Raw genomic sequence first — 288358 nt, forward strand, 5'->3', positions numbered from 1 at the left:
CCCGCATCGCCGCCGCGGCCTGAGTCTGCGCACGCGCGCGGCGGCCCCCGGGACGAGCCCACCACCGGACCCCCATCCCCGCGGAGCCGGGCGCCGGCCTCACGGCTCCCGGAAGGGGGCGGGGCCTGGCCGGGACACGCCCCGGCGCGCAGCAAGCGAGGGAGGGGGGGGGTGTCCGGCCGCGCCGAGTTTCCGGCGCGCTCCCCCGCGCCCCGCGTCCCGTGGTCTCGCCTGCCCCCGCTGCCATGTTGGATTGTGCGGCAGCCGCCGCCGCCGCCGCCGGAGCACTGGAGGAGTAGCGAGTTCGGCGCCGCCGCCGGAGTGCGAGGACAGCGACCATCCGGCCCGGGCCGAGCCGGGCGGCAGCCGGGAGCTTCGCTGTGGGCGCGCGGGCGCCCGCCGTCAGCCCCTTCCCTCGGCCTCCGCGCGCCCGCCGGGGCAGCGGCGGGATGCTGCGCCTGTGACCGCCCGCCCGCGCGCGCCCCTGTCACCCCGAGTGGGGACCCAGTGCTCGCCCACCTCCGGAGGACACAGCCCTGGACGCTCCACCCCACCGGCGGCACCATGAGCTCGGGCCAGCAGCCTCCGCGGAGAGTCACCAACGTCGGCTCCCTGCTGCTCACCCCGCAGGAGAACGAGTCGCTCTTCTCCTTCCTCGGCAAGAAATGTGTGGTCAGTGGCCGGGACCCCTGTCGCCACCTCCCCCACGTCCCCTGGCGGGTTCGGGCTGCGGGCACTGGAGAGGAGGAGGGAGAGAAGCGGGGCGGGCGCGGCGAGGCCGGGGGTCCCGCTGCGGGCCAGGCCTCCAGCCTCCCGGGGCCCTGGTGCTGCCCTCGCCCTGCTCCCCGGGTGCAGGCCGGCCCTGCCAGGAGCCGCCTTCCGGAGCTGCTGGAGAACAAGGGAGTGTCACCTCTGCAGGCCGGCCCAGGAGTCCAAGTCGGGGTCCGCGCCCTTGCAGCAGGTTCAAACTTTACTCTAGACCACAAGGGAATTTTCTTCGTGCATCAGCAGCTTAAATCTCAGAACAGGATCCCAGCACTGGACCTTGCTTTACTTCCTACTTCTGGGTCTGGGCTGTCTTCCTTAACAATGCTTAGAGGTCTTAGGAGTGAATAAATAGATGGGGAGAGAAGCGCATCGGATTTTCGATCGCCCTTTAGGATTCCAGGAGAAGATAAAAGTGGAGTGCAGGTTCATGGACACCAGATCAGAGCAAGGGGCAGGAAATACTTTGCCTGCTCCCCATTGCAAAGAAACGGGGTTTATTTCTCCAGCCTTTACGCCTAGGCCTAGTTTCTGTTCTCCGCCCCACTGTTTTTTTGCTTTTTTTTTTCTCCCCCTTGCATTGGTAAGAAGGGGTGCCGCTCTCCGCAGCCATGCGTAGAGAAGCCGCAATTTCTAGTAGTTCTTGGCCATTGGAGTCAAAAGTGATTCTGAGTTTGGTCCTGTGGGGCCAATCCCAACCCCGGCTGGCTGATTGGGAGCGAGCAGTTCTGTGGGAAGGGGAATGCTTGTTGTTGACGGAAGCATTCATCACGTCGGCTGCAGGCGCTTCTGGGTCTGGGAAGGTTCTCCCTGGTGAAGGCCTTATCTTGATCTTACGGAGGTGATTCTTGAGTTGAAAGGGGGATTGTTGAAATGCTGGCTAGTCCCTTGGCTAGCACCCGCCGAGTGTGTGCCCCTGACTCCCAGGAAACACGCGCAGAGAAGTTTCAGCTGAGCAGGACCACTTTATATTTTTCCTTAGCAATGTTAGGTATGTCAAATCACACTACACCTGCTTAAGAAGTTAAGAGTAGACAATTTCTGGAAAGTTACCAGCTTAATTGTTAACTTTATGAGCTTACTCTTTGTATCTACTTTTGGAAACTAAATCATTCCACAGTACTTAAGATGTATTTCTTGTTCTAAAATTTAGACTGTAAAGAACACTAGGTCCACAACCAAAGTAGCAAACAATGGTAAAAAAAAAAAAAAAAACCAACAAAAAAGATGGGGAGACAACTTTAAAGGTGAACGAAGACCTTCCTTCTATATAGTATTTTAAACAAATGAGAAAATGGAGCCCTTGGCCCCAAGTCACACAGTAATTTAGGAATGTAACTGGAACTGTATGTCCAGTCCCTTTGTACTTTCCACTACATCATGTTTCGTGAGGGTTTTTTCCCCCTCTTAATGATTTGGTTATCAAAGTGGTGTTAAAGGAATAACTACTTCATTTTTACATAAAACTAATACCATTAAAATGTAAGTTTCTTAAAGCATTAATTTTTTTGCATGTTTTCAGTTTAGGACAGTCTCCAGCTTTTTTAACGTGAGCTGCCTGCAAACAGGGAAAAGGTCAACTTTTGCTGGTTTCGTTTAGTATTTAGTATAAGTAGCTTACTGTGTTCACATACCAGGCCCATGAACTTCAGGCGTGGAGGACATTGCATTTTTGTGCTAGTGTACTCATTGCTCAGAGCTGAACTGTGGTGTTTACCCAGGGTTTCAAGGAAATGACAGATGTGGGAGTATATTTTGATAGACAGAGATAGCATGGCTCTCTGTCTAAGCATAAGTGGGTTGCTGAATCGGTTACAAGTATTCAGTGCTCAATTTCTTTACATATATTATTAATCAACTTTACCTTTTGAATTGCAGTAATTTAAAACCACATTGTTGCCTTCTCTTGTAAGATGAAATTATTGTGAAAATTAACTAAAATTTGGAGACTTTGGTTTAATAGAGAGCAATGTAAAAACGATGTTTTGGAATAATCTCTGTAGGCCTTGCTCTCTTTTTTTGTTTAAAACAACAGTGAAATGCATTGTCTCAAATCGAACAATAAATGTACAGGTCAGATCAAATGTAGTAAGCTGATGTGATACATTCAGAGCTCTATCTGTGAAGTCAAGAAATGAAACTAGTTCTGTGGTGCCAGATTATAAGCAAGTTCTTCATTCCTTGTTTGATCGAACAAACATGTATTGAGTAATTGAATGTTGAGGTTAAAAATCAAGATTGATGCTTCCCTTTGGGGAATTTAGTATCCGATGAGGGAAACAATATGTAAACTGATGAATAAGTCAGTTCTTAAGAATAAATATGCAAGAGTTGCCTGTCACAAGCAGAACTATAGCCTTGTAGTCATGAAATGTGGATTTAAGCTTAGGATCTCTTTGGACAAGGCCCTTAACCCTTCTGTTCTATATTTGCTTTTCCTACCGGTCAGATTAGAATGCTATCTCATGGAGTGGTTGTGTTGGTTAGGAGTATATAGAAGTATCTGAAAAGCTATTATAAAAGGATGAGAACCCTAGTGGAGAGTACATAAGGAAAAGCTTTATAAAATGGGCAATACCTGAATAAGATTAATGGGTAGTAATTAGGTTGATAAAGGATATGAAAGTACTTGGAAAATTAAGAGAGTTTATAGGGAACAAAGGTTTTGCCTGTATTTTCACATTTGTGTATGTGTTGGAATCATGGTAGGAATTATTAGATGTGTGTGGTTAGGTTCAACTTCTTGATAATTACATTTTCTAGGTCTGAGGTAGAGCTTGGTCATTTGTTTTTATTAAGTTTTGTGGAAAGGTTCAAATGTGCATTACAGCTTTAGAGTAGAAGTCCATTTCTGATGGCTAATTCTAAACATGTCACGTTGGAAACATTGGACATCCCATTGGCGATAATGGGCTTGCTTTTAATGGACTTTGTATTTTGTGAGTAAAGTTAGAACAGGTTCTTTTAGTACAGCATTTCTTAGTCAAGATGGATTTCATAACTAAGAGGCAGATATAGATGAGGGAGGGAGCACTATGAGTGGGGAGCTGCAGACCAGGTTTGACTTGGAGAGTATACTTGGGTAAGGTGGAGGCAGTATAGAAATGTGCTGTGGGCAATGAGAGGGGTGGCAGGAGATCCCACAGGTGTTTATAGATGCCCCCATAAAATACCAAGGAGGGCTGAATTAAAACAGTTTTGGGTAGAGGATTCAAGTATGATTAAAAAGACTCCCAGAATGGCTAAGTCCCACTTAGATGCAGAAGGTAAAGGGAGGGAATTGCAGTAAAGGCAGACATTAAAGGAGAGCAGAAAGGTATGTAGAAATATACATATCTCATTCGCTGGAAACAATTGGTTTTATGGAGGAAGTGAATCTTAGAAATCTATTGTTGTGGTATAGTTTGAATAGTTAAGACTTTATGTAAATTAATTTCGTTTAAAGTTAAATGTAATATGTGAATATGTGTTATAACTTAACATTGGGTTAATACTCCTGATGATATCATTACCTGGATTATTGTCTCAAATTTTAAGAAGCAAGATTCACTTATTATTTGACAGGGTTTCTCTGTGTCTTGGCTGTCCTGGAACTTGCTCTGTAGACCAGGCTGGTCTTGAACTCACAGAGACCTGCCTCTGCCTCCAGAGTGCTGGGATTAAAGGTGTGCACACTGTGCCCAGCAACATTCACTTATCTTATTGTGAAGTTTTGTTGATTTTCAAGTAGGGTGATAGCTAACTTGTGTAATTCTTGCCATGTGGACTTTAATATGTGTAGTCTCAAATAAGTAGGGAGGGAGTGGGGAAAATAAAACCTGTAGCCAGTTCTGTCCCACCCTGTTTGTTCTAAATGGATTGAGGCTGCTGAGGGTTTGCCATTTTTTTCCTACCATACTCGTCCATTTTGGTTTTTTGGTTTGGTTTGGTTCTGTTTTGTCTTGTTTTCACTATTAGTGATTCTTAGAATTTTTTTAATTAATTAGTGTTTTTTTTTTTTTTACCTTCATTTCCTTTACTTCCTCAGCCCTTGTTTTTATTACTCATATTCATTAGTTAAATTGTGTTTCCCCACTTTGTATGCAGTTCTGAGAGATGGACCTAACACCTTGGTACTTTTCTATAATTTTCACATCTATCACAGGTGAATGAATACTTCGTGGTTGAATAATTATAATTACTCATTTGATTCAGCCTAAGGAACCTAGTCAGCATTTCTTAACTGCTTGATCAAGTTGAAAAAAAGTCATACTCTTGGTAGATGTTACCTGGAGTTCAGTCTTTCTTTATTAAGCAAAATGGTTTCATTCCCCTGCTAAGCTAATATAGGTGGTAGGAGTAGCTGTCTAAAGTTGTTTTGTTTAAGCCACACCTTGTATGTAGCAGTTCTTAAATAGATGTAGAGGCAGAGATATATTTAAAAGATATTTTCTAGAAGATGGCCTGAATTAAGGCCATAGTGGTAGAATGACAGTGGGAAATGCCTTTGACCTTGAGCAGTGAGGAGAGAAAACACTGAAATTCACTGGATTTGTAATATACAACCATGAAAAATGCCCTCCTCTGGTGTAGGAAGAAGGTGAGCACCAAAGTATGATGCAGTGTAGATTACATGAGCAGAGGCGATGGGGAGAATATAGCCTACTTGAAATCTGGTCATTTTTAGTTCTTAGAGTGGGCACATTTCTCAACCCAAGCATCTAGATCTCTAAAAGGGTCTTACTAATGGGTTTTAGAGAATTCCATAGTTACGTAAGTCATCTAAGAATGACTACCACCTATGAAAATACTTCAGGATTTGTAGACACATATGAAGATTTTTGTTATTGATACTGTTCAATGTTTGTCTATTACATTTCCCATTGATGGCAAGGAGATCTTAGGGTAAAAATTGCTTTGATTTAGGTAAATCAGTTCTAACAATTTTGTTTAAAGTTAGGTATGAAGTCTATAAAGATGAGCTTTTGAATACACCTCTCTGAAGAGTTTCTGAGCCTTTTAAGCCCATCCCCCCACCCACCAGTTCTGCCACTGTTTGGCCAGTTCTCTTCTTTATGGCACAGTGTTGGGTGTTTTATATAAAATACATCATTGCAAAAGTTACCCTTTATTTAGTGTAAAAACTACTACTTAACGGTTAATACCAACTTACCCCGTCTAGAAATAAAATGAAGTTTACTAGAATAATTCAGCAGACTTTGGGGTTGGGGTTTGGTCCTCAGCTCCAAAAAAAAAAAAAAAAAAAAATTAGCAGATTTGGCTAGGAACTTCATTATCACTCATCTTAGAATCTGTTGGAAGTGCCCTAAAGAGAGGAATTCCACCTGTAGTGCTGCTGAAGCCAGTATTGTAGCCTTTAGAAACAATATGTGTGTATTTATTGAGAAAAGGCCTCTGTCTAGCCTCAAGCTTGCAATGTTGGTGTGGTTGAACTTTAATTTCTGATCTTTTGCCTCCAGCTCCAGAGTTATGGGATTGCTGATAAGTGCCATCACAGCCTAACCTTCAGGGCATAAAGCATGATTTATTTCAAGTTTATAAAAACTGGGAAGAGTAAGATTCAGATGAAACATATGCTGATAGTATCTCATTTATTTTATTTCTGTCCATATTCCACATATTTTAAATAAAGGATTTTAATGGAAATATGCTAGCCTTTTCAATTTTAGGTAAGAAATAATTTTAAAAGAGCAGATAGAGTTAGGCTTTGTTATATTTTGTAGGTCTAGAAGTCACAGCTTTTTTCCCCATATGTGATAACCTAGTATTATGAATGCAACTCATTTTTACTATAAAGATTCTGGAGGGAACACAACTCAATACATTCTTATTCACCTTTATAAAGTATGCACTGCAATTTGTAAATGTAATTCTTACTAGCTTACTAATAACCTAAAATAGCAACTCTTTAACTGCTATTAGTTATTAATTAGAAGCTGTTTGACATCTTCAACTGTATTCATAAATGCTATATAACAGAAATAAATCTCATGTTTATTTACTGCATCACTGTTAGTCCTCCTAGAAGTCGTAGATGATTCCATCATTTTAATGGTGATAAATGATAGTGAACAAATAAATAGAAAACTCCAACCTCACTTTTAATTTAGTGTTGTGTGTGACACAGTGGTAATTTGCCTAGCATATGGCAGGTTCTGGAATCTTAGGATGGCCAAAAATAGGAAAACTCACTTTAGAAGGTAGAGTCAAGTGAAAGGTAGTTAAGTTTTTATTTTAATTATTATTAACATTTAATTCAGTATCCTAGACTCTAGGGTTATGTTGTAGTATTAATTCATTTAGACTAATTTTTGACTTGTCATTGAAGATTTACTAAAGGAATCATATCTAAAAGAAATGCTTATTGAAGATTTGCTAGATTGAAGCAAAGGGGAAATGAAAAAGAAGTCTAAGAATACATGCTAATGTATTGGGAGTATCACAAAGCTAGATGTTTAGTAACAGTTTAAAAGTCTTTATTTACAAAGTTAAACATTTATCTTAGGTTTAAAGAAGTTAGAACTATTTAGAAAGTACTTACCAGACCTGTAGTTCCAGATTAAAAAAAAAAAGATTAAGTCTTTTACATAGTATTGATTATTGAAGTCTAGAAGGTTCCAGGGTTACTGAGGGACCAGACTAGGCCTTGTTTGGCTTGGCCAGCGTTGGAGAAGGATGGCATATTACTGTTCCAGTTGCTGGGACAGAATGCCTGACAAAGCACCTTGCAGCACAGAAGGTTTATCTTGGCTAACAGTTTGAGGTTTCAGCCTATCCTAGAAAGGCACGTCAGTCAGAGCAGCTTTAGCTGTGGTAGCCGACCTACCGGTAAGGCAGTAAGGGTGAGGACACGTGTGCACATGCCAGTTCTTGGCTTGCTTTCTCCTTCTGTCATGTTTATTCAGTTGGAGACCCCCAAGCCCTTGGATGTTGCTGCTCATTTAGTATGCTTCTTCCCTATCTGGGTCTGGAAATGCCCTCACAGGGATGCCTAGGATGTCTCTCCAAAATCATTCCAAATCCCGTGAAGTTGACAGTTAAGATTAACAATCAGAATGGTTTTTCCAAATGAGTTGAAGGACTAGAGAGATGCTTAGTTTATCCAAAAAGCGGTGTTTTACATACTGTTCAACTTACCTTTTTTTATGTTAGTGGTATATTTCCTTGTCTATTTATTCTTACTGCATTCTTTTTATTCTTGCATTTAATGCTGTATTACCACATTATATGAAGTTACAGTTATATGTGGTTTATTAGTCTTTATTGATAATACTACAGATGTTATAACAAAATACCACAAACCAGGTAGTTTATAGAACAAATTTATTCTCATTGTTCTGGACCTAAAAATCTAAAATCAAAGTACTAACAGAGTTTGTTCCTTCTAAGAAACTGAGAATGAATATTTCATACCTCTCTTCTAGCTTATAGCAGTTAATGGCAATCCTTAAGGTTCCTTGACTCCAGTCTCTGCCTGTACAAATAACATGGTATGGTGTACTCACTCTGTCTTCTCCTTTATAAGGACACCAGTCATATTGCAGTAGGGGCTGCCCTAATGACCTTATTTTATCTTGGTTATATTTCTAAAGATCCCTCTTCCAAGTAGGATTACTTCACAAGTATGAGGGTTAGGATTTCAAGGTAGCTTTCTGGAGGACACAATTCAGCCTAATATCCATAAAAAGAAAGGTTCAGTAATGTAATAAACATTCAAATGTGTTCTTTCCAGTTTTTATATAAAATAAGTTGTAAGGAAGAAAACTAGGACACACGCATTAAAAGTCCCATGAGGGTAGATAACTGCCTAACTGCCCTCCAAACAGTTGTTACAAGCTACGTTTTCATCAGCACCGGGTATTTAAAAAATGTCTTGCTGATGAAAGAGTCTCATTGTTGTATTTGTAGTTCTTGTGAAAGTGAACAGCTATCTGTTGAGCATGCATATTGTTCTTAGGCCATTCATTTTTCTCTTAGTGATTTGGAAGAACTGTTTATGAGTACTGGATAATAGTTCATGTCATAGTATTTTGGAAACTTACTGTTTACCTTTTGTTAGAATTATCTTGATGTTTGTGGTCACTCTATAAATCTTAAATTTTCCTATGGGTATTATCTTCTTATAGCTTCCCCCCTGTTTCAAAAGCTTTATTTTCATTTGGTTCAAGGTTTGTGAGTGAGGCACTCCAGGACACTTATAAAGTTGTTTAGTGGCAGGAGAGGTTCAGACATCAGCTGACTGCTACTGAGTTCAGGAGCCTCTGGTAGACCTCCAGGACTTCTGGTAGTACTTGAGGTTTGTTTCTCAAACTTCCCCAGAGACAAATGGGGTCTTGCCAACCCTGTCTTATTAATAAGCTTCATCTCCTCATCCAGAAGTGGCTCTTGTGGAAGTCACAAAGATGAGAGATCCTTAGGGCAGAACCCAGGACAAGAAGGTCCAGAAAGCCTTGGTTCTGTTTATTATTCCCTAGGGCCATCTCCATGGGCTCTGGTTTTACCCCCACTTAATCTTGAGAAAGCTTCTGTACCTCCTGCACAGCCCAACTATGGAGCTAGTTTTCCATCTTGTATAGACAATCTTGGAGCCGTCTTTTCTTCTCAGGAGTTTAGGAAGAAGTGACCCATTCATCTAGAACTGTATTGCCTGAAAGAAATTGTTGCCTGGAGAAAGGCAGCTGTAGGGTTCCTGAAAGTTCAGAATAACCAGGCAGTTTACTGTGCCTCCACCTCTGGTCATGGGTGATTGACAGTATAGGAGATGATCACAGATAGGTGGTGGTTACCGTTTCTGGGGCTGGTGAGAAGGCACTGCTGGAGAGATTCAGAAGGCAGTTGAAAGTTTAAAGGAGGGAGTCTCCAGGAGTGTTTCTGTAGAAACACTGTTGAAATAAGACACAGATCTAGGACCTTGGTGTGAACTAACTTGTTACATCAAGTTTATTAATTAATTAATTGATTAAATATATTTAATAATTTATACTTTTTTGCCGGTTTGAAACAGTCCTTTGAGTTTCCAGGTGTACTTAAAACTAATTTTACATTCTCTTCTGTTTTCTTTAGCCTGCTGGCCTGTCTAGTACACAGTTTCAGTGAGTGTAGCTGTACAGTGATGATAGAGCTGGATTAGAGTAAGGCTTTTCTTACCTCAGTGTTTCCTATGACTTTGATTTTGCTTGTACTTAGTACCAAGGAAAACTATGTTCTTTCTACCTATTACCAGAAAATAGTTGTTTTGATTTTTTTTTTTTTTTTTTTTTTCTGGAGCTGAGGACCGAACCCAGGGCCTTGCGTTTGCTAGGCAAGTGCTCTACCATTGAGCTAACTCCTCAACCCCTGTTTTGATTTATAATAGCATTGGATTTTAGGTTAATTAGAAAGAACTGATACACTGAGGCTTCCTGTTGGTTTCATTTCTTACTGCTGCGACAAAAAGCATTCTTAGGGAAAAAGAATTATTTTAGACCACAGTTTAGATAACATCATCCTAGCAGGGAAGTCAAGTCGGCAGATATTTAGAACAGCTAGTCACATTAGATCCATGTCAAGAGCAGAGAGAAATCAATGCATGCACTCTAGCTGCTCAGCTTGCTTCCTCTACTCTACCCTAATTCAGGACCCAAACCCAGAGAATGGTGCCACCTACTTTGAGACAGTCTTCTCATACCAATTAACATAATTAAGACTGTCCCAATAGATATGCCCACAGGGCTAAACCAATCTAGTCAGTCCCTCATCTAGACTCTCTTCTCAAGTGATTGTAGATTGTGCCAAGTTGATAATTAAAACTCTGAATTTCCTTTACAATTTTGTAATTTTCTTATGCACTAGTCGTTTTTTTAAGTACAAGAGTATTGCTCAGATAGCTTGTTTAAATAGTATTTAAATATATATGTGTGTGTACACATACTGCATTGCACAGAGTTCCTGGTTTTCCTTAGTATGATTAGGTTCCACATTAAGCTCTTCTCAGTGGCTTGAGTCCCATCCTTTTTTTGTGAATACCTACATATGTATATGCATCTTATCGAAAAGGAATCACTAGGTGGTTTTGTGAAGAACAGATTTATCTATCTCGTGCTTTTTTTTTATTATGGGGTCTTACATGAATGAAAAATAGGCTAGAGTAAAAAATCTAACATGTACCATGGCGATCAACAGATAGACAGCCTGTCTTGATTGTTCTATAACTCGCCTCAACCTTTCCTGGATTGTTTTAAAGGGACCCCAGCATCATCTGTCTATCACCCAGTCATTCTGGTAAAAGGTTTGTCTAGGTTATTCTTTTAAAATAATCAGCTTTTAGTTTCATTGATTTGATTTCTATAGTTTTGTTTTCTATTTTATTAATTTTTGTTCTGGTACTATTATTTCCCTGTGCTTACTTTGCATTTTCCAGGTTTTCATAAGGTAGCAATTATTAAACTGACTTATGGCCTATATTAATTTTTCTTTCTTCTTTATTAAGAAATTTTTTTGTTCATTTTACATACCAACCACAGATCCTCCTCTCTTCCCTCCTCCCACTACCCCCCCCCAGCATCCCCTCTTCTAACCCACCCCCTATTCTCTCTTCTGAGAAGGTAAGGCCTCCCATGGGAAGTCAGCAAAGCCTGGTACATTCAGTTGAGGCAGGTCCAAGCCCCTCCCCCTGCATCAAGGCTGTGCAGGGTGTCCCACCATAGGTAATGGGCTCCAAAAAAACCAGCTCATACACCAGGGATAGATCCTGATCCTACTGCCAGGGGTCCCCTTAAGCAGACCAAGCTATACAACTGTCTTGCTTATGCAGAGGGCCTAGTCCAGTACCATGGGACCACTTCAGCTGTTGGTCTAAAAGGTTCATGAGTTCCCACTAGCTTGGTTTGGTTGTCTCTGTAGGTTTCCCCATCATGATCTTGAACTCCCTTGCTCATATAATCCCTCCTCTTCTCTCTTTGATTAGACTCCCAGAGCTCGCCCTGGTGCTTGGCTGTGGATCTCTGCATCTGCTTCCAACAGTTACTGGATGAAAGCTCTGTGATGACAGTTAGGGTATTCACCAATCTGATTACTAGGGTAAGCTAGCTCAGGCAACCTCTCCATTATTGCTAGTAGTCTTAGCTGGGGTCATCCTTGTGGATTCCTGGGAACTTTCCTAGCACCAGGTTTCTCCCTATCACTATGATGTAGCCATTTATCAAGATATCTCTTTCATTGCTCTCCCATTGCATCCCTGTTCTAGCTTGACCATCCTGTTTTCTTATGTTCTCATCCCCTACCCCCTACCCCCTATTGCCCACTCCCATCCCTAGTTTACCCAGGAGATCTCATCTATTTCCCCTTCTCAGGGCGATCTATGCGTCCCTCTTAGGGTCCTCTTGTCTTATCCTATCCTCTTATCTAGCCTCTCTGGAGCTGTAGGTTGTAGTCTGGTTATCCTTTGCTTTTACATCTAGTACCCACTTTTGAGTGAGTACATTCTGTATTTGTCTTTCTGAATCTGGGTTACCTCATTTAGGATGATATTTCCATCCATTTGCCTGCAAATTTCATTCTTTTTTATTGCTGAGTAGTACTCCATTGTGTATATGTAGCACATTTTCTTTATTCATTCTTCAGTTGAAGGGCATCTAGGTTGTTTCCAGGTTCTGGCTATTACAAATAATGCTGCTATGAATATAGTTGAGCATATATCCTTGTGATATGATTGAGCATTCCTTGAGTATATACCCAAGTGTGGTATCATTGGGTCTTGAGGTAAATTGATTCCCAATTTTTTGAGAAGTCGTCATACTGATTTCCAAAATGGCTGTGCAAGTTTATACTCCCACCAACAGTGGAGGAGTGTTCCCCTTGCTCCACATTCTCTCCAACATAAACTGTCAACTTTGTTTTTGATCTTAGCCATTCTGACAGGTGTAAAGTGGTATCTCAGAGTCATTTTGATTTGCATTTCACTGATGACTAAGAATGTTGAACAATTCCTTAAATGTCGGCCATTTGAGATTCTTCTGTTGAGAATTCTCTGTTTAGCTCTGTAGCCTATTTTTTAATTGGATTATTTGGTATTTTGATGTCTAGTTTCTTGTGTTCTTTATATATTATGGAGATCAACCCTCTATCAGATGTGGGTTTGGTGAAGATCTTTTCTGATTTTGTAGGCTGTCATTTTGTCTTATTTACCGTGTCCTTTGCCTTACAGAAGCTTCTCAATGGCTTATATTCTTACTTTTAAAAAGTAAGTTTGGGGCAGGAAAGCTGCCTTATCAGTTAAAAGTACTAAATGCTCTTGCAGAAGACTTGAGTTCAATTCCTAGCACCCATATGGCAACTCATAACTGCCTGTCACTCTAGTGTTAGGGGATCCAGTACCCTCTTCTGAACTCCTTGAGCTTCTGCAAGTACATGGTATATATACATACGTTAAGGCAAATATACATAAGATAAGTATTTTTTTTTCAAGTAGGAATTTATTGTCACATATTTTCTTCTAAGAACTGTTGTAGTGGGGTCTCATATACCCCTCACTCTGTAGTGTATCAAACTGACCAGTAGTGCTCAAGGCTGCTTTACGCTGGCTAGTTTTCTACCTGCTAAGCTCTTTGACTGTAATTATGAATAAAACAGCTTCCTGTAATTTTTTTGCCTCAAATATTTTAAAACTTTATTAGGTGTATAAATATTTGCAGTTGTTATGTCTTGGTGAATTGACCCTTTTGTCATTGTAAAGTGACCTCCTTTGTGCCTCATAATATTTTTCTCTAAAATCAGCCTTGTCTGAAATTAATATCACCACTTCAGCTCAGCTTTCTTTAGCATGGGGTTAGAATCGTTTTGCATTCTTCCTTCCTCAGCCTCACTGTCTTTATTCCCGATATGTATTTCTTGCAGGCATGCTAATAGTTGTCCATAATATCTGTGGGAGAGTGGTTTGTTCCACACATACTATCTGTTCTGCTGACTACTTTTCAGATTTTTCTGTTACTAGTTGTATTTTTAAGGGATCTGATAATGGTGTGCTTTTGTATAGATTGCTTAATGTTTTTGTGCTGGGTGGTGGTGGGTGGTTGTTTCTTGGGTATATGGGCTTACACTGGTTTGCGAACTTTGGAAACTTTTCTGGCTTTGTTTTTAAATGCCACTCTGCCCTCATGGACTTCAGTGGCGTGTGTCATGGACTGCTTAAAGGTTGTGCTGTACATTACTGCTGTTCTAGTCCTTGTTTTCCTCTCATTTTATGTCTAATGGCTGTCTATGTCTGTCATAAATACTTCATCTGTAGTATCTAACTTGCCATTTCAGCACTGTGTTTTTATAGCTGGAAGCTAATCTTACTGTAGCTTTAATATATGGGATACAATATAATTGTATTTCTTTACTGATTGTATCCTAAGGCCAGTTTTTCTTGACTCGATCTTGTCTTCACTGTGGAACTCTGTTCTTGCTTTGTGTGTGTGTGCTTGGGACTTTTCAGTTAATACCAACTATTCTAAAGTTTAATTAGCCTTAAATTTTTGATAATATTGCTTTTTAAAATTTTTGTGTAGCTGTGTGTGTATGGAGGCCAGAGGTTACTTTGAGTCTTTCTCAGTCACTTTTTACCTTGTTTTTTACTGAATCGGGCTCATCTGACTGAACCAGGACTCATCATTTCTGCTAGACTGGCATGGTAGTGAGCTCTAGGCATCAGCTTTTCTCCACACCCATAGTAGTGTTGCTATGTTGGGTTTCATGTGACCGCAGTATACATTTACACGTTATCAAGGTCCTGCTTCACATAACACTGTATTGCCTCATGGACAGTGGAGAGCCCTTAAAGAGTTTTTCTATTACCACCATATAAATTTGCTGCTGTCTTAGTTACTGTTCTATTGCTATTAAGAGACAGTGTGGCCAAAGCAACTTATAAAGAAAGCATTTAATTGGGAGCTTGCTTACAGTTTCAGAGGGTGAATCCATGACCATCATGGTGGAGAGCATGATAGCAGACAGGTAGGCATGGTACTGGAGCAGTAGCTGAGAGCTTACATCTTAGAGACAAGTTGAAGACAGAGAGAAGGAGAGAGACTAAGACTGGCATTGGCCTTTTAAACCTCAAAGCCCCAGTAACATTACCACAAAGGCCATACCTAGCCCTTCCCAAAATAGTTCTGCGAACTGGGGTCCAAGCATTGACATATGAACTTATGGGGACCATTCTCATTTAAATTGCCCCAGCTGCCATTATTTTTACTTACTTAAAAGCTATAATCACAATTCAAAAGCTGTAGTCACTGAATGTTTCTTTTACTAATCAAATTATCTGTTGTTAGGTCAATTAAAAATAAGAAAAATAATACATTACATTTTCTGTTTAGCATCCTTTGTACATATTTGAATTTCTGTCTGTTTTGGTTCCTTTTCGTTTTTTAAAAAATAAAAGCCCACATTATTGAAAATAATTTATAAATAAAAAAATATCATGTAGCTATATTAATGTAGCTACTTAAACAAGCTCTTGCCCAGACCCAAAGTCTATACATCTCTCTCAGTGTTGGTTCCTTTTCTTATATCTCTGATCATAAGCAATATATGTACAGAAGGGTTTGTTTTGGTTTTCTCCCTTAAGGGTAGAGTCCACCATTGGAGCAGGAACTCAAGGCTGGTGGTCATGTTCCTTCTCAGTCAGAAAGCAGTGCTGCAAATGCTGCTGCTCATCTTTCTTCCTCCTTGTTGTGTCAGGAGACCCCAGCCCATAGAATGAGGCCTCCCAGGTTAGGGCAGATAGCACCCCAGTTAACCTAATCTAGAAAACAACTCACAGGCACACCTAGACTTATTTTTTTATAAATAGTCTAATTTTTTTTACATTTACTTAACTTACTTTGTGTTGGAGGATGGAGAGGGACATGGTGAGTGTGCCACAGTGGATGTGGAGGTCAGAGGGAGTCAGTTTATTCTGTCTTCCATGTATGTTCCAGGGATGGAATTCAGGTCATCAGGCTTGGCAGCAGGTGCCTTTAACCCATGGAGCCAGTTAGTCAGCCCTTTGTGGAGAAGATTCCAAGTCTCAGCACGTTGACAATCAAAATTAATGATCGCAGTGGTCCTTTTTTTTTTTTTTTTACTCTGAAGAACTTTTAACATTTCTGTAAGTCAGTCTTACTGATAGCACATTCCCTTTATTTGTGTTTGAAAAACTATTTCTCCTTTACCTTTGAAGGACAGTTTGCTGGATACAGAATTCTGGGTTGAGGAAGTTTTTACATTATGAGTACTCCCATTATTCTTACTGTTTGCATGATTTCTGAAGACAGTTCATTGTAATTCTTGTCCTTATCCCACATGAGAGAACATTCTTCAGTATGAACTCTTAAAATTATTTGAAGCACATTTAGGGAACTCTTAACTTTTGAACCTATCTAATAATCATTATATTTTCCTATTTTTTGAGAAAGATACAGGGGAGTTTGTGAAGCTTTTTTATCTCTTTCATTAATTGTATTGACTATAATTTCATTTGTAGCCCAGATTTATGCTCATAATACATGCCCAGCCAGTGACTATTGAATTTGGCTGTCAGGAATCCACCACTGGAATATGTGGAGATTAGAATTAGATTCATACATGTACTCAAGTACATCACCAGAGGACTCATGTTAGTATAACATTTTAAACTGACTTTTGGTATTGTTCCATAAGCTTTCTCAGCCCAACCTGTTCATTTCTAAAAACAAGCTTCTTCACAGAGTGCTAGGAAACAGCTCAAAGTAATCCAGAAAGTTACGTAATACACAGCTGTGAAGTTTTGGAAAGGCTCTGATAACAGTCAAGTGACTTATTTTAAAAATGACTTCTTTCTCATTAAAAACAGTGCTCAGTATTAAAGATTTACTATGGTGATAGCCATACAGTGTCTGATGGCCACTAGTGCTCAGTATTAAAGATTTACTATGGTGATAGCCATATAGTGTCTGATGGCCACTAGTGCTCAGTATTAAGGATTTACTATGGTGATAGCCATATAGTGTCTGATGGCCACTAGTGCTCAGTATTAAAGATTTACTATGGTGATAGCCACACAGTGTCTGATGGCCACTAGTGCTCAGTATTAAAGATTTACTATGGTGATAGCCACACAGTGTCTGATGGCCACTAGTGCTCAGTATTAAAGATTTACTATGGTGATAGCCATACAGTGTCTGATAGCCACTAGCCATGTGGCTGTTAGACAGTTGAAAGGTGGTTAATTGAGCTGAGATGTTCACTAAGGTGAAATGTGCTCTGGACTTCAAGACTGAGTACAGAAAGAATGCATCATGCTATATCATTACACTTGATTAATGCTAACATTGTAGGAACTTTGATTTTATTTAACTAAAGTTTGCTAAAACTCATTTTGTTTACTCTATTTACATAGTGACTACTTAAGCATTTGAAATCTCTTTATCTGTCATTCCTACTAAGCAGTGCACACTTAGGGAGGTTGCAGAGTCAAGTCAAGATCAAAGTAGTAATAACCTGTGAACTCTTATGCAGAAATAGTGCTTATATTTTTGTTCAAATTTTATTAGTAGATTTTGTTATTCATGAATTACTAAATAAATAATTGCCCACACATGCACTTACTCTCAGCTGACACACCTTGGAGGCACACTCATCCATTCTTTTATGGACATTATTTTATGTCAGTGAGCATGTTACTAACAAAGGTCATAATTAATATGTGGACTTAATGCTTCCTGGGGAAAACATTAACATTCTAACACAAAGTTGTGTTGTAGGGAGGTATGAATGTGTGTTGGGCGAGGGGTAGTGGAAGCTGATTTTGAACCTGTAACTCCCCTGCCTCAGCTTTCCAAGTTGTTGGGATTACTGGCATGTATCCAATGACAGACTTCGATTATTTTACAATGATAATTTCCAAGAAATAGGCCTGTCTACTTAAAGGAAAATAACTTTTACAATTTGACTTTACATTGCCAAATTGTACTACATGCTAAGTTGTGCCTCTTACAATGACATCATCCCAGTATGTCCTTCATAGTTCTTGATAGTTCCTAAGCCCCATGTAATAGCAAGCAAATATAAGGACCAATATTCTTTTATTTTATCCTGTTGAAATGTTCGGCATTTTAAAATATTTACCAAATGCAGAAATACTTTTTCTGAGTATTCTTAAAGATACCTAATTTTAAAATGAAAATGAACAGATGAAGAAGATAGAGCAATATACTTTCAATCAAGTTTGTACATTTTTCTGGTAAGTGAGGAGTGATGTGTCTTTCCTAAAAAGAAAATAAAAATAGATTAATATTTATTGTTAAAAGGAACTTCTCTTGAAATTAGTTACTTTGAAGTAGGATGTATCAAAGAAGTGGTCAGTGTTGTATGATTTGCTTTTACCCCTTTCATATTAAGACACTCATTATTTTAAAAGTTAAACTGTACACGTTGGGTATAGTGGTGCACAGCTTCAATTCCAGCACTCAGGAGGCAGAGGCAGGCAGATCTCTAAGTTGCAGGCCACCCTGGTTTACATAGTAAGTTCCAAGATAGCCAGAACTTCATAGAAAGACCTTGTTTCCAACGAACAAAAGACAAAAAAAAAAAAAAAAGAAAAAGAAAAAATACACAGAGACTTATTCTTACTTATGAATGCTTGGCCTTGGCTTGGCTTGTTTCTTGCCAGCTTTTCTAACTTAAATCCCATTTGTCTTTAACTACGTTTTGCCTCTGGGCCTTTTGCCTTTATTCTATATATCTATCTTTCCTTCTTACTCTGTGGTGGGCTGGGTTGCTGGCCCCTGGGGTCCTCCTTTTCTAATTCCTTGCTCCTTTCCCTGGATTTCTCATATTTATTCTCTCTGCCCACCATCTCTGCCTGTTTCTCTCTCCTGCCTACCTATTGGCCAGTCAGCTCTTTATTAGACCAATCAGGTGTCTTAGGCAGGCAAAATAACACAGGTTTACAGAGTTAAACAAATTCAACACAAAAGAATTCAACACATCTTTGCATCATTAAACAAATATTCCACAGCATAAATGAATGTAACACATCTTAAACTAATAGTCCACAGCACCCCACTACTCACATAAAAGCTGGGCTGGCCTATCAGTAATCCCACATGTAAGGGTATGTGTGTGGTGGGAGAGGAGGTGTGTGACAGAAGTGGGGGATAGAAACAGGATCCCCAAGGCAAACTGGCTAGCTAGACTAGCTGAGTCAGTAAGCTCAGGGTGCAGTGGGCGACTGCCTCATTCAATACAATGGGAAAGGATTGAAGAAGTCACTCAGTGTCAACCTCTGGTGTCCATGTGCACACATATGCAAACATGCATACTGCACACGTGCAGAAATTTATTTTAAGGTATTATTTACAAAGGTAAATATTCAGATCTTAAATATTAAGTTTAACAAGTGATATGCTATATATCTTATACTATATATAGATTACCTTCAAAATAAGCTTAAGAGTATCTAATGCCTCAAATAATGTTTCTTTCCAGTTGTTTTCTTTCTCTGTCATTATTACTTTGGCTGCTTAGACCTTTTCATTCAGCGTATTTTGATATTCATCTATGTTACTACCTAGGTTTTCATTCTTTGCTCAGTAGTATTTCATTGATGAATATACTATGATATATGTTTATTCTCATATTTAAATCATTTATAATTTTGAGTTGGGTTGCTTACAGTGTTTTTGACTGTTACAGAAGAGGCTGCCATAATTGTTACACTCTTCTGTTTATGCACATCTTTCGTTTCCAGTGAATACCTGGGAGAATTGTATTATCAAAGGGTAGATGTGAATTTATCTTTATAAAGAACTGTCAGTCAGTGGCCCTGCCAGTTTTGACTTTTCAGTGAATTTGAGCTAATTTCTCTTCAACATTTGGTGTGGGCTGTGATTTGGTTGGTGGTAGTGAATGTGGAATGGTCTCAAGTGACTCTTACTTGTACTCCCTTAAGGACTACTGATGTTGAACACTCTGTCATATGGCTGTTGGCCATTTGGGCATTTTGTTCTTTCTTGGTTGGCTTATCTACTGTGTGTAATGCTTTGTAGCCATTCTTTGTGTGTTTGAACATAAGGCAGAACTTAGAAATGTGCACTTCTACAGTCTTTTAGTTGTCTGTTCATTTTAATATCATAAAGACTAATTTTTTTCTTTTTTAAAAAAATTTTTGGGGCTGGAGAGATGGCTCAGAGGTTAAGAGCACTGGCTGTTTTTCCAGAGGTCCTGAGTTCAATTCCCAGCACCCACATGGTGGCTCACAACATCTATAATGAGATCTGATGCCTTCTTCTGGCCTTCAGACATACATGCAGGCAGATCACTGCTGTATACATAATGGATAAATAAATTAAAAAAAAAATTTTATTTCTAAGAGAAGTTGGCCTATGCTGACCATGATAGTCCCCTCCTAGAAGTTTTGTGATCCTGAGTTTTTCTGTTTAGTCTTATGATTCACCTTGTTCTTTTCACACAGAGTTAAGGAAAAGAATCCTGTGGGGTGACTGTAGGACTTTGTCATTGCAGGTTCAGGTTTGTTCTATTTGCTGAGTCATTCAGTACAGCACAGCTTGTTAAGCTTTCCTTCATTGAGTTGTCCTGGAACCTTGTCTCTCATTTAATGGATTTAATTCGCTCCCTTAATTTGTGTTTTACGATTTTTTTGTTAGTATATTAATTTGATTATTGCATACTTATCCTGAATCTTAAAATCAGTTATGGTAAGTCAGCTTTTTTTTTTTTCTATTTAGATTGTCTTAGCAATTCTAGGTGATTTGGATGTCTATCTAAAATTTAAAATTCATCTCTCAGACTTTTTCAGAAGCTAGTGGTTTGATTGGCATTGTGATAATCTACTTATCAGTTGAGAGCAGCTATTATAACATTGCCAAGTTTTCTAGTTTATAAACACAGTAGCTCAGTATTTACTTTGAAAAATTGCTGATTGTTGGTGTAGGTGGTATTTAACTTATCTTGTTTTTGTTCACTAATATGAAGTACTATACAATGTATTGACTGTGTATCCTTTAACCTAGCTAAACTGAATAATTAGTTCTGTGGGCTACCAAGATGGCTTAGTGGTTAAGAGTGCTTGCAGCTCTTGAAGAGGACCTGAGTTTGATTCCTAGCAGCAGGGAATCCTAAAATAATTAGTTGTAATAGGTTTGGGTAAGTTTTATATTTTTTAATCCACATAACCATGTCCTCTATGAAGAATTTTACTTTTTTTCTCATCTTTGTCACTTTCATTTATCATTTTTACTGGACTTGTGATAAGAATTCAAGTGGTAGAGCACACATTTTCTCAGTATAAATGGGCAAAGCAACGTGTGTCTGATTTCCTCCATCAAGTTAAGGAAGCTCTGTCTTGTCATAAGTAGGTGTTAAATTTTGTCCTATTATTTTCTTGTTGTTACTGAGATGACTATATTATTTTTTCTTTGTTCTTTTGTTGTTGTTAATGTGAAGACTTAAAAGGTTGAGGCAGCTTGTATTCCTGGATAAGTAAACCCGCCCTATGTGGTTATTATTATTACTGTTCTTCTCTTTTGGTATGGAATTGTGGGCTCCATTGTGAATCAGTTTGGCTTTTGGACTCATTCACTTCAGGTGGTATTTCATGCTGTGGCTGAGAAATTTAGTAAACATGTTTTAATTTCCTCTTGTATGAAACCAGTTCCTTCTGAGGCTAAAAATTAAATACAAGTAGTTTCACAGCACTGCTTGATACAAGTATTCCATTCTAAATACTTTTAATAATTTTATTGGGATTTTGTAGAGAAGTCATAGATATTTTAAAGAAGTAATTTCATTTTCTTTTTTAGAAATAACACAAAGTAAGTTAAAGGCAGTGCTTCATAAGTGTAAACAGGACATAAATCTCATGTTCTTCATTTACATGTTCTGTACCTGGGTATGTATCCACAGTGGCAGTACACTTGCCTAACTAGGTTCAGTACCCAGCACCACAGGAAGAAAATAAAAATGACATGTTTTTTATTTAATTTCTTTTCTTCCTTTAAACACATTTTTATCAAATGCAATACCTGTTGTGGGTTTTTTTTTTCAACATGAATCTGTATATTAATAGGTATCGGGCAAGTGGAAATCATGAAGCAGAATAAACTGGAAGTAGAGTGACTCTGAAAGGGCTATTATAATACCTCTGGCAAAAGGAAGTGTAAATTTCAGGACTCACTGATACAGTATACAGCTTAGGGGAGAATTGAAATCTTCTAATCCCCTTTTAGAAAGTAGGATAATAAATATTTTCTGTATTGGTGTCAAAGAGTATGCGGCATTGTGGGCTCCATCATGAGGCAATTTGAATGTTAACTCCCTTTTGTTGTTTACTACACATCTGTTTTAATTTCCTCTTGTATGAAGTTTACTCTTTCTAGGGCTGCTAGTTAAATACAAAGTACAAATAAAATTAAGCAGCATAGACAGGATGCAAAAGCATTTTGTTATCATTGGTTTCTTTCAAGAGTTCAGAAGTAAAAGAATGTGTGTACTTTAGGAAGCCTCTAAGAAGTGTAGTGTTAGAAGGTATTTTTTTTTTAAACAAATAGTGAAACTGACTTTGACTGGCTTAATCAGAAAGGAATTTATTGGTCACTAGAGGATTTCATGGAATCCAAAACAGAGGAACAGTAAATCGTCAGCAACAGCAGAAGGCTGGGATGCTCTGAACAAAACAGCAGGAACCAATGGAACCTTCATCAGTTCCCTACATCACTTCCCACAACCTGTCACTGCTAGAATTAAGTTCCTGGGAGGTGAACTGAGTTGAATGGGAAGAAAATGAGGAAAGAAAGCAAGCCCTTGCCTTTATTCAGTGCCATTCATGATTCTCTTATTTTGTGATTTGCTCTCAGGTTAACGTCACTTTTCTATGCCCTTCCACTCTGTTTGTTTATATGGAAGTCCAACAAATTAAACATGGTTATACATATGCTACATAGATACCTGTCTGTGACTGTCTTTAAGGACTTGGATAATAGAGAGTTACAGAACATAGAATGGCAAGTATAGAATTAGAATACAGAGCCAGTCAGTTTTAACTATGCTGGTTAATCACATTTAAGAGTTGAAAAGACTTGGCCTTCATTGTAGATGGGCCTTTCCCTGTAGAAGACAAAGCTTGCTTGTGACTGGACGCCTCTGTAGCTACATAGCATGGCATTAAGGAATCCTAACTTTTCATTTCTAAGCTTGTGGCTCAAAAGCTATTTAAAATTTTCCTAGATTGCAGTTTGTCAGAAAGATGGTCTTTTCCAAGGCTAATACTATGATGTGACTTAAACAGGTCATTAAGTTTTAGAAAGCTAAAACATCCCCTGATTTAAGAGCAAAAATAGGTATGTAAAAATTAACAAAGTTTCTTTTGTGTTAGTCTGCATTTCCCAGCTGTTCCTCCCCTCTTTAAACACATACACATACAAAAGGACTAGGTAGGCAGCACCTGGAACTAGATGTTTCACCTTTGTGCTTACTTGGGGCAAAGGCAAATGACTTATTTTCTTTCACCTTCTGTACATTTGTTAGCATACTCTTGCCCTTCATTTTACACCTTTCTTTCTTCATAGAACTAACTTTATCATTACTTAAGAAGCACCTCTCTTCTTTCCTTAATTCCTTTAAAGCCACTGTGTAATATCCTGTTGTATAGCTAAACTGGTTTAATGGATTAAGCAAGTATTTTTCTTGTTGATAGAGAAAACTTCCATTGTATCTATAATTTTGGATAGTTTTAAGGTTTAAAGATTTAAATTAGTGTAAGGTTTTTAAATCCCTAATAATTCTGCTAAAAATCTTTCTAAAATTTACTCTTGCTTAAATAGACCAAATACTTCATTGAACTCATTTTAACACTTACATGATAAGACTACATTGTCGGGCTGGAGAGATGGCTCAGAGGATAAGAGCACTGACTACTCTTCCAGAGGTCCTGAGTTCAAATCCCAACAACCACATGGTGGCTCACAACCATCTATAATGAGATCTGGTGTCCTCTTATGGTGTGCAGACATACATACCAACAGAACACTGTATACATAATAAATAAATAAATCTTTTAAAAAAAGACTACATTGTCTATGTAAGTACTTGGATACTATCCATTTTATGCAATATTTACTTAGTCCAAAGTCCTTTTTTTTCTTGTTGGACACAAACTATCTTATCATTGTATTTTTTGACCAACTTGGCTTTTAGGGTTTTTGCTGGACAGTTGTAACTTCTTTTTTTATACCATATACTGTATGGTATTTTGCTTCTGTAACATTTCTCACCGCCCCCCCCCAGAAGCTTCAGTTTTAGTGTTTGTAGTTTTGCTGCTGTCCTATAAAAACAAGTACTGTTGGAACGTGATTCCTGTGTTTTCTGAAGTCCAGACATGACTGTAAGGTGGAGGAGGCAAGCTCTTGATTGTGCCCTGTTCCCAGAAGTCACTAGTATGTGTGTCCCTGGTGTGAAAACCCTGACTGGCTTTACCAGTGATCATCAGTTTTACCCCAAATGAAATTAGTTTTGTTTCTGAACATGTTTATTTCTCCATGGTAGCTTTTTGTCTCATCTGCTTTTGATATTTCCTACCCACTAAAAATTTAGCCTAACTTTAACCCTAACCCTTCTTAACAAACTAGTCCCCTGGAAAAGGTTCAATAAAAGAGAACTTCCCCACTCCCATTGTTCTCGTCCCCTCCCCCCATATCAGGTAGGCAGAGGCAAGAAAGTGGAGGCAAAGGCATAGCAGAATTGCCTCAGAGAGGATGGACAGCCCACCAGGCAGCTCCTGAATACAGTCTCTGCCATGCAAAGGAGGGCAGACTTGCTAGGTGGACATTTGTTTGGGGCCAGAGACCGGGTAATTGTGTGATAATAACAGGTCATAGTTACTTTTGATTGGCTGCGCTCAGTATATCATTCAGCTGCTCAGAGTTGGTGTGAAGAAGACTCTTTCTGGACAAACTCAGACTGAAAGTTCCTGGTAGGGCCTTGTTCATCCATTTGCAGCTGTTTTCCATTCCTCCAACAGCGTAATCGATTCAGTTTGAGGAAACTAATTGGAGGTGTTTTCTTCAGTAGTTTCTTCGAACCGAGCAGGGGCAACACAGGGCCATCCCTACCTATCATTTGTTAACATTGGCAAGGGCTCTGGGGAACTGTCAAAAGAGAACTATACTTTAAAATGCCTTCTTAGCTGGCTCAGGAAGCTTAAAGGATCTGGCAATTCCCATGATGGGACTTAATAGGCTTGTCAGAGCACCATTTGGAGATGGAACTGTTGAACCTGGTATGATGTCCATTCTGGGCAAGTGCTTGGATGAACAAAATCAGTCTCAGGAGGTCTGGCCAGAAGAAAAAGAAACTATAGTACTCTAGCCTGTGTAGCAGAGTCTAGAAACTGTACTGGGAGTGGTAGAAGACTAAGAAAGACAGACACCTTTCTGGGTATTATAAGAGATTAAGAAAGACATAAGTAACATAAAGCTGGGATCTGGTGGGCCGTGCATTTGGATGGAGATGTACTAGCTTCTTGGATATGCATTTTGTTTACATGAACAGGGAAGCAGGTTAGATAGTCTTTGTGGGGGTTCTCTGTAGGGGAATAGCTTTAAGAGAGCCTGGTCACGTAGTCATCTGGACAAGGAAGCTTTGGTTCTATCACATACTGATTTTAGCTAAATTTGTTTGTCAACATCTATACTAGGACCAGGGAAGGCCTTGACATTCCCATCTGAGGCATTGAATCCTTGACATGACAATGTTCATGTCATGAATGCTCATTCAAACTGGGGTACACTCACTTCCCACACTGTAGGGTGTTGTCCTTGTTAGTTTTGTTAACTTGATATAATCCTAGAGTCATCTGAGAGAATTGCGTAGATGAGATTGGCCTATGAGCGTGTCTTGATTGTTAATTTGATGGAGGAGGGTCCACTGCTCACTGTGGCTAGTTTCATCTCTAGACAGGTGGTCTTAAGCTGTATGAGAAAGCTAGCATGAGCCTGTGAGCAAGCCCACAAGCAGTGTTCCTCCATGGTTTCTGCTCACAGTCTTGCTGGAGATTCTGCCCTGGCTTCTCTTAGATATGGACTGTACTGTGACCTTGTGTAAGCCAAATAAAGCTTTTCCATGGGTTACTTTTGGTCATGGTATTTGTCATGAAACTAGAACAGGTATAAAAAAGTGTCTGCCCTGTTGCTCAGTGCACAGTGAGAACAGAGATTGCCAGAGAAAAAAAAGTCAGCCCTTTTGTAGAGGTTAAGAGCAGTAGGGCCACCCTGTTTCAGGCCTTCAGATCACACCAGAGAATTGCCTTGGCCAGAGATCCTGGGTTACCGATTATATAGTTTTTTGTTTTCTGTGCTAAAGCACCATGACTAGAAGCCACTTGCAGAAGGAGTTTATTTTGGCTTTTGATTTCAGAGGGACAGGTCCATCCTGGCAGGGAGGCATAGTAGAAAGCAGCAGGCATGGTGGCTGCAACAGGAAGCTGAAAGCTTGTGTGAGTCCTTAGCTAGAAGTCTGAAGCAAAGAGCAAACTGAAGTAGGACAAGGCTATATACTTTCAAAGCCCATCCACAGTCCGTCCTTTCTCTAGCAGGGCTGCACCACCTGTACCTGCCCGAACAGTGCTACCGAACTGGGGACTAAGTATTGAAATACCCAAGCCTGTCAAGGACATTCCTCATTTAAATAAACTACTGTACTAAGGGAGGAGTGCCCTTCCACTGAAAGGCCTTTTAAAAGAGAACTGGTCCTAGGGCTATAGAAATTATCTGTGTAAGAGAGAAGCTTAGAATATTGCAGTCACTCTGGCCCCTGGCCTTGGGGGGTCACCTCAAATATCTCCAGGTAGAGAAGACAGTTCCTAGAGGTGACCAGATCACTCACCTCCCAGGGTGGTGGCAGGCATGTATAGGAGCAGGTGGCCCCAGGCTTGAGTCAGGAGAAATGTGAGAGCGTTGAGGTTACTGCTCTCCTTACTGGCCACTAATATGACAGGAAGGTAGTCAGCCTTGAGTGGATTTGCTTATTAGACTAGAGCAGAGAAAGATGACTTTTGCAGCAGACAAGGGCTGTAGCAGAACTTCCTAATGTCTTATGATTGGAGCTGATGAAATTGTCTTGTTAGACAGGCTTATGTTGGGTATCTTCTCAGTAGGTCAAGTACTAATGCTTTTTGTTTTTAATATGTCTTTTAACCTTTGTATAATTGCATGCCATGTGCCTGTAGGGCCCCCATCATCAAGGAGATGACAATCTGGTAATAAGACCTAAGCAAACAGATTATGTAATAAAGATGATACAGAACAGGAACACAGAGAACAAACCTCTCCCAGGCTAAACAAGGGTATGTGTTTCACATTTGGGAGCACATACTTTTGAGAGGAAGGATCACAACATGGACCTTAATGACTCCTGATACAATTCCTTGTATCTTAAGCTCTGTGAGAATGGGGCTGCAACATAAAATTATTTTTATGATTGGAACCTAATTGTTTCCTTTATCATTTCTTCTGTACTCTATACTTACCAGACACATGAAAGTTCATTTTAATAAGGGCCATCAGATTGGTAGAGGATTCATACATAACTCCATTTAGATGGGGAGTTATTAAAATAGTTGGAGTTGATGAAGAGGTGACCTAGTAAGTAAACTTCTTCAGGGTCCATCTTTATAGAAGTCAGCATGTTATTGTCATTGCATAGTAAGGCGCATGCTGTAAATAGGGAAGGGCTGTGTGTCAGCGGTTTTGTTGTTATCTACAGCAACTATGTCTGCCACAGAGCAGATGCTCTATAGAATGGAAACAAGAGTAAAGAATATAATGTCTGTGGGTGGGAATTGCCAAGAAATAGCCAAGACTCAATAATAAGTTTTCTAACTTCACTGCTAAATAGCAAAGTACTCTTACTGTTGAAAGACAAAGGTATTTTCCCTTGAGTATTGATCCTCCAGTACAAATCAAGCATTTAAGCAAATGCAGTGTAATCATTAAAAAGATTCTTACACAAGTAGGGAATAATCCCCTCCATCTGTGGCTCCTGCCTGTCTTTATCTAGTTGATTTTGAAATCGCTGGCTGTTGTTCCCTAAATGGGTGAGGTCACTCAGTGTCACTTCAGTAAGTGTGGTTTAGTTTTTTTCTTTAGATACAAAATTCTGTTTTTTCTGATTGCATCATTTTTGTCTTAAGCCAATTAAGTTTTGTGTCTTGAAGTTTATATAATTTGGAGGGCTCCTCTCACAAAAAGGTATCAAGGTTAAATACAAAATAAGCATTTATTTAGCAAAAGAAACAACTAGAACAAATAAAAAACAAATTCAAAATTCAGGGAAAAACCTATTATATCACTGCTCTTACTAAATGGAAGTGGACTATGTGCTTGATAAAATTTATGGTGAAATGATACCTAGCAGTTTGACTCTGGAATTCTGCATAAACCAGATCCTACCAGCAGCAAAGTACCTGTTGTCCCAAAATGTTCCCACAGGGAATGAATGAGAGAAGCAGTAGCACTTATGTGTTGTCAGCCTACTTTCCTTCCGTATTATCAGATTTAAATCCTAGCTGGTAATGCTAACCTTTGGTGAGGTGAGTTGAAACCCTAGGAGACGACCTTCATTCTCTGAAATTTCTAATCCCGCTATGGGGGTTTACCATAATCCAACAGACTTCAAGAGGGAGACTCAGGAGACTACAGCAAGCCTTGCCATTTGTAGTAACAGTGCTGTCATTGCTGTGCAGGTGATTTGTAGTTGATGAATTTGCATGTTAGGCTCCTCCTGAGGCGTGGGTAAGGGTTGTCACTTTTGAGGGAGTGATCTTGGTCCACTCTACATATTCCTGTCAGTGTGATTTTTTTTTTGTCTATAAAGTGTTTGAGTTTTGTTGTTTGTTTGTTTTTTGTTTTTGCTTTGCTTCATTTTGTTTTGTTTTACTTTGAGACAGGGTTTGTCTATGTAGCCCGGACTCCTCGAACTAGCTCTGTAGACCATGGTGACCTCAAACACACAGAGATCCACCTGCCACCTTTTACCTCCCAAGTGCTGGGATTAAAGGCATGTGCCACTACTATTGTTTTTTAATGTTTTCTAAAAAATGCCTTCTCTCCACAAATCTACTCTGGTAATGATAGGAAAGCCTAAAATTTTTTGTCATTTATTGCCAATTTAAAGTATATGTCTGTTATAACTAAAATCGGGGAAAAAACTAGAACTGTTTGTTACAGGTGGCTCTCCAGTGTAAGCAGTCTTGAGTGTCTGTCACCCATTGCCGCAAACAAGCCACCTTACTGCTTTATGACTTCAAACAGTGTAAATTGATTTCTCACCCCTCGGCAAATAAGCTCAGCACTGGTGGCATCTAGACTTTGATCCCAGGTCTTTAGAGCAACCCTGCCTTTCAGAAAAACAGATCAGTGTTTAAGCACTTTCCAAACTGGTTTATTTGCTGATGTCCTTTTGGTCAAAGCACATGATACAGACATGAAGGAAGACATGAAGGGAGCTTGACTAGTGAGGCACCAGGGGCCATTGCAAGAACACTGAACATTGCAAGAACATACCAAACTGTATGGCTGTTTATCTGTCAGAGCCGTGGAGTTGAGCTGAGTTGTGGTGTTATTTCATAGTGTGTTCCTTCATACCCAACCCCACACAGTGCCCCAAACTGCCCCAGCGCCTTCCCTGCTTTGTGCCCCTGATCCGTCTCTTCTTGTTTGGGTACATTAATACTTTAGGAAGCCCTTCTGTGGTGTTTAGGTTGTTATCTTTTCCTTGCATTACCACATTTTCCCTCTGTAACAGTTACAGTACTCTTCGACTGCATGCTTCATGAAGACCAAGTCTGTCCCCTTCATTTCTCTTTTCAATTCTGCTTTGAGTCTTGCCTTCACCTACTCTTGTTCCCAAGCCTCAGATGGAGTAAATACTTAATAACCATTTGATACATCAGTATTCTTCCACAGTAGTTTCTACGTAGCTAATATGCAGTGATTGAGTGGTTGGAGGTCACTTTGCCCATGGTGTCTGGTCCCAAGTTAGTGGCTGTTTTCATCTGGCTTCATTTCTTCATTTGGGGATTCTGTTTGTTATTTTTATTCATACTGTCCTGCTTTTCCTCTTCCCACCATAGTTTCAGCTTTACTTTTGTTTCTATGTTTTAAATTTCCAGATTCTGTTTTGAGGTTGATGTTGAGCAAAAGTAATATTTATTTTAAAACTTCATTGAGATCACTTCGAAATTATTAAAAATTCAACCAAATATTTTGTATTTCTTTACTTTTCTGCTTCTTCTATACTGCATAGAGCAAAGTTTCATTCTCAATGATGAGTTTATTTCATTTGAAGATGTCAAGCATTGTATCAGTATCAAAATCAAAGCTAATTTTTAATTAAATACTTGTTTGGGAACAGAGTATGGCTAGGCTGTAAATACAGGTTTGCAAAAGTATTTCAGGTGCTATGGGAAATTATAATATTTTACTGAGTAAGAAATCAGTATGGAAAGTTAGTCTACCTTGGGGTGAGATTTGTAATATAACAATAGTAGTAGGTCCACAAGAAATTTCTGGAGAAACAGAAAGAAGAGCAGGCAGGCAATGATTGGAGCCTGCAAAGCTAACCCTGGGGTATGATAGTGCTTTGCTGAAGGGCAGTGGGGAGGGAATCGCCTCACTTCCCTGGGTATACCTCCCCTCTCATTGCCTCTGACAATGAGAGTTCTGAGTGGGAAGGCATTGCTAAGTTACTCACTGCTGAGCTATCTGGAGTGCTTATAGTGCTTATAGTTCTGGTTCTGTAAACGTCATTGTGGTACAGTTGTCTCCATCGGCTTAACAGATTCATGGCCTTTATTGGACTGTTAAGAAATGGATTTCTTATTCCAAAGCACTTGTCCCTAGGTTGTTTTTCATTAATATCTTCCAATCGTGAAAGACAAGAGTCATATAGTTGATTAACTTCAGTTACTTTAAAGGAATGGAAGGAATGTTTATAAAAATTTAATTAAGCCACTGTCAATCTAATTTTTTAAAGGATACTTGGTGGTTTATCTTATGTCTAAAATTTATATATTAAATGTTTTGTGTCCAAGCTACTTTTACATATACTGTAGTTATGCTATAATGTGTCCTTTTCAAGCTTTGACAGCTTAAAGGAGAAAATGGAGTTGATAAATTTATACTGATTGCAAACTTTTGGAAATAGTTCTGAAAATTGCTTATTGTTGGGTTTTCCTTAGTGTTTTAAAGTGTCAAACTGTGAAAAATTATAGCGTAGTTGAGTCTTCATTGCATAAGTAGATGTTTTAAACTTTTGTTGTTTTCTTTGTGTTTCCATACACATCCAGATAATGTTCTTCAGTGTTGGTATTGATGCTTCAGTAAAGGGGTTCCGACAGTAGAATTTCAGCATCTAGGTAGAAGATTCTTTTTTACTTTTCTAAAGCTGTTACTTTTTGGTAACAGATTGAATAGAAAGATTGTCAAGTGTCTTGGTATCCAGTTTTGTTTTGTTTTCTCCAGAAATATGTCTGGGCAGCACTATATTACAGGGCTGTAATCTCTAAATTTTCACTAGAACACAAATTTTAGTATTTTTTTTTTAAATTTGGTTTGTTTTTGTTTTTCCCCAAGTGGTATTTTGTGCTCTTTCTTTGTTAAAGTTTTCTTTGCTGAGGGTACAAGTGGTTCTCAACCTTCCTAAAACTGCAACCCTTTTAGTACAGTTCCTCGTGTTGTGGTGATCCTCCAACCATAAAATTATTTCATTACTATTTCATAACTGTAATTTTGCTATTGTTATGAACTGTAATGTAAATATCTGATTTGCACAATGTGGTACGCAACCCCCAAAGGAAGGGATTGTGACCCTATGGGCTGAGAACTGCTGGTGTAGAGGCCAGCAGCCTCTGGAGTTGTTTACCAGACAACAGTAATTGTGCTACACAGCAATGCAGGCATGTTTCCATTGGGCTAGTGTCTGCTCCTGTTCTTCAGTGTCATCATTTAAACCAGCGTCCCAGAGTATAGACTCTTCATGTTCCTAGGTTATCTTCATAATTTTTAATAATGTTTCTTGTGGAAATCGCCCAATTCCCTCCATGAAGCTTAAGTTTAAAAAAAAAAAAGTTTTTAATTAAAAATACAACATTGAACACTGTAACCCAGAATATTTTTATGAACTTTTGGTCCCTAGTAGTATACTGATCTTACATTCCTGATTTTGACATAATTAAAGATTTATTTATATAATAGTTCAAAGGAATTCTTTTGCCAGAGGGCAGTCCCCAGCCATAATTAGATGATACCAAAATACCACACCTCCAAGTCTTAATGTAGTCTGCTAGATTTATACAGTGCCACTATTTTATTGAATTTAGATATTGTAATTACTTAATCAGATCCTGATTTTGATTATTTAGATTGCATATGTTTAAAATCCCATGACTCATGACAATGGAAAGGAACTGGTTGGAAAGAAGAGCATCATTGGGAGTAGGGAGGGCAAAGAAGGGTCACAGGAGGTAAATATGAAAATACACCATGTGCCTGTATGAAAATATCACAGAGAAACCTATTATTATGTATATTATATGCAAATTAAAACTAAAAAAAGGTTCATGAAGTAATTTACTTTTGTATTTACATTGAAATATAACTGTTTTGGTAACTGATTCCTTAAATTTTGGTTTAGGAATGGGATTAGTGGTCTGGAAACTAATTGTAACTTTCACATTTGTTAGTACTGTCCTTTTGTGAGTGCCATTTTAAGAGAAATAGCTGCCTTCAAAAAAAAACCTTAATTTAGGATAAGTGAGAATTTGCATTGGTTCACACTCACAGGAAAGATGGCAACAGGTGGCCTGGAATACCTGTCAGTCCAAGATGTCCCTTGCAGGTGGTGAGATAACTCCTCTTCTGTCAGCTAAGAGCTCCGCTGCGTCCGGTTCATGGGAGATTCAGTGGTCAGTCAGATTGGTTTTGATCCTCAGAATAGCTTTTTAATCCCTGTACTACCGATGCAAGTCACTTTAAATCTTTGCTGTGGTTTTACCATTTTTAAAAGAGGAAATATCATCTGTCTTGGTATGCTTTTTATCATTAGTAATCCTGAATCTTGCTTTCAGGCTTGATTTAGTTCCTTTGCTACAAAGGGGCAATTGTTTTATGGAAGTTCGCCATCCCTGATAGGATTGTTCTACTGTTTAAATGTTTGTGTCCTCAAAATGCAGTGTGATTAAGGAGATGTGAGAGTATCTCCTTAAGTCACACATTTCAGCTTTCTCACTTAGCGGTTTTTCTATAAGACACATTATTTATCCTCTTTAGTGGTGTGTTTTTTTAGTGTAATGTGAAGTTAGAATAGCAGTAATGATTACATTGGGTTAGTATTTTTCAATGCATGTTTCTAGCTATATTTTAAGAATCAATAAATGTTACTTTTTAATAATTATTGGTATTATATTGGTATGGCTTCAAAAAGAAGTTACTAAGATAATGCAATGTTCATTGTGTTCTGTTCCCGGAAGCTAGCTCAGTTGGGTGGTCCTGGCGTGATGCTTTGGGAGGTTGCAGTCAGAGCGTCAGCAGGGCCTGAGTCCAGTTGTTTTGAAGGTAATGGTTGTGCACTTGGTATTTTTGCAGACCATGTCTTCGGCAGTGGTGCAGTTGTATGCAGCCGATCGGAGCTGTGTGTGGTCGAAGAAGTGCAGTGGCGTTGCTTGTCTTGTTAAGGACAATCCTCAGAGATCTTATTTTTTAAGAATATTTGACATTAAGGTAAGCTTTGTTTTGATTTCCTTTTAATTTGTAGTTGGCTATCTGCCTTGATTATAATTTAGTCTAGATGTTCTGATTGCCTTGTGTGTGTTTAAATTGATAAACTAGAGGAGTGAAATTTACTGTAGATAGTTAAGGATATTGGAACTGAGTGAGAACCCAGGTAAGGATATTGTGATCCCCGTCTTGCCTATGACTTTGTTTTCTGTCCTTTAGTTGTCTACTGTAAGACACAGTCTTGACATAAAAGTGAAAGAACAAATCCTGAAGCCAACAATTCATTAGTTTTACATGACTTTTATTACAGACCTTTACTGTAGTTGGTCTATTTTATTACACTTCTTACTATACTTCAAGTATAATTAAACATTGTAAGTATGTTTTGTAAGGGAAAGCTATTCCTAGGTTCTGAACATGAGTGAAATGTCTTAGAATATGTACCTCCACTGATGTAGACTGCAGCAGTGCCCTGAAAGTAGCTTTATATTTCTTAACAACACCAAGAAGCACTGTCTGAAAACAGAATGCTATACAAATACACTAAGAAGAAATGCCCACTGTAGTGGTCATAATGTATTTAGAGCAGTTTCTTTCATATTTTTTTCTTTCATTTTTGAATAAATTATACTTTATTCACTTATCAAAGTTCACCAAAGAACTTCCAAAATATTTAATCTTCATTCTTCAAGGAGTATTCATTCACAAAGTAGGCCACCATGCCATATCTTAAAGCCCAGTGCACTCCTATACTCCTGTGGGCCTCAATGAGATGTCCACAGTGTTCCTTTTCAGTGATGCACTTCACAGCCCAGGGAAGATGTCTTTGATTATTCTGCATCTGTAAATTGAGGGAAAGAGCAAAAGATATTACTGCATGTTTGATAAAGCATAGCCCAAAACTTGACTAATGGAGCTACACAATGGCCATGGGTGCATCTCACTTGTTGGTGGTGGTATTGGTGATCTAGTGAGCATAGTTATGCACTTGGCTATGTGGTGTACTTGGAAATGCTTGCCCTATTGAATGAAAGCCCTTATATACAGATTTCACTAAATTGTATGATACTGTATTATCTATGTTATATGTATATGGCATATGTCCCTAAAAATTTTTGTTTCTAGAAACAGTTTCTTTTAATGAGTTGCCTACTTTTAGTCCTAGAGGTATTTTTTAGTAAATTTTAACTTTTCCTCTTTTTCTAGGATGGGAAATTACTGTGGGAACAAGAGCTATACAATAACTTTGTATATAATAGTCCTAGAGGATATTTTCATACCTTTGCTGGAGATGTAAGTCCTATTTTCTTTTTGTCTTGATAATTACTGTACAGGCTGCTGTCTTAGTTACTTTTCTCTTGCTGTGAACAGACATCATGACCAAGGCAACTTGTAGAGGAAAGAGTTTATTTGGAGCTGACAGTTTCAGAGGTTGAGTCCATGACCATCATGGCAGTGACCCCAGCAGCAGGCAGGCAGGCATGGCTCTGGAGCAGTATCTGACCCACAAGCAAGCGACAGAGAGAACAAGCTGGGGATGGCACAAGTCTTTTGAAACCTCAAAGCCCACTCCCAGTATCACAGCCTGTTCAACTAGGCTGCACTTCCTTAGTCCTTCCCAAACAGTTCTACCGACTGGGCACCAAGCACTTAAACCTAGGAGCTTTTTATTCATACCACCACAGTTGCCCCTCTTCAGTCTACATATTTATAACGCTCAATTGAACTCAAACTCAATGATTTTTTTCTGAAGACAAAGTATTCAGTTTCTGCCATGTAAGGAGGCTTTTGTAATAGTCTTAAAGCCCTTCTAATAGTTTAGAAGCCCTTCTCTGGGCTTTTTTGCTTAAAAGTTACTTAAATCATGAAGTGATTTTTTTTTTTTTAAACTATCAGAAAGCAAAATTTTCTTCTTTGAAGTGTGCTTCTGTGGGTTGCCATTACTGTTGTTACATAAAGCTAAATTCATGCACTTTGTTCTTTTTGATGGAAATATTTCAGACTTGTCAAGTTGCTCTTAATTTTGCCAATGAAGAAGAAGCAAAAAAGTTCCGAAAAGCAGTTACAGACCTGTTGGGCCGACGACAGCGGAAGTCTGGTAAACATTCCTTGCTCTTCTTTTTCCTTTCTGTACATAAAATGAGCCAGCAAACAGGTTACCAAACAGATGTGAATCATTGGCTGTTACTATATAAACTGTAGAAATCCATTCATTCATATGCATACCGTCTATGGCTAGTTTTTGTCACAGCACAGTTGAGGTGTTGTGACAGAGTCCATGTAATTATCAAAGGCTGAAATATTTACTGTCTAGCCCTCTCTACAACAAAGTTCCATGATACCTCAAAAGAAATATTTTTACTCTAATAACCTTTTTTGTTGATGAAATTCCATGTTCACTGACTCTTAAATTGCATTATTAATGCTATTTTTAAGCAAATTTAAGTACTTTATGTGTGGTGAGCAAATACTTTTAAGATGCTGAAGAACACATTATTAGAATTGCAGACTAAGTTCACAAATGCTGTACACATTAATTTAATGCATAAGCCAATTCTTAACATATATACACAATCAGGAAGTGATTCAGGGTACTGTAGAAGCTTTAATTAGCATAGAGCTGTCGTTTGACAGCGGTGTCCAGCCTTGCTGGAGTGAAATACAGGCTGATTAGAAAAGGAGAGCCTCCCTAAAACTATCCTGTTAAGCATATCTGTCTTAGGGGTCTCACAGGACTGACAGCTGAGCAGATCGCTTAAAAGTAGCCACTTTGAACTTCTTTGTGTACTTCTAAAGGTATATGTTACCCCAGATTGAAGATAACTGTGTTTCCCAGTAGACAGAGGAAGGCACTGGATCTGAAATAGCAGTAGAAAATAAAATACTATTTTATGTATTTTTATTGTTCTTTAATGAGTTCCAAGAAGGAGGATACTCATTGGGTATAATGAGAGAACTCCCCCAAGTTGTTTCCACACATGGTCTTGGTCTCGGTCTCGGTCTCTCTCTCTCTCTCTCACACACACACAAACACACACACACACACACACACACACACACACAAACACACACACACACACACACACACACTTAAAAAAAATCCATTGAGATAAAGTAAACCAAGCTGTTGCTTCACCATATCTTCTATTTATGATGAATAAATAGGATAATCAGGGCCCTGCAATTGTACAGTTAAGAAAAGCTTACTTGTCTCTGGTTCAGAAAGTATTTAGTGTTCTGATACTGAAACCTTTAGGCATTATGGCTCAGTGTCTTTTTTCTGTTTGTTTGTTTTTACACAAACATCCCCTTGTATGTGTGTGTGTGTGTGTGTGTGTGTGTGTGTGTGTGTGTGTGTGTGTGTGTATGGCTGCATATTTGTTCCCAGATGTACCTGCTGTGTAGAGGCATGAAAATGGTGTCTTGTGACTTTGGGTGTCTTTTTTTTTTTTTGTCTTGGTTTTTCAAGACAGGGTTTCTCTGTTTAGTCCTTGCTGACCTGGAACTCACTCTGTAGACCAGGCTGGCCTCGAACTTAGAGATCTGCCTGCCTCTGCCTCCCAAGTGTTAGGATTAAAGACTTTCTTGATCCTTTCTACCTTAGGAGTCAAGGTCTCTGTCTGAACCCAGAGCTGCTCTGTTCTGACTAGTCCAGCTAACCATTTTAATTCTGGGGTTCCCTGTCTCTGCCTCCTGAATGTTGGGTTTATAAGCCACACCTGCAAAGCTTTTTTATGAATTCTGGAATCCTAGCTCCAGACCTCACACTTGCTGGGGAAGCATGTTATCCAGAGTTCAGTCTCTGTGGGCCTTAGGTGTCATTTTTAATGAGATTTTATGGTGGTCATCTAGTGTACTTTTGGGAAAACCTTTAGTCAGAACAAATGACATTTTTGAAGTGAAAAAGAATGCAAAGCACTTGTTAAAAATAATTTCTTTGAAGTAGGTAGGTAAGTTCACGATGCCTTTTACCTAGTATAGGATATTCTCCTGCATATAGTGGACTATCTCAACTTTTAGGTAAAATGTTTCAGTTGCACAGAGACCATGATGTTAAGGACATAGCTGAGTTGGTCACTGTTGGCTGGCTCTTCATGCTAAGTCAAACCCTGTCTCCCTTTTTACCTTAGCCACATGGGTCTAGCTAGTAACAATAGATGATCTGTTTTCTTTCCCTCACTATATACCATTTGTAGCCCTTGATCACATACTCTCTACAGTTTTTCTTTAGTCTTATTGATTCCAAGTTTTTGAAGTAGTGATACAGTGTATAGATTAAATCGTCCTGAGTACTGAGCATGCAGTTCACTAGATTATATGTCTTTTTCGGCATGTATTAGGATTTGAACATAGTACTCCACATTGTAGTATTCCTATGATACTAAAGTATCCCAAACTCCAGACACACTGTTCTGTTAATATTTTTAGCAAGCGTCTCGCGTGAACCTCATATTCTGTCTCTTCAGTCAAACTTTTCTGCCTTTTTTCACTGAAATGACTTCTAACCAAGGATATATTTCTTCAGGAATTGCTCTTAAAACTTACATTTTGAGGCTGGGCGGTGGTGGTGCCCACCGTTAATCCCAGCACTCAGGAGGCAAGAGCAGGTGGATCTCTGAATTCGAGGCCAGCCTGGGCTACAGAGTGAGTTCCAGGAAAGGCCCCAAAGCTACACAGAGAAACCCTGTCTCAAACAAACAAACAAACAAAAACACTTACATTTTGAACCTTTTATTTCTCTCAATGTATTTTATATTTTAAGTGGTCACCACTGTGCATACAGAGATTAATATCATTTTGAAAACTAAAGATTGACAACATAGAAATTGCGTTCTTTAAATGATCAAATTGTTACTTCATCTGATCACAAGATGGAATGTTATATCTGATTCCCATTGGTAGGATTTTTAATTTGTCTACCAATTGAATTTTATTGATTGAGTTTGTTAATTATTTTACTACTTTAGTCATTAATGTTTCTTTCACAATTTCAGACAAGTTTATATTAGAAAAATATGTAGAAATTATATTTGTTTCAAATTCTTTAAACAGCATGTCATGGTGATGCATGCCCGGAACCTCAGCACTTGGGATGCAGATGCCGGGGAATTGTCCATTAAATTGTGGCCAGCCTGACCTACATAGCAATTTCTAGGTCAGCCAATGCTACCTAGCAAGACCCTGCCTCCAACAAACAAACAAAATTGTTAAAAGTGCTTTTTTCGGCGGGGGTAGGGGGTTTGGGGGTGTCGGTGGGTATCCTCATGTCCTCTGTCTTCCCCATTATTTTACAGTTTCGTTTGTATACCTCTCAAATGCCCCTTAATTTTAGCAGTCTTTCCCCACATTCCCTCCCACTGCTTCCTCTCCTCTTCAAGTGATCCTCCCAGAAACTCATATAAATATGTCTTTCCCAATGAGACCTCTCTGTTCCCTCTAATCCCTTACACTATACCTACCCTGTGTGGTTCTCTGTATGGGTTGTAGCTTGGTTATCATTGACTTAACAGTTAACATCCACATATCACCAGTTTCCCAGTGTTGCTATCCATTTCTTCTTCTGCTATCTTCTCCTACAGTACTGAGACTATACTTTAAATGTAGATTTTTATCATGCCACTTTTCCTACCACCTGAGAGCTTTCTGTCGCGTGCTGAGTAAACTCCAGTTCACACCTTCCGCTGTGGGGCTCACCCTAGTGAATCCATCCCTGACCTGTTTGTTGATTGACATCTTCTCTGCTCTCTCTAGTCCTGTGTCATGGCATTCCCTCACACTGTAATCTTAAGCTTTTGGATAAGTTTTTCTTCTGTTTGGATATCTGCATAATTATCTGATCTTCAGAAAGATTCCTTAGCCATCACCTCAAGAGTAAAAATTTATATGAGTATGTTATCAAGGTTTTACTTTTATTAGGTGTATATATGTGTCTGTTTTGATGTATTTTATGTGTCTAATAAATGTTCTGATTTTTTTAACAGAAAAAAGACGAGATGCTCCAAATGGTAAGCTTTTGATGATTATTAATGTAAAAAGTTTTCAAATTAAAGGTTAATTATTATAGAAATGTGTATCATGGGTTAATGCTTAATAGTTATGATCAAATGCTGTAGTTTATTCTTATTTTCAATTATGGAATGATAGGCAAAATGTAGAAATTTACTCTTCCTAATTTGTTTCCTAACATAAAGCAAAATTACAGTGTGAAGGTGGGTATTACTCCATTCTGCACTCCCAAGTTAGTTGTTTAGGAAGTTCATGTGCTTAAGTCTTTCCTAAAGGTATTGCATTTTATTTGGTATATAACACATAATGTTTAATATTTGTCATGTGTTAAGTGACACACTTTGTGTAAGTATGTTTAGTACTAACTATTATGCACATAGCCCTCTAGAATTTAGTAATGAACTCTTAAATGTGATGAATAATTATTATTCTTTTTTCCTCCTCCTTGTCCTCCTCCTCATGCTCTTCATCCTCTATGTTCTTTTCTCTAGAGAGAGGCTCTCTTACTTTGTTCACATGTGGATGTGAGCCTTAAAAGTAAAATCCTATTGCTCTAAGAACCTTAATTATAAGAGGAGACCTAGCTGCTGATTTTTAAATGCATTCCAAATCTTCCCTTCAGAACTTAGAAAATTATTCAGGGAAATTTGCATAATACCAAGTTCTTAATATAGGATGACCGTTGATAATTATTAAGGTTTGTGTCTTTTACACAGATAGATTGCCTTATAATTTTGTCTTTAAATCTATTTTCCAGATGCAAAACATGAACCAAAGATAGATGTATTAAATTTCATTGTTTAACCTTTTGATTTTTTAATAGGTAATTTCCTTCAGTATTGTTTACTCTGTACCAAAGTTTAACATAGTTTGCCTTTTGAATGGAAATATTACTTATAATAATTTACAGGAATGCTGTGGGATATAAAAGATAATCAAAATGCTTAGCATAATGGCTAATAAATGTTAATTATCATAAAGATAATGACAATAATAGCAGGTCCAGTTAATTACCATTTACCGCCTGCCATGCATTGTTCATTAATCTTCTGAAGTGTAGCCCCTTGTTTACTACCATGTAATAGATAAAGAATAGGAATACATAAGTCATTTGCTCTGGATCATGGCGCAGTCAAGATTGGGGGCAGACTTCTTCAAGTGACCTGACCCAAGAGTTGCCCTACGTTAAGATGACTTTGAAGGAGAAACCCAGGCCTATAAGAGTAAATAACATCTCAAGATAGGAAGCTGGTATGTGGCAGAGACAAAAAGAACAGCTGAATCAGGGTTCTTCATCTATGAACCTTTAATGGAGTTTAGAAGGTTTTCCTGATACATGCCAGTATTTTAGTGTTTGGGGTGTTTATTATGTTGTATTTGGTGAGCATATATTGAGTATGAGTTGTAAAGGCCTTCTGGGTGTACCATCTAGTTTTTGAGAAAATAACTTGAAATATTAAACAGTAGATGTATGAATTATATTTAAAATTTTAGAAACATTTATTTTGATATGCATAGCATGTATTTGTGAACAAACACTAGCTATGAATAGATATAATTTTAATACTCCTATTGAGTTGCTCACAATTGTCTTTCTTGAATTGCTGTTAGTTTTGTTTGTTTGTCTAGCTTGGTTTACTGGGTGGGTGGTGGTTTTTACTATTTGGTTTTGTTTTGGTTGGTTGGTTTTGGTGTTTTGGGGGTGGGGGCTGAGGGTGGGGAAGAGTCTCTGCACAGCCTTGACTTCCTGGAACTCAGTGTGTTGACTTCACAGAAATCCTCCCACTTCTGCCTTCCAGTGCTGGGAATAAAGGCTACTCTTGCTAATCCTTAGTTTTATACTTTCAGTCTTTTAGTGTAATAGTCCTAACTTGTTTTCATTAAATAAATGGGGAATTTTTTTAATAGTATTGTTAAAGAGGGAAATTATGCATCCACTATTGCCAATATATTAATACTTTTCAGTTTATGAAAACATATGTACATATATAGTAGTGAGTGATGAGACGTATCATGAGAATTTTAATAATTTTTTGGCCTTGTCAGTCCAGCCAGTTTTGCTCTCTCCACTATGGGGAGGGAGAACAGTAGTTTTGATCAGTGATAGCTTGACTGTATTTTGATGTGTCACCACTAGGTGGCAGTGGATGCCCTAACCATGGTTTGCTCTGTCTGCTGGCACTCTCACGTCCTCATATATTAGCTTATCAGGCCTTTTCAAATTGTAACTATTAAAAAGACACTTTATATAGAGGTACATGTATTCCTAAAATGTAATTTGCTTATCTATCTCAGTAGGCCTCTGTGTCACCTGTTTCTCAGCTATCTTACCTTAGTATGATTCTTTTTCACTGTAATTAAAAGGAAACTTGAGGTCCTTTAGATTTGAATTTGAAATTAAGATTAAAATAAAACGAAATATCTGTTGTTCATAAGAATGCTTAAAACCCTTTTCTTGTGACAGTTGTGTGTTAGGAAGGGGTGGCTTATGTCTTCCTGTCTTCTTTACTTGTTTGCTTTTGTTTTCCTGTGTGTTTGTTGTTATTGTTCATGTAGAACAGTCTGGTCTTAAACTCAAGATATAGCCAGGTTTGGCCTTCCTGGCCTCCTGTTCATTCTTAACATTCTTCAGAAATACATTAGTTGCTCTTTCTAATAAGATATAAACCAGGCTTTCAGAAAACTTTAATGATTCCAGTACAGCTAAGATTTCAATATAATTGAAGAATTGCAGTCAAGTTGATATTAAATGACCGTTTGCGGTGTATCAGCCTGTAATTAAGAGTTCTCAACCTGTGGGTTGTGAGCCCTTTGACAAACCTGTCTACAAATATATTTACATTACAATTCATAACAGTAGCAAAAATATAGTTAAGAAGTAGCAACAAAAATAATTTTATGGTTTGGGTCACTAAAACATGAGGAACCATAGTAAAGGGTCACAGCATTAGGAAGTTTGAAAAACACTGCTGTAATTTATTAGGATTTCTATTTGATGTTTTAAAATTCTGTTGGGGATTCCCAAGAAAACTTCCATGGTTAGGGACTTACTCAAACTCATAAGATTAAATATGTAGTTGTTCTTACTGGAAATATCCAGTATAGTGAAGAGATAGCAAGCAAATTGAGCACAGAAAGCTACATGGGATGAATTCTATAGACCTTCTGGAGCCACAGACAGTGGGCTGCATCTTCCAGTAGGGAATTGTGGAAGTGTGTGCAGTGTTGTCTAAAGGAAAGGCTCATTAGAAAAGCTCATTTGAGAGAGAGAGAGATTGTTCTTGAAAATGTGTGCCTATGTCAATTACCTTTTAGTTTTGTAAAGACAGGATGTACCCAACTCGATATTTGGCCAAGCCAGCAAAATGATAACTGTTGTTTTGGGTTTAAAGATGTTTTGATGTTAAAGTTGGGAAAAACACATTTGACATATTTGTTTTTGCTGGGGGTTAATGGAGGATGGAAAAAACATGTTTGTTATTATGGAAAAGCATGCTTGTTTTTAATGTATAAATAAAGATGGCTGGAGCTAAAAAAAAAAAAAAAAGATAAGTATTTTTCCTTGTATAACTCATCACATTTTTTCTTTTAACTAACATGCCCTCATTTCAACCATGAGTTTATCTTAATTCCTGTAGAATTTCTGAGTGTCTTTGTTGTGTTGTTGTAATGGTGGTTTTGTTTGAATTAAGTTGTCATCTGTAATAAAATCAATTGTTACCAAAAAAAAAGAAAAGAAAAGAAAAGCTCATTTGAGATTCATTACCTAGTGCTTTCACATAGCGTTTTACCACAATTCCAGACCCTCCCTACATGAAGAAAGCAATGGAAGTATAATTGTTGGCACAAAGTTCGGCACAGTGAGCCCACCTGCTCAGGGAATGCTGACAGCCCTTTCAAAGTTTATGTCCCCACTCGGCAGCTAAGATGCCACCTGTCTGTTTTAATTACTACATTTTTGTTGCTGTGATAAAACTCCATGACCCAGGCAACTTATAGAAGGTATTTAATTTAGGGCTCCTAACTGTAGAGGAAGAGTTAGAGACCATGCCTATCATGGTGGGGAACATGGCAGCAAGTAAGCCAGCATGGTGCTGGAGCAGTAGCCGAGAGCTTACATCGTGATCCAAAAGCAAGAGGCAGAGAGAGCTATCTGAGAATGGCATGGGCTTTTGAAACCTCAAAGCCCTCCTCTAGAGACACACCCCTCCAGGGCCATACCTCCTAATCCAGCTGGAGACACAGAAGCCTGTGGGGCCCATTTTCAATCAAACCAACACAAATCTCAAGCTTTGTGAGATTTCTTATCTGTAGGCAACAGTGATATTTTGATACATTTTAAAAATTGTTAGCGGAATGATTGCCAAGAAACTTGTTTTGAGAGGAAGTTTTGTCAGAATTTGTGTTTAAAATGGGATGTTGAAAGAACCTGTGTTGACTTTAAGTTTAGGGATGCAAAGACTTTTTAAATTGAGTCTGTTGCATTGAGACTTTATTTTTTAGAGTATCTTTTATTATATACAAGTTGTGGAATAGATCATTTAGTGTTGCTCTTAAAGATGTTACTGACAGATATCTCTGAAGGTCCCTGGTACTTTTACCATTAGATCTTTGAAGGAGTTCTGAGTGTAGAATTTCTTCCACTGTAATTATTTGAGCTTTGTGCTTCTGATAGACAACCTACATATGTACTAATGGGAGGATATTAGTGGACTTGAATCTGGCAGTGTGGGGGGAAGATGTAATAAAATATTTTAAAGTATCTTTTTTATGGATAAATAAAATTAGAACAAAGAAGACATGAGTAAGGATGTCATCACTGTCTTTATGATTTTGTGTTGTATGTATCATTTTACCAGAATTACAGTAAAAAAAGAAAAAGTCTTGAGGGACTGGGTTAAAGTTTTAGACATTAATGTACTTCATGATAGTTAATGTTGATATAAGTAAGCAGGCATAAGTTAAAAAAATTATGATTATCTTATATAAGATTATTTTCTTAAATTGTATCCCTCTCATACTGTTTTGGCTTTCTTTGTAGGTCCCAATCTACCCATGGCTACAGTTGACATAAAAAATCCAGAAATCACAACAAATAGGTTTTATGGTTCACAAGTCAACAACATCTCCCACACCAAAGAAAAGAAGAAAGGAAAAGCTAAAAAGAAGAGGCTAACCAAGGCAGATATTGGAACACCAAGTAACTTCCAGTAAGACTTCTCTTCTGTCCTCTCAGCACTCAGAAGAGACAGCTCTTGCTATATAGCCTAGATCCTGCGCCTCAGCTCCAGAGCAGTACCCGAGATGGCTGGTGTGCACTGCTGCACTCAACTTTATCCCCATTCTTTCCACACATTCCGTCCTGCTCTTCATGTTTAACTTGTCAGAGAGCTTTGGTTTGAGGGTGTTCTATGTAATACTCACTTCTCCGTTGCTCTGGTAGAATATCCCAACAAAAAGCAAGTTAAGGACAAAGTATTTGTTTTGGTTTACATTTCCAGAGGGGATGTAAGCCATCATGGTGGAGAAGGCATGGCTGCAGGAGGGTAAGAGATGCAGAGAGGGCAGGAAGTGGGGCCAGTCCATAAAACCTGAGTCTGTCACACTGGGGACAAAGTGTCCAAATCCATGAACCTATGGGGAACACTTCACGTTCAAACTACAACAGGAAGGATATGTGTATTCATTGGTGTTTTGTTTGTTTGGTTTTTATTTACACAAAGAGAACGAATAGATTTATTAGGGAAAGGTGAGAAGGAGCTCCGAAGGATCAGGCAGGCTTCCAGGGAAGAACACCCACATTCATTTCTTTTTAATAGTTGCAGATGTTGTGGTAGTGTTTGTGGTGTTTGTTTCTCTAGACAGTAGTTGGCCTAGAATTCCAAGTGTCCAGGAGTGCGTGTACTATCAAGTCAGGCTTGGTCCATGAATCTAACAGTTTATTTTTCTACCCATCTGAAAAGAAAAGTTAGATGTAATTATTTTTTATTCAACTAATTGTTGAACATGATTTTTGTTTGTTTGTTTGTTTTGTTTTTTGAGACAGGGTTTCTCTGTGTAGCTTTGCGCCTTTCCTGGAACTCACTTGGTAGCCCAGGCTGGCCTCGAACTCACAGAGATCCGCCTGGCTCTGCCTCCCGAGTGCTGGGATTAAAGGCATGCGCCACCAACGCACGGCGAACATGATTTTTTTTTAACTTTGATGTATAAATAACATGGAAGACACCTATAGGAATTGTCTAGAAGCAAAAGAAGTTATGTACAAGAGATTTCAAGTATTTCTATGCATTATTTCACAAGCCCTTGTATACATTTACTTTTCTAATTTTTTTCTATTTTCTACTTTAGGCACATTGGACATGTTGGATGGGATCCAAATACGGGGTTTGATGTAAGTATGTTTTAAAGCTATATTTCTTATTACTAAAATTGAACAGAAATGTTATGGCTTTTCCTTGGATTTTTATTTACAGGTTTAAGACCTAGTATGTATTAGAATTTGAATGAGCTGTGTTTGTGTGTGCTGCTGAAGTTTGAATCCATAATATTATTCTGTCATAGTTGCTAAGTCCCTTAAGACAAAATTTTTGTATTCCTTGATTATGTGCTAAAGAAGTACATTTTGTGTTTTGAATGCAAAGAGGAAAAGTTATTTTTTAAGTAATAATTTCAGTAGTAATTTTAAATAATAATCTATCAACTTACTGAAAAAATAGTATAACCAAAGCCTTAGTGTGCAGCTACAGACTCACCCAGTTTGTTCCTCCACTGTAATGATTCTTTGAGTGCTGTTGTCACTCATTGATTAGCACTGTGACAGACAGCACTGAGGTCCTTGCCCTCAAATCTTCAAACTAACTGTGGTGGTAATTCAAGATTAAAGCCAAATCTTGTTTAGGACAGGTTGGAATAGGTGAACACAAGATCTAGTCTTGAGTGGATTAATACAAATAGGAATAGAATGCCCTCTTTAAGGCATGGAAAAGATGAGAAAATAGAAAATCTCTCCTTCTTATCTTTTCATAAAAGGAAATGTGTTAGCATTTAAGTTACATAACCATTTTAAAGTCTGTGAACTTAACTGCAGAAGGACATGGGTAAATTCTAAGTTTTACCGGGTTTGTTTTGGAACAGAATTACCTACTTAGAAGTTGTTTTATTTTTTGTAGCTTAATAATTTGGATCCAGAATTGAAGAACCTTTTTGATATGTGTGGGATCTCTGAAGCCCAACTTAAAGACAGAGAAACATCAAAAGTTATTTATGACTTTATAGAAAAGACAGGAGGTGTAGAAGCTGTTAAAAATGAACTCCGAAGGCAAGGTAACTTTCAGTCTATTTTGGCACTTGGCTGGTTTTCTCTTTTGAATTTTCTAAAGTCAGTCTTTTATATCGGACAACTGTGCACCCTTCCTTGAACCGAATGTTTAAATTTACGTATGACAAATTTGGTCCAGCATCACTGGCTTTGAGCTAGACATGGTAAGATGGCCTTTAATCCCTGCGCGCTGGCGGCAGGACAGGCAGATTTCTGAGTTTGTGTCCGGCCCCGTCTACTACATAGATAACTACATAGTGAGACCCTGTCTTTAAAACAAGCAGATTAAAAACTTGACATGATTATTGGTATAAAAAGTCACCTTATAATCTGTAATAAAACATTTTCACGGGGTTGAGAATTTAGCTCAGTGGTACAGCACTTGCCTAGCAAGCGCAAGGCCCTGGGTTCAGTCCTCAGCTCCTGGGGGAGGGGGCGCATTTTCTGAATATAAACTATGTAAAAACTTTGTATTTTGAAATATAAATACTTTGTTTAGTCCAGAATGTAATTCTTTCTCTTGGTTCCTGTGACCACAGTTTGCAACTTTGTGATGTTGGGTAGTTTAAAGAACTTTGTGTTTTGGTTGCTTCCCAACACTATGACAGTCAGGTGCATAGAGAGCCTCTGCAGTCACAGTCCCATTTCAGCACCATCTGCAGTTGGAACTGAGCTTCTCCCATTCTGTACTCAAACACCAGTATGGCTGAGCTAGAGCTCCAACTAATGCTCTTGATTCTGATTGTCATTTGAAAGTGGGTATTTAACTTAGTTTTGTCTGCTTTTTTACTGCTGACACTCACTTGATCTTTGATTGAACATGTTCCTCCTATTCATATAGTCAGTAAGGTCTCAGAGTCTTTAGAGCCAACTGTGGAAGCTAACAACTATGGCTCCCATTGCTGCTGTACAGCCACAGCTAGTTCAACAGAAAGTAGCATTCTGCTCGTTTATCTTACCAGCAAACAAATGCTGGGATTTTAAAGCACACTAAGAATACCGTGTCATTTTAATGTACGGTCATGATGGCTGTTATGTCCAGGTGAAGGAAGGTCTTCAGGGCTGCTCTCTGTCACACCCACTGGTGCTTAGGGCTACTCAGCTCTGTTAGTGTGTAATTACACTCAGCATTATTGGCTGCACTGCTATCCTGTGTCCTTCATGCCTAAAGAAAAGTGGATCATACTTACTAGACTGGGCTTTCTTTAAACTTTATTACAGCTATTTTAAAGACAGACAAGGCCTTTCCTTAATTGAGTTACCCTAAAAACAAAAAGTCACAGGCTTTGAAAATCATACTGGCACCAAAATACCAAGATAAAAGATTTTTATATTTCAAGAACCTTTTTTAGCGTGGAACCTATGTTTTTATGTTAAATTTTTTTAAAAAGGGCTTTGTTTGTATTTTATTTGTAATTATGTGCTTATGTATGGTGGGGCTAGGGGTGGTTATGTGTTTAAGTTTTATCAGTCAGTTGTGAACTGTTCAACATGGATTAGGAACTAAGCTGAGGTCTTCTGAAGCAGTTCATACTCTTAGCCAATGAGCTCTCCAAACCAGATAGATTTTTTTTAGTAAAATCAAAAACATAAATTATCTATTTATTTTTTCTAATTAACAGACTTTTTCTAGAGAAAACACATTCATAAATTAATATCCAAAGGTATGGAAAACACAGAAGTTAATGTAATTTGTCTTAACCCACTTAATTAAATCTTTTGTCATTTGTTTTATATAATCATGGAATCAGATTTATAAAGGCAAACAAATTTGTGATTTCCATATCTCTGTGTGTAGCTATTGAAGTCCATTAACTTATAACAATCTGTTCTTTAGGTCCACCACAGTGGAGTGGTATGTATGTAGAACAGTGTTTGAACCACTGCTCTGAGTTTTGCATGGTTTGCTGTGTTGATTTTTGGAGTAGCTAGAGTGCATATGTCCTGCCTTGAAAAAACTAATTTTTTGAGCATTCATTTTTAATAAAAAGAAATATATGTATTTCTGAGTCAGAGCTTAAATATCACCTGTAATCTAGATGATTTTATTGAACTTCTTCGTATTTATTAGGCAATACCTCTTGCCCACAGCACTCTAGTTGTTTTCACTGATACTAATTATACTAGTTTATAATTGCTTTACATTCTTGTTTTCCGATAACCTGTATAAAATATGTTTATAATGACAAGGATAAAGGAGGATGGAATAATACTAGTGAGCACAATGTCATATATCCACTTAGAGATTCTACAGTATTCCCATAAATTTAATTATATTAGATAACACTTGTTTGTTATATTTTCATGAGAGAACATGACATCCATTCCTAAATGTTTTATGAATCCTATAATACTATATGCCTTTTTCATATTTTATGCTTATTCTTATATGATTATAATTATTATATAAGAAATATAATTACTGATATTCTTAATAATATTGATCTTGATTTGAAATAATTTTCAAATACATTAGCCTTTTTATATACATTAACACAAGGTTTTTTCCCTATAAGATTTAGTATTCCTGTAGATTAACCAAGGGATTTATTTATATTTAATAAGTAATCTATATTTATATATAAAATATAAAAGTATCCTTTTTTATAACTTTATCTTTCATGTTTTCCTCTTTTGCTATTTTAAAAATTGAAACTAGCACTTGTCATTTTCCTTGTGGTGTTTGTGATGACTCTTACAAGTCCTTCTCACTGGTGATGCTGGGACTGTCCTAACCATGGGTCCTGTGTCTTCCCTCTCCTGTGTTCATTCTTTCACAGTTGTCCCTGCCATGTAGTGTGTTCTTTGTGGTAGAGAGAATACAGACGGTAAAAGCTGAGGATTGGTAATAGATTATTTCCTTTAGAAACTGTAGTGAAGTTTGCTGTCGCTTAAGACAGCGAAAGTCCTGGGGCTGGAGAGAGGCTCAGTGAGCAAGCACTGGCTGCTCATCCAGAGGACGCACGTTTGTTCGCAGCACCCACGTGACAGCTCACAGCTGTAATGCCAGTTCTAGGGACTCGGACACTCTCTCCTGGATTCCACGGCACTCATGGTGTATGACAAACATGTAGGCAGAACACTCATACACGTGAAACTAAGTAAATATTTTTTTAAAAACAAAAGAAAATACAAGTGCCAGCAGTGTAAAGGCTCTTTTCCTTTTGTACATAGTAATAAGGCAGATATTTGTAACAGTGCGTTGACTAATGTTACTCAGTACCAGGTACACTTTCCATAGCTAAGATCTCTCTGTACCCATAAAGTCAGTTTCTGTGATCAGTCTGTAAACGAGTGGGAAATGATATACTGCTTAATGTTACATGTTATATATAGTAATGTTACTAATGTTATATGTCATTAGTGAAATCATATCTCCAGAAACACAAGATTTAATCTTTAAAGGATTTACTAATATTCCCCAGTATATTCTTATATTCTTTTGGATTTGTTTTCCAAATGTATCTTATATCTTCACTTAAGTAAACTAAGAATAGAAATATTAACTACTGGGGTAGTACTAACTTTTAATTAACTGCAGTGTAATTTTGTAGTTTATAAAAAACAGTCTTAGTTTTATAGTAATTCAGATCTAAATAAATAATTGAACATTTAACCAAGCAACCACCCTCTCTTAATGCCATGTCTAGAACTGCTGAACAGTTCTAGGTAATGTAAAACACGGTATTATAAAGTAGAAGGACACATGTAAATCAGGTAATGAAACTTTACATTTTGTCTCTTTTTTTTTGTCTCTTTTTTTTTTTTTTTTTTTTTTTTGGTTTTTCGAGACAGGGTTTCTCTGCGTAGCTTTGCGCCTTTCCTGGAGCTCACTTGGTAGCCCAGGCTGGCCTCGAACTCACAGAGATCCGCCTGGCTCTGCCTCCCGAGTGCTGGGATTAAAGGCGTGCGCCACCACCGCCCGGCGAAACTTTACATTTTGAAAGAAAGTGCACTATGTTGGGGTTTAACCCTGATTAATAAATTATAATAAGTTTTTCCACACTATAAAATTTGTATCTAAATTGATTTTATACAAAATCTAAATGTATTTAATTCTAAAGGGAAGGTACTCATCATTACTATCAGAATGTAAGATAATTGTTACAAGCAAAGTGTTTAACAGTGTATATTTTCTTAAATTTGTGGTGTTTGTGTGTGCGCGTGTGTGTGTGCGTGCGTGCATGCGTGCGTGCGTGCGTGCGTGCTTACACATGCCTGTGTGCATATGTTGGTACCTATAGAGTCCAGAAGGATGTCAGAAGCTATAAAGCTGGAGGTACAGGCAGTTGTGAGCTGCCTGATGTGGGTGCTGGGGACTCAGTGGATCCTCTGCAAGAGCAAGCACAGCTTTCAACTCCTCAGCTGTCTCTCCAACCATGTTTTTTTCTTATGGCTTCAGAACTAGTACTGAGTCCTCATAATTAGATCCTATTGTTGTTTATTGACAACAGGAAGGTAATCTTTAAACTAAATATTTGTTTCCAAATAAAACGTAGGGTATTACCAGTGCTCAGATATTTGTAAAATATATTGCGAAGTTTTGCTAATTTTTCTCTTTATTTTATACTGGGGTTATGTGTGTTAAAGTAAATTGCTTTATTAATATGTTTATGCTTTCGTTTTTTTCTCTGTTCCTATTTCAGCACCACCACCTCCTCCACCCTCAAGGGGTGGACCTCCTCCTCCTCCTCCCCCTCCTCATAGCTCAGGCCCTCCTCCCCCGCCTGCCCGAGGAAGGGGGGCTCCTCCCCCGCCACCTTCCAGAGCTCCCACTGCTGCACCTCCACCTCCACCTCCTTCCAGGCCGGGTGTTGTTGTTCCTCCGCCCCCTCCAAACAGGATGTACCCCCCTCCACCACCAGCGCTGCCCTCGTCAGCACCATCGGGCCCACCACCACCTCCACCGCTGTCTATGGCAGGGTCCACAGCACCACCGCCTCCCCCACCACCTCCGCCTCCACCAGGGCCACCACCTCCCCCTGGCCTGCCTTCTGATGGTGACCATCAAGTTCCAGCTCCTTCAGGAAACAAAGCAGCTCTTTTGGATCAAATTAGAGAGGGTGCTCAGCTAAAAAAAGTGGAACAGAATAGTCGGCCTGTGTCCTGCTCAGGAAGGGATGCGCTTTTAGACCAGATACGACAGGGCATTCAACTGAAATCTGTAAGTAATGTATCCTTTTTATTTTGACTTTTTTAGTACTGTGGGCTTTTACCATACCTCATTATAAGGTGTCTGTCTTTGATCTTACTCTTTTTGTAATTTTTTAAATGTTTGTCTGTGTACAGTGAAATGTATATATTTGGGATGTGTACATTCTGAAGCTGTATAGTCCACACTTAATATCAAAATGTGAAGTATCTGTTGCCATAAAAAGCTACCTTATGCTTCCTCCCAACAGTCAGTAATCTGATTGCTATGTGATACCTTTGTATATTCTAAATATCACATAGATGGAATCTTACAATATTTTTGCAATTCTAGACTTTAAATAAAAGATACCTTAAAGATACTACTTAATAAACTGAGGGGAATTAAAAATAACCCACTTGGAAGCAGTTGTAGTAATCGTGGTAAGTTCAAACAAGTAATTTTATGAAAATGAAACCATACTCTTAAACACTGAAGTTTTGCATTTTGAAATTAAAAATAATAAAAAAAATCAGACTCCACAGAAAATTGAAAGAGGTTCCAACACTAGAATTTACAACAGTGATGGTATATAAATTTGGATTCTCTGTCTTAGAGAAATTGATCATTTCTTCATCTTCTAAAGGTTAAGAAAGCTTCCTTCTTAAACATTGCACTTTAGTTCCAGTAAGCTCTTAACCTTGCTGTATGTGGGGACTAGAGATCAGAACTCAAGTCCTAATGCTTCTCTGTCAAGTACTCTACCCTCTGAGCCATCCCCAGCCCCACCAAGATTCTTTGCTAAGGATTTATAATTGAGTTATGATACTTTTCTTCTCCGAGGTGTCTGATGGCCAAGAGTCCACGCCACCGACACCTGCCCCCACTTCAGGAATTGTGGGTGCCCTGATGGAAGTGATGCAGAAGAGGAGCAAAGCCATTCATTCCTCAGGTGTGTTCACGGGTCAGGAGGGAGGGAAGTGTGTTCATACGATACATGGAGCGCTGCAATGTCTGTTTGTTTTTATGATTTTCTTTGTTACCTTTTTGTCTGATCATTTGTGCAGCTCATTGGTATGAGTTTTTACAGTATATTTAATCAAATTGTGTTCTCAGTGACTGGTCTGCCTAAAATTTGATAGATAGCAGGACACCACAGCCATACAGCAACTAGAAGAAAAAACTTTGTAAAAAGTGATGAATTCATTTTCTGTACTGGAAGACACTATAGAATTATTGACAAGCAGTCTCTAAATAAGGCATGAGATTTCTTAGTCCCATTTCTATCATATTCTAATAAGAGCCACAGTGGCAAAGACAGTGTTGTTGTTGTTGTTGTTGTTGTTGTTTTTAACTCTCTAGTCTTGGGAGGTCTGCCACCCACCTCCCAAATAGTCATACGGAGACTTATTCTTTTTTATGACTGCCCAGCCTTAGCCTGGCTTATTTCTAGCCTGCTTTTCATGACTGAAATGATCTCATCTACCTTTTGTCTCTGGCCTTTACCTTTCTCTATTTCTGTCCATCTTTTCTTTCCTTCTTATTTCATGTCTGGCTGGGTGGCTGGCCCCTGGCACCCTCCTCCCTTCTCATTTTCTTCTCTCTCTCTTCTCTTCCTATCTGTGTTCCAGCCCCGCCTATTTCTCTCTCTTGCCCAGCTATTGGCTGCTCACCTCTTTTATTAGACCAGTCAGGTGTTTTAGACAGGCAAAGTAACACAGCTTCACAGAGTTAAACAAATGCAGCAGAAAAGAATGTAGCACATCTTTGCATCACTAAACAAATACTCCACAGACCAAACAAATGTAACACATCTTCAACTAATTTTCCACAACACAGTGTGGTACTGGTACAAAAATAGACACCCAGACCAATAGGACACACTAGAGGAATCCAGACATAAACACACAGTAATGAACAAAAAAGTACACACTGGAAAAAGGGCAGTCTACCAAATAAAGATGCTGGTAAATGGATATATCCACTTGCAGAAGAATAGAGCTAAACTATTTCCATTTGCTCTGCACCAAAAAATCAGTTCAAATTAGATCAAATACCTTAATTTAAAACTTGGAATGCTGGAGAGAGAGGATTAGATTTCTTTTGCTTTTCTCTACCTTCTATTTTCAAACTTTTCAAATTCTGGTATTAGTACTGAAATGGTTTCTTATAGGGGGAACAGATAAAAACTGTGTTTTTATCTAGCCCACATATATAATGTCACGTACACATTACTTTCTGGCTCTTTATCATTTTAAACATAAGTATTCAATACCATCTTTCTTTACAGACTTGGCTTTTGTAGGTTTTGTGAGGTGTGGGTGTCATGGAAAATTGATAGAATATGGATGTACACTCAGAATAAGATGCCATCAAAACCTGAGTACACTTAGAGAATAATGACTGATCGACCTCTGTACAGCACTCCTCTGCTGTTAGGATCCTATGATATGTAACAGACCAAGACTTAGTTTTTGTGGAGCTTGTGTTCTACTATGAAAACATTAAATTCATAGGCAGTCTAAGAAATTGATTACAAGGATAGGGGCATGGAATAGACAGTTACCGATCTGGAGAAGGGTTACACAAGATGGTCAGGAAAACCCTCTTTGAGGAGGTGGTTTCTGAGTGGGATGTAAATGATGAGACAGCCAGAAAGAGGAAAGAGCTACTTCAGATGCTGTAACAAGGAGGGAAAGTTTGGTGAGGGTGAGGGACAGAAAGGGAGACGATTGTACTGGAGGCAGAAAGTGGAGGGATGAGGAAGGTGGAAGACTTAAAAGAGGGCAGAAGGGCTGGCCAAGTCATGTGTGATGTTTCAGAGGGAGCTCAGCACGTCCTGACAGTAGTAGCCAGCCACAGGAAGCCTTTCGAAGAAAGAGCATGACGTTTGAACTTAGAGTTTAAGTATCCCTCCATCTTCTCGGAAGTGATTCTACTGGAGAACAGCAGTAATTGAGGCAAAACCTGACAGTAGGTGTGGACTGTGGTAGAAAGGAGGACACTTGATGGAGGAAGAGGAAAAGGAATGAATAATGACTCGTGCCTGCTCTCCTGACACAACGATGATGTCATTCAGATGGAGAAAAGCTGACTGTGGGAAGAGAGAAAAAACGAAAGTTCCAGGTTTACAAATTCATGTAAAGAATGGGAAAGTAGTTGTGTTCACCACGTGAATCCAAAATCTAGAAAAGCTAACCCAAATTTCATTTGACTCATTAGAGCCACACAGGTACTAAGGGGCTAAAACCCAAATCTTGGCTCTCCTATTCTCATTTTAGTGGATTAATTTTAAACCATCTCAGTAACTAGATTTTAAAAGTTAAACATTTGTTTCAGGAGTTAGCTAGTTGGTGAAGTCACTGGAGAATTATGTCATTTTATTTATTTATGTTTAACTCTTGGTTTTGGGTTTTAGATGAAGATGAAGATGATGATGATGAAGAAGATTTTGAGGATGATGATGAGTGGGAAGACTGATCTATATATTATATATATATATTTTTAAGGTGAAATACTAAACACTACTTTCTGTCTATGGATCTGTAAAATTATCATGTAAATGTTCTACCAATTTGCTGTATATTTTTGTTGCCTTGTTTTTGCTTTTTTTTAAATTAATCTGTGCAATACCTCATTTAATCTGTAAAGGTTTGTTATAATCCTAAACAAAGCTACTCCCTGTTACTGTGTGCAAGTTTACAGCAGGATGCTCACGTGACTTGTGAATATTTTCATTCCATCAGCAAGGGAGTTTAATTATGTGTGAGACTGACACAAACCTTAATGTAATTTACTTAGAATGCCAGAAGGAGAACACTATTTTCATACCCTACTTTTTCTGTACCTAAATTTTCTTAATAAAATTTAGCATAGCACTACATTCTTTCTCAAGTGATGTAAACTTTAGTTTCTTTAGCCCCTTCATTTTGAATATGATGCCACATATGAATGTTGAAGCTGATACATTGCACAATTCTCTAGACATCACTACACTAATGCAGTTTTTCAAATTCTAGCAATATGTTCTGCTTAAAATCACTACAGAGACACTAATGCAGAGAAACAGTAGCACACCTCTTCTGTAGTACTGCTTGTCACCGGTAAACAGTGGCATCTGCAGGCAGGAATCCTGATGAGCCCTCACATACGTGTACTTGACCAAGATTGCTTTTATGTAATGGCACATGTGACAGGCTCTTCTCAGCAAAGAATTGAACTCTTTTGGTATCACTCCCCAAAATAGTTTCAGTTAATATTTATGGAGGTTGTTTTGTGCATCATAAACAATTGTAGTCATGCCCATATTTGACTCAAAGTGTTATCAAAACAATGCTAAAATGGTATGAAGTTATCTTTGTATTTTTGCAGAGTGTGTGCATTATTGTATTCAGAAATACGAATTGTAAATGTCAGATTTTTTGGCAAAAGTATGCACAAATGCTAAACCTCACATATACTGTATGTTTTTACTTAGATAGTTTCTCCAGGTTTTTGTCAAATATCTGATGAAAAGTTACATATTTCTTAAAAGATTGATGGTCCCAATGGCAAATTTCTTAGAACACATAACTGATTTGATAGATTTTTTTTAAAAAATAAAACTTTACAGCCTGCACACTTGTTACGCATACTAGATGGTATGATAAAATTAGATTTTCCTTGCCTCTTTACAGTACACTAATCTGCCTAAAGGTGGCCGTTTCATATTTACAATGATAATTATCTTACCTACCTACTTTAAATAAATTTTAGGTAGACGGTTATCTGATTTAAATACAGTCATATTTTTCTCACATTGAGTTGTATGCAGAATGTAGCTTCAAATGTATTCATTATAGTCATAATATCCAACTAAAAATTATACTATCTAGAAGTATACCGACCAAAATCTAGTATTGACATGATCTTGACAGGCTGGACCTGCAAGATATGGCTTGAATTTTAACCAGTTTATCACATAATCTTTAGTGATCATGCATCTAGTTATTGTCAGGAATAATTTAAAAGGTTTAGTTGCTGAAAGCAGTGGTACAGTAAGATAGTTAAGTTATTCAAAGAGTGTTACCTTCCTTGCGAGAGTAATTACAGCACATTGGAGAGATTCTCCGTTCTGTGTTTCTTGTAAAAACAGTGCTGTCTGCTGCTAGGAGCCTTTTTCTGCTTACTGTCGTTTTCATGTGGCTTGAGAGCTGTGAGACTGGGGTGGGTGAGGCTGGACAACCACTACCCGTAAATTAGGAGTTTGTCAAATTGTGATTATTTTAAATAAATAACATCGGGCTTTTGTATTCTTTTTCTTTTTAGCATAAAAAAACTAAATTCCTAGAAATGTATTTTGAGATAATGCCACTTCTGATGTCCCATACCTCTTGGCCAGGAAGTTTGGGATTTATCCAACTAACTTGGTATTTGCCCAGGAGCTTGTCTAGAGACTCTCAGTTCTTTGAGTTGTGTATACATGGGGAGTATGTTATTTGCCAAAGATAATTGAGTTTCTTCTTTTTCATGCAGAAGAGGGGTTTTGTTTTTGTTTGCTTTTTATTTTTTGTGCTAAGTCTAAATGACAGGAGCTGTGGAATTCAGTCCAGGCATGGAGACTAAATCCACTCTGCCGAGGAAGGTATCAGCTGTACGTCCCAGTCCTCCACCACCATGCACTGTGGGTGGCACTGCTTGTGCATCGTCTGGAAGCCTCGTGGATATATCCAGCTACGTGATTGTCTGGTAGCCTTTGCATTAACAAACTAGCATGAGGCCTTTTATATCTAAATGCTATGTGATAGACAATTTCAGCTAGCCACATATTGTATTATGAAATTCATCAAGATTTTCAATCATTCAATTCCATTTATCAACTGAACTTTTGTTTAGTATGTGAATTTTTTTTGAAATGTATAGTGAATAGGATGTTGCACTGGTGGCAATTCATCATGGAGCATAATAAAATTAATTTGACCCAATAGTATAAAATAGTATGCCTTATTTGTTTATTAAGACATGAGAACAGGAATTTTTAATGGTTGAGTCTAACCAAGAGTGCTCAGCAGTGCTGGGTAAGAGTTGGAAGTTTCCGGCACTGCATGCCCTGGGAGGTAGAGTATACCATGAAGTAATCAACATGATGAGTGAAAGAATGCTGCAGCCTTTCTGGGAAACCTGACAGCTGCTCAGCATCTTCTGTGGAGCTCCTGTGTGGTACAGTGCTTCTAACAACATTTACAGTGAAATGTCAGTGTTTGGGACTCTTGGAAACGAAAAAGGTTCAAGTTTTCCAAACTGGAATGATACTGTAGTTTACTGGGAGGTTAATAAATACCAAACACAGTAGTTCATGTGGGACATAGTTTTTAATAAACAAACAGTACTAGAGGTCATGTTCATTTAAACTGGAAGCTTAGTTTTTGATGAGTGGGATGTTTTGTTCCACTGACCCTGGCCCAAGTGGGAGTCTGAAGATGAAGAGCTGTGCTTGGTATCCAGTGTGTAGGATGCTACAGAATACCTTCCAAGAGCTTTGTTCTGTGGAAACGTTTTTGTTGTACAAATGTGAACACTTGAGAATGTACAAAAGAATTGTTACAAAGGCAGCATGCCTTAGAATTCTCCTGTAACTACTTTAGGAATGGGGTTCCTGAAGGGCAAGTTTGTTGATAAGGAATGGTCCGACAAGGAAATCCTCTGCAGAGAAGTTTCACATTGCTTGACATACAGCTCCCTGTACAACACAGGTTTCTCTCATTATCTCTTGTTGTTTAATCTGTGGTTTAAAATAAAAGAAATGGCGCAGGGCTGGAGAGACGGGTGGCAAGAGATTAAGAACACTGGCTCTTCCAGAGGCCCCGGGTTCAGTTCTTAGCATCCACATGGAGGCTCACAACTGTGATCTCCAGTTCTAAGAGATCTGACATACTCTTCTTGCCTGCTCAGGCACCAGGCACACATGTGATGCACAGACTTACATGCAACAAAATACCATACACATATAAGACTAAATAAAAATAAATTTTTTAAGAAATTTAAATTTGGGAAGCCACTAGAGAAAGATTTGGTAAGCACTTGTTACGGATATGATGGGGCACATACTCTGATTTGTATAGGTGTGTGGCTATAGATTTCACCTTTCTCATCAACACAGGTGTTGATAGAAGCCACCAGCACCTGTGCCCATCTCTGCCCAGAAAAGCTGGAGAAATCAGCCTTTTCCTGGAATATGTGGTAATGTTTTGGCTTGATGGTGGTCACCCCATTGCCCAGAAGTTTAGTCATCACAAGATATTTAGGGGTTGACATGAGGTTGAGCTTTTGATTGTACATCCAAATTATTAAATTATTTTCCTAGTAGACATTGTTTTTACTTGTACTTAAGTATTTTATGAACTCTTATAATAAATTTAACCTAAAAGAAAAATAGTTTTCAAATGTGAGTGTCTGACTAGTTTTTAGTGAACAGAGGCGCTGTCGAAGACGGGGAATTCTTCCAAGGACAGCGTGGACATTTAAACCCAGGGTCCCAGCTTTACTGAGAGAAGGGACATTCTCGTTTGGTTGCATGCACTTCACCTTTATTAGAAAAGAATCAGAAGGAAAGTATATCTTGTATTTGTTATGTTGAAAGAAACAAGTGGACTGAAGGGATTATTATCATGGAAAGTGTCTACTGGGAAACAGTGCTGATAGTGTAGCAAACGTGTTGTTCTAGACAGCAAATGTAAATAGTGTCTGAATCACCTCTGGCCTTAAAACAAAAACAAAAACCTTGTAAGTTTTTAAGCTGGCCTAGAAGTTGTTACTCTTTCTTAGAAGACATGAGGATTTGTGTTTACAAGCAAGTAGACTTGCTTGTTCCTTTCCCTCCCTCCCTTTTTCCTCCCCTCCCCACTTTGACAGGAGAATTTGTAAGTCCACCCCCACAACGTTGCCCAGCAAATAGAATTTTAAAATGTATTTGAATCTATAACCTGAAGGGTAACCGGGAAAAATCCAGTAAAATTGTTTGTTTGAGGAAGAATGTAAATGTAAAAGGGACAGCTTTTAAAGTTGTACTATATTATTAGTTAAAGCTTAATTGATATCGGGCCATATAACACTAAAGGTGTTTTATGTTGGTTCTACACCCAACCAAAAGTTCAAACAACTTCTGAACTTAAGGTTGCGATCTAGTTGAACGTGAACAGGTATGTATGAGTGTAGTGAGCATAGTCACAGAAGTGCAGCTGCTTTCTAAGCTGTTGGCAAATGAGGGTGCCCTATAATGCCTTAGTGGACTCAACCTGTCCGTAGATGAAGCCATGTTTGCTTCAGAACATGCTATGATGGACTGGCGCCTAGGCCTGTTTAGGTCGCTACTGTAGGTTCGGAGCCAGGTAGATGGTTTAGGACTACACAGCTCCCACTAGTTCCTTATCCAGTATACCTGATGTGTGCTAGATAAGAAAACAGCCAGTCAGCATGTGCCAAAAGCAACTCTGCTTCCCTGAGCATTTCCACACTTGGGCACTTTTATCTCCTTATCCAGGACCCCAAACAGCAGAAGAATAGGTTTTGAAGAGAATGACCTATCTTTCTCAAATTTGTTTCTCTTTGTTTCCCAACCACTAAAACTCTTTGAACCTCACATTATTCCAAGCAAATTAAGAGAAACAAATATATTGTGCACTTAGGTTGTTTTAATTCTGCAAAGCCTACTTTACTAATCATTATTTATTGCTAAGTCATATTTAATGGGTTGGGAAAATTAGAATATCATGTGCATAAAAATGTGCTCATCCTTTCTACTGTGTGGCTAATAGAGCCACTAATATTGGTATATCTTGGTACTTGTAATCTATGGTCTCCACATATTAGCTGCATACATGTTAATAAATGTTGGGAGGTTTTCAACTTATGAAAACTTACGGAATATGCATATTGATTAGATTTTCTACAAAATGGAGTTTACAAATGGTCCTTTCTTTATAAAGCCTTTACAGAGTATTTTTGAAACTTTTCCCCAGAAAAACTCAAATTCACCATTTTTAAGTACTGTTTTTATTCTTTGAGAATCCCATACAGCGTATTTTGATTATATTCATGCCCCTCTACCAACTACCAGATCTACCCCTACTTTCCTACCAACCCAACTTCATATTCACACACATACCCTTTTGTAAAACCCGTTGAGTCCAGTTTGTGTTGGCCAACAGCTCCTGTGCATGGGACCTGTCCTGATATGCTGGCTAGTTTTTATGTCAACTTGACATAGACGAGGTAGTCATGGGCGAAGTGGGAACCTCAGTTAAGAAAATGCACCCACCAGATTGGCTTGTGGGAAAGCCTATTGGGTATTTTCTTGGTAAGTGATTGCTGTGGTGGGCATCCCACAGAAGGCAGTGTTACCCCTGGGTGGGTGATTCAGGGTCCTATAAGAAAGGCTGAGCAAGCCATGGAAAGCAAGCAAGTTAGTACTCGTCTATAGCCTCTGCTTCAGTATGGCCTGCCTCCAGTTTGCTGCCTTGAGTTCCTGCTCTGACTTCCATCAGTGATGGACTGTAATCTGTGATCTGAAGTAAACCCTTTTCTCCCCAAGTTGCTTTTAGTCGTGGTGTTTCCACAGCAATAGAAACCCTAACTAAAAGACGGGTTGTCAATGTACCAGATACCATATCACTGAAAACCAGCTTTCCCTCTTACAGCAGCAATAAAATGCCAATAGCTCCTTGGCTAGGGGTAGGACTTTTGTAGTGGTGTGCTTTTGTAGTGCATACTACCATAATCTCTGTGAGTTCATATGTGTATCTGCCCTGTTGTGTCTAGAAAACAGTTTTCCTTAAAGTCATTTACCACCTCTCACTTTGCCCCCTCGTCTGCATAGATCCCTGAGCCTTGTGGGGTTGGGGGTAGACATCCCATTTAGGGCTGACTATTCTATATCATTCTCTACATGTTGGCCAGTTGAGAGTTGCTTTATTAGTTGCCATCTGTTGGAAGAATAAGCTTATCTGATGAGGGCTGAACTATATATGATCTATGTCTTTTTAGTGGAACAATAATAAGTAGGTTTTCCCCTGGGGCCAGTGACCTATCTAACTGGTTCTTGGCCTCATTGGCAGTATCCATGCATGGATTCGGTCTCATGGAGCAGGCCTTAAATATGTTCAAAAAGTGCTTGTTTGTTCCCATAACATCCATGCCACTGTTGCACTCGTGAGCACAATTTGACATGTTGACCAGTTTTGTAAGTCACAGCATTTATAGCTGGGTGAGACTGATGATTCCTTTTCTCCTGTTGCCTGCAAAACACATTCCAGCACTATAAACACTACATATAGTCAGTAGGGATGACAGTTTCAGTTACTTGAGTACCAGCTAGGTTTCTCCATTCCCTATGATCCAAGTGCATGGTGTCTTCAGCAATAGGATATTACCATCAAGTTCAGGAGGGTGTCCAGTAGTGCTGGCAGTAGGATATTACCATCAAGTTCAGGAGGGTGTCCAGTAGTGCTGGCAGTAGGATATTACCATCAAGTTCAGGAGGGTTTCCAGTAGTGCTGACAGTAGGATATTACCATCAAGTTCAGGAGGGTTTCCAGTAGTGCTGACAGTAGGATATTACCATCAAGTTCAGGAGGGTGTCCAGTAGTGCTGGCAGTAGGATATTACCATCAAGTTCAGGAGGGTGTCCAGTAGTGCTGGCAGTAGTGTGTCATGTTTGGAGGTCTATGGAACCCCGTTAGTCAGCAAATCAAAAAGAGGTAACCAATTGGTAGTAGACTTTTGGTTGGGGACAGCATATGGTATCTACTTAGGGTACTGTCCCCCGCTTTATAACCTCCATTTAAATTACTTTTACATGTGTGTATATTTGAGGAAGCTTCTCTAGGAGTAGCTTTCCATACGGCTTTCTCAAAAGGCCTTTAGTGGCATGTTATCCTTTTGTATATTTCCTCCTCCACACTACCCTCCCATTCCCACATCATTGAATCCTTCCTGTTCCATTCCCCCCTTTCTCCCTTTATAACATGAACTAGTGAATGAAATAAGAAACAGAGGCATGAAGAAGCATTCTATGTCATATTCTTGTCTTTATAAGTTCCCAGTGTATGAAATATTTTCTGAACCAAAGACAAATGTGCTTGAACACACGTGTTAGTATCCTAATGTCTTAGAATAGCAAGCTATTAGAAATGATAGTTTTATTATAAATTGAAAGTAAACAGGATAAAAATCTCTCATTCCGCCGGGCGTTGGTGGCGCATGCCTTTAATCCCAGCACTCGGGAGGCAGAGCCAGGTGGATCTCTGTGAGTTCGAGGCCAGCCTGGGCTACCAAGTGAGCTCCAGGAAAGGCGCAAAGCTACACAGAGAAACCCTGTCTCAAAAAACCAAAAAAAAAAAAAAAAAAAAATCTCTCATTCCATTCTCTGACCTCTAGAATACTGGTTCTCAAACTTCCTAATGTTTTGACCCTTTAGTACAGTTCTTCATGTTGTGGTGACCCCCAAGCATAAAATTATTTTGTTGCTATTTTGTAACTAATTTTCTTATGATTATGAATTGTAACGTAAATACCTTATATGCAGGATATCTAATATGTAACCCTGTGAAAGAGTTGTTGGACTCCTAAGGGGTTGTGAGACACAGGTTGAAAATTGATGCTTTATAAAATCATGGTAATAGACCAAATTCATGTGACTATCTATAATGTCAATCCCACTGAGGACCTTTTTTTTTTTTTTTTTTTTTTTTTTTGAGACGGGTATCTACATAGTCCTGACTGTCCCTGCAACTTGATATGTAGACTAGACTGCCCTTGAACTCACAGAGATCCTCCTGCCTGTACCTCCCAAATGCTGGGATTAAAGGTGTGCACCACCATGCCCAGCCTACTGAGGAACTGTTTTTAAAATTGCTTCTGGCTCTTTAGCAGGTTTTAGTAATTTAGCAAATTACAGGTTTGAAGACGTGCTCATGACCAATTAAGAAAGAGCAACAACAAGATATTTTGTTAGTGAAGTTAGAACCAGATGATTGGCACTAAATATTAGATATATACTGATAAGTTAGTTTCACATTAACAAAGATAATTCTTAGCGTAAATTGCTTTCAGCATCCTTGAAGTGGCATATCCTGTTTTCAGCCATAGTAAAAGAAATTTGCAGAAGTTAAATAATATGTTCAAAGCTAAATGTCAGTGCAAAGCTGGGTCTTGACTTCCTTAGGACCTTGGCACAGATGATATTAACTGTCAGTAATGATCTGGGCAAGAAATTAAAGTGTTATTTCAGCACCTTCGGATGTAGAAGCTTTAGGGTTTTCATGCTTCTCCAGATAGAAAGACCTGAGGGAAATGGCATCATGCTGATTTCAAAACAAAACAAAATGCAATAGAAACGAAAGTGCGTTATAACCATGCAACCAAAGCAACAGCCTCTAATGGCAAACAAAAGCAAGTTCTGAGATTAGGACGGCCCGGGTTATTAGACTGAATAGAATGTTTACCTTTTGTATTTTGGGGGGGGGGGGAGGTTTGAGACAGGGTTTCCCTGGGTAGCCTTGGCTGTTCTGGAACACTCTGTAGACCAGGCTGGCCTCGAACTCACAGAGATCCATCTGCCTCTGCCTCCCAAGTGCTGGGATTAAAGGCGTGTGCCACCACCACCCACTTTGATGTGATCATCCCTGACCCCATTTATCTCCTCTATCTCAATTAAAACATTTTTTCCTTGTGAAATACCAGGTTAGGTAACTGTCATGTTTGAGTAATCCCACATGCCCAATCATTGATGATTTAAGAATTACATAAGAATTTATTTAGAATTGCCTCAGGATCCTTCTTGTGAATTTAAAGTAAACCCTGACAGTATATACTTGTTGCTCAAATTCCTAAATGGTCTTAATAAAAAACCTGGAGCCAGATATTGGGGTAAATGCTGAAAGATCAGAGAGACAAAGGAGCCAGCCACTGCCACATCTCAACAACTCTACAAATCCTCTGACTGTTCGCTTCTGAGTTCTCAGCCGAAAGACCTGAGCCAAAAGGACTTCAGCCGACAAAGCTTCCTGGGACAAAGGCTTTAGCCAAGAGGCTTCCTCTGTCGAAAGGCACCTAGCTCATCCACCCAGCTGCTTCTCTTTTAGACTGTTTCAATCTCCTGCAGCCCGGGATTGATCTTCCCTCTTCCTTCTCTCAAGTGCTGGGATTAAAGGCATGTGCCACCACTGCCTAGCTCTGCTTTCTCTCCTAGACTGAGTCAATATTGTGTAGCCCAGGGTGGCCTTGAACTCACCGAGACCCAGACAAATCTCTGCCTTAAGTGCTGTGATTAAAGGTGTGTGCTACCACTGCCTGGCCTCTATGTTTAATCTAGTGGCTTGTTCTGTTCTTTCAGGTAAATTTCATTAGGATACATAATATATCACCACATATGTTAAGAATTTCTGTACCCATTTCATATTTTTTAGCAGCTAAATGCCACTTTTTACATAGAGATTTGCTTGGGTTTCATCTATTTCTTTCAATCAACAATGACTTAATTTGATTTGGTTTTGTTTTGTTTATTTGGGGGTTTGTAGGGTTCTTTTTGCTTGCTTGCTTTTTTCTTTTCTCTTTTTCTTTTTTTCTTTCTTTTTTTTTTTTTTTTTGAATTGTATTTACTTAAACCAATTTTTACTAAGGACACCCTCTGTAGGAAAATGACTTTAGCATCCCAAATTCTGACAGCTTAAGATTTCAGATAGCCCGGTGGTGTTGCACACCTTTAATTCCAGCACTTGGGAGGCAGAGGCAGGTGAATCTCTGTGAGTTCAAGGCCAGCCTGGTCTACAAAGTACGATCCAGGACAGTTAGGACTATTATAAGGAACCCTGTCTTGAAAAAAAAAAAAAAAAAAAAAAAAAAAAAAAAAAGATTTCAGTCACGTTTTGGGTGTCTGAAAAGAGTCAACAGGGCTTTTTGGTGGCATCCAGAGAAGAAAGGGTGATAGAGCCTGGATTCTCCTGAGTGATTTTCTGCTGTCTGCTGGTCTCCTGTAGCCTGAACATCTCTCAACTAGAAGTGTGTTGAAAAAGCAGAAGCTGGGGCCTGGATAGGTGGCTCAGAGGTTAAGAGCACTGGCTGCTCTTCCAGAGGACCCAGGTTCAATTCCCAGCACCCACATGGCAGCTTCTACCTGCCCGTAACCCCAGTTCCAGGGGATCCGACATCCTCAGCTCACAGACATACACGCAGGCAAAACACTAATACACATGAAATAAGTAAATCTTAGAAAAAGAAAAAGCAGAAGCTGTAGAAGGCTAAAGCAACTTCTAGAAGACATTCACAAATAGGAATAAACAATGTTTTCCCTTGACTTTTCTCTTTTAATGTAATTTATTTTCCAGCTCTCCTAGGTTAAGGACTACTTTGGGCTACTAGTTGAGTCTTCTGGTCTTGTTAATATTTTATTGTATTTATATTTTTATTATTATTTATTTTGCTTTTTAATCTTAGTAATGGCACTCCAAACCCTATGCTGAATGAGGATTGTTCTGTGATAAACTTACAGAACACAACTGGTGAACTTGTAACCTAAAGTGACTCTAGACCATTTGTTACTGTTTATGTAACAGTGAGTAATGGATCATCAGATTTCATTCAGGAAGAGAAATTTAGTACTCATGCCAATGACTGCTTACTCTGATGAGAGTGGATTGGAATGCTTTTCAGTTGGGAACCTAATTTTTCAAATTTAAATGTATGACTCCAAAATTTTATGTTGTTAACAAACATTTAATTTGGGGTAATCACCCTCCAGCAATTACAGTGTTTCAGTTGGGAACAAAGTTACTTCCAAAACTCAGTGCAGAAGAGCCAGTGTCCAAAGCCTCAGCCCTGGGTGCAAATATGTTGGATGGCCTCAAAACCCAAGGCTTTAAAGACTGATAAGGTACCTCAGGATGGTTTCATTTGAGAACAAAATTTTCGTTTTCCAGTTGAAAGTGCTTGCCCCTCCCAGCTCTACTAGTGGAGCCCACACAGCTTCCTAGCTATATCGAGACCACTGCTCTAGACCACACAAGGAAGCAGGGCGGAGTCATTGAGGAGGGCCCTGTGCAGAGAAATGCCCACCTGGCTGCTCCCTAGCGGCATTCTCTTGAAAACTTAACAGGGAGTCAATCAGCTTTACTGTTTGGGACTATGGGATCAATGCTGCATCCTCGTATGTCAGCCATAATCCTTTTCAACCAGGGTAACAACTCTGAATACTTTGTGAATTGAACACAACTAACCTGTTTTCAGCTCATCACAATGTGCCAAGACTTGACTATGCTCCTTTCCTTCTGTGCCATCCCAGCCTCCACTGTGAGGAACCGAGCTACTACAAGGAGCTCAAAGCTGTTTGCTCTTGAACAACCCAAACAGGGATGGGTTGTGCTCTGAACTCCATGCCTGTTTGTGAATGTTTTCCTGGAAGCAAACTGGGCCTTGCTGGTTCAGTTGGTATGGCTGGCCAGCAAGCCTCCAGGATTTCCCTCTCTCTGTATCTCAGTGCTGGGATGACCACACTAGACTTTTTATGCAGGCTCTGAGTCCAAACCACATTCTTTTTTTTTTTTCAGCTCAAACTCATGTTTTAATGAATATATGATTGTTCCATATTTCAAAATAAAAAGAAAATGAATCTGTTTAATAATGACAACAGGAAATGTTTACAATACAGTATAAATAACTATTTTTGGTACAAAAGGTACGCATGAGACCAAAAGATGCAGAAATCATTACAATTAAAATATGACTAAAGAAACCAAAAAGAAGTGAAAGGAAAGAGAAGTTAGAGATAATAAAAATATGAAGCATGAGAAATAGTTTGATAGCAATCATAATAAATAAAATAATTTAATATAAACCTGGACTAGAAAACTTTGTCTATTTGGTTTAATGATCCTCTCATAAACTACTTTGAATCAGTATATCAGAATACACATGGAACATGCATATTTGCTTCTGGAAAACAAGGGCATTATGTTGATGAGCAAGTAAGTTTCCAAAGAAAGAGATACACAATTTACAAACTATATCATAAAAGATAGACAGACATGCTAGATGAGAAATGGAGAAACTACAATTATACAACCATAAAATTCACAAACATAAATGTTTAATATGGCCGGGCAGTGGTGGTGCACGCCTTTAATCCCAGCACTCAGTAGGCAGAGGCAGGTGAATCTCTGTGAGTTCGAGGCCAGCCTGGTCTACAAAGCTACACAGAGAAACCCTGTCTCGAAAACAACAACAACAACAAAAAAAATGTTTAATATGAAAACAGAATACTACTAAATCTGATCGTTTTAACAAAGAAATGAACAAAATTGTAGTTAGATTGTTTAAATGCATCATCTTAAAGGCTGGGCACCAGATGCCGCAAATCCTCTGAGCAAAAATGAAAACAGTGAATCAGTAACGGTTTGTGATCAATCTCAGTGTTATAATCGATCAAGACTGAACTGTACCCCTGCCCTTAAAAGTTTAAGTGGGGAAAATCCACTTAAACACTAACTTTTTATCAAGTTGTTGTTTTACAAAATAACACTAAATCTTGGTTTCTGGACACGTTCTGTACCACTCTCAAACTGAAGTGTCATCCCACATCACTGAACGTTTGTGGGGTGGTATATTGTTGTTGTTTTAAGCCTGGTAACATCTGTATTTAAAAATCCAAGTTGTCACCCTGTCTGAGAGGCTCTTCTCGCCTTGTCTGTTTCAGGTAAAGGGTCTGTGGTAAAAAACGTGGCTCACCAACGAATGCTATCCAAAGCCTGATTTTGAACAACTTGTCAATTGAAGAAGGGCTTGACCCTCCTGAAAGGGTTGCTGTCCTTGGCATTTCCACAGCTTTGATATGGAGGGTGTTTCTGACTTAGGGATATCCCCAGCACAGAAGAGAGTAGCTCATGCTTGGAACCATTGGGTACATAAGTGCACAGTGTGTGAGGAATGCTGTAAGTGCCTGCAGACCCTGAAAAGCAGGTTCCATCAAGACCAGCTTCTAGCTCCTTGGTTCCTAACTCCAGTGTTTGGAAGTATGGCTGGATATGCGGTAAACACTTGTAAAATATCTGTGGAAACCAAGTACATCGATGGTGGTGCCATTGTTCTAGGTTTCAGAGCAACCCTTAGCCTTTATATCATGTTATTTGGTGATTAATGAAAATGAAAGTCTGCCTTAAGACCCTGATAGAAGGAAGAGACTGTTAACTTTACACACACACACACACACACACACACAGAGAGAGAGAGAGAGAGAGAGAGAGAGAGAGAGACTCATGCAAGCTCTCATTCCACACCTGAAAGGCTTATTCAGAAAAGAAAGCCATTAGGAAACCTTTACAAGAACATGCTGATTTACTCTAGCCTTTGAATCATCTCAATGTAGACATGGCAGGGTGTTCCTCCTGCCTCTTCTCACTCCTTGGTAGTAAGTATCTCAGGGCAGATGGTAAGTCAAGATCTTGCTGACATAAAGTTATTAAACACCTGCGGCCATGGAGCATTGCCTGGGAAGCAGAGTGAGACTCGGTGTTTGGGGCACCATTTCAAATCAGGATGAGGTGTATTTTCAGAGACCAATGTGGACGTATAAATCACCACCTAAACACTTCATCTGGTCTTGGGCAGTCTCCCTCAGTGAGCCGAATGCTTTTTATAGAAGATGAACTAATTAGTTTTGACACCAGCTTTGTGGGTTTTCAGGCTGTTGAATGATGATTGTCAAATCGGCCTGCCTATTTGCAGCACTGTACCCTGATAGAACATGTTCTACAAGTACTTCTCACTAATAATTAATGTGCTCACTGGATGCCTAACTCTGTCATACTTGTCTTTAGTCTGAACTTTGTAATATACTGGTTTTGTGAGCTGTGAGGGTCCATATCTATATATTTCACTTTTGTGGCATGCCTCATAAGTCATTCTGTATTCTCCCAAGGTTCACAAAGTTCCAGCAAGGCAGGCTTTTGCAGTGCAAAGAGGAAACTTACCATCTAGTCCCTTGCTTCTGGGAGAAGAAGACTTAGCCTCCACAAGCTAAGCATTTCCTGGTAACACAAATGATAGCAGCTGCTCCCTCCTCCTTGAGGAAGTCCTGTGTGTTCTTACTAATTATGTGGTTTGGCAGGAGCCCTTCCTCCTCTGTCTCTTCCCTCTCACTCCTTACCTTAGGTGTACCAGAGCCGGTCTCTGAGAGCAAAGGTCAGGAAAAAGGAAGGCCTGGCTTTCTGTTCTGAGTGTATATGCACAGGAACATAAACATACACACACCTTTAACCCTAAATAAGACATGACTTTGCACACTAGTAGAAAGGGTAAAAATAGTGAAGACACCACCACCACCACAGGAAACAGTAGTTTTCACTGAGTGTCTGGCAGTGAGGGCCACCAGGAGACTAGCATCTGGGTAAAAGCATCGAGGAGCAGTAGACAGCGGCCTAGGCTTTGCAGTCAGTGATTCCCATTGACCTCGGCTCCTCCATTTTCTCACCTAGCAGATGGAGATAGCACCTCTTAATGGCATGAAATATACATGCAATAACTTAATTCAGCAAATGACTCTCGTCTAGTGCCCCGTCATGTGAATCTCAGGAGCTGACTAAACTTAGAGCCTCTGGAATCTTCTTTGATTCCAGTTATTCTTACTAAGAGAAGGGATGAGCAGAAGAGATGATCCTGAGAACTACTAGAGATCTTTTAATGCAAAACATGATCGTCTTCATTGGAAAGAATTAAAAGATCAGCCCAGGAAGCAAAACATTGACTACACCTATGAAACATGTACATGAAGGTTTACAGCAGTGTGTTGCTAATAGTAAAAAAGTTAAAACAACTCAAATAGCTATCAAATACTGGAGAGAAATAAAATGTGGCTTATTCATACAATAGAATATTATTAAGACATAAAAATGAATGAGAAACTGACAGATTAAAGGACTTTGGTGAACCTTCATAATTTCATTTGTAGATCTTTCCATTTCTAATTTATAAATACATTTGGGGTTATAAATTATAAATGTACTGCCTCCTGTCAACATTGTATACTTCTATTTCATGATTTCTGTGTCAAACATTATATGGAAATGTTTCCAAGTATTTTCTGTATTAACTGTGAATGAATAGAACAAAATAAATTGCCTGTGATGGAAAAAAAATAATAAATTTTCATATGAGTAATTAAAAAAAAAAAAACATTGACTAGATGGCTCAGAGTACCTTCAGGCCATGAGTGGTACCCCAAATCGTAGTTAATAAGGATTAACAAAAAGGATCAGGAGACTGGAGAGAAGGAGATCTGGAAAGCATGTTTCTCTTACTTGGATTCAGATGCCCCTAGGATGACTGGAAGAGGTGGGATGGTAGTTTGAACTGTGAACAAACAAGTCTCTGTCCTAAGTATAATTTTATGGATGGGATGTTGACATCACTCATACTTGTGTTAGGCAAGAAAAGGAAGGAAGAGAAGGAGAGAGAGAGACATGGGGAGAAAAGAGATGGGGGGAGAGGAAGAGATGTAGGGATGGGGGGAAGGAAAGGGAAAGGAGAAATCAAAGGTTAGGAGGAAGAGCAAGGGGAAAGTGGGGGTAAAAACAAGACAAAGCTCGTCCAGGCGAAGAGAGGGAAGAGGGATTCTGTAATCTAGGGCCATCAAGATCATGATGGGGAAACCTATGGAGACAGCTAGTGGGAACGCACAGACTTTAGACCGACAGCTATGGAGTCTCCACGGGACTGGACTAGGCCCTCTGCATATGGTAGACAGTTGTGTAGCTTGGTCTGTTTAAGGGGCCCCTAGCAGTGGGATCAGGATCTATCCCTGGTGCATGAGCTGACTTCTTGGAGCCCATTACCTATGGTGGGACACCTTGTACAGCCTTGATGCAGGGGGAGGGTCTTGGACCTGCCTCACCTGAATGTACCAGGCTTTGCTGACTCCCCATGGGAGGCCTTACCTTTTTCAGAGCATGGGATGAGAAGGTAGGTTGGGGGGAGTGGGAAGATGGATGAGAGAAGAACCTGTGGTTGGTATGTAAAATGAAAAAGGCAAAGCTGAGATTCATTGAGCCAGGGATGTCCAAGGAGAGTGCCACAGGGAGAGCTGAAGTTCCTCTTCAGTGTCCCAGCCAGGATGACTGCACGGTTACCTTCCATCATTTCCTGAGCACGCATTTCTGCCCTAACAAAACTTTCTAACATTCCACTTAGCCTTTCCAGAATTGTTGATTAATACTGTGACTAGGCTGACTTTGGCTGTCCACTGGACTTATGGAAACACAGGAGCCAACGCTGCCTTCTGGTTTGCATATCAACGAATCCAGGGAAACAGCCACATGGGAATCTTTCCCCAAACCTGTCGCATACTTCCCAAAGAGCCTCTTTAGAAAGTTCTTTGACTTAATACTCCTAAAAGAGATTTGGCCAGAGTTTCTTGGGCATAAAGAAAGAAGGCAGAATGACCCTTTTGGTGTGAGAACATAATGATTTTAATATTTAGCAATATTACATACATAGCCAGCAGCTGTATTAACTCACAGAAAAATATTAGTTTCTCTTTAAAAAAAAAAAGAAAAAACTTTAATCTAAGGTTATTGGGATTACAAAAATAATAGTACATTTCTCTAAATGATTTGAGCTCAGTCACAGAGACTCCAGAGATGCAAAGAGATCTTCCGAGGCTTCTGCCCATACGAACTTATGACATTTAAAAAAAAGTTTATTTTCATATTTACAGAAGAAACATGCCGATTGTGTCTTAAAATTCCCTTTGGAATTCCATAGTGACACTATCTTTGAAGTCGGGGAATATTTCAAATTAAAGAAGGCATTTTGGAAACAGCTTACAATGCACCTCAGGTCACACCACTAAGCAGTTCGGGGTCCTCTTCTACAGACCATTCTATCTCAGAGCGTCGGGAACTTCCACCTACAAAAACAGAGGATTGCCTTTCAATGAAGCAACAAGCATGTTAAAGTAAATCCCCATCATCATCACCGCCACCTATAGGGTTTACCTTTAGCAGTGTTCCCCGAGGGGAATTTGGATGTAGATTATGATCACCATGTGGCATCCACATTTATAAATTTGGTGGTGAATCACTTGCAGTTTTGTGGTGAAAATTCTGACAAGTGATGAATCTTTTTAGATGCAGATAACTCTTTGTTTTGTTCTTAATTGGGAAAAATCAGAATTTTTGTATGTGGGGGTGTCATAAAATGATCCTGGCTGAGACAATGAGTTGACATGAATGGAAATGTGTTCATTCTCTCACTCAGTGTACCCGCTCCTGATGCTGACACTGGGCATACTTGCTCTCACATGCACGAATATTTAAAAGATCAGTAAGAATGTGGAGAGTTGGGTTTGGTAGCACCCATCCATGGAGGCTGATTCACTGAAGGTCAGATCTGGAGTGACTTACCCTCCGGAGCTGTCTTATGCTGCTCCCCCGAATAGCTTCCATGAGGTTCTCGTGAGCTGATCTCTGTGGGGTAGAGGGTCGCGAGCCATCTTCTGTTTTCTTCTCCTGCACTGACCTCAGAGAATTCTTTATTTCCTTTAGAATATTGTTGGGCTGTTTCTTAACCTTTTTCCCTTTTTTCTTACGCTGTCCATTTTGTAGGGCCCGCTGGGCACTTTCCTGTTGCTTAATGACTTCTGCGATGTTTCTGGTGATGAGCTTTTTCTCTGGGAGTGGAGGAGGAGGGGGAGGAGGAGGAGGAGGCAGCATGTGGGGAGGCAGAGGAGGAGGGGGAGGGGGAGGGGGAGGGGCTACAGGAGATGGAGGTCTGCTTCTCCCAGTGTGGACTTTCTTGGAGACTTTGGGAGATGACCAGGGAGATTGCCTGGGAGATGCATACGGAGATGAGCCTGGCGTCCCTCTTTGCCAGACTTTGGTCCTGAGGGTGGTTCCTCCATCATACCCCTCCTGCTGTTTTTGCTCCTGCATGCGCTTTTGCCTCTGTTTATCCATATTCCTTGTTAAAATACTCGTCATACTCATTCTTGGTCCTGGGAGCTCAAAATGGTAGCCCAGCCTCAACAGCGTGGTGTTCTCCTTAAGCAGCTTGACAATCTCCATCTCCACCTGGGAGCCCATGATGTGCCTCTGGTTGTGGAAGCGCAGCTCGGTGAGCACCGTGTTGTGCTGCAGGGCTCTCATGATGGCCAGGATCCCCTTGCCTGTGATGAAGTTGGACTCCACGTTGACACTGGTGATGTGCTCATTGACCTTGAGCATTTCTGCAATGGCGATTGCCGCAGCATCATCGGCATGTGTGTTGGCCAGACTGAACGACTTCACTACCGTGTTCTCCTTGAGAGCATCAGCAAAGCGGGATAGGGTCGGTGTGGTGATATTCTCAATATTGTTTAGATTGACTTCTGTTGTGTCAGGGTCATTGTTTTTAATCTTTTCCAGGGCATCCTCAATGACAGTGGGATTTCCACAGGGGTGAATGGCAGCTGGCGACTCTGTGTTCCTCTGTGTTCCTCCACTGTTGCCATTGGTTAAATTTATATTTTCTATTTGACTTTTAAATGTCTTGGGCTTAGCGTTGTCCGAATTAACGCTACTGTGCTTTACAGTTCCATTAATATGTTTTGTGGCTTCTGTTGTAGTTTCCTCGTCCTCGCTGTCCTCCTCTTCCTCTTCTTCCTCTTCCTCTTGAGACTCCTCTTGTCCCTCCTCCTCCTCTTCTGTACACACCTCCTCTGAGACTTCGCTGTTGCTTTCTGTGAATATTAGTTCTTCCTCGCTCTCTTCCTTGTCTTCTTCTGCAACCTGAGGAGTAAGCGTATTGACACCAACCATTAAGCCTTTCACTGGAAGCACACTTATCAATTGACAAAGGTAACATAAGTACCACAAAGGTCGGTAGTGAACAGGATTAGCAAGCCCTTGCTTCTGACCTCATCTCTAGTCAAGTGGCCAAGGTCAACATTTTGTTGCATAACCACTCACAGCTTTTCTGTAAACATTTGTCTTCTACAAAATAGCAGGTATTTATTGAATAAAAACATGTGATCATTTTTCTAGTTTGAACACATAAGTCAGAGCTTTAGCTTTGGAAAATTTTTCAACATTTTAGGCCTAGCAAGATGTCTCAACAGGTGAAACGTACTCGCAGCATAAGCCCAGTGGAGTTTAAACCCCCGGGTCCTTTGACCTGCATGTGTGCCATTATTAATAAAATAATAAAATAAAATAAGAAAACTTCGCTATGTTGGCTTTCATGACTCATTTTGTTCCAGTTTTGCAAATCTATACCTCTGAAATCAGTGCGCTGTCCTTCTCTATTTCTTCATACCAAACAAGTATGACAAAAATAAACAATATGGTAATGAATTCCCTGTCCTTAATGCTCAAAATTTCACCAGGCCTGTTGGCACACACCTGTCATCCCGGCTAACTGGGAGGCTGAAGCAAGCAGGTAATGAGTTCAAGGATTGTCTAGGATAGAGAGAGTTCAAAGTCAGCCTAGGCAACTTAGGGAGACTCTGTCTCAAAGAGAGGGCCCTGGGCTGGGAACATAGCTGAGCAACAGAGTGTTTATTCCCCAAATGTTCAGTCCATTGCAGATGTGACCAGGGCAAGTGCCCCCTGTCCTGTTTGTCTGCATGTAGAGAAGCAGATGCTCCTCTAGCATTTGTCTGTTGTGTGATAACACCCAGCACAACAATGTGGAAAGGCCACACTCCCATAGAGCTGCTGAGCAGGGCAGATCAAAACCTGTTCTTTGGAAAAACAACAAACAAAGCCCTGGGTGGAAGCCATGGTAAAACATGACAGCCTGCAGAAGACTAGGCTCCCTAGATCCCAGCGAGCAGTGTGCATTAGCAGGCAGCAGCAGAAAAGTTCAAAGCAGGTATTTGCCCAGCCTAACGCTTTAAACTTATTTGGCATGCATCCATTGTAAAAGGCTTTCAGGTACACAAGATTTGATTCTAGCTTTGTCACTTCTGTTCACTAGTCCCTCTGCACAGACGCCCAAGAGACTGCTCTCTCCTCTTCGTGTTATATTTTATTAGCAAAAGCCTTGGAAGTGCTGAAAGTGTCTGTTTTTCCCTTACCCTCATGAGTCCTCCTTATCTCTTTTGAAGCCCATGGCCCTTGCTTCCCCCCACAGCCTCTACACTGGAAGCACTTTTTTTTTTTTTTTAAACTTCAAGGGGTGTTGCTGTCTGAGGCATGTGCATGTGGATGGAGCTTTGGAAAACACTGTGTTGGTCTCCAGGTCTGTCTGCCCAGTTGCTGTCACAAAATAGCTTCCAGTTAGCTACACTTGTTTGGAGTGGCAGGCACCAAGTGATGGCCTGGGAAAGGGTCAGCCTCTCCTGGGATGACCTGTCCAGTCTCAATTTACTTGGTGTATTAGGAGAAGAAGGGAGGGTGTGGTGTGTGTGTGTGTGTGTGTGTGTGTGTGTGTGTGTGTGTGTGTCTGTCTGTCTGTCTGTCTGTCTGTCTGTCAAAGGGTTGTAGGGATAGGAGTCATAACTCAGTGATATAAAACGCCATGCGAAGAAGTAAGTGGATCAGTTAGACAGAATTCAGACACTGCCACTGAGGTCCCTTGCTTTGTGTAAATTCTTTTAAGCGGAGTCCCATTAGCTATCTAAGGGTGTGTACTGTACCTGCCTGTTTTCTGGCCTGTCTCAAAATCCAGAGGGTGCTGCCATTTATACAACCAGGAAATCTCATCTTTTTTTAGTACTTAAAGATCTTTAGTCTCTTTCTACAAAAGCTGTTCCCCTTCAAAATACAGCTGAAAATCTTGTAAGTTCTCTAGCAATGTGAGCTGTCATGTAATATCTAATGAGGCCTCTTCTGGGAGGGCTTCTTTAACATGACACTTCTTCCAATAAGCTACGGCTCACACTTTAACTGCTTGTCCACCATTTTATCAATAGACAGTTTAAAGTGGGCAGAGACTTCGATCTGTTTTCTCACCTAGCACAGTGCTTTGCATGTTATGGAGGCTCAGTAAACATTTATTTACTGGTAGATGAACTAAGTTGACATTGGTTATCAGTATCTCATAGGACCATACCTAGAAGAAGACACTGATACGGTCAGGTGGGCTAAGATGACCAAGTCTCCTGGCTGTTTGCTCAAGCCTGAGGGCTTTACCAGGATAAAAGAATTTCCTAAAGCAGGCCAGGGCAATCTGAGATTGTTGATCACCCCCAGGAAGGGAGCATATGGGAGAAAAATACCAGCAAAGGGAAAGGGAAAGGTAGGATGACCCATAGGCCAACCCCTGCTCCTTTATGGATCAGTCCTACACTGGAGGGGAGTGGTCAATGGTTACCCATGTCTGCTGCTTTGGAGTTAGTTCTGGTGCTTTGGGGAATGGGGATAGGAAGGTGACATAGAGGAAGAGGTGGCAGATGAGGTGGGAGGGACCGAGCAGATGGAATGCAAATGCTGGTGAACATGGAGAGTAAACAGAGCAACAAGAAGGAGACAACCAGCCTCTTCTGATTATCTCCACAGCACCATCATCACGTCTATAAGGAAGCAAGAGGCTTCACTTTCAGCTCTGGTCCTAGTTTTCCCTACAAAGAGCTGGTTGACTTTAGACAAATCACTAAACCTTTCTGGGTGTCAAGAAATTGTGTGATTCTTTATAGTCCTAAGGTTAGCGCGTGTCCTAATCGCCAGATGGAGTTGTTAGACCACAGCTAGTTAGGCCTACCCTGATAGTTTCCCTCCTGAAGAGGCTTAGAAGTTGTGCATTTTGAAGTACCAGACCATGTTCCTCCTGCTGGGCAGGCACCTACACATCTGAAAAACCGCCTTCCTGCCCAGAGTCTCTAGTTTCAACTGCAACTTGACTGACAAGTTTACCCTCACACAAGTTCCTTCACTTTTCCTGGTCCCAGCTCTCAAGTGATGAAAGGTAAGACGAGATGAGATAATGTGAGAAAAGTCATTGGCCCCTGTGCCTTAGGCCCAGCAACTACTCAAGTGAGGAGTGCTGCACTGTGGCATGTCCAGGGTGCCTAGAGCTGATGTAGGACACACTTATGTCAACCTAGATGGACAGAAAAAAGGCTGTCTCTCACCAGGTGCTATGCAGACCATTCCTAAACCTTCACAAAGCCAGTGGCCTCACCACCCCCATCCCTTCCAGACGCCAGCTCCTCCTCATGGAACCTCTTTGGGCCATCACTGAGACAAGCACCTGCTCCCCTCTCCCCTAAGCTGCTTGGAAGTTTTCCCTGCGGTTGGACTAGATTTACTCCCTCTGTCAGCCGGCTTCTGCTCAGCACCCTTGTGACTACAGAGACAGCTGGCTGGGACTGTGAAGTGGGAGAAAAGTTAACCAGCCCAGAAAGGAATCAAAGTTCGCAAAGAAGACAGCCTCTCTAATTGGTCCGATAAGCCACTGGCAGGACCAGCAAAACCTTTGGCAGCGTGAGGTGGGTGTCAACAACAGCTGACAACAGGCTTTGCCCTTTGGTTCCCTCCGCTGTCATAACATTCTGACATTAAGATGCCTTTGTCCTGTTATTGTTGTGGGTGCCTCTATGTCCTGGCTTCTTAGAGATAGCGGCATTCTCGTTTTTGAGGGAAATTCTTTAGCAAGCATAAGAAGATGTCATCTCGTTTCCTCAGACTGTTGACACTCATTTTCATTCCAAACAAACAAACAACAACAACAAAAAAAAACAAATAAGGAAATTATTAAAGCAAATCCAACTTTTGGTCACGGAAGAACTGACTAGCCCAAATCTTGACTGGCCATAAATGTTCCCTCCTCATCTCTCCCTCTATTTCCTCACTGCTGCAGCCACAGTGGCCTTGGAAGATCCTGGCTTGGTCCCAGTGGCCCTTCCTATGATGATTGACATGGGCAAAGCCCACACATATCTCCCTGCAAATGTGGTGCACACAGCTATCACCAAGATCACCACAGCCCCTAGATTAGTTCTGTGGAAAGCTGGCCACTCTGAGCCAGTGTATTTTGATTATAAGTGATTTCAGTGGAGCACACAGGCTTGTAAAGAGTTGTTTGCAGCCTGCTTTCTCCCATGAACTCAGGGTTTCTTTCCTATAATAACATTCTACTGCTATAATGACTTTCCCAGAGGTTAGTTGTTTGAACTTCCCTTCAATGACTCATTGGGACATTCAAAATGATTCTTCCCTGGGCAGCATACATGGGCTTCCCAGACCCGAGTTCTCCGTCATAAGCATGCTTCCTAGTCTCAGAATCCCTATCAAGTCGGAAGAGTCTCAGAGATGCATCTGTACATGCAGGCTTAACCTGCATCCTTGGCTGGGTTTGTCATTTAGAACTTTATGCTAAAGCATGTGTTTTCTTTGAGGGAAAACTCTAGAACTTGTTGAACTCTCAGTAGGGTTGGAGAAATCTTGATTCACAAAAGAAAGACAAATTGAACTCTCTCAATGGACAAATAGAAAAAGAATCCTGAAGGAATGATTGTCTGTGAAACTCTGACAACTTAAGGACAAAATTGGAGGAGGAACGAGGACTCTTGATGCTCATTCTCATGTTCTTCTCACAGCCTTGAACTTGGGCACTGCAAATATAAAACTACTTTTACTGCTGCCATTATTGCTGTCAAAGTACCAGGAAATCAATGTACTTAACTGAAAGAAAATTGTGCCAGAAACACACTACGCAACATCAGTGCCTTAGCGTATTTGACAACTCATTCAAACCAATACTCTGGTTGTGAAGAGTTTTCCTCTCCAGGTTCCCATTTTTAATCAGTAAAACCACTCTCACCAAAACCATTTTGGCCTGGAAAATATTTCAGTAATGAATACAACTGGGCTGTAAGAAAGTTTAAGTGATGAAGACTGAGAAACTACAGAAAGCAGGGGTGTCTGACTTCGGAGTGGGGGTGGGAGTAAGGAGGATGGGCACAGGCAGGGCACAGCCTTCAGAGCCTACCTTTCCACATTCCCCAAGCCGTTCCTTCTCCAAAAGTTTTTGGGACTCCTTTTCCCAATAAGCCATCAGCGCCTCTCTGCTGAAGTTCCCTGTGGGGGTTTTCTCCGTCAGACTCTTCTGCCTCATCCCCACAGGAAGGTTCCGGTCAGGCTCAATGTCCTCCAGCTCCCTCTCAAGTTCCTTAAGCTCCTCAGCCGAGAGGGAGGCCAGAAGTTCATCCTCATCGATGGATTCATATTTACTAAGTCCCCTTCTGTAGCCAAACGTAGACATGGTCCCAGCCTCGTCAGACCCCCCAAGAGCTTGAAGAACCGGGCATTCAAGGCAAGCAGGGGCTGACAGGGAGGCAAGCGTCAGGCTGCTCGGCAGCTGGTGTGAGGAGTGGCCTCAGGAGCCTTTTAAGAGTGGTGATGCAGGGCTGTGACAATGTGGAGAGGGTGAAAGCATGGGCTGTTTTAAGCATCAGACGTCAGCTAGACATTTGAACACAAAGAATGTCACATCAGTGGTGGATGGAGGTCTCGGAACCAGCAGGGATTATTCGCAACAGTGGCCAGAGCCATATTTAGCTGAGCCTGATAGCTGGTGAGGACAGGCGGAGTGTTTCAGATAGGAGGTGACATGGTTCTCCTTACTCTGTGCTCAAACAAACGGGCGATAAAGTTTGTTTTGCAAATGTCTTGCCACAGACACCGCGGTGATGAACGGACTCTTTCATTATGAACTGAGGGTGGAGAAACAACTCCACAATGTCCTTCGAGATACACATCTAGAAACATTCCTGGGTGGTGTGATGGGGACAGAGTTATGATAATACACAATTGTATAATTTATCGTGCTTTGCAGTATACAAAGCCCTGCCATATAATTCCCTAGTTGTATGTACTTTAGACTAACAGTTTGACCCTCACATTTACAGATTTTGGCAATTTGAGACTGAGAGATTAAGTGAAACTCCTGAAGGCTGACAGCTGGAAGGGCAGAAAGTGTCTTCTCTGCATCACCAAATGGCTGCCTTCTCCTTCCCATGTGTGAGTAGAAACTGGATTATTCTAATTTATTAAAGACTGATACTATGACAGCCCAAAGCTAAACACCCTGTCTACTTTTTATCATTTAATCCAACAATTGTATGAAGAATATTATTATTACCCATATCTGACAAGCAAAGACCCCTGAGAGGTTGAGTAACTAGCTTAGGAAAACAAAGCTAAGAAGTAGAAAGGTCTAGAATTTCAACCCAGTTGGTATCTGGGCTGAAAATCAGAAAGACATTAATTTTTAACTATACATATGCATTCATTCTTGTGGAGATGTTATATTATCTGTGGACTTTGTAGAATTTCATACTAATTTTAGAATACAGATGTATAAAACCATGGTAAAATGTGTGTGTAGAAATACAGATATACCAACACTTGCACAACATAAAATACTTACGCCTTCAACTGAACTGCTGGTGAATATTTGGATTATTTCTAGGCTTGGCCTGTGAATAATCCTGCCAATAACACTTACCTGAAAGTCTTTGAGTACTCATGTGGTTTTTATTTCTCTGTAGGAGAAACACTAGGTTGTAGGGTAAACTCACTTTTAGTGAAGTTACAAAACCATTTTCCAAGATGGCTCATGCATTAATTCCCAACAGTAGGGAGAGTTCCAGTTTCCTTACATCACCTGTTATTGTTTGTTTTCCTGGTCACAGCCATTTTAGTGAGGACAAAATGGTGGCTTTCAGCTTCCTAGTTACTAAAGATGTTGAGTGTAGTTTCACATGCTCATTGGCCCTTGGTAAAATATTCAAATTTTGTGCTTATTTCTAAATTCAGTTGTCTTTTTACTCAGTTGTGAGCTGTTTATATATTTGAAAAACAAATATTTAATGTGACAGAAGATTTGTATATATTTCCTCTCATTCTTTGCTTTGCCTTTTAGTGTTTTTAGAAGAGTAATTTTTTATGCAGTTCTCCTTGTCATTTTTTATTCAATCAGTTGTTTCTTGGTGTTTATAGTTACAACATCATTTCCTACTCCCAGAGTGCAAAGATTTACTCCTGTGTTTTGCTCAAAAGTTCAGATTTGCTTTATAGGTTTAGGCTTATGACACATTTTGATCAAAAGTTTTATGCATGTAGAAAGTAAGATATACATTATAGATATTGATAGATAGATATAGATATCTACTCATCTTAATACCATTGTCCATAAGACTCTCTGGTAAATTGTTTGACCCCTCTGTGGATTTACTGAGCATCGATGTAAGGATATCTCCTGGGTGGTTCTGGTCTTTTGATATGTGTGTCTCTGCCAAAGCTCCATCAGCTCACTTTCTGTAGCTTTTTGATGCAGTTGAAGTCAGAGAGTGTGAGTTCTCTAACTCCATTCTTTTGCATGAATGATTTCTTTTAACTCGTAGTGTTCTGCCTTCAGAATCAAAGGACACATTCCAGAAATGATATTCAGAGAGAGAATAATGAAACTATAAATGATTAACTGACTTTTTAAAATTACTTTTGTATTTTGAATATAGGGAATATTTGTTCCTATTTCTGAGGTTCAATGTAGTTGTGATTCATTAACACGCCAAGTGATGGTCAATTCAAGTAATTAACAGCATTGGGATTTGTTTCATATTTTGAACCAGTAGCATATGTTTTTGTGAAACACATGGTGCTTTTTTTTTTAATTAAAAGATGGATTTGAGTTTTGACAGTGCCATCGTTATGATAGATATTTAAATCTGGTAAATGAAATGAATTATTCAGCTCAACAATGACATTTTGCATAAAAATAATCACAAGTATGCAGAAAAAACAACTGTTTTTTTTGTTTGTTGATTGTTTTTTGTTTTTTCCAGACAGGGTTTCTCTATGTAGTTTTGGTGTCTGTCCTAGAACTCACTCTGTATCCCAGGCCAAAATGGCTTCGAACTCTCACAGAGATCCGCCTGGCTCTGCTTCCCGAGTGCTAGGATTAAAGGTATGTGCCACCACTGCCCGGCAAAACAAAAGACAATAAAATGTATATAGATTGTAACACAAACTCGTTATTAATGACACATTAGACACATGGCACATTGGTCAGAATATTTGGGAGTAAATAATCATATAAAATTAGGACAACTGTGTTTTACTCTTTTCCTTTGTGTTTTTGATCTATTTAATTCACTTTTGTCTTGAAATTTACTGAATACACATCATATGTTAGACTTAAATTGATTTACTTGGATTAGATCAATGAATGAAACCAACCGAGTCCTGTTCTTCACAGAGAACAATATAAGCATATAAACAACAGAATACAACTAACAGAGGAGCTACAGAGAAGATGAGACTGGTGTAGCTGGAAGTTCTCCTTTGTCCTGCCTGTCGGGCAGCTGCTCCCACAAGCTGACACACAGAGGCTTATATCACTTACAAACCGAATGGCCTGATGGCTCAGGCTTCTTGCTAGCTAGCTCTTTTATCTTAAATTAACCCATTTCTAGTCATCTATGTATCGACACATGTTCCGTGGCTTTACCTGTGTCCCATTACATGTTGTTCCTTGGTCAGCTCCTTGCGTCTCTTCCCTTCTGCCTTTCTTCCTCCTGTCTGTCTGCTTGTATTTCTCGTCTGCCTCTAAGCTACCTTGTCATAGGCTAACACAGCTTTATTTATCAACCAATCAGAGCAACACATATTCACAGCATCCAGAAGGACATCCCACAGCAGACTGGAGGGGAAGCAAGGCTTGCAGAGGGCAATATTTCATTCCAGGAGATTTCTATAATGAGATGGCACTTGAACACATCCGGAGAAGGGCTCTATGCATGCATATTATAACACACATGATGTGGTACCATGAAATAATTGCACAGATATTCTTTAGAATAATAGACTTGGATTTCAAAGGACCTTTGAAATATTCAATCCTCTGTCATTTCTATCCGTACTGTATTTGAACATCATCAATACAAATAGTCCTTGACAAATGGCTCTCAGCTCTATGGAAAACTCCTCTTTATATTGGACTGAAAATGGTTAGAAAACCACTCCGTTTATGTTTAGTTTCCTTTTTGAATGACCCAGAATAAATATAGCCTTGCATGAATTTCTTTTGTTAAGTCTTGAGTGTCCCATAAATGACTCTGAAAGTGACTCCAAAGGGTCAGCCTTAAAATGTCTTACCATGTGGCACCATCACTGAAAAACACTTGCCTCTTGATAATACCTACCTCTTAAGAACAATGGCCTCTTAAAACATCTTAGCACAGTTACTGTCAGTCAGTCTGATTGTAGCAATCATAACTCAGTCCCAACCAGACTTCATGATATCTACTCAGAAGTATTTTCTACCAACTTTAAGTCCATTTGTTAAAATTCTGCCATGTGACTGAACATCCTTCGCTTTGATTTGTAATGGATAGTATAAATTTTCTTTTTCTTTCTTTCTTTTTTTTTTTTTTTTTTTCATCAAGAAAAAAAAATCCAGTCCAGCAGTGGTGGCTCAAGCTTTTAATCCCAGCACTCAGGAGGCAGAGGCAGGTAGATCTCTGTGAGTTCAAGGCCAGCCTGGTCTACAAAGTGAGTTCCAAGACAGCCAGGGCTACACAGAGAAGCCCTGTCTTGAAAAACAAACAAACAAACAAAAGAAAAAAAGAAAAAATCCAGTTGTACAGGTGTTCTGAGAGTCAGCATTTTATATTTTGGAATTTTCACTTGGTGTATTTAGAAACAATGTATTCATTGTATTTAGAAACAATGATAGTATAAGACAACAAAACCTTTTCAAGATTAGTATGTCTTATTTTAAAAAAATCACCGCCTTGGTGAGAATTTTTTTTGTTGTTGTTCTTGATTTGCTGATTCACTAAGATATATAATGTCTCATGATACTGTCAATTCCTCGTTAAGGGAAAACTGAGTTTTCTCTTTCAACCTGTTGGGTTTTTTTTCCCTTCTAGTTTTTCCCTGGTAATGTTCCCGGCTGCTTGTCCACACAGTCACTCTCTACTTGCTATGAGATACGGCTGTGCGGCGAGCTAGGGCTGCGGACAGGAAAATAGAAACCAATTCAGTCTCTGCCCTCAAGGAGTTGAGAATCCAGGGAGAGAGTAGACAGCTGGCAATAGCAGTGCCCAGAAGCCCAGCCTGGGGCCGGGGGAGGAGCCAGAGCCCTGCACAGAGCAAGATGTGGGCCAAGTCGGAGAAGGCAGGGCGGTGGGAAAAGGTTCCAGGAAGAGAGCAGCCTCCTCTCCTGAGAGAGTGCCCAGGAGGAAGAGAACAAGAGTGAACACTGTTTGGCAGAGGAGGGGAGGGAGGAGGCAGAGGTGAAGACTAGGCAGAAACTTTCCTGATTCAAGGAATTGCTAGGAAGGTGGCCACCCACCACACTCTCTACTAACTATCGGCACTGTGCCCTACTGGTGCTGAGGGTTCATACTTGTTGACTGCTAGATACGAAGGGCTCTGTAGGTCAAGCTAAGGAGGTCTTTATTATCTACTAGCACTGTGTGCTTATCTCTACCATTACCCTACATAGCTGCCTTGTGTCATGTGGCCTGAAAGTCTGTTGTGTAGGCAAGTGCCGTGATACCCACAGGGACTCCACGACACGGGGAGCAGAGGTCATCAGGACCATCAGTAGTACCAGTCTTCCCGGAAGGCCGATATACCACTTGTTTTGTTTCTTTACCTTTTGAGTTTTATTTGAACATATTATACACATGGTGGAGTTTATTGTGACATTTTCTTTTTTTAGTACGGTTGTGAGCCACCACGTACTGGGAACTGAATCTGGGTCCTTTGCAGGAGCTGTTAGTGCTCTTAACCACTGAGCCAGCTTTCTGGCGCCCATGATGACATTTTCGTAAATGTACATAGTATGCTTTGGTCATATTTTTGCCTCCCCTGACCACCAGTCCTTCTGTGTTCATTTTTACATTTTAGTGTGGATTCCTCATATTAAGGTAGTAGCAGTGTTCTCCTAGACACCCATGTGCATAGAACTACCTCAGTACATAGAGGAAACTCTGCTTGTTAAAGACTATTTGGGTGATGGTTTCTGTACTATTGGTGACTGATATTTAGGGGTGTTAAGAGACTGTATTATTGTTTGTCTTTTTACTTTAGGCTCAAATTTCAGGGAATACTTTATAACTTCAGGAATTGTTCATCTTTCAAAACAATTTCTGGTACAGGCATTCCTATCTGAAACTACAAAAGACAACTCAAGATATGCATTATGTGAATTTAATTTTCAATTATAGTTAATATTTATGTTCTATGACATATAATATCTATTTACTAATTAACACCCATTTCTATGGGCCGCGTGCTTTATGGTACAATAGATCTCAGCACTATGAGATTTAGTGTATGGTATTTAATTTCAGTAAGCACAAGGGACCCCAAAAGTCCAAGATGGGCACCAATGTGTCATCTTACTCAGTTAAAATCTTTGAGCTAAACGCCGATGCTCTGTGAAAACACCCAGATAATTTCCGAGCATCCCAAACTGCCTAAGATCAGCCTCTTGCGTTCTCTCTTTGCAGCTTCTTCACCCCAAAGGAGGCTCCTTGTCCTCAGCCACCACTTGCTAGGGCCTTGGTGTTTCATCTGCTTCTCTCACAGTGTAGTGGTGTTTAGGCTGCTCTGCTCTAAGGGCCTCTGAATTCCTGCTTTATTTCAGGCTGTTTCCTTTTGCCTCAGCCTAAGTCTACATTGCTTTCACTTTCTTGGCTGGGGATAGCAATAGATTAAAGTCCCTCTTATATTTTGCCTATTGCCCCCCACCCCACAGCACAATCAGAATAACCTTTTAAGAACACAGATCTCAACAGGTCATTCACTACCTAAAACTCCTGAATGCCTTCCATTGTTCCTCAGACTGAACCTTTAGCCAGGAGTACTGTTCACCTTTCCTGCTTCATGTGGCTCACCTTCCAGAACCCACACTTGAGCCATGCTGGAGTGAACTTGAACCCCTCTGAGCTGCTCTGCTCATTACCCACTGCAGTTGCCCCCTCTCCACCTACAAAGCCTTTGCCTCTTGAGCTGCACTGGGGCCCACATGCGCTCAGGTGCCCAGGCCAGGTGGAGCTAAACGTAGTTCACAGACACACTGCTCTTGGGATTGCTTGTTTTGAACAGGTCTTCACAGGGAGAACGCTTTTCCAAAGGCAGGAGGCTGCTTCTCTTGCTGTCTCCAAGGCCCAGCATGGTTATTAAGTGTTCAGGGAGTATTTCAAAAACAGAGCACCCCAAACTCCGGACAGGAGTGATGAGTCATGAAAGTGAAAACAGTTTTTTTTTTTTGTTTTTTGTTTTAAATGACAGACATCATGACAATGACTGGATCTGAGGTGATTCAGAGTTTTTTGTTTTGCTGTTTATTTTATTCTGAGACTACTCATTTTTTAATTCACGGTTTGTGATCAAACTCAAGTCTTCTTGCCTGCAAGGAAAACAAACACTGTAACACTGTGTTTGTCACTGTAACCCCACTGTGTGACCCCCAGAACTGCCTTCAGAGAAAGCCTTCCTATTTGAACCTCAATGACCACCTCCCCTAAGTTTCTTTTGCTCCTGGACACCCAAACACTTACGGGGACCACAGTCCTTTAGCATGTGTGAATCAAAAGCTAAGAGCCAGCCCAGCTGCCTAGTAAGCAGTTCAGCCTTGGAGTGGTATGTTTGATCATTTCATGAATGCCTTATTTATTAACTTGTTTATTTACTTAGTTATAGCGATTCTGTGAATTGGATCCAGGACCCTGTTCATGTGAAAGAACCATTCTACCACTGAGCTACACCCCAGCCATATTTTCTTTTGAGATAGGATCTCACTGAATTTTCTAGATTGGTGGTGAACTCACTTTGTAGCCTCAATAGACTGTACTTGTGAGCCTTGTGCATTAGCTTCCTACATACCTGGGAGTTCAGGCAACTTCCACCAGGCCAGACTAACTTTTTGTTTTGTTTTAATTGTCCCTAAGCTGCCTTGGAGACACAGAAAACATGTTATCTTGTCATTTGTAAACACAAGGAAATGTCAAGGATTTTTGCCTACTTTATAATTATTATTAAGTTTTACCTAATCCCTCCTTTTCTAGATGCGAAGTTGCCTCCTGAAATAAGTCTAACAAGTTTCCCACTTACACAGAAGGGCTTAAAGTTTCCTCATTTCTTAGAGATGCTTTGTAGCAAGGCTGAAGTGACTTAACTTCCTTAGGAACTTTGCTTCCGACTTTGCTCAGGCTGTTTGTTGGAGCTTTTCAGAAGACCAGAGAAAGGCTCCCAGGGGAGAAGGTTAGGGAACAGGCAAGCTCTGGACAGACAGAGGGCAAACACATACTCCAGGGATCAGATGAGAACTGGTGATTCCCTTATCAAGCCTGTACTCTCAGACTTGGCAGACAAGCAAATCTCCCAGCTCTGCCAACTTGTGGCAGAGAGTGTGAGTCAAATTTAAAATTATTAGGGCTATTTATAATAACATCTCACAATTGTGTAATAGTTATAGTTTACAAAATGATTTTTATAGCCAGTGTGCCAGGCAGTAGAACATAATATGAGCTCCCTCTATTAATGTTTAGTCTAACACTGTGTGTGAGATAACACATGATGAATAAATGTGATTTATTCCATTTTATAAAAGATAAAATGGGTTCTGAGAATTAAAAAAATATCTTTGCATTCTTCCAGCTAACAAGTAATGGATGATGATATTCTCTAACTCCAAGCTGCTTCTCACACTGGTGTTACTATTTGGCATTTTACAATGTATCAAAAGGAAAGACAGACACAATGAAAGACCGAACTTGAGAACCGAGCCTCTAAGGTTGGTCATATATAGCTGATGCTATGTTTATCTGACTCAAACATATATAAATAATTGTAGTGTATGCAAATGAAAAGATGAAATAACAGTATTTAAACTGTGAGGCTAAAAAATAAAATTTTGAGGGGGGTGGAAATCCAAAAATGAGAATGAAGTAACTGAATTCCTCCAACTGAGCCTTTCATCTCGTACAACAGACCATGCGTGTGAAATTTCACTTTGGAGACAGGAAACAGATTGTACACTCATCAGCTGAAATCCGAATAAACAAAGTTTTGCTTGTGGTGGAGGAGAAGCTCTTTCATCGATCTCCCTAGCAACAGATTTGCTCCTTTGTGGTGTCAGGAAGAAAGTGTGGAGGCTGGGCTGTCCACACCATGGACGATCCTTTCCCTCAGATTCAGGACAGTCTACACTCATCAGCTGAAATCCGAATAAACAAAGTTTTGCTTGTGGTGGAGGAGAAGCTCTTTCATCGATCTCCCTAGCAACAGATTTGCTCCTTTGTGGTGTCAGGAAGAAAGTGTGGAGGCTGGGCTGTCCACACCATGGACGATCCTTTCCCTCAGATTCAGGACAGTCTCTGCTCAGAAGCCAGTCCTGCTGGGAACCGGCAGCTGTGAAGAGTGGGAGGGCACCGGGGTCAGCCCCAAGGACGGAATGTGGGGAATGCTTGTGCTCCAGACACTGGGGCCCTTCAGTCCTGTCGGGCAAATCCAAAGCACTGTATTTGCAGACTCACAGCTCTAACTGACCTTTCCTTCCAGAGTTCTCCTGACTTCTTGAGATCCAGTCTTCACCGATTCTCCCCCAGACACTCGTTCCTGTAATCCTCGTCTTCCTTTGAGTCCTATCTGGAGCTGTTTCTCAAGATTATTATATGATTCTTTGCCAGTTCACACCCTTCACAGGGCAGCTTTTCAATGTACACATGTTTGGATATTCGGGTGTGTTTGGCGGTGGTGGTGGTGGTGGCGGCGGCGGTGGCAGTGGTGGTGTGTGTGTGTGTGTGTGTGTGTGTGTGTGTGTGTGTGTGTGTAAATGCCCTTTTAGAACAAGTACGAACATACCCGAGGCTGGCAAAGTCATTTCTGTTGATCTGGGATGGGGACCAATGGGATTGGTGAACACAGCTTCTGCTTTTTTTTTTTTTTCCGAGACAGGATTTCTCTGTGTAGCTTTGCACCTTTTCCTGGAACTCACTTTGGAGACCAGGCTGGCCTCGAACTCACAGAGATCCGCCTGGCTCTGCCTCCCGAGTGCTGGGATTAAAGGCGTGCGCCACCACCGCCCGGCTCATCTTCTGCTCTTAATGGTCTTATCAGCACGGAAAAAAAAATTAAATTATTTGCTCCCAGTAAAGGACCAAGCGCTTTCCTCAGAGCCGCGAGATCCCACTGTTTAGACAGGCACCCAAGCAGGTTATAATCGCTGTCGTTCCCTGGCAGAGATGGGTGTGTTCCACCTGGGCTTTCTTTAAAAGTGACTTTTTAGGTGGCAATTTATGTACTATAAAACTCACCTATTGTAAGTTTAAAGTTCGATGGCTTTTTCTTTTAAAAAGTAAATTAACGAAGTTGTTTCACCATCAACAAAAACCAAGTTCTGAACATTTCTTTTGGTCCCAAAAGATTCTTTATGCCCATCTGTAATTAACCCTCTTCCTAACCCAGACAGCCACTAACACGTTTTCTGTTGTGTGTATTACCCACGTTTGACTATTATAAATAACTGTAACCATATAGTTTGTGGCCGCCTGGCTTTTTCATTTTACCTTATGTTTTGGGACTTCACCCAGTTGGGGGGGGGACATGTTGACTGAAGATCTTTTCACCACTTGGTGTATATCCTGCTGAAGAACACTGAGCTAGCTGTTCTGTTTGAGCTCTTTTAGTGGCTAGGCTCTTGATTCTTTTTTTTTTTTTTTTTTTTTTTTTTTTTGGTTTTTTCGAGACAGGGTTTCTCTGTGTAGCTTTGCGCCTTTCCTGGAGCTCACTTGGTAGCCCAGGCTGGCATCGAACTCACAGAGATCCGCCTGGCTCTGCCTCCCGAGTGCTGGGATTAAAGGCGTGCACCACCAACGCCCGGCGCTCTTGATTCTTGATGAACCAAACAGCATGCTATAGAAGGAGCTTTGCATTTGGAGCCAAGGCGCTAAGGTACAGTCTTACTTCCGGTGTTTACAACCTTAACTAATTGTATGGTCTGTTTCCTTATATGGAGTGGAGGTAATTAACCCTTGTCCTGCTCTGCTTCTAGGGTAGGAATAATTATCAAGTGAGGGGGTACATGTGAAGGACCTTGTGAGCTGTGAGCCACAGGACAAGTGAAGGGTATTGCACAGACGTGGTCCTTCAGCGGGTACTAGGATGAGTTGGGTATTTATCAAGGTTCCTTTCTCATTTGTGGGACAAATGATGGTGCCTTTGAGGTGCTGGAAAACCTATGATCTTCTATGGCCTTCGGGTTCTTACTCTTCCTTAGCAAAGCCTGTTATTTTTAAGTATTTTGAAATCATTCACTTTCTAAGAATTTGTTTTATTTCAAACTATTTTTATTAAGATTTTAGAGACAGCACAACATTGCATAGTAAGCCACGCTTGTCTCTAACTCATGACCCCCCTCACAAGTGCAGGAACTATAGGTAAATGCCACCACACCTACTGTAAGAGGATTGTTTTCCTTTGAGCAGATATCTGATCATCATAAATTATACATATGTATAAATCTGCATAAGTGATATTCAGGTTTTATTAGAATATCCTTCAACTCCAAGTCCCCCTTTAGCTTCTCTAGTGTCTCCATTGAGGGGTTCCACTGAGTCATAGCAAAGTCTAAGCTAATGTTAGCATCCTCTCATCAAAGGTGTTTAGAAACATTGCTGCATTAAGATAATTTTAAAGTAATTTAGTTATAGATTTTCAGAGGTGTTCAGACATTTAGGAACACAGATTGACAAACCCTAGATGCCATGTCTACCCACTTAATTTTCAGAGTATAACAAATACTGTGTTTGCAAAAAGAATATAGACTTGGCTTCAAACCAAAAGAATTGGATACTGGCATCCCCCACTCACTCAACTCAATGATAAATGTCCCAACTAATGTTCCCACACTTTCTAACTTAAATAGCATAGATAACTTCCAGAACACTTTAGCTTGAATCTCCTGGAGAAATCCCAGCAGGGGCAACTTTCAAGGTAAAAGCAATGGCTGTCTTGTTACTGGAATCTGAAGTGCAGAATGAGTGTTCCTGTTCAGGCCCTGTGATAGAATTGCTGGTCAGTCCAATGTTAGAACTCAGGCACTCCCAGTGCCCCGATTCAAATTACTAGACGGTCTCCTGACGAAAACAGCAAATCCCCAGACATCCCCAGCACTCCCTAAGGTTATACAACATGGGCTGTTGAGGTCAAATGAGTCTGCTCTTCCTCTTCCTACACCTCTCTTCCCCTAAGAAGGCCCTATCCTCCCTTGGCAATAACTAGGATGACTAGGGCTTCATAAAACCAAGAAAATGTGAGGTTTTTATGTGCTAGGCTCAAACGTTTTGTGCTAAGCTTTCATCCTGTGAATCTTGTCAAAATATTTAGAGATGACAGTGTGATACCACATACAGCTATAACATAGGTTTGAATAATCTCAGATGTCATTATGACAGTGTGTAGTCCTGTTTCTTAAGATGAATGTTTTCATTTCTGCAACTTAAGTCCTAATTCTGGCACTCTGTGATAATGAAAGGACCAAGCAGCTGCCATAGCAGGCTGCTCAGTCTTTTCTCAGAAATCAGGCCTCAATTTCAGTTTCCTGAGACTTGAGCAAGCAGTTTCTGGGAGGGCTATGACATAGTCCTTGCAGTAGCTCCCTTTCTGTATGTACTCTGACTGCTCAAGGTTCAGCCAATTGTTTACTGTCTGGGACCCCATACCAACTTAGAGCTATGTGCATGGGTCAATGTGAATGTATAAGGCCAGCCAGCCTCCGTGGCAGCTCAAAGACAGAGCCTGGGCCACTGAGTCAGCCCCCACAGTCAGTACATGCTAGCCAGTCAGCCCCCATGGCACCTCAAGGACAAAGCCTGGGACTTGTGGAGGCCTGCCCCAAAATGATAACTGTAACCCCCAAGCAGTAAATTCAAAGGTTGAACACCCTCACCCAATCATATGACACCAAGGCTTGTACCACCCTATTTGTGTTTTTTCCCTTTAAAAACCCCTCACCCTGAGAGCTAAGGGCCATCCTCCTTCACCTGGCTAGCTAGCCAGTGTGTTGGACACGGACCAAGCCTGGGCTTGCTTGTTATCAATAAACCCCTGTGTGTTTTGCATCGGATATCAGCTCTGTGGTGGTCTTATTTTGGGATCTTGCGATGTGGTCACAATAATAACAACAGAAATCAGGTTTCTTATGCACCTACTTTATGTATATATAATGATTGATATGCTTATATCTTGTTCAAAATCAAGTAGCTAATAATATGCAAAGAGTGATTCAATCTGGATCACTGTCTGTCTTAATGATCAGATATATTTGCATGCTTCATCTAAGAGTGCTAAAGCAGTCCATATTTTTAAAATGTTTGTTAGTTGACAAAATATATACATATATGTGATATAGAACATGCTGTTTTTAAATGTGTATATATTGTAGAATGGCTAAATTGAGCCAATTTATGTATGTATTTTCTCACATACTGATTTCTTTTTTATGGTAAGAATACCTAAAATCTAAACTACTCTTTTCTTTCTCTTTTTGGGGAAGGATTGGGGGAGGAATTTGTTCTGGTTTATGGTTTGAGGGAGTATAGTCCACCATGTAGGGGGAGGTTTGATGGCTGGCAGCATTACATTGGGTCAGCAGCTAGGAAACAGATACAGGTTAGGAAAATGGACCTGGTTATAAAGTCTCAAGATTCCCCCAATATTTCCTCCAGCTAAGCCTCACCTCCTAAAAGGTCTACCACCTTCAAAAGAGCAACACCAGCTGTTCAAATGTGTCTTCAAATATACAAGTGTTTGAGGACATGAGTCTCTGAGATGCATCTTATATTCAAATCATAGTATTCTATCCCTGCCCCTTATTGACTATGGACATCTCATCATACAAAAATGTATTTAGTCAAATTTAGTTTTATAGTTCTGATAGTTTGAAAGTCCAAGGCCTCTTCTAAGACTCAAGGTGATTTCTTAACTATGAACCCATGTTTTAAAAAAAAATCACAAAACATATCACATACATCCATCAAACAATGGCACAGAGTAAACATTCTCATTCCAAAAGGTAGGGAAGAGACATAACAAGAAAAGATCACACCAAAGGAAGACAGTAACCCAGCAAGGCAAGTACCAGGCATGGCAGCTCCTGGTCCAAGTCATGTGGTATCATCTGGGCACTAATGGGCTTAGACAGTCCTTCCCCTACAACTAGTTTGTTTGCATCCTATACAGCCTCCTGCAGGCCAGCCCCACGTGGCACTTTCAGCTTTCCTCAGCAGATATCCAAATTTATGGCATCTCCACTACCCGAGGAACTCAATAGTAGCTTAGGCTATATATCTACAGCTTTGCACACCACAGCCTACCCAAGAGCTCTTGCAGAGAGTCTAACCTTGCTACATATTGTCTCATCTCAAAGGGCTTCTGAAGTTTAAAGTAAGCTTATATGACCCCCTCAGTTTTGCATCTTGCATGCCTGTAAATACAGCACTACATCACGTTTGGTGCCAGCTCAAGATATATGTGGGCCTCTTAGATTATAGCTACAGTGGTTAAAATTTGTAACAAGTGCATCTGCTACACTGTCCTTAACTTAGGTCCATATAGCTTTCCTTGTCAAATGTCACATTTTCTCTGTATTTCTGCTCTTTTTGCTCACCATAATCGGGCTAAAAGAGGTGAGTACAAACTATGCCACAGCCTGGATATTATGCTGTCTTACAATTTCTTCTGCCAAAATACATTACTTTCTAATTTAGCTTCACTCAACATTTTAAGATATGGGGCAGAAACACAGTCAGGTTCTTTGCCATAATCCATCAATGATCTATCCCAGATCCAGATGTAGTCCTTCATTTTCCTGTGAAAGCTCATGAGCAAATTTGTTTTGTCTGTCTTTTTATTGGCATTCCAGCTTCCAAGCTGTCATTAGGATCAGCACTCTTGAGCATTCTTGGACATGTTTAGCCTGTAGTTCCAAATTTACTCACTTCTCCCACAAACCAGTTCAGAAAGTCTATGACCTACCTCAGCTTTAGCAAAGCAATGATTCCACTACCTGGTATCAATTTTCTGTATTGGTTGTTTTTCTAATCCATGTGACCAAATGCCAAACAAGAAGAAATTTGAGGGATGCAGAGTTCATTTGGCTCATATTTGAAGAGATACACCCCATCAAAGTGGAGAAGGCATGGTGGCAGCTTGCTTCATGGAAGACAGTTATGTGGCTGGGACTCCTCTACAGTCCGTCATAGTGGGGAAGGCATGGCAGTGGATGACTTCATGGAGGATGAGTGTGCAGGTAGGACAGCTTTTCTTATACCTTGGCAGAACTCTTTTGGTAGTTTTTACATTGTGATGGCTAATCTTTATTGTCATTTTGCCTGAACTTAGAATCAATTAGAAGACACACCTCTGGACACATCTGTGAGGGCATTTCTAGAGAGAATTAATGTAGCATGGAAGGCCCACCGTAAAATTTGTGGTACTACCCCATGGGATAGGGATCTAGACTCAGTGAACGAGCCAAAAGAAAGCTAGATGAGTACCAAGAAACAGTCAACATTCTGTGTGTCTTCATCTAGCCAGGTGTGAGAAAACAGCCTCATGCCCTTATGGCTGTGCCTCTTCCATCACAATGAATGGGACGCTCTCAAGTCATGAGCCAAAATAAATCCTTCACTCCTTAAGTTGCAGACTTTCAAATATTCCATTATAGAAAGGAGAAAAGTAATACACACACAGATATATGTTGCATTGTTTTTAATGACATCCACCATGTTGGGTAATAAGCATTTAATAATTATTTGTGTCTAAAATATTTGGTATCATTTGATTGAGATATCCCCAACGCCCTCCCTTACCTAACAAATTCTAGTCACTACTGCTTTCTGCTTCTGTTTCACCTCTGCAGGTTCTGCATCTAAGTGAGATCATATGATTTCTGTCTTTCTGACCTGGTTTATTCCACTTAAGGTAATGGCTGTTTAATACAAAGTGCATGTCCTTGTATTATATACATGTACTGGCTAGTTTTTTTTTTTTTTAAACTTGGCATAAATTAGAGTCACTGAGGAAGAGAAACTCTCAATTGAGAAAATATCTCCATGTGATTAGCCTATAGTTAAGTCTGTCAGTCATTTTCTTGATTATAGATTGTTCTGGATTATAGATCAATTTGAGTGGTGCCACCCCTGGGTAGGTGATCCTGGATGACATAGAATGCAGGCTGAGCAATCCATGGAGAGCAAGCCAGTAAACAGCACTCCTTTATGGCTTCTGCAACAGTTCCTGCCTGGCTTCTCTGGGTGATGGGCTCCAAGCTATAAGAAAATAAACCATTTCCTCCTGAAGTTGCTATTGGTTATGATGTTTTATCACAGCAATTAAACCTTAACTAAGACAATATGGTGTTGCAGTCGTAAGATATATTAGAATATATATAGGTACAGAAGTGTGATATTAAGTGCTCATATATCATGCACATGTACTGTAGTGTGTTGCTAGAGTTTTCCTGCCTTGCCCACACTCAGGACAAATCTTTGTCACCCGACAGTCCCATAGCCGCTCAGACCCAACCAAGTAAACACAGAGACTTATATCGCTTACAAACTGTATGGCCGTGGCAGGCTTCTTGCTAACTGTTCTTAGAGCTTAAATTAATCCATCTCCATAAATCTATACCTTGCCACATGGCTGGTGGCTTACCGGTGTCTTCACATGCTGCTGGTCATGGCGGCAGCTGGCAGTGTCTCTCTGCCTCAGCCTTCCACTTCCCAGAATTCTCCTCTCTCCTTGTCCCACCTACTTCCTGCCTGGCCACTGGCCAATCAGTATTTTATTTGACATACAGACCATCCCACAGCAGTAGTGTATATGTGTGTGTATACATGTGTAATATTAATTTTTTAAGGAATAAGTTGAAGCAGATACCATTTTTATATATCCTAAATAATTTATGATTTGGAAGGTAGGTGCCTACACAAGAGTAATGGGACTTAAAACCTGAATTTAGGAATATCTAGTAAAAGGTACTATTAAAAAGATTAAGTATTTTCTCTGTCTCATGACTCTCTTATATGTTTCATGCTGTCTGATGCGGATATTGATTTTTTAAAAGCCTGCACTGAAGGGTGTGTTGCACATTTAAATAATTGTTTCCTCATCTTCTGTGTTGTATTTCTTTTGCATGGATATATGTAATCAGTAAAATGACTAAACCATATTCTTCAAGAAGAAAAAGGTTTTAATGTGACTGTTGAATACATTTAACCAGAAATGAAAGTAAGATTTGACTGCAGCCTATAGGAAAAGCAACCCAACATCCACTGACTGAGAGATTATTTCCACTCTTTCCAACCCGGGTTCTCTGAATGACACTAAACAGGAGCTGCAGTGACTAAAACAGCCACAGGCAGCTTGGCAGCACGGGGAGATGGCATCCACGCCCCTTCTTGTCAGTGCAGTGGGGACATTGGCACCACTGTAGAAAGCCTGGCTTCTTAGCCGGACCGTGCGGAGCAGCTGTTGCCCTCTTCAGATGAAGTCACACGGGAGGATAGAACAGTCCTGGTTAGATAGGAATTCACCCCTCTCTTCATCTAGCTCTCTCAAAAACAAAAACACTCTTGGAAAGGTCCAAATTGTAATGAGTTTTGGATACAGTGTCATTTCTAATTCTTAAGATAAATTTTGTCTTTTCAACAAATCAAGGCAATAACTTTAAAAGCCTTTACCATGTGCATCCAGTTCATATCTTTATATCCAAATAGTTCTTGCACTTATTTACCCCAAGTACATTTAATATCTGAAATAGCAACAGCAGACTTATAACTTCAGTTCTTTTTTTCTGTTTATTTAGAGCAATATTTATAAAAAGAATAAATTTTAAGTACAAGGAAGAAAGAAAACAAGAATTATGAAATCTTGTACATGGAACATCACAGTCCTAAGTAAGTACATTATGGTGTAATTTATATTAAAAATACTCAAGGAAATACAATACATTAAAAACCACTACACTAATTATACAGGTTTCTTTCCAGAGTGATTTATCTTTCAAAGATAACTGAAAGTAAATGCAATTCAGAAAAATTACAAACTAGTGGGATATTACTACCAAGAGAATATTCACTCTTAGGATAAAATAAATGTGAAAAAACACACTATTAAAATGTAAGAACAATCAATTTAAATAATTACATTACTAAGCTTACATACCCAAGTCAGAAATTAAAACGTATCATTTCACCATGAAGTCACTGATTATTTATGTCTAGTTCTTGTACAGTGTTCACATTCTAGGGAATGTGTATGGTTCTGAGCACACACTAGGGAACAAAGCAGACATGATCCTGCCCTCAGGGAGCTTCCAGTCTAGGGTGACATAGACAACCACAAAACCACAGGAGCAGCGCTGGACAGTGGCCTCCATTCCAGAGGAAGCAACAGCTGAGCCAAGATCTGCAGTGTAGGGGTCAGTTGCCCAGTGGGAGAGGGGCAAAGGATGAAAAAGAGAGCTTCAGGTAGAGGGTGACGGAAACATAAAGGTCCTGAGGGTTACGGTGGCTCCCGTCCAAGGGATCCAGAGACTTGCGGCCCACAGTGAAGTTTTGCTTGTCAGTGAGGAGATGAGAACAGTATGGTCAGTCTGTCCAAACCTAATGTCAATCCATTGTAACAACTGAGCTGACCACCATCTTGTTTTCTAGCATTCTAAAGAATAACCCCTTTTAAAAATGAAATGGTGATAATAGATGGCATCCTATTAAAAAAAAAAAAAAAGAGGACCTCATTTTTTATTAATAAAACGAACTCTGGTCTTATAAAATCATAGAGCCTGGGAGTTGCCATAGAAGACTCTAACAGTGGTACTGCTAAGCGGGGTGGGGAGGTGCAGACAGGCTAAAGAGGTCGGAGAGAGTTAAAGCATGGAGGCCTTGGGAGAACTCAGGGTTTTTATCCCACAATCATGGGAGTGATTTTCTGCAAGGGAAAGAGCTGTGCTTAAGTCTCTGGAAGACCATTCTGGAATGCTGTGTGTAGACTCTGGCAGACAGAGGCAGGCCAGCCAGATAAGCAGCACTGTGTAGTCTCAGGAAAAGGAAGAGTACAGTCAAGTGTAGAGTGGAATTTGAGGGACAGAGAGAAACTCAGTGGCATTTGGTGAGTTGGCATGCCGGGTGAGAAGAAGAGGGAGGGGTGGGTCAAGACTGATGCCAAGTCTTTTTTATCTGGAAACTGAATTGATTGTGCCACTACTGAACTGCAGAATGTTAAGAGAAAAGTGTATGTTGAAGGAAGGATTTGAGGACGCGCTGAACCGAAGCTATCTTCATGTATACATGTCTCCATTACATCAGTGTCTGTCAGGTCTGAAGCATGGGAGACAAAAAGTTGAACTTCATCTGTAAATAGTATAGTCCCCAGCAATACGATCACGGCTGGGAAAGCGAATGGAGTTTCCCAGAGAACACAGCATGACAGAAGAGGACAGAGGACACGTCTCTAGAGGGCTGGAGGAAGAGAACAGCATAGGGAAGCAGAGACACAGAGGCCAGGGAGGGGGGCTGAGAGGGAACACAGAGAGAGAGACCTATGACGAAAACCAAGGAAGGAACAGGAAATGGAATCAACAGGAAGAGGGAGTGAAAGTTGTTTACCAAATTTAGCAACAAGGAAGTTGAGAGGGACTGTGAGCTGAGGAGTAGAAGGCACAGGGGAAGCCAGGTTACAGCGTGAGTCTGCAGGTTCACACGCTTTTCTAGAACAGTGTCTGACAATAGAACAGGTTAGCAGCGGCCAGGTATGTGTGGGGGGTTGAAAAAGTAGTTATTTGCTTTTTAAGCCTAGTTTCTCAATCATTGGCATTCAGTTGATAGGGAGAATTTGAAGACTTGTAACAACTGAAGACAATCAATAGAAATTCAAATACAGGCTATTGCTTGTCTTAGAAACCTAAATAACTTTAGGAGTGTACACATGCTCTTTCCATAGGGACGTGGTACAACTACAAAATTCTCTGTGGATTTAAATACACTTAAGAATATAAAATGATTCCAATGACTTCTCTAGGGGAATCACATTTTAAAATACTTTAAGAATCACATTTTAAAATATCATTTAAAAGTTATATTAACTTTAGCTGTTGTCCATAGAGATCATATTCTTTAAATAATAAGTATCTTCGAATTGCTGCTGGGAGAGGAAGTTTCTCCATGGAGGCTGGCTGGCAGAGTCGCTGGAGTCCCATAAGTCTGCGAATTTTTAACCGGCACAGATGCCTTAGTGAGCAAGGATTCTCTAGGGGAAAAAAGGGAAAACAATCAGAAAATCAAGAAGTTCTACCGACCGGCTTCACACTTATGATGAAGGTTGTTTCAGGGTAACGTGAGCAGTGTTTTTCTGAAAATACACACATTAGTAGCTGATGATTTTGACCTCAATTTACATTTCAATTAAGTACTCTAGCCTTTTCCTCCTGATTTGAGCTTCAAGAGGATGGGAGTTCTGTCTGCATCTGTGCCAGGAGCCAAGTCTGGCTCCTGATGGGTGTCCAACTACAGGATGTCAACAAATGGATTCGATTTTAAACAGCAAATGGCCACATATTTCTCCTTTTTCAATAACTAAATATTATACAGACATGTTTCTTTACTTCCCCTCTTTTCTACTAGTCTTTCTGATGACTAATTATCAGTAAATAATTACCATCACTAGATGATTTCATTAATCATTCACGATTCAGTCTGAGGCTTGATTTCAGTGTCTGCTGTGCTACACACCAGATATTATTAACATTTACATATCTGATGATGTGCAAATATATTTTTCAGTTTCTTACTTTGTAGTAGAATTAAACACTGATGTTTTACACGGACAAAAAGAACCAATCAACGGGCAGCATAGTACAAGTACACAAGTAAATGTTGGCCCTAGACTCAGTCAGCTGGGACTAAGATCCTGCCTATGTTACTGTGTGTGACCTTGCACAAGTAGCTTAACTCATATAATTAGTATTCTCATGAATACAAGGTGAATAGCAATAGTACCTCCTTCATAGGATCGTCTGAGGCTAAGTAGTTTACATAAGCAACTAGAAAAATCCTTGATACACTGGACCATAACACTCAATAAATGTTAGGGGAGAAGGGAGATAGCTCAGTAGGTAATATGTTTGCTGTATGAGCACAGAGACTTGCGTTGTATCCCTGAAAGCAGTGGAAAAATTCAGAAGTGGCGGTGCATGCTTGTAATCCCAATGCTAGGGAGGCAGAAACAGGTAGATCCCTGAAGCTCACTGGCCGGCCAGCCAACCTAGTCAGAAAAGCTCAGAGAAATGGCCTCTGATGCTGGCTTCTGGCCTACATACGCTCACATACACCCACTTGCACTTCCACACTCATGTGGGCACACATACACAAATAACAAAAGAAACATTAGGCATTATTCACTTTAGTGATGAAAATGATCCCATTTTTGGTATATTTGATTATAAAATTTCAAATTACATTCTTTCAACATTAAGACAAAGTTAGCCTTGGTGGCAGATGCCTGCAATCTCAGCATTTGGAGGCCAAGGCAGGAAGGTCACAGGTTTGAGGCCAGCCTAGGATATGTATAGAGAGTTTCACACTACCGTGGGAGGCAGAGCAAATCCCATCTCAAAAATAAATTAGGACATTTTCTACAAACTTGAGGGAAAATATTCTGATCAAAATAGGCACCCTCCCATGTTTTAATAAAATAGCAATTTTATTTTGTTCCTTAACAAGTCAACTGCCTTTCTGTAGCTGAAGGAACCCTGACATCCAGTGGTTTAGCAGGAGCACAGCAAGCAGCCGACAAGCTGGTTGCAGAAATAAACCACTGGAATAACAGAAAAGCATCCCGACGTCATTCTTACCTGGAGCATCTTTCTAAAATCATCACAACTAGGAATTCACTTGCAATAGAAACATGTGGACCATTAATTCTCATTTCCTAGCAACATCTGTGCTCCTTATGACAGAAATAACAGTGACCATTTCAGGAAAAGCCAATGTTACCAAGTAAGATAAACAAGGCTCAAATCCTGGCTTTGTTGTTCCCTGGGCCCACAACTTAGGGAAATTAATTTAGACTTTAGTGGTGTTTTCATTTTGAAATAGCCAAATCATTTAAGCTTTTTGGATTCGAAAATTTTAAACATGAGACTACCTACATACACACAGTTTCATAAATTGCAAGTATCGAGTAGGTGAGTATCTTTGACTACCTCTCAGGTTATGAAATGGAACTTTGTTGGCCATAGAGGATTCTTGTATAGCCTTGGCAACCTTCATTCTTCCTTCTCCCACCAACCACCACAATTCTGACTTGTACGGCAATCACCCCTTTGAAGTTTCATCATCTAAGTGATCTGTCTCTATACTAATTATAGGATGGATAAAAACTGTGACCTTCCTACCTTGACCTCCAAATACTGGGATTACAGGCATATGCCACCAAGGTTAACTTTCTTTTACTATTAAAAGAATGTAATTTGAAAGTTAATAATTAAATATAACAAAAAAGGGATCACTTTCATCATTGAAGTGAAAAACTCAAGTTTCTTTTTGTTGTGTTTGTGTGTGTATGCCCACATGCGTGTGGAAGTGCAAGCGAATGTGTATGTGGGTATGTAGGCCAGAAGTCAACATCAGATGTCATTCCTCTGGGATTTTCCTATAGTTGGAGGATTAAAAAGTTACCAATATCCTCTAAATATCTTTTGATCTTCAAGTTCTTTTTCTATTCATTTCTATCATATCATTTTCATGAAGAGGTTTTGCTCATCTATTTTGGTTACCTGTGGCATGTATAATACAAACAGGAAGAAAAAATGGCTTTTTTTTAAAAAACAAATTTCAAGGTAATTGGTTTTCTATAACCCCTTTGAAATGATCATTTTCAGGTTTTAAGGTTTCATGAATTTAGACGTTTTGGGAATATTTATGTTACTCATTGAAACAACTGTGTTTTTGAAACTTGAATGGTCCTGTGTGGCTACTGAGAGTCTCTTCAAGTTGACTCATGGACCCTTCTGACCTTGTTAAGGTAGTCACTGAGTTTCTTGGCTGCCTGGTGTGAGCAGATGCTCTACGTTCATTCTTAATCATTTCCTTCCTCAGATCAGGAACTATCATTTATTATTTCTTTTTGCAGGAATTGTCATTTCCACACCAAATTCTGTGTGAGAGGGACGCTCAGAACTATTATGGTCATTGCTAATTGCAAGCTTTTCTAAGGATAAACACACACTCACACTCACATTCACATTCACAACTACACATATACAAATAAACAAATAAATAAAAATTTAAAGTAAAGGAAATATTTGCTTTTACCTATTATTTGGCGGATTTCTGGCCACTCTCTCTGTAGTTCCAGCACAGACTTCAGTTTAGAACACAGAGGGACATAATCCATGTAATCTGTAAGGATACGGACAGTGCTGCCCACCAGGTGCTTCATCCATGGAACTGTAATGAACTCACAGAACTGAGAAAATTGATCCTAGTTAATTTAGTGGTACTTTTAATATATTATACACATGATCAGTATTGCTATGAAAAGTTACTCTTTGTCTTTTTACAGGAAAGAAAATATTCTTGCCTATGATAAAAAAATGAAAAAGAGCTGCCACGATTATTTCTTTGAACTAATAATACTAAATGCATATTCATAGTTATCTTGGGACCAGAGTGAACATGGCATGGAAGATCCATTCTTTTTTTCCCTCTAGCCCCAATATCTCACCAATTGGATGCAAGTGAATAATTGCAAATACATTTTAAAATTGTTTGACATTCTGTTTCTAATCCAAGAAAAGAAATAGCCTTGTTTCCTGGCCCACTTTATGCTTATCTATCTATAGTGATAAGTCAAAAATAAGAAGCATATAAATTAAATTTGAATTTTCTTTGCTTGTAACATCCTTAAATGAGTTAAATTTTATTAATTAAATTGTAGATTATATATTTTACTTAGAGCATGGAACAACCTCTGGAATAGATTATATATACATTGGGCTATAAAACAAGACTTAATACTTTTAATACCAAAGTCATTTCAATGATATTTAATACCAACAATGGTATATGTCTAGGAATAAGTAATAGGAAGAAATGTGGAAATTTCATAAATAAATAAAAGTTAAGCAACATACTCTTGATCAATTTTGGGGAGGTCAATAAATAAATCAAAAGGGTTAAAAAATCAAAACCTGAAGATTCTTGAGACAAATATGAGCTAGGATACCAAGCCAAAATGATGGAAAGGGTGCATGCAACTTACCGGGATATCTTTTATTATACAAGATGTCCATCCTGGCAGTCCCTCCTCCTCTATCTCTGACCACACAAATGAATTTCCAAAGATGTCTCCGTGCATGCAGTCAAAGCACAGCTCCACTTGGTAACCATTATTCAGCAGGAGCCTCAGCATAACCTCATCATTTAGGGCGTACTGGATGGCGCTGGGGAAACGAGTGTCATTCACGTACAAATAACAGTTGACGTTAGCTCCGTAGGAGAGAAGCAGCCGGACTAGTTCATGTCTGTTGGCCCTCACCGCCACAAGTAGACAGTTGAGGGGATCTAAGTTGGGGTCTGCACCTGCAGCCAGAAGGACTTCTGTGCAGTGGATATCATTATTAGAGACAGCAAAATAAAGCGCGGTCTTTCTCTCGTCGTCGTAGCTCTGGGAAATGTGGTCAGCAAGCAGGGCGTTGACGTCAAAACCATTATCAATGAGCAGTTCGAGGCACTGAGCATTTTGTCCATCTGCTGCTGAGTGAATTGGAGTTAGGCCACTCTTCCGGATTGCATGTTTGGATGTTACTGGGATGAGATATTTCAGAGCACTGCAGCAAAGAAACAACTCCTTAAACACCCCATTGCATAAAGAAAGCCAAATAATTAAATACAACTTTCTCGTCAGATAAGTGAATTCACTTTGTTTATTTTCCATATTTCCTCTATGTAACTCTGTATGTACTTGTTTAGCCTTTGCAAGTCGAGATACTCCTGTTTCTTTCATTATTTTAAAGATTTATGTATTTATGTATTTATGTATTTATTTATTTATTTATTTATTTATTTATTTATTTATTTATTTATTATACAGTGTTCTGCCTGAATGTACCCCTGCAGGCCAGAAGAGGGCACCAGATCTCATTACAGATGTTTGTGAGCCACCATGTGGTTGCTGGGAATAGAACTCAGGACCTCTGGAAGAGCATCCAGTGCTCTTAACCTCTGAGTCAGATACTATTGTTTAACTTAGATGAGTTTTAATTTAGTTTTCCATTCTAAAAATTCCCAAGGAATATCCTGGATCTTACATGTTTGGTTCTAGGTTTGAGTCCTCAGGACTCTCTCCCCACTTTACAGTTCTGTCTCTTAACAATAAAGTTTGTGTAATCAATAGATGTGATTGCAAAAATGCCAAAAAGAGTAAACTCCCCTGATGGCATAGAAACACACCGCATAATCCTGACAACTAGAATCCATGCAGTCTTGGAAAACGACCTTGGACAGCATAAATCCAACCATTTCATTTAAAGATGAACAATATATAAAGGCTTAAGAGGGAACATGACTTTCCAAGGTCATAAGCTCCACATGAAAGGAAGGGATAGAGTTTTAATCTTTTGATTCTTATTCTTTCTTTTTCATTGATTCCTAAGCCATCTATTAATATTGCCCATGTAAGTCTTGTCTCCTATACAACTCACAAGTGAATTCTTAGTGAAAATAAGAATCTTTAGTTTTCGATCAAACTTGCATCCATCCAGATAAATAACTGTCCCTCGCTCATGTTCCAAAGTACATGTGATGAATACTTGTGAATTTCACACTTCACTAGCCATTTAGACATTTGTGAGAGCCACAAGCAAGGATAACTTGATCTCCCGTGCCTAATTCAGAGCTATCATGTGTGAATTTATGAACGCTGGGAGTAAATCCAGGTAAACTTTAACAACATGTCACTTCGCATCAATTATGCGTCATTGGTCCCTTAACTTTGCCAGTGTGGCCAGCAGATATAATACAACCTAGCTACTTCAAAGTTTTTGAACACATAAGATATTGTTAATTTCTTAAGGTCATTGTCTCTTGGTGGATAGTTTAATATTGTGATTCTAGACTTCTATTACTATGTTGATTATAACATATTTTATGGTTGAAAAGTCCACTCTACGGTTTGTGTGGGAACAGGAGATCTAAATTTATAATGAATCTTTTCTATCCAATAATACATTTGCCATTTGCCTTTATAGTATTATGTACATCCTGACAATGCTAGGAAATAACTGGAATAAAGCACAGTATTATTACAAATTCTAATCCTCAGTTAATGGCAAATTGTTTAGAAACTTTATAGCCATTTGTTGAACCTTTTTTTTTTTTTTAACACAGAAAGACATTCTTGCCAGTTGGTGAAGATTTCTCAGTTATAACTTTATTCATCCTCAAGGAATACTTTTTATTAAAAGAATAGTATAATTTCATTCTGTGAAAATCAAAACTATAGAATGAAAGAAGAAAAGCTATCAAATCCATTCCAAGCATTGAAATACAAAATGTTTGAATATTTCCCTTTGAGGTTTGGGGAGCATTATACATTGTAAGATTGTATTGTACACACAACTTAAAGTGATCACCTCAATGTCTTACTCACAGATAATGTCCCTCATAGGCAGCTCGGTGTATTGGAAGATGTCCTGCTCTGTTAGGCACGTTGCCGCTTCCTCCATATTCCAGCAAGAGGGAAATGCAGTCAGGGTTTCCACTTCCTGCTGCCTCGAATAACACAGATGCCCCATCATCCGCCAAAGCAAACACATCACCACCTGGTGGTGTAAATCACGTGGCTTAGATGGCTGAGCAGTGTTAAGTTAGTCTGTTAAAGTCATCTGTTAGCTTCCTTTCTGGTTAAAGCTTAACAATTTTGGTTTTTATTTGTTTGTTTTTGTTTTTTTTAATAGTTTCAATAACAGCTAGGCAACATGTTTCATTTTATTAAACTTTCAGGGATAGGGAGTCACAAAAACATGATTGAAAGCAAGTAGGTTGCCATGTTGGATGCACACTTCCAGAAATATGATCATGAGACTTACTTTGATGGTAGCAGGTAGCACTCTTTCAATCCAACAAATGTTTATGAATACCTATGAGGTACAAACACTGTATGTGACCCTAAGCTCAATTAGCCTGACTAAAGGAGCTTAAAGAGCAAATGAAGACATAACTAGAGGACAGACAGCATACGACACTGCAGTGACAGCTTTAGTAGGGTCATACTGGAAGGGAAGAAAGCCATCTTTGATTATGGATCTGCTGCTTACTCCATGAACTGGGATAGGGTTTTTAAGTGCCTCTATTTCTTCATCTGTAAACTAGTGTAGCATATTTCTAGAGGTTATGTGATAATTCATTAAGTTACTTTGGGAAGCATAAAAATGCTAATTTTCACCCATACAAGATCCTTTGGCGATCCTGTAGTTCACTTATAGATGAGGAATCTGGGGCCTGGGTGCTTAACTAGACAAGGGTCTCATAAAGAGTAGGTGGAGCTAGGAGCTGGTAGTTGAACTTCTCCATCCCTGGTTGTACAGCTGAAGCATTTTGAGGTCTCAGGGGTAGAGAATGACACAATCTGTTGGAGAGACTTGGGAAAGACTTTATGAGAATGTCTCAGGAGACTGACTTTGAATTTTGTGGACTATTATTCCAACCGAGAGCAAGGATCAGATCTAAATTGAGGCAGAGAGAATACCCACATTCTATTTTCCTGGAGTGGGACACACAGGATTGGAATAGTGAAGTGTAAGCCTGAAAAAAACAATTCTAAATAATGCAGTTGAAGTGGTGTCTTGATGCTGTGGGACGGTCTGTATGTCAAATTGCTCTGATTGGTCAATAAATAAAACACTGATTGGCCAGTGGCCAGGCAGGAAGTAGGTGGGACAAGGAGAGAGGAGAATTGTGGGAAGCAGAAGGCTGAGGCGGAGAGACACTGCCAGCTGCCGCCATGACCAGCAGCATGTGAAGATGCCGGTAAGCCACCAGCCACGTGGCAAGGTATAGATTTATGGAAATGGATTAATTTAAGCTATAAGAGCAGTTAGCAAGAAGCCTGCCACGGCCATACAGTTTGTAAGCAATATAAGTCTCTGTGTTTACTTGGTTGGGTCTGAGCGGCTGTGGGACTGGCGGGTGACAGAGATTTGTCCTGACTGTGGGCAAGGCAGGAAAACTAAAGCTACATCTTGAGTAGAAGACATCACTGAGGGTGTACTTGAGGGAGAGGAATTAAATTGTAGTATATAGCATGGATTCTCTGACAGGCAGAATGGAAACCTGAAGAATAGTTAGCAAATGCTCACATGGTCCAGGGAAGATGGGAAGGACCTGACCAAGATGACAAGACAGATGACAACATGAAGACCAGAGAAACTTTGGTATTTTGGTTTGGGAAAATAAGTGATAGAAGATTTAGAGGTAGATCAAACCTCTCAGTCCCAGTGGAGGATTGTGACATCAACAAGTGGAAAAAGAGGAGGAATTCAGCAAAGATGACAGTTAAACCCTCCCCACCAAATCTATATGGAAACTAGGCTGTCAGGAAAAGGCATTTAGGACTGGTCACACAGATCTCTACCAGTCACAGTTAACAGGGCTTTGGTGGTGGCTTAGGGGTTTGATGGGGGGCTAGGACTTAATGTCTCATTCATTTAAATTCAAGAGAAAGAGGAGGCCATGAACAATGAAGAGGAGAGTCCGAGAGCAGGACAGAGTAACACACTTCACATACCTTTGTGGATCAGATGTTCCAACACATCATAGTGGCCATACTCAGCAGCAACTCCTAAAGGTGTGACTCCGAATCCATCTCTCAGGTGGACATTGCCTCCGTGGCTCAGCAGTAGGGCTATAATATCTTTTCGGCCTTGCTTAGCTGCTTCATGCATTGCTGACCATCGCTTGACACAGGGTTGGTCAAGGCTGGTGTTGTATTTTATCAGTGAAGATACCATGTCATAGGAGCCTTTTTTTATAGCTTGAAATAATGTTTTTAAAAAAACAGGAATATTAACAAGAAGTTGCTGTATCAACATGAGCACTTTATACAGAGTTAAGCTAATATCAAAATAAGTATAAGCTATTCCATTTCTTCTATAAAAGGATATTGTATTTCTGGTGTGCTTTCTATTTCTCATGCCCAAATTTCTACTTGTGAAGGTTAAGTCTTCAAGACTTAGAGTGAGGTAAGAATTTCATGGCCTTGCTTAGCTGCTTCATGCATTGCTGACCATCGCTTGACACAGGGTTGGTCAAGGCTGGTGTTGTATTTTATCAGTGAAGATACCATGTCATAGGAGCCTTTTTTATAGCTTGGCTGATGGGGAGATCTAAGGTTATTTTATTTTTGCCATCTGAGCATACTTCATGAATAGATACAAAGATGGGGAATTAAGTTTAAAAATATCAAAAATGGAGTTACATGGAACAAGGAACATTCCCCCTCTTATCTCTCCTTCGCAAGTTAATGAACCATGAGTAGCAAATTTCTAAGTAACCCCAAAGCAAAACTGTTAAGCTGACATGGATGATCCATTTTCTTATAAAACTTAAAAGTCCTATTGATGTCTCCATATTGCTAGAAGCAAGTTCAGGGAATTAAGTCAGATGCAATGACTTTTTTATTCCCTTAATTTAAGTATGCACCTTCATTGTAGCATTTAGGTTAACTATCCTCTTACACTTATCTAACTCTCTTACACATTTTAAGCAAGAGATTAATCAGTATCTTTATATCCAGAATGCCCAGCAAAGCATCTGGGTTTAATATGACTTCTCTTTTCCTGGGTAACCATCATACGTGAGGATGTGAAACCCATTATTATAGTCTCCAGTCAAGATATAAGTCCACAGATCTCAAGTACCAACCCCAAATTCTTATTCCATCCCTGTGTCCTCCAGAAAATGCAATGCTATCTTGGGTTATAATATACATATGCACCTACACACACACACACACACACACACACACACACACACACACACAGAGAGAGAGAGAGAGAGACAGAGACAGAGAGACAGAGAGAGAGAGACAGAGAGAGAGAGAGACAGAGAGAGAGACAGAGAGAGAGAGAGAGACAGAGAGAGAGAGAGAGAGAGAGAGAGAGAGAGAGAGAGAGAGAGAGAGAGAGTCAGTCTAAACTCTTTCTCTTCAATCAAGAAATTCTTACTTAGCAATTAATAGAGGACATGAACCTGAGAAGCCGACACATGGCAAGTTGTGATTTGCCATCACAGGTGGCAGCTCAGTGTCTCTCACAGAATGTCCTCTTTGCTTCAGTCTTGTTTGACAGTTCTGACGGGGAACCGATATTCCGGTGTTTGTCATCACCTTTATACCCTCTTCCTCTGTGAGCATCTTGCACACACAACCATCCCTTTCAGTTTGACCCTCCCTGGAGGGCATTCCTTTAGACTTGACACCTTGTCACTGAACATTAGGTTCCTCCTTGTTATCTGTACTCTATATTTGAGAGTTACACTATTGGCCGTTTTTCATGATGCTCTTTGCAGGACAGCATAGTGAAGTTGGTGGACTGGGGAAATAGGGCTGGGAGCGTGGAAACACTGGACAAGGGAAGGCATCCAGGCAGCCAGTTACAGCCAGTGCACAGTGGCTTCCAATAAACACTTGATAAATATGTGTTTCAAATTACAAAAATTCTAGAAAAAATAATTTACCAATCAGAAGAGGCGTCTCTCCTTTGTCGTTTTTGGTGTTGGGCCAGACCCCTTTTTCTAGCAGCGTCTTGACATTTTCCACCAGACCGGCTTTGACTGCCAGAGTCAAGGGTGTTTCTCCGTCATAGGTCTTGAATTCCCAGACTGCCTTATAGGAAGCTGAGATGTAAAACCATTTTGTTGAGTAGTTAAATATATCTGCTTATGTGATTTTATGTAAATCAGAATTACCTAATATTATACACATAATATTGAGCAAAGTAATTAATGATAAATGGAAGGATAAGAGAACATATGATAGAAAGATTACCAAAGGACAGCGAGGATCAGCAGACACACATAGACTGGCTAATCCAGTTGACAGTTAGGAAACCAACACCTAGGCTTCAACAAGTTTTCCCTTAAAGTAGGTTACTAATTCTCATTTCTGAATACATTGTAAATCAATTCTCCAAGTCTTTTAAATATGTAAATTGTATATGAGATTGGTTTTTGTCAAATGAAGAATATAAATGAGAAACATATTTGAATGGATGTCTCATTGTGTTGCAGAAGAAATATCATCAATGCCATCCCTATCTGTTAGTCTGGTCATCTATTTCTCTAATGGGCTAGCTAAGTATCAACTATTTTCATCTCTCAAGGCACAAAACTAGGAAGCAACACTGAAGCTTAAAAGTTAAGATATTCTTATGTGTTCCATAAAATGCTGAGATGTGCAAAACACTTAAAACAATGTGTTGATTTATCACAGCAATGTTTACATTATAAAAAGACAAATGTAATATAAAGACAATTATATTATTTATTGTGAAATATAATGTATACAACAATTTATATCCTTTTGGAAGCTAGATCAAGAATAGTTGAATATGAAATTTTTTAAATTAACTCTTAGAAATCTTTTATTTTTTATTTCTCTATTAATGTGCATGTGTGTGTATGTGAGTGTATGCCACATGTGTGCAGGTGCCTGCTCAGGCCAGAAGAAGGTGTTAGATTCCCTAGATCTGGAGTTACAGGTGGTTGTGAGCTGCCTGATGTGGATGCTGGCAACCAAACTTGTGTCATCTGAAAGAGTAACAAGTGCTCCTAACTGCTGTTCTATTTCAATCAACTAATTTATGACCTTTGAAACACTTCTATCAATCACAGGTGGTAACACCACCTTCCTGCCATCCTATACCACATTCTTGGGTGAATGGATACAAAGGCTGAATGGCACATGCCACAAGTTGTGTTAGTCTTTGGTTCTGCTTTTTTATTTTTGCTTGTTATATTCGTTTGGAACTCCTACAATGAATACATTTTTTTCTCTAGTTTTGTACAAAGGTTGTTATGTTTTCTTACCATCCAGAACAGTCTCAAGTATCTGTTGAATGGGTTGAACAACAGCTTCATGCAATGGGAACCATCCTTTCTCATCAGCTTCATCCAGAGCATATTTATGTTGCACATACTCCTGGAGCTCAAAAATGTGACCTACATGAAATGTATGGACTCATTACACACGGGCCCCAGCAAAGTGAACTGTCAGTTCCACCTCATCGTAGATCATATGCCAACTTACCTTTCCTTATGGCCTCTACAAGCTTTCTGTTTTGATCACTTAGTGGTACCAGTCTAGCAGAGGAAAAACAAAACAAAACAATCAAGCCATATTTGTACTAGTGATATATTTTAAGGATCTGAACAATAAAAGTGAGTTTTAGTAAATATCTGTAATAATCAAAAATTTGCAAGAAAATCATATAGCTGATTTTCTCCACTTTAAATTTCCCAGGAGTCAGACAGAGAGTACACTAGTGAAGAGAGCAAAATACAACAGAAGGGTAGAAGGGGTCTCTCTAAACAATAGAAATGGAGTAAATGACTGGAGTCAGAGTCAAGGGCTTGGGTGCAGATCTGACTTCATGGCCCTGGGAAAGTCCATTAGCCTTTCTGGATGTTGGTTTATTCATCTGGGTGGGGTAGGAAGATCGCTAAGACTCTTCCAACTTTCAAAACAATGTGCTCAACAAGTGTTACTTGGTTCTTAGTAATTTCTGAGAGACACTTGCGAGCTTTTGGCCCACATGCATGTTAGAAGTATGTTAGAAGTATTAATCAATTGATGAGCAGGTAGAACAGTTACTGACTATATTCCCAGTCGGTGGCCCAGCAGATCGAGTTAAGCTCACATGGCAATTCTCTGACACGTGCTTCTTAAATGAAAACAGAACCTTCAGAACAAAGGTATTAGCTCTGTTAATCAGAAACATCTGCTAACATTGTAGGGTTCTGAATGCCGTGTGGGGAGCTCTGAGGTTCTAAATTCTGTTGGAGGTTTCAGTACTATGAAAAAGTTAAACACCAGAAATTTTATGTAACATGCATATTTTTAAAATGTAAAAGGTCTATACAATCTGAAGAGAAACCAGAGTGTTACGTGTTCACTTTAGTTGGAGAACTAGTTAGTTGGTCAAGTGCTTCTTGCATAGGCATAAGGCCCTGAGTTTGGATCCCCAGCACACGCCTGTAATCCCAGCACTGGGGATGTAGATAAGAGGATGCCTGGGGCTTTCCCAGCAAGGCAGTCTAGCTGAATTCCAGGTTCACTGAGAGATCCTCTTTTAAACAGAAAGGCAAGAGAAAACCACTCAGTATTGACCTCTAGCCTCCCTGGAGTTGTGTGCACCTCTGCCCATATCAGAGTAAGAACACACACACACACACACACACACACACACACACACACACACACACACACACACGCACGCACACACACACACAAGTGCATTGCATACACAGCTCAAAAGCAATAGTTTCATAGAGTGAGTATACTCACAAGCACTACTAAGTTCCAGACTATAAAATTCTAAGCATAAAAATAGAATGTAAAGGTAAGCTATGGTCTGTTTTTTTCATTATGTATCATGTATAACAGGTATTTATTTTTGCAGTTTAAGATTCTGTAGTTACAATTTTGTAACATCAATTTCATGAATCTTTTAATGTGTCTACTCACAAAGGTCAGTTGACAAGGTGGCAGGATGTGCCATATGCAGACCTTTGTTTATTTTATGCTGTTCTTACAAATTTGTTCTAACTCTATGCATTGTCCTTCTTAACTCCACATTAATTTAGGATATAGGCAATTTTCAAACAAATTCAGCTAGGAATTCACCACTTGGAAAATTTCCATTTTCTACATGCGATGCATATTTGTAGATCATATTATTAAAATATGTGCATAATTGACATTTTAAAGTTGTTAGAATTCATACCAGAAAAAGAGTATGTGTATTGTGGGGGGAAGTAAGCATTTTTATAGAGGAGTGAGCCTCAGACAAAATGACTGACATACAGAAATCTGTTGAGAGCAGTTGGTTAAAATACTACCTTTCCAGATGGAATACAGCCTGGCTTGCTTCAATGGATTCCTGAATACAAAGCTGAATGTCATAACTTGCAAGATGGTCTTCATTAGGGTCATCATTAATATCCATATCTGCAAGTAATTTTGAAATAGATGACTTCTTATTCTCAACAAGGGATTCAGAATAATTGGCATAATTAACGCAACAAATGCAAAATGAAAAGCAGAGTATATTTGATTCTCCTTGGTACAACATACAAATAACTAAGAACTTAATCCATGCATATGGAAACTCCATCTTATTAACTTCAGATGTTCTCTTGAGACCTTTAATTACCTGCCCCTTGAATGTCTGTCTTTGAACTTTGACTTTCCAGCACTGTCTACAGAAGGGCTCCTTGTCTTTTATCAAGCTTCTAATGGATACTAACTTAGGCCCATCATTTGACATACACATTAGAACATTAGAACTCAACTGCAGGAGAAGGGGGTCAGTCAGCAGTGATCCTTTCAGACTCTCTACAGTCCTCAGATGTCAGCTCTGCTGCTCTCGGATCACTTGAGATGAGGGTCGTCTTAATGCCAGTTATTGACTAGGGCCGAGTACCCGTTAATTCCCCTGATCATTTCTGTCCACTTATCACATGCCACTGCTTTTGACTAGTCTGTCTCCCCTGAGGATAATATGTAAAAATGAAAAACAAAAAACCAAAAAAACAAAAAACCAACCAAACAAAGACAGAAGGTTCACTGGTGTCTTTTTTAAACATCAAATTAGAAGAGTAAAAACCTGTCTTTAATGTTAAATCAGCTCCTTTGGTTATAGGCAGGAAGGTTAGTAAGTATAGAAGCTGAAAACTGTCCTCTAGTGCTATGACTAAGCAATATGAAATTATCATTAGTTGGCAGTATTTCCAAGCCCAGTGCATTCCTTCTGACATTTGACACAGTACTCTGCCTTTTTAAGGGGAGAAACAGAAACAAAGTCTGCAAACAATTTGCAGACACAGTTGACATATACTGTGTCCTCTCAGTTTTCAAGGTCAGATAATCTCGAAAGACGGCTTTAAATGTGCTGATAGTCAAGGTCCCCAACCTCTGGACAGACTGCACAGAAACTCTGCAACATTGTGAGGATTCTTTTCTTCATTTTTCTGTACAGAGCCTTGCCTGGTGGCATCCTCTCTGTGGACCCAGCATTCAGGAGGCCGAGAGAGGAGGATCGAAAGTTTCAGGCCAGCCTAAGCTGCAGTAATGAGACAAAATGTCAAATAAAAACAACAACAACAAGAAACATTGTTCTTTATAAGTAGCCTTACAGCTGTTTTAGAACGGAGGGATAAACAGTGATGCTGAGAGACTGAATGTGAGGCTGAGCATACTACCTAACACTGACATAATTGTCTCCTCGTAGGTCCACGCGCATATCTGGACTCTTCTTTGCCAAATAGATACAAATGGTACTATTTATTTATTTATAAATTAGTCCATTGTCCCGTGTCCATAGACTGTAACTACACAAGATCAGAGAATTAGGGTGCCTCAGTGTATAGCAAAGCACCTCTGCATGGTCTGGGCTAATAAATGAACGAGGAGTCACTGAGCTCTTCCTTCTTCTTACAACTGACCATTTCTCTTAGGAATGCAGTTTTTCTTCCAAATGAACCAACCAGCTGCTGACTCCGAATCTGGCTTCATTTTCCTCTGGTTCGTGTTTTTACATCTGTTTCTTTCTTCACAAGGCTGTCCCAGCTGCTTTTCACCCTGGTCCCCACTGCCTCAAGCCTGGCACAGAAGGCTTCCTCCTCCAGCAGCCCTTGCTGGAATTCTCTGCTTCCTCTCCCGCCCTCTTTCTGTGAATATTTCTTCTTATGCAACACTTCCCAACCATTTGAATTTACATGCATTCCATATCTGCTTTGCAAATTCTTCACATATTTGTGTGTTCTCACTGGACTATTGCTTTCCTGGGCAGGGGTGGGGGGGGAGGACAAACTCATTTCTTTCTCGAAGTGCTGGGGACCCAGGGTGTCTCACACACACTACGCAAGCACTGAACCACACCCTAGGCCATGCTTTCTCTTTTATAGAGTTTTCTTCGATATTCCCACCCCTGATTTATCTGCTCTCCTAAGTGGCAGATGACTTCTCAGTGGGGACAGGAAAAGTCTTTGACTCATTTAAAACAAGTGTGCACTGAGTTCTTCAGATAACACCATCAGATGACGCAGTTAATCTTTGAGCACTGCTGCCTTTCTTGCTGATGTAACTGGTCAGAGACAGGGTTTGCATGGTTACGACATTAATATGGGATGGATACCTCTCACCTGTTCAAATACCCAGTTTAAGTCTAAGCCTGACTGAAATGTGGGCAACTAGTACATGATGCACTATATGCTCCTTAGAGTCTGTGAAATGGCTTCCCAACATTTTTCAACAGTCTTTTAACTATCATCTTGAAGGCTGTTATCAGCCAGACCCAGCACTCTGGAGGCACAGGCAGGAGGATCTTTGTGAGTTTGAGGCCATCCTGGTCTACAGAACAAGTTCTAGGATAGCCAGGGGTACCCAGAAAAATCCTGCCTTGAAAAACCAAAATGGAAAAAGAGAGGGTGGGGATGTTATGGTATTCTTAGCTATCTTATAGCTAAAATAATAATAACCTGGTGAGATTATGGGAAAACCATGACAGAATGGCTCCGACCTACACGCTGTCTCCAGGAGTACTGGCAGTTTACGTGAGGGTTAGTTCTATATAGGTGCAGTCAGGTACCAGAACAGCCATTAAAGGGTGCACTGAGACAGCCTAGAGGTATTAAGACATAATGAGAAAGGCAGGTAGAGAGTGACTGATCAGTATTGAAAATTTGAAATGATGAGGATGACAGATCAATTGGAAATTCTTAAAGAAAGAGCTGCCCAAGGGTATGAAGAAAGGCCAGATAACATTTTGGCAGCAAGTGTCTCACTTCTCAGTCTAGTCTGGAGAAATTACTTGACCCTCTTAAGGACAACGAGCCATAGAGCACTTAATAATGTTCTGGAGAAGCCGGGCGGTGGTGGCGCACGCCTTTAATCCCAGCACTCGGGAGGCAGAGGCAGGCGGATCTCTGTGAGTTCGAGGCCAGCCTGGACTACCAAGTGAGTCCCAGGAAAGGCGCAAAGCTACACAGAGAAACCCTGTCTCGAAAAACCAAAAAAAAAAAAAAAAAAAAAAAAAAAAAAAAAAAAAAAAAAAAAAAAAAAAAAAAAATAATGTTCTGGAGAAGTCCAACAGTGAGAGCATCTGCTCTTCACTAGTAGCTGTCTTAGAAAACGATTGAAGGAACCCCTTCCCCTCCTGTGAGTGTGTGAGTGTGTGTGTGTGTGTGAGTGTGTATGTGTGAATGTGTGAGTGTGTATATGAGTATGTGTATGTGAGTGTGTGTGTATTTATGTGTGCGTGTAGGTAGGCCAGCAATCAAAGTTGGGTATCTTCCTCTATGGTTCTCACTCAGACCATCTCACTGAACCTGGAGCTCACATTTTCACACAGACTGGCTGGCCAGTGAGCTCTTAAGATCCAGATGTCTCTTTCCTTCTCAGCACTGAGATTACAGTTGTTCCAGTTGTTCACCACCACGCTTGGTATTTTATATGGGTGCTGGGGTCTGAATTCAGGTCCTTACACTTGCTCAGCAGGCGCTTAACCTATTGATCAATTTCCCAGCCCTAATATTAAGGAAATTTTACACAAACTGATTTCATTTACAGCACTGGTTAGCCTTACTAAGGGTAGAAATGCATTTAGAGGGCTGGAGAGATGGTGCAGTGGTTAAGAGCATTGGCTACTCTTCCAGAGGACCTGGGTTCAATTCCCAGCACCCACATGGCAGCTCACAGCTGTCTGTAACTCCACTCGCAGGGGATCCGACACCCTCACACAGACAAATATACACACAAGTAAATAAATAAAATATTTTTTTTTAAAAAAAGAAATGCATTTAGAGGAAAATTATGGATTCTCTCTCTGAAGGACATGCCAACTTTGAAAAAGTTAACTCGTGAACACTTTGAAACTCCTTTATGTTTTAGATAGTTTTAAAAAAAAAACAAAAACAGCTCAATTCCAGGTTTCAATGCTAGGTCCCAAATGTTTAGTTAATATTTAAATGATTATTAATTTGTTTACAGATGGACTGAGTTAAATCCCAAGTTTAGACGTGGAGAAAAGGAAAGTTTGATGACTATGAAAACTGTAGAACATGCTTGGAAATGATAAGGACAGTGAGATAAATCACAGACTTTGGCTTTGTCTCAAGAACCTTGCATGGGGCTGGAGAGATGATTCAGAGATTAAGAACACTGGCTGCACAGCTGTCTGTAACTCCAGTTCCAGGGGATCCGAACACATAAAATAAAAATAAATTACAAAAAAGAAAAAAAGAGAACCTTGCAAAGCACTTCACATGCATGCCTGTTTCCCAGTCCTTATTCTAGTCGTATGCTGTTAGTGATTATGAATCAATGAGAGAATGGAAGCTGAGCCTTATCCATTTCAACTCTCCCAGCTGATAGCCCTGGGTGGAGGAGAACACGCTCTCCAAGGCCTCAGAAGCTGCAGTCTCTTGTCTTTGACAGAAAACACTTTGATCCTGTTCTTGACAGTCAGCGCTTGGTGACAATAACTTCCAAAAATAAATACTAGCTCCCAAAGGCACATAAATCTTTTCCATTGGCTCTGTGTGGGGGTGGGGGGGTGGGTTGTGGGGGTGTGGGGGGTGGGGTGTGGGGTGTGGGTGTGGGTGTGTGGGTTGTGGGGGTGGGGGGTGGGGGTTGTGGGGTGTGGGGGTGTGGGGGTGGGGTGTGGGTTGTGAGGGGGTGGGGTGGGAGTTGTGGGGGTGTGGGTTGTGGGGTGTGGGGTGTGGGTTGTGGGGTGTGGGGGTGTGGGGCAGGAAGGATGTTGTGTTGCATAGGGTGGTCTGAGGTTTCCTAAGCTTGTTTTCATTTTGTACTTTTTGTTTTTGGGGTCTAAACATCACTATCCAAAACAACAACAACAACAACAACAACAAAACAAAAAAACAAAACCAAAGGATCAGCATGCCAGTTGGCACCTGACTGAAGTGGTCAGGAGGTTCAGATGGTGTTGCAAGGCACGATGCGGTAGAGAGCACCAGGGCATGGTGCCTCCCCTCCCGCATCTGCACTGATGCCTTGCTGTCAAAGTGGTTGGTAGGTTTGTGACACCCCTCAGATCACTCCTTGGATTGTGCTCCGTCCTGTGTCACGAAATCACTGCTTCTTCCTTTTCCCATAACAAGGATAAACATGATCACATTTTTTTTCATGAATTATTTTGTAGACTCACTCCTGATGATGGCCAAGACGGTTGCCCCACCTGCCATGACTCTGTCTTGTGCATAACAAAACAAAGCCCCTCCCTATCAGTCAATAACAAGGGTGGTGTGGGAATCAGCTGAGTGGACAGTTGTTTCCACGGTGTAAGAAAAGGCTGTGTCCATAGATATCGTACTGCCCTCAGCACCTGTCAGTATCATCCTGTCACACTAGTGAGAGAGTCTGTCCTTTAGGGCACATTGTGCTTTCTCCCAGTATCCTTTTTTAAATGCCAGAAGCAGCTGGGCATTGTGGTACAGTCCTCTACTCCTAGGCAGCATATGAGTGACTGAGAGGCAGGAGGGCCTGAGGTCGGCTGAACTAGCTACGTAAGAGAGATCATTTCAAAACAAACACAAACAAATCAAAAAGTGAAATGCCTATGGCACTGTGCTGGTCCCCACTGCAGAGCCAGGATTTCTAGAAAGAGTCTCAGGAATGGCATGTGTGGCAAGGTAGCAGAAGGTCACAGGCTGACACACAGTGGGAAGTGAAAACGGACTAAGACAAGGACAGCCCTGAAAGATTAGCGTTTCTTCTCTCTGTATGCAAGCATACCCCATACGCAGACCCTGGGTTGCCAAACGAAGTGCCGGTGTCTGCTGTGTGGAATGCTGAGCCTGGTTCACAGAGGGATTTCTCTTTTACCTTGAAAGTGTTGTGATTCCTGATTGGTGAGCTGGTCTCCCAGCATACCAGAGAGGAACATGGGCATTTAGTTAGGTAATGTAAAAAGTAAGGGTTAAGAAGGAATAGTTCCAATTTTGTTATGAAAACAGTTTTTATATTATATTAAATGATGTTCATTTTTGTTTATCTGCATTATGTCATTTGTATTTATAATTTTTAAAACATAGCCAATTTTTTGGAAATAGAATATTTTTATGACTTCGATGCTTATTGGTGGTCCAACACACTATGAAAGGATCAGTATCAGCTCAGGACCCCCAAGACCAAGTTCTCAGCACAAAGGAGATTTATTTGCCCCAGAGGGAGAGAGGGCAGGGAATAAGAGACAAAGACAGAAGACAGAGAATGAGGGAAAAAAGGAAGGGAACAAGAGAGAGGGGACAGAGATATTTGTTCCAGAGGGACAAAGGACTGCCTCTGGATAGAGAGGAGACAGATGTGGTCCATTGGCAAATGGGGTAAAAGGGGAAACCCGTGTTAGGATGAGGTGTTTAATTTTTATTGGGCATGTTAATCATGTAAGCCAAAGGGGGCTTCTGATTGCTGGACTTCAATACTTTGATAGCTGGACTATGGTAGTCAGCCTCAGGAGGAGGAAATGGTCAAATAAGGGACTAGACCTTGGTGACTGGCTTCATGAATATGATCTAACGGTTTTAGCAAGGGAACTGGGGAGAAGGGGAAGGCCTGCCAGAACCATGTTTGCCATTGGGCTGGCTAGAACTCCTTCACTCGGTGTCCCTTAGGACTAAGCAGCAAACCTGATACATGGTTTTAATTGCTGATTTGAGCAACAGAGTTCACTAGCCCTGAAGAGTTTCCCGAGAAAGGTATACCTGTCAGAGTCGGGCTCCCCCTCATAGTCATGTGATCCTTGTTTACAACTAACGTAGTATAGCAATTCTTTCTTCATGCCATTTCCTTTTTCTATAAAAGAAAACCTATGAATGGTGGTAAGAACTAGATAGATTCAAATAGTGTCTTTCTTAACAGCACAAGATGTCCTTCTGGCACATTTCACACACACACACACACACACACACACACACACACCTTACTCCAGAAAACAACTATCATTTTCATGTTGCCTCAAAGCTACATAACTTGATATTTTGGAAAAATAAATGAAAAGGCAGATGAGACAATGAATCCTAATGTGGCAGCTGGTACGTGGTGAGAATTGAATAAGAATTGGCTGGATGAATGAATACTTAAACAAACTGATATACATTGCTCTTAAGTTGAGATTAGAAGTGGGTTTATCTTTTCTTTACGTCATACACACTTTTTTTGGCAACTTCACTTCTAGTTTTGGGACCGCACCGATTAATATTTTAATTCTGTGTAAATTCTCTATCAATAGGACCTGTTAGATCAGCTTTCTTCATCTCCAGTTTCACATTGCAAATGCTGACATTTTCCTCTCCATTATTAATTTCTAAGTCAAATTCTTTTATGACAGAAAGGTAGGAGGAAGCATGTTAGCTTTAGGAAATGACTCAGAATGTAGGAAGGAGCTTTACATTCCTACACACAAGGACTTCCGGAGGAAAACAAGGATACCGGAAAGGGAAGAGCCCTGCACTCAGAACAACTGAACAGTGGATGAGCTCCTGTTACAAGCGAAAGTGATAACAGTTAAAAAAAATATTTTTTTTCTCTATAACTCTCCATCTAGACACCTATCTTATAAAAATGATCAGAATGTAGGAAAAGATTTGTATGTGAGAATGTTTATCTGAATTTAAACAGGCAAAACCTTTGAAACAACTCAAATGGCCAATAACATTACAATAATAATTGTGTGAGTATGTACACACAATCAATAGAATTCAATATAGTCATCAAAATTAATAGATGAGAAGAATCTTTAGTGTCACACCCAAGAATGATAATCATTTAACCAAATTCAAGCAGATGCTTTTAAGGAAATGAAATTGACTTTTAGTCCCTCAGTTTTACTGAGAAAAAGGGAAACAAGACTTGGCTTTAAAAATGCATATCCTTAGGATGCTGTACTACTTTTCTACTGTTGTGACAAAACACTGAGACCAAGTTAACTTATAAAAGGAAAGTGGTTTATTTTGGGCTTATGGTTCCAGAGCCATAAGAGTCCATTACCATCATGGCAGGGGAGTGTGGCAGCAGGCATTAGACAGGGCAGCAAGAACATCTGAGAATTCCTATCTCAAACCGCAAACAGTAAGTCGGGACATACTTGAAATGGTGTTAGGTTTTTAATTTTCAAAGCCAATCCCCAGTGACACACCTCCTCTGGCAAGGCTACACCTCCTAATCCTACCCAAACAATATCACAAAGTCTGGACCAAGTATTCAAATGCCTGAGAATATGGGGAGCATCTCATCAAACCACCACAGGAATATAACTTGAGAATTCAATATACATATGTATTGTGAAACAGTCACCACAATGTAGTTAATTTGAAAATGTCATCTTATATAGCTACTTATTTATTTTTGGAACAACCATCATACAAACAGTATGGGAATTCTACAACAAATTTTAAAATACAGAAAAATGCTCTGGTCTATTTCTAGGAGTTTCAGGAGGAACTGAGGTCCACACTCTCAAGTCCACTGTAGCATTATTCCCAATAACCAAAGGTGGAATCAAGCTAAATATCCAGGTGAATGGATAAAGAAAATATGCTGTATATTTACTGTTGAACGTTATACTGTCCTAAAAAGAAGGGAATGATGTTATTTGTGACAAGTAGGAGGAAGCCGTAGAGCATTATATTACATAAAACAAATAAAACACCAGAGGAAAGGTATTGCAGGATCTCAAAACATGAAATCCAAAGATGTTGGACTCACAGAAACATAACTGGATGATAATAGTCAGGGGCTTTGAAGTGGGCATTGAGGGAGATATCTTACAAAGGGCATAGAGTTTCAGTTATGCCAAATGAAGACATTTGAGGATCTATCATATGGCAATGAGTGTACAGCTAACAACCCAACATCCTACACTTGAAATGTGCCAAGGTAGAGCTCAAGTGTTCTTATCATCAACAGTAAAGGGAACTGAGTTGAACGTTTTGGAACCAAAGATTTCAAGCCCTCCTGGGAAGTTGTCTGCCTATACACTGAGAGGAATGATCTACCTACATTTCAGTAAAGCAGGTGAAGCCCAGTGCAGGTATTTCTTGGCTTGGGAAGCAACAGAAATCTGACAGATTAATCCCTTACCTGTCTCACCTAAGCAAAGATGTCATTACCTATAAAATATTGTATCTGTCTGCATGAAAATTTTTATGTCTTGATAATTAGTTAAGAGGTAGCTACTGAGGGAGATGATCCAATTTTAAATAACGTAAAAAGCACCTTTGGCGTACATAGTTGGGGAAGGTGAGTGCATAAATGAGTTATAATCACAGTAAACACTTCTTAAAAAGTATCATAGGGGCCGGGCGGTGGTGGCGCACGCCTTTAATCCCAGCACTCGGGAGGCAGAGCCAGGTGGATCTCTGTGAGTTCGAGGCCAGCCTGGGCTACCAAGTGAGTTCCAGGAAAGGTGCAAAGCTACACAGAGAAACCCTGTCTCGAAAAACAAAAAACAAAAAACAAAAAAAAAGTATCATGGGTATTCGTGTGAGCCTGTGCTCGTGTGTGTGTGTGTGTGTGTGTGTGTGTGTGTGTGTGTGTGTGTGTGTGTGTGTGTGTAGGGGTGTGTATGCCTGTGGAGGCTAGAGTGTTTCTTTGGTAGTCTTCTACTTTATTTACTGAGGCAGAGTATCTTTCTGAACCTGGAGGTGAATGCTTTAGCTAGTTTAGCTGGCTAGCTTGCTCTGGGAATACCTTGCTCTGCCTCTAGAAGGCTAGGATAATAGGTGGCCTCCATGGCCACCTTGATCTTACATGGGTGCTGGGAATCTAAACTCTAGTCCTCATGAGTGTGTGGCAAGGACTGTATACACTGAGCCATTTCCAAATCTCTTGTTATTCTTATACATATATGCATACACACATATTTACATCTATCTATCTATCTATCTATCTATCTATCTATCTGGGTATATATACATCTTAAAATATTTGTTCCTACACATGGCTCATTTTGCTAGACATAAAAATTCCAGTGCAGTACTCACATCTATTTCAGACTCACTCAAGCAGTACTAAGCTGTTGCATAACTTAATATCTTGTGTTAAAACCATGCACAACTCATTAATTTCCTCTTGCTGGAGGCTGAGCCTCTGCTCCAGTCCTGGCCTGCCCACATGAGCTGTCTGGCAGTCAGTAAACACTGCCTGTCATTATGAGATGGCTGGACTTCTCTGGAATGAGGAAGTAGGAGCCTATCATAGTTGAGCAATTTTGATTCATCCATGGACAGGTCCTCTAGTATCTTTGATACTTTATTTTCCTTCCATTTCCATGGGACCAGCCACATGCAGAGTTGCAAGTCCCCAGGTAGCCCACCAAAAGCCGCATTTCCAACATGCCCAATGCATGTCTAGCTAACTTCAGCTTAAGTACAGTGGCAGGTATGGGTATATATTATCTAAAAAATTTTTATGTCTTCCTAAATGTTTGTTTCTGCTTTTCTCTAAAGATTTAACACTATTGGTTTTCTAATAGTCCCAGTTCAATTAAAATTTAAAGCTGACTTTGGAGTTGGAGAATGGCTCTCTCCTTCTTTAAAATCAAGCATGTTGTTAAAAGAAAAATGCAAACTCCCTGTATCATGCCAGAATAAAAGAGCCATCTTCTGCTATGGTACAGGACTATTCTATTACTAATCTCAACTCTTTGATTCTATTCTGATTCTTTAAACTTTTCTCAAAGTATAAATTTTATATCAAAATTTACAAGATTAATATATATATACATTTTAAACTTTGTTAAGATATGAATGGTCATATAGAGTACTAACTAATTCTAGAAAAAAGGCTAGCTGCATATATATGTTTTTGTATTTGAGTCTCTTATCAGTTTTCTGCAGGAAATCACGGCCAGGCCTAACATCAACTGAAGTCTCCAGAAAGAAGATGGGGCCCCACAACAACAACAATTCCACGTGGACAATAATAATATCATTAAGCTGACAAACATCATCCACAGATCAGCTTTGAACTACAAGGTGCTCAGAGCAATTTTGAGATGACTAGCTGAGATGATCCAGTCTCAAAGACTACTTGAATAAGGACTTGAGCTAAACCCTGAACTTTGGCATTATACACAGACTGGATAATGAAGGATATAGTTACCTCTCCTAGAATTTGACAATTAACCTAAATTTTTTCTTTCAGGATAAAGAAAACTTCGCCCATACCCAGCAGGAAGCAATTTCAAGACTACGTCGCCCACATTCCCAAAGAGGTGGTGTGGGGTGGGTGGTTTTTTGGTCTTTTTAATGGGTTTTGGGTCTGGGATAATTTTCAGTATTTAGGGGGGTTGGTTACAAGTTATTGTCAAGGGTTAAGAAAAAGGCTAAGCAAAGGAGATTAGATTTAAGGTTCTTGTTTAAAAAAAAAGAAAGAAAGAAAGAAAAGAAAAAGACAATTACTAATACTTTACATTGGATTGAATTGCTTTATATTGTATACAAATGTGAAACTGATATTGTTAGAAAATGCTATATGTATATTTCTAATTGTATTTATACCATTCATTTAACAATGTAATGCAAATTTCTGATCCTTGAATGTTATTATTATCAACTATTAGGATATAAAGAAATGAAAGTTAGTAGTTAGACATTACAATAGAACTTGTAGTCATATTAGATATGTTTTAAAAATTGAGCAGAGATGTTTTAGACAGGTTATCTTCAAACCCTTCAGAGATCTACAGAATATGGCATTTAAAATATTTTAATAACTTAGAAAATTTTTCTTTTTTGAGACATGTCGGCTCCTGGCACTACCAATCTACTTCAGAGAAAATATGGGCATTGAAGAAACTGCATATGGAGTCAACTTTCATTGTGGCAAAAGTTAGCCACTGGACAACAAAGTATCCTCGAATCATCAGCACAAAATGGACAGACAGAACACGAAACAAGGGACTGCTGATTCTTGCCAAAACAAGTGTGGTTATGGCTTTATCAAAAGGCATCTTCTGAGGCCAGGACAATATGGCCCCATCCCTGAAGTGGCCTTCGCATCCAGAAAAGGTACGGTGCCCTTTTCTTCGAAGGCAGCTTAACAGGCAGAGGGCCAATGGCTTCTGTTGTACAATGGAACAGCAGCTGAAAGCTCATGCCTCTCGAAAGTAGACTGGCATTTAATAGAGGGATGTGGAGAAGAAGGGGATGCTGAGATGAAGCCATATATACACAGCCAAGAAGAATGGACAGCTGAATTAAAAAACTGTCAACAATTTCCAGAATTTAAAATCCTGAATCATGACAGGACACTAGTGGAATTCAGGTGTTTCTGGTACGTGGACTGCTCTCACCCAATGTGAGGTTGAACTGTTGACCTTGTGTACATCCTACTTCACAAATGAGTCTGTCAGATACACTAAGCCTATAGGCTGAAGATGATGCCCCAACACTGCGGAGAAACCTCAGGTGACTGCCCAGGCAGCTGGCTGTTTCTGTCAACTCACAAATTTTTTGGGAGTTGCTTGCATGCACTTCCTGTTTTTATTTTTGTTAGCTAATATTATTCCCTTCTTGGGTCTCTGAGGGAGTTGAAGATTAGTTAGTTATGGTTGAAGATTAGTTAGTTATAGTTGAAAATTAATTAGGATAGAAAGTACATTAGATACATCTTGGAATTACCAAAATAGGATAGATAATGGAATTATTTTCTCTGATTTGTCAAATACCTGTTTAGGTATTTATTACTTGTACATATTGTATATAGTTATTGTACTTTTGTATATAGTTTTTCTTTTGTTAGTTATAACCTTTTGCTTTTTTTTTCTTTTTATTAAAATAGAAAAGGGGAAATGTGGTGGTAATCTAATTGTACTGAAATGTGATTTTGATTGTATGTTAATAAATAAAGTTGCCCGGGGGTCAGAGCTATTAGAGCCATAGCAAGAGTGTGGCGTTGGTGGCACATGCCTTTAATCCCATAGATCTCTGTGTGTTCAGGGATATAGCCAGCATTGGAGACATATGCCTTTAAGACCTAGGGGGCTTAAATTCAGACAGTGACGAGGCAGTCATGTGTTTGGGTTTACAACCAATGAGAAGGCAGAACAAAATACTTTAGATAGACAAACAGACAGGAAATAGGTCTCTTTCGGGAAGCTGGGACACCGCAGGCGGAAGGGTGAGATTTTAGCTCTGAGCTCTGACTTCTCGGCTTTCTCTTTTACATTGTTTCTGTGTTTCTTATTTAATAAGACAGTTAGTTACATCTACAGGCAGGAAGTGTCTTTATCGACACATGACCCCTCAATGCCTTATCTAGGTTTATGGGTTGGGAGAAGCATCAAACTCCTATGCCTACCTTGAAGTTGAAACTCAACAGACTGTTCTCTGCTCTTCAGAACTGTGCTGAGAAACTGTGGCTCCTCTGGAGCCTTTCAAATATTCCCTTAAAGGCTGTCAGGCCGCCACTGAGCCTTCTCTCTACAAGGCTGCACAGGTTCTCTTACTGTGACATGACTGAACTTCCCTTGCTGTCTCCATAGCTTTTCTGTGAACACACTCACTTACCCATTGCTTTCTAAAAAAGGCTCTGAACTGTAGGCTCTAAGTGCAGCCCAATAGGTGTGCAGAGCAGCGCACCATCAAGTGGGCACACTTCACCTCTCTCTTCTTGTACATTACACATCTATTAACTTAGGCCAGGCCGGATAAGCTTGGAGGCTATCGTGTTACACAATGGATTTGACCCTCTCCTGCCCCAAGTTCTATGGGCTATATTCTTCACACCATTTGCTGAGCCATTCTCCACACTGCTCTTGGTTTATCCTCGCTGTCTTTCATCTTGTTAAAGTTTGACCTTTGTTCCCATCTGCTAAGATTGAATGCATCTCTACCGTCCCGACTATTCTTCGACTTGCAGACTTAATAAGCACGTCTTATATGTTCTTGTGCTCCACTGACAAGGACAAATGTGGAACAGAAGTTAGCATAGAAGAGAAGCCTCCAGGCTGGCATGGGCCTGCTACTTAGCACCCTTGAGAAGAGCTGTTTATCCACTTACAAATCCTCTTAAAGACACCATCATCCAGTACTCATGCCTCTTTTTTGATGATACTCATGTCCAATACTTTGCTGAAAGACAGACACAGAATATGGACGACATTCCTCTACTGATGGGCAAAGGCACCAAGGCCCAGGAGTTCCCAGCAGTAATCTTCCCAGGGGATTCAGGATATTCTATCCATAATTCAAAAATACATATTCAATGTTGGCTGTTTTCCAGGCTTAGGGCCCTCCAGGCACCACCCACCCAGACAATACCAACATGGTTAGTGTTTCCTGCTTTTCAATACTGTGTTTTAGGTGCTGGGGAATGGTTCCATCAGTAAAGTGCCTAATGCATACAAGGATGAAAACCTGAGTGAGAATCCCCAGCACCCACATAAACACAAAACCAAACACAAACAAAAAACCCAAGGTCACCTATGTCTGTAACCCTAGCACTAGGGAAGTAGAGACAGGTGGACTGCTAGAGCTCATCCTCCAGGTTCTGCTAAAAACCCTGTCTCAAAATATAAGGTGGAGAGAGACAGTGGGAGATACCCAGTGCTGACCTCAGGCCTCCAGAGGTGCATGTACACATGTATACACATACACACATGTGCAGGCAAAAATAAAAAAAATAATGAACTTGGGCTATCAAAATAGGTTATTGGTAAAGTTGCTCACTGCCAAGTCCAAATGACCTGAGATCAATCCTTGGTTCCACATGTACACACACACACACACACACACACACACACACACACACACACACACACAGGTGAATAAATGCAATGGAAACTTATTAAAATAAACAAATAAAACCTTTAGAAAACAATGCATGGTAGACACCCTGCCCATTATCTTTCCTCTCTTTCAGAGCTAGCTCTGAGGCAAACACAGGAAGTATGTATTTGATGAATTTAGTAATTACCATAGTAACAGTCTACTGGAGCCTCCTGTACTGTGTGCATGAATGAACTGAACACTCAGTGTTCACAGCACACTTCTCCAGTTTTAGAGGTGAAACCAAAGTCGAGTTGGTCAGACAGTCTGTGCATGCTTACGTACCAAAGGGGTGCTGGAGACATGGGTCATCTCTAACAGACCACACAGGGTTAGCTGGTTCACTACAGCTGGAGGGATTCATGAAGTGCAGTTCACATTTCATTACCTAAAAACTCATAAGCTTTGGGAAAAGCTTTGTAAAAGAATTTTCTCACAATTTGCAATTTCACACACTCAAGGTTAAAAACAAATTAGGCACATTTTCATTAACAATTATTAGATATTCTTATAAAAAACCAAGTATAAGACGATGTTTTTAAATGCTCCCACTATGAAGCAGTGATAAGCATTTTGTGGAAATAAAACCACTCTCTACATAGACAAGTCCCCAGAATTCTTCAGTTAAGAACCAATGAGCGTTGGCAGCTCTCGAATTTTAAGGACTGGCAACCTCACTGTTCTCTGGTATCATTTGCAGGAGTGAATTTCCAGATCTACGGAGTTATGCTGTTTTTTTTTTCTTTTTTTCTTTTCTGTCTTAAAGGATCATTTTCTTCAATATGAACACAAACATCTCTTTTTGCAATTAGTGATAAATATAAGCCTTCATAGAAATTTATGTTAATGACTCACAAAAGTCATTTCCACCATCTCAGAAACCATGACAACAGAGAAGGCCCTTGGGGTTCTATGTTATTCACATGGGTATTCTTCGTTAGTACATTCCTACTTTATCTGTTTTTCTCATGATATAGTTCAGTAATGAATAATAGTTACTGAGTTGACATTGCGTGAATCAATGAATCAATCCCTGTTTTACGATATAATTAGATAGGTGAGTCCATAGGTGATCAGTCAGATTTCAAAGGACCAGTTTCTACCACACCCTGTGTGTCCATCTGCTCCGAATATTTCCAATGCTGACACTCCATAAGCGAGCTGGCAAGGTACAGATCAAATATTTCATAATCTCACCTTTTGGAATGATCGTCTTGTTATTCTTACCAAGAGCCTTGCCTTCCTAAACCAGAGGAAGTGCCTTGGAGCTAACGTGTTCCTCAGTGTATCTAAAATTAAATATCCAGTCGGTGTTTAAATTAAGATCTGACCTTGTGCAGCAGAAACACAAGTGTTCCCTGGCACAAGGGAAAAAGTTACCCGTGACTTCTGATGACTCTCATCAAAAGAAACACAAGCCCATGGAAGAATAAGACTCACTGTGTTCTGATTGGTTCAAAGAGTTTATAGAAAACATAAGCTGCCAACTCAGCGGCAGGGAGGCTTCTTTATTTTTAAATTTTTTAAAATTTATTTTACTACCGACCAGCTTCCCCTCCCTCCTCTCCTCCCGTCCCTTCCCCCACCTCATTTCTACACCCCCCACCCTGCCTGACCCAATCCACTCCTCCAAAAGGTTAAGGCCTCCCATGGGAGTCGACAAAGCATGGCATGTCAAGTTGAGGTAGGACCAAGCTCCTTCCCCCCGGCATCAAGGCTGAAAGAGGTATCCCACCACAGGGAATAGGTTCCAAAAAGCCAGATCATGCACCAGGGACAGGTCTTGGTCCCACTGCTAGAGGCCCCACAAACAGATCAAACTACATAACTGTCACCCACATGCAGAGGGCCTAGGTCAGTCCCATGCTGGCTCCCTAGGGAGGCTTCTTGATGAAGGAACAAGACATTCTGCCCACATGAGCCAAAGCATACTGTAGTATGAATTCAAGAGGTAAATGGTGTTTCAGCAGATCCCCATCCTCTGGGCGAGTTCCAGTGCTCACTACTTTTTCATTCTTCAACTTTTAGACCGAAGTCAAACGACATCGGGCAAGATCATCTTATACCAACCAATTTACTGTCTTCACTGAGATTTGCTCTTAGTAACTGCCACTGTGACCCGAAGATACAGAGCTCTCAGCTGCATCCATTCTGATCCAAATTGCACAGGTCAACAGGCAAGAATATGGAATAGTAAAACAAACAAACAAACAAACAAACAAATAAATTGTAGTAGATGTAAAGCAAGCAAAAAAAAAAAAAAGTCTTTTAGTTTAAGGTGCCATTTCCTTAAAGGACCACAAAATCAGAAGAAGAAGAAAATTACATTGAATAAAATCTGCCCTCTTACCGGTTTCCTGATGGGAACACCCAACTTGTCTTTTTGTCTTTTTTTTTTTTTTAAAACAGGTCTATCTTTGTGTTACCCAGGCCCCTGTCAAAATCCACAAAGCCATCTATCTGGCTTCTGCCTGTCCCTCTCACTTCCCCCACGGACACAAGCCTGCCCAAGGATCTCAGGCCTCCTGGCTTCTGGGGCTGAGTGACACTCCCATTCCTCATCTCACAGCTCCAGGTTGGATTCACTGGTGTTGATCTTCCTGCACTTTCTATTGTAGGATTCGGGCAGCAGAAGCAGGCTAGACTTGATATTTTTTTCCACCTCTTTGTCTTGGGGGTCAATGAGTAGCCAATCTGCCATTGCTCTTACACTCTAGAAAAACACAGGTATGAAAGGAGAGGCCCTCCTGCCTCCTCATTAGCTATGATAAACAAGGCATGCTTCTATCATCTTTGGAGCAAAACTTTGAAAAACAATTCACATTTATATAACTGTTAACTGAACCCTAGAAGAGTAAAGGGTGGGGATTAAAGAGTAATGCACATTTTCTAAATTATTAACCTGATGGAACTTTTCCATAAAAATGTTATAAAAGGCCCAAGAGATTCTCAATATTTCAGTTCACACAACACTGCTTTAGTGCCCATACTAAAATTCACATAAATCTTCGGAGTTTAATAGAATTTATGGAAATACGTGAGCTCAACATTTTCAAATGTTGTTCAGTGCATTGCTGTGATGTGTTTGCTCTTCAATCATTTTGTGTTGTCACATGTGTAGAATAGTTACTGTCGATTCTTGTTCCAAATGATGTTTAATATAGTGTTTAAAGTGGCTCATGAGAGACTTTGTGGTTAGATGAATTGACACAAGCTACAGAATAATACACTTACAAATAAATATTGTTTTCCCTCATGGCCTCTGACACATGGGATTTGCTTTCAAGTTTTGAGACATGTAATGGCAGATGCCTGGGGAGGCTAGGGCAGAGGGATCATTTGATCAAGGCCAGCTGAGGCTAAAGACTAAGACCCTTTCTCAAGGGACAAAAAATGCTGATACTCAATGTACTCACCTGTATTATGGAAACAGTGATAATAACGTGACCATGTTAGCCACCACCTTTATAAGGCCTATCCCTCAAGTAGTCAACCATCCATACACATACATAATAACACCCTGTGAGTAAAGAGTGATCTAATCATGGCATTAATAATTACCTTCAAATTACATTTGTCTTGTTTTAAAGTGGCATTTTCTGGCCATTTTCTCCAAGAGGAAATGAAATGAGTCTCAGATTTCAAACAATGTACCTGTGAAACTGTAAAATAGTAAATACATTTTTTTAAATGTGCCTGTGCTTTGCTGGTGGTGGGGCTGAGTTTCAGGAGGGTTATGACTGAACAGCAAAGGATTATTTAATGGCACCATTCTGATGAAGGTGCATGTAATGGGAATGACACCCAGAGTCACCTCCCTTCTCTCTATATTTAGGAACACATGCCTGTCCTGGTTCAAGATGATAATTATAGCAAAGGACATGGAGAATCTAAGGTTAGAATGGCTGAGATGTACTGGTAGAGACTGCCCTTGGACTCACCCATTTCTATTTAGGGAATAAGGGAGTTTGGGTGGTATTGGATGGGAATTCCAGTGGAATGGTGGAGCATCCCTGTGTTCATGTTTAAGGCACCTGCTGGCCCTGAATGCCTCGCTTTACCACCAGTACACTGTGTTCCTAAAAACAAGTGTGAGGTCTGCAGGCTTGTCATCATGAAATGAAATACATCTCTTGCAATCATTACACATAATCCATGCACTGTCTCTCCGAGCCATTTATCATGCTCACACTAGACCAGTTCATTTTTATAAAGCTCTATAATAAGTGCACACTAAGCTCTGTCTTGTGAAAAAACTGTGAGGGAGTCCTACTCTATGTTATCTAGCATTGTGCTGACAGTAAGCAATCCCTGTCTACCCGTTCAGAACAAAGCAGAAATGCAAGAAAGGAAGTCGTCCATTTCCAGCTTGCTTCCATGTGCTTGAATAACGGCTTTGTTTTTCCAGACTGAAAACCAAAGAACTGACACTGAGTTGAATGTTTGAGCACCGAACTCCTCCAGGGGGCACTGACATCATATATCTGTGGAAGAACCCAAACTGCTGACATATTCTGGTCATTTCACTGACAGGTAGCATCACAAACTCAAATGCAGGAGAGTAAGTTTTAATGGAATTTTTCAAAAAATTGAAAATAAAAATCCATATGATCCAGGGTCGGACCACAGTCAAAAGAATGACTCATGGTGGTCAATGCCTTGGGGAACCGTGAGAGAGGCTCCAGGAAGAAAGGCAGAGGGCCTTTACCTCAGGTGTATTTTGTTCCCTGGGTTGTTCTTGGATGTGATTTCATGCCTCCTGGGACAAACATTTACATTACATTCATGAGACATGTTTATTCTTGTTGGATGTCAGAAAGTAGCTGTAGAATCCAATCTGGTCAATGTACCCTGGATCTGGATCTGGTCTTCTGCCTTGCTTTCATGCTTTTCCAGATATAATCTATGGTGTATACCACACAATTGTGTTTCTATTCATCAGTCCTGAGAAAGTTCTGGGAAAGGGCTGCTCTGTTAATATTTAGTATGTGCTTATTGATATTTATTTACATGTTTTTCTGAACTCAAACAACCTTCCTTAGATCATTGCTTTTTTTGTTTCATTTGTGTTCGAAAGAACACTGAAACCAAAGTAAGGTTGTCTACAGCATTGGACTATAGTCCGACCCATTCTTTCAGGTCCTCAGATCTCAGGTCCAGATCTGCTCAGGTCGGCTGAAAAGTTGACATTCAGCATCCTATTTCTGAGCATATGACCATTGGAATTAAAAGCCAACATCTCAAAGTGATATGTGCCCACTTGTGTTCATTGTAGCATGATTCAAAGTAGCCAAGATATGCAACCAAGCCAAATATCTAGCAGTAGATGTCCAGTAAATATTACAATAGAATGTTATCCAGCCTTACAAAAGAAAGAATCCTGCCATTTGCAGCAAGATGGAGGAAACTAGGAGGACCCGTGAGAAATAACAAGGATACAGACAGACAAACACTGCATGATATCACTTGTATGTGAAAACTAAAGAACAGAACTCACAGAAACAGAGTACAATAGTGTTTTCCAGGGTCAGGCGGGTAGGCCCAAAAAGTATGTAATTTCAGTTATAAATGAGTAAGTTTGAGAGTTCTAATGCATAACATGATAATATGTTATATACTCATAGCTTGTTAAAATAGTAGATTGTAAATGTTCTCATTGTATACAATGGTAATTATCCCAGATGATAGCTATATTAATTAATTTGGTTGTGGTAATAATTATACTTATCTATGTTTATCAAATCACCACATTATATACTTTAGTTGACACAAATTTCATTTGTCAATGGGACCTTAATACAACTAAAGATTTTTCTTTTTAAAATTTAATTTTAAAAATACTCATACAATGTATTTTGACCACATTCTTTTATCCTCCTCCATCTTTTCCCAGATCCTACTCACCTCCCTACCCAGACAACTACATATACTTTCCGTCTCTTAAAAAATCAAAACAAACACACATTGCCACCATCACCACAACAACAATAACTACAAAATACTATGGAGTCCACTCTGTACTGGTCAACTACTTTTGAGCATGAGGTCTACCCAAAAGTGTAGTTGATAGACCCATTGAAGACATTGGATTTTTTTCTCTCTCTTCAGCTATCACTTGCAAACAGCTTCTTGGTTAGGGGTGGGACTTTGTGCCCATTTCCCATCCTCCATGCTGTTGACAATTTCATACATTACACAAGGTTTTCTGATCACTCCCCTCACTTTTATCTCCCTCCTATAGATTCCCCTAGCCCCTGGCACCACTACTTCCCACTTTTCTAGTTTCATGACTTTGGATTTAGTTTTGTGATGTATTTAGTTTGACCAGGGATGTCAGTGTGACCACTGGGTTAGAACTGAAGCCCAGTGAGGTCATCAATCTAGCAATCTTTTAAAAATAAAAAAATAATAACAAGGTTGAAACCCAGGTCAGTCAGTACAAATGTTAATCTAGCTGTGTTATATATTAATTCTTACCTGTAATAAATTTATACTAGTGATTCCTAAATTGATTTTTAGGGCAAAGGGGGAAGGAGTATTCTCTCCTGTGTGAATAAATTTTTTCCTCAACAGTTAGCAAGAATAAACAGTTGGTTTTTCATAACTACTAGTCTGCAACAGTGAATTTGTAAGAGGAGGGCATACAACTCAAGTGCAGGGTTATTTGATTTCTTTGTTCAGTTAATTATATCCCCCTGAAGAACTGTTAAGGGAATGCTAACACATTCATTTGCCTGTCTATTCCCTTTACTTGTACCACAGTATTTTAATTATTGCAGCAGCACAGAATGATGTGACATTTGGGGAGAGCAAGCCTTTATTTTTATTTCAGAATTCTTTATGTCACATGTTGTTTCTTACACATGATTTTCAGAATCACTTCCAGTAATAAAAATAAAATTGCAACTGAAAGTACACCAAGAATAGATTCATCTGGGAAAAATTGACCTGTGCAAAATATTGACTCTTCTCCCCAGGAAAATTATATATCTCAATTTATTTAAATTTTTATTTTGAGTTGATAAAGTTTCAAAGATTCTTAATGAAATAGTGAACAGTCCTTAAACATTTATTCATTAGTATTTTGTAATTTTTATTACTTTGTGAGTAGAATTGTCTTTCTCTAACCTACTTGAAACCATAGGCTTTGATATATTGGAAGCTAATCTATGTGTGCTAATTTTGACTCAGTTGCTTTTCACAGCTCTTATCTGGTCTAGTGATCTCAGGTTGATTTTCTTAACTTCTCTGTGTGTCTAGTGTCTCAGCATTACAGATGCTGGAAAGCTGGAGGTGTGTGTGTGTGTGTGTGTGTGTGTGTGTGTGTGTGTGTGTACATAAATATATGTTGGGGTGGGGAGGAGGACAGATTCTACTAAAATTTTTGAACAAGAAATTAGTATGCAACACCAGTATGCCCTCTGAAAAGCTCATAAAGTGAGTACTGTAGGGCTAAACCTGGGTGCTCAGAGAAGAAAAAGGGTCTCCACCTCCTAACATCAGCTCCTAAGATCATCAGAACAAAGTGCCTGGGCATGTCTTCCTTGGCTGGAGTCTCCCTTTTACATGAAATGCTTGGGCTTTTGTTGGGCTTGCAGTTTGATGAGCTTTGATTTCTCTTTAATTTTAAGATCTAGAATCCTGTTGTTTGGAGATCTATCTTCTAAGCAGCCCCTATTTTACAGTTTGGGATTTTGATAAAAATATTTCTGTGGTCTTCACCTTGTCTTATCCCTTTCATGAATTATATTTGTGAATCAGAGGCTAATCATTTCTTAAGCAAGATTTCCTGTGGTTTCTTTCACTCTCTCATCATCTCTGGACACCTAAATAAGATGTGACCCCCATGTGTATACAAGGTGTCCATTTATCTACTAAGCATATGTTGATTAATTACCATGTGTGAGACATAAAGATGGTAGCAAGTTCTCATAATTTGATTTGTACAAGTTCAAATCAAAGAACACTAAGGATTGCAGAGATGGCTTAGTCGGTCCAGTGCTTACCATGAAGCATGGAGGACTGAGCTCGGAGCTCCAGCACCTATGCAAAAATTAGCACAGTGATATATATCTGCAATCCTGGTGGTGTGGGGGAGGAGGCAGGGTGTGGAGACAGGCAGATTCTTGGATCTTGCTAGTCAGTCAATGAGCTTCAGGATCAGCAAGAAATACTGTCTTAAAAAATAAGGTAGCAGGGCTGGAGAGATGGCTCAAGAGGTTAAGACCACTGGCTGCTCCTCTAGAGATCCTGAGTTCAATTCCCAGCAACCACATGGTGACTCACAACCATCTGTAATGAGATCTGGTGCCCTCTTCTGGCATGCAGGCATACATACAGGCAGAACACTGTGTGTGTGTGTGTATATATATATCTTTTTTTTTAAAAAAAAGGAAGCTTCTATAAGCTTGCAGGCGGAGCAAGCCAGTAATCATCACCCCTCCATGGCCTCTGCATCGCCTCTGGCCTCCAGTTGCCTGCCCTGTGTGAGTACCTGCCCTCACTGCTTTTTATGACCAACTATTATATGGAACTGTGAGTGAAATAAACCCTTTCCTCCTCAATTTACCTTTGGTCATGATGTTTCATCACAACAATAGTAACCCTAACCAAGACAGAATAAATAAGGGAGAAAATATAAAATTCTTGCTATTTATAAGCATTTCATTGATAAAATTTAGGCATTGAAATATGCCATTTGAAAACACGTGTTTCTCTTTCATCTTATGTATCTATGTGGACATATGACATAGGCAATCCAGTGAGGAAGGCTATTATGTTCAGTTGAGGTGATCAACTCATTATTAAAGATTTGAAGATAAATAAAACCAGCTGGGTTTCTCCATGGTCTATGGTTCAAGTATGTTATATCTCAGCAATAGGTTTTTATTGTCAAGTTATGGGAGGCGATCAACATCATTGATAACAAACTGTAATGGTTAATAGTCTATGTGACCTCATTGGGCAACACTCCAAAGGTGGTAACCCATTCCTGGCACTGGGCTGCTGTGGAATAATCCTTTTTTACACTGTGAAGATTTGTCACTGTGATTGGTTTAATAAAGAATCAGGGGGCTGGAGAGATGGCTCAGAGGTTAAGAGCACTGATTGCTCTTCCAGAGGTCCTGAGTTCAAGTCCCAGCAACCACATGGTGGCTCACAACCATCCGTAATGAGATCTGGTGCCCTCTTCTGGTGTGCAGGCATATATGCAGGCAAAACATTGTATACATAATAAATGAAAGTTAAAAAGAAAGCCGAGTGGTGGTGGCCCACATCTTTAATCCCAGCACTCGGGAGGCAGAAGCAGGCAGATCTCTGTGAGTTTGAGGCCAGCCTGGGCTACAGAGTGAGTTCCAGGACAGGCTCCAAAGCTACAGAGAAACCCTGTCTCAAAAAACCAAAAAAAAAAAAATCTGATTGGTCTGATTGGTCAATAGCTGAACAGGATAAACTTAGGTGGGAAAACCAAAGTAAGGATGATGGGATGAGGAAGGACAGAGTTAGAGGAGTCACCAGCCAGATGGAGAACTAGTCAGACACACAAAATGGGATAGAAATAAAAGCCATGAGCCTTGGGGCAGCACATAGATTAGTAGAAATGGATTAAGTTGTAAGCACTAGTTAGTAACAAGCCTGAGCTATTGGCCGAGCATTTATAATTTAAAAAAAGGTAGCCATCAATAGAAGACACCCAATATTGACCCTTGTCTACTCCTCAACATACAATTTTTAAAAAGGACATTTAGAAACTTGTCTATCATGTAGTGAATCTTACAAACATTTTAGAAGCCAGAACATTAAGAGTCAGATGAAGATACAAAAAATATACCCTTAGGACTTTTGCTGGGCAGGATTCCTTTTTGTAGCCTGAATCTAGGCATCTGGAAATTCATCTTTTTTATATAATTGTATTATTAAATGGTTATATTCCATCTCTCCTCTACGCAATTATCCATGAGCACAATAGGAAAATGAAAGTGTTATTTCACAAATGGATTATTGATGATATTTTGTTATCAAATTCTAAGTGTTGGGATGTTAGAGAGTTTCTACATAGAGCTATAGACCCATAACCTTCCACTGGTTGAGTTTAAGAATATTGTGCAACATTCACTCTCTGTGAGAGACATGACACATTCACCACAACGAAGAGTGGATGGAAGCCTTGGCGACATAGATATCATGTGGCTATTGAGTTATCAGAAGTAGAAAACAATTTTACAGGGAATTGAAGTCTGCTATAGTTCACTACAGCTGATGCTGTGCCCACAATACAGCCAACACTATCTAATGGGAGATCATCACATGAGCATAGATTTCTGTTCAGCTTGCTTCCCAATGATCTATTTTGAACTCTTCCAGGATGGAGATAAGTATTATAAATACTGGTCTTTTCATAACAGACGTAACCATGTGGTCTCCTATAGTACTTCAGCACTGTTGCTTTTGGAGTGACTTGTCCTTTAATAACCATAATGTTGGGGAGTATTTAGTGAGTTTTTGTTATAACTAAGCATTATGGTAAGTCCTTTGCTTGGGGCTTCTGTGAAGGTATGCAGCTTGTGCCCTGTACAAAAGACACTTGGGTGAAGGAGCAAAAAGATTAAATTCACTTCCATCACCAGGCCCCTATGTTGCTTCCACCAAGAGAGCAGTTTTAGAATTTCTGACCTGAACAAAACAATTCTTGTCCCCTATGAATGTTTAATCACCACAGCCTTCCTGAAAGGTAGGTGACATGGCCTAACACTGTGACCATTTACCAGGGAGGAAGAAAAAAAATTAAAGGGTTAATTAAACTCTTGCACAGTCATTTAACCAATAAGAGGACCAGCTATGATTTTAACGCAGACAGAGTTAAGCACTATGCTAGATGTTCTCAGACGTGTGAATGTGTTTGGGAACAGACACTTACTTGGCATAATCCCAGCCGTTTTGCTCCCAGCAGAGCCAGGCATGCTGTGCCTTCCCACCTGGAAGAGTGGTTGCCCAAGTGACTGCGGCAGAGGCACACTCAGAGCTGTGCCCATGCCTAGCAAGTTTGATTGTGATGGTTATTTCTCTCAGTGACGAAGCCACTCAAGCGGCAGAACTGAGAATGTATCAGGCCCTACGGTAGAGAACCTAGATACATATGTAACATGCCTTAGGGGTTCACCTATGGCATTAGGTAAACATTTTCCTCTCTTAACAGGCAGGTGTACAAGATCCTGAGCAGGAAGGGAAGATGGGAAAATTTAAGGGGCCCGTGGGAAGGACTCCTCACCCTCAGGGATCCGGTTTTCATTTCTTGTTGGGTGAAAGTCAGCAATTTTCTACACAGCTCACAAACTCAAAACTGCTGTGAAGATAGACTATATAAAAACAATAATCTCTCTTGAGAAACATCTTGAACAAGACTGTTAAAATGGCAAATTTTCATTTACAAGATGAAATTCTTCTTTTTTTAATTTTTTAATTATTTTATTTTATTTTACAATACTATTCAGTTCTACATAACAGCCACAGATTCCCTTGTTCTCCCCCTTCCTGCCCCCCTCCCCTTCTCCCCAGCCCACCCCCCATTCCCACCTCCTCCAGAGCAAGGCTTCCCCCGAGGACTGAGATCGACCTGATAGACTCAGTCTAGGCAGGTCCAGTCCCCTCCTCCCAGATTGAGCAAAGCATCCCTGCAACGAGCACAGGACCTGGTCCCACTGCCTAGATGTCTCCCAAACAGATCAAGCCAATCAACTGTCTCACCTATTTAGAGGGCCTGATCCAGTTGGGGGCCCCTCAGCCTTTGGTTCATAGTTCATGTGTTTCCATTCGTTTGGCTATTTGTCCCTGTGCTTTATCCAACCTTGGTCTCAACAATTCTCGCTCATATAAACCCTCCTCTTTCTCGCTAATTAGACTCCCGGCGCTCAACCCAGGGCCTAGCTGTGGATCTCTGCATCCAGATTCCTCAGTCCTTGGCACAACTATTAGGGTGTTTGGCCATCCCATCAACAGAGTAGGTCAGTCCCGGCTGTCTCTCGGCCATTGCCAGCAGTCTTTTGTGGGGTATCTTTGTGGATTTCTGTGGGCCTCTTTAGCACTTTGTTTCTTCCTTTTCTCATGTGGTCTTCATTTACCATGGTCTCCTATTCCTTGTTCTCCCTCTCTGTTCTTGATCCAGGTGGAATCTCCTGCTCTCTTTCCCTCAACCCTTGCCCTTCATTGCTCCCACTCATGTCCAGGTTGTTTATGTAGATCTCAGCCATTTCTCCGTCATTGGGCGATCCTCGTGTCTTTCTTGGGGTCCTGTTTTCCAGGTAGCCTCCCTGGTGATGTGAGTAGCAGTCCAGTCATCCTTGTTCCACATCTAGTATCCTCCTATGAGTGAGTACATACCATATTTATCTTTCTGAGTCTGGGTTACCTCACTCAGGATGATTTTTTCTAGATCCATCCATTTGCCTGCAAACCTCATGATGTCATTGTTTTTCTCTGCTGAGTAGTATTCCATTGTGTATATGTGCCACAACTTATTTATCCATTCTTCAGTTGAAGGGCATCTAGGTTGTTTCCAGGTTTTGGCTATTACAAACAATGCTGATATGAACATAGCTGAGAAAGTGCTCTTGTGGTATGATTGAGCATTTCTTGGGTATATGCCCAAGAGTGGTATAGCTGGATCTTGGGGAGATTGATTCCCAATTTTCTAAGAAAGTGCCATATTGATTTCCAAAGTGGTTGTACAAGCTTGCATTCCACCAGCAGTGGAGGAGAGTTCCCCTAGTTCCACATCCTCTACAGTCAACAAGGCAAAGTGACAGCCTACAGAATGGGAAAAGATCTTCACCAACCCCACATCTGACAGAGGACTGATATCCAGAATATATAAGGAACTCAAGAAATTAGACATCAAAATGACCAACAGTCCAGTTAAGAAATGGGCTATAGAACTAAACAGAGAATTCTCAACAGAGGAAACTCAAATGGCTGAAAGACATTTAAGGAATTGCTCAACATCCCTAATCATCAGGGAAATGCAAATCAAAACAACTCTGAGATACCACCTTATGCCTGTCAGAATGGCTAAAATCAAAAACACTGAAGACACTTTATGCTGGAGAGGATGTGGTACAAGGTGAAATTCTTTAAGAGAAATAAACAAGCCAGTTCATATTCTTAACCTAATTTTAAGCTTTACCTAATTTTTAAGCCTTATTTAATCTTGATTATTGGGTTTTTTTTGTTTTTTGTTTTTGAGACAGAATTTTTCTGTGTAACAGCCCTGGCTGTAGACCAAACTGGCCTCAAACTCACAGAGATCTGCCCGCCTCTGCCTCCTGAGAACTGCCTCCTGATCAAAGGTGTGCACCACCATACCTGGCTCTTGATTGTAGGTGTTTAGACAGGTCTACCTCTTGTTTAATGGTAGACAGTGATTAAATCTAAATTATGTGCTACCACTTTCTTCAACAAACAGAGAAACTTGTGTCACATTGACTCATCCTGTGTGGCCCTTTTTAATGAGAATGGCCCTCATAGGTTCATATACCTAAATATTTGGTCTCAGTTGATGAAACTGTTTGGGAGAGACTCGGAGGCATGGTCACGTTGGAAGAGGTGTGTCACTTGGGGAGGACTTTGAGGTTTCAAAAGCCCATGTCCTTTGGGCTCTCTCTCTCTCTTTGACTCATACTTATGGATGAGATGCCAGCTACTACTCCAGCTCCATGCCTGCCTGCCTGCTGCCATGTTCCCTGCCATGATGGTCATAGATAGACTTGCTTCTGAAACTGTAAGCCTCAAGCAAATTCTTTCTTCTCAAAGTTGCTTTGGTCATGGTGTCTCTTCACAGCAATAGAAAAGGAACTAAGGCACCCTGAAATTCTTATCTTCAGAGCAAGTCAAGGTACTCACCTCACGCAAGTCCACAAAGAAGGGTTCTCCTCATGCTGCAACTCATTGCCTCAGCCTGAACCTCTTGCTGCTTCTGACACCCACTCTCAGTTCTTGCTCATCTGTCACTTGGGTCACAGGCCATTGCCACTTCACCGTTCCTGTCTCTACAAATCTTTTTGCCCCTTTAAGACTGTCTTAGTCACTGTTCTATTGCTGGGAAGAGAAACCACGACCAAGGCAACTAGTATAAGACAAAGCATTTAACTGAGGGCTTGCTTACAGTTTCAGAAGTTTAGTCTGTCATCATCATGGCGTGGAGCATGGCAGCACACATGGTACTAGAGCAATAGCTAAGAGATACATCCTGATCCATAGACAGAGAGGCAGAGCAAGACATACTTGGTCCGGTGTGGGTATTTGAAAACCCCAGTGACACACTTCCTCCAACAAGGCCACACCTCCTAATCCTTCTCAAATAGTTTGTATCCCTTTTTATGACTAAACATCCAGATATATAAGTTATGGGGTTCATTCTCATACAAACTACCACAAAGACTCAGCACAAGCCTTCTTCCCCTTTCCCCATGAACTTCTCCTAATCTTTCCAGAACCTATTTCCCACTTCCTTCGTTTTTGTACCATGTTTAACTTGTCTTCAAGAGTAATAATTTATGTCCCTCTATTATATCAGATTTTATTGAAGGCTGGCAGAGTGTCACTGGGTTTTTCACAGTGTGGACATTTGACAAATATGAATTAACTGAAGGCCAGGGGCTGAACAATGGCAGGAGGAACCTCCAACTTTACCATGTGCTTTATGTGTTTACTTCAACCAGTGTCTAAATAGGACTTTTATAGTGTAGGAAAAGATAAATTGGAGTCTTAAGCCAAATTCATAATCAACTTGTTTTAAAATCAGAACCTAGTGAATAATTGATTTGTGTGATTTTTTATGTGTGAATCCCATAGTACTAGGTAGACTTCAAATTTACTCTGAGTTAATTTTTAACTTTCATTCTGGCTACCTATCTTCAAAGTTATCAAACAAGAGTCAGGCAGAGATAAAGTAAAGGGGAAAGTAGAAAAACTATTCAGGCATTTCTGAGAGTATTTAGTTTATTTTGCCTAAGAGCAAATTGGTAATGGCAAAGAATTTGGAAACAAACATGTGACCACTATAAGTGAGTATTCAGCAATACAGAGATTTGATGAGTGCTACTTTAATAACAATCATAACGAAGGAAATATTTATCTAAGATATACCCAATTGAACTTTGAAAGATCTAAGGGAAAACAAAATGCAAGTCAAGAAAACATTTAAGAGGCTGGCACACTGTATTTTCGTATATCTATGTTTATATCATGTCTAAATTTTGAAAAAGGCCTTCAGAAGGTACAGCTGGAGACCCTGAGGAAGGAAGATTTGAAAAGAGCAAGCAAGAGTTGAACCATACATCAAGGAAATGTTCCTGAGTAAAAGATTTTAACGTAAACAAAAGACAAGCTACAAATGCCAGGGAAAGTCCCAGCAGCTGTCAGTGTGGAGATGTGAACCAGTGGGTTTTGAAGAAACAAGAAAATATGAAAATTTTAAAAAAATCTAATCATTTATAAGAGGGAACACAGCTCCATGTGACATGTCTCCAAAGTTATGGCTTCCAAGTACTCAGACTTGCAACACTTGAGTCTGTTTTTTAACCAATGACAGGAAGAGTCCCACAAGGCCTTCTTAGAAAATTGCTAGAGACTGACTTGAATCAAATAATAAAGAGAGAAATAAGTATGAGAGATGGATTTGTGGAGAGCAGTGGAGACATTCCACTATAGGACAAATGATTACACAAACGCAGGGCCTGGGATTACTAAGTGGAATGCTGATGTCCTATGCCCTGCAATTAGAAATGAGTCTATTAATATAGTTTAGAGACAAGGGAGAAGTCAAGTGCTATCGGATGTCGCAGCTCGAGTAGTGAAGGTGAAAGGAAATATCCTGAATGACGTAGCAAATGCTGGAAGTTCAAGCACGTTTACATGAAAGCAAATGCTAAGAAACACAAGATTTTATTAAAGTCAGTAGAAAAGGAGGTGCAGAGGACACAGGAGAAAGGATATATATATATATATATATATATATACACATACATACATATATATATATATATGCCTATCAGGGTACTAATAGGTACTATACGACATAACTGAAAATCAATGCAGTTATATATTAGAGTTACCCACTAAATTAAAAAAATTCAGTCTTCCTAAATACTTAATGAACTGCAAATAAAAGCTGAATGTATAGGAAAATATTTTTTAAATAATGGGAGTGCAGCCATATTTATCATACCAAAATGTAAATGAGTCTCATTGACTAAGAAAAAGATTAACACATGCACATTGGATTTTTACCTCTCTCCATATTTTTTCTCTTTTGTGTCTTAGAAGCCAAGGGCCTAGGAATTAAGAGGATCAATACAAATCCAATGAAGAATTAAAGACTGAGAGAAAAAAGTAGAAAAAGAAATAAGAATGCGTCAAGGAAAACGAGAAAGGAACCACTCCCATGTTTTATGAACTGTTTGCTGCTGGGTCAGGAGTGAATTTCTCAAAAATACGTTATAGGACATAAAATCCTTTATGCAAAGCACAGGGGATTGAGGGAGAAGTGTAGAACTGTCAGACGGTGGGAGAGACAAGAGCAATGACATTGGTAGGCAGGACGAGACACCATGTGGGAAGTCCTCAGACACGGCAGGTTGGCATGATGCTACTGGCCATGGGAATCTACAGCTGAGTACACTGAGTAGGACAGTGTCTGGATGTAAGTACAAGGTGAAACTGTCCTGGAGTGTGGGCCACACCCCACACCCCACAAACATCATCTGGGAATTCGTTCGAAATTCAGATTTAGTTCTTACTCTAGACTTCAAAACTCTACTAAGCATCAGAAACTAGGATTTGTGGGCAGTTTGGGGCAGGTGTTGGTTGAGGTCCAACATTCTCAGTTTTGATAAACCTTTAGATGATGCCGGCACCCTCCAAGGCTGGAAAAGCAATGTTTTAGAAATTATCTGGGTTTGTGAGTTACTCAGAAGCAGTTTTAAAGTGTTGAGAAACTAGAACAGTGTAGCTAGAAGTACTCAGACAAGTTAAAAAAAGGGCGGGGGGAGATCTGGTAGCCAATTTTACATAAAAGAAGAGAATGAATACTGAACTAAGAATCACTGGAAACAGATGTGTTTCCTTTTCCATGAAATTTCAAAATATCACTTCCATTTGTTATCATCGAAGATTTATGAAAGTGATTATCGAATGAAATAAAGTCAAAATACTATGGTTAAGTTTGCAATCCTCTTTTCCTTTACCCCCCCCCCAAACAAAGCAATGGCAGTTTTTCTACTGTTTTGTTAAGTCAGTAAGATGTAACCATGCTAAAAATAATTTCGAACTTAGTGGGAGAGGGAGAGGTGAGCTAGCATACCTGCCAGACTAAATGAGGAGACTGGAAGGCAGTCTCCTATTATATTCAGCTTTCCCTGGTTATATCTCAAAACAGCCCATTAGAGAGGACAAGACTACCGGAAACAGGCAAACCAGGAGGGCGCTTATGGGTCCAGTAATAAGAGCAGCCCCAGTAGCCTTCTGTGAAAGGACAGACTGAGAACCACCAGAAGGGATAACACATTGTGGGGAAAACCCCTTCTATACCTAAGAGCTGGCAAGTGTAAGCTTTAAGTATGATTGGCAAGAATGTAACCATATCCCATCATAACTCATTTTCCTTTAACAGAAATAATCAGAGCAATCACTATTTCCTTCATGTTTCTAATTGTCTAATTCACTCACTGAAGTCATTTTCATCAGACTGTACTTCCTTTCTTGTAACTCCCAGGCAACCAGTGGTGTTTGGTCCGCTTTCCTCCCAGAGTTTCCTGGAGTCTCTTCAGCAGCTCCTGACATCCATCACAGCTGTGCTCTTAAGATATTATGTAAATTCCACTTCATTTTCTTCCTCTGCCTCATTCTTTGGTGTTGAGCTGTTGTGAGCATTCCTGTCCCACCTCTTGCTCAGGTGGATTTCATTGTAACCATAGACACTTTTCATCAGCCCGGTCTTCTAGGCACTGACAACATACTGACTCCTTTATTCCTTTATTTCCCCAGCCCCTTAAGTCAGTCTCACACATGCTCTATTAAAAATGCGTGTGATGTAACACACTTAAACATCATATGACTGAGGCTTCGTTAAGTTATTTACTGCTACTATCTATGACTGTCTGAATGGCAGGTGGATCTGCTTGAGTTCCTGCTACTTTGGAATAGATTCTTTTCCCTACTATCTACATGATGCTGAGATATTTTAGCCCAGATTTTTTAATGCTTTACTGATTATATTTCAACTCCAACAATTCTTCCAGATTATGTAAAAGAACACACACACACACACACCAAACAAACAAACAAACAAACAAACAAAAACCAAACAGCAAAAAATCCTCCGTCATCTAAGTGATGTAAGCTTGTCATTAACTTCTGCCACCACCTGCTGGTCAAAAAGCTGCATGTCTCATGAATTAACTGGAAAAGGAAGAGGCATTTGGGAGGCTTCAACTATTTTTGCATTACAGGATTACCTGGTAGCTCAGAATGGGTGGGTTGTTTAAACATAGAGACTCCAAAGACTATTTCTTACTGCATCATGAGTTATACATTCTGTATTAGGTAATATTTTATATTACAAACAAAGAAGCACTTAGGTCCCAAAGCCATGTTGACTATGAAATTTTAAGGGGTGTGGGGGGGTGGGGGTGGGGGTGGGGTGGGGTGGGGGACAAACGATGAAAATATTTACGCAGGCTTTCAAACCATGCAGATTAGTATGAAAATTCCACCCTGTACCTTTGTAAAAGCTTTCATAATTTTAGCCAGGATTTGGGAGGTCCTCAAAGTTTTCTTCTCCGCAGTTGTTAATGCAGATGCTGTTGTCCACTTCCCTGTCAGCTCCTAAGGCAGGCATCGCACTTTAAATGTATTCCCTTTTTCACCCCCTTGCACTGCTCTTTAAATGTTTTGACCAGTCCTACTAGGAAACATGACTTCTTTTGCTATTATTTGCTTCTTTCTACTGGAATTTTTTCCAAAGAATTAGGCTTTGCTAAAATGAAAGGTGGGGGAGCCCAGTTAGTTAGAGCTGAAGGTTTTGCATACATCAGAAGGTGCCTTGGCTCAATGATGTTGACCATGAAGCTGCCTGGGGCAACAGGACTTTCTGTCCTCAGTATTTCTGCTCCGACGGTTCCCTCCGGCTGCAGCATCCTTTAGCTAGTTTTGTGTGACAAGAATTCCTTACTCACCTTCATGTCTCCACACAAATGCCACCTTCTCAGGGAGGCTTCCGTGCCCTCCTAAGTGCATGCTGTGCACTCTTCATTTCCTTTGGAGATGGCCACAGTGTATGAATTTACTTATTAATTTTGAATTTCCTTTTTCTTCGTCTACCACAACAAAGCTCGCTGGGGACTGAAACCCAACTCCCTCACTCCCATCAGAGCTCTCCTGTCCCTACACCTTTGTCACAGAATAAGCAATCAGTATAACAGCTTAGTGAATGATTAGTTCAACCTTGGGATCACATTTCAACTCATTTGTGAAGTCCTTTCTCTATATTAGTTATTCTGTCTCCCTCTAGTCTTGTTTCACTTAATTTGTCATTTTATGTTGGATGAGATTAGTCAAACATAAAGTATTAACACTTAGGGAAAAAATTATTTTTTGCCATATTTAAACTTTATTCTTATGCCTACTTCTATCTTTTTATTTATAAGTTTAAACTCAATATTTAACTTAAATTCAATCCAGGTTGGAGTATTAGATGTGACCATCTTCACAGTTTCTAGAACTGTCCATAATAGGATTGAAAACCCTGGGAATGGCATAAATAATTGGAAACATGCCTGTTTCCGGACAAATGGCACAGAGGTAGATGATCTCCAAATGTCTGGGGTTTGGTTGCTATTCGACTTTAATGACTCGCTGAGACGGGGCTTCCCCCCCTCTCTCACTTTTCGAGGGGGACTCAAGCTCTCCGGCTTGGCGTTGTTTTCACCTTTGCTATCTGCTTATGACTGACAAGACAGATGTCAAAGGAAGGAGCTGTGCCCTCGGGCAGATTTTCAGGAACGACCTCACCGTTATCCGGAACCAAGACTCTCTCTTTCAGGTGTTTTCCCAGTATTTCCCTCTGTCGAGCTAGAGGCCTGCATTTCAAGGAGACGTTTTGATCACCCAATTTTGACAAGATCGAGCCTCTCACAAAAATAAAAAGCTTCCATCACCGAGAAGCAGAAATGGAGGCTCCAGCTCTCTTTGGACAGGCTAGAGGGCCCGAAGAGTAAACTCTGTAAGATGCAGGGTCAAGTTTGGCTCTAGCTCTCCCGGTTCTAATCTCTTTCTAGCAGTTACAGAATTTCCTAACATCCTTTTCCCCCAGGATTGGAATATTTACTCCTCTGGGTAATACAGTGCACTTCTACCACTTAAGAACCCAGAACATTCTATCCTCTTACAATGTTTGTTAAGACATTTCTAGATCCCGTTCTATATCACAGATGTCATGGGATGTGTCCCTTTATAGCGAATTCTACTGTCCCTAGCTTAGAATACCATTAGCAAGCCTTCATCCACAGGGTGCCCCTCTACAAAGGGTTGGTTCAGAAAACTACTTATTGTACCACATGGAAACGATTAGTTTTGTAGTACCTTAACCAGGATCAGCCAGGTCTGTCTACCCTCGGTGTCTTTAGCAAATACCGCACAGCAGATGCCTGAATCCAAAGTTACAAAGAACACATGCATCCTGTATAAAGCCATGATTCTACATTCTAGAACACACTCAACAACGACAGACATTCTTAGCATCTGGCGGCAGAGGGAGCAGAGACTATGACCTCATAAACTCCCACTGGAACAAAGACTATGACTTCATAACCTTCCATTTATCAGTTTCCTCAAGAGCAAACGGATGCATCCGATGGTTAATTCCACTTGATAGTTTCCACTTATGAGGACGTATTCACACCTGCGGAGGAGAGCATTTTTCATGATGCTCAGGCCGGCTCCCACCCTCATTTCAGTACGCTGAGGAAATGCGGTTAAGACATCAATCAAAGGCTAAGCAAAACTAAAGCTCCTGCAGTGACTACATTTGAGGTTTTTCGTAGGGTAGCGTTTTCCGCAACCGCGGGATCAGTCTCTTGCGGAGCCTTGTGCACGAGCTGCACACGCGCAAATCCCTCCCAGGTGGGCGGGAATAACACTCACCCCGCCTTTGGAACCAAGTCGTTTCCTAGGTGACCCAGCGGCAGCATCGGCCTCGACGCTCGATTGAGCCGGCCTGGGAGAGGTTCCCAGAGGGCCGTGCGCTCCGGGCCCTGGCGCTGTCATGGCGGGTTTGTTGAAGAAGGTGAGCGGGTGGAGGTCACCGCGGTGCCGTGGACGGGGCGGTGGGCAGCCGCGTCCCCTGCCGCGTGGGTGGAGGCGCTGAGCCGACGGGGCTGCGGAGGGGACGGGCGGGCTCGCGGTTCCGGCCGAGGGGCGGGCGGTGGCGGTGGCGGCGGCGGCGGGAGCGGCGGGCCCCCTCTCTGCGCGCGGTGACGCGTGGGCTTACGGTAAACAGCGCACTGTGTTTTGTTTCTGCACAGACCACTGGCCTGGTGGGACTGGCTGTGTGCGACACCCCACACGAGGTAAGTGCGGTGTGTGTGTGTGTGCGCGCGCGCGTGCGTGTGTGAGACCTTGGTCTTGCAAGGTTGTGTGCGTGTGCGTGTGTGTGCGTGTGTGTGTGTGTGAGACCTCGGTCTTGCAAGGTTGTGTGTGTGTGTTAAGTACGGTGTGTGTGTTCGTGTGTGTGTGTGTGTGTGTGCGCGCGCGTGTGTGAGACCTCGGTCTTGCAAGGTTGTTTGCGTGTGCGTGTGTGTGTGAGACCTCGGTCTTGCAAGGTTGTGTGTGTGTGTTAAGTACGGTGTGTGTGTTAGTGTGTGTGTGTGTGTGCGTGTGTGTGTGTGTGACCTTGGTCTTGCAGGTTGTGCGTGTGTGGTAAGTACTGTGTGTGTGTGTGTGTGTGTGTGTGTGTGTGTGTGTGTGTGTGGGACCTTGGTCTTGCAGGTTGTGCGTGTGTGGTAAGTACTGTGTGTGTGTGTGTGTGTGACAAATTTTTTACGTTGCCTTTGCCGTGGCCTCTTCGTTAGGACACTTTTCTTCTTGACCCTTTCCTTGGCATTTTCGTAGCTTCAGTTGTATGGCTGTTCTCAGCGCCCTCCAGGTCGGCATTTTCCTTTTCCATCCTTTCCCTGCCTTAAACATTTCTGCTTTGGATTTCACACACAGCCTACCCCACCCTCCACCCTAACAGTTGCCTCCTTCAGAATCCGTTGGGAAAAACCAAAGCCAAACCTCAACAGAAAATCCTGTCATTTCCCCCTCTTCGGCAATTACACCATTTCTCTCCTTCCCTGTATGCATAAACCTCGAGTTATCAATATTTACTATCTGCACCTTCTCGTTGCCTCTTGAAAATACCTCAGCCAGACCTGGGCAGAACTGTTCTTTTCCGTGTTATCCACGATACCAGTGATGCTAAATCTAGTCAGTTCACATTTCTCTTAATTGTACCAAGAGTAGCATTGAAAATGCTTTTTATTACGTTTATTTGTGCATGTGCCAGTGTGTGTAGGTCAGAAAACAGCTCTGTGAAGTTGGTTCTCTCCTTTCCAAGTGTAGGCCCTGGGAATCTAACTCAGGTCATCAGGCTGCAGGCCAGCACCTTTGAGTCTCCTGACCCAAGAACAGCATATTTGACATTTTCGATACTCTACACTAAGTATTTTGTTTACCGGTGTCAGGGCTTCTCAGTATCCTGGTTTTTGATTTTTGGGGTTTGTTGTTTTGTTTATTTTTTTCCCCCTAATCCTTTGCCCTTTCCAGTTGTTCCTCATTTCCCCACTTTTATGCTTTGTTGTGGTATTCATGACCCAGTTCTTAGACAGTTTTTAGGTTTGCTCTGATCTCATTGAGTGGAGATTTCAAGCATTACCTATAAACAGTTAATTCTTCTATTTCTGTATCAAGTCCTGACCTCTCCCCTTATAAAGTCATGTATGTATGTATGTATGTGTGTATACACACACACATATGCTCTCAGTGAGCATCTTCACTTAGATGTCAGGCAGGTCACCCACATAACCAGCTAAGATTGCCCATTTGAAGTGATACTGGATTGCTTTCATTATCTCACATCTCACTTGCTACTTCAGTACATCCTCTGGATTCGACCCTCAGAATATATCCAGATTTTGTATGCGCCTCACCACCTCCTTGGCTAGAACCACTTTTCTGTCGCTCTCCTCACTCCTGGTAACTGCTATTCCCGACTTTTTTTTTTTTTTTTCCAGCTGATTTGCAAGTGCTAAAATGAATCGTGTCATGCCACTTCTTTCTTTAAAACCTTCTCAATTTTCGGGCCCTTTTAGGGATTCTCCAGATCACTGTGTAACAGACCACAGTCTGCTGCTGTATCTTGTCTGTCCTAGGCTTCACAAAGATAAGATTTTATTGTGTGTTCACTGCTAGAACTCTGACTAATACATGGTATGTAGTCAGTGCATAGTGAATGACTCTCTTGCATTCTTGTGCATTTGTACTTCAGACTTGCTGTGGGAACAGAAGTCTCGGTTTTCTGTTTCTAATATTCTTCCTCTATGGATTGTATTTCTCTTGATGGGCCCCAACTCAGAGTTCAAATGTTGTTGTTGATATTAGAATCTTCTATGTTCGTATTTTCCAATAATGAATTGTGCTGAGTTTTTTCTCTAACAGTCTTGTTTGGCCTCCTCCATCCTCCTTTAGTTATCAGTACAGCTTAAGCCCTTGTTCTTGTTTAAATGATTGCAATAGCTCTATTACTGGCCTTGATTTGTTTCTTTCTTTAACTCATGACAGCCAGGTTAATTTTCCTAAAACCTGACTTAACTGCACCTTTTTCTTATGTCTTTTAGTTCCCAACACAAAGAGGCCCAAGTTCTTTCGCTTGGTATGTAGAACTACATGCAGTCTAACTCTTCCTCCTACCTTATGTCCTCGGTGTTTCTTTGGCATACTCATTTCTAGTCAGGTGCTACCCAAAAAAATGTGAGCACCAATGTGTAGGCTATCTTAATGTAATTTTAAGTTTTCTAGAAATTACATTAGAAATTTTTTTTTAATATAAAAAACTAAAAGTGGTATATGATTATCATCCCAGCACTTGGGAGACTAAGACAAGAGGATCTTCAGTTTGAGGGTAGCCTGAGCTACACAGTAAGACGTTGTTTCAATGGGAAAAGAAGGTTTTTGTTTATTTGTTTGTTTAAATTATTTTTTACGATTTAATGTAACATCCGATACACTGTCATTTTAGTATATAATCAGTATGAACATTAATGCTGGTCTGCAGCCTCTTTTCCAGTCTGTTCTTCTTACACCATATCTCCGTCTGAGTGAGGTGCATGTCACGTACTCCACAGGTGTATTGGATGAGCAGCTGCTTGCTGCAAGGCACAGCTGTGAATTCTAGCCACTTCCTTTATGGTTTGGTGGTTTTGCCATCTAGTCCTGTGTTTCTTTGCATGTAAATTGCTTCTTCCAACACCTTCGAGTTTTCAACTCCCTTTCTCCATCTAAGGTGGCTCAGATGCATCCTTTTTTTTTTATGAACCCCTCTGCTTTCTTCCTTTCTAGGATGCTAATATTGAGATGAAGACACTCTGTGGCTGGTACTGTTCTGATCTTACATCCTATACATTCTCTACATTTTATGATAAGGAATGAGGGCATCTAGATAGAAGCAGCTTGTCCAGGCAACTAGGCAGCGGAGCTCTGTGAATGTAGGTAATCAGTTCTTAGTGTTGTTTATTACTACCTCTCTGCTCTGTATCTTACCACAGCCTGCCTTAAATGGATTTTGTGTTTTATGGTGTTTATCATGTTCTCCTCTTGTTGTTGTTGTTGTTTTTTAACCAGTCTCTTCTATATAGAAAGCATTTGATCCATGTCCAATCTGTCTGTATATCCAAACAGCACATGGTACTTCACATGGCAACACTGGAAAAATCCATTCTTACTGAGAAAAGAAAACCGTTGTTAAGAAGTGTTGATTGCTTGTGATTATGGAAATGCTCAGGTGGAGGTCTGCATGGATCTTGTTTGAGAGGACTGCTCTGGTTTACATCTGTGTTTTGTACATAATATGTACATAATGATGACATAATGATGTCAGAATCTGCTTTCACTGTGCGAAGTGTCCCAGTTTGGATAATAAAGTAGATAGACACTTTTTTCTTTGCATTGTCATATGCTGATCATTCTTATTCTCATCTGAATTCCTGTAAGACTAGATGCATTCTTTTTTATCCCAAAAGATGAAAAAAATTTGTTTTTAGTTTGATACTCATGTGTGTGAGTGTTTTGGTTGCATGTATGTCTGTGTACACTTGTGTGCTGGGTACCAGTGAAGAGGGTGTCACATCCCTTAGGACTAGGGTCACAGATGGTTGTAAACTGCTGTGTGGATGCTGGGAATAGAACCCATGTCCTCTAGAAGGACAGCCAGTGCTCTTAGACACTGAGCCATCTCATCACTGCACCCACCCCAGCCTTTTTTTTTTTTTTTTAAAAACCTCAAAATTTGAATCAGATTGAAACTTATTAAAATACTGTATAAAAATGAATATATGCACTATATTCATAAATTTGAGAGGATAAGAATTAAAAGGATGCCAAAATTAAGAGTTTAAATCAGATCACAACTTTTCAGATTTCTTAAAAAAATTTCATGTACCGAGTTTAGATCCCTAGCAACCACTTAATTGCTGTGTGGGTGTGGCAGCATTTAGAAGACAGAGGAAGGATCCCCTGAGGAAGCACCAGCTAATCCAGTCCTGTTCATGAGCTCTGGGTTCAAGCAGTAGACCTCACCTCAATAAATAAAGTAGAAAGAGATGGAAGTAGATTCCCAACACCAAACTGAGTTCTCCACACACACAGGGTACACCTACACATAAACCTGTACACATAAACACCTGTATGCTTACACATGCAAACATGCATACAGATGTATGTATACTGCATACACATGCTATCCAACGTCTCCTAATTATAGGTTCCTGTAAGGTCATAAACAAGTTCCATACTTCCTGATTCCAAGAGGAAAGAACAGAGCACAGTTAGAACCACATCAAAGCAAAACCAAAACCCAACAGTGTAAATAGCTTAGGGTCTGACATCTGGAATGTACTTAGGATCTTCTGAGCGCCAGAGAGCTTGGAGTAGACCCACTCCTCAGGTTCTGCCATCCACAGTACAAACAGCTTGTCTGGGAGGCTCAGGCTGCTCCTTCCAAGTCTGCTGCTGTCTTAGGTGGTCTTGCCTTAGTCCTCGCATCTCTGATGTGCTCTGTACCATTTGTAGTACCCATTACCTCAAGATGAGGAATTCTGCCTTAATAAAGATTTGATTTCCAAAGAAGGCCATTAGCTACAAGTTAGTTTTAATTTAGTTTATTATTATACTTTTGATATAAGTGCAAGCAATTTTTATATGTATCACAGCTAGGAAGAATTTCCATGTTTGTATTCCACTTTTCCTTAGGTTGTAAAGAGTGAGATTGAGTATAGATATGAATTTTAGTAAAGCACAGTTTATAATTGTGAATCCTCTTTTAGTTTTTCCTGTGAGATACTTAACCTATGTTCTGTGTAATCTGGTGGTATTTTAACTTACTGAAATGTGTATGGTTTGTCTTTTCAGAGGCTAACAATATTGTATACAAAGATTCTTGATATTATGAAGCAGTTCCCTAAACATGTAGCCTACAGAAAATACACAGAACAGATCACCATTGAGAAGCTGGATATGGTCAAAGCGGTAAGTAGCTAAGTCAGTTTGTTTGGGTTGGGTTTATACATCCAGAAAGACATTTCAGGAATGTTTTCAGTTGCTTATTTAGCTCTTACTGTGTACTCTCCTTCCTTCAGTGCTATTCTGCCATCTTTTCTCCTTTGCACTCAGCAAGCCACCTGTATTTTGACTGGTTTCTGTGTGTGAAGCACTGTAGAGGACAGGAATAAAACTGGATCCATGCCCCGAGGTGACATTGCAGGTGTCCTTTGTACCTCTCCTCCTCGTCTAGTTGTCAGTGACCTTTTACCTCTTACTGTAGAAGCATCCATCTTGATTTCCAGTCACAGTAGAGAAGAACAAAAGCACAAGAGAATTGTGTCATGGTGAGGTTACAGAAAGCTGTCAAAGTAATTATTTTAGAAAGTACTTGGTCCTTGGTCAGCAGGCCTGTCATGAAGATCACAAATTCATGTCACCTTGGCCTACAGAGGAAGCTTAGAGCCAGCCTGGGTAACTTTATGAGACTTTGTTTCAAAATAAAAAGCTGGAAGTATGGCTCAGTGTTAGAGCTCTTAGCATGTATGAGCCCTAGGTTCAACAGCTTTGCTGTACAAGAAGAGGGCCACACTTGGTTTTCTTACCTACTCAAAAGCTCCACTGAAGAGTGTTAATACTGGAACTGAATACTTTGTTCCCAGAAATCTGTATGCCACAGTTATAATATGTAGTATTACTTTATTTAGAAATAAATCATCACTGGAAATAATTGAAGTTAAATAAACTCACAAGGCTGGGACCCTGATGCTGTAAGGACTAGTATACATATAGAAATAGACACCAGACAGTCAGGGCTTGCCCCTTGCCCATGAGCCCAGCGAGTGAAGGATGTAGGAGCATATAGCAAAGTGCCAGCTGTCTGTGACTTCAGGGAAAAACAAAACCCTCACTAGACCCAGTTATATTGTCACCTTGACTTTGGACATCTGCTCTCTACAACTACAAGAAAAGTCTGGGTTTTTGTGTGCTTAATGGTGCTAGGGATTGAACCTAGGTCCTCACACAAGTAAGGCAAGCATACCGTATGTATCCCAACCCCTTCCTTTTACTTTGTGTGTTGACACAGGGTTTCACTAAACTGCCAAGGATGGACTTGAACTTAGCTCTGTATATGACTCAGGCATGCCTAGAATTTGCCATCCTCCTGCCTCAGTACCCAGAATAGGTGAGGTCACACATCTGTATCATGAGGCTCAGCGGAAATTTCTAATGTTTGATTCAATCGGTCTATGTATTTTGTTATAGTGGCCAACCAAGTGGAGCCTTGCACAGCTTTAAATCACAGTGCTGGGCGAGAGACCTCTTTCTTATAGTTAAACAGCATCTGAGTTTTAACTGATCCTTAGCTTGCCAAGTCTGGAAGTAACTTACAAACTCAGTCTTTGAAGGAGGTTAATGGTAGCTTGATTTGTTTGAGGCACATGAACTGATGTCTTTTTCCCTCACAGAATGAGAATGTCCCTGCTTCTCACGGGTGAACTGTTCCACCATGCCCTTGGTTCTTCCTCAGCTTTCCCTCTCAGTGACCTTTGTCTGTTTATCCTGTCTGTTCTCTTGTTCCCCACTTCCACTTTGTCACTGCTTTCAGTACTCTGAGATACTTGGTTGGTTCCCATCTTACAAGAAAAAAATGTATCTCAGTATTTTTTTTCACTTACTATGTCTTTATATCATTTCACAGTCAATGTCAGAGTTTGCTGCCGTCACCTCTTCACTTAGGGACCTGAAACCTTTGCTCTGCTATTTCAGCTGCCTCCAAACCAATTATTTATTTGTAGTCCCGTCTTACTGATTTTGTGTCTCATATTGCTTATAAAGAATGCATTCTCAGTATGTAAATCTAACATCTTTCTCTTGAAAAATCCTCCTGTGGTTTTCTGTGTTGTGTGTCTGAAAGGCTGAGCTTCATCATGAGCTGGGTATATGAAGCCCAGCTTTAACTGATGGATTTAGAGGTAGAGTCCTGGTTGCAGGTTGATTTTGGCTTGGTCTGTAAGGTCTGCTGAGATCTAGCTTTTGTTTATCTTAATCCACCCTGTCATTTCCTGTTAGGACTTAAACTTTAGCAGCTTCAGGCTGGTTGGCAGTTCTGTTGAGTCCGTGCAGCTTTATTTTTGGGGTCACTTTATTTTCTCTCTTGAATGCTCCTTACCTTGTCTATCTGGTTTGAATATGTCTGCTCCAAGATCTAGGTGTTCCTGGGCATGTAGCTCAGGGCCTCACATGTGCGAGGGCCTGGTTCTGCTTTCCCATACCATCAAAAGTACAAAGTTGCTATCATTAACTCTCTTTTCATTTCAATTTATGGGACAAAACCCACCGGGATAATGACTAAACAGTTTAGTCTATTAGAAAAGGGTTTCCTTAGATAGTCTAGGTACCATATTATCAATTTTCTTAAAGAATAATGTACATGAAAAAATATATAGAAATTGTAAGTGTAGGGCTTGATGGATCTTCAGAATTAACATTCTAATTAATATACAAAAAAGTGACCTTCTATGTCACCAAATTATTTACTCCAAGTTACTACCCTCCAATTGATATCTACTATTTTGATTTTTAACATAATAGATTCATTTTGCCTGTTTCTAAACTCTGTAGGAATGGAATGATTTTCATACACCCATTCATGTCTGTTTTTTCATACTTAATAGTATATTTGAGGGAATCATCTGGGTTGCTACGTATAATTATAATTTGTCCCGTACCATTGCATATAGTATTCTGTTATATCTCAGTACCATAGTTGATGGATTAGTTCCATTGGTGGTGGTCATTTAGGTCATTTCTATTGTGGGGCTGTAATTTGTGGTATTTGTGACATTTTTGAATATATAATTTATTTATTATGCATTGGTGTAGACCTAGCAAAGGAATTTTTTTCTCATAACATTTTATTGTTTAATTCTTTTACTGGTGGTATAGAAAATATTTACAAAAATAAAATATTTGAAAATCTATTTTAGAAAGACTAAATAATGTGTCATATGTCTTACTTTTGCTAAGTATGTCAATATTTAATAGTTTTTAATATTAAGACAGAAGTAATCAAATAATAGAGAATGAAATGGATTTCCAAAAATCAAATTTTTGGTTGAAAAAAACAAGAGCATGGTGAGAGAAAAACTGCTTGTTGGAAGAGCTTTTATATATGGCTTTTTAACATGTAGGATATTAAAATATTCAGATATGCTTCTATGTATAATTTTTTTTTTCCTTTCTCCTTAAAACTGTAGGAACCAGATGTTAAAAAATTAGAAAACTTGCTTCAAGGTGGTAAAGTAGAAGAGGTGATTCTTCAGGTAAAGAAACATTGAACATTGAGTGTTTGGGCATCTCTTGCTGGTCTTGACTTGCAGCTGATGGCTAAGTGAGAACGTGGGTGAAGTTTGAAAGCCACTGTTGGTGCTGAAGGATGGGCTTTATGTCTCTAAGAGCTTGTGAACACTAACTCCTGCAGATTTCATTCTCAGGAGTCAGAGGTGACCTTTCTTGGTGGTGACTGTGTGGCTCTGAAGCTTGAATTTTGTAATACTTAACCTTTGATGGTAGAATACCCCATGATTTAGAATCCTGATTGTGAAAATCTGAGTTCTAGTAGTTAACTTCCAGGTATTACTCTGATAAATAAATAATCAAGTTTATTAAGGTACACAATATTTTGGGGAACACATTACCACCACATTTCCTCTCTTTTTGTCTAAAATTAAAGAAAGCTTATAACTAATACAAGAAAAACTATACAATATATACAGCCAAAAATTACATTAATGATGTCTAGTCCATTAACATTTGACAGATTCAGATAAAAACTCCATTACATATATTAACAATGTCCAGTCCAGTAACATCTGAAAAACTCAGACCAAAAATTTTTCATTACTTATCTTATTTAAAACAAGTAGTTCCTTTTTAAAAGTAGATTTCATAATCTCCCTTTTTATCTTAAATCATATCCATATTCTCTCTCTTTTCTTTTCATAATACATTCAGTAGTCTACCTTTTGTCATTTTTATATCTTCCCCTTTTTCTTCAGTGTAGATTCAATGATCTACATATTTATCCTATTATTTATCTTGAATAATCAATCAAATAATCTTATTTTCAAATTTCCTTTTATTAATAGGCTGAAAATGAGCTGAGTCTGGCAAGGAAAATGCTGCAGTGGAAGCCATGGGAGCCACTGTTGGAAGAGCCTCCTGCCAACCAGTGGAAGTGGCCAATATGATCACTGTGTCTGAAGGTTGATGCGAATTAAATGTGCAATTAAATGCTCTGTTATGCTAACCTGTGTCCGTGTCATTGACATCTTAATTATAGAAAAGTAGTGTGCGTGTCCTACTACCTATACTTAGGAAACAACACTGTATGGTAACGGGGCCTGGGAATCCTTTCACACTGGCTTTCTGTTTCTCTTTTCTGAGGTCACACAGTGAGCTTACTGTGCCTTTGTCGTTCCTCACTAAATTTCTCCTGTTGTGTTTGAGCATCTTTGACATTTCACCAACAGTGCTACTATAGCTTTGTTTAGTGGAGGGGACTTCATTGGTGTTTGCATAGGAATTGCTCATAGCTAATGTGTAAATGGGATAGTAATAGTCTCTGACTCTTGAACATGAATACCAGTCACTCTTCTCAGTACTTGACTAAATCACTCCACTCTTGAGAGTGGGATGCTGTAGTTTATCTCTACTGCTGGTAAGAAATCAGAAGCCACCTGAGTGATGTGACCCTGTAAAATAAGATGTGCTGGAGGAACTGAGGCCATGAGGATACTAACCTTTAGGGTGACATAAGCAGCGTGTCTCTAGAACTCATACTCCTAGCAGGCTCAGTTATGTTGCTCTTTGCTAATACACTTGGATACGATAATCACCCAGCCTTGGTATGTTCCAAACATACCCAAGGTCCTCTTTCCATTACTTGTCTGTCAAAGTAGCAGAGCTGAAGCAGTCACTGGAAATTGTGTGCCAAGATCTTTATATTGGGCATAGACAATTATGATAGGAGTAGCTGTCTGCAAGATTCTGTGTCTTAATCTACCCTTTGCACTTGTTACCATTCTAATGGCCCACACAACCTTACACTTGTTTTCAGTCCTTCAGTTCTTTTCTCATTTTACAAACATCCAGGTTAAGTGTCCTGATTTCACAGATGGTTCTGTTTGTCTTAGACTTTTACCATTGCTGAAGGTCTTCTGGACTAGTGTGAATAGTTTTTACAGTGTCTTGTTTCAGTTTTCTCAGTAGCCTTCCGATAACTCATATTTAAATTCTTACCATATTCCAGGTGCTTCCAAAGAGAAGCCAATCACATTTAGCTGTGCAGACAAGAAACTGATCTTCAAGTTTGGTATCCTCTGCCCTTGCTTTCACATCTGGACTTAATGCTGAATATTTCAGTTACTGGGCAGTCTTTGTTTTTGAGGGAAAATGGCTTCTACCTAACATAACCAAAGATGTATTAAGCTTGGAATGATTGTGAATGGGTGTATAATGATTTGATAAGGATGACAGGTATATTCGAGGACTATCCTGGACAAACAGCATATGGTACCCTAGTAGAATAAGCTCTGGGGGCTGCCACTTACTGGAGGCCACAGTCTGTTGAGTGGGATGCCACCAAGAGGCATTTTTCATTGTTCCCTTTTAACCCCATTCTCCCCTCACCTTTCACTCAGATTTGCAAGTTAGAAGAAAAAACTTGTCTTTTGCTTTCTCCCTTAAACAGTAGAGTGAGTCTGAGTGTCTTCAAAATGACAAAAGTCAAAATATGTGGGGCAATTCTCATGTAAAAGCTGGTATCAGCTGCTTTTTCTTGGAGCCTCTGGTTATACAAGTTATGTCCCTATAGAAGCATGTGGTGGGCCATAATGATAAATGCCCAGTTGCTGAATATCACAGGGTTTTTTTTTTTGTTTTTTTTTTTTTATGTTCAGTAACTTCAGTTTTCCATACAAACTTGTTCAGTGAGGTCCTAAATTGTACATTCAGATTGATAATGTATTTGAAAGTCTCTTTGGAGGGCGTCAACTAAAACTGGTTAGTGAAATGAAGTAGTGCAAAGAACTGACGTAGCACAGTCTGTGTGTTCACACATATGTGTGCTTGGGAGCCACATGACAACTTGGGATGTGTTGTTCCCTAGGTACCGTTCACCTTATTCTTCAAAAATTTTTTTATTTTACTGCTTTTTTGGACAGAATATCTCACTGACCTGGAAAGGTTCCCCCAGCATTGGAATTACAAGCATGTGCCATCAACCCTGGCTTCTTTTGCTCTGTAAACATAGCTTCTGGGAGTCAAATTTAAGGTCTCACAAATCAAGCACTCTACAGACTGCTCTTCTCCCAGGTACCTAGTGCGAAGTCCTTGTTTATTCATAGTACAAGGAGACTGGACAAAAGTGCTCCTAAGAGTTCTACCCGGGAGGGACACAGACTAAGCTGATGCTACCAGAACATTCCTCCATGAACGTGGCTGTGAGGAATTGGAACAGAGCAAATGACATGAATAAAGACAATATCTTTGGAAAGTGTCATAGAACTCACAAATTGTGTTTGCCACACTGCTAGTTAATTTTCAAAGCAGTCTTTGTAGTTTCACAGTAGCATAATCTATTGTTTTGGTGGCATATCTAAATGTAATTGATGATATATTAATTTCTGTTTTTTTATGACTAAATTGTAAGATATATTACTGGATTTCATGATTCTCAGGTTTTTTTTTTGTTTGTTTTTTGGTTTTTTTTTTTTTTTTTTTTTTTTTTTTTTTTGGTGTGGATCTTGTATGTTCCTTAGAGATAAACATACTACCTTGTTACAGAATGTCACATTTTACGCTCTTGAGCATGGGTTCATTTTCTTCAGGGTACAACAGGTCCACAAATCTTTTAAGTTTTAAAAATCAATGGAATAGAATGTTTTCCCATAGCTTGTTTGTAAATAAAACAAACCTAAGTGGATACAAGGCTGTTTCTGGTTTATATTCCATTTTAATATGAATAAGCATCTTTGTCACAGAAGTGTTGATGTATTTGATTTGGGGCTGAAGATGTATTGCTTAATACTATCTATGTACCCACATTCACCTTCCAAAATTCAGTGAAATGTTGAATCTCAAACATAGCTAACGTACTTCAAAAATTTCAGGAAATTTTTGGCCTTCACAAGTTCACAAATGATGCAAATTTAATCCAGAGATGATTTCCAAAACAATTTTCAGGTCCTTAGTGTTGTAAATAATTATTCTAATATTTTTTTCCTACTTAGCCATTTTTATCAACATGCATTTCCATATGGAATTACTTTGAAATGCTTGATTTCATAAGGCCACTAGATGGCATCTTTGTAAAATTGGAGCACATTAAAAGAAAGCTTATACATAAATGCCAAGGTGACTGAAGGTAGATGAGTCATTTTGAACAACAAGATCTAAGCAAGTGCACAGATTTAGGATGAAAAGTAAATCAAAAGCTTTGGTATGGCACTGTTTTCATTTTGTAATTAGTACTATTTTTCTATCACCATTTTCATTCAGGGGACATTGACACATAGCCATACACCTTTATATGTTTGTGAGAGAGAAAGTGAGTGTGTTCTCTTGATGTATTAGTAAGCTATTCAAGCTATATAGACCATCTAAGAAAAGTACACTCTAAGAAAGTCTGTTGTACAATTTAACCTATAAAGTTAAGTTCATAGTACATTCTCAATATGTTATTAGGACAGGTAGTGGATGTCAGGCTACACTTGGGAGTGGTAAGGACATGAACCTTTCTGCTGCCTGCTTTTTGCCCCATTTCTGACCCCTATTCCTAACCATAGTGCTTTCATTACTGCCCCTACCAGGAGGACAAGGAATGATAAACCTTTGAAGTGAAGGGGTGGGAAAGTGAGTGGTAGTGGAGAGATGAATGGAATTGTAGCAACAAGGTATACAGATGAAGACAGTGACTAGTGTGAATGAGGGAGTAGACAAGTTTTTAGTTTTATTAATCTCTTTAAACATCAGAGGATGTTGAACATAGCAGCACATCGTAGGGGTTTAAAATCTGGGCTGGGTTTAATCCTGGCTCTCTCATTAAATCTTGGTGTATTTTCTCAGTAGTGCAGCATTGCTAATAGCAGTCCCTCGATAGAATCATCGCACTGACTATTCAAAATACAGATATGGAGCTTAATGACACTGCTTACTAAGTGTTAGCTGCTATTATAAGATAACCATATGAAGTCTGTGCAGGGAACGTATTTGACCTTTTCTCCAAAACTGTGATTTTAAAACTTTAAAGAATTTGATGATAGAAAACCAAACCAAAACAAGAGCTTTGCTTTTCTTGACTTGTAAAGAGGAGTATTTAATAATTCTCCTTTTCCTGTTCTCTCTGGCTGCCAGGAAGCTACAGCAAGGGTTGAAATTAGACAAAAGTAAGTTGACAGTCACTGTCGTGATCTTGTATTCTTTTATCATCTCTGTCTCTCAGTGTTCACATTTGCATTTTTAAAGAAAATCATCTGTGAGTTTAGACTGTTACAGACTGCCTTTTCAAAAGTGTAAGAGCTCCCGGAGGAGAGCGGTTAACTTCGAATCATCTTAAGGTCTGGTTCCTGGCTGCTAACAATCCTCACTTCTGTCTTCTCCCCATTTCCTCTTGCTGCAACTGCGCGGGGGCGGTGCCCTGGCGGAGGAAGCTGCCAGTTGCTAGGATACGGCCAGCAACAGAACATCTAAGCAGGAAGAGGAGGCTTCTGAGGACTGGAGAAACCTTTTGGTCTGTATGTAATAGCTGTGTTTCTTGAGCAGGTAAGGGGACACATTTGGCGTCCCTCCTACAGATGACTGCTGCTTCTAAATGGGGGTGACTCTGGTTTGTGGACCTTACAGGGGTGCCAATTTCGGTTGGGCACCAGGACTCTCTGCTCAGGAGATAATCCTGAACAAAAAAACCTTACAAAGCATCACACCTCTTTTTGCCCCTTCTCTAGCTACTTCCTCCCCCCCTGCCCCCACCCTCGATTATGATATCTTCAATCAACACAGGGTCAGGATGGGCGGTGTACATCACTCTGCCTCCTGGGTGATGATCATGGTAATGCTAGAGAAGGAGAGGAAGGTGCCTGGATCTGGCCTTCGATGGAGACCGTTTCCAGTCTGCAAGGAATTCAGGGCCTTTGGACTTTTCCCAGCAGGCACACTGCTTCCCTCCACTCCCCATCTCGCCTCCTAATGAACACTTCAGTAAGCCTTTCTCCTAGAAGGCCGGACAGGCTCGCTGCCTCACTGGTATTCCAGATGCAGCCGGCTTTAAATGGGAAGAAATGAAATCATACATTAGAGGTGAAAGTGGCAGAGGTGTTTTTTTTTTTTTTATATTCAATCTTAATAGCTATTGTGTTTTCTTTTTAAATCATAAGACTAAAACCTTTTTGAATAGATAATATATAAAAATGAGGGAAATTCTTCACTCTTGGCAATGCATGCCTGTTAGCACTGGAGAGTTAAGGTCAGCCTTTGTTACGTAGTGATATGCTTTGTCAAGAGGTCTGCACCTCCACTAAACAGCGTGACAGACAAGTCTGTCTTATTCACTGTTCTGTTGCTGTGAAGAGACACCATGACCAAGGCAACTCTTATAAAAGAAAGCATTTAATTGGGGGCTCTCTTACAGTTTCAGAGATTAGTTCATTATCATCATGGTGGGGAGCATGGTGGCATGCAGGCAGGTGCTGGAGCAGTAGCTGAGAGCTATATTCTGATCCACAAGCAGGGAGAGAGAGAGAGAGAGAGAGAGAGAGAGAGAGAGAGAGAGAGAGAGAGAGAGAGAGAGAGAGAGAGAGAGAGACCTGGCATGGGCTTTGGAAACCTCAGAGCTCACCTCCAGTGACAGTTTCTCTAACAAGGCCACACCTTCAAATCCTTCTAATCCAATCAAAGAGTTCTACTCCCTGATGACTAAGCATTCAAATATATGAGTCTATAGGGGCCATTCTTATTCAAATCACCACATGCTCTAACAATGAAAACTTGAATAGCAAACATCTTTCACCTACCCATTTCTTTCCTCTCCACCATTCATCTTCCAGAGGTGTTCAGAGTGTATGTGTTGTGTAGCTGGCATGAGTGCACACTGTTCTGTGTTAACACTGTGTATCCCAGAACAGCTTCCTATAGGTATTTCCTGCTCTGCCTTATTTTTCATACATTTGTGTGGATGCATTATAGGTAGTGATGCTACATGTGAGGCAGTGTTTTTCAGCACATCATGAAACTTGGAAACTCATAAGCAAAAAGATTAATAAATTTTACTACCAAAGAATCCAAAACTTCAGTCTAGTAAAAGACAATAAAACATCACAATTGTTAATACAATTATAACATACAACAAAGGGATATTTAAATGAAGACACTTAATGTCCCAATACAAAGATGAAGAGAAATATCAAGGAGCAGCAATATCGTGTTGAATTTTAAGAAAACCATTTGGTGGAAATTGATGTAGATCTACATGCATTTTGACATTTTCACCTGATTGTAGGAACTTATTTTTTTAGTGTGATTAAACTTGTAAATAAAGATGATGTACATCTGTTGCAGCCCTGCTTTTTACTTGTATGAAATTGAACACAGTTGAAATGTTCTTCAGTAGAGCAAGAACAGAATGTAATGTGGCTTTCTTAGCTCTGCAATGAAGTTACTACACAATTGTTGAGAAAAATGAGGTAGAAATAAACGTTTAAAAATGTTAAACATAAGCTGGGCAGTGGTGGTGCATGCCTTTAATCCCAGCCCTCAGGAGGCAGAGGCAGGCAGAACTCTGTGAGTTCAAGGCCAGCCTGGTCTATATAGAGAGTTCCAGGACAGTCACGGCTGTTACACAGAGAAATCTGATTTCTAAAAAAAACCAAAAACCAAAAAACAAATATAATAAATAAATAAACATATAAATAAATAAATGAATGTTAAGAACATATTAAGTGAAAAACAAAACTGCATCAATGTTTAAAATATACAGAAAAGTTTATATATTTAATGATATATGGTTCCAATTATAAATTCATCCATGAACAATTTGCATAACACTAATACTAGAGTATTAACAATAAAAGGTTTCTTTTACTGTTTATTTTATCCTTTTTTGTTCTAGTAGCTTTATTTTTTTCTTTTAAAGATATCGTGGTCTCTTAAAAACTATATTAACTTAATAATAATTTTATAACATTAATTAAAAAACTTGCAAATAAATAAAAACACCACAAACCCAAATTTAACCAGACTCAAAGTCTATACAACTCAATGTACTTTCATACAGTTAGAGTAGGCATTTGAAATGAAAGATGTGGAACTTTACATTCAACTTTACACTTCTAATATCAAGTATGTTTTATGTACTTACACTACCAAACCCAAAATAGTCTGTAGCTTGAGTTTTCCAGCCTTGCCCACAGTCAGGACAAATCTTTGTCACACGCCAGTCCCACAGCCGCTCAGACCCAACCAAGTAAACACAGAGACTTATATTGCTTACAAACTGTATGGCCATGGCAGGCTTCTTGCTAACTGCTCTTATAGCTTAAATTAATCCATTTCCATAAATCTATACCTTGCGACGTGGCTGGTGGTTTACTGGCATCTTCACATTCTGCTTGTCATGGTGGCAGCTGGCAGTGTCTCTCTGCTTCCACCTTCTGCTTCCCAGCATTCTCCTCTCTCCTTGTCCCATCTACTTCCTGCCTGGCCACTGGCCAATCTTTGTTTTATTTATTGACCAGTCAGAGCAATTTGACATACAGACCATCTCACAGCAATAGTCTAGACAAAAATTAGAATTAGAAGACAGTTATCTTTATATCCTCTTTCATAGCTAATGTTATAAAATTATAGTAAAATTTAGAGAGTTAAAAATTAATTTTAAAATCTTCCAAATTGTAGCTGGAATGCCATTGGGACCTATGTAGCCTGGAGCATCACAGCACTTTCCAGCTCATCCTGCAATGTGCATGCTTGGTCATTTACAAGTAAAACATGCTGCAGTGAGTGTTTATACATATTCATGTATGCAAGTGGAATATGTTAATATACATATGGGGAGTGTTAGGAACAGATATTAATTAGCAGCTTATCTTAGCTGAGTGAAGATCAAAACCTTCTCTATGTTTACTCTGCTCTATTTTAACTCATTGCCATGTTTTGATTTCCAAATACAGGACAGTCTCTGATTGTGAAGTTACTGTTTAACAACTGGAGTTGACCAATAGCTTATAGTGGGGCATTCCCCAATCTTGGCAGTCCTAAGACCTTTCCTTCTACCATGATTCTATCTGACATGAGGTGGTACAGCCAGAGTTTCCCTTGCCAGTTTGGCACCATGTTGCTTAGACTTTCACTATTCAGGACTGTGAGTTAAAATAACCACCTTTCTTTCCAAAAACATTTATCTCAGGATCCTAGGATAACTATCTCAATGCCTTCTGAAGGGAGACCCTGATGGCCTTCCAATAGGCTTCATCATTTAAATGTTGGTCACCACCTCCTTGAATCATGGAAGGCCAACCTTGCAACATAAGAACCCGTGGAATTACAAGTACAGCTCTTGGTTACTATAACTTTGACTCCAATTACCTTGCAGCATGTCCTACATTTGATAAGATATCTATTTTGGGGTCAGAGGTCATCGAGGTCTCTGCTTCTTGTGACAGTAGAGCTAATGCAGAGTGTGTTTTTTTATCCAGGGTCATTATCTGATCAGTCATTTGAAAAATTTTTAAGCCTTTCTATTGCCAGAATCATTAATCCCACATTAGTTTTATATTCTGAAAAAAAAAAATGAGTTCCAAACCAAAAACAGTTAGGTCCTTTCTTAAAGATGTATACTTGAAAGATTTTTCCCTAAATATTCTCAGAGAATATCATATTCCAAATTCTATTTTAAGGTTATCTGTTTTTAATTTTCAGTAATTTTTAAATTAAAACCCCATTTATACTTTAACCTGATGCTCGTCACTAGTAAGAAAATCTTTAAAAAAAAGAGGATCAGTATTTCATGTGTCTGAGAGCTTTGTCTGCATATATGTATGTGTACCACATGTATGAATGGTATTCATGGATGTCAGAAGAAGGCATTAGATCCTCTGGAACTGAAGTTTGAGACCCTGGTGAGCACTCTGTGGTGCTGGGAAACCAAGCCCAGGTCCTCTGCATGATCAGCAAGTGCTGTTCACCACAGAGACTCTTCTCTGTGGAGTAACTTTAACTATTTGTGTTAATTTAGGAAAATGTCTGACACAGAGGAGCATGTTGATCCTGAGAAAAAAGCCGAGTCCACAGCAGAGAGCGAAGGTACTGCTGATGTTATCAGTATCCCTCGTCCTTTTGAAGAAGCAGAAGAGTCAGATATCACTGTAGAGGAGGAATCTGAAATTGAATTCACCACCGAGAGTGAGGAAACAACAGAGGGGCAGAGTGAACGCACCATTTCCACTGCAAAGTCCTATGAAGCCAAAGCCAGGGAAGAGATTGTGTCCCCTGAAAATACTGCGTATTCTCAGGAAGAACAGACCCTTGTGGATTATCCGAGGCCGGAAGATGAGGAGATGACATTGCTGAGTAAAATAAAAGCTTCAAAAGAGACTTTGCAGAAATCAATAAGTGAGGCTTCAGCAACAGGTATTGGCTGTAGGAGACCAGACGTTCTGTTTCTTTGTTTCAAAGGGTAATTTTTGTTTAATTTAAAATTCACTTGTGAGGTTTAAAAGTTCAGTTTAAAGTGTGTGTGTGTGTGTGTGTGTGTGTGTGTGTGTGTTTCAAATAGAATAGAAATTAAATGTATCTAGGAACCTTGAAAAATGGGAACAGGTTCTGAGTAAATTTATTTTATATTTTTTGGCTTGGAGATTTGGCATTAATTATTGTACAAAGCTAGCAAGATACAGCATGGAAGTGGAATCCAGATCCTCATTTGCATTGGGTATTTCCTTATATACCATGGTGTGTTTACATTTTGTTTGCTTGTCTTTGTCTGGCTGGTACACAGTATATAGACAGCTCAGGAAAACACATGTTGGCTTTCATTGTAGGTCCGTTTTAATGACATACATTGAACATGTGGCTGTCCTGGTGGTGCTGCCAGTGCTGGTAACAGAGCAGGGGGCAGCAGCACAGTGACTGCATCCATGCCGACTGCTCTGATCCTTCTTTGCCAGTGAATTTTGAGGATTTCCACCCATAGCAAAAAGAAGATGGGATCTGACTTACCAACTGTAATAGCATCAGCGATGAGGACACAGAGACAGCTCACACAGTCATCCTCACCATCTAAAGAGCTCCTGTAATCTTTTAAGGGCCTCATTCAACTTAAGCCAAACCAGGATTTGTAACTTCAACACAGAAGCGAACTTCAGAACAAGCCAAAAATGGTTCAGAGTTAGGGAATCTATTAAAGACATTACACTACAGGCTTTAAGCATGGAGGTTGGAAGAAAGAGAGGCTCTCAGGGGAAAGGAAGCTACACCAGAGAGTGTGGGCATGGACTCTCGCCACAGAGTCCTAATTAATTGTCTTACCACTTGCCATAGGTACCATTTCTGTGGCTTTCAAGTTACACTTCAAAAGGTTGCTAAGAAACATTTATTTCCTTTTCTCTTTCATTTTAAATTACATTATAGGATGGCTTCAGAGACACATTGGGTGGAATTACAGTCTGATAAAGTGGAGCCAGGAGCCCGTAGGATTGCATAAAGGGGTTGATTCAGTGTGTGTCTTTTTCTCTATGTACGGGGTTTCTGGTGAGATTCCTGGAGGACTGCAGGCTTGGAGCTGGGGTGGGAGAAAGGCTCTGAGCAGTTTCAATTGTACTGGAATCCTTGCTTCTCACCCACTGAAAAGCAGTCTGATAGGTCAGGGACTCCTTTTCCTTTTCATGTCCCTATAGTTTCCCTGTCTTTCTATCCTACCTCAACCACAGGTGAAATGTGGCTCTAGAACACAGAGGTGGCAGTTCAAATGATACTGTGCCTGCACAAGTCACGAATGACAAGGAACAGGCTGGGAAGATAAAGTGAGCCAAACTCGCCAGACAGAACCCAATAGCTCTCAAAGTAGTGACTCCATGTGAATTTTTAGTGCCATTTTGGATATTGCAGTAATTCCTGACACTGTAACTTATACCACAAGCATAATGATTAAAAACAAGCAAAAAAAAAAAACCCAAAAAAACAAACAAACAAAAAACCCATGAAGCTCAATCCTAATTGGTCTTAACAATAAAAACCAATCAGATATGAAGGGTGAAAGCTGAAAGATCAGAGAAGCAGAACAGTAGTCACTAAAAACTTCTTATCTCTATGGATCTTCGGATTGAATGGGGGAAGATCTTGTCTCTATAAATCCTGAGACTGAATGGGGAGGGAGATCCTGTCTCCACCTCCCTAGTGCTGGGGTAAAGGCATGAGCCTCTCATGTGTTGGGATCAAAGACTTGAGACTCCCAAGTACTGGGATCAAAAGTGTGAGCCTCCCAAATGCTGGGATTAAAGGCATAACCCTCCCAAGTGCTGAGATTAAAGCTATAAACTTCCACCACTCGTCTCTGTTTCCTTTTTAGATTGGTTCAATCTCCTGCAGCCTAGGGTGGCCTTGAACTCCTGATCTTCCTGCTTCTACCTCCCAAGTGCTGAGATTAAAGATGTGAGCCACCACTGCCTGGCCTCTATGGCTAACTCGTAGCTGGCTTCACCCTCTGATCTCCAGGCAAGCTTTGTCAGAACACAAACAAAAATCATGCATTTTCTCCTTTTTGTCTAAACAAAAAGCAAAGATTTTAACTAACACAGAAAAACTGTATACAATAAGTACAATAACAATATGCAAACATATAAGGCAATAATTACACTAACAATGTCTAATCCATTAGCATTTGACAAATTCAGAGACAATGCTCCATTATCTAAACTATTTTGGTGAGTCCAAAGTGTTGTACCTAATTCACTTTCATTCTTAACTTTCATCAACAACCCCAAACTATCTTTTTATGTTTCTCAATCTTATGCACTTTATACCTCTTTAGTGTGTTTCCTTTCTGAGTCTGGTAACAAGGAAAACTATAACTATCTGGTCTTCAACTCCATCAGAGACTTGAGTAAACAGGAAGTATAGAGCAAACAGCTTCCAAAAATAAGAAATGACAGAAATAGCTGGCTGCCTGGAGAGTTACGCAAGGTTCTTCTGCAATGTTGGGGTATCCATCATTGACCAGAATATCTGACAGACTTTTCTATGAAGCAGGATTTTTGAAGGATTGTCCCACTTTGTCTTGGCAAAGTTCTGCAGTCACTTTCTTTTCTGTCCTGCCTGTCCAATTTGGACAGCATACTGTCAGCAGTCAAGGCAATGGCAATTTCTTGCTTGGTGGCTAACTTTTGCCACAAAGAAAGTAAACTCCATATGGAGTTTTCTTTAATGCCCATCATCTTCTCTGAAATAGATTAGTGCTACCAGGAGCAGACATGTCTCATTGTCATTTAAAAAAAAAAAACTTATATTATTAAAACATCTTAAATGCCATATTCTGTAGATTTCTGAAGTGTTTGAAGACCACCTGTTTATCTAAAACATATCTCTTTTTGACCTTGAAAGCATACCTAAAATGACTACAAGTTTGATTGTAATAGGTGATTAACTACTAACCTGCATTTCTTTTCTTTTTTTTTTTTTTTTTGGTTTTTCGAGACAGGGTTTCTCTGTGTAGCTTTGTGCCTTTTCCTGGAACTCACTTGACAGCCCAGGCTGGCCTTGAACTCACAGAGATCTGCCTGCCTCTGCCTCCCGAGTGCTGGGATTAAAGGCGTGCCCCACCACCGCCCGGCACTAACCTGCATTTCTTTTTATCCTAAATAGCTTGTAATAATAACGTTCAAGGACTAGAAATTTATATTACATTGTTAGATGAGCTGTATAGGTACAAGAATAGAAACGCATGTACAGTATAGTATGTTCTAACTAAAATAACCTTAAGTTTATATCAATATACAAAAATCCATATCAGTGTAAAAATATTTAAAAATAGTAGTTGCATTTTTGGTTTAAAAGTAGATTCAATAACCTACCTCTTTATCCTATCATTTTTATAACATATATACAGTATAACAAAAATAATCTCAAATTTGTATCAATATACAAAAATTTGAGACAATGTAAAATATTTAAAACTAGCAGTTGCTTTTTAAAAGTAGATTCAATAACCTACCTTTTTAAAAATCCTATTTCTGTATTCCCCTTTTTCTCTTTAGAACAAGGTCCCTGAATCTAATCTCCTTTTTTCAGCTTTTCCCTGACCATTACCAATAACAACTTGTAACCAATCACCCTAAATGATAACAAATATCCATAACTCGCCAAACAGCCAAAAACCAACCACCTGACCTTTTGAGAATGTTGGCATCATGTTCTTAAAATTACTTGCTGCTGTCTAGGGGCAATGGCATCTTTAGGGACCCTGAAAAAAATTGGGAAAATTGTCAAGTCCTGTGAAAGCCAGCTGTATAATTTGTTGTCCAGTCTCTGTGTAATGGAAAAGTACAGGGCTTGTCTCAAGTCCTAACTAGTCTGTGAGGGTGGATCATCTTAGCCAGCCATCTTGAAATTGTTCTGATCAGTTTGTAGTCCAAAGCTGATCTTTAGGTGGTGTTTTTCATTTTAGCAGCATTACCATAATCCCAAGTGGAATCATGGTGGTGAGGTCCCATCATCTTTTTGGAGACTTCAGAAATTGCATTAGGTCAGATTATTTCTTTTTTTGGTAATTTTTTTCTGAGTAGTTTTCCTTTCTTCTTTGGATGCTTACTTGTCTAGAGGTCTTTAAATTCCTCAAGATGGTTGTTTTTATTTTTCTGGAAAGACAAAAACAAAATGCTCCCCAACCCTAACTTTGAGGAGTTTCCCCTTTGGCAAGTTATATCTGATCAAATGAAAAGCATTTGATAGTCTTATAAGTTAGTTTAGATTGAGTGGTCACGCTGTTTGATGAACTATCACCTCTTCTAATCAAGAGGACTCTCTTGTTTAAATTTAATCTTTTTTTTTTTTTTTGGTTTTTCGAGACAGGGTTTCTCTGTGTAGCTTTGCGCCTTTCCTGGAGCTCACTTGGTAGCCCAGGCTGGCCTCGAACTCACAGAGATCCGCCTGGCTCTGCCTCCCGAGTGCTGGGATTAAAGGCGTGCGCCACCAACGCCCGGCTTAAATTTAATCTTTATCAATTTTGATATATGGTTTCTCCTGAAATTTTTGTTTTATTTTCTGAAGCTGTTCTATCACCCAGAGCAGTATGTTTTTTTACTATAGGCATTAATTCCTTTCATTGTTCTGGAAAGGAGTTTCCCCCATGTTGACAGGAAAAGACCAAATTTGACATGGGGGCCTGTGAGAGGCCCCGTAGGTGTTTTCCAATGGCAAAGGGCTACCTTGTCTGGCCCTTGTTGATCTACATTCACTGGTCCAATGTCTGCCTTTTCCATGCCTTCTGCATACTCCAGAAGGGAGAGGCCTTTTGTTTGGATTATTCCTAGATAAAACATTGTTTCTAGTACTGTCCTGTCTACAATCCCTTGGTGACCTTGTTTGCTACAGTTAAAACATTTGATGTTTTGATTTTTCTTCAAGCCTCTGAAAATCACTTCTCATATCTAAGCATCATCATGGTTATGAGATTCAATATCTGTCATTTGGCAGTTTCTGTAAGGTGACAGGATAAATTAAGGTTGGTTGTTTGAAAACCTTGGGCTGTTCCTCTCTAATTTTATAATGTGATGGTGAGTTTGGTTCTCCTTTAAATTCCTCTGTCTGGGTCTGAATATCTCTATGATCCATTTTAATAAGTTTTTCTAAGGCCGGTATCTTGGCACTTATATCAACCAACTTTTTTAGAGATAAACCAAGAATTATCCAACTCACGATAAAGATTATCAAAATGATAATTAACATTATGTTAATCCCGGTTAAATTGATTATCCCCTCATTTAATTGTTTTATTTTTAAATGATGCGTTGCATATGTATACAGAGATCTAACTCCCTCCATCGTAATAGTGTTTCCCATTTTTTAACATGGGAAAAAAAACCCTCTCTCGCTCTCTCTCTGTAACTAATTCCCCCCTTTAAGAATTCACGATTGTCTCATGGAATCTGCAGTCCATGGCAGGGAAGTATGGCAGCAGTCGAAGCTGGAGCAGGTGGCAAGGCAATGACCTAGTATGGCAGCAGCCTGAGCCTGCGGAGGGGGTCCAGGGAAAGCCCACAACACACTGGGAGAGGGAAGAAGTCAAAGAGCCAGTATCTGCACAGGGAAATGTGCAAAAGCAGTTAACGCCAGTGGTGTTTGGAGCCCAGGTGCCTGTGGAGTTTGCTGCAGAGAGGCTGCAACAGAAAAATCCCAAACTCGCTCAGAGGCTTGGGAAAAAAAGAAAGGAAAACCTAGCTGGCAGGCAGGAGGTGATTCTGATGGGAGCCCTTGAGTACAGCTCTGGTGCGTGCAGCCACTAGACTTCTTACCTCTATGCATCCTCAGAATGAATGAAGGGCGAGATCCTTTCTCCATCCATCTTATATTCCTGTCTCTACCTCCCTAGTGCTGGGATTAAAGGTGTGCACCACCACCACCACCACCACCACCACCACCACCACCACCCAGCTCTGTTTCTCTTTTAGACTGGTTCAATCTTCTGCAGCCCAAGGTTGCCTTGAACTCCTGATCTTCCTGCTTCCTCCTCCCAAGTGCTGGGATTAAAGGTGTGTGCCACCGCTGCCTGGCCCCTATGGTTAACTAGTGGCTAGCTCTGCCCTCTGATCTCTAGGGAAGCTTTATTTGTCAGGACACAAAGTATCACACAACAAACCCATGTCCTACTTTCCCCTTCTCTAGATATAGGTTGTTGATCCTTCCTATATTTGATGATGACCATTTTTCTCTCTTTTTGTTTACAGTAAAATTTGTACTTGTTCCTGTAGCCCAGGAAATCATAATGCCTGTTAGAGTTGATATTCCGTTTAGATATCTCAAGGAGCACTTTGCACGCCTATTACGTATCCCACATTATGTACTGCAAATAACACATGCAGGTAAGTTTGAAGGCTAATAAATTTATCAAGACTGTTCTGATTTTAACACTTAAATTACCAAAATCTTTGATTTTACAACTATCTTAGTATTTACTATTTCAGCATTACAATGAGGTTACACCACATTAGTTCATTAAAAGCATTTCTATATGCACATGTTTTAGTCTAGATTCTTTGGATATAACTGAACATTCTCAGAATCATGAAGCATTATTCCTGTCTACAAGCCAAGCAGGGAAGCACTACACAGGGGTGGTTTTCACACACAGTGGAGATGCTTTCATGGCAATCAACACTCACACTTGAATATTACAGAGGAAGGAACCTGGGTGGCTATAGGGCATTTCAGTCAATAACAATGAAAATTCTTGGGGTAAGTTCCAAAGGGGTGGGGAAACTTGGTGAAATTTTGAGTGAGTGGAGGGGAAATGAACAAAAATGGGAGGAGGAGGAGGAGAAGAAGAAGAAGAAATAGAACACAAACACAGTTTCTGAATTTTTTATACATTAAAGTAAATTTCACAATGTAAAATTTACTTACATTTTGTGGATGTTGTTGAAAGTCTCTGATTAAGTTATTCAGCCTCTGTGGCAATTAGATAAATTCTTTGTAACTGTGGTAGTCTACATAGCTGCCATGTTTATACTGGGCACACATATGAACAAATCCTAATGTTTCCATTAAAGTGTGTTTTTTTTGTATTGACTTATAACAATGTTACAAATAGTTTCCAGAGAATGAATTTAGTTCTAAATTAAAATTTAAAAGCCTAGGGTAGTATGGTAGTTCAGCAGGTCAAAATACTTGATGCCAAGCCTTAAAAACCTATGGTCTAGCCCTGGGATCAAGTGATGGAAGGAGAGAACTGACTCCTTCAAGTTGTCCTCTGACTTCACTCCTGTGCCATGACATGCACACACATACATGCATGCAAACACACACACAATGAGTAAGTGAATAAAAATGCAATAAAAGTTTTAAATCATACAAGAGTGAATGAATGGCAAATGTTAAGATGTATTGAAATAACCAATTAAAGGTTGATTGGGCAGACCAAACTGAAGTATAGAGTGATTGATTATCAACAAAAATGATAACAATCACAATGGTTGAGTTCTTAGCATGCGTTAATATGTCTACAAAATATTCTGTTTATTTCATCATTTAATTTACACAACAACCCTTTGAGGGAGATATATATTTTTACTATTTGGTAAGTAAACTCAGGGAACTCCTATAAAGTCAATGTGCTAATAAGTGGCTGAGTTTGAAATGTATGACACCAAAGAGGGAAGTTTAAACTCCAGGATATTAACTCAAATGTGAAGTTTAAAATTGGAGGCTATAGAGATCTTAGAGATCAAGTCAAGGATAGTGATACTAACTGTCATTGGTGTTTTATGACTGGTCATTCTTTTTATAGTTACCAGTACAACCTCTGGGTAGCAAGTTCATGTCAGCACCAAAAAAAGAAATGTGAGAGTCTATGCTAACCAACCATCCTGCAAAACAGGTGCCTTCTTCCAGCATAAGGACTGTAGCTCAAGCTTGATGAGTCTGTGCCCACTCTAGAAAAGAGAGGAACGAAGAGGGCTCAGGGAATGTGTGTTAGTTTTCTATGACTGCTGTAATGATTAACATAACTGAGAGGAACAAAGTAAACTTCCTTTATCGTTCTGGAGGGTGGAGGTCCTATGTCATTTTCAGTGGGATCAAGTTCAGGTGTCTGTGGGGCTGCTCTCTATCTGGGGTATCTAGAAGGAAATCCACTTGCTTGCCATTCCTGCTCCTAGAGTTGCAGGTCCGGCATTCAGTGCTTCCTTGGCCCTTCATCCATCCCCAAAGACACCTATTTCAACAGATCTCACTTTGCTTGTGTCACACTGCCTTTTCCCCTGAGTTAAGTCTTTCTTTTCCCTTCTCTAACAAGGGCGTATGTGATGCAGGGCACAGCTAGACAGTGAGGATTAGCTCCCCATTTCAAGTCCTCAATCAAATCTGCAGTCACTGTTGCTCTGTAAGGTTAGGTCCTAAGGGTCAGGGCATGGGCTACTCTTAGTGCCACTGTACAACCTGTCACAAGTAGATTCACTCAACCAGGAGTCTCCTGATTTGACTAGACCAGCTAGGGAGCAAGACCCAGGATCCTCCTCTCCACTGCTGGGCTTACAGATGTGTATTCTGGGGATCTGAATTCAAGCCCCCATGTTTGTGCAGCATGTGCATTGACAACTGGGCCATTCTTAGCCCTTTATTGTATTTTTATATCCCATAAACCAGGAAAGTATTAGTTGCTTAACTGAATACAGCAGTGGCAGTGCAGACCAGGAGGGAATGAGTAGAAGTTGAAGCAACATAACAGAAATATGAAGTGATGTATTGTGAAGGCTGTCTCCATCTGACATTCGTTGTGTATGACTCTGGTGGAAGAGGAAGGGAATGAATGATTCCTTGGAATTCTAATCAATGCTTTTCTGTGCTGGAGAATGGAATGACTAGTAGGGAGATCTGCTTGCTTGTTATTCCAGCTTCTAGAGTGCCAGATCATGCTTCATCCATTTGGACATGGTCTGTTGTTGTCTTTGTGTAAACATTTAGTACATGGTTCTGCTCATACTATATGATGGTTTTATTTTCAAGTGTTTATAGAGTTTCGTGGTTATTAGATATTTGCATTTCTGAAAGATTGGCTAGTAGTTTTATTTATAATGCTACATTGCTCATAATAAATCCAGTAACAATTCCTATTATGGAATTTTACTTATTTTATTTAGACCTATTTATGGGACACAAGATGATCATGCAGAGTTAATCACATAATTAGCATTTTCATCTCCTTAGACAGAGTCTCACACTGTAATCCAGCCTAGAAGTCACTATATAGCTTTGGTTGTACTTAAACTCTTGGGTTGGTAAACCTTCTTCCTCAGCCTCTCCCTTGCTAGGATTACAGCCATGATCCACCATGACTGGATTTATCTTTAATTGATATGTAATTACATGCATATTTGAGGTATGGCATGATGCTTTAACAAGATTCAAAATATGAACCAATTAAAGCAAAACAAATAAAATTTCCATCTATCTTCTTGTCTATGCAATATATTAAATTGTTTTGAACTATGGTTACTGTCTTGTGGACTTTTCTGTACTAACATTATAGCATGAGCTAGATATCACTAATACTGCATCTAGTAATTTACTGACCTGTGTTCCTACAAGTATTTTTGATACTTTCCATTTCCTTTAAAAAGGAATGCCTGGCCGGGCGGTGGTGGCACACGCCTTTAATCCCAGCACTCGGGAGGCAGAGGCAGGCGGATCTCTGTGAGTTCGAGGCCAGCCTGGGCTACCAAGTGAGTTCCAGGAAAGGTGCAAAGCTACACAAGAGAAACCTTGTCTCAAAAAACCAAAAAAAAAAAAAAAGAAAAAAAAAAAAAAGGAATGCCTGGTTGATCACTGCATGTAACTGGGACTATAGTTAACAGCATGTATTACATACTTGAAAATGACTAAGACAGTAAAACTTGAGTGTTCTCACCGTAGAAAGTAAGTGTGTGAGGTATTGGATTTGTTAACTTGATTTGACCATTTTGCAACCTGGGCACGTGTTGATTGAAGTATCATTTAGTACAACTTAAACATACACAATTTCCTCAATTTAAAGTAAGGATGAACAGAAACAACCCTTTCTTTGCCATAAAACATATTAACACTTTCATTTTCTCAGGAATAATTGTTGGGAACAGTGAAAGTCTAATCCAATACGGAGTTAAGCCACAAGAAATTGTGCAAGTGGAGATATTTTCCACACATCCCGATCAGTATCCAATCAGGAGAGTGGAAGGCCTGAGTGAGGGCTCCCAGATCATCACAGTCACCATACAGACGGGTGAGTCCGCGGACGTCTTTTAGACGGTGTTTAGAGTGCCCTTGGGTTCAACTTTCCCTCAGTCTTGGTTTTCATCTCCTCAGGCCCTGATCGCTATGAGGAGGTAGCTGTGGAGATAGTAAAATCTGACTTCCACAAGCCATTTCTCGGTGGATTTAGACATAAAACAACAGGAGTAGAATATCACAATGCCGGAACACAAACCATACCTAGAAAGATTCCTGAAAAACCCAATCGGTTTTGTAGGGACACCCAGGTAATATTTTTATTGTCCCATTTATGTGTGTGACATTATAGAATCTGCAATTGTCCCCTCAAAATTTTCTAATTTTGCCACAACTGGAACGGCTTTGGGATTGACTTTATTGGGTGACAGGTAATGAAGAACAACAGGAAAACAGTGATCCAGTGGTGAGTCACCTGCTCTGATGGAGATTCACCAGCTGCCCAGACACTTGGTGCATTTATGATATACCACTGAATATGAAATCTACTGCAGAAGGCAGAGGTTTGTTTTTATATACAGCTGAATAAGGAGTCAGCTAATCTCGTAGGGGTCTCTTGGGGCGCAGTGTTGGGCTGTAGTCATCTGGGAAGCGGAAGCTGTTGTTCATGTTTTCTACACACACTATCAGCATCATTACTTTGACCAAGGGAAGGCCTTGCTATTGCCCTGAGTCTGCCCTGGGGAGGGATTTGTCATTTCTATGGGTCTGAGGCACTGGGTCCTTGACATGGCTATGCTCATGTCAATAATACATACTCACTCAGGATTTCATCCACTCTGGACATAATTAATTGTATGACAAAAGAAAAATTAATGTAAACATGTAGAAACACACTCTCCACTTGGAGATGTTTATAAGATTTTCTTCACAATGGAAATTATGCAGTAGGTGCTTATTTTTAATGTTTTTATTTTAGACAGTCTTTCAGAGGAAGAAGGTACAACAAACTACAAATACAACATCCACTCAGATGACTAAAATTGGTGTGTATGTATCAAACATAACTGATAAACTGGTCAAACCAGGGAGGTACTTCACAGCAGCAGAGTTCCACGCTCGGAGATTGAAGGCGGTAAGACAGCATTCCCTGGGGTCGAACACTGAAAATTAGATGTGTGTGCCTGTTCTTCTCTGTGCATTTCCCTGAGCTACAGCAGCCTGAGGAAGAGCAGCACGGATAGCATTCCATTGCCACTAAGGTCAATCATCCTGAGTGTCCCTCCATAGAAATAACCAGAATCAAAATGTTGCTAATTCTTTCTGTCCCCAGGAATCTCCTAAGGTGTTTCTGTGTAGCCCTTGGCCGTGATTAGACTTCTCAACACTTCTGTCCCTCACTCATAACCTCTATGCCAGTACAGTCAGATGGGGACTTCCCTGACCAATTGAAGTCAAACTCGATATGGCAGTTTGACTCCTCTGATACTTATGGAATCTCTGCATTATTTTAGTGTTTGGATGATTTCTCTCTTTTTTTTTTCAGCCATTTTACATCCAACCTAATTGATCTCTTATAGATAGCTTACAATAGTATCTGTCATCTATCATCATTTGGATATGAGTAAAACACACACACATACATATGTATATATGTATATATATATGTGTGTGTATGTATATATGTATATCAGGTTATATATATATCCTATAGCCTGATGTATATATATGTATGTATTATGTATGTATACATATAATGGAATATTTATATATTCTGAAGCCAGGGTCTTTTTCTAGCCCAACCTGACCAAGATCTTGAGAAATGAACATGGAATACAAAACAGTTCAAGCCTATTAACTCTTTGCCTCTATGGAAACTCTACCAGGGCCATGTCACTGCCCAGCTATGTCAACCTGATGAGTTTTTCACTTTTTAGATGAAATGAGGGAAAAGACAGAATGACAACAGAACATTGAGAAGCTTGAGTCAAGTTTTCTTGGCATAGTGAGTGCATAACAAGGCTATATGTAAATGGTTCAGCATCAACTGTGTCATGGACAAGGGTACAGCTTCCTAGGGAACAAAGTGGATAGTGGTATCAATGTGTCTGTTCTCTGAAGATTAGCATCTTAGTTATAAATCAAGACTGTGTCTCTTTGTCAAAGGGACTTAGATTGTTTAGGCAGTTGTGATGTCTTTCATTCTCACTGATCTCCTTTCAAACAGCAAAGTTCCTGATGGTTTATGATTTTAGAGAACAAAGTTTCTCAGTGAGTAAGAGAACAGTAGTTTTTCAAAGAAAGGGATTGCTATGATATCTTAAAGTTGCAGGGAGTCCTCAGAAGAAATAGTTTCTTTTTACTCTGTAGCTGACTTCATTAGCATTGTTAGCTAGTCCTGGTTTCTTTTTTTAAATTTTATTTTTGAGATTACAATGTAATTACATTTCTTCCTTCCTTTTCATCCCTCCAAACCTTGCCATATACCTCTCCTCACTCTCCTTCAAATTCATGGCGTCTTTTTTCACTAATTGTTATTGCAACACACACACACATACACCATAGACGTATTGCATATAATGTTACTTATATGTATATTTTCAAGGCTGACCATTTATCACCACACAACCAATTGGTGTGCTCTTTCCTGGGGAAGACCACCTCTCCTGCTCCCAGCTTTCCTCAGTTACCTATAGTTATGTAGGCTTGGGGCCTTTTGAACTTGCCCCCAGCTGTATAAACTGACTACATGACCACTCCATGGTATGGTTATGGGAAATGTTTTTATTGTAGAATTAGGGGGGAAACAACAGAGGCATCTGGAAGAGTTCAGAGCAGAGAGAGACAGTAGTAGTCTGAACATGTCTAACAGACTGGGCCTGGCCAGGAGCAGAGGAGAGAGAGAGAGAGAGAGAGAGAGAGAGAGAGAGAGAGAGAGAGAGAGAGATGCTTTTTTTCTAGTTCCATCCATTTGTCTTCAAATTTCTTGATGTCATTGTTTTAACAGCTGAGCAGTACTCCATTGTATAAATGTACCACATTTTCTTTATCCATTCCTCAGTTGAGGGGCAGAGAGAGAGAGAGAGAGAGAGAGAGAGAGAGAGAGAGAGAGAGAGAGAAGGGAAAGTAAGAAAGGAAGATGAAGAGAGGACCAAAAGCGCTTATGTCTAAAATAGTGGTGTTATAAGAATGGGTAGCTATGGGGAGGGAAGCCCATGAGCTGGAGAAATTCAGGGAAGGGAGGTGGTGAAAAGAGCTGAGAAGAGCCAGGGACTCTGAAATATGTAATAGGTACTTGAGACACTGAGGAGCCTGGAGGCCAGTGTGTGCTTTGGTATGCTAATAGGCACCACAGAGAGCCTTTTGTCCCTTTTGCCAATGATAAGGGGAAAGGCTCTTTTAATAGAGGGGAACTGGCTTCACAAGTTCCTGAGAAATGCTGGCTTTTGTCTAACCACCAGAATTTGGGGAAATAGAGTTCCTTTTGCATCTGATATCATTCTCTTTGAATGTCCATTGGTGTCATCCTTGTTCAGCTTACTTTTGGGCAGTCATGTTGGTGAGACTTCATGGGTGTAGTTCTGACACTACGAGGAGACACAATCTCACATCAAGCTCCCTGATCGTCTGGCTCTTGTGATCTCTGTCCCATTTTCTGCAACATTCCCTAAGCTTTAGGTGAAGGGATGTTTTGTAGATGTAGATGCAGATGTAGTCACTGGGACTGGGCTCAATAACTCTGCATTTTGATGGGTAGTGATTTTCTGTAGTGGTCTCCATTGCAAAGAGAAGTTTCCTTGATGAGGGGTGAAGACTACACATATCTATTGGTACAAGTATTGAGAGCTGCTGGTAGCAAAAAAAAAGGGGGGGGGGAGATATTGAGAGCTGCTGATAGCAAAAGGCATGGGAGTATACAGCAGGTGACAACTAGTGTTCAAAAGGTCAACCTATCAGAACCAAGAGTTCTGGTAGAGGACTAAGCCGTCACTCAAGGTATGTTGGAGTTATGGCCTTTTGAATGAATTGGCTGTTTCTTGTTGTAAACTGCTTGTGCAATAACAGCTATGATATTTTCCCATTACTGTGCATCTTCACGTAATATATACGGAGTGGGGCATATCAGGGTACAGTTGATCTGATCAGGGAAACTGGAAAGGGGGAACGCTTTAGGAGGGTGTGGGAGGTAAACACTGAAGGAGGCTAAAGAGGAATACACAGATACAAGTGGAATGATAGGGAAGAGAGAAAAGAGGAGGTGATACAGGAGGAGGGAAATGGCTAAAATGACAATATGAATGTCTGAAAAAGCCACAAGGAATCATCTTACTAACCATTTGCCTTTAAAAAAACTATAGTGCATACCTTTGAAAAACTATAATTCATATAGCTTTAATCAATTTTTCTCATCTGGACCGATGGTGCTCCCTCTAAGAGGCAAAGACCACTGAACAAATCCCCCCAATAACAGACATGAGAAGCTGCCTTTTGAGTTGTTGGCCAAGGCTGCCCAGGAGATTCTCAAAACATGCAGCCTATTGATGTTGCCCTGGTGTCTTATGTAAGATCGGGAAAGTTTTTATATTATTTAAAAAGCTTCTTTTGGATCCTTAACAAGTTTAACATGTTCAAAAACACCCCTTACTAAAATATATCCTATTTATTTACTTAGTTTTAGTTTCAAAATGTACTTTCTGTGAACTTTGACTGTTTTACATCTTCCCCTTGACTCTGAAGACACTAACCAAACCTAGCAGTCTTCTTTTTGTTGTGTTTCACATTAGTGAAAAGGTTCAGAACCTCCAGCTTTAGAATCCAGCAAAGGGCGTGCTGCCGTGCTGGACCCATGTTCCACACCAGCTCAGGGGTGGCACCAGGGAATGCACGCGGGTGGAAATTTCCAGATACCACGAATGCTGTTAGTGTGAGCACTACTCTGTTAACTGTTTTTACAAGTGATTCTCTCCACAAAAGTACAGTGCTCTTGTCGTTCCATGAGGAGCCTTTTATTTTATTGACTTTTTCAAAATGGTCAGTTATTCTTTGGTGTATGCTCAAAGGAAATTCTGATGTGGCCAGAGGGATTAAAACAGAGGATAAAAGACTATTTTCTTCCTTGCCCTCAAAGTTTAATTATCCCAGGGGACAATTAATTTCACAATGTCCTGTAACTGTGGGATGTCACCTGTTCTTATGTTCAAGGAGGCCATGGAGACTCCATTGGGTAGACTTTGTCTAGTGCAAGTCTACACAGGTGAAGGTCTACAGAGAGAAATAGACCAAGCTACACAACTCTCACATATATGCAGAGGGCAGTTCCATGCAGGCTCTCTGGTTGTTGATTCAGACTTTGTGAGTTTGCATGAGTGAGGCTAGCCATTTCTGTGGATTTTCCTCTGATGTCCATGATCCTCCAGGTTCCCACAATCCCTCCTCCCTCTCCTCAGCAGGACTCCCTGAGCTCAGCCCCATGTTTGGCTGAATGCGTCTCTGAATCTGCCTCCATCAGTCACTGGATGAAGGCTCTCTGCTGACAAACTGGGATAGTCACCAATCACAGGGGGTGGCCAGTTCAGGCTATGCATCCCCTGCTGCCCGGAGTCTTAGCTGGGGCCATCATTGTAGACTTGTAGGAGTTTCCCTTGCATCAGGCATCTACCTGACTCCAAAAATAAAGCCCCGCTTTCCAGTCATTTTTCTCAGTACTCTCCTCCTCCACCTACCCTGTAATCTGGTCCCTCAAGCTCCCGTGCCCACCCTCCCCGAATCCAACCAGGTGATCTCCTCTATTTCCCCTTCCTTGGGCAATTCATACATCCTCTCCTTGGACTCTCCTTGTTACCTAGCCTCTCTGGGTCTGTGGATTGTTCCATAGTTGTTGTTTACTTTACAGTTAATATCCACCTATGAGTGAGTACATACCACGTTCATCTTTCTGGGTCTGGATTACCTCACTCAGGATGCTTTTTTTCTAGTTCCATCCATTTGTCTTCAAATTTCTTGATGTCATTGTTTTAACAGCTGAGCAGTACTCCATTGTATAAATGTACCACATTTTCTTTATCCATTCCTCAGTTGAGGGGCATCTAGTTTGTTTCCAGGTTCTGGCTATTACAAACCAAGCTGCTATGAACATAGTTGAGCAACTGTCCTTATGGTATGATTAAAAATTCTTTGAGTAATATGCCCAGGAGTGGTATACCTGGGTCTTGAGGTTGATCAATTCTCAATTTCATGTGAAGCTGTCATATTGCTTTCCAAAATGGCTGTACAAGTTTGTACTCCCACTAGAAATGGAGAAGTGGTCTCCTTGCTCCACATTGTCTCCAGAGCTGTCACTTGTGTTTTTGAAATTATTCTGACAAGTGTAATATGGAATCTCAGGGTCCTTCTGATTTGCATTTCCCTGATGGCTAAGGATGATGAACATTTCTTTAACTGTTTGTCTGCCATTTGACATTCTTCTGTTGAGAATTCTGCTTACGTCAGTACTCAACTTTTAATTTGGATTATTCGAGGTTTTTTTTATGTATAGTTTCTTAAGTTCTTTATATATTTTGGGTTGGTAAAGACATTTTCCTATTCTGTAGCCTGCTGTTTTGTCCTATTGATGGTGTGTTTGGCTTTACAGAAGCATTTCAGTTTCATGAGGTCCCATTTATTAGTTTTCAATCTTAGTGTCTATGCTATTGGTGAAAGTTGTCTCCTATGGCAATACATTCAAGGTTATCACCTGATTTCTCTTCTACCAGGTTCAGTGTAACTGGATTTATGTTGAGGTCTTTGATCCACTTGGACTTGAGTTTTTTGCAGGGAGATAGATATGAATCTATTTCCATTCTTCTACATGCCTAGATCCAATTATGCCAGCACCAATTGTTGAAGATGCTTCCCCCCACTCCCCCACCTCATTGTATAGTTTTTTTTTGTTTTGGTTTTTGTTTTTCTTTTTGTCAAAAATCAAGTGTCCACAGGAGTATGGACTTATGCTTGGATCTTTGATTTGATTTTGTTGATCAATGTGTCTGTTTTTATGCCAATATTATGCTGTTTTTATTACATGCTGTTTTGTAGTAGATCATGAAATCAGGGATGGTGATACCTCTGGCAGTTCTTTTATTGTACAGGATTATTTTAGCTATCCTGGATTTTTGCTTTTTCATATGAAGTTGAGTATTGTTTTTTTCAATATCTATAAAGAATTGTGTTGGAATTTTGATAGGGATTGCATTGAATCTATAGATTACTTTTGGTATGATGGCCATTTTTACTGCTAGTCATACCAATCCATGTGTATGGGAGACCTTTCTATCTTCTGATATCTTCCTCAATTTCTTTCTTCAATGACTTGAAGTTTTTGTCTTACAGGTCTTTTTCACTTGCTTGGTTAAAGTTACCCCAAGATATTTTATATTGTTTGTGGCTATTGTGAAAGGTGTTGTTTCTCTGATTTCTTTCTCAGCCCTTTTATGATTTGTATATAAGAGAGCTACTGCTTTTTTTTTTTTGAGTTAATCTTATATCCAGCAACTTCAGTAAAGGTGTTTATCAGCTATACGAGTTTCTTGATAGAGTTTTTGGGGTTGCTTTTGTATACTATCAAGTCATTTGCAAAAAGTGATACTTTACTTCTTTTTCAATGCATATCTCTTTGATATCCTTTTGTTGTCTTATTGCTCTAGCTACAACTTTGAGTACTATATTGAATAGATATGGAGAGAGTGGAAAGCCTTGTCTTGTTCCTGATGTTAGTGGAATTGATTGAGTGTCTCCCTATTTAATTAGGTGTTGGCTGTTGGCTTGCTGTATATTGCTTTTATTATATTTAAGTATGTTCTTTGGAACCCTGATCTCTCTAAGACCTTTTTTTTGTGATATATATTTTTTATTTTACAATACCATTCAGTTCTACATATCAGCCATGGGTTCCCCTATTCTCCCCCCTCCCACGCCCTCCCCTTACCCCCAGCCCACCCTCCATTCCCACCTCCTCCAGGACAAGTCCTCCCCCGAGGACTGTGATCAACTTGGTAGACTCAGTCCAGGGAGGTCCAGTCCCTTCCTCCCAGACTAAGCCAAGTGTCCCTGCATAAGTTCCTGGTTTCAAACAGCCAACTCATGCAATGAGCACAGGACTTGGTCCCACTGCCTAGATGCCTCCCAAACTGATCAAGCCAATCAACTGTCTCACCTATTCAGAGGGCCTGATCCAGCTGGGAGCCCCTCAGCCTTTGGTTCATAGTTCATGTGTTTCCATTCATTTGGCTATTTTTTTTTCAATAATTGAGTAAAACTGAAATTTATTATATGCCACAGTCATCCTAGGGACCTCCATGCTATATATATAGCCTCTATGGTTCTATGGGTTGTGGTCTGATTGTTCATTTTATATCTAGAATCCACCAATGAGTGAGTACATACCATAACTGTCTTTCTGGGTTTGGGTTACCTCACTCAGGATGATTTTTTCTAGTTCCATCCATTTGCCCGCAAATTTCATGCTTTCATTGTTTTTCTCTGCTGAGTAGTACTCCATTGTGTATATATACCACATTTTTTTCAACCATTCTTCCGTTGATGGGCATCTAGGTTGCTTCCAGGTTCTGGCTATTACAAATAGTGCTGCTATGAACATAGCTAAGCATGTATCTTTATGGTATGAATCAGCATTCTTTGGGTATATGCCCAAGAGTGGGATGGCTGGGTCTTGAGGTAGTTCGATTCTTAATTTTCTGAGAAACCGCCATACTGATTTCCAGTGTTTGTACAAGTTTACATTCCCTCCAAGAGTAGAGGAGTGATTCCTTTGCCCCACATCCTCTCCAACAAAGAATGTCATTGGTGTTTTTGATCTTAGCCATTCTAACAGGTGTAAGGTGGTATCTCAGAGTTGTTTTGATTTGCATTTCTCTGATGATTAAGGATGTTGAGCATTTCTTTAAATGTCTTTCAGCCATTTGTAGTTCTTGTTTTGTGAATTCTCTGTTTAGCTCTTTAGCCCATTTTTTAATTGGACTGTTCAGTGCTTTGATGTCTAGTTTCTTGAGTTCTTTATATATTGTGGAGATCAATCCTCTGTTAGATGTGGGGTTGGTGAAGATCTTTTCCCAATCTGTTGGCTGTCTTTTTGTCTTATTGACTGTGTCTTTTGCCCTGCAAAAGCTTCTCAGTTTTGAGAGGTCCCATTTATTAATGGTTGTCCTCAGGGTCTGTGCTGTCGGTGTTTTATTTAGTAAATGGTCTCCGGTGCCAATGCATTCAAGAGTGCTGCCTATTTTCTTTTCTATTAAGTTTAGTGTAACTGGATTTATGTTTAGGTCTTTGATCCACTTGGACTTGAGTTTTGTGCATGGTGACAGATATGGATCTATTTGTAATCTTTTACATATTGACATCCAGTTATGCCAGCACCATTTGTTGAAGATACTTTCTTTGTTCCATTGTATAGTTTTGGCTCCTTTGTCAAAAACCAGGTGTTCATATGTGCATGGATTAATGTCAGGGTCTTCAATTCGATTCCATTGGTCTGTATGTCGGTTTTTATACCAGTACCAAGCTGTTTTTATTACTATAGCTCTATAGTAGAGTTTGAGGTCCGGGATGGTGATGCCTCCAAGGGTTGCTTTATCGTATAGGATTCTTTTAACTATCCTGGGTCTTTTGTTTTTCCATATAAAGTTGAGTATTTTTCTTTCCAAGTCTGTGAAGAATTGTGTTGGGATTTTGATGGGGATTGCATTGAATCTGTAGATTGCTTTTGGTAAGATTGCCATTTTTACTATGTTAATCCTACCTATCCATGAGCATGGGAGATCCTTCCATTTTCTGATATCTTCTTCAATTTCTTTCTTTAGAGATTTAAAGTTCTTATCAAAAAGGTCTTTCACTTGTTTAGTTAGTGTTATCCCAAGGTATTTTATATTATTTGTGGCTATTGTAAAGGGTGATGTTTCTCTGACTTCTTTCTCAGCCCTTTTATCATTTGTGTATAGGAGGGCTACTGATTTTTTTGAGTTGATCTTGTATCCTGCCACTTTACTGAAGGAGTTTATCAGCTGTAGAAGTTCCCTGGTAGAGTTTTTGGGGTTACTTATGTATACTATCATATCATCTGCAAATAGTGAAAGTTTGACTTCTTCCTTGCCAATTTGTATCCCTTTGATCTCCTTTTGTTGTCTTATTGCTCTAGCTAGAACTTCTAGTACTATATTGAATAAATATGGGGAGAGTGGACAGCCTTGTCTTGTTCCTGAATTTAGTGGTATCGCTTTGAGCTTCTCTCCGTTTAATTTGATGTTTGCTGTTGGCTTGCTATAAATTGCTTTTATTATGTTTAGAAATGTTCCTTGTATTCCTATTCTTTCTAAGACCTTTATCATGAAGGGGTGTTGGATTTTGTCAAAGGCTTTTTCAGCATCTAGGGAGATGATCATGTGGTTTTTTTCTTTCAGTTTGTTTATATGGTGTATTACATTGACTGATTTCCGTATGTTGAACCATCCTTGCATCCCTGGGATGAATCCTACTTGGTCGTGATGGATGATTGTTTTGATGTATTCTTGGATTCGGTTTGCCAATATTTTGTTGAGTATTTTTGCATCAATGTTCATGAGGGAGATTGGTCTGTAGTTCTCTTTCTTTGTTGCATCTTTGTGTGGTTTGGGTATCAGGGTAATTGTAGCCTCATAAAAAGAGTTTGGTAGTGTTCCTTCTGTTTCTATTGTGTGGAGCACTTTGAAGAGTATTGGTATTAGTTCTTCTTTGAAAGTCTGGTAGAATTCTGCACTGAAACCATCTGGTCCTGGGCTTTTTTTAGTTGGGAGACTTTTGATGACTGTTTCTATTTCTTTAGGGGTTATTGGTCTATTCTCTAAGACCTTTATCATGAAGAAATGTTGGATTTTGTCAAAGGCTTTTTCAGCATCTAATGAGATGATCATGTGCTTTCTTTTTCTGTTTGTTTATATGGTGGACTACATTGACAAATTTTCATATGTTGAACCATCCCTGCATCTCTGGGATGAAGCCAACTCAATCATGGTGGATGATCTTTTTGATGTGTTCTTGGAGTGATTTGCCAGTATTTTATTGAGTATTTTTGCGTCAATGTTCATGAGGAGATTGTTCTGTAATTCTCTTTCTTTGTTGCATCTTTGTGTGGTTTGGGTATCAGGGTAACTGTGGCCTCATAAAATGAATTTGGCAATGTTCCTTCTGTTTCTATTTTGCGGAATAATTTGATGAGTATTTTGGACTAATCTGAGGAATAATTTGAGATATTAGCTCTTCTTTGAAAGTCCAGTAGAATTCTAAGCTGAAACCATCTGGCCCTGGGCCATTTTTGGTTGAGAGACTTTTAATGACTGCTTCTGTTTCCTTAGGGATTACAGGTCTGTTTTAATTGATTATCTGATCTTGGTTTAACTTTGTTATGTGGTTTCTATCAAGTAATTTGTTTATTCCTTTTAGATTTTTCATTGTTGAGTACAGGTTTTTGAAGTATGTAATAATGATTGTCTGGATTTCCTTAGTGTCTGTTGTTATGTCTCCCTTTTCAGATTCTGATTTTGTTAATTTGGATATTCTCTCTGTGTCTTTTAGTTAGTTTAGATTAGGGTTTGTCTATCATGTTGATTTTTCTCAAAAAACCAGTTCTTTGTATTGTTATCCTTGCTTCTATTTTCTTCATTTAACCTGCAGTTTGATTGTTTTCTGCTGTCTGCTCCTCTTGGGTGTGTTTGCTCCTTTTTGTTTTAGAACTTTTCAGTGTTCTTTTGAGTCACTAGTGAAACGTCCCCAAATTCTTTATGAAGACACTTAGTGCTGTGAACTTTCCTCTTAGCACTGCTTTCATTATATCCCATAAGTTTGGGTATATTGTGCATTCATTTTCATTAAATTCTAGGAAGTCTTTAATTTCTTTATTTCTTCCTTGAACCAGTGGTAATTCAGTTGAGAGTTGTTCAGTTTCCATGAGTTTGTAGGCTTTCTGTAGTTTGTATTGTTGTTGAACTCCAACTTTAATCCTTAGTGATCTGATAAGACATGGGGTTGTTTCACTTTTTTTTTTTTTTGTATCTGTTAAGATTTGCTTTGTGACTGAGTATGTGGTCAATTTTGGAGAAGGTTCCGTGAGATGCTGAGAAGAAGGTATATTCTTTTGTGTTTGGATGAAATGTTCTATAGATGTCTGTTAGGTCCATTTGAGTCATAATATCTGTTAGTTCCCTTATTTTTCTGTTAAGTTTCTGTCTGGCAGACCTGTCCATTGGTGAGAGTGGGGTGTTGAATTCTCCCATTGTTAGTGTATGGGGTTTGATGTGTTATTTAAGCTTTAGTAATATTCCCTTTACAAATGTGTGTGCCCTTGTATTAGGAGCCTAGATGTTCAGAATTGAGACATCATCTTGGTGGATTTTTCCTTTGATGAATATGAAATGTTCTTTATCTCTTTTAATTTTGGCTTGAAGTCTATTTTTGTTAGATATTAAGATAGCTACAGCAGCTCTTGCTTCTTAGGTATGTTTGATTGGAAAATCTTTTTCCAAGACTTTACCCTGAGGTAATGTCTGTCTTTGATGTTGAGGTGTGTTTCTTGTATGCAGTAGAAGGATGGATCCTGTTTTCATTTCCATTTTGTTAGCCTGTGTCTTTTTATTGGTTAGTTGAATTAATTGATATTGAGAGATATTAATGACTGGTGATTGCTAATTCCTATTATCTTTGTTGTTGTTGTTGTTGTGTGTGTGTGTGTTTCCCTCTTGTGTGGGATTATCTATTGCCTGTGTTTTTGTGGATGCAGCTAACTTCTTTGAGTTGGAGTTTTCCCTCTAGCATCTTCTGTAGAGCTGAGTTTGTGGACAGGTATTGATTAAATTTGACTTTGTCATGAAATACCTTATTTTCCACATCTATGGTGATTGAAGGTTTCGCTGGGTATAGTAGTCTGGGCTGGCATCCATTTATCTTAGAGTCTGCAAGAGGTCTGTCCAGGACCGTGTGTCTTTTAGAGTCTCCATTGAGAAGTCAGGTATAATTTTGATAGGTCTGCCTTTATATGTTACTTGACCTTTTTCCTTTGCAGATTTTAATATTCTTTCTTTCTTTGTTATGCTTAGTATTTTGATTGTTATGTAGAGAGGGGGCTTTTTTTCTGGTCTAGTCTATTTGGTGTTTTATAAGTTTCTTGTACCTTTATAAGTATGTCCTTCTTCAGGTTGGGAAAATTTCTTCTATGATTTTGTTGAATGTATTTTTTGGGCCTTTGAGCTGGGATTCTTCTCCTTTTTCTATTACAATTTTTCTCATGTTTAGTCTTTTCACAGTATCCCAGATTTCCTGGATGTTTTGCATTAGGAATTTTTTTGATTTAACATTTTCTTTTTTTATGGTAGACATTAATTTTTTTTTAATTAAAACATGATCAGGAACAAGTTGATATTCTCACCATAAAAATAATTACTTTTATCAACAATGAATCTAAGCTTCCTGAAAAGTTGCATTTGTGATAATACAGGGGTGACACTAATACAGGGGTGACAAGTTGATAGCCAGTCTTCCAAGTTCTGGCTTAATCTAAAGTGGTGAAGACACTCCTTCCCTTGCTTATGTTGATCACAGAAGACTCATTTACCCAAATGTAGACAGACAGGTGGATACATGGTACCAAAGAACACATTTTTAACCATTTTCACTTTATTAAAGTTTTGACAATGAAAAGTTATTATTAAATTCTATCTGCTGTACAGTAACTATCTGTTCTCGTGTAGGGAACACATGCTGCAGTAATCATTTTAATATGTACAAAATCATTTTAATATGTACAAAATCAGGATGACCTGGATAAATAGCAAGCTAATAACCTAAAGCAACATAGTAGTGGGAAAGATTTCAGAAACACCTCTTGAAGTAACCCAGATGGCCCCTTGCCAGACACTCTGAAAAGTTCAGTTAGGGTGCTGTACACCAGACAGAGCTGGGAGACATATCATGTGACTACAGATGTGCCAGAGCCCCAAGTGACAGTGACTTATGAACTATAAGAAGACACAACACATTCTTCAGGAGTGGCATGAGGAGAGCCCCCAAGATCCCTCTGCTGAAGGACAGAAAAGCTTTGATGAGACCAGAATCACAAAACAGGCAGAGCTCCTTCATGTGACTCATTAAAGGGTTCCTCCACGTGCACGTTGAACACAACAACCAGCTTGGAGGACCGAGGGTTCCACTGGTCCTTTCCTGCTACTGTACTTGGCTACTTGGAGCATTTGGGTGTAGAAGGAATCTGAAAAGTTCTTATTAATAAAATCAAACCCGAGGCGAGTTATTGGGGTCCATGCTGGTAGATCAGAGAGACGGAACAAGCCACAGCTATCTCACCTCGCCGGAGGCCTCTGAGTCCTCATCTGGAATGGGTCTCAGCTACCATTGGCCTCTGCCCTGGGGTTTCTTCCTTGCCCCCAGGGTTCACATCCTTCTCCAGCAACATGAGTCGAAAGGTCGCCACTTTCTCCTGAATCTGCTGTTCTTCGTACCCCTGCTCTTCCATCATCTCCTCCAGCTCGAGGCATCTCAGCTCCACACGCCGCTTGCGCTCGTGGTCCAGGATGTCAGGATTAGGACGCTTCACCAGGGCAGCCTCCAGGCACCGCAGTTCCTCCTCTCCCTTGTAGTCAGGCCGCTCACCACGGCGGCCCCGCACCAGGGACAGGTTGCGCTGGACGTAGCCGTTGGTGCCGCTGCCCCGGGGCGTCGGCAGCCCGATCCCGTTGTACATGACCCTGTGCCCAGGGGGGCACCACCGCTTCCGCTGCCGCCGCCGCCGCTGCTGCCACCGGCCGCTGCCTCCGACCGGGAGAGGTCCTGCCGCAGCCGCCGCTCGAGTCTATGAATCCCTCGGGGCCTGAAGCCGCCTCGCCGGTCCGCCTGCCTCCGCAGCCGCCGCCGCCCGGCTTTTGGGTGCCAGATATTGATGTAACCAACCGTCTTATTAAATAAGAAACACAGAAACAATGTAAAAGAGAAAGCTGAGAGGTCAGAGCTCAGAGCTAAAATCTCACCCTTCCGCCTGCGGTGTCCCAGCTTCCCGAAAGAGACCTATTTCCTGTCTGTTCGTCTATTTATAGTATTTTGTTCTGCCTTCTCATTGGTTGTAAACCCAAACACGTGACTGCCTCGTCACTGTCTGAATGTACAGCCCCCTAGGTCTTAAAGGCATATGTCTCCAATGCTGGCTGTATCCCTGAACACACAGAGATCTATGGGATTAAAGGCGTGTGCCACCACCGCCACACTCTTGCTATGGCTCTAATAGCTCTGACCCCTGGGCAACTTTATTTATTAACATACAATCAAAATCACATTTCAGTACAATTAGAATACCACCACATTTGGGTGCAAACACTTAACTGGTGCTAGTCGGGAGAGGCCCAGGCAGAGGCAATGACTTGGGGACTTGGTGGGTGCTCCTGCCAGTGGGCTGCTGCTGGAGCTTCTGCTTCTGGAGGCGGCTGGTGGGACCCACTTGGGTCTCTTGCCTTCAGCTGAAGGGCTGCACATTTTTGCTGGATTCCTAGGGGCCTCAGAAGGAAGACAACTGCCTTGGGTAAGGATGGAGATCCTGACTTGATGGCAGCTGGAGCCTCATCTGACACCTCATATTTGTGTTTCGATTTCTTTTCTTTTTCCGTTGCAGGTGGAAATGCCCTGCCTTCTTCTTCGTTTCTTTAACTTGACCTTTTCTCACTGCAAAGTCTTCATCACTTCCTTGACTCCCACCACAGTTAGAATCGTTTCCTGAACTCACCAGTTGCACTGTCCAGTTCGGTGTCATCGGCACGGCTGCGGTCGCTGCCTTCCGAGAGCGCCCTCCTCCGCTGAGCCTCGGCTTCAGATGTTGTTTTGTTCCCCCGTCAACACTCCCGGGGTGCCCCTCCTCCATGATCTTGTCCAAATCGGAATTATCAATGGTTCCACTGCAGATAGAGGCAGGAGGAGACTTCTCCGTTATCTCTGTTTTCCTATCGCTGTGTTCGTCAGTGCTTTTCTCTTGAGACTTCTGCACTTGGTTGGTGACTGTTGGAAGTTCCTTCAGAGATAAAGCCAGGGCAACTGGAAAACCTGTCATCTAAAAGCCATCCCTTTTTAGGGGCTTTCTCTGGTAGGATCTCTTCTTTTTGGAGATTCTTCAAGTTAGGTTTTGGATTGTCCTGCTTTAAATCCTTGGGCACGGTTTTGGGCTTTCTGTTTCTAGGCATGGTTGCAGAAATAAAATCACCATCCGAGTCACCACCAGAGCCCTCAACAGTGAGTAATTGACTGTTTTTTTATGTCTGGTAGGGCATACCATGGCGCCCTTCCTCGGTTTAGAGATGGAGAGCTAATGAGGAGGTTTCAATTCCTGCCCCAAACCAGACATCACACTCTATGCCCTTGATTTAACGTTTTCTTAGATGGATGAATCTATTTCTTCTATCCTGTCTTCAATGCCTGAGATTCTCTCTTCCATATCTTGTATTCTGTTGGTGATGCTTGCATCTGTAGTTCCTGTTTGCTTACTCAGGTTTTCCATTTCCAGAATTCCGTGTGTGTGTGTGTGTGTGTGTGTGTGTGTGTGTGTGTGTGTGTGTGTAATTGATTCTATTTCCATTTTCACATTTTCAGGCCTTGAACAGTTTTATTTGTTTTATGTCAACTGTTTTTTTTTTCCTTAACATTCTTTAAGAGATTTATTGATTTCCTCCAAATTTTTGATTGTCTTTTCCTCCATTTCTTTAAAGGATTTTTTCATTTCCTCTTTAAGGACCGCTATCATTTTCATAAAGTTCTATTTAAGGCTATTTTCTTGTGCTTTAGCTGCATTGGAATGTTCAGGTCTTCCTGTCATAGGATACCTGGGTTCTGGTGGTGACACATTGCCTTTTCTATTACTGACTGTGTTCTTAAACTGGTGTTTAGGCATCTGGATTTGGGGTGCTGTCTAGGTGCTGATTCCTGTGTTTGTCTTTGTTGGATAGGTGTTTTGTTCCTTGGTTTCTGTTTCCTCTCTGGTCTTCTGGACTAAGTGGCCAAGTGTTATGGTGAAAGATGAGTCTTCAGGTCCAGTAGGATGTCTCTGCTGGAGTTTGGGGGGCCTTGGGTCCCTTGATCTGGTTTGGCCTCTGGTAAAGCCAAAGTTTTCTTGGGTCTCTAGATGCAGCCTGGCCTCCAATAAAGCCTGAGTCTTCTTCTGTGGTACCTAGGACCAGCCTGGCCCCCAGTAGAGTTTCTGGGGCTGTTCTTTTGAATGGTGTGGACTGTATTTGGGCCTATGGCATCTGCTCTTCTTTTAGGTGTGGACTGTGTCTGGGTGTATGGAATCTGCTGGAGTTTTAGGGAAGGGCCGCTTGTCAACTGGTGAGGGCAGTTGTGGCTGGTGTGGTCTGCACCTCAGTGACAGAAGTCCACCGAGGTTGGAGGCAGCAGCAACCGCAGAACCAGCGATGAGCTGCGATGGCATTGGCCTGGGGAAAGGTCTTGATGAACAGAATCCAGGGAGGGGGACAGTTCTGATGCTAGGCAGGTCACACAGCAATTCTGGTTTGTGTGGCCTGGGTCTGCTTGTGGGAGGTCTTCTAGGATAGTGGGGAGGGCCTAGCCTGGGGCTGGGGGTTATCTGGGAATGCCTGGGCTTGGGAAATGGTCACAGGAGGCAGAATCCAGGTGAGGGTGTAGTCCACTGGTAGGTGGGTCATTCACCCATTCTGACAGGTGTGTTCCGTGCCTCAGTGGTAGAAGTCCCCTGGGATTGAGGGTGGGGGCCAAGCAGCAGAAGGGCCAGGGACAAGCTGGGATGGCATTGGCATGAGGAAGGGTTGGGGTGGACATATTGAGGAGGAGGTAAGCACATACAAATGGCCTCTTATAGGAATGTATTCCTAGATTTCAAAGCCAAAGTGGCACATATATAAATAATTGTTGATGCAAGGGTCTTACTAAATAAGAAACACAGAGCCAAATGCAGAATTAAAAGCCCAAGAGGTCAGAGCAGTAACTAAGAGCTGAGACTAAAACCGCCTTCTTACCCCTTGCTGCCGCTGCCCTCTTTCCCCTGAGAAAGAGACCTACTTCCTGTGTGTCTGTATTTTTATTGACTTTCTGTTCTGCCTTCTCATTGGTTGTAAACCCAACCACATGACCTCTTTGTCACTGCCTGTCTATACAGACCTCCAGGTCTCTATGGTTGGTATTCTTTTTTTTTTTTTTTTTTTTTTTGGATTTTTGAGACAGGATTTCTCTGTGTAGCTTTGCACCTTTCCTGGAACTCACTTTGGAGACCAGGCTGGCCTCGAACTCACAGAGATCTGCCTGGCTCTGCCTCCCGAGTGCTGGGATTAAAGGCGTGTGCCACCACCGCCTGGCATCTCTGGTTGGTATTGAGATTAAAGGCGTGTGTCTCCATGCTGGTGGTGTCCTTGAACAGAGAGATCTGCTTGTCATGTGATTGGGATTAAGGGTGTGTGCTACCACTGTCAGACTTCTGCTATGGCTTGCTATTAGCTCTGACCCCCAGGTCAGAGCTTTATTTATTAACTTTATTTATTAACATACAAATAAAATCACATTTCAGCACAAATAAAACATCACCATAAATAATGGTGTATTATTTATAGTTTTTACATTGTTGTGCATAGTAATGTCTCAGAAAGAATTAAAACCAGATGGCTAGTATTGTTTTGTTGTATAATTTGAATGGAAACAATCGTTGTTGCCTCTCTTCATGTTCTGATGAACCAGTCAGTGACACTTGGTTTCCTGTTGATTTGAACCCAGGTGATAGTGATACAGACTCGCTACAGGCAATGGCATGCTAAGCGGTATGTAGACAGTTTAAGAGAACAAAAGAGAAAGAGGCTGGATTGGGAAGAAGAGCAAGAGCTCAAGAAGATCAGAGAAAAGGAAGAGTGGATGCAGATGGACTACTACCGGAGGCACAACCCTAAGACAAGCGAGGACTTTGAGCTACTTTACAATGCTCTAGAACGTAAGTGCTGCAAGAGCTTTGCAGGACAGGCAGGCTTGATGAGGAGAAAAGAGAGATACTGTTGATGTAGGGACTGTCTTAGGAATCTAGGTTAGGAAACACACACACATTTTAGTATATTGTTGTACCAGTACGTCAGCCACAGAACTGAAAATGTTCCCTCATTGGATTGTGGGATGCTTTGAGCAGCTTGTGAATTCAGAGTTGAGCTGTTAAATTCTTAAATCCCACATCCTATCCGATTATGCTCTTTAGCAATTCCCCTTTAGCCCCCAAGAACAACAACAACAACAATTTTACCTTATATCCTCTATAGGATGTGTGTTACTTATAGGTAAAGGCAAAGATTCCATTACTTCCAGTGTTAGGGTCAGTGTCGCCTACTCAAAGGCTTCTGTGACAGATAGCATGATGGAAGATAGGAAATAAAGAAGGGCCTTCAAGGAGGGGACTGTTGTATCTACTGCCCTGAGAAAAGAGTTCATGGCCTTTTCAAGTAATGATGTACATAAAAATTGCAAACAAGGAAGACAAACCCAAACAGACAAGTCTGATTACTCCAAGTCTTCCTCAGAAAACAGGTACTCAAACCAATGTTCTTCAGCTATTGATATTCACGGAAATTCAGATTAGTGAAAATCAGCTGTATCACACTGCTATTGTCATATGATGGTCCTCAGTGCACCCCATACTTTCCACTGTCATTGGCACCTTGTGTTTAACATTCATTTTTACCAGTAGAGTGCAAACTCCATGAAGGAATGATTTATTTATAATTGGGCAATGCCTATTTTTCTGTGCTTAGCTTATATGCCTAGCAATAACCACTAAAATGAATTAATGAAGGAGGGAAGGAAGAAAGAAAGTCAGAAACAGATGACTATAATAGTCCAAAGACAGGAGTCTTTTCTTATACTGCATATCTGAGAGTTCAGAGATTGGGTTCTTGTGAGGATACAGATTTTCTAAAATTTAAAGTAACCCCAATTTCATTGTAGTTGAACAGTGTTCTTTAAGCCAAGAGAATGAGTCTTTGACTTCTCCAATCGTTTATAACATTAAGCATTGTTATTTGTTTTTGTGGTTACTCCATGTGGTATAAAGATCAGTTCTTAAATTGGTGGTTCAATAGAGAGCATTGCTAGCCATGTTTCCTGAAAAAATCCTATAATCGTAAAACTAACATTCTGTTATAGCAGGAATCTATGAGAATAATATTTCAAGTCATATATGAAGTAGCCAACGATGTCCCTGTTAATTTCATCGTGATGACAGGCAATTGTGAAAAGCATCAGAAAACAACAAATTGTGCCTTCTCTACTTGACATTATTAGGAAGTACCAATTGCTCTCTTCTTATAAACCTCAGTTTCCTCAACTCTGAGAAAGATTCCACAGTTTCAGTTACATCTTATTCAGAAAGCTCAGTCAAGTGAAGAACACAAAATATAACATTTATGGAAATATATGTGTGAGTTCCTGTCCTGCAGTGACTAATCTTAACAGCATTTCTATGTCAAAGTAGAACATGTGCTTTATATATGACTGTACAGGAATTGTATGGTAAAAATGAAAACAAATAGACATTTCTTGCACAGGAAATTTATTTCAGTTTTTCCATCTTAAAATTATGAATTAAAAGATTTAGAATAATTTAAAAATCCTTTATTTTGGGGGGAGGTACTCACCTGTTTACAGATCAGTGTTTTATGCCACTCTTCTATTTAATTCTATTTTTTCATTCCTTCTTCCCAAGTGGGCCTTGTAGTTACTGCCCTCTTGTGGCTCAGAGTGACAATTGTGTAGCTTGAAGTACAATTCATAATCCAAAAATTGTTTTTTTAAGACGTTCTTTCCATAGTAATAAAAACAGAATGCCACTTATTTCAGAAGATAAACATTACCATCCAAGATACATCAGGCAAGACTGTCTCCAGCTGATACTTAATGTTGTGTCGCTCTTTTTATTACAGTATAATAGGGCAGATTTTCACTAACCAGAATTTCCCTGAACGCCATTAGGGGAAGAATGTTGGTTTGAGTACCCGTATTCTAAGGAGTAATTGGGCTTGTCTTTCTTGTTTTCAATTTTTATGTAAGTAGAATTATTCAGAATGAATTTTTTATGATTGTCTTTTAAACTTCAATATTATACTGTGAGTTCTGTTTGTGTTATCACACATATTTCAGCTTGTTTGGTCTCATTTTTATAGACTATGCCACTGCAGAAAAGGACCACAGTTTTTATATCCATTTTACTGTGGATTTGTACACAGGCTGTCCCTTTGAGGGAGAATGGAAGTGTGCATTTCTCTAGGGTGTTAGATTTGGGAGTGCAGATCCTTGTTGGATAGGTGTGCGGTTTTTCAGCTTTAGTGGCCTGACAGCCAGCCCTTCACAGAGAAAACCAGTGTGTACCTCCTGTGGAAAGTATAAGCTTTAATTACTTCATCATCCAATTTAATCTCAGGCACTCCTGTCTTCGTTTTGCTCTTTCTGGAGAGGTACAGCCCCATCACCCCAATTCATTTGTCTGAGAACCCAAGAGATTAGATATCAGGATATCAGAGTCAGTGTAAGACATTTTGTCCCCCTCATAAAGGCTTTATAAGAAGAACTAAATTGAGAACTTGCTTTGGCCCATGGGCCACTCAGTAAGATCAAGGAAATTAAAAAAAGACGGAAAGTTATGAAGCAGCTAGTAAAAGTGTTTTTTTGTTGTTGTTGTTTTGTTTTATTTTTTAAAGTGAGCCATTACTTTGGAGTAGTTTCCAAGAGGATTGTGAGAGTTATTTCAAGGAGTCCTCCTGGTGGTCTTTGAAATAAGTTCCTTTAGTTTGAGGAACGCAGAGGACTGGTGGTCACCCTTGTCCTGGTAGGTCAGTGTCTGACTACAACCCAGGGTGCTAGAGATCTGGAAGACAACATTGAGGTATATACCACTCCCAGGATATTTTGAGCAGAAACACACAGTTGTCTATCAGACCGAGTCTACACCGGAGAGAATGAATAAACAAGGCCAGGTCCTCCATTGTCTTGTTGAGGCAGCCGGCTGGAGAAATGATGGGATTTTGTCAGTAAGAGACTCAAAGTGAACAGCTGGTACCTTAGAAGCAGCCACCTGGAGTTTAGACATCTCTCTCAGGGCCAGGAGATTTGGAGAATGGGAGGTCAGCTCAAGTACCCTGGCATAGTCAGCATGAATCACCTGTCAGGCCAGAAGAAGAGGGCCTCTACTCTCTTAAGTAAGAACTTACCTTCTCACTCTGGGTGTTTTCTGTAGTGAATGTCTTTACCTTTGATCAAGTCCAATTTATCAATTTGTTTTTATATAGGTCATATACTTAGTGTTACATCTAAAAATTCTTCAAACATAGGCTCACATAGATTTTTTTCCTTTATTTTTTTTGGAATTTTGTGGGTTTATATTTTACATTCAGATATATAATTCAATTTGAAGAAAATTATATGAGGTATGAAATGTAAGTTGAAGTTAATTTTTAAATGCTTTTGTTTTAAGTATCCAATTGTTGTGTCTCTGTTGAAGACACAGCCTCATCTCCACGGAATTGTCCTCATATCTTTCTCAATTCCTTATTCTTTATAGGCTCCTATAACAAGGTACTGTAGGTTGTGTAGCTTATAAACAATGCACATTCAAGGGTGCAATGCTTGCTTAGGCCTGTTTTGTAAGGGCTTCATCTAATTAGTGAGAATTTCACTGCCAGGACCTAGTCATTTCCAGGAAACACAAGCTAAGATCATTGCCTTGAGGATAACAGGTCACATGTGAATTTGGGGGCACACACACATGCAGGCCACAGCAATAATCAGTCACATGACTGTACATGTATAGATCCGTTTCTTGGCTGGTTACTCTTCTCTCTCTTTGTCTCTGTCTCTATCACTCTCTTCCACTAGTGCTGCAATGTGTTGGTTCTGTGTCTTTATAGTTGGTCTTGAAACTGAGTAATACAAGTCTTCCCATTGTTCTTTCTGTCTGTTCTGGCTCCCGTCTTTACATTCAGGTTTTACAATTAACATTATTCTGTTCAAAAAACTTTTGCTAGAGGCCAGAGAGATGGCTCAGTGGTTAAGAGCATTGGCCTTTCTTTCAGAGGACCTGGGTTCGATTCCCAGCACCCATGTGGCAGTTTACAACTGCCTAAATACTGTGCCTTCTTCAGCTCTCCCAGGGCTCCAGGCACACAGGTGCTGCAGACATAGAAGCAGGCAAAACACCCATACACAAAATCTTTGGATCAGGTTGTGGTGGCACATGCCTTTAATCCCAGCACCGAGGAGGCAGAGGCAGGCACGTTTCTGTGAGTTCAAGGCCAGTCTGGTTTACAGAGTGAGTTTCAGGACAGCCAGGGATACACAGTGACACCCTGTCTTGAAACAACAGTATCAACAACAAAAACCTTTGCTGGGAGTTTAAATGGAATTGTGTTTAATCTCTAGATAAACTGGGATAACTGACATCTTAACGATATTGAACCTGTGGACATTATATATCTTTCAGTATCCTAACAATATTGAGCCTATGGACATATGTATATCTTTCCATTTGTTTCAATCTTTTTGATTCTTTGATCAGTGTTTTGTTTTTTGACATATAAATCCTTCAAATATTTTATTAATTTTTTCCCCCTCTACCTAATTGTTTTAGTATTATTTAAACAGGAGTAAGGATGCAGTTTAGTGGTAGAGTGCTTGCCTGGGTTAAGTTTCCAGCACTGGGAAAGGAAATTTTAAATAAAACCCCAGGTGCTTGTTTCTAGTATATAGGAACACAATTGACCTATGTACATCAATTTCTATTCTCAGACCTCACTAAGCTTGCTTGTTAACTTTGGATTCTTTCTTAGATTTTATATAGACAATTAGGACCTGTGCTCACTGTGACATAAAGGCAGTTATTTCCCTTAGGAAGTAAGACTTTAAAATTTTCTTGTTGAACTAGCTAGGACTTTTGATATGAATAAGAATGACAAGAGAACATTTTATTTTCTAATCCTATAAAGTTGGCTTACCAGTTGTATGTGTGGAAATAAATTTATTTTAACCTATTTGCTTTTAGCTATTATTATTATTTTACTGAATAGCGTTTTCTCCATTGAATTGCTTTTTCATCTTTATCAGAAATCAGTTAACTGTCTACTTGTGGCTCTGTTTAGAACTATCTAGAACTTTTATCCTGTTCCATTGAATTATTTGTTAAAGTTTATACAGTATCACACATTCTTGACTACCGTAGTTTCACAAATCTTGAAACGAGGGGCTAATAGTCCTCTGAGTGTTTTGTTTGGTTCAGTTTATTTTTTTTTCAAAGTAGGTTTGACTATTTTAAATCATTTGCTTTTCTAAGTAATGTTTAAAACAAGTTTGTAAATTTTTACAAAAGAGTCTGCTAAGACTTTGACTTTAGTGATGACTCACTTCTTATCCACATTGAATGGACCAGTGTGATGTTAGGGAGAAGACATCCAGTTTTTTACAATGAGTGTTATTTAATCATAGCTTAGGTGTTTAGTGATGTCCTTTATTTGACTGAAGACATTCCTTATGCATAAACATCTGAGAAGTTTTTCTCTCAGGGGGAGGGATGAATGTTGCATTTTGTCACCTGCCTTTTCAATATTCAAAGAATTAGACAGCTTTTTTTGTAGTCCATGACACAGAGATTTATATAAATTATTTTTCATTTGTTAAGCCAATCCAGCATTCTTTGATAAACTCCGTTTATTTATGATGTATTACCTCAGTGGTTCTCAGCCTTCCTAATGCTGCAGCCCTTTAATACAGTTCCTCATGTTATGGTAACCCCCAACATAAATTTTTTTGTTGTAATTTTGATACTGTTTGAATTGTAATGTAAATATCTGATATACAGTATATCTGATATGCAACCCCTGTGAAAGGATCTTTCAACCCCTCAAAGGGGTCATGACTCACAGTTTGAGAACCATTGCATTACCTTTTCTATATTGCCAAAATTTGGTTAGGACTTTTGTATAGATTCCTAAGGGATCTTGGTCTGTAGATTTTATTTTTTTCCTTGTTATCCTATTGTTTAGTTTTGATGTCTAGATAATGCTGTACTCTTTTTTCTTCATTTTTTCAACTTTGTATAGAATTAGTATTTTGTTCTTAAAATGTTTTTAATTTACCAATAAGGTCACCAAGGCCTTGAGTTTTCTTTGTGGGAAAGCTTGAGATTCTAAATGTAATGTCTTTGATAGATATATCTATTTATAATATAAATTTTCTTGTACTTATATTTGTTAGTTTGCATCATTTATGTGAGTTGTTCAGTGTATAATTATGAACATGTTAACATAAAGATATTAACAGTATTCTATATTATGCTTTTGCTATCTGTAGGATGTTATAATATCCCCCCAAACTCCTAACACTGGTAATTCTGTCTTTATTCTTTTATTCTCGATCAATTGGTCTGTGGATTCACAATCTCATTACTCTTTTATTGATTTCTCTATCTTTTTTAAATAATTTTTTTATTTAGAGATCTGTTTATTCCACCACAGATTCCCCTGTCCTCCCTCTCCCCACCCCCTAGCCTTCCCCCCCACCTCCTCCAAGGCAAGGTCTCTCATGGGGAGTCAGCAGAGCCTGGCACACTCAGCTGAGGCAGGTTCAAGCCCCTCCTCCCTGCACCAAGGCTGTGCAAAATGTCCCACCATAGGCACTAAGCTCCAAAAAGCCGGCTCATGCACCAGGGACAGGTCCCGGACTAGTTCTTTTGTTTTTATTATTGTCTGTAGCTTCTTTTATTATTGTTTCCTCTGTTCTGCTTACTGTTAGTTGAGTTTACTGCTCTTTTTCTCATCATATGGTAAAAGCAAAGATCATTGTTCTGAGATCTGGATTCAGGTACTGCTGCATGAGCTGTTCCCCAACTTTATGATATGTTGAGTTTGATTTTCTTTCTTTTCAAAATAATTTCTGATTACCTTTATAATTTGTCTTTGACAGATTATTTTGAAGTATGTTGTTTAAAGATTTTTCATAGATCTTTGTTACTGATTTCTAATTTTGTTATGGAATATACTTCTACATGACTTGAGTCCTTCTAAATTTCTCACAGCCTGTTTTAGTAGTAAAACAGGTCATTTTGGAAAATGTTCTGTTGTACCTGAGAAATGTTTGTGTTCTGTTGTAGCTGGAAGTGATGGTTGGTAAATATCAGTTATGTCAACTTGGTTGAGAGTATTATGCAAATCTGTGTATTTACTAATTTTTCCCTTACGTGTTTATCAAGTGTTAAGAGAGAGGCACTACGATCCCAAGCTATCATTATGGTTTCTTCAGTTTTTCTTTGCAATTCAATTAGGTATTGTTTGATTCAGTTGGAACCTCTCTTGTTAGGTGAAGGAATACTTAGAATTATGTCCTAATACATACCCTAATGATGGAATGAAACCTTTGTCATTATGAGTTTCCTTATTTCTTGTATCATTCTATGATATCATTCTATGATAAACTTGGACCATCACCAATCCATTCTTTTCCCTTCCTCCTTGTCTCCCCGCCGTCTCCCTCCCTCTCTGCTTCCCTTTCTTCCTCCCTCCCTGCTCATCCCTCTCTCTCTCTTTCTTCCTGTTTTCTTCTATTCAGATAAAGTCTCACTTGGTGACCTAAGCGAGCCTAGACCCTGTAAGCCTACTGCCTCTGCTGAGATTGCAAGTGTGTCTCAATGCCCAGCCCAGCTTCCTTAGATCACTGCTTGTGTGATGCACCCTTCAGTATTCTGTGACCTTTTGTTCTTTGGGTTTTCATATATATATATGGTTTATATATATATACCTGAATATGAATATATATACCTGAATATATATATAAGACGGGGTTTCTCCGTGTAGTTTTGGTGCCTGTCCTGGATCTCGCTCTGTAGACCAGGCTGGCCTCAAACTCACAGAGATTCGCCTGACTCTGCCTCCTGAGTGCTGGGACTAAAGGTGTGCGCCACCACCGCCCGGTGGAAATATAATTTATGTTATCCTTAAGAACCTAATCAGATGACCTGTGTCTTTTCATTGGAATGTTTAGATAATAATTTACATTTAATGTGCTTATTGAGACAATCAAGTACAAATACGTGTTTTTTTTAAACTATTTGCTCTGTATTTTTCTGTTTTAAAAGGTCCATTTAATTTAGATGTTCACCTGTTTACTGTTATGTGTTTAAATCTGCCCACTTTTTTCTGCTACTTTTATCTCTTTCTCCTTCTAGCTTTTCATTTTGACAGTTTTGTTTGGTGTGTGTTGTCTTTTTTCAGGTCATTTGGCCTTCCAGTTTATGATGAGAATTTTATGATATGGATGCATGTAACCTGCCATGGCAGACATACTACCGTAGCTGCTGAGATTTCTTCCTCAGCGATAACAAGTTCAAATAAGATGTTTCAGAGTGAAGATGGAATATAGATAGCAGCCCGAATTTGTCTAAGAATATAAGTTTAGGGGACAAATTAACTTTATTATCTCCAATTAACCATTTTTTTTCGATATATTTTGCCTCAAAATTATTTGTAGTTACTGGCTTCTTCATTGATTGAAATTGCGTTCCCCCCAAATTCTTATGTTGACATTTGAATTCTTTGTACCTCAAGATGATCATATTTGGGTACAAAGATTTGCTGTCTTCATCTAATGAAGAGTTTTTTTTTTTTTTAAATTGAAATGAAGATTCATTGGGTTTTGTTTTTAATTAGCTCTGTAGGGTACTTTCTTTTTAAATGTCACAGCAACAAGCTAACAAAAATGTGAAACTTGGGTCAACATGTGTGTTTGAATATACATGCATATTTCCAGATTTCAACAATGCTTAATTATTGATACAGGAGAATAATACACCCCTCTCTGAAATTTCCAGACTAGTTTGGACAATAACCTCATAGCCTAAACTTACTTTAGGCTCTGGATGTTTCTGATATAAAGCTGGGAAATAAAATAAACTCATTGATATCAATCAGCTTTTATTTGCTTTTGGGGAGCAAATTTGTAATCCTGTGAGATAAATATTCTCAGTTATTATTTCTACAAGCAAACAATTTCCCTTTATTCATCAACTGCCTTTTGTTATATGGGGTTTGTCATTTTTCTTATTCTAGCTGGTAAAGCTACTTTTAAATAACACACTCATCAATCATAGATTTCCTGGATTTCCATAATATAATTTAGCTCTCAAATTTTACAATTTTTGCCGAAGATAGTTTAGCTTTTGCATTTCAGAATCCTCTTGCTGGACAGATCAAGCTGGACAGTGTTTGAATAATGTATTATTATTCTGTCCTGATAAAGGACAGAGTGGGTTCTAACCAAGAACAGGACTAGTTGATCTGGATGGTTTCAACTTAAAATATGAGAGGACAAAGAAATATCCTGATAAAACTGCAAAACGTAATATTATAAAAGGTAGTGTCTATAAATGGAAGGCCCAAACCCACACTCAGACATTAGATATTTATTTTATAATTCCTAGTGACTATTAATGTAAATCTGAAATAGAAAGCAAACAGTAACTATATAAGTTCATATAATTGAAATAATTTTGAAATATTCCTGCAGCCCAGTAAGAAAGTAACTATGCCCATAGCACCACAGTAGGGGAGTACATATGCTTGAATCATGTCTATAGAACAAGACATAGACTCTCATGTCAAGATGCATCTATTCAAGCAAAGTCTTAAAACCCAGTGGTGGAAAATGCTGGGCATTGAATGATGGCAAATGGAAAGAAAAACAGAAACTCTGTGGGTTTTTTTATTTTTATTTTTTTCCTTACCACTTATCCAATTAGAGAAAGGTTAGGAAATGTGTTAATCCCTTGAAGAAGAAAGTAAGGCTGTCTCACTTTGTATATCCTAGCATCTTACAGAGCCCCTTTTTCATTATAACATTGGTGAGTGTTTTTAATGATAAAGAAGTGACAGGACATTGGCAGGCGCAATAACCATACAAGAGAGAAGGCTTTTGAGAGAAGTCCCATGTTGAAAAGAAAGGATAGCATGGTTTCTGCTTTTGAGGGAAGAGTGTATTCCACACAGCTGGACTGCCTGAGCTTGGGTCCCAGCACCACCACTCCGTAGCCGTGTGTCCTTGGGCGGGTTCCCTTTTCACAAGAGATGGCAGCTCCTGCTTCATTGGATTGCTGGGAGATTCAGCAGGCTCTATGTGCCGGGTGCTGATAAACAAGCCCATTTGCCCTTTGACCTGCTTTCTGCAATGTAAGACACACCCACTGCAGCTGTGTTCGCATGTGGACGGATGGAACATGATCACATGATTTCTGGTGTCAGCATCCACCACAGTCAGGTCACTAACTGGATCTTTCACGTCAGGAACTGAGTTTTGAGTTCTTCCGTCACGTTTCTCGTAGGAATGTTACAAATTCTGCTTTCGTTTTGCTCATCTTGGCTAACTTGCCATTTCAATTTTGGTGTCACTCTGTTTCAAACATGCCTCCCGAGAATATCATGCCCTTGCAATCACACAAAATCCCTCTATATTTGGTGTTGGTGAAGGGTGTTGGCTGCTTTCCCAGAGGACTCAGTTTGGCTCTCAGCACTTACGGTGCTTGGCCCACAACCATCTCTCACTCCAGCTGTGGAGATCTGTCGCCCTCTTCTGGCCTCTAAGGACACTTGCAGCATACATGCAAGACAGACAGACATGCACATAAGTAAAAATAATTACTAGAAATCTTCAAAGTTATTTTATTTAAACTACAACATTAGTATGTAAATTATTAATATGTAATATAGTTACACGATAATATGTAAGCAAAATCATCTCATATTTTAAATATAGCTTATTACCCATTGCTTTATCCCCTTTCTTTATACTTTGTTTCAAAAATTCCTTTTCTCTACAAACCAGCACAGTTACCACTGTTTTCAGCTGTGATTTAAAACATTAGACATTCTCTTTAGACATTTCAGAGACTTTCTCAAGGCATGGTAATCAAGTGGCTTCAAAGTCTACCCTTTTCTAGCTCCCAATCAAGCGAATTGAGATTTACCACCTTCTTCTATGAGACCCACTTTCTGAGATGACACTGAAGTAGTTTGAGGAAACGGTGTTTGCATATTTTGGGGATAATTTATTTTTAATTTATGTGGTGATACTTTATTTGTGCTCAAATGTGATATTTTATTTGTATGTTAATCAATGAAGTTTGCCTGGAGATCAGAGGTCGGCGAACCATAAACAATAGTCAGGTGCTAGTAGCCCATGCCCTTAATCTGATCACACAGCAGACAGAGTCTCTGTGTGGTCAAGGACACAGCCAAGTTTGGTGACACGAGCCTTTAGTCCCAGTACCAACCATAGAGACCTGGAGGTCTGTATAGACAGGCAGTGATGAGGAAGTCATGTGGCTGGGCTTAGAGCCAATGAGAAGGCAGACAGGAAGGCAATGAAAGCACAGGTTAAGCAGGAAGAAGCTCTCTCTGAGGAAGCTACTGTGTGGTGATAAGATAAGGCTAGTCATAGCTATTTGCTATTTCTCTGATCTCTTTGGGCTATTACCTCTGTATTTGGCTCTGTGTTTCTTATTTACTAAGACTGTTTAGAAATTCATCTACAAATTTATCCACCCAAATCTTCATTATGTTTCCTGGGAGTTCTGCCATGCTATTGGCATATCAAATTCTTTTCTTATTTTCATTGCTGCCTTCTATCTCTCCCCCTCTCCCTCCTTTGTATTTTTGTCACTTCAATCAGGAGAGTGTGGGGCGTGTTGTGTGGAAGCCTCTATTTTGACAGAATTTGACAGTACACTTGGAGTGGTGTGTCAAGAAACAGGAAAAGGTTGACCTGGATGTGAGAGGAAATTGTGTCATATAGTGTACAATTTAAAAATGGAAGTATTTATGTCTTGAGAAGGGAAAATGTAAGAGAGACATGAGACACTACCTTCAGCTGCCCAAAGGGATGGCATGTAGCTCAAGAAATTGGTTCTGTGTCAGGCAAATTATTCCTGTCCAAGCGACTGAAAGGAGGATATGTGCTTGGATGTAGGATTGAGCAATTTAATTTCTAAGGTCATTTCCTATCCTATGCTTCTGTCAGTATAAGCTTGACAGTTTTGAAATGTGAAGTGAAAAAGAATTTTCTTCCCCAAATTTGGTTTCCATAAGGATTTGAATAGAACCTTTATTAAAAACATATGTGAGTCTAGAAACTTTGATTTAAGTTTGACATATGACATATAAATTCATATGTGATGATGTAGGTCTATATTTAAACAGAATGGGCTTACTAAATCATTGCTCTTTGGAGCTTTATGATATGGTCTTAGAATACATTTATGCAACATCATCTTTATTTATAGTGACCAGTGCTTTAAAATACATTAAGGATTATTATAGCATAATGCAGTTAATCTAAAATTTGTGATACAATGAACGTGATAACTAATGTAAACTACTATTTTGGGTTCTTAGAGAAGCAGACCCTAAGGTGGAGTAAGAAGTGATAGAGAAAGGGGGAAAAGAACAGAGAAAATCAAAGAAAGTCTTCAGACTCGTAGAAGCTGAAAGAGTAAATGAAAGAGGATCGGTTGTGGAGGACCCAAAACTGTTAAGAACACTTAGTGCTTTTGAATTACGAGTTTTACAAAATTATTTTATCTTGAGTGTTGGAGAGCTGGGGCCTGAGTGTGATTTCCAGCAATCACAGGAGGTGGCTCACAATCTCACAATCACCTGTAGCTCCAGCCCCAGAAAGATCCGACACCTCTGCCCTCCAAGAGCATCTACACTCATGTGCACACCTCCCCACAGCCATAATTAAAAATTAGAAATATTAATATAATTAGTTAAGTTAATATAATTTAAAAATTTAAAAAATCTATTTTAAAAAAAGCCATGGATTTTGACAACTCATGAGCCTTTTACGTCTGTCCTCTAGTTTGGCGGCAAGAAGAAATTACACAAATTGACCAGTATTCGAGTCAAGCCGAGAGGAAAGCTGCCCTGTGTGAGCTTTTGGAAAAAGAGACACAGATCATTTCTTCCATTGGGAGACATAGATATATTGCTAATATGGAGCGCCAGGAAGCAGCTATACAACGTTTTCTGGATAAGGTTAGTGAACTTATTTAAACACGAGTGTGTCCTGAGTTTAACAATGTGGAATTATGATCCAAAGGAGAGACTGATACCAAAAGAACTTTCATAAAGTTTTAACATTTTGATATTTCTTTAAATCCTGTATAGTTACTCTTTTAATGGAGCTGAATACTCAAACCGTACCCTCGAATAAACTAACAGGGAACATGAGATGCCTGACTAAGGGGATTTGCTCATGGGAGAAAAGGTGGGATGGTTATTTGAATTTGGAGAGTTTCACACGCTGATAGTGTACAAAGTAGTAAAGCCCCAGAATGTCTGGGTCTGGGGTACCCAGTGGTCACCAGCTTAGGAGATTGGCTGGAGACCTATGTTTATGCTTTGGCTCACCACAGCCCTGGTTGACTGGACAGTTCTGTCCAACAGGATATATATATATATATATATATATATATATATATATATATATATATATATATATATATTTACTGAAAAGCAAGAAATCATGCAATTAAGGGGAAAACTAAAGTAATTACCTTTTTGTGGTCAAACTGCCTGTTTGATATTGAAAGCCCGTTTCCATAGTAACAAATTTCCTTTTATAAACCTGATCTTTCCAGACAATTAAAAGCTAATCCATCCAGAAGAGGAAAAGGATACAGTTTTCTAAGATACTTGTTTGTTGTGATTCTACTTCTGTGGTTTCTGTTATTTGAGAACATTATTTTTCCTTTAAAAAAAATCACGTTTTGTATTACTTTAAATGCCCTCATATCATCTCATTTGCGCACCCTTCTACCTAACTTCAGACTATCATTGGCTTCAATTTTAGTTCTGGTCTCAGACAAGATCCTTAGGAACTTCTAAACCACGTGTCCAATTGTCCAATTCCCACCATCTTCTGCCCTTTGGCGACCCCAAGAGTATCCTAACCCTAAGTCACATCACCTCACTGCCTTTTGATCCCAAGAGTATCCTGACCCTAAGTCACATCACCTCACTGCCCTTTGCCACCCTTACCTCCATGTGAGTCCTGTTCTGTAGAGTTCGTCTAACCTATCTCTGTGTGTGTGTGTGTGTCTCATCCACTCACTTGCTCAGCACTTCTCAGCCTGTGGGTCACGACCCCTTTGGGAGCCAGACAACCCTTTCACAGGGTCACCTTGGACCACTGGAAAATACAGACATTTACATTACAATTCATAACAGTAGCGTAATTATAGTTATAAAATGGCAATGAAAATAATTTTATGGTTGAGGGTCGCTGCAACATGAGGAACTGTATTAAAGGGTCGCAGCATTAGGGGGGTGGAGAACCACTACTCTAGATAGAAACATGAATGTTATTATTGACTTCTCCACCTGCCTACCAACCTGCTTTTTGTTGTTTCTTTATTTTTCTTTAATTATTTATGTGTTCATTTCCAGACTTGCTTTCATTGACTGTAGGAAAACGGCTCGGTTCTGCATCTTGATGATGTTGCCTGTGTCAAATAGACCATGCAGGCAAAGACATGAACTACAGATGTTCGAGTCTGATTGGAATACTTTGTAATCCACCTTATCCTAGGAGGGTGGGAGGTCATAGCAGCTCCTATCTTCTCCCTCCCTGTCTCTCCAGGAAAATCATTATGGGGGGGGGTTGCCTTTCTTGTCTCTTGTATGTTATAATGGATACTCATTTAAGTGAATATGGGTATCCTTCTCACCTGGATTATTTTGTTTTCACATGGGGCCATTATCTCCAGTCTAAATTCTCAGTGCTCTGTTCTATCATCCAACTGACAACTGGGAAGACCTTACCAGGCACACCTAGAGCCTGTCCTTCTGTACTTCTTTGTGGGAGCAATGATTTTAATCACTTCTTGTCTGCATATCCCTTATCTTATTGTTCCCTTACCATCATCGTGTGTGTGTGTGTGTGTGTGTGTGTGTGTGTGTGTGTGTACACGTGCATGTGCATGTGCACACGCATACACTACATCTAAATGACTCCAGCCATGCTCAGTTACTTGCATGTCTCCAGAAAGACCATATACTCCTGATGCTTTTGCATCTGACTTGCCTCTGTGTGGTTTCCTTTCCCAGTTTTCTTAGTTGTCAATTGCTTTCTCTTTCAAACAAGCCTGAATGCTCCCCTTATTCAGAGAAGACAGGGTCTTACTGCATAGCCTTGGCTGGCCTGCATCTCATTGTGTAGACCAGTCTGACCTCAGAGACCCAAGCGCCTCTGCTTGTGGAGTGCTAGGGTGAAATGTCTGTGCTGCCGCACTCAACTGGCTTATTATTGTATTCTCAGGGTAAGAGACACCTCTTAGCTCTGTTCTCACACCTTTACACATTCCTCACATAGACTATCAATACATGTTTATGGAGGAAGGCAGTAAACTATGAGCAGAAAATAATGCTCTGAGTTTCATATTCCAAATAAAGAACAAATCATGTAGACACCACCATTGTTAAAATTCTCAAATATCTTCATTTCAGGAAAGACAATTGTCAGAAACATTAATATCCATATTTTTGGTGGTTTGGATAAGAATGGACCTCATAGACTCATATATTTGAAGGCTTAGTCACCAGGGAGTAGAACTCTTTGATAGAATTAGAAAGATTGTGAAATGTGGCCTTGTTGGAGAAAGTGTGTCATGGGGGAGGGGAGTGGGAATTGAGCTTTCAAAAAGCCCATGCTAGGCTCAGTCTCTCTGCTCTCTGCCTGAGGATCAGGATGTAGCTCTCAGCTACTTTCCCAGCATCATGCCTTCCATGTCTGCTGCTGTGCTGCCTACCATGATGATGCCGGACCAACCCTCTGAAACTGTAAGCCAGCCCACAGTGAAATGCTTGCTTTTTAAAGAGTTGCCTTGGCCATGATGTCTTTTCACAGCAATAGAACAATGACTAGGACAGTATTTTTCGCCATCATATTTCAGACTAAATTTATTGTTTGAACAATTTTATCTTGAACCTGCTTTATGACTAGGAACTGTGATTTCACATGCCTTTTAACCTTACTAGAGGTGATGGCATGGACCTGGTGCAGCCTGAATATTTGCAAGAGTTGGAGGCTTCTGGGTACCAATGGACAAGAAAGACAGGTAGCACTCATGCATCCTTATTTGAAATTTGTCTTCTTCAGGACTTTCCCTTTATGTTACTCTGGCTTCTTCCTATTTCCTGCAAGGTAGTCTAAATTCTACCATAAACCCTTATACAATATATCTTCTTGCTTATGCGTTAAATACTTTGCTACCATATCTTTGGGCCCCATATCTAGCATTGCCTCTAAGCAGTTTTTGAAATTATATGTGTGGATCAAATAATATATATATATTTATATAATCAGTGGGTCAAAGCACAATATGAAATTGATTGTAGAGTCGATTGATTACCATCATCCTTTCTCATGAAGTAAATATAGCATGCTAAGAAGATTTTTATATGAATCTCATCCAAAATAAAGATAAAATGGAGAACCATTGTTCAGAAGAATTTTTATGAGGAAGATTTGGTTTTGATTTCTAAATACTTTGTAAAGAGTAGAGTTCAAAGTCTTGAAGGACTCTAAATATAGGAAGTTCTACCCTGTGACAGGGACGTGGTGGGAAGGCTGAGGAGGTGGAGTTGGATTTTGAATGTTGTCCTGGGAAGTAGACTGAAGAGACAGTGGGAAGGCAGTGAGGGGATTATACCTTATTATTATGTAAATAAAACATTGAATCAAAGTGTATGTGTGTGTGTTGTTGTGTGTGTGTGTGTATTGTTGTTGTTGTTGTTGTTGTTGTTGTTGTGTGTGTGTGTGTGTGTGTGTGTGAAAAGTTGTAAGGGCAGAGAAAAGCAGATAACTGCTTTGTGTCCAGAACCAATCAAGCTGGTGACCTTGACACCACTGTAATCCAAGATCATCTAAAGTACGTTAGTAGGAAGTAGTTATGCAAGGTCTGTTCTTCTCCATGTCTGTCCATTCCTTATGTCCATCCTGCCATTGTCTCTAACCTCAAGGAGCAGTCAGTATTCATTTCATAAATGCTCAAGCAACTTATATCATACAGGACTTTTTGATTGCTGATAAAACAGTTTATGGTTATCCCAGAAGTCAGTCAAGGTCACAGTTATTTTAGACATTAAAAGTAACCAGCAAGCAGAGCGGCAATGCAACATTTATCATCAAAAGCTCTATAAAGTAGATATTTAAAGCAAAATTTTACTTTCTTATCACTTAGAAATAACTACAGAGGATAAACATTTATATTTAGTTTCAGTTGAAATTCACTTAGTCCAATGACTGTGGGATCTATTGAAAACAATATTTTATGTTATACTGAACATACTATTTCTCTGAATAATGAACGACTGGCATAATTTCATTGGTCTAATCAAAAAACTGAACTAAAGGTCCTTACATTTAAAGGTTCTCATTCTTAGTAAAAAAATTTCACTCTAAAGTTTATTTTTTCAATTTAATTTAATGTTATTTTATTTTATATACATTAATATTTTTGCCTGTCTGTGTGTCTGTGTGAAGGTGTCTTAACTCCTGGCGTTGCAATTACACACAGTTGTGAGCTGCCGTGTAGACGCTGCGGATTGAACACAGGTCCTATGGAAGAGCAGTCAATGCTCTTCACTGCTGAGCCGTCTCTCCAGCCCCTACTCTAAAGATTTTTAAAAGCATTAATTAATTTGTAATTGACCACTTTGAACCCTGACTTCTTCAGGTTATCAGACGTTAAGAACTGACAGGTTGACTGAGGTCAAGGAATTCAGGTTGTGACGTCCAAATGGAAGACCACTTTTATGTTTTGGGTGTTTTTTACCAAGCTATGTGAAAAGATCATTTGCATTTCTGTAAGAGATGATCCCTAAAGTTGAGGCCATTTATTTCCTTGATTCATACATCATTTCTCACAGTCACAGGCCTAAAAAAAAAAAAAAACAACCCTGCAACTTTTGTAGCTGTGCCATGTAAATGCTTTTTCTCCATGCTCAGGTGGCCCACAGCTAATGGGATAGGAAAATGCATCTACCTCTCTCTGAGCTGTGCATTTAACAGGGGGTCACTGTGGATGAATAAAACCCCTTTGCTGTATAAAAGAAAGGTTGCTCACTACCCAGCGGTTTTGGGGGGCTTAACTTTATGCTTAATTTGTACCCTTGGGGACCTGAGAATTAATCCGGAGGAAGAAAGGGCCTATTCTCCCAGAGCAGCCATTTTTTTCTCCTCGCAGGGAGGCCTGCTGCTCTCGAGGCTTTTGTCCTCGCCCCTTCCTTCCCTTCCGTCCTGCTGTTCTTCTGTTGCTCTGTTCCGCAGCCTCTGCTGTCTCATTTGTTGGCAGCTAAGTGGAATTTATTACGCTTCTATTTCTGAAGCAATTTAAGAACATGATTGTTGTACATCTCTTATTATAGCCAAAGCATTCAAAGAAAAAAGGAACTAGGAAAGAGAAATAAGCAAAGTTGACATTTTCCCTCATCAGAGTTAAGAAAAAATACCGTAAGGCTTGAAATCAAAGAAGCTTGTACTTGAAGATGAAGTTATCAGTGTTGGCAGAAGGACAGCCAAAGATAAAAACAGCTTTGCTGAACAGATCTTTATATATATGTATACATATACATACATACATACATATATATAAAGATCTTGTTGGTGCCAGCTCTTGGGAACTGGGACTTACTTCATACACAGGATTCTCTGATTATATCATTCAGTTCTCTTTAATCTGGCTAACTCCTGTTTATTCTCTTGGTTTCATTGTAGGTATGGCTTTTTTCTTAGGAGTCAAGTGCTTTATAGACAGTGCATCCTTGCCTGTTTACCTGCAGCTATCAACCATACTCATTCTCTACTTTAATTAGTTATATTCTTGCTTTTATATCCCATAAGATCTGAGAGCTTTTGAAATCAGGACAGCACTTTATTACTCAGTGTCCAAGGTACTAACTAGTGTAGACACCATAAGTATTTGTTGAATGAATGAATGGGCACTATAAACCCTGAGAAATATACAGAATTACCTGAGAAATTTACTTTTTATAACCTTTTAGGAAAACAAAATTTAAAATCATAAAAACTTATTGAACAATTGAGATCCAATTTCCTTTGTCATGTGTTACTGAAATAGAGACACTATATACGTGTGTATGTATGTATGTGTGTGTGTGTGTGTGTGTGTGTGTGTGTGTATGTATGTTTATAACTGCAAAAGGATTTCCAATGTAAACAGTGCTATGGATTCCAGCATCTGGTACTAGAGAGCATTTCTTGGAAAATGTAAGGCTCGACTTGGGAGTTAAAAGATGAGAAGCATTTGGATCTCCATTTGGAAAAGCCTCAGACCTTGTTGTAGTATCTTGCACTCACCAGAGCCATAAAAAGCCAGCAATTGTGATCAACACTCATTTGCAAGTAGAATTAAATAGTGTAGCAACTGCCAACATACAATAAATTAGATAAAGTAGACATTTCAGAAACATGTTGTTAGAAGGATTATTACAAATGAAATAAATTACCAGCCTGCAGAGTAAAAGATATTGTCCTTACTAATGGTAGAAAAGAAATTATATTTTATAGAGTCATGCTGAGGAAATTAGCATATGAAGATTAAGATATTAGTTAGACTTGAGGATATTATAGATGAAATTTAGCATAAGTATTCTTTAAAACTTTTAAGATGAGCTTTGAAAGAATCATTGTACTTGAGCAAAATACTCAGTGTAAGGCTCTTTCAGGTGTAGAATTGCATTATTTCCAAGTGATAACAATTGAAATGTCTTTTTTTGTTTGTTTGTTTTGTTTTGTTTTTCGAGACAGGGTTTCTCCTTGTAGCTTTTCGCCTTTCCTGGAACTCACTCTGTAGCCCAGGCTGGCCTCAAATGCACAGAGATCCAACTGCCTCTGCCTCCTGAGTGCTGGGATTAAAGGCGTGCACCACCACCACCTGGCATTAATTAAAGTGTCTTATTATTAACTCATTTTACTTCTGTAACTCTTCATCCAGCTCAGCTCTAGCCTATCAGCTGTCTAGCTAACATTACCTATTATTCTATTTCTGATGTGACATTATAAACCAGTTATAGTGCTGTGGCTTGCCGTCCCCAGATCAAAACTTCAACTGAGAATCTGAAGTTTCTGCTGGAGGTTACTTGCTCTAAGTAACTTTTATTTTGCTATAACTATAAGGATACTGTTGTTTTGAAAACATATCAAATATAATTGTAAGGGATAACTTTGTATTTCTCAATCTAACATGCAAACAATGGAGGTAATTGAAGCTATAACTAAAAACTTCATTGTAAACTGTCATTCTAAGTGCAGTCTAGTATCACTATGAGTTTCTAATGATTTGCTCCAACACCTAGAGAACTTCTCTTAAACTGAAAATTAAACCACATCTAAGGTTTAAATGATTGCAATTATGTCATAAATCAGGATACAAGGACCCCAAAGCAATGACTAATTAGCCTACAAAAACATCCAATATCTGAAAAGCCAGCAATTGTGATCAACACAGGCTTGCTTCTGAAGGACTATAATCAGGCAAAATGATAGAGCAGCTTTTTATTCTAAAGTACAAGAGAAAACAAATAGCAAATGATTCCCAAGGGATATGTAGCTGAATCCTCTGCTTTTAAACTCTTGGTAGGAGAAAACAGATCAGTGCTAAGCACAGTGGGGCATCCTTAAAAGTCATCCTGGTGGTACATTCAGTAGACAGTTCAGACACCGTGCTGTCTCTGACTTCTTCGCCTGGGAATCCTTAGTTGAATGTTAGGGCAAGTGAACCCAATCACCCATCCCTCAATTCAGGAGGTACACTAGGCTGGGGTGCTCTCTGCCATATTTGTCAATAGAAAGTGAGACATTTTGGCAACACTTGGGTAGTAGTGATCATAGTACTGCTAAAACAGTTGTCCCTCGTGTGTGCAAAAGATTGGTTCCCAGAGCCCGTGGATACCAAAATCCACAGTTACTCCAGTCCTGTATGAAAGCATGCTGTATTTGCTTATAATACATGTACATCTCTGTGTAGTTTAAGTCATCCCCAGATTCCTTTTTTTTTTTTTAAGTCCTGGAGACTGAAATTAGGGCTATATGCTTACTGGGTAAGCACTCTACCACTGAGCTACAGCCCCGTTCCAGATGATTTTTATCACCTAATATAATGTAAATACTATGTAAATATCTTTGTTGTGCTGACTTGTTCAGGGAGCAATGACAAGAAGTGAAAAGGTCTACATATGTTCTATATAGAGACTGAATTTTTGTCCAGCTCACTGTGTAGAAAGGAGCTGGTCTTGAGCTCTTGTTCCTCTGGCCTCCACCTCCCGAGTGCTGGGATTGTGACATGTGGCATCATGTTCAGCTGGAAAAAATTCTCTGTATTTTTTGACCTGGGTTAGTTGAATTTGAGGAGGCAGAACACACAGATATAGAGGGTCAACTGTAGAACTGTTTCACTGTGGAAACCTGCTTTGTGAAGAACTTTGAACTTGATACGGACTTATTTTATGAAAGATACTAAGACATAACTCACACAGCCCCGTTCTGAGATATCTGAAGGTCTTCAGATATTGAGGATTACCAACCATAGCTGCTCTATGAAATTTGTCTTTAATCAGCAAGGCATACAACAAAGACACATGAATAATAGTCAATGTAGAGCTAGGCAGATAATAATAAAACACATGCTAAATACATGCTGTTCTCCCTATGGAGTCAGCGCATAATTTTTAATATAAATATAGCCATTCACCATGCCAAGTAATATAAATCAGTCCCTAACTCTCAATCTTGGAGATATGTTTTCCCTTCTGCAGACTGAACAAATGTCTATTCTCCCACCCTTTAATTGTCTTTATAAGGCTGGCAGATGTGGCTACCTGTGCTGCAGAGGTATCTTTAAATGCCTTTAAGAGATTTAATTTTTCAATATGTTTATATGCACGAGTCTACATGTATCATGTGTGAGCAGGGACTTATATGACCTGGCACCTCTGTAATAGCTGTGAGCATGCCTAACCCATGAGCCATCTTTCCAGGAATCATCAGACTTGGATTCATCATCCCCAAGGAATCATCAGACTTGCTTACATGATATGTTCAGTGGAGTCCAACAATGTCTTGATCTGTCTTTTTGTCTCCTCCCTGCCAAGGGTGCTAGGAACAGAGCAGGCTCTGTAAGAGCAGTACACACTCTCTTCAGCCCATAGTAAAATGTCTTAATCGAGAGCTCTGTGAGTTTAGACCTCAATGGTAGAGTCCTTACCTAGCATCTAAGAAGCACTAAGTTCAATCTGCAGTTCATCAACGATGAATAAATGGAAAAATAAATATTTTACTTTTCCATAATCTAGGGAGTCTTCAATTATCTTCCATGAATTTTAGTAATGCTTTTAGTTAGGACTTAAGACAGATTTCTAGTGGATGGGACAAAATTATTATCTTCAGTCTCTAATTAACTATATTTGCAACAATAATATTATTTTCAAGTGTTCAGCTCCAAAGACCTGGAGAAACCCTGATGGCAAAATCATTGAAATGGACACACAGTTCACTCTAAGAGCCAGAGAGCTGCAAAGCATCTACAAGTGTGTCATGCTGAGAGACCTCTCTCAGGATGAAAGGCTGGACATACTCCTGACGCTCAAGCACACTGTGAAGGTATGTCGACTGACTGTCTCTCTTAGTCAAGGTCACTGTCAATAAAAAGATCAGCTGGATACTGGAGTCCACATGTTCTGTTTCTTTAAGTAATTATAAAGTGATTAGTACATGCTTGCATATGTGAAATTGTATAAACAACTAAGTTATTCTGGTAAATTTGGCAATAGATATGGCTTATGAATTAATACTTAACTAAAAACTCTCAAAGTCTATGTTGATGAAAATCATGCACAAAGCTGTGGGTCTGACGTGCAGTTTTTTTATTTTTTATTTTACAATACCATTCAGTTCTACATATCAGCCACAGGTTCCCCGCAGTCTTGCAAAAATTACATACATGTTTTATGATGACCTAGTAAAATGTAAATATAGTATATTAAAATGCAAATTTATCTTTATCTAGCCATGTAAGTATACAATTTTAAAAATAATAGAGGCCATGTAAGCCATTATTTTAAAAATGGAATTAAAGAACAGCAATTGTTGTCTACATTTGGGACAATTTTCAATGAAAAGCTGTTCATAGTCATTACAAGTTTTATTTTATCTATTTTTAGTGTGTGTGTGTATGTGTGTGTGTGTGTGTGTGTGTGTGTGTGTGTGTGTGTGTTTGTGCATGTGTGTCACAGTGCACACTAGAGGTCACAAGATAATTTTCAGGACTGGCTTTCTCCTTCCTTCCTCTGAGTTGGACAGATGGAAGCCAGGCCATCAGGGTTGCATTCCAAGTGCTCTTACCCAGGGAGCCATCTAGATGCCCTGTTTTTTGCCATTATAAAGCCATATCGATGTAAGTATGTTTGCCTTTCCCTCCTCACAAATTATTAATTTTCTGCTTTGAAATGGAAGTTAGATAGTGGATGTCACGGGTCAGGTTTCCTCCAGAAATAGACTCCGAGAAGGGTTTGAGTTCTGAAGTTTGCCTGGGCATGCTGGAATACAGAAAGTGGATAGGAAAAATGTTCGTGCTCAGAAGAGGAAAGCTCCGGGATCATCCGGACACTGCAAGTGCGCGCCACCGCGTCAGCTTCACCAGAACTTTGAAGTTGGGGCTGCCCTGAGGATTTGCCGCGAGTCAGAGGAAGGGGCAGGGCTGTTCACAGAATTAAGGGTGTGAGTTTGCCCTGGCAAACTAAGGATGTCTCTGGAAGCAGCACTCACCGATTGACTGTGTTGAGGGGTGTCTTCCCATGACCCACCAGGAGGGGGCGAGTGAGAGCTTCCAGTCCGGCTACAGAACGCTGGCAGCTGCTGCTTGGATCTGCTTACTTGGCGATCAGTTCCTCCGACTTGGATGGATTTTTTTTTTTTTCCTGAATGGAATTATAGTAGTGAGGTTAATGAGCAAAGTACAGACCCTCTTGTATTTATAGGCATCAAGGCCACAGCAGAATCCCTCGTTTCCCCTCTGCTATTCATTTTCATGTTTCCTCACCCTGGATTAGCACTGACCGGTTCACAGCCTTCCTGTCCGTGGGCCGTAAGAGCTCTAGACTACAGGGTGACGTGCTCTTCTCTCAAAGTCATCTAAGTGTTTACCAGGAGATGCCTAGACCTGAGTGCCAAACACGTGAGTCCTTATACCCAGGGGTAATAACGCCTTCCATGTCTTTTGAAAATCAGAGTCAGTTACCTCTATAAGGATATGTATGATGGTCACTGTTCTCTCCAGATCTCCTGATTTGAGGAGGATTAGTCAGAGCTCAGAGGAGTAGTGTATCCTCTACTGGAAGCAATTTTCACTGCGGAATTAGGACCTCTAAACTTGTCAGCCCAAAGTTTAAGGCACAGGAGCCAAAATATCTCGGAGAAGTGAGCGAGGCTGTCCGCTTTCCTGTCCACGTCCATGCTCCCCGCCCCCAAGGGCAGTTTCAGAGGCTTCCAGGTTGTCTTCCTGGTTACACAACCTCACAGCTCAAGGTAGTACGAGCAAAGGAGGCCTGCCACCTCCAGCATATTCCATTCCAAGTACATAATCACAGAAGAGATTAATAAACTCTGACTCTCTCTCTGATCCTGCTGAATCTCTTTTGTGAGCACGACCTAGGCCAGCAATCCATTTGCTCCCCCCTCCCCCATTTACTCCCGATTTACGTGGAAATCCTGGGGCTTTCTCCCCTCCCCAATTGATTAGTTATTTGATTCAGAATGTCCCTGAGATGACACTTGACACCAGGCCTTTGGGCAAGGCTGCAGTTTTGGTTAGTATAGTAGCTACTATCTTCAGCCAAGATGGCAGAGCTTCAGAAGTGGGCAATCTGAGGATGGGGGGGGGGGATGTGAGGGAGGAAGGGGAGAGAGAGGGAGAGAGGGGGGATGTAGGGGAGGAAGGGAGGGGGAGAGAGGGAGGGAGGGAGGGAGAGGGAGAGAGTATTAGTGAAGAATTGCTATCTGCCACATGCTACAACTAGCAGTGCTTTAGTCCTGACGTGTGTGTACGCGCCTGCGCGCGTGTGCGGTGTCTGGGAAGCTCACTCCCTTTGCCGCCGAGGCATATGCTTTCCATACTCCCAAAGGGAGGCGGTCCAGTCTCACTAGAGCCAGCAGTGCTCATGCATTGGACAGCTCAGAGTGAAAGCAGTCTTGGGCGTAAATCATTGGAATTGCTGGGAAATTATACGAGGGATTTCAGCTGCAATGTTTGGTTTCTAAGTTGTGTTTTGAGTTCTTGAAGGTAAGTTCTTGGCAGCTTCTTCCTTTGTGACATAATGTGCCATCAGTTGTTTGTGAGTGATCATTTATATGAATGAATTAAAGTTTGGACGTAAGTGATGGATTGAATAACTGCGTGGTCAGTCAGTTTTGCCATCAATGTGGCCCACAGTTTCAAGCAAGTACATATAGACATCTCAATAAAAATCAGTGTTTCACTTAAAATGGCAACTGGAAAAATACTGGCTTTATTTAACTCCATCCAACCAAAACACTGATGACAAGCATGAGAATTTTATAATCATAACTTGTAGGTACCCCATTTAGGTTCTTTATCCCTTAACTACAAAGAGCTCTTCCGTTGAGAAAAATCAGAACCCCAACACACAAGGGTCTTATGACACACTGCGGAGGTAGGTAATTGGCTCACAGGTTTTGTGTATCTCTGCCTTTTGGGAGAGCAGAAGCATGGGCTGCTTTTCTCTGGGCTTCCTTTGCAAAGATGCTCATGTTGTAAACAGCCTTGGTGGAAACCTCCACAGATAGCAAAAGAGAAGCAAAGGTGAGAGACAAGAAATAAGGATGTTTCTAGAGGGTCATGGAAAGACCAGATTGGCAAAGAGAGAAAGAGAGGCCACTTGTAGGGAATCCTCCTACCTGCTAAGTAGGACCAGTTCCTAGTCAATTAAAGAGGCCAGAAATGAATTCTAAAGATGATGCATGTGCCTGAGTTTGTTTAAACTGAACTATTTGGATGAAATTTATTTAACAGTATTTTGAAGAAAGATAAAGGTGTAAACAAAATCAAATTCTGACTCTATTGACTTAATACAACCTTAAATAAACTACTTGTATATGTATATGTACATCTGTCTACTCAAATATGTACTAAATGTATAAAGACCAATACATTTTAAACCTGAGTATACACTGTAATCACTTAGAGTTTCAGAGACAGACAGACAGACAGACAGACACACACACACACACACACACACGAGGGGGGAGGGAAGGGAGTGAGAGAGAGAGAAAGAGAGACAGACAGACAGACAGACAGATACAGAGAGAAACAAAGAGAGACAGAGAGATTGATTATAAGTATGTGACTATATGAGTAAGAATAAGGTCTAGACACCATTTTAGAGAAGCTAAATTAGATCCTTAGATATGAAAGCCATATTAATGAAATTCTGTTCAGATTTCTCCAAGGCCCTTCTAAAGTGCTTCTAGGGTGAGACACCACTGCTTTCAACTTACTCATTTCAATTTACTCATTTTACTGAGTATCTAGAAAAAGTATGAAAAAACGTTGTTCTACAATTACTCTGTTTACCCTTGGTCTTCCCCACAGAAACTGTGTACCATCTGGTTTCCTCCGATAGTGAGATGGACTTACCTCTGTGTCACTGCCTATAACTAGAGTCCTCAGCCCTTAGCTCTTACCTGAAGTTTTCTTGTTCTGACTACTCAGTTTCAGTACTTTACTAAAAAGTGTTGGATGATAAAATGGACATGTGGAAAATAGACAAATAGTTTAGCAATGTTATCATGGCTTTCCAACCTTGCTATTATTGTCATATTGCATATCGCACTATATATTCCTACCTCTGTTATAAATATCTTCTGTATTGTCACAATTTTGAAGTCATCGTTCTTCACCATACATTTGCTTATAAACTGTTTACCTTATTTACGTGAAGCCTTAGTCCTTAGGTTATTTCGATAGATAAGATTTATAGATTTATAGTCGCCTATGCCTGTCATCTCTATAGTTACGTTAGTTAGGTTATACAGATTTACAGATACATAGGTCAGATGGGCAGGTAATCTTCAAACACTTCATAGACCTGGAAAATATGGCATTTAAATAACTTACAATTCTGTTGACGTGAGACACAATTGCTCCTGGCTGCACCAATTGATCCCGAGAGAATGTTGGGCTTCTAAGACATTTCCATTTGAAAGTTTGTCTTTTGGCACAAAATGGCCTACTGGGCAAAGAACTGCCCTTGCCTTGATGGCTGACAGTACAAATTCAATGCTCTCCTTTCTAGACAAGCGGGACACAAGGAAAGCGACCACTGTACTCTGCCAAGACAGGGTAAGATGGTCTTTCAAAATCCTGCTTCTGAAAATGGTCTGTCAGATACTCTAGGCTTGTAGCCAATTTGAATGCACCAACAATGCTGAGAAACATTGGGTGACTGTCCAGGCTGCCAGCTGTCTTGGTCTACTTTTGCAAGATTCCCGAAAGTTGCTTGCATCCATCTACCATTTCTCAGGTACCATTATGTTCCTTCTCAGGTCTTTGATGGGATTGAAGACTAGCAGTTATAGTTACAACTTAGTATATATAATATCTTAGATAGAACATATTAACTATTAGATTCAGGTTCTTCAGGATAGGACACCTTTGAATGATCTTTATAACATGCTGTTTACCTATGCTCTATACTTCTCTGGATTTTAGTATGTGTTTCTTGCTTGATATTGTTTGCATTGATTGTAGTTACATCTTATCTAGGTCATTATCTCTCATTATTTCTGGACAATATTTGATAACCATTCCTTTGTATATAGTCTTGTATTAGTTTAGAACCTTCTTATTTAGACAAAAAGGGGGAGATGTAGTGGGTAGCCATTCCAGCTTGGTTCTGGAAGTTCCAACCCCCATTGAGACTCTGGCAACTGTCACGCCTATGAGGCGGGGCGAGGGGAGGTGCCTGGGGACCCGGAGAGCTGGATGGGCCAGCACTCTCTCTGGGCGCTCTCTTGGTGCCGGGATGCTGACCGGTGCAGATTGACTGTGCAGAACTCCGGAGAACACCGCTGGACTGCGTAACACCTTCCCCAGACCCTGTGACCTACCCATTACTTAATTTGTGAGTTACACCATTAAATAAATATCCTTTTAACTACGTGGAGTGGCCAAAATAATTTCTCCAATACTAACCTATGCATTTCACACCCCTCTGCACCCTTCTGCACCCCTCTGTGCCCATTTCTTTCCTCTTCTTAGACATCCTTTTGTGTCCTTAAAGTAATCACCAATGGGCAACATCTTTGTTGGGCATCTTTTCTTTGTTTTTTCTTGATGATTTTGCTTCCTCTGTACAAGCCTATAAATAATTTGTTTCAATGTTTTTACTTTTGACCTTTAGTGAAATTACACTGCATGTAACAGTTTGTATCTGGTTCACTTTGCTGACCTCATAGGATTTAAGCATTAAGATTTACAGCTATCATATTGTTTACTCATTTCCATAAATCCATTGTATTGGTAAACTATGATTTATTTATCTATTCAATTTGCTTGTGAATATTTAGTTGTTTCTAACTATTGGGTACTGTGAAAAATAGCTTTTTAGATACATTTCTTTAAAGCACTTACTTAAAGAATTGCTAGGTTATAAGTTATACATTATCAAGCCAACTATTTAATTCTAATTTGGTCTCCACTTGGCTGTACCAAATTTTACTCCTGTCACCTTTTAAAGTGTTTTGGAACATGGATTCTAGTTTGTTTTGGGTGGTAATTTCAAAAATAGTGATTTAAAATAATTATACTGAGTACTTCTGTGTTTTGTGTAGGAACACGAATGTAAACTGACCCAAGAAATCTTAGAATTGATTGACAGAGAAGTTGACCTCATGATGAGAGGAGTCAAACCTCATAATCTTGAAGGACTCAGAAAAAGAATTACGACACTCTTTTTTCACTATATCAAAACACCTCTGTTTAATCCTGAAGTTGCAAGATACCTTAAGGTACTCTCCTTACTGTACTTATTTTCAAAATCCCTAGATGTAATATTGTTAATTGAAAGATATTCAAAGTTTGCTTCTATGCTTTACTACAAATCTAAGCAAGACCATCCACTCAGTGAGACCTCTGGATTTATTAACGTTGATAAACTAAATTTTCCCATTAACCTCTTCTGCATATGAATTTTCAGCCTTGAATTCTTTTCTAAGAGTTGAATTGAATTTCCAATTGTCGTGTAGTGTTGAAGACACTGTGATCTCTCACACCCCTTACTTTTCTTTGGCTCCCACCCACAATGCTGTGTTCTGTTTGCTCCAGCCAACTCCTATTCATTTTCCGTTTGAAAGCCATTTTCAAAAACTAAACTCTAGCTCCTTCTTTCTCTCATGAGGCCTCAGAGAGAGTTGGCCTTTTCACTAAAATCCTCCTTTTGAGTCTTGCCTGTCTTCCTTAAGCACTTAGCATGGAAACGTAAGTATCAGTGACCAGATCCATGAAAACAGCCTGAAGAACTCCAAGTGGAGCTTGTAGCTGAATTAAATCATGTCTTCCCACTCCAGTATCATGATGTTTCTGGAGGATATGTATACCTCATTATTTCCTTACAAAGCTACTTAACACACTTCAGGAAATTGGGAAGTTTTACTAATGAGTCATTGTTGTAGGATTTTTTTTTAGAATTATCAAAATGTAGACAAAAATTTAGAAAAACAAAACGTGCTTACTGTTCATATTCTATTTAATTAATTAGAAAATGATTATGTTGTTCAAAAGACTGGAGGAAAAGTTTACCATTGTATTATTTCAGTTCATTTTTAATTTGTCCAAGCTAGCTTCCTTTTTTTTTTTTTTTAATAGATTTGTAGTACTATAGTAAGAGAATTTGATACTCTGTACCATTACATAATTCTATATCATGTAAACAGAGGCAGAGTTTTCTGTTCTGACTGTCTGGTCCCAAATAAACACACAAAAGCTTATATTAATTATATGCTTGGCCAATAGCTCAGACTTAGTACTAACTAGCACTTGCATTTTACGTTAACCCATATTCCTTTTGCACGCTCTACCATATGGCAGTACCTTTATTAGCACGGCACATTCATTTCCTGCTCCTTCTGCGTTTGGCTGGCAACTCCCTTGACTTCACCCTTCTTCTCCTCATCATTCTCAGTTTGGCTTTCTTGCCTAACTTTATCCTGTTCAGCTATTGGCTAGTCAGCTTGTTTATTAAACCAATCACAGTGACAAATATTCACAGTGTATGAAAGGATTATTCCACAGCAATACCACTGCTTTTAAATTTTCCTTGATAAAAGTTCACTCAGGTAAGTTTTGGCAATACATAAAGTCATGTAGCTAATAGTACAGTCCAGATAAAACTTACTCCTCATAGACTTCCCTGATATCAGCTCTTAAACAAATTTTGGTAAATGCTGACCTGTGTTGTATTTTGATAGTTTTATTTATTCCAGAGTGTCATATAAATGGAATAATTCTATCATGAATCACACAAAATCTTATGACATGGACTTCGTTTCACTCATTACATTTGAGATTCACCGATGCTTTGATGTATCAGTAGTTTGTTGTTACAGTTCAAAAACCTAATATATAGTTAAGAGATGCAGGAGTTTTATTCTTATCCTTTCACAGTTATAGGAAGTCTGAATTCGTTAGCATAGGGATTTTATGAATAAAGTCACTCTACATACTCGATTATAATTCTGATATAAATTGATTGGTTTGGGGTTAAATACCAGGTGGTGGTGTTCAGCCACATGGTTAAATGCATTTTTGCCATTAAGAGAGATTATTAAACTTTTTACCTATATGATCAATACCAGGAAGCACTTCTTGTAATAGAGATTTGTTGTAGAATATTATTTTAAGATATGTTACTTTTGTCAATGTTGCATTTGTTTAATTCTGTGAAGCTGTGTTACTGTGCCTGTCTAAAAAACCTGATGGTCTAATAAAGAGTTGAACAGTCAATAGCAAGGCAGGAGAAAGGATAGGCGGGCAGAGAGAATAAATAGAAGGAGAAATCTGGGAGGAGAGGAAGAAGTAGGTAGAGAAGGAGGAAGACTCCAGGGACCAGCCACCCAGCTACACAGCAAGCCAGGGAGTAAGAAATAAAGCTATACAGGAATAGAAAAGGAAAAGTACAGAGGCAAAAGAAGGATGGAATAATTTAAGAAAAGCTGGCAAGAAACAAGCCAACCTAAGGTCAAGCATTTATAATTAAGAATAAGCCTTCATGTAGGATTTATTTGGGAGCTAGGTGGTGGGCCCCCAAAAGAGTATAGAGTAAAAAAACAGTAACAACAGATATTCACAGCTACTTGGCATCCTCATCAGTGCTTGGTGTTAGAAGTTTTTCATGTAGGAAATTCTAACCAGATGTACAGTGGTATCTCACAATAACTAATGATTTTACGCCTCTTCTCATATACTCATTTGTCATGCACATGCATTTGGTGAAACTCCTGCATCTACCTTTTACCACCCCCTTGTTTTGATTGAATTATGTATTTTCTGTGTCAAATTTTGAGAATTTGTTATATATTCCCTGCATGAAGTGCAAGGAACAGAGGAAAGGACACCAAACACATCAGTGGCCAGAGAGAAACAGCAACTTGTATACAGTAGGACAAAAATAAGGATGGCAGTAGATTTCTCACTGAAACATTGCAGACAAAAAGACAGTCAACAGCCTTTTCAAAGCTCTTAGGTCAACAGCAAGGAGATCACCGTTACCCCCTGCCTCTTCCACTTGAATCGATTTATTTCCCTTCCTCATCATGCAGGCAACAACTTTCCATATAATATCCAATGAGATCACTGAGTGCAGATAGCCATTCCTTGTTCCTAGTAATAGACAAGTCTCCCAAGTGCTGGGATTAAAGGTGTGCGCCACCACCGTCCGCCAGTACTTTGATTTTCTGAATATTCTGCCATCATCTATCCAAGGGTGGGAGAGTAACACAGATTTTTAATACTTGAGTCAGGAAAATGATTCTTGCTTGGAATTTAAGTCTTATACAGAATAGGCAGTTAAAAGGAAAATAGGACTTTTTAAGTAACCAATTTTAGAATTTAATTCTAAGCAGTCCTCAGTGTTTCTGTGTAGTATGTGGCTTAGATTTTCATCATCTATTTTTTCCCTCTATTTAGGTCCCTCAAGACCCACTGAAGTTTTACGATAAGATTTATTTTTGCCACAGTTGCCAGTTGTATTTGCCTTCTGTGGAATTTTCTGTGTCACCCACCTCGCATCGTGTGTACCGCTGCCGACACTGTGTGAACCTTGAGAATGAGACTCAAAAACGAGAGTCGTTTTTGAAGTACAAGTGTTTACTTCAGCGGCTCTACTACTCAGAAGCCAATTATGGGGATGACTCTCAGATTGCTTTCCTCATGCAGGTATGACCTGTGGAGGATGCCAATCATGAAATGTACCAGGCAGAGAGGTTGTCTTCTCGGGGCTGTCTTGACATGAAGTGCAACACATTTGAACATGGTTTTGTCTGGGAAACATTACTTAGGATTTCCTAAAGCAGACAGCTATTGCATTCCTGAGTTTCATGCACAGACATGCTCTTGATATTTAAGTTCTATGCTAAGCTCTGAAAATTCATTGGTAAATCAGACATCATGTCCTAGAAAAGAAGGCAGATGTTTAAGAGGAATGATAGCAAGGATGGTAGAGTATATATGGGATGTAATATATATATTACTACATATATTTATATATATAAAATACTATATATATATATTTATATATATAGATGGCGAGCTATAGGAGACTGGCACTCAGTCAGAGAATGAAATGTCTGATAGCATATTTCATGTGGGTGATGTTGAAAGATGACAAAGTTTGGGCTGTGGCACGAGAGGAAAGTCTTTTGAATGATGTTCCTCTTTAAACATTCATTCAACATGATTTAATTGTTTTCCCAATTAATATGATGATATTTAAACCATTTATTTAGAAGAAAATAACATTACTGTTCAAACGTATTTTGGCATGTAGCTCCAAGATATTAAGTACTTGACAGAGAACATCTGGGCATCCCAGTCCATCCTCAGTGCCTGGGATGATCTCAATGACCTGGTCATGGTCAGGTGGGATAAGAATGTGGAATGGTCTCCCTGGAACTGCATTCTTCTCACCAAGGATGAAGGGGTAGCTCATCTCAAGCTACAGAGTATTGAGCAGGTAAGATGCTTGACTCTGAAATTTTAATTCAGCCAATTGGTTATAACAGGCATTTTGAATGCCCTCTGATATATCCAACGACTGTCTGAAGAGTTTCTGTTGAATCAAGAGACCCATATGTAAGGAGGCAATAGCAAAACATGTGGATGGTGTGTGCTGCAGGTGTGAAAATTCAAAGAAAGTTAAGGTATATTGGGGCAAGGATGAGAGACCTGAATATACAAGCATCTAACATCATCTTACTCTCTTCTAACAAGTTCAAGCACGTTCATTTCACAGTGAGTTTTGTGAAGGACTTTGTTTGAATTATGTCTTTCTATCCCTTTAGTGCCTATAATAATACCTGTTGAAGGCCAGGAGTTTAATAAGTATTTGTTGAATAACTCTTGACCAGGATGTAGGGGCCACAGCTGGTGTAATGTCAACTGGGTGCGTCCACTATGGAAATCAGTATGGAAATCCTCACATCCTAGAAATAGAACTACTATATGATGCAGCTATGATACTTCTGAATCTAAGTCTGACAGAGACCTGTACACAATTTTTCTATGGCACTATTCACCACAGACAAGATATGGAATTAACATTGGTCCAATAGGCTGATGAATGGATATACATATATTTGTGTTGTGTGTTTTAGTTTTATTCAGAACATAGTGTTAAAGTAAGCCAGACATGAAAAGACAAATAGCACATGTTTTCTTCTACATATGAAATCTAAAGTTTGAAAGTAAAAACCACATAAAAGTAGAAGAGGGACTATTTGTGGGGAGGGCAGGAGGCAGCAGTAGCTAGAGAAGAGGAGAAGAACAGAGATCGGATGAACATTAGTCAAGTATATGATATTCTTGTCTGAAGATGTCATGAGGAAATTTATAATTTTGCATGTTAAGTTAAAAACAAGGCCCCAAAAATCTGAATAATGAATAATGCCTATTATTAATAAATACATATTATGGAACCCAGAGTTTGTCCTTTGATTTATCAGCAGGAGTCTGCTAAAAAAGTACTCAACTGTTAAATCAATTTCATTTGCGACTTTGTGGTCTACAGCAATCATACTGACGAGATTCCATCCCCCCATTTGCTTCCACCTAACTCAGAGTGGAGAAAGCACTGCAAAACTTAGCTGCTATTTAATTTTAGTGCCTTACAGGATGAAATCTGTAATGCGTTCTGATGAATCAACTCGAGGGGCTCTTGGAGCATTCCCGGAGGGCCCCATTTACATTCAGCAAGTGCAAACCCAGGACCTGGCCCAATTCTCCCCCAGTTTATTATACTGCGGTACCTTTAACTCGACACACAAGGTGCAGCTAAAGGAGGACAGAGCAGTGACATCCAGTGCAGCCGTTCTGAACCAAGATGCCACTGCTGCTTGTCGTTTGTTTGTTTGTTTTAACAGAAGGTTCAGGGAATTATATAAGGAGAGGAAACTCGTTACAATTTCAGCCTTTTCCAATAATTTTTTGAGTTCTAAGAAGCCGGGCTATGAAAAAATTCACTCTAGGGACTGAAAGAAAGGGCAGAAAGAAATTGAAGCTGTGTTAAATGTTATATTTAGTAAACTAAGCTGCTTCATAAATATTTAATCGCTGGAAGCACAGCCAATACTAGCAATATCATTTCATCTAGGACCCGCGATGAAACTGAAATTCATTCCCAAAGCTGATATTCCGGTTCTTCTTCAATTAATCCACACAACTCCTTTGTGTACCTAATCAAATCACCGAAGTCTCAAATTAAATGTTCCATTCAGGAGCATTTCTAATCTCAGGGCACCAGTCATTCTGAATCCTGCAAGTGGAGCAGAGGCTCTCGCTCTATCACCAAGCCTTTCTCTCTCTCTAAGGCCCCCAGTTTGCACCGCCCTGCAAGCTTTACTATCCATTCCATCTTGAACAGTTCAAGTTTTTGCAGCAAATCAAAGCATTTCCAGAATCCTCTTAAAGATATAGACACCTGTTTTCCCCGAAGCGATAAGAAACAGAGCAAAGAAACAAACACAACCACAAAACAGCAGCCGCCGCCGCCACCACCACCACTAAATATGAAGTTATCTCCGTTCTTTGCAGTGAGGCAGAGGAGAAGGACTCTGTTCTGCAGAGTGAGGAGGACTAAGCTCTCTCATAGCATGCAAACTGGCTCAAGTCGGGCCAGTGACTCACTAAAAATCATCTACTATGTTTCTTTCCAGTCTTTGTCACTGTCAAGCTGTGCACACGAAGACTTACTCTCTTTGCATTATGAAATTTGAGAAGATTGGCTAAAGATGTAGAGTTAGCAAAAAGCGGAAGTTGCACTGACCTCATGAAGTAGGACTGGGCCCATTTGTTAGTGCTTTAGTGCTCTCATTTTCTCATCTATAGCAAGGAGATGAGGCTGTCTCACCCTAGTGAAGTTTTGGAAATGAATAGGCCACTAAACGATCTCCACTTAGTGTCTGGCCTTGGTTACTTTGGGTAATAACTGTGTCTATGAAAGCACTGTGAGCCAGGCTATTTCTACTGCACACTTTCTTGTTCTCAGGGCTTTCTTTGATTTTCCTGGTTGCCCTTATAAAGGTTCTACAGTGCAGAATGTCTTACTCTCAGAACACAAAATTTAAAGTAGACATAGGCAGCATTGTGATTGGGTGAACAGACATCTGATTGTGAACATTGAATAGAATGGCTGATATTTATTATTTAGCCAGAACTTATTTTGGATGTGCTAAATACTGTGTAAAGTGCCTAGAAGAAAAAAACAACAACAAAGAAATGAAATGAACATAATTTTTCATTGTTTCGGTTGCATTTGGGTTCAACTATAGTAAGAGAGTGAGCAAATGTGCCATAACTTAATCAAATCAGAGTTTTTCTTATGTAACAAGGAGGCTGGGATGGCAGTTCCCAGCTAGGATGGTGTCTCCACAATGTTTTCAGAAACTCGGGTCCTCCAGCCTTTCCCTCAGCTTCCTCTAACTTCTGGCTTTTCCCCTCATGCATATGGATTCTCAGTGAAAGATGGTAACTTCATCAATCTACTGCCCAGGTATGGCAAAAGTGTAAAGTTGCTTGATATGTGAGTCTTTCTGAGACATCACTGTAAAATGCTTTCCTGTAAGCTTTGTTCAAATGTATGTATATGTAAGCCTATGCAAGTTTGTCACTTGTTACAGGCTACTGGAATAAAACATAGAAACCTGGTACATTCTACCCCACATCAGGTAACTACTATATATACAGATGGAGGAGAGAAAGAGTATAGAATTAATAACAGTAGCTTGGACTTAGAGAGAGAGAGAGAGAGAGAGAGAGAGAGAGAGAGAGAGAGAGAGAGAGAGAGAGAGAGGAGAGAGTGTCTTGGTAGATTTTACATTAAAGCACCATAAGAACAAAGCTCTGAAAGATAAGAGATATAGTGAGAAAAAAAATGTATCCTAGGTTGAATAAACTGATACTCAATAAATAATAAAGCCAAGTTACTAAGACATGGTCATGTTTCATCTGGCAAAATATATATGTATGGATTTCCATAGAATTTTATTTTCTTTTATTTGCAGGGGTATGGACGCCTTTTTATTCACAAGATCAAGCACAAGCATATCCTGGCTAAAAATTATTTTTCACAGATTCCAATGCTTGCTTCACTTATGCTTCAAGATGAGGAAGTAGACGGTATCAGAAGTAAATACTGCACAGATAAGCCACCTAAAATTATAGAACCCCATGGGACTCGACCTTAGGAGGTTCAGGAATACCAACCTGATGATGAGCATTTTTGTTTTCTACTAAGAGAGTAATACAGAGGTCATGTAATATGGGAACCACTTTTATATTTCCATTTGTATTTGTTTTATTCACAGTATTTTAAGCTATATGACTAGAAAAAAATCTGTATACATGAACCATTGTTGGGTGATTAGTATTTACAGTCAAAATACAACAGCCAAACAAAACCTTGGCTTAAGTTTCAATGAAAATAGTTCATTTAACATATATTTTATGAGTGTAATTATTCTCTATACATACCTGTATTTTGATATAAGTATTTGGAATTTTTACTTTTATTGTCTATTTTTACCTTTTAATTGCATAATCCAAGAAAAGAAAATGTAACAAACAAAAAATCTGCATTACATGCCATGAAACAAGGCAAACAGTAGAAATGTTATTTATAGAGGAGACTTCCTGTGGGGCAATGTTGAAATTCTGTAAGAAGTATGAACTTGATCAAATCAACTGTCAGCCTACATCTCAATAAACTCAACAATAACCTTGGCTCTATATCTGTCTGGACTATGTGATGAGTGCCAATGCATCCAGAGATGGCACACCCCAAATAGCATGATTCAAAAAGAGTTTATTTGCAAAAGAACCTGTTCTAAGACATACATGATGCAGGGAAACAGAAGGAACAGTACTGGAGTCCAGGGCCAGAAGCAGACATACTGAATCTACCCCACAGTCCCCAGGGTACATGGGAAGGGAGAAGCCAGGGAACCCAGACAGAGTGGAAAGGAGATAAGTAGATCACTGAGAGGATCAACCAACCCAAGATGATCTCAAGAGTCAGAAAATAATCCCTCAATCTCACACTTCTGCTTTGTTCCAGTGGCCTTCTCTAATGGGAAAAATCTCAAAAGGAAAGAAACATAGACTCAAAGTTCACATGGTCTTAGAGTAAAGGACAGGGTAGGTAGTGGGTAACCAGATATGGAGGACTAACTGGAAAACACTGGGGAAGAAAACAACCGAAAGTGGGGATAGAATCAGATAGTGATATTTCACTTACATCGCAGAATCATAAAAAACATGTATTTTATTCTAATCTTTTGTAAATTATGTTGTCCTTTCAAGTTTAGAGATTAATAAATTCATTATAAATACTTGTTCCACATAAACATTTGATATTTTAGCAACCTATATCTAGCATATCTACAATTTTCCTTACATAGCAAGAACATGGCACTTGTCAATTGTCATTAAGGAACCAAACATTTAGAAGAAAATTCTATAGTACCGTTTCCTTGTTGATTAATAGTCCAGACAGCTTAAGAACTTTCATAACAAGAACATTCCAGTTAAGACTAGAATAGAACTAGACTGGTCTTTGATATAATGGGAACAATTTATCATGGACACATGCAGGTTTACACAGGAATGGGAATAACCAGATTTTTGCAACATAGTTCAAGAGAATTTGTCATCTCTGAGAAGAACTGAGAAGGCAGTGAGAGAGAAATAGTCAGATAGGATCGAGTGAAGGATTTTATGTGCCCTCTTGACTCACTGGTGAAGCAGTTGGCTAGAACATTGGGCCTAGGAATGGAAGACAAGGAATAAACAGAGAGAAGAAATAGGCGTCCAAAGCCTGATAACTAGAATTTAGGATATTTATTTCCCCTGGTCATTGTTTCTTTCTTGGTATGTTGGTAGTGGCTGTGTTTCTCTAAGATCATGGCTTTGATTGGGTCTACCTCCAGCATGGTGCAACTCTCCTTCAATTTCCTTCCTGCTTTTCCATCTTTCACTTGAAAGTCTGCTTCCATTTTTGTAAGAAACTTTAGGATGTTTTGCTTCTGTTGATTTTCTTAGTGTCCTCTCTTTTCAGACGATCCTTTTATTAAATGCTTCTCAAATCAAACAGTTTGAATATGTGTATTAGTTACTTTTCTGTTGCCGCAATAAAATAATGGGTTCAAAGTAAGCTGGGGAAGAAAAAGAGATATTTTGGTTTCCAGTTCTAGGGGGCTTCAGTTGATCACAGTGGGGACAGCCTGGCAGCAAGAGTCTGAAGCCAGCCTAGTAGTCAAGAAGCTAGATGGTCACATTTCATTCCCACATAGAAACCAGAGAAAGAAAATAGGACGTGAGACCAGGCTATAAAACTTCAAAGTGCTTCCAGTGATACCACCTCTAGCAAGGTTCTTCCTCTTAAAGATCCTGGAACTTTTTCAAACAAAGCCAGCAGCTGGGAACCAAATGTGGAAACATGAGTCTATCGGGGACATTTGTATTCAAATCACAACTGTGTACCAGTGTTCTTTCTGGGCCCTGACCACAGCAATCATTGAGCCCCATGAGTAGTCTCAAGAAGTTAAACTGAAAATGTAGCCTTAAGCTTGGATTGTTCATGTGTTTGACTTCCTGTCTTGGGAGGAACAGGACAAAGGTAATACACAGCATAGGGTAATGTTAACAATTGTTTAGACTATCACCAGCTGGCGCAGTATGAAGTGTGGATGAGGAATAAACAGAGATACAAGAGATGAAGCAATTAGTAACTATGTTAGTTAACTTCACATTATTGTGACAAAATACTTCAGAAAACACATCATATCAGGAGATATGTATTTGGAATCATGTTTTCAGAAGTGTCATATAGGCCTGTAGAGAGGAAGAACATCATGGAGAAGGAAATGTATTATTGATGTTGCTGCTTACCTTAGTCCAGCATGTGTGCGTGTGTGCGTGAGAGAGAGCGAGCTAGATAGAGAGAGCTAGAGAGAGAGAGAGAGAGAGACAGACAGACAGACAGACAGACAGACAGACAGACAGAGAACTACTTTCTCCAGCCAGGTCCCACTTCCTAGATTCCTGCTGATAGTGCCATCACAAGGTGACTTCACCAATGGATCACTGCCCTGATTGTTAGAGCACACACAATTCAGTCACTACCCATATGTTTATCTAGTATTCAGGATTTGATGTGCTGTATTGAGGCTATGAACATTCCCAGATATATTTAACTGAATCTTATACTAAATATGGCCTCTACCAATGATGTGTGAATTGGAATGGTTATATATGTGTGTCTTAGGGTTTCTATGGCTGTGAAGAGACATCATGACCACCACAGCAATTCACAAAGGACAACATTTAATTGTAGTGGCTTACGTTTTTAGAGGTTTAGTTCATTATCATCATGGTGGGAAGCAAGGCAGCTAGGAGTATGGTGGCATGCAGGCAGACAAGGTGTTGGAGCAGAGAGTCCTACATCTTGATCCAAAGGCAACCGGAAGTGAATTGAGATAGTGGGTGTGGCTTGAGCATATGAGACGTCAAAGCCCACGCCCACAGTGACACACTTCCTCCAACAAGGCCACCCCTCCTAATAGTGCCACTCCCTATGAGCATGTGCAGGCCAATTACATTCAAATCACCACAATGTATTAACTTTAGATACTGCCTCAAATGGTTTCTTAAGACAATTTACACTCAAGGTACAGAGGCTGGGAGATGGCAAGCTTGATGTCAGTGTGGGTTATATAACAAGTTCCAATGTAGGTGGGCTTCATAATGAATCCTTGTCAAGAAAAAAGAAAGGAAGAAAGGAGGGAAGGGAAGAAAGAGGGAAGGGAAGAAGAGGGGTTTGGTTAGTAGATCTTTAGCATCATAGAAAATCTCTGGGATTGCTGGTCCCTATATTTTTGAGGTGATAATAGGAAGAGAATCTGATAATCTAGTTTGATGGGGGATGCTTTATGCTAGAATACAGGGAGTTTAAACTTAATATAAGAGAGAGTCTTAGGAGCTATGAGAAACCTGAAGCATAAAAGTAAAATAAAAAGCAAATAAATACAAAGCCAGTATTGATGAAAGTTATATAGAAACTAGAGCCTTGAACTCTTGTGAGAATGCAAAATGGCTCAACTTTTACAAAAAATAATATGAAACTTCCTCAGAAACTGGAAGTAGCCAGGTATGGTGGCTCACATCTGCAATCCCAGCAATTAGTTTGAGGCCAAGGGATTACAATGAGTTTGAGGTCAGCCTGGGCTGCTCAGTGAGTTCCAGCACAGTCTAGACTATAGAGTAAGACATTTTCTCAGAAACTGAGAGAAGATTGATTCAGTCATCCTATTTCTGGATAATTAGGATCTCAAAGAAATATTGGTTTTTCCCAATTCAGTGAAACACGATCTACAATAGTTAAATTAGGGAACAATTTCAATGGACAATTACTCAGCCTTTAAAAATGTTCTGCAATGTTCAACTATATTGATGAAACTCAAAGACATTTTGTTAAGTGAAAAAAGTCATTCATAAAAGACAAAAATTATGTAATTCCAACTATATGAGGTATCTAAAATAACTACGTTCAAGCAAATTACAGAACTGCTGTTGTCATGGGCTGGAGGAGGGAGTGGAAAAATAAATCTGGTAATCAATGAGAATAGAACTTCATTGATGAAAGATAAGTTATTTCTAGATATCAGCTATATTACATTGACCCTATAATTATCAATGTAATATTATATAGCTAAAATTACATTAAGATCTAATTACCAAAATAAAATGAAAAGAGAGGTCCCAGAGGCAGAGTGATTTGGCTTCGTTGAGACTTGTAACAATGACAATGGATTACTTATAAGACTGATAATCAGAACCACACAAATTAAATGAGTAGCTGTATTGGTTTCCCAGGGATATCATAGTAAATTGACATGTATTTGGCAGCTTAAAACAATAGAAACATTTTTTTTTTCCATTTTAAGAATCCAGAGGTCTTAAGGTGTCTGCAGAATTACATTCTCTCTGGAATCTTATTTCACTTTTGAGTTGTTAGGAATCAAGTTCGGGGATTTGTGGATCTAAGTGAGCTCTCCACACTTCTCTCAACCTCAGGCCTCCTGTGGAATCCATATGGGACATTAAACTTTACCTCTTGGCACTCTCTGGTGGCTTTCAAAACCCCTTTGTTTACTTGATGTATTTCCTTGATGGCCTTCTTTTTCTGTGTCCAAAGTGCACCCTTCTTTCCACATGTTTATGCCTTAAAATGACACTTCTCATTTGATTTGGGGCCTACCTACCTAATCTAGAATGATTTCATATCTAAAGATTAATTACTTCTATTTTACATGAATAAATGTTTCTAAGCACGTGTGTATGCACAGCACTGTGTACCTGGTGTCCGAGGAGGCTAGGGAAAGTCATCAGATCCCTTGAAACTGAAGTTACAGGCTGTATGAGCTGCTCTGTGGGTTCTGGGAGCTGAACCCCAGTCCTCTGCAAGACCTTAACTGTTGAGTCCTGATAGCCTATCTTGATATCCAACTTGGTTTTACTTATAAAGACCAACCTTATCCAAAATAAGGTTGCATTCATGATGTCTGAGTGCTAAAACATGTAAATATCTTTGTGGGAGCTACCGTTCAACTCATTATATTACAACTCGCTATAGTTCTATTTAATGTATCTGAGCAGAAAATATTTTAGTCCTGAAGGGTCAAATAATGTGTTCAAGATACTGGAGTGGAGAATTACAATCATTCACAACATTCTCAGGTGGAAGCCTCTTCACACACAAATTGGAGGATGTTAACTGTGAATGCTCATCCAGGTCTCCAGCAGTAGCTGTGTTCTTTACCAGGCGGGAATCCTTTGGGAAAATGTAAATGTCCAGAACTGCTGGGGATTCTTAGAAATAGGCTCTCAAATGACTCTGATCCCTAGATTTGAAGTATTAGGGTCCACTGGTCAGAGTATCAGCCTTTGATAGATAGTTGAAGGCATTGGCTGGCCTAATGCCTTCGTTAATGAAATGGTAGGCTCATTCTGTTTTCATTTTCACATTCCTAGAATACAAAGCAGAAATACTTACAGTTACTGGCAATATGCCCGTATGTATTTTCTCTCTCCTGTGGTGAACATTCCTATTGTTAAAGTAGGAAAGGCCAGTGAAAACCCTAGAGAATACCCCTGCACCTGCTTCTGTAGAAAGAACCAAAACAGCACCACATCCACAGCATAACTGATGCCATCAGTGGCAGGATAGGTGATGATTCTGACCGTATTTCCTTCTACCTATTATTGTGGAATAATTGTACACTGTGTGAAAATGTTTTGCTGTGATTGGTGTAATAAAAAGCTGACCAGCCAATAGCTAGGCAGCAGGTATAGGTGGGACTTCTGGGCAGAGAGAATACTCTGGGAAGAAGAAGGTGGAGTTGCCTGCCAGAGCAGAGGAAGCAGCATGAGCAGTGCAGAGAGATGAGGCAATGATCCATGCGACAGAATGTAGATTAAAATAAATGGGTTAATTTAAGTTATAGGAGCTAGTGGGACAGCTTAAGCTAAGGCCGAACTTTCATAATTAATCATAAGTCTCCATGTCATTGTTTGGAAGCTGGCTAGTGGAACAGAGAAAGACTTGATGCAACCTATGTTTTATGTTGATATAAATCTTACTCAGGTCTCAAAGAGAAGTTAGAGTATCAAGGGGCATTCAGATTATGGTGCTAACTGTAGTTACACTTACAGATGGGGCATCTTTATTAAAACAAGTCAACAGTATCTCCACTACTTGATGTATACCTGCTGATCATGAATGTTTTCAATGTTTAAAATGTATCACAAATATTCAGCCTCCATGAGGCAGAGGTACCAACCAGTTTTTATTACATTATCTCAGGTCTCTAAATTTTAATTTCCCCGTTTCTTCTGATAATCCAGAGGGATTTTGATTGACTTTATATCCCACAGAATGCCCTGCTGGTCCATTACATTACATGCTATATTGGCTTTAGTAATCCTGAAACAGCAAGCACCCTTCAAGTCTTAGTAAGATGTCTGGATGCTAGAAAGTGGAAGATAAATATCATGGGAGTTCAGTAGCTCAGTTCACAGGCTGGAGTGATTAAAACCAAGTTTTAGGTAGAAATCATGCAGATGTTTCACAGTGAGGTATGGCAAGCAGAGTAAAAACTTTTCCCTCAAAGCAAAGGTAAATTGAAAACTACAGCGACCAAATATAAAACAAGACCACTGGGAACCCAATTATTCAGAAATGAAGATTTTTATTTCTACTAGCAGGTAGAGGATTCTGACTGTTGTGGTTGGCTGGGGACAAAGAAAATATAGAACAGTTTGTGGAAAGGGGACATTATAGATATTAGCTAGGCATATGCCACCATACTCAGCTAAGACTGGCACTCAAGCAAGGAAAAGGTGTCGTAGCCACACCAGCTTTCTTACCACTTGGGACACGTGGCTGAGCAGATGAAATAGTTTTGGCCATAATCTGTAGAAGAGGGAGATGCTGAGCAGAGCTTCTGATGAATACCAGTAAGGACAATAGGATACAAGAGTGTGGGAGGAAGTCCTGCTCTCTGCTGCCCACAAACATTCTCATTCCTCTGGTCTTCTTTTGGGTCATGATAGAAACTGAATACCTAGTCATGATTCACTGAGTGACTGTACTACTCATAATGCCCATAAGAGACTGTATACTGTCAGATTATTTAATCATTATGCTGACTATGCATAGTGTCATTGCATATAATCTAGAAATTGTGTATTGTCAGGTATATGGTAGATAAACAGATAGATGATACCTTAGATGGCATAGATATAGATTCATTGATACTCTGTTAGGTCTGAAAGTTATAGGTAGGTTGCAAAAAAGCAAGTAGTTCAGAGTCTTATTGCATACTATGCTTTTTTTTCTCAGTTTTCATTTGTTTCTCAAATAGTAGCTATGGTTTCCTATAGCCCCTTAATGAAAATGTGAAAATGAACTGCTTTGCAGAAGATTTGCATACTCTGTCAATAGAAGGTCTGGTTTACGGTTGGGTCTGCCCATCTGCTGGCTATTATCTTCATCTACACATGAGGTCACCATGGAAGACAGAGACAAAGACTTTAGGAGAATCTTTTCTTGAGATAGAGTGCCAATCTCTATATCTGGTACCTATATTTTTGTGGAATGGAAAGTGATTGCTGGTATAGATCCATAGGGATCTGTGAGACTGATTGGCAGTGGACCAACTGGCTACAAGTGTGGAAAGAAAACCAGAAAACTTGGGGTAAGGAGTTGAGGAACAGGGGGTAGACATGCCCTATGTAAATGTATTTCAGAGGCCATTACTGCAGAGGAAGCTATATTGTTCACTAAAGAAGTGTTGTTCACTAGTGCTTGTTCTCTGGCCCATTTGCAAAGTCAATCTGCCAGTATAGATGGAAGTTGTTCATGGGCTGAACAGAGAATTTGAGTTTTTCTTCACAAAGATTGACTTTGCTCCAGTCACAGTTGGGTAGCCCTCTACCCACAACACAGGGCAGTAATAACCCACATGATGATACTGTTTCCCTTGGAAACTAGCATGTTATCTGGTGGCTGATTTTATTAAATCTTTTCCATTAGAGCTTGGATAGAAATTTGTACTCATGAAATATTTAATATGCACTGATTCATCTTATCAGCTTACAGTATCTCTGTTCACACAGTAACCTACAGAAAGCCTTGTTCATTATGATTGTGTCTCATGTTGCTTTGCCTTTGACAAAGAGCTCATACTGCAGAGGCGGAAGTGAGACAGTAGGCTTCTTGCACAGAATTACTAATCTTACTCTGCTTGTGTATCTCAGAAGTATGTGTCTTGACAAGAGGAAGTAAAACAGCCCACTAAAGAGCCAATTTTGCACCACCTAGTTGTCGACACCCCAGAACTGGAGTTCTGTCTTATAGGAGGCTGTGGATGACTGAAACCATGGCTCAATACATAGTGCACAATGGGCAAAGCTCTCCACTTCATGTTGTTTTCTAGCCTGTCTTCAGAACACAGACCTATGTCTCGGTTACTTTTTCTGTTGCTGTGATAAAAATACCCTGACAAAAGAAAGATAAGATGTCTTAGTTAGGGTTTCTATTGCTGTGAAGAGATATCATGACCATTGGAACTCTTATAAAGGAAAACAATTAATTGTGGTGGCTAAATATCACTTCAGAGGTTTAGTCCATTATTATCATGGCAACATGGATGCAGACATGGTGCTGGAGCAGGAGCTGAGAGTTAACACATTTTTACTTGCAGACAGTAGGAAGTGGTCTGACTCACTGGGCATGGTTTGAGCATGTATGAGACCTCAAAGCCTGCCTCCACAGTGGCACACTTCCTCCAACAACATCACGTTACTCCAACAAGGCCATACCTTCCATTCATGCCTTTGGAGGCCATTGTTTTCTTTCAAACCACCACATCAGGGAAAGGGATTTATTTTAGCTCACAGTTTGAACTTCTATTATTGTTGGAAAGCCAAAGCAGCAGGAACTTAAGGCCTTTGGTCACTTTGTGTCCACTGTCAAGAGGCAGAGGTAAATGCCTGTAGCTCACTTTCAATATCTCTCTCTCTCTCTCTCTCTCTCTCTCTCTCTCTCTCTCTCTCTCTTCTTTTCCCCTGCCCCCCTTCTCCCTCTCTCAGTCAAGTATCTCAGCCCAGGGAATGGTGCTACTCATAACGTATAGGTCTTCATATCTCAACTCAATCAAGATAACCCCTATCAGGCGAGCCCAGAGGCCCATCTCCTAGTGGAGATGAACCATTATGACTTGGAGTAAGAACCCACGTGAAGAATTTCCATTTCCCAGCCCAACAACCTTGGGACCAGTTGCTCCAGAGAGTATTAATGTTCAGGGAAGAAATTCCTCAATGTAACAACAATATTTCCATTGAATTAGGATTTGGGACTCCAACATAATTCTTTAGAGACCTGGTTAAGTAACTGTTTTCCAAGAGCAGATTATAATTTCCATTTCCCACAGGTTGATACTTTCTAATATCTGATTGAAAAAATAACACATTTTCATTTTTTTCTTGCTACAGCTTATTTTATTCTCATCATTTTATAAGTCACAGTCTATGGGAAAGCAAAATGATATCTCACATGATGTGCTATGGTATCCTGTTAGGGCAGCACAATATGTCACTTTACTGGTTCCAAGAGAAGCATATAGGGGACATAATGCATCAGTATATCATAGGTATACTAAACCATCAGTTTAGACTTTAAAATATTATAGTTTGCACTGTTTCAGTAGTAGATGTTAAAAAAAAGAGTTCAGCCAAAGAAATAGTATATGAAATGATCTTGGCTTAGAGAAAATTTTGACAATATTTCTTTACCAACTTAATGTTATTCATTGACGATACAAAAATTAATTGGTTATATTATGTGCATATAAGTAAGATACTAAAATATTATCAGTTAATGACATTATATGTGGATACTGAAGTTTTAGTTTTAATGACTCACAAGGAAAAATGCATTTTTGTAGTCAGGAAAGGAAAACACATAATCAACTGTGAGCCAAATCTTTCAGATATGAACAGTTCATGACATTGACAGAATCAACGTCTTCCATGGCATCATGAAGATAGCTGTTTTAGGATGTTTATGAAACAAAGGCTGAATTTGAGTTTTCTCACTCCTATGTACAGAGCAGAACTAAAAAGTACAACCCCAACATGCACACAGCAACACTGATTGTTCTAAAATTCCAGAGAGCTGACATGTCTATATGGTATCAAAACAAATCAACAGTGTATCAAAGCTGAATTCAGAAATGTTTAGTCATTGGTGACTTGACTTGGTGTGAATCAGAATATGAGGGATGTGGAAACATTGGACAAGTGCTGCAGTAGAGTCTTGTGCGACTTAGCAGTTTCATGTTTCAGGCTCTGCATGAAACAGTTTGTTGGAATTTGGTATTCCATGTCAGTATTAGACTTGTGAATTGATTTAGACACAATCCCAACTTTTGAGAGGACACTCGAGGTTTGAGGCTGCTGTTAATAGTCTTGCTATCACCTGGTGGTGGTGGCGCATGCCTTTAATTCCAGCTCTCGAAAGGCAGAGTCAGGCAGAGTCAGGCAGATCTCTGTGAGTTCAAGGCCAGCCTGGTCTACAAAGTGAGTTCCCGGACAGCCAGGACTGCTACACAGAGGAACTCTGTCTCAAAAAACAAACAAACAAACAAAAAGTAATCTTGTTATCATAGGCATTCTGGGATTGCCTTTTGTTACTGTTGTTATTTTTTGTTTATTTATTTATTTTTAAAGTTTATTCTCTCATATAATACATCCTGACCACAGTCTCCCCTCCCTTCCTTATCCCCCCTCCTCTCCTACCACCCCCCCCACTTCTCCTTTCCCCCAGTTCCACTCATCCTGTTTTCCCTTAGAAAAGAGCAGGTCTCTCAGGGATATGAACTGAACATAGAATAACATAGCACAGTAAGATGAATCCAGCATTCTGGGATTACTGTTCCTTTGCTTCTGCTCATTCTAGTCCTGTGGGTCTGTCAAGGATAGTCCAACTACACTGCACGTATATATTATGTATGTAATATGGAATAGCAATTATGTCTTGACTGTGATGTCTAGTAATATATTAGTCATATGATAAAGAAAACCAGGTAGAAAATTTCATGCAAAAAATTTGCATTCTTAGGCCGGGCGGTGGTGGCACACGCCTTTAATCCCAGCACTCGGGAGGCAGAGGCAGGCGGATCTCTGTGAGTTCGAGGCCAGCCTGGGCTACCAAGTGAGTCCCAGGAAAGGCGCAAAGCTACACAGAGAAACCCTGTCTCGAAAAACCAAAAAAAAAAAAAAAAAAAAAAAAAAAAAAAAAATTTGCATTCTTTCCATACTTTCTTATCTATGATGTGAGGTTAGTTATACTTTAGCATCAAGATTATAAAAAAGTTAGAGAATATATATATATATATATATATATATATATATCCATATATATATATATCCATATGTGTGTATATCCATATATATGGAACACAGGCCATGTATTATACATGTTAAATGAATGACTATATGCTTGTCAGAATAATTTTTATTGTTTTGTTTTGTTTCTTTGTTTTTGTCTTTGTTTGTTTTGAGACAGGGTTTCTCTGTGTAACTGCTCTGGAACACACCCTGTAGACAAGGCTAGCCTCAAACTTTCAGAGATCTGTCCATCTCTGCCTCCTGAGTGTAGGGATTAAAGGCATGAGCCACCACTGCCGGGCATAATTTTCATTGCTTGATATACAGCATGTGTATAATAGACTCAAGTGAAATGTTGGGTTCACCTTCCAGTGGTTGGCGACCTCCTCAGTGATGTGTGTGGTTGCCTACTGCAGACTAATACCATGGCATCCTGGAAATTTCCCCCAAAGAACCTGTGTCCTACTTCACCTAAGGGTCCTCCCTTGTTCTTTCAAAATATACAAAAACTACTGAAAAGAGACAGTGAGTTTCAAAGAGAAGTGAAGTTTCCAGGCGAACTATCTACAAGGGAGCTGCCTGTCGTCCACAGTTCAGATAGTTACACAGACTAAAGTAGTTTTTATGAACTCTCTACAGCACTTCCTTAGCAAAAACTTCCTCAGCTTCTCAAGAACTTTATCTGCAAATGGATTGTTGGGTCTCTCCTCCCCCTCAGCTTGGCTCCCTGCTAATGCTTCTGTTTGGCGGCCTCCAGTGGTCTCCCTAACCTGTATTTATCTTTCCCTAATTAGAGGCAGCTGGGCAATTTTTGGAGACAACAACTCACTAATCTCTTTGCTAATTTGCAAAGCCAGTAATTCTTTCAAACTTCAGGAGACTGATTTCCTTTCAAAACAAAGAACGGCAGTCTTAAACTTTCTTAGACTTTACTATTTTACAAATATTCTGTAACAATGTATATATATTAAAAATATCAATGATCAGAATAAACATTGTATACAGTTCCATTTGTGGCTGTGTCTGAGTTGAACAGAATCCACCCATCAGGGCTGCCTCGTTATTGAATGAAACTGTTTACTTTCTATCTTGCACCACAAATACCAAGAAGTGGATTTGTAACATTGAAAAAAAGCCCTTTTCATTTGTCTTAGAATAAAGAATATAGAATTTCTGCCTGCTAAAGAAAATCTCATCCATTTTATATTAGTAATATATTTTTTTGCAGTTATCTTTTTTTTTTTTTTTGGTTTTTCGAGACAGGGTTTCTTTGTGTAGCTTTGCGCCTTTCCCGGAACTCGCTTTGGAGACCAGGCTGGCCTCGAACTCACAGAGATCCGCCTGCTTCTGCCTCCCGAGTGCTGGGATTAAAGGCGTGCGCCACCACCGCCCGGCTGCAGTCATCTTTAACGAAGAAAATTCCAGAGATATTAGCAATCTCTCCAATAAATCTGATGTCTGAAATTTGTTTCCATCTTTTACGTTACGTCATTTGACTCATTTAGACCTGCCTTTTGTGTAGGGGGCATGTGTGTCCGTTTGCTCTCATGGGGTGCCTGTATATGAGTATATGGGTGCATATGCCCATGTTTTTCTGCCTCTAGTGTTACCTTGAGACAGAGCTCCTACTGAACCTGAAGCTGGCTGCCTGCCTGGGCAAGCTCTTGGGATCTGACTGCCTCCACCCTGTAACACTGCTTTACAGTCACCATCAGCTATGGCGATTTTCTTGTTGTTGTTGTTGTTTCCTGTGTGTGCTGGGGATTGGAACCCAGGTGCTGATTATTGCAGAACAAGCACCCTTACCCTCTGAGCCACCTTCCCAGCCCCTTTGATTTGCCTTTCTAACCATCCTTTATATTTTAGTCTTGAGTGATTCTTAGGAAAAAAAAAATCATTAGGTAAGCTAAAATGTCAGGCTGGCCAGCTTTCTCCAGCAGGTACCTGAGGATGAAGATGGAGAAAGTAGCTCTAAGTATCTGACACATCATAAAACCACTTTGTTTAAATAATATTAATGCAGTATGTATACTACAAGTAATACATGTGAAATCATGTCAACTGGAAGGGAAAGAATGCCACTCGGAGATCATTAAATTACGTGAAACAAAGCAGACATTGTGCGTGTGTGTGTGTGTGTGTATGTCTGTGTGTGTACATGTGAGTGTGTGTATTTCTGTGTATATGTGCGTGTAAATGTGTGTATGTTATTGTATGTCTATGAGTGTATAATTGTGTGTATGTGTTTATACAAGTGTATGTGTGTGTATGCATATGTGAGTGTGTGAGTCAATGAGAGGAGGAGGAGATCTTAAAGGAAAGAGGAAGGGGTTATGAATATATATGACTTATATGTAACTAGGGCAGACGTGGTTACTCTGGTAGAAAGAAGCAGACCAGCAAGAGGGGGCAAAGGTGATGGCAGAGGGAGCTAGGATAAAGGAACAACGTGCAGTGTCATAAATATGTGAAAATTCCAGGGTGAATGGTATGGTAACTCAGAAATAAAAAAAATGATTGATTAAACATCTTTAATTGCTTGAGTTGAGTCCTCAGATTCGCTCTGTGCACATTATGATCCTCAGATTCACATATGAATTAAAGGCATATTTCTGGGAAGGATAATTTGAGGCAGAGTTTTACTCATATGCAATTACATGTGTAATGCATAATTTAATTTTTGGCATAAAATGACTTCCTCTGAAATAATTTATAAGAGTATCATTGACTGGATTTATTAGATTTTAAAACTACTCAAATAAAAATGTTAACTCAGAGTAGATTTATTTTAGAAGTTTAATCAACTATAAATCTAGATGAGAAATGTTTTAAAATCATCAATATGTTCCAGACCACTGTCATTTCCTTTCTCACTCCCTATTCTCTCCTGTTCTCTGGCTTGTTCTTATATTGCATTGTGGGAGAGGCTAAACACACCTCAAAAAAGTTCAGACCTATTGGAAAGATCAGCTATATCCCTGGGAAGGCAATTCCAGTCGGAAACAAAGCCATAAACTGTGAGAGGTCTGGATTTCTATTTTCTAGTATTCCTCAGGAAAGCAAATGTAGCTCCATCTCACTCACCCTGAGAAGGGCCACTGGTTATCATCTTTGGTGTTAATGATTTTATCTCCATATGTGAGTGTGAACTCTTGGAGATTTGTTATTTGGGAATACTTGTTTAAACTACTGCTTCTGTTTGACATCTTCGCTCCCTCCCTCCCTCCCCCCCTCTCCTAACATACAGCTATAATTATGTAGGGGGATATATTTTGGTTTTATTTCTCTGGAAAAACCTTGACTAATACAGAGTCTGATACCAAGAATGAGAAATCTATTATGACAAATAGAGGTGTGGAAGTGGCTTTGGAACTGGCTGATGGGTAAAGCCTGGAAGGGTTTTGAGATACATAGACATGAAGGAGCTGTTAGTAGAAATAGGAACAGGGCCACTATCTTAGTGAGTTAAGGAAGTGGGACATTGAATCAACAGTATTATTACTTGTAAGATGAACAGGTTTGCCTTCCTAGGTTTGTTGTAGGGAAGTGTAATGGGTAGTCTTGGTTGTCAGCTTAACTACATCTGGAATTAACTAAAACCCCAATATGGAGGGCACACCTGTGAGGGATTTTTGCTTAATTTGAAGTAGGAAGATTTCACTTCTAACCCGAACCTTTGATGTAGGAAGACAGGCCTTTAATCTAGATCATTTGAGCTAGGAAAAACCCACCTCAAATCTGGAACATACCTTCTGCTGGAAGCCTACATAAAGACATGGAAGAATGAAGCTTTTATTCTTTGCCTGCTTGCGCTTGCCTTCTTAGCAAGTCCATTGTGTCATAGGCATTGGAGTCTAACTCTTTGGGACACCAGTGTAGACTGGAGAGAGAGAGAGAGAGAGAGAGAGAGAGAGAGAGAGAGAGAGAGAGAGAGAGAGAGAGAGAGAGAGACCTGACTAATAGAGGAAGTTTGCCTGAGGAAGTCTGTCCCGGTTCTTAGTCTCATCAGTAATGGAATTTATATATTGTCCCAGCTGGCCAACAAATGTTTTACTTAGAATAGGAAGCAAATGTATGTACACTGGAGAGCCGTGACAGTGACCTTGAGTTACTGATGACATAGGGATGGGACAGTACCATGAAAAGTAGAGATGAACATGTCATGAGTTATAAAGGTTCATTGAGTAGTATTCTGGTAGAGTTATTTGACTACTTCTTTCTTCAATATAAATTAGGTCTTAAGATTGTATTATTGGTGAAATTATTACGGCCACTCCACATAGTTAAAAGGGAGATTTATTTAGTGGGTAACTTACAAATGAAGGGATAGGTAGGTGGTGGGTTCTGGAAAAGACGCAGCACAATCTCTGGAGAACTCTCCTTGGTCTACCTCTAGCGTCCAGGTCCAGGAAACAAGAGAGCACAGCTGTCCCGATCTTGGGTCTCCAGGGCCCTCCCTTGGCCCCACCTTGTAGGCATGATAGTTATGGAAGCCTCAATGGGGATTGGAACTTCCAGACCAAAGCTGGAATGGCTACCTAATACATTGTATCAAGGTTACAGTAATCAAACTCATGGGTTCTGGTAATTGACATCTGGGAGCCATGCCCAGTGAGATCAAACACCACCAATGGAAAGCCATGTATTTGTCATCTGGTGGGAATCTGAGGGACTCCACAAATTTGTGATTTTTGTGGTTGGTAGTGATTTCAAAGATCCAGGGAAATGAAAACTTTCCTTTTTGTTTAGAGAGGAAAAACAGTCTCTTTTAGAACAAGTCAAGGAGAGGATAGTTTGAGTGGGGTGGGGGGTGAGTGCCCTCTTCTTTGGCTTCTTTTCTAGTACCCTTCTAGGAACCCTGGGGCTTTGGACTTCCTTGTGACATTTTACTCCTTCCCCTCTCCTGTTTATCTCATTTGGAATGGGAAATGTAGCTCTTGTGCTTTATCAAGGGAACTTGTTCTGCAGCAGATGGAGATCATTACAGAAAACCACAACCAGTCAAAACGCAGAGAACAAGTGATTGTATCATATGGTACTCAGTCCTCAGAGCTGAATCTACAACGCAATTATTGATGTGAGGCTCAAGGAACATCTCAGAAGAGGATGTAGGAAGATTCTAGGATCCAGAGGAACAGGGAATCTACTGTGAGATTGTGTCCCCTGGAACTGTCAGGGAAGCTATGGCCACGAATTCTCAACAAGCTGTGTCTGCTCAAACAGTATCCAAACAAAGACACCAACAATAGACATGTTGTAAACATGTTGTATGTACATGTTGTAACATGTAAAATGTCATGTAGGCATGTTGTAAAATACTCTTTTCAAAATTTCAAAGTGTAGATTTAACTTAGTTTGTGACAGTTATGGGACAAACCTCAAGGAGGTAGTAGTGGAAAGTTCCAGCCGCCTGCCACAAAGTTTACACTTCAGCTGCTCTACCCTTGGGTTGCTCTCGACCAATGGCAAGACTAGTAATGCTGGCCCCAAGCAATACATATGAAGTGCTCTACCCAGACTTTCTCACTGCCGAGTTGCTGTTGGACACTGCTCATTCAGTCTCTTTCTCCTCTTCTTCCACGTGTGTCAGAGTTGTGCTGTAGTATACTGGCTGCGCTGACATTGCCCGACCCTTTCTCATTAATCTTCCCAGGAGTTTTCCCCCAGTCAGTCTCTTACACATCTAGTCTTGTCAGGTGTTCATTGGAGAACACTAACACAAATTTTTGCATATTCCCACTGTCTAATATGATTTTTAAGAATGTTTTTCATTTCTCATTTTTTTGAGATTATTTATATAATCTGCCCCTACTCTTCCTTCCCTCTAAACCTTCCTACATAGCCCTTTCTTTATCTCTTTTAAATTCATGGCCTCTTTTTTCTCAATTAGTTGCTGTAAAATGCATGTTTGTATAACATGGTTTTTAAAAGCCAATCCTCATATTCAACTTAATCAGCCAAATTGGAATTTATATCTTTCAGAAAAGTGCAGCTCACCATTTTACATAAAATTGTTAATAAGACTTTTGCAATGTAGTAAAAACATCTAAGATAAATTTTGGGCTGTATTTCATAAGATAATGTAAAAATATCAAATACAATTTATATGATAAAGGAACTAATGGAAATCAGCACTTCTGTCACCTGTCATAATTCATGTTTTGAGGAGACTATTATTATGAAAATAACACTGATAAATATATATGTTACTATTCATTACCTAACTTTCAATAATGCATTGTATAAATAATTAAAATAATCATTTATTTACAACACAAAGATCATGATAAAAGGCAAGCTCTCTCTCAACTAAATTAGTGCACTTGCATATATCAGGGTGATGTTCAGCTTTAGGGAATAATTAAAAAGAATTATGTATGAAAAGTCAGAAAGAAGTGCATTAACTTCAGAAGATGTTATAATTAACTTCTCTACATATTCTAAAATGTTCATTCAGCAGCTACTAGCATTTTTATGTATTGTTACGAGAGCATGGTGGAGAGTAAATACTTTATAAGATGAAATAAGAATGACTATATTTGGAATAATGAGTTTGATACATAAATATTACATATATGATGTTGATATATATTTTACTAGGTAGTTTTTTTCTAATAAGAAGTTAATTGTATTAATGTGTTTTAATTTTATCAAGTTTGTATTTTCATGTTACTTTTGCACCTGCAAGTTTTTGGTGTGATTAGAATGATGGACATGTATCTCCCTCCTTCACTCTTTGGAGAGTCTCCCCATTCTGGCTAATGAGCTTTCTGAAGATGAATACTAAGGAAAATGGAAGAGAAATACATTACTTTTAAAAGTTTATTTTTAAAATTAATTAATTAAATAATTTTACATTCTGACCACAGTTTCCCCTCCCTCCTCTCCACCCAGTCCTTCCCTTCCACCTCCTCTCTGTGCGCACCCCCCATCTACTCCTCTGATTCTGTCCAGAAAAGGGCAGGCCTCCCATGGATATCAACAAAACATGGCGTATCAAGTTGCAGTAAGACTAAGCACCTCCCCTTGTTTTAAGGCTGGGCAAAGTAACCCAATAAGAGGAATAGGGTCCCAAACGTCAGTAAAAGAGTAAAAGGCAGCCCCTGATAGCACTGTTAGGAGTCCCACAGAAAGACCAAATTACACAACTGTCACACATATGCAGAGTGCCTAGGTCAGTCCCATGTATGCATGCTTCCTGGTTGTTAGTATGGTCTCTTTGAGTTCCTATAAGTCCAAGCTAGTTGATTCTGTGGGTTTTCTTGTGATTTTTCTTGACTCCACTGGCTCCTATAATCCTTTCTCCCCCTCTTCAGCAAAATTCACCGAGCTTCTCCTAACATTTTACTGTGGGTCTCTACATCTGTTTCCATCAGTTGCTGGATGAAGTCTCTCTGATGACAATCGGGCTAGGCACCAATCTATGAGTATAGCAGATGTCCCTCAACCGAAGAATGGATAAGGAAAATATGGTGCATTTACACAATGGAGTGTCACTCAGCTGTTAATAACACCATAAAATTTGTAGGCAAATGAATGGAAATAGAAAAAAAAATTATCCTGAGTAAGGTAACTCAAACCCAGAAAGACAAACATGGTATCTATTCACTTATAAGTGGATATTAGCTGTAAAGTAAAGGATAACCATGGTACAGTCTACAGACCCAGAGAGGCTAGGCAAAAAGGAAGGCTCAAAGGGGGATGCAAGGATCTCTCTGGGAAGGGGAAATAGAAGAGATTTCATAGGTGGAATGGGATCAGGTTGGGGAGGGATGGAGGAGGAGAGTACTGAAAAAGACAACTGGAAAGGGGGGCAGTTTGAGGTGAGGTGGAAGCCTGGTGCAAGGAAAACTCCCAGAAATCTACAAAGATGACCCCAGCTTATACTCCTAACAATAGAGACTACATAGCCTGAACTGGCCATCTCCTATGACCAGGCAAGGCTTACGGTAGAGGGATTGGGACACGAACCCAGCCACATAACCTTTGATCTACAGTCTGTCTTGCCTATGGAATGTGCTGCGGTAAAGGCGGCTAAGAGATTGTGGGAGTGGCTAACCAATGACTAGTCCAGCCTCAGACCCATGCCATGAGAGTGTGCTTACCCATGACACTGCCTGGAGGGCCAGGACCCAGAGGTGAGATGGCCCAGAAACCTAGGATAGAATCAAATGACTGGAGGAAAAATATCAATGTAATGATGTCTAAAAGTTTATTTTTAGTATATATATATATATATATATATATATATATATATATATATATATATATAGCTTGCATTGTTTCTACTTCCCTGAACAATTATTTGCTGATAGCATAAGGGTATCAGGATTAAGCTATGAAGAGAAAAGCAATAATCTACAATATATATAATGTTAGACCACTGTAATAAGCTTGAGAAATATCCACTTTTATAATTCTTGGTGCATGTTCACATAAGATAGAGGAAAACAATGTTATTTACAGTGACATGAAACTGCTTTTATTACTCTTCAGAGGGGCTTCCCTGATAACAATGTTTCCAATTTACCTTTAGACAGTTTAAAAATATTTATTTATCTATGCATTGTTTTAATAATGTGGAAGTTGTTACTCTTGGAGAAATGTCCTACTGAGTGATTTCTAATGGCTAAAGTTATCTTAGAATAGGGATGTTACAATAAAAGAAAGAAATAGATTCACTTTATGGTAGGAAAAGATACAAAAGTACTTCCGGAGTATGAGAAATCATTTTAATCCACCAGCTTCCTACGTCTCTCCAAAGTCTCCCTGTTTTCTGATATCTTTTTCAATTTCTTTCTTCAGAGGCTTAAAGTTCTTGTCATACAGGTCTTTCACTTGCTTAGAGTTGCCCCAAGGTATTTTATATTATTTGTGGATATTATGAAGGGTGATGTTTCTCTGATCAATTGTATACAGGAGGGCTACTAATTTTTTTGAGTTAATCTTGTATCCTGCCACATTACTGAAGATGTTCAGTTGTAGGAGTTCCCTGGTAGAATTTTTGGGGTCACTTATGTATACTATCATATCATCTGCAAATAGTGAAAGTTTGACTTCTTCCTTTCCAATTTGTACCCCCTTGATCTCCTTTTGTTGTCTTATTGCTCTAGCTGGAACTTCAAGTATAATATTGAATAAATATGGGGAGAGCAGACAGCCTTGTCTTTTTCCTGATTTTAGGGGAATCACTTTGAGTTTTTCTCCATTTAATTTGATCTTGGCTCTTGGCTTGCTGTAAATTGCTTTTATTATGTTTAGGTGTGTACCTTGTATTCCTGATCTCTCTAGGACCTTTATCATGAAGGGGTGTTGGATTTTTCAAAGGCCCTTTCAGCATTTAATGAAATGATCATGTAGATTTTTTTTTCTTTCAGTTTGTTTATATGGCGTATTACATTGACAAATTTTCATATGTTCAAAAGTGGAAAGATCTCCAATGCTCATGGATAGGCAGGGTTAACATAGTAAAAGTGGCAATCTTACCAAAAGCAATCTACAGATTCAATGCAATCCCCATCAAAATACCAGCACAATTCTTCACAGACCTGAAAGAACAATACTCAACTTCATACGGAAAAACGAAAAACCCAGGATAGCTAAAAGAATCCTGTACAACAAAGCCACGTCTGGAGGCATCACCGTACCCGACTTCAAGTTCTACTGTAGAACTACAGTAATTAAAACTGCTTGGTACTGGCATAATAACCAACATGTGGACCAATAGAATCGAATTGAAGACACTGACATTAACCCACACACCTATGAACACCTGAATTTTGACAAAGAAGCCAAAACTGTACAATGGAAAAAAGAAAGCATCTTCAACAAATGGTGCTGGCATAACTGGATGTCAGCATGTAGAAGATTGAAAATAGATCCATATCTATCACCATGGACAAAACTCAAGTCCAAGTGGATCAAAGACCTCAACATAAACCCAGTTACACTGAACCTGACAGAAGAGAAAGTAGGAAGTAGTCTTGAACTCATTGACACAGGAGATCACTTCCTAAATATAACACCAGTAGCACAGACACTGAGAGAAACAATTAATAAATGAGACCTCTTGAAACTGAAAAGCTTCTGTAAGGCAAAGGACACAGCAACTAAGACAAAATGACAGCCTACAGAATGAGAAAAAAAATTTCACCAAGCCCACATCTGACAGAAGGCTGATCTCCAAAATATATAAAGAACTCAAGAAACTAGACATCAAAATACCAAACAATCCAATTAAAAAGGGTGATATAGAGCTAAACAGAGAATTCTCAAAGGAAGAATTTCAGATGGCTGAAAGACATTTAAGGAACTGCTCAGCATTCTTAGTCACCAAGGAGATGTAAATGAAAACAAATCTGAGATACCATCTTACACCTGTCAGAATGGCTAAGATCAAAAGCACTGCGCATAGCTTATGTTAGAGAGAATGTGGAGCAAGGGGAACACTCCTCCACTGTTGGTGAGAGTGCAAACTTGTACAGCCACTTTGGAAATTAGTGTGGTGGTTTCTCAGAAAATTGTGAAACATTCTTCCTCAAGGCCCAGCTATATCACTCTTGGGTATATACCCAAGGAATGCTCACTCATACTACAAGGACACATGCTCAACTACGTTCATAGCAGCATTATTCACAATAGCCAGAACCTAGAAACAACCTAGATGCCTTTCAACTGAAGAATGGATTAAGAAAATGTGGTGCATATACACAATGGAGTACTACTCAGCAGTAAAAAAATAATGACATCATGAAATTTACAGACAAATGGATGGAACTAGAAAATATCATCCTGAATGAGGTAACCCAGACTCAGAAGAACAAACATGGTATGTACCCATTTGTAAGTACATACTAGCTATAAAGCAAAGGATAACCAGACTATAAGCCATGACTTCAGAGAAGCTAGCTAACAAGGAAAACCCAAACAGGGATGCATGGATTGCCCTGGGAAGGAGAAATAGATGAGGTCTCCATGAGTAAACTGGGGATGAGGGGTGGGCAATGGAGGGTAGGGGATAGGAGGTAAGAACATAAGGAATGGGATGGTCGATCTGGAACAGGGATGGAATGGGAGAAATGAAAGAGATACCATGATAGAGGGAGATATCATGGTGATAGAGAGAAACCTGGTGCTGGGGAAGCTACCAGGAATCCCCAAGGATGATCCCATCTTGGACTACTAGAAATAGTGGAGAGGGTGCCTGATCTGAACTGGCTTACCCCAGTGATCAGTCTGGTGAATACCCTAACTGTCATCACAGAGCTTTTCTCCAATTACTGGTGGAAGCAGATGAAGAGATCCACAGCCAAATACCAGGCAAAGTTCCAGGAGTCCAGTCAAAGAGAGAGAAGAGGGATTCTATGAGCAAGTGCATCAGGATCATGATGGGGAAACCTGCAGAGACGACCAAACCAAACTAGTGGGAACTCATGAAAGTTGGATCAATAGTTGTGGAGCCTGCATGGTACATGGCCCTCTTCGTGGTCAGACAATTGTTTAACTTGATCTTCTTGTGGGGTCCCCTAGCAATAGCATCAGAATTTATCTGGTGCATGAGCAGGCTTTTTGGAGCCCACTACCTATGATGGGACACCTCTTACAGCCTTGACGCAGGGGAAGGGCTTGGACTTGCCTCTATTGGATGTGCCTCTCCATGCGAGGCCTTGCCTTCTTGTGTGTGGGGGGATTGGAAGAGTGGATTTTGGGGAAGGCCTGGAGGAGCAGGAGGAGGGAAGAGGGGGGATCTTTGATTGGTGTGTAAAATGAATGAAAAATATTTCTTAATAAAAAATGAACTGCAAAAATAAAAAGTCTCCCTGTGTGCTCCTCCCCCATCTCTGGGCTGTGCATTCCAGGGCAGAAGATTTCCTATTGCCCTTTCTCATATTTTTGCTGGTCCTTAGTTACTCTTAGGTAAAGAAGAAATTTAAGCTTGTAAGTCCAAAATACAGCCCGAGGAGGTATGAAAAAAAAAAAAAAAGAAATGGACAGACAGAAAAAACAAAAAGATACTATTCAAATATCAATTTATTTATTGAGAGAGAAAATAATACCCATAATATACACATGGAATAAAGAAAAGATGACAAGACAACCATAAGAAAATGTACTGGTTTTTTCTTAGATTTTTGTTAATTTATTTTTATAAATTTTTATTTATTTTACACACCAATCATAGAGCCCCCTATTCCCTCCTACCGCCCTTCCAGCCTTTCCACACAACCCATGCCCCATTACCTCCTACAAGAAGGTAAGGCCTACCATGGTGAGTCAGCAGAGCCTGTTACATTCAGTAGAGGCAGGTCCAAGCCCTGCCCCCTGCATCAAGGCTATACAAGGTGTCCCACTGTAGGTAATGAACTCCAAAAAGCCATCTCATGCACCAGGGATGTATCCTGATCCTACTGCCAGGGAGCCCCTTAAGTAGATCAAACTACACAACTGTCTCCCCTATGCAGAGGGCCTAGTCCAGTACCATGCGGGGTCCACATCTGTTGGTCTAAATTTCATGAGTTTCCACTAGTTTGGTTTGATTGTTTCTGTAGGTTTCCCCATCATGATCTCAGTGCCCCTTGCTGATAGAAACCCTCTTCCCTCTCTTCAACTGGACTCCTGGAGCTTTGCCTGGTGTTTGGCTGTGGATCTCTACATCTACTTCCATCAGTTACTGGATGAAGGCTCTATGATGACAGTTAGAGTATTCACCAATCTGATTACTGGGGTAAGCAAGTTCAGGCACTCTCTCCACTACTGCTAGTAGCCTAAGCTGGGATCATCCTTGTGGATTCCTGGGAACTTTTCTAGCACCAGTTTTCTCCCTATTCCCATGTCTCCCTCCATCATGGTGTCTCTTTCACTGCTCTCCTACTCCATTCCTGTTCCAGCTCAACCATCCTGTTCCCTATGTTCTTAAAATGCTTGGTTGAGATTACTTTTTATTTTGATGTGAATATTATGATGACTTATAACTTTCTCTTTGAAGTATCCATTGATCTAGTTGTTTCCCAGTAGAGCATCCATTAGAATCACCAAAGGGACTTTAAAAACTATAGAGTCTGACCTCATTTTTAGCTCTACTAACTGCCTGTCTGATTAGGGGTAGAATCCTGGCATATTTGAAGTTACAAGAACAACACTCATTTTGGTGTGTATGAATACCCCTACATAAGTAACTTCAAGGCCCAGAAAACTATAAACCCAGTGTGGAAACATTACAGGAGGTTGACAGGGGAAGGGGGAAACCAGAAATTTCTAGGATTTAACAAATGAATAAATAATGACAGATTAGATTTTCCAAAGCCTATTGAAGAAAAGAACCAACAAGAGACCCATAGCTTGCAGATCCCCTTCTATCTGTGAGTTTCGAAGGATAGAAATGAGGGGCACTTAAATTGGTGTGTCAGAGGGCTCAGGAACAAGTTGAACAGTAAATAGGTCCCAGAGGTGGAAATGGAGAGGCTGGCAAGGAGGGTTAGGACCTCAGTCAGAAGGCAGAAAGAAGGAGAAGATTGGAAGGCATACTGTGTTGCCAGCACACCATGTCTCCTAAACATTTCTAGAGCTACACCTCCTAGTACATTCTGCCTCTCCTCTCTTCTAACTTTGTTCCAGGAGGAGCAGAGCACCTGGGTCCATCCCTGATCTCATCCCATCCAAGATGCCATCCCCAGGGCCTTTCTCTCATCTACGCATTGCTCCTGATAGCACAGCTCTCTCCTCATTATTCACTGTTACCTTTCTCGTGTGGTGCTTTCCCCTCATTTCTATAGATGCGATTATGATTCATTTTGAACTTTCTTGACATTGGGTAGGACACAGCACAGGATTCTTGTTCCCCACCCCCAGTCCAGCTTTATCACCTTAAAGATGCCACAGGGCTGTGCGGCATCTCAAGGGGCAAAACAGGCTGGTGGGACATTTACTGCCTTGTGCCTCCGTTCTTCTGGGAGTACCGAGTCAGAGTCGGCTGCATGGTAAATCTCCTTCTCAGAGGCTGATTGTTCAGAAAGAATATCTAACATGACACGAGGCAAAGTCTTTCCAGCAGAAGTAATTTCTCGAACCTCCATTTGCCTATTCTTCATTCTAGCTATTAGAATTCACAGCGACGACTCTGTGGATGCTGCATCTATGTGAACTGGAGGTAAATTTAGGCCTTAATGGAGGATGTCACTCACAAGGCGAGATAATTTAAGGATGGTCTCTTTGCATTTTCATCTTAAAACTGAAGCAGGAAGAAAGAAATGTTGCAGTGTAAATTTATGTACCAGTATGGCTTTTGAGAAATATCTTTAGAATCAACATATGGATCACAGAGTGCCTATAATAAACTTGGATAATGGAAGATTTGCTTATTTTTATTTCAGTTTATTTGTGAAGATGAATTTATAAATTTTAATTCCCTAAGGAGCCAGAATTGTATTTCCATGGAAGGAGGACATGTGTGATAAAACAAAGCTAGAAGCCAATTTTATTTTATTTTATTTTGCTACCAAGCTTAAAGTTACAGGAGAGTCTCGTTTGACCTTTTGGGAAAACAAAATTAAACAAAGAAACTCTGAACAATGGCTACAATCTGGAAAAATAATTGTTTCACTTTAATCGTCTGTTGTTTCCCAGGTAGGCTGACAATAATAATACAGAGTTAATCTTGGCACATACAGGCACTGAAATAGCTTAGCAAGTGTGGGGAATGTTAAGATTATCTCCAAGTGATGTAGCCAAAACTTATTTTTCTCCCTTTCTTTATATAGCTAAGATTCTTTGTCATCATACCTCTCTCCTTTATGAACATGCTGTAGGCTGCACCCAAGGAATTTTCAATAACTTGTCATTGAATGATGATATCATATTATTCAAATTAATATTACTTGAAACACAACTAGAATAACAGTCATAGTTAGACTCAGCTACAATTAAACAAAAACTTAAATAAAATGAAATACAGTGTCTTTGATAAGGAATACACCTTTTTCATCTAAAGGTTTAGAAATAGTAGATGATCAGAATGGTAGATTGGCTCTAAGACATTGAGGTAGTTTGAAAGAAAATGGCTCCCATAGGCTCACAGGGAGTAGCAGTATTTGGAGGTGTGGCCTTGTTGGAGTAGTTGTGGAGTTGTTGAAGGGAATGTGTTTCTGGGGGTGAACTTTGAGATGCTCATGCTAGACCTACTGTGGCTCTTTTGCTCTTTGTGCCGCCTGTGGTTCCAGATGTAGAACTCAGTTACCCCTCCACTACCATATCGCCTGCATGCCGTCACACTTCTTACCAGGACAGCAGTGGACCAAACCACCGAAGCCAGCCACAATTACATTTTCCCTTATAAGAGTTGTTGTGGTCATGGTGTCTCTTCATAGCAATAGAAACCCTGAGACAGATGTCCTTTGGAACATGGGTTCTGGACATTGTGACTCTTGCCCCAGTGGCCCATGATGGCAGCTAGAGAGGCAACAGCCATATCATGTCGAAGATTCAGCTAGGGTGATAGAGGGAGAGAGGAAGAAGGTATAGCTGCTACCTTGTAAGTAAGATCTGTTTATGTCGTCAGACATTACTTCTACTTTCTCTCTTGGACTAGAGCTTAGCGACATGGAGAAGCCCAGCTTCAAGGCAACATGGAAAGTACAAACTTTATTCTGAAGGATGGAGTCTCCCACTAAAGTTGGCAGTTTCTCTACCAAATGAGAGGGGACAAAGTCTATTAGATGATAGTTGATACTGTTTGCCATAGGTGATATACAATTTTTTTGCTTTGTAGTCTAATTTCTGCACTTACTGCTTTCCAAGTGTTTCTGTTCTGCAGAACAACACATAGTAAGGATTAGTAGTAAATGACATCAGATGGGAACTTCGGGGATGATGACTGTTCAGCCTCAGAGGGATGGAGCAGTGGCATTCAGTAGAGGGCAGTGTAAAAATTCATACAGCTATATTACCAAGATAGAATTTATTGTATGTTAGTAGAAGACTAACCAAGTGGTAGACTGACCTGTGAGAACTTATATCATCTCAACTGCTTAATAATATGGTAAAAAATTAGATTTCCATATAAAAATGCTATGCAGAACAAAGTTCTCAACATTCCTTTAGGTGGTATTTGAGCATAAACATTTGAAATCTCTTCGCTTAAAGGATTTGTTGCAAAAGTCTCCACCTCTCCAACCCCATGATTTCTTTATTCAGTTGCATTTTTATTTATGTGGCTTGGAGTTGCGGTTGGAGACTTTTTTTGCAGGGTAAGTGCAGTTCTAAACCACATGGGGACTGCACCATTGTACCAGGCAGATGAAGTATAAAGATAGCAACAGTGTATGAGCATTGATCAATGTGAACAAATTCACCTTGGGTACCAGGCAGCAGTGGAACCAGCTTGAAATTCAGGCAGCAACTGCTATTGATAGCTTGGTAGTGGTGGGGCAAACTTCCAATTTGTCCAGAGTAGCCAAAACAGCATATGTTTATTTACATTCTTTCAGGTTTAAATGTTGGAAAACAATCCCCTGTAAAATGCCATGTATGCCAAACAAATCCCACATGCTTGTCTTTGACATTGTTATTTTTTATTTGTATTCTTTTCCATTGTCAACTTTTTAATTAAAATTCTTTTTCATAAACATATTTTGATCATATACTTTCCCCTCCCCTAGATTCTCCCAAATCCTTCCCACCTCCCATCCCACCCAACTTCATATTCTCAATGTCCCAACAAAAACAAAGACAAAAACAAAACAAACACAAAAGTCAAAAATAAATCAACCAACAAACAACACACACAATGCATATATGCATGCACATACACACACCCAAACAAAACAAAACCAGATAATACCCTCCCCAACAAAAACCTACAACAAAACATGGAGTCTATTTTGTGTTGGTCAGCTACTTTTGGGCATGAGGCCTGCCTTGGAGTGTGGTTGACATACTCAGTGACATGCATGCCATGGGAGAAATTTGGTTTTCCCGTTTTCAGTAGGCATCAATTGCAAATAGCATTTTCATTAGGGGTAAGAGTTAATGTGCACCTTCCCTTCCCAGTGATAGGACTTTTTCTGGTTTGAATCTGTGAAGGTCTTATGTGTGCTGTCACAGTCTCTGTGAGTTCATATATGTATCAGTCATGTGTTGTGTGTGGGAAATGCTATTTACTTGGAGTTATTCATCACCTCTAGTTCTTAAAACCTTTCTGCCTCCTCTTCCGTATAGACCCGTGAGCCTTGAGGTGGGGCTATGATAAAAACATCCCGTAGAGGGGTGAGTGCACCAAAGTATCTCACTCCAGACATGTTGTCCAGTTGTGACCTCTGTGTTAAATACCATCACTAAAAGAAGAGCTTCTCTGGTGAGGGTTGAGTAGTGCTCTGACCTGAGCACCAGGCGAGTGTGGCCACTGGGGGTCACTGGTAGTAAGCTGTTCTGCTGGTAGGCAGGAGTCACAAAAAATGGAGATAGGCTAGAAGGAAAAGCTGAAAGGGTGGCAAGAATGAACAATAGGGACTTCGGGTCTTCACTAAGAAGTAGAGTCGCTAGGGGATGGAGGTGTGCTGGGAGGAGGGCTTCTATTGATTTTCTTTACCTGTGTCCTCTTAGGTGACCAATGTATACCTCTCAGGTATAGATATTCTTTTTACTTGTGTGATATTTATATATGCAACTCATTCTTAAAGTTAAAGACAACAAAGCAAAAACCAGTGAATTTTGTATTTTATTTGCAAATAATTTAATAGTTTCAGTGTTGATTTAGAAAATTACCATCTTTGGTTTTATTTTATTTTACTTTATTCTTCTCTCACCTATTACATCCTAACTGCTGTTCCTCCCCCACCCCCCGTCTCTATCCCCAACCTCTCCTCTCTCCCAGATTCACCCACCTTCTGCCTTCCCTCAGAAAAGAGCAGGCATCTCAGAGACATCAACCAAACACAGCATAACAAGCTGCAATAAGACTATGTACATGCCATCACATCAAGGCTGGACAAGGCAACCCAGTAGGAGGAAAAGGGTCTCATAAGCAAGCAAAACAGTCAGAGACAGTCTCCCGTAACACTGTTAGGAATCCCACAAGAACACCAAGCTACTCAGCCATAACAAATATGCAGAGGACCTAGGTCTGATCCCTACAGTCTCCCATCTCTGAAATCACCCATGAATCCCAAGTTAGTTGATTCTGTGGGCTGTGTTCTCCTGGTGTCCCTGAACCTTTTGGTTCCTCAGATCCTTCCTACCCCTCCTCCCCAGGACTCCATAGCTCTACCTAATGTTTGACTGTGGGACTCTACATTTGCTCTCATCAGTTGCTGGATGAAGTCTCTCTGGTCTCTCTGATGACTATTACCCTAGGCTCTGGTCCCAGAACACCCTGCAGGCAGGACAAACTGTAGGTCAAAGATTTTGTGGGTTGGTGTCCTAATCCCTCCACTTTAGGCTTTGCTTGGTTACAAAAGGTGACTGGTTCAGGCTCCATGGCCCCCATTACTACAAGTCTTTGCTAGGGTTACTCTCATAGATTCCATAGAGTTTCCATTGCACTAGATTTTCACCTCACCCCCAAATGCTCTCCAATTCCAGCTGTTTCTCCCAGTATTTTCCTCTGTCCCTCCCCCGACACTTGATACCCCTGTTCCCAACCACATCCACACTCATTCCACCCAAGAACTCTATTTCTCCTCCCCAGAGAGATTCTTGTATTCCCCCCAAGCCCTCCTTGTTACTTAGTCTCTCTGGGTCTGTGGATTGTAGCATGATTATTTTTTACTTTATAGCTAATATCCACTTATAAGTGAATACATACCATGCTTGTTTTTCTGGGTCTGGGTTACCTCATTCAGAATGATTTTTTTTTTCTAGTTCCATCCATTTGCCTGTAAACTTCATGATGTCATTGTTTTTAACAGCTGAATAATACTCCATTGTGTAAATGTACCATATTTTCTTTATCCTTTCTTTGGTTCAGGGACATCTAGGTTGTCTCCAGTTTCTGGCTATTATAAATAAGGCTGTTATGAACATAGTTGAGCAAGTGTCCTTGTGGTAGGATGGAGCATCCTTTGGATATATGCCCAGGAGTGGCATAGCTGGGCCTTGAAATAGATTGATTCCCAATTTTGTGAGAAACTGCCATATTGATTTACAAAATGGCTGTACAAGTTTGCACTCCCACCAGCAATGGAGAAGTGTTCCAGTTGCTGCATGTCCTCTCCAGCATGAACTGTCACTTGTGTTTTTGATCTTAGCCATTCTGATAGGTGTAAGATAGAATCTCAAAGTCTCTTTGATTTGCATTTCCCTGATAGCAAAGGATGTTAAACACCTCTTTAAAGTGTTTCTCAGCCATTTGATATTCCTTTATTAAGAAATCTGTGTTTAGATCTGTACCCCACTTTTAAATCGGATTATTTGGTTTGTTGATGTCTAGTTTCTTGAGTTCTTTATTTGGATATCAGCCCTCTGTCAGATGTGGAGCTGGTAAAAATCTTTTCCCATTCTGTGAGCTGCCATTTTCTCCTATTGACTGTGTCCTTTGCCTTACAGAAGATTTTCACTTTCATGAGGTCCCATTTATTAATTGTCAATCTTAGTGCCTGTTCTGCTCTGGAAGTTGACTCCTGTGCCAATTCGTTTGAGGCTATTCCCTAATTTCTCTTTTATCAGGTTCAGTGTATATGGTTTCACATTAAAATCTTTGATCCACTTGGACTTGAGTTTTGTGCAGGGTGATAGATATGGATCAATCGGCATTTTTATACATTCTAACATTCAAGATGCTTTCTTTTTTTCCACTGTATAATTTTGGCTTCTTTGTAAAAATAAATCAAGGGTCCATAGGTGTACGGACTTCTGTCTGAGTCTTAGATTCAATTCCATTTATCTACCTGTCTGTTTTTATGCCAGTACCATACCATAATTATTACTATAGCTCTATAGTAGATCTTGAGATCAGGAATGATGATACCTCCAGAAGTTCTTTCATTGTTCAGGATCATTTTAGCTATCTTGGGTTTTTGTTTTTGATATGAAGTTGAATACTCTTCTCTCAATCTCTGTAAAGAATTGTGTTGCGATTTTGATGGGGATTATGGTGAATCTGCAGATTACTTTTGGTAGGACAGGCATTTTTATTATTTTAATCCAACCCATTCATGAGGACAGGAGATCTTTCTGCCTTCTGATATTTTCTTCAAAAATTTGAAGTTTTTGTCATACAGGTCTTTCATTTGCTTGGTTAGAGTTATCCCAAGATATTTTATATTATTTGTGGCTGTTGTGACAGGTGTTTTTCTGATTTCTTTCTCAGCCTGTTTGTCAATTGTATATAGGAGAGCTACTGATTTATTTTAGTGAATCATGTATCCAGCCACTTTACTGAAGGTGTTTATCAGCTGTAGGAGTTCTCTGGGAGAACTTTTGGGGTCACTTATGTATACTGTCATAGTATCTGCAAATAAAGATACTTTGACTTCATCTTTCCAATTTGTATCCCCTTGATCTCTTTACTTGTCTTTTTGCTCTAGTTAGAACTTCAAGTACTATATTGAATAGATATGGAGAGAGTGGACAGCTTTGTCTTGTTCCTGATTTTAGTGGAATTGCTTTGAGTTTTTCTCCATTCAAAATCTGAGTTTCTCTCCATTTGATATTGGCTTTTGGCTTACAATAAATTGCCTTTATATTATGCTTAGGTATGTCCCTTGTATCCCTAATATCTCCATGGCTTCTATCATAAAGGGGTATTAGATTTTGTCAAAGGCTTTTTCATCATCTAATGAGATTATCATGTGTTTTTCCCCCTTTGTGGTAGATTACATTGACATATTTTCATATGTTGGAACAGCCCTGTGTAGCTGAAGTTTTCCTGTGTCCCGGCCTGCTGGCAGTGGGGACAAATCTCTCCTATTTGCATCCCTCAAGTAAACACACAGACTTATATTACTTATAAACTGTATGGCCATAGCAGGCTTCTTGCTCTCTGTTCTTATATCTTAAATTAACCCATTTCTATAAATCTATACCTTGCCACGTGGCTCGTGGCTTACTGGTATCTTACATCATGCTTCTCTTCGTGGCGGCTGGTAGCGTCTCCCGACTCAGTCTTCTTCTCCCCAGCATTCTCCTCTCTCTTGTCCCACCCACACTATACTTCCTGCCTGGTTACTGGCCAATCAGTGTTTTATTTATCAATCAATCATAGCAACATATATTCACAGCATACAGGACATCCCACAGCACTTCCCCTTTTCTGTTTTTTCAAAAAGGAAGATTTTAACTTTAACATAGTAAAATTACATATAACAAAACAGTTATCAATCAAGAATTACAGTTGCAATATCTATTTACAATATCTAGTCTATTTGTATTTGGCAAAATTAAAGAAGATATTCTATCTATCCTATATTTGTGAGTCTAAGGTAGTTAAAACTTCCTTGGCCTGGAATTTTCCTTCTAGTACCTTCTGTAGGGCAGGATTTGTGGATAGATAATGCTTAAATTTGACTTTGTCATGAAATATTTTGTTTTCTCCATTTATAGTGATTGAAAGTTTTGTGGGTATAGTAGTCTGGGCTGGCATCTGTGGTCTCTTAGAGTCTGCAGCAGTCTGTCCAGATCCTTCTGGTTTTTAGAGTATACATTGACACGTTGGGTATGATTCTAATAGGTAGGTATAGCTTTATACATTACTTGGCTTGTCTCCCTTGCAGCTTTTAATATTCCTTGTTTGTTCTGTAGGTTTAGTGTTTTGATTATTATGTGATAAGGGGACTTTCTTTTACGGTCCAAACTAAGTTTTCTGTACATATCTTGTACCTTTATAGGAATGTCCTTTTTTGGGTGAGGAAAATTTTATTTATGATTTTGTTAAATATATTTTCTGGGTTTTTGAGCTGGTATTCTCCTTCTATTCCTATGATTCTTAGGTTTGGTCTTTTCATAGTGTCCCAGGTTTCCTGGATGTTTTGTGTTGGGAATTTTTTAGATTTAACATTTTCTTTTACTGACAGATCTATTTCTTCTACAGGATCTTCAATGCCTGAGAGTCTCTTTTCCATCTGTTGTATGCTGTGGAATCACTCTATATAAATAAAACACTGATGGCCAGTGACCAGGCAGGAAGTGTAGGCGGGACAAAGAGAGAGGAGAATTGGGGAAACAGGAAGAAGGGAGAGAGACACTGCAGCCACCGCGAGGAGAAGCAGCATGTAAAGACACCAGTAAGCCACCAGCCACGTGGCAAGGTATAGATTTATAGAAATGGGTTAATTTAAGATATAAGAACAGTTAGCAAGAAGCCTGCCACGGCCATACAGTTTGTAAGTAATATAAGCGTCTGAGTGATTATTTTATACGTGGATTGTGGGTCTGTGGGGCTTGGTGGAACCTGGAGAGAAGCCCTCCAGCAACAAATGGCGCCCAACGGCTCGAGTTTCCACCTTAAACCTGAGAATGTTTAATAACCAATTCTCAACAGAGCCAAAAACAGGTTCCTGCCTCTTGTCTCATACGGGCAGTTAGACGCAGCAAAACGCGGGTTTGAACACTGGCGGGTTCCTGGCGTTTGTGTTTGACCGTTTGACCGGCAGTATGGCAAAAATGAGGCATCTGCCAGTGGCACGTTATGCTATTTGGTAGATTTAGTCTTTACTAGTATTTTTTTTTTTTTTAAAAAAGAGGTTTCTGGGCTACACACTGCTTTGATAAAAGCGTAGACCTACTATTTCTGAGACTTGATGACTCCCAGAGCTGGAAAAAACATACCACCGCCTTGTTGAAAAGCTAAAGGGGGCAGAGCCAGCAGCCACAGCGTCGTTTCTGACTTAAAAGGCTACAGTCAATAAGACTGATTCAGATAAAGTAGTTTATAATACACGTAAAAATGTACGTAGGCTTAAAAAATATATACCATTATATAAACAAATAGTATCTAAAAATAAGTTGTTTAAAAAAAAAACACTGAAGGTAATAAGCCACGTAAAGATGGCTATCACACACAAAATCTGGATTATGTTGTCTTTGATATTCATAACTGAAGAAAAAAATTTGATTGCAAAAGCTGTTGAGTTATGCCAAAATGTATATTTTAAAGGTACCTTGACTTCAAAATTTGGATTTAAGGATATGTTGCTTTGGAAAAGAGCTTCTGCTTTTGTTTCCACAGAAAGCCAGAGGCTATGGATTTGTTCCAGATTAAGATACATCAGGTTTGACCAGCCAAGACCCCCTGAAAGATCTCCGATGCCACCATTGCCCAGATGATCCAACATCCAGAACGGTTTCAAGGCAACTGGTTCACACGATACAGCCTCACGGACTACCCCATAGGCCTAAAATTTTCTTTGTGTCCCTATAAGATACAGCGCCCCCCTCCAGCAGGAAGTAGTAAGAGATGCTATGCCCAAATTCTCAAATATACTAAGCTGGCTTTAGAGGTGGAATTGGCTCACTCCCCCTCTAAACCCAGACATATTGCTTTAAAAAAAATGGTTAAGAGATTCTTGTGTCCCAAATCAGAAGAGCCCTCTGGTGTGGGACAGAGAAAAACCAATATTTTTATTTAAAACAGGTTGATTATAAATGTGATTTCTTTCTAAAAAAGAAAAGGGGATATGATATAGATATATAGGAGGATATGGAGATGATAAGATAAAAGGGTAGATTAATGAAACTACTTTTAAAGAACAACTTGTTTAAAATGTTTTACATTGGTATAGATTTTAGTTTATGTTTAAAATGTTTTACATTGATATAAATTTTAGTTTATTGATACAAAATTGAAGCTAATTTTGTTATACTGTATATATATATATATATATATATATATATATATTCTTGTTTGAGGTATTATGTTTAACTCATTTAAAATTGTAATGGATAATTAAAAATAGATTAATAATTAGTCATCTATGATAATCATATTTGTAGCCAAGTCTTCTAGGTATACATAGATATATTTCAGATAGATAGGTAATCTTCAAACACTTCATAGACCTAGAGAATATGGCATTTAAATAACTTAAAATTCTGTTGACGTGAGACACAATTGCTCCTGGCTGCACCAATTGATCCCGAGAGAATGTTGGGCTTCTAAGACATTTCCATTTGGAAGTTTGTCTTTTTGGCACAAAATGGCCGACTGGGCAAAGAACTGCCCTTGCCTTGACGGCTGACAGTACAAACAATGCTGTCCTTTTTGGACCACAAGGAAAGCGACCACTGTACTCTGCCAAGACAGGGTAAGATGATCTCTCAGAATTCCTGCTTCTAAAAATGGTCTGTCAGATACTCTAGGCCTGTAGCCAATTTGAATGCACCAACAATGCTGAGAAACATTAGGTGACTGTCCAGGCTGCCAGCTGTCTTGGTCTACTCTTGCAAGATTCCCAAAAGTTGCTTGCATCCATCTACCATTTCTTAGGTACCATTATGTTCCTTCTCAGGTCTTTGATGTGGTTGAAAACTAGATAGTTGTAATTTCCTCAGTTATGATAAAAGATAAGTTAGATATAAAACCTTAAACTCACAAATATAAGATAGATAGGACATCTTCTTTAATATTGTAACTATAATTCTTGCTCGGTAATTGTTTTGTTATATGTAATTTTACTATGTTAAAGTTAAAACCTTCCTTTTTAAAAAAAGAATTAAAGGGGAAGTGCTGTGGATATCACTCTATATAAATAAAACACTGATGGCCAGTGACCAGATAGGAAGTATAGGCGGGACAAAGAGAGTGGAGAATTGGGGAAACAGGAAGAAGAAGGGAGAGAGACTGCAGCCACTGCCAGGACAAGCAACATGTGAAGACACCGGTAAGCCACCAGCCACGTGGCAAGGTATAGATTTATAGAAATGGGTTAATTTAAGATATAAGAACAGTTAGCAAGAAGCCTGCCACAGCCATACAGTTTATAAGTGATATAAGCGTCTGAGTGATTATTTTATACGTGGATTGTGGGTCTGTGGGGCTTGGTGGAGCCTGGAGAGATGCCCTCCAGCAACAGTTGTACACTGCTAGTGATACTTGTGTCTATAGTTTCTGTTTAAGTACCTAGATTTTTCATTTCCAGAACTCCTTCATTTTTTATTTTCTTTTTTTTTCTTTTTTCTTTTTTTGGTTTTTCAAGACAGGGTTTCTCTGTGTAGCTTTGCGCCTTTCCTGGAACTCACTTGGTAGCCCAGGCTGGCCTCGAACTCACAGAGATCCACCTGGCTCTGCCTCCTGAGTGCTGGGATTAAAGGCGTGTGCCACCAACGCCAGGCCATCATTTTTTATTTTCTTTATTGCTTCTATTTCCATTTTCAGGTCTTGAACAGTTTCCTTCACCTGCCTACCTCCTTGGCTTTCTTGGCATGCTTTAAGAAATTTATTATTGATTTCCTCCATTTTTTTTTTTTTTGCTTGTCTTTTCTTTGATTTCTTTAAGGGAATTTTTCATTTCCTCATTAAGGACCTCTATCATCTCTATGAAGTTGGTTTTAAGGTTCTTTTCTTGTGCTTCAGCTGTGTTGGAATATTCAGGTCTTGATGTACTAGGATAGTTGGACTCTGGTGATAACATATTGCCCTGGCTGTTGTTGACTGTGTTCTTATACTGGCATTTAGGCATCTGGGTTTGGGGGCTTATAGGTCTAGGTGCTGATTTCTGAGTTTGTCTTTGTTGGTTTCTTTTTCCTCTTTGGTTTTCTGGTCTTTGTGACCTGGATTTCTGGTGACCAGAGTGAAATGTGATCTAGTAGGAAGTCTCTGTCCGAGTTGGGTTCTGGACTTCTGGTAGCTAACTTGGCCTTGGGTGAAGCATTGCAGCTCTACCAGGTTGGGAGTTACTCACAGTGATGAGGAGGGCAGTGAGGATTGAGGGTACTCAGTGAGTGGAGAAGGGCATTGGTAGGCCACCTGTCTGTGGTTGCTGATCTTCTGATTGGTGTGGCATGCTCCTGGACAGCAGAAGTTCACTGAGCTGGGGCCAGAGGTACAGCAGCAGAAGGGGACAGAACTGGGGCAGGGAAAGTATTGGGTTGGATCTTTCAGGACTGAATCTCGGGAGTGGGACCATTCCACAGGCAGGAGGGCTACTGTTTTTCTGACTGGTGTCGCCTGCACCTGAGCAGTGGATAACCATCTTTTAAATAATAGTAACATTTTCTATATGGGAAACACATTAGCTTCCATATTAAATAAAAGGAATTATTTAATTACCAAAACAATTACATGGAGTGTGTGCTGCTGCTAGCTGATTCTACAAGGAAACAGGCTTTAAAAAGGGTGTATTACTTACTAAGCTTACAAAGTTATTTTTTTCTTTGAAGTCATGTTCCTCACTATAACATTAAATATAAATGTCTATACGACAGAGTTGTACACACACACACACACACTCACAATGCCCAGTTATATTTGTGCATGTTTGTATATTTGTATTTGTATTTATATGTTGTACTTTTTATCTGTCAAACCTGGCAACTGCTCCACAGAACTTGACTTGTCCGATTTATCTGGCCATGGGTAGAGAAATGACGAGAACTTTTACTAGACTTGAACCAGAAAGACTATTCAGATTATTATGTTCTAATATACATTCCCTCCTCCAACACATGCCTTTCATTCCGAAAAACTGTAGAGCACAGGCAAACAAAGTCCATGCAGGACATGGTGAAATTCATTAACGCTGTTTTAATTTCGCTGTCTTCTGTGCTTATCCACATTAATAATTTATGCCACTGTTGTGATTGTGGCAAGACAAGCTGCCTGTCTTATGCTCCAACCAACTGGCAAAGCCTTGCTAGAGCACTAGCAGAAGGCACACTGTTTCCTGATCTAATGGCCTCAGTTAAGTGTACTAAATTTTAATACATTGACGACATCTAGATGCTGATCGTGTTAAGTAAGCATTCAGGAAAGCCAGCTGCTCAGGTGGGTTCTTTCTCAAGGAGGATGTTGCATTTGTGTGCTCCGTTAATGTTTATGCGGAATCTGCATTTTTGTTGGCAAGGTGCCAAGGAAATCAAGCCCAGGTCAAGAATGCAGGGGATGGGAGTGGAAGAGTATGGGCTGATGGGTGGGAGGAATAGTGGAAAATTGCAGGTGGCCATCTGGAAGTTCTCTGGAAAGGAAAAGGGCTGTGCCTGCCTTCTCCAATCTCTCACCTAGCCAAGGAACAGCTGTTGCTGCCTCTGCTGGTTATGCACACTTAGATCCCCAGCTCTTTTCTCTTTCCGATGATAATTTCGCTTGCCATGTCATCATTCTTATTTTTATCTCCCTCCCCTCCTTTCCCACCCCCTGTTTGGAACTGACACCCTGATCACCACACATGTCTCCAGGAGATTTCCCTGCAGTTACTGTGGGTGACTGTGATTGGAAAGGGGAACTGGCTAGGGTATTTCACAAGTCAGTCATTCAGCCAGAGTTCTGGGATATATTTATTTTTAGCATAATTTATTCTGGCCATGGTATTTAGAAGAAAGCGGATGCCTCCATTTTTTTTCCTTTTAGCTCAAATTTGATTGATCCTATGTCAAATTTCCTCCTTGCAAATCTCATGGACATACCAAAAGTGTTTCTTATTGCACATAAAAGCCAGTCATTTGCCAGAAGGCTAGTTCCAGGCAAAATTCACAACCTTTTCCTTTTGCCTTCATCTTCTGTGTTGGAACTTTTGTAATTTCAAACATCAGAGCCTGATATCCTAATATTGCTGTCTCTTTTCCCATAAGGGCTTCTGATTTCGCTTTTGTCTTCCTATTCCCCCCTAAACAGGACTGTCATCCCATCTGGGCCTCTGGCAATCTCCATCTAGTCTGTGGAAAGCCTTTCTGAACAGTGTCTTCCCCTACTCCTCCATTTCCTTGTTCAGTCACTTATTAGTTTGTTTTGCAAGTACCTCTTGAATTAGCAGATCGAGTGTGAAATGTCCCATGTGGACTAAAGCAGAGGAAGTCTTGTTCCGATGCCAGGAACCTTCCCAGTGTCCCCGCCCAGCTGCTTCGGTGCCAAATGGACACCAGGCTGTCCAGTATGAAGCAGTGAGGACAGCTCCTTCTCAGTCAGTGGAGAGTCTAGGCCCCTAGCTCTGCTTAGCAGTGGTGGCAATTCTCAGTTCCCTGGCAATCTTTTCTTTATCATCCTTTATTATACATCCATTACCAACCCCCCAGACTGAGTTGGTTTCTTAGTAATATCTAGAGTAGTTTACAGTTTCCCCATTTCATGCTGACAGATGAGGCATGGAGTAGATCATGTTTCTGGATTGACAAATCTTCGCCAAAATCTAGCTTAAAGTCACATTCTTCTATCATTTGTTTCTAAGTTATACAATATGTATACTGTCATTCAAGTTAAACAACATCCTGCTGATTGCAGAGTTGTTAGATGTGTTGAGTTGTAAGCAGGTTCAACAGTAAAAGGAACTATAAACTAAACACTAGTAACATAAATGAATGACTTGAATTATGTCCTTACAGCCTATAAAATAAAAATAAAAATAAAAATAAAAGGCCTAAAAAATACAGGAGGTAATTGTGACTGTCTTTGCTTCAGAGCTCTCTGGTATCTAGGGATAGAAGTGAAATGTTGTGCAAGTCTTCCTTCTCTCCTTCATGTAGATGTTGGATATCAGTAGACGAGGGACTACTTAACTAGCTTCGTGGCCATGGAGTCTGACTGAGTACAGTTCTGATGATAGAATTATTTGTAGGTGAATAGCAGGTGGATGATCAAAGGTGGGAGTCACAGTGTGGAGAGAAGTGGTTCAACTTCCTTGGAGATGCATACATGCTTACTACCTTATTACTGGGAAACAACGAATCAGGAATTAGAGAAGCTAGCATACTTCCCAGCTAACACTGGATATGCAGCTGAGAGGGAGTTTACATATATTAATCCCTGATTCTTCCCACTTGGCATTTCCTTCTTTTTCTCCTTTTTCTTTCTCCTTTCTTCTTATAATCAATAATCCAAACACATAGTATGTATCTACCAGGAAAGATACATAACAGAAGTTGAGGGATTTAATGTAAATTTAAAAAGTCTATTCACACACCTCCTCAAATGGAAACCTCTTTAGGAGTAGTTGGGGAGAAGAATTATAACATTCTGCCAATATTTTCAAGTCAAAAGAGACAAGTTAGTATGTCCAATTTCCTTTGCTTTTCTCTTTCTCTGTGCTCCGTCTCTCTCTGTGTCTGTCTGTCTCTGCTTGTATGCATACTGTGCAGTTTGCAAAAAAAAAAAAAAAAGCAGTTAATACAGTAACTTTTCTTATAACTTCAGCTAGAGCCAACTTAACAGACACTTTAAGAAATGAACAGGGCTGCAAGATCAGAATGCGGTTTACAGAGTGCTAAAAAGAGGTCTAGCTGTGAGGCACAGAATAAGATAATAAGATTCTAGATAAAAGAATGAGAAAGTCAGGTCGATCTATGTTACAGAGGTGGTGAGGAAGAGCCAAAGATGAGCTTCAAGCCAGGTGCCTGCACTTATTAAAATAGGGAGGATGTACAGAGCAGCAGCGTTGTAGGAAGGAGGAGCTAGGGTGTCTTAAATGCCTGCGGTTTCAGGAGTTTCTAATGAATTTCAGCAACTCTCTTCACTAATAATGGAAAAATCTGCTACTGAATTGGTTAGCTATGATTTCCTGTGCCATACGCAAACTCATCCATCTTCACTCCCTCTCAGGAGCCCATTGCACAAGCTTTCAAGGAGGCTTCTCACCTGCAAAGGCTTGAAGCAAGGACAATAGACTTCATGAAATTCAGGAAGTCATAATAAAGACGATTTACTTCAAAAGCATTTAGAAGTCTGTAGACATGCCGAGGGATTTTCTCCTACTGTGGGAATTGTCTGTAACTGCTAATTTCCAGGTTTAGCAATTCTAATGCTCACAAATTACAGTTCTAAGTAGGAAGAAGGCGGGAGGCTTGTATTAGAATGGAAAATTTGCTTGCAAGATGAGGGTATTATGAGTAATGATGGAATGAGCATTGGAACATTTAAGCATGAATCTTTTTGAGGTTTGTGTGGAAAATTATTCAAAATACCAATAAGCAAACCAATGTCTGCTTTTTGTATCTTTCTGAGGATAATATTCTGTGTAACCTCAGTTATTGTAGATCTGTGGGAAAGGATGTCTCATTTCTTTCACATTTTTTGGCTAGTTCCAAAGATTGAGATCATGGCAGGATTTCATTTGAATTTCTTATCCCCTGAAAGCTCCTTTAGAACACAGGCCAATAACTGTCTCTAACATGTTTGAATTAATTTGAGTCTTTGTTTAAATCATAGAGAAGTGATTATTTAAACTGAAGACTTATAACCTGCTACAGTAGTACGTTTTTATAATTCTATAACTGGGGAAGCTGAGGCAGAAAGCTTTCAAGTTCAAAACCAACCTACGGTACACAGTTTATCCCAAAACATAATAACAGACAAGAAGATGTAATTTATTTTGAGCAGTACAAAAATTTGTAAAGTATCAATGATAATGTTTCTTAGCTTTAACTGTGAACTTGATTCAACTTAGAGTCATCTGAGAGTTAATTGTCCTGTCAACACATCTATAAGGTATTGTCATGTTAGTTCACATAGCAGGGCCCTGCCCACAGTGGGCAGCACCACACCTACCCGGCGGTCCTGAGTAGCATAAGAAAGGTTGTTGAGTTTAAGCCAGAACTAGCCACAATTAGCACAGGGACTAAGATCAACAATTAATAAATTGGACCTCATGAAAAACTTTTGCGCAGCAAAGGACATAGTCATTCAGACAGCGATAGCCTACAGATTAGGAAAAAGAATTTTACCAACCAAACATCTGATAGAGGGCCAGTATCTAAAATATGCTAAGAACTCAAAAAACTGGGGGGAGGGGGGGAAAGAACTCAAAAAACTACATATCAAGAAAACAAATAACCCAATTAAAAATAGGATACAGATATAACCAGACAATTTTCAAAAAAGGAAACTCAAATTCTCAGAAAATGAGAAACACTTAAAGAAATGTACAACATCCTTAGTCATCAGGGAAATGCAAATCAAAACTACTTTGAGATTTCATCTTACACCTGTCAGAATGACTAAGATCAAAAACACAAGTTCATGCTAGCTGGGATGTGGAGTAAGGGAAACACTTATCTATTGCTGGTGGGAGTGCAAACTTGTACAACTACTATGCTTCAAATTTATTCATTGGTAATGGTTTATGAATTATATCATATAGTCAAATTGTTATAAAGATGTGACAGTTGATAAACTTTAATTTTTTTTTTGTTTGCTTGACCAATTTATTTATCAAACCAGTTGTTAGTGAAATCTGGAAACAGATGTAGATTTGTACAATAGATATACATTGTACCTTAGAATTGCGGTTCATGTTTAGCCATTTGCATGTTACCATGTTATAATGTAAATAATGGATTCAATAGTATATAGTACATGTACATTAGAATTGCTTTTCATGCTTAGATATATGACCTATTTCCCTTTATCCTGGTATATTATGAATAATGGATTCAGTATTTATTTCTTCTCAGTAATTCAGTTGCTGTATACTTACTAAAACTCATCTTTGCTTTGATTTCAGGTAATGTCCTACCCAGATACAAGAGTTCATATCTGCTGAGCCATAGCAGCTACTAACTCAATCTGTTTATCTGTAGATACCACTGAGTTCTTTGCAGATATTTTTTAACATGTTTTGAGTTCAGTCTACATTGTGTGTGTGTGTGTGTGTGTGTGTGTATACATTGCACATATAGAAGGCATATGTATAAAAGTCAGAAATAATTGCAAATTGTTGGTTCTGTTGGTTCTGTCTTTCTTGCATGTGGGTTCTGGGGATTGAATTTAGATCATCACAAGCACCCTTCTCAGCTGAGCCATTCCACCGACCCTTTATTTCTTTTTGATGTAAGACTTTCATGTCTATGTAAATAAGTCACAAGTGAATTCCAGGCTCAGTGTGAGCCTGTTTATAGTTCAAACATTTCTTTTTTTTTTTGGTTTTTCGAGACAGGGTTTCTCTATGTAGCTTTGCGCCTTTCCTGGAACTCACTTGGTAGCCCAGGCTGGCCTCGAACTCACAGAGATCCGCCTGCCTCTGTCTCCCAAGTGCTGGGATTAAAGGCGTGCACCACCACCGCCCGGCTTAGTTCAAACATTTCTAAAACTGTTGATATTAGACTCTCTTGAACGATAATAAATTTATTTATTTATTTATTTATTTATTTATTTATTTATTTATTTATTTATTTTTCCTTGTGAGATTTTGTTTCATGTAGGCAGATTTTCTTTCAGCCTATACTTCCACTGAAGGGCCCTTCTGTAAAGTCTGGATTCTTTCCCTTTCTTTTCACTTTGTAGAAATCTAAGGCCCAAATCAGTGGCTCACACACAGAGCAATGTTAAAATCTCTAACTCTAGGTGCTCATAAATTCTCATTTGGCTGAATTTAGGCTTCAGTGGCCTAAAGTAAAATCCTTCTCCTCATAGAAAAATTACTTTTTATCCCGCCATGTTCCGGAGGAGCAGCCAAGCTGATTTTCAACTGGGGAAATGGTGGCCTCGCACAAAAGTGGACTCCAGCCACCAGAAGTGGACTCCAGCCACCAGTCACTAGTAACTGCTTCTCAGAGGTGCTGACTGTGCACTCTTAGGAGGAAGTCCTTTTCCTCTGTGTGAGCCTTCTGCAAGACACATTTTCCCAGACCCTGTTATTGCCCTTGCTTGGTTATTACTATTATCTCTACAAGATGCTGACTTCTGACATACCGTGTCTACCTGGAGCTTTGATCAAACCTTCCAATCCTGAGACTTCCTGGTTTCCTGTCTGCTTCATTAAACCAAAGCATCCAAGGATAGATTGATCTAAGTCCCATGAAAAATTGCTAGTTTCAGAATAGACTTAACCCTCTAGATTTGTAGGGTTTTATGCTACACAGGTTTTAGATTTCCTCTGATTTTCATTTTCTCATGGATGAGGCTTTGCAGTAAAACAGTATTTTCTTGGGTACTCTGAGTTGATTTGAACTAGAGGGTAATGAAGGCTGTTGCTGCTGCTTCTCCTTTCTCTCCTCCTCCTTCTTGTTCTTCAGTCTTCCCTACTAGGGGAGAAGAAAATGTCTTAATTTTAGCTACTCTGAGCCATGCCATTATTTCAAAATAAATAAATAAATAAATAAAAATAAAGCAACAAAGGAAGTACATTTTGTAAGGTATGATAGACATTTGAAAATGTTCTGGCACGAATACCATCTCTGTTACTAGAAAATCTGTGTCTGGTCAGCTATGCCAAAGGACATTCAAGGATAAAAGTTTTGGCCTTCATCCAAGACAATAGTTATGCAGATGTATTTTGGAAGGAGAAAAAAAAATGCCTTTTTTTTTGAGATGCTGTGCATCTTCAGGGCTTCCTGCCCAGACATTTATGATCCTATTATGCTGATATTGGTGAGTGGAGAAAGGTAAGTGCCAGATCAGAAGAGAGTTGATCAATACAGACAACCATTCCTTCCGATGATAAATCTATATCTCATAAAGATATCCAGCCCTCTTCCTTGGTGCCTTAACAACATGGTAGGCTCCATGTTTTGAAATAAAAATGATTAAGGTGAAGGGTTGGATGAGAGCTAATTGCACATAAATCGTGGTGGCGTCAGGATAGAGGTGCTGGTATGTGCTCATGATAAGTGCTTTGTGCTGTGTGGTGCTGTTCTCTTTTATGTTTAAACACAGATATGGCAGCAGTTGGGGAGAGTCTACTTTAAGAGTTCTGTGTTTCCTCTGTTTTGCAAACTTCCATGCTCCTATGACTCCATCCCAGGGGAACTCTGGGTTAACTGATGAGAACTGATCTTGGCTCTGTTCTGTCTTCTCTTCGCCAATGATATTCTGCTGCTCACTGCTCTACCCATATGTCTCAGCAAATGTTGCAAAAGGATTGATGGGCGATGTGTGTGTGAGATCTTGCCGAAAATGAAAGTCTAAAATACATTGTGAGAAAAGCAACAGTAACCACATTTTGGGCATAAGCAAAGGTGACAGATGTTAGGAGGGGGACTATATTTTTCATGCCTACGGAGCACCCTTCGCTGGGGCCAACATTATGTTCCTTCCTAACACACCATGTGTCAATGACTCCAAATTCCCTTTCTGTGACACAATAACAAAAGCTCTGATCCTCAGGGCTGTGACCGCCCTGGCTGTAACTGCTCTTGCTAAACACTCTGCTCCATTTGAAGTGCTTGCCTTGCTGGTTGGTCTGTACTTCCACAATCATGTAAAGGCTCTGCTTTGTGCTGTTTCCAGGGTCTTATGCTTACATGCCAAGTTGTTGCTCTCCCATTCTGAGATAGCTGGATCAAGACAGATCTGTGAGATGTTGGTACTGGCTTCGCCCCAACACAAAACTCTCTACATGGGGTTAATACCCAGCCCAAATACAATACTCTTCAGACTGAGTCAACATTAATTATTGTTGCCTTTCTTTAAGGAAGAGAAGATATGCTAAATTAATTTTGTTTAATTCTCACTGTTTTTCTTGAAAGTATTTAAATTCCTCCTGATATTTTTTTCCTATTCTTTTCTCATATACTTTTATTTAAATGAAATCTGACCCATATTGTTTTTAGAAGCTCGGTCTGGTAACATTCATCAAATTTCTCTTTGAAATATGTTCTGGAGAGATCTTCTCACCAGGCAAGGGCTGCTGCCTTTAAAATCTGCTCCCTCTTTTCTTGCTGGCAAAGCAGAAACTGGGTTTACTAAGAGAGGGGAGTGTTCTCAGGTTTTGCAGAGAAACACAATCAATTGTGTTTACAGAACTTACATAATAGAGCCTTCTAGTTACCTGCTCCATTGTGTCTTTAATCCCCTCCAACTCTCTGGTAGTGCAGATCTTGTATCTGTGTTCTCTTACTAGGAGCTAACACTTCCCTGTGTTCCTATAAGACTTCTCAGAGGGGCATTCTGGTTCTTGCCAGGGCATGTGATTCTGTCTCACAGGAACATGCTCCTATAGTGATACATTGCCTCATGCAGCCTCTGCATTCTGCAACCAGCTCCAAGACTCTAGCTCACTTCCAGGTACCAGAAACTTATCCTTGACACCATCCCATATATTATAGCTGGTGTCACTTCATAGAGAAATCTAATTGAGGAAGACAGTAGAGAAAAGAGAATGAGAAATTGTAATAGAAGGTGATCTTTGAACAGTCTAAAGCCAGCATGATGCAATGAGAAATGAGGATTATTTCACAGGTACTGCCTGACCCTGAGAAAAAGGAAGGGGCTTCTGGACCCATCCAATTAATGACTGGCCATTGTTAGTGAGGCAACTGAGGGCAAGTAAGCTGCAATCATCAACATCCATGATACTCTTCAAGAGTTCTTTTAACTGTTGGCCAATACACTAAAAGTTTCTAGGGCACATCAACAAAACATACGAGATGGAGTGGCAGAGGTCAGGGCAAGCCAGCCAAATTGTCTGTCATATCATTTGTCTAGTGTTTCTACTGCTAGGCTAAAGATCAGTCAAAAGCACAGTTCCTGGGCTGTCACTAGTATTTCAATCAGAATGCATAATTTATTCCATGTTTACAAGATGCCACTTATACCTCTATTTAAAACTGATTTACAATTTTAGAGTTCTAGTTGTCTCTTATGTAGCTCTAGCTTATTCTGATGCTAAACTATCTGGTAGCAGTCAGTCATTCTCTATAGGACCTTGCAGAGGGAAACATGTATTCTCAAATAGTTTTTAAAAGGTCTTTGGTGACATGCAATATAATTGGCAGGACACATCCTATAGCAATCCTTTTAATTTTTATAAAGAAAAATATCTTTTAGAGAAATCTGAACTTCTATATGTCTTTTTTTTTTTTTTTTTTTTTTTTTTGAGACAGGGTTTCTCTGTGTAGCTTTGCACCTTCCCCGGATCTCATTCTGTATACCAGGCTGGCCTTGAACTCACAAAGATCCGCCTGCCTCTGCCTCCCAAGTGCTGGGATTAAAGGCATGGGCCACTACAGCCTGGCAATATGACATATTTGCATAGTGACTATATGTCAGCAAAAGGCTTCAATAAAAGATGGTTATGTATGTGTAACCTCAGCAAACTTGAAACTGTGCCGTGTTCCTGAGAGACAACCAATAATTCTACCCTTAGCAAAAGCTGAGGTCATATTCTCAATGACATCCTTAAAGAAGAATTAATTACAGTGATCATGAAGGTCAAGTTTACCTAGGTAAAAATCTATAGATGCCTAGAGAGAAATTGAATGTACCTAGGGAATTGTCCACTCTAGAATGGAATCTACCTGCAAATAAGAGAAGAACATTAGGAAACAAGCAAGGAAGAACAATGTTTTTGCAATAAAAACATTAAAAAAACTGGAAGAAGTTTTTTCAGTCATTAAGAGACAGATGGGATAACAAATGAATCAAAATATTGTCTTGATATAAATCCTTTTTAAAGAGTAAAGAAACACAACACCTTCATTAGTTAGTTTTTTCATGATTGATTCATTTTTCAACTTGATTTAAAATTTTCTTCACATAGTTTTCCTAGTTCTGCTCTTCAATCTGTTTACCTTTCAGACAAAACCACTGAGGTCCATGGTTAAGTAGGTAACTCACCAAACAATTGGAAGAGTGGCCGTAGCTTCTGGGACTTACACTATACAGAGGAGCCCATTCTTGGACAGCTTTTGTAGGCTCTCTCATCTTCAATAAGACTCAATAAATAGCCACAATTGTCTAATCATGTTTGAGTCTTGAGAAAGTTTGTTTTTTAAGTTAAATCTTAACCTTCATTTTCAAAGAAAAATTAAAGGGAATGCCTGAGTGCAGTATTTCCTGTGCTAAAACCATGTTCTTACTAGGCATTCTAGAAACTGTCACTTAATGGACAAATAAAAGTGCTTTCAGGTGATAGTAACTTTATACATAACTATATTGATTAATACTTTATACTACTATGTGTTGTGTGACCTTATTCTCCAGGCGACATGAAAATATATTTATTCACTCCAGATAAGGAACTGATGAAAGACCAAAGTCAAGAGACTTTAAAAGTCCAACTTGGAGATCCAATAAGTTAATTGGCATTACTTACAGGAGAATGAATGAGGAATTCAGAACTTACAGAAGCAGATGATTTAAAGGCAGCTATATCACCAAGGGTCCCATTCCAACATGAGAGGGCTCATGAAAGCTGGAAAACTTGAGTTCACTGCACTATATGCAGCAGGTTGGAGAATGTCTCTTTTAGGCATGTCAGTTGGTCTGAGTCTCTTTCCTACAGCTCAGCTGGTCTCTGCCTTTCCACGTGGCTTGGATGGTTTAAGCCTCTTATTAGTAGCTTGTCTTGTATGAGAGTATTTCTCAGCAGTTACTGCTGTTAATATTAAGTGTGGTAGTGTGAAAGAAAATGGCTCCCATAGGCTCATAGGGACTGGCACTATTAGGAGGTGTGTTCTTGTTGGAGTAGGTGTGGACTTGTTGGAGGAAGTTTATCACTATGGGTGGCCTTTGAGGTTTTAAATGCTCAAGTCAGCCCAAAGCCACTCTCTTCCTGCTGCCCAATGATCCAGATATAAAACTCTCACCTACCTTTCCAGAACACCAGCTATTTCTACAATGTCTGCCTTTCCCCTTACTAGTGTATGAAAATCCCATTAGAAATAAACTCAAGGCTTCTGGATATTGACCAAGGGTCCTCCCAAAGCTATCCTGTGTCTCTATCTTTTTTCTTTGTCTACTATATTTCCAATCTAGTTCTCAATTCCTCACTCCCATTTCAAGGAACCCTTTGATAGGTCAGGGCTGAACCCCAACACTGAACCCTGACACCTTCCAGGCAACATACAGCCATCACAGTCTGAAAATCCAGAGAGGAAACAGAAACCAAGGAATAAAACACCTACCCAACAAAACCAAAACCATATATCAGCACCTTGACCTATAATCACCTCAATCCCAGATGCCCAGAAGCCAATATAAAAACAGCTGGGACAGTATGTCTCCACTAGAGCTTAGCAACTCCATCACAGCAGGCCCTTAATATTCCAACATAGTCGAAGCCCAAGAAAAAGACCTTAAAACAGCTTCCATCTATGAAGATGATAGAGGTCCTTAAAGAGGACATGAATAAATCCCTTAAATAAATTCAGGAAAACACAAATAGTATAAGGAAATGAATAAAATTATTTAAGACCTGAAAATGGAAATAGAATCAATAGAGAAAGTCCAAAGTGACGGAATTCTGGAAATAAAAAAGTTTAGGAATTCTAAAAAAGACTACAGAGGCAAGCTTCACCAACAGAATATAAGATATGGAAGAAAGAACCTCAGGCATTGAAGACATGATAGAAAAAATACATATATCAGTCAAAGAAAATGTTAAAGCTAACCACCCCTGACACAAAACATCCAGGAAATCTAGGACACCATGAAAATATCAAGGATAATAGGAAGAGAAGAAAGAGAAGAAACCCAGGTCAAAGGACCAGAAAGATTTCAACTAATTTAGAAGAAAAATTTTCTAACCTAGGAAGGAGATGCTTATAAAGGTAAAAGAAGCATATAGAGCATCAGATAGATTGGACCAGAAAAGAAAGTCTCTTCAACACAAATAATCAAAACACTAAATTTACAGAATAATTAAAGAATATTAAAGTGACAATAGAAAAGAACCAAGTAACATATAAAGGCAGACTTTTTATAATTACAATTACACCTGAGTTCTCAATGTAGACTCTAAGAGCCAGATGGGCCTGCACAGATGTACTGCAGACTCTAAGAGACCACAGATGCCAGTCCAGACTACTATACTCAGCAAAACTTCTAGTCACCATAGATGAACAAAATAAGACATTCCAAATTCAAATAATATCTAGCTACAAATCCAGCCGTACAAAAAGAACTAGAAGGAAAACTCCAATCTAAGGAGATTAATTACATCCAAGAAAACATCAGCAAAATCAAAAGAAGGGAAGCACACACACCACCACCACCACCATCACTACCACCACCATCACTACCACCACCATCACCACCACCACCAACCATCACTACTACTACCACCAATAAATATCAGGAAGAACAATTATTGGTCATTGATATCTCCCAATATCAATGATCTTAATTCTCCAATAAAAGGGCACAAACTAACAGAATGAATGTGAAAACAGGCTCCATCCTTCTGAATCCAAGAAACACACCTTAACATCAAAGCACAGATATTACCTCAAGGTAAAGGGTTGGAAAAAGATATTCTAAGCAAATGGACCAAAGAAGCAAGCTGGTGTAGCGATCCTAATACAAAATAGACTTCAAACCAAAACTAATCAAAAGAGAGAAGGATACTTCATAGTCATCAAAGGAAAAATCTACCAAGAGCATATTTAAATTCTTAACATTTATGTCCCAAATACAAGGACAACCAAGTTTGAAAAAGAAACGCTACTATAGCTTAAATCACATTTTGGCCCTCACATACTGACAGTGGGAGACTTTGATGCCCCACTCTCACCAAGAGATAGGTGATGTAGACAAAAACCAGACAGAATTGCTGGATATTATAAACCAAATAGACCTGACAGATACTTTTTTTTCCTTTTTTATTCATTTTTACGTACCAACCACAGATTCCCCTCTCTTCCCTCCTCCAACCCCTCCAGCCTTCCCACACAACCCATCCCCCATCCTCTCCTCCACCAAGATGAGGCCTCCAATGGGGAGTCATCAGAGTCTGGTACGTTCAGTTGAGACAGGTCCAAGCCACTTTTCCTGCATCAAGGCTGGGCAAGGTATCCCACCAATGGTAGTGGGCTCCCAAAAAGCCAGCTCATGCACTAGGGATGGATCCTGATTCTACTGCCAGGGAGTCACTTAAGCAGATCAAGCTACACAACTGTCTCTCTTATGCAGAGTGCCTAGTCCAGTCCCAAGGAGGCTCCACAGCTGTTGGACTAAAGTTCATGAGTTCCTACTAGTTTGGTTGTCTCTGTAGGTTTCTCCATCATGATCTTGAAGCTCCTTGCTCATAGAATCCCTCTTCTCTCTCTTTGACTGGACTCCCAGAGCTTGGCCTGGTATTTACTTGCCTATGCATGTCTGCATCTGCTTCTATTAGTCACTGGATGAAGGCTCTATGATGACAGTTAGGGTATTCACCAATCTGATTACTGGGGTAAGCAAGTTCAGGCACCCTCTCCACTATTGCTAGTAGTCTAAACTGGGGTCATATGTTGTGGATTCCTGGGAACTTCCCTAACACCTGGTTTTTCCCTATCACTATGATGTCTCCCTCAATCATGGCCTCTCTTTCCTTGCTCTCCCACCCTGTGCCTGTTCCAGCTCCACCATCCTGTTCTCTTATGTTCTCATCCCCTACCCCACTTGCCCCACATCCACAGTTTACTCGTGGGGATCTCATCAACTTCCCCTTCCCAGGGCAATCTATGCATCCCTCTTAGGGTCCTCCTTGTTAGCTAGCTTCTATGAAGTTATGGGTTGTAGTCTAGTTATCTTTTGCTTTACATCTAGTATCCACTTATGAGTAAGTACAAA

At 39.7% G+C, this 288358-nt stretch overlaps 5 protein-coding genes, 1 long non-coding RNA gene and 1 pseudogene across 10 annotated transcripts; 4 read left to right on the forward strand and 3 right to left on the reverse strand.

The window, feature by feature from the left end:
• The first annotated feature begins 231 nt into the window (after positions 1-231).
• Positions 232-57962, forward strand: Wasl (WASP like actin nucleation promoting factor). 3 transcript variants are annotated; one of them, XM_028872972.2, is made up of 12 exons: positions 232-672; positions 33405-33539; positions 34743-34829; positions 35538-35634; positions 39518-39541; positions 44584-44752; positions 45891-45933; positions 46712-46865; positions 48698-48715; positions 51507-52024; positions 52835-52943; positions 55410-57962. In XM_028872972.2, the coding sequence occupies exons 1-12, from the start codon at positions 565-567 to the stop codon at positions 55469-55471; spliced, it is 1524 nt and encodes a 507-aa protein (XP_028728805.1). In that variant the 5' UTR covers positions 232-564; the 3' UTR covers positions 55472-57962. The 3 variants fall into 3 exon arrangements, with proteins under 3 accessions (XP_028728805.1, XP_028728806.1, XP_037059376.1); XM_037203481.1 differs by lacking the exon at positions 232-672 and adding an exon at positions 20105-20465; XM_028872973.2 differs by lacking the exon at positions 48698-48715.
• Positions 57963-72456: 14494 nt separating this feature from the next.
• Positions 72457-80358, reverse strand: Lmod2 (leiomodin 2). The gene is made up of 3 exons (XM_028872975.2): positions 79922-80358; positions 73417-74778; positions 72457-72920 (listed from the first exon to the last, which is right to left on the reverse strand). The coding sequence occupies exons 1-3, from the start codon at positions 80192-80194 to the stop codon at positions 72894-72896; spliced, it is 1662 nt and encodes a 553-aa protein (XP_028728808.1). The 5' UTR covers positions 80195-80358; the 3' UTR covers positions 72457-72893.
• Positions 80359-80539: 181 nt separating this feature from the next.
• On the forward strand, positions 80540-98742 carry LOC114695597. Its single transcript, XR_003734887.2, has 4 exons — positions 80540-80952; positions 95081-95260; positions 95873-95934; positions 97820-98742. It is a non-coding gene; the product is annotated as an uncharacterized LOC114695597 (long non-coding RNA).
• Positions 98743-100037: 1295 nt separating this feature from the next.
• Positions 100038-150355, reverse strand: Asb15 (ankyrin repeat and SOCS box containing 15). 3 transcript variants are annotated; one of them, XM_037203483.1, is made up of 10 exons: positions 150273-150355; positions 114129-114237; positions 112318-112370; positions 112098-112229; positions 110748-110906; positions 108799-109044; positions 106663-106834; positions 104275-104842; positions 103326-103479; positions 100038-100260 (listed from the first exon to the last, which is right to left on the reverse strand). In XM_037203483.1, the coding sequence occupies exons 2-10, from the start codon at positions 114233-114235 to the stop codon at positions 100088-100090; spliced, it is 1764 nt and encodes a 587-aa protein (XP_037059378.1). In that variant the 5' UTR covers positions 114236-114237; positions 150273-150355; the 3' UTR covers positions 100038-100087. The 3 variants fall into 3 exon arrangements, with proteins under 3 accessions (XP_037059378.1, XP_037059377.1, XP_028728807.1); XM_037203482.1 differs by lacking the exon at positions 150273-150355 and adding an exon at positions 149712-150158; XM_028872974.2 differs by lacking the exon at positions 150273-150355 and adding an exon at positions 130275-130388.
• Positions 150256-160237, forward strand: Ndufa5 (NADH:ubiquinone oxidoreductase subunit A5). The gene is made up of 5 exons (XM_028872977.1): positions 150256-150414; positions 150653-150697; positions 155793-155909; positions 159182-159247; positions 160073-160237. The coding sequence occupies exons 1-5, from the start codon at positions 150394-150396 to the stop codon at positions 160172-160174; spliced, it is 351 nt and encodes a 116-aa protein (XP_028728810.1). The 5' UTR covers positions 150256-150393; the 3' UTR covers positions 160175-160237.
• A 3371-nt stretch (positions 160238-163608) lies between these two features.
• On the forward strand, positions 163609-236580 carry Iqub (IQ motif and ubiquitin domain containing). The gene is made up of 13 exons (XM_028872976.2): positions 163609-164747; positions 169213-169607; positions 175916-176050; positions 179782-179943; positions 180027-180199; positions 180868-181023; positions 198699-198909; positions 211848-212023; positions 221499-221669; positions 227916-228092; positions 231268-231516; positions 232127-232312; positions 235857-236580. Exons 2-13 carry the CDS (start codon positions 169217-169219, stop codon positions 236037-236039), a joined length of 2370 nt encoding a protein of 789 aa, XP_028728809.1. The 5' UTR covers positions 163609-164747; positions 169213-169216; the 3' UTR covers positions 236040-236580.
• On the reverse strand, positions 195261-196236 carry LOC114695614 (annotated as a pseudogene).
• Positions 236581-288358: the final 51778 nt, after the last annotated feature.

Source organism: Peromyscus leucopus, chromosome 3 (assembly GCF_004664715.2).
Source record: "Peromyscus leucopus breed LL Stock chromosome 3, UCI_PerLeu_2.1, whole genome shotgun sequence".
In the NCBI taxonomy this organism is placed as follows: domain Eukaryota; kingdom Metazoa; phylum Chordata; class Mammalia; order Rodentia; family Cricetidae; genus Peromyscus; species Peromyscus leucopus.

Bases quoted from the DNA above. Each gene is read 5' to 3' on its own strand.
- Wasl (XM_028872972.2), top strand. From the start codon at position 565: ATGAGCTCGGGCCAGCAGCCTCCGCGGAGAGTCACCAACGTCGGCTCC. The intron at 34,830-35,537 runs GTAAGTCCTATT...GAAATATTTCAG, and splicing joins TTCATACCTTTGCTGGAGAT to ACTTGTCAAGTTGCTCTTAA. The intron at 52,944-55,409 runs GTGTGTTCACGG...TTTGGGTTTTAG, and splicing joins CAAAGCCATTCATTCCTCAG to ATGAAGATGAAGATGATGAT.
- Lmod2 (XM_028872975.2), bottom strand. From the start codon at position 80,194: ATGTCTACGTTTGGCTACAGAAGGGGACTTAGTAAATATGAATCCATC. The intron at 74,779-79,921 runs GTAGGCTCTGAA...CTTACTCCTCAG, and splicing joins GGCTTGGGGAATGTGGAAAG to GTTGCAGAAGAAGACAAGGA. The intron at 72,921-73,416 runs GTAAGTCACTCC...CTGTTTTTGTAG, and splicing joins GCATAAGACAGCTCCGGAGG to GTGGAAGTTCCCGACGCTCT.
- Asb15 (XM_037203483.1), bottom strand. From the start codon at position 114,235: ATGGATATTAATGATGACCCTAATGAAGACCATCTTGCAAGTTATGAC. The intron at 112,230-112,317 runs GTAAGTTGGCAT...CATTTCATGTAG, and splicing joins TGTAGAGGCCATAAGGAAAG to GTCACATTTTTGAGCTCCAG. The intron at 100,261-103,325 runs GTAAAAGCAAAT...TTTTTCCCCTAG, and splicing joins AGAAATCCGCCAAATAATAG to AGAATCCTTGCTCACTAAGG.
- Ndufa5 (XM_028872977.1), top strand. From the start codon at position 150,394: ATGGCGGGTTTGTTGAAGAAG. The intron at 150,698-155,792 runs GTAAGTGCGGTG...TTGTCTTTTCAG, and splicing joins TGTGCGACACCCCACACGAG to AGGCTAACAATATTGTATAC. The intron at 155,910-159,181 runs GTAAGTAGCTAA...TTAAAACTGTAG, and splicing joins AGCTGGATATGGTCAAAGCG to GAACCAGATGTTAAAAAATT.
- Iqub (XM_028872976.2), top strand. From the start codon at position 169,217: ATGTCTGACACAGAGGAGCATGTTGATCCTGAGAAAAAAGCCGAGTCC. The intron at 169,608-175,915 runs GTATTGGCTGTA...TTTTGTTTACAG, and splicing joins AAGTGAGGCTTCAGCAACAG to TAAAATTTGTACTTGTTCCT. The intron at 221,670-227,915 runs GTATGTCGACTG...TGTTTTGTGTAG, and splicing joins CGCTCAAGCACACTGTGAAG to GAACACGAATGTAAACTGAC.